Here is a 271,562-nt window from a genome sequence, read left to right as displayed (position 1 = left end):
TGAGCAGTGGTAACAGTCAAGTCCACTTCATCTCCAGGCTTCAGGATGACTGTATCAGCAGTTTCTTCCACATGAAAAATATGAAAATATTGTGCATATGCAGAATAGTGTCTGAAATGTCAAAAAGTACTCTTGAAAAAAAAAAACATGAGAAAGCCAAGACAAAAAGTTGAGTGCGAGTCCCTGGTACAACCCTGGCGCCTGCGCCAAGGGGGGATAGCCTGGCGCCAAGAGCACTAAATAGATGGGGAGGACGTATTTTAGGAAAATGGTCCTACACTTTGCTCTCCATCACATGCCAAAATAGCATATTATCCAGTACATGACTTTAATTTTCCAACAGTGACGAATAACGTTAGCTAACGCAGATAACGCTAAAGAGCTAATGTAGCTAATTCGCTAACCGGCTTAGCGTTTACTAATGTTGCTAACTAACTATGTTGAGAAACACGCAAATTTAAAAGTAAAATTCGGCGCCGCGTTTCAGTGCACATTTTAATTACTGTTAACTTAAGCAAGTAATTCACAACAGGAAAATTATTTCTTAATATTTTTCGAAACTTACCGTAACTGTCGTCTCCAGCTCTGTGTCAGGCGGGAGGGAAGGAGAAACAACTGCGACGTAACAAAATCATAATATGATTTATAATTACATTACTTTATGACTGCTCTATATAAAAAGTAGTTGCCTTTACCATCCTTTACAATAAAAAAAATGACCACAAAAACAATCATTCCTGCACACAGCCACAAGTTAGTCAGCATAGGTTAGGCATACGGTCAACAGCCATATGGGCTATACTTTAAACATAAAAAGGTTCCTCAAGGCACTAAAAGTACGGCAAGGTATGACTTAGAACCCTTTTTCTTTAATTCAGTTCCCCAAAGAACCTTAAACAGCAAGAAAAGGTTCTTTAGCATAAAAAGGTTCTCCAGAGCGGCCTAAAGTGCCTCAGAGCACTTATGAAGAACCAGTTTTTCTGTATACTCAGCAAAGGGGTAGGAAGACCCCCAGACAACTTGTCATTGTGAGGTGGAACAGAATTAACATTAGATGGTTTGATGAACAGCAAGATCAGGAAAGAAGTGTACCAAGAAGTGTATATTTTCTCCCTCAAGTTGCCACACAACTTATTCTTACTTATTCAACTGCATGAATAAACAGGTTTACAGGGTGCTCCCAATAAAGTGCTCAATGAGTCTACTGTATCAGAAAACAAGATATTTGGGGTAACATATCAGTGTCAATGTGATTGGTGGTGCTAATCACACTGGAGACACAACTCATAAAAACATGAACCAAGAGTAACTTAAAACCTGAAAAACATCTATAAACAGAGACAAAATAATAGGGTCAAAGGGAACCAATACCACCCACTAGTGGTGAGAATTGTTGTTATTTTCACAAATATCTACACAAAAGTGTCATCACAGTGTAATTTGAATATATAATCTTTAAACTGATATTTTGTAAATAGGTATGGTAACAAAGACTCGAAGCCAAAAACATGGCTGTCTCAAACTAGCACAGTAATTGAAATAGTTGTGTAAGTTTGGAGAAAATGAGAATGTTAGATTTCCCCAATGTTTTACAGTGTTCATTCACAGATTTACAGGCAAGGCTGAGTAAGAACAATCACTTGGAATTTGGCAGTGTTCAGGAATGCTGGGCATCCTTCCAGTTCCACAGCATTACGCAGCGTTTTGTCAGAGGTTTCCAAACAAATGACTCCTGAAATACCAGAACATTTGTCATCTGTGTCTGAGGGAGAGAGGGGGAGGAAGGATGGGATAGGGGGAGGGGACGTACAGAGAGAGGAAGAGAGACGTAATTTTAGAAATTTAAGGTAGAATGAAGTTTGATTTTAAGAGGAAAGAAAACTGCTGATGATTGCTGTGTTTCAAAGCCTCTTATGACCTGTCATGTCACTGGACAGAGGGATTCCAGTAAGTTGACCGCTGTTAATATCAGGCTGTTGTTGTAGCCTTTTCTGCTATAGCATTTTCATTCTGGCTTGTAGTATATGGTTATTTCTTACTATTGCTTATTTATGTTTTCCAGCCATGGCCTTGACTTCAGCGCTGGGAAGTGTTCTATTTGTCCTCGGGTTATCTGGGATCTGCACAGGATTTGTACAAGGTGAGATGAGTCACACTTCCCATACAACTACATACATACTAGTAGACCTCTGCTATGATGAAAAACAGACCTAGACCAACAGCTGCCTCTAGTTTTTATAGAAGCATTTTATCGCCATCTCATGGCCACTGTTGTTACTGCAGGAACTTGTGTAACTCCTGTGAGCTCTTCAGAAGTCTCACACTGATTCCTGACTTTTCTTGGGGGGGGGCAAACACTGCCAAGCCACTACTGCAGTCCCACTGCATCTGATAAGACAGAACATGTTTAGTGCTATAGTCCCTGAGCTGGGATTAAAACCTGACCAGCCAAAAATGTTTAACTCCACAGAATTCTGAAATAAGACCCAAAAAGGTTTTGCAGCTATATGGATATATACATAACTAGTTATGTTTTGTTTGTTAATATGTTTTGTGAGGACAGACCTGTTGGACAAGAGTGGGTGAGTAATTCTACTTTAACAATGATGAAATGAAGACATTTAACTCCACAACAGCTCAGTGACCATGAATGGTTGTGGTAATAACAGGCAGCTCACCTGCACAGTACCAATGTAAATAAATATAGAAGACAGATATTTTCTCATTTCTGTGAGGCACATTAAGGGAAACCTGAATTCAAACTTATGGACTTAACAGTGACATCACAACTAAAAGGTACACCATGTACACATCATATATGATGGTGCACCAACAACATTCTCATAGCAGCTTCAGTTTTCTCATACTGTGGGGTGAATGATAGGAACAAAGCACAACTCAACAGTTATTTCATTTCCTGCCAGGGAATTGGAAAAAATCATTTAAGTGGTAGAACGCATCATGGAAAAATACTGGTAGTCGGAGTCAATGTCCTCTGGGCAGCTCTGAGCTACTAGTTGAATGGCTGAAAAGAACATCCAACGAGAGGGGATGGTTTGATAAAGACTTAGATTTCTCATGAAGGATGTTTTTTTCTTGTTACGTTCCCTGAGCGAAAACTAGGGGATGAGGGGAAGCAACAAATGAAAAACGTCCCGGCGAGGGGGGACAAAGCGGAACCAATGTGCAACCAAAATGAGTTTCATATGAGTTTCATTTAAACAATAAAAAGTGACTGGTTTTCAAACAGAAACACAAAACAACACAGGAACCAGGTTAAACCACGATCAACACACATCAAAACAGGAAAACGGTTTAACAGTGAAACACACTCCAAATTTCCACTGAAAGGAGTAGGATCACGCTAACACAGCCCATGCGGCTAATCGTCCGACACGACCGGCACAGAGTGGCTCCGACCGAAGTCTCTCTTTCCAATAGACTGTATGCTCTGTAAACTTTTCTGCTTCCGCTGCAGATTACGGACGGCTGCGTAACGGAGGAGGGTCAATCATTTGGAGAGGAGAGAGAGTGCAACACCACACAAAAAAGAAAAACACTCAATATAGGGCCGTAACATTCCCTAATCCATGAAAGAAAAAAATAAATTACAAAAACTGTATAGATCTTAAGGAAATAAGCGATACCTCTCGAAGACAACAGCCTTTTTTCTTAAAATTTCCTCTGAAGTGAGGTTTTGTAATGATATCTATTATATAAATGAAACCGTCTAGGCCTTGCCTGCTCGACAATTATTTCTTGCTGCTGATTAAATGACAAATCCATTCTTCACTGATATGTGCTTGTTGCAGAGAACTGTACCAACTACAAGCTCCAATTTGAAAGGGTTTACTCTGTTCCCGGGGATATGGCAAAGCTGAATAGCACCTTGGTGTCTCCAGATGTCTTCAACTTCACAACTGTCCCATACAACATCACCTGGTATGATTCAAAGACGGGTCAAGAAATGAGCAACCAGACCGGTCGAATCCTGGTGAAAGAGGAGACCCTGTGGTTTCTTAACGTAACGCTGGACGACAATGGGGAATACGTGACCATAGTGAGGTACACAAGCATCAGCAGAGATATGAATATCAATAGAAGTTGAAAGAAGTGAAAACAAATGTCCTGACATGTTTGTGTCTGTCTAGTCTGTAGAATATATGTCAACAGGGCCAGCCACTTTTACATCAAATTATTATTTTTTTTATTTTTTTGTGGGAAAATGTGATATTCAAACTGTCCCAGACCTGTTTGAATTAAAAATCAGTCTATGACTGCAGCAGACTCGCTGAAGTAGTTTGCCTCATGGTCCAGCAGAGGGAGATATAAACTTTACCTACTGCTTACCTTACTGACCATTAAGTAGGCTAATCTGATAAATAAAAATGGAGGAGGCTATTCATAAGCAAAGCCATACTGATCAGATAATCCTAACAACAAAGCATAAAACTCACCATCTAGCTGAAATCCAAATTAATGGAGAGTTTATTTGCAATGATATGTGGTGCGCTGGGAATGTTTCAAGAGAATGTTTTCTTGATAATGACAGAACTGATTCCAGTGATTTATTGTAGTCATCCGCTCTGAGTAAAGAAGCTAAATTAAAGTTGCTCTTAGTAAGCAGACTAATGCTGTGTGTGTTAACAAAAGGTAATTTTGTCCATAATTTTCCAACAGAACTCCTTTTCGGTGCTACAGACAGGCCACCAAGCTGATAGTGGATAGTCTTACTGGCGAGTGTGGAAGGCCAAGGAAAGTTGATCAGACACTTATGAATGGAGTAGCTGACACCCTGTCCTGCCCTCTGAAAGACTATATGAGTAAACTGGACAGCTACAACATCAGTTCCTCCATCAAGTGGTACAAAGTGAGTCATGGAATCAGGAGATTATTACAGTAATGAATCAGGAGAGAAGTTGGTAAAGGTAGGGAAAAATGGTTACCCTGAAATGACTTTGGCTTCTTCCCAGACAAAATGTGATTATTCCGTTGAGACAAATGGGATACCATGGGCTCTAAGCCTCCCGACTCTGCTTACTGGACTACTTCTTTAACCATATGGCTGTCTACCATCATAAAAAGTATGTATTTATTACATATTGTCATTACAAAAAGCCTGATTTTATGTTTGCTTTCTTCATATAGGGTTGTGAGCACATAGTGGATGGGACAGGCAAATATAGCTACAGGGATATGACAACACTGATGATTCAAAGGGTGGAACCTCAAAACAATGGCTCCTACACCTGTACTCTGACCTTCACCCTTGGTGGCATCACAGGATCCGTGTCAGAGACAATTGATGCAAGGATCAGAGGTGAGAACAGAGACAAGTGCCTGACACAGTGGAACCTTAGGCTGTTTGTCCACAACATTACCGTGATTCCTACAGTAGAATACACTTGACTTTTCTTAATCAACAACAAGCGCCCACTGGTAGACAGTACAAACATTACAGCAAAGGTCTCTGCTGGCTGCCAAGAGGTGGAAATTATTCCCACAACTCTAAACTGATCACAAACAACAGAGTGGGAGCAGCTGTAAAAGAGCTAGTAACTCTTTGGTGTTATTCCATATGCTGTTTATTTCCATGATTAGAAAACCTCAGCCTCTGTTACTGTATTTCATATTGCCTGTCTTTTCAGAGGTGTACTCTTTGGTTCCTCAAGTGCGAGAACCAGCCAGTGAAATAATCAAGGCAGAGATAGGTGAGTCCTTGTCTGTAACATGTTTTGAGAAATATGGTGTTTTCAAGTTTAAATGTTTATTGTTCAAATTCACTAAAGTTGGTTCAAACCAATATTTAAATTGTGTTGAAGAAAATCTACATTCAAACTCTAAAATCATTTTAGTGACTAAGACTTTGGGAGTACCACAGTAAATGCAAGTGCATTGCAGGGTAGAATACTTAACATATGTTATTATTATATTGTTAACCTTGTGACTGTTAAATCAGAGACTAAAATGAGGAGTTGTAAAATCCTGTCTCACTGGATTATAAACTATAAAATGGACTTTCTAGATTGTTCGAAATTCATCTTTTCACTAGGCACCTGAAACATACATTCACACATAAACATGGTACTATTTTCAGTCTGAATGCCCACCAGCGTGGAATGCCCTTGTGGACATACATTTGCTGTGTATTACTCTGTGTGAGAAACACTATTTGGAAAGTATTTAGAAACTTTAAATTTATGTTTATGGATCAAGAGTAATAGTTTTGTTAAGTATAATTTGTTTTACTGTTTGTATATGTGTTTAGGGTCCAGTTTCAGCAAACGATGCCTTGTGTTTGTGCCCGGTGTTGGGAAGCCCTTTGTTTCTATCCTTTGGATAGCCAGAGACAAATTCATTCGCAATACACAACCCTCTGACCGTGTCTACACATCACAAACAAGGTCAGCACTTCTACCTCTCCTTTAATTTGTTTTGATAAATCTGCACCTCACAACAAGTGTAAAATAAACAAAGTTTATGTTGACACTTTTTTCTCATATATGTATTTTCATCAGTTTTAACATCCAGGATGTTCCTGATAAAGGTGCATGGTTGGAGCGTCTGCTGATAATTTCTGAGCTGAGGGAGGAGGATTTTCACATCAACTACACTTGTCGGTCATACAGTTCCCGGGGCCATCCTGAAGGATATTTTACTCTGCTACCAGCAGGTACAGGGTATAGAATAAGCCTAAGAATCATTATTTATTTTATATCACAGAGGACTAAGAAAACAAGCAAATATGCATATTAGAGAGGGTAGAAGCTGTGAATATTTGGCATTTTTAATTAACAAATTAATTTGATGATTACACACGAAACTTTTAGAGAGAATTTTGCAGTTATGAGAAATTATAATTTTACTGCTTGTATGTATATTCATATATTCCAAAAAATGTTATGAAAAAGTTAAAATGCAGTGTAAGAAATTAGTGATTATCTATAGAAGGCAGCATCGAACAGAAATATCTTCAGCCTTGATTTAAGACCTGCAGACATGTCCCAGACAGGCCATATAGAACAACTACCGGACATATGTTCTAAACAGCCATATAGCAGCATTCATTCAGACAACAAAGCACAAAAATATTATGATCCAACAAATGTAATTTATGTAGTCAGCATGACTGTCTGCTTAGACATTGTGCTAAATGTTAATATGTGAGTCGAAAAACACTCAGTGAATGAAACAGCTGAGGTAAAATTTTTGAATGATAAAAGTTTACATGTTAAAATAGATAACTCCATTATTTTTGACTCCTGATCACGTTTTTGGGTATAAATAATTAATAAGATCAAACATCTATGGGATGGGTGCAGTATTAAACTGGAGGAGTGAACCCAGACACAGGTGGTTCGTTTTGTCACTGACAGGCTCAGGTTGTTATAATAATTATCTGATGACATTATTATACTAACAGATGTGAGCAATGGTATTCCAGCAACGCCTGTGTTCTGCTTGGTAAAAATACTGTTTTTGACAAGGGAGTCTGCTAGCCTAGTCTATTTGCCAGTTATGCTGTTCCTGATCAATAGTGCTCCAGAGATTTTTGCCCCTGTCAATCATTTATATGGGAAAACCGTCCAGGTTTCAAAATACTAGTTATACCCTCAGTTGTCAACAAATGTTACTCGTCACATAACAGACTATACAGGCAATGTAGCACATTTTTAACCGGACATTTTGGCCGGTGATATTATCATCTACTGGACAACAACAAGGGATACCAGCCAAAAGCCAACATATGCTGGCTAACATAAACTCTGGTCCCAGATGATGGTTCATATCAGCAGATCAGAAATGTATTTTGGCCCTAAACCATTCAGTGCTTTATAAACCCACAACATTATTTTGAAATCAGTTCTCTGACAGACAGGAGGCCAATTCCTGCTAAGAATTAAGTCCTTTAATCCTCATTATGTTATTGAGGTGATAGCTGGCTGTTGTTGGTGTTAAAATACAGGTCTGAGTCCATGACACTAAGATTTCTGGCTTGGTTTGTGGTTTTTAACTTGTCCTACTGAAGCTGAGCTCTGACTTTTCCTCCTGGTCTCTAAAAACAATTATTTCAGTTTTATCGCTGTTGAATTGAAGATAATTCCTCCACACCCAACTGTTGATTTGTTCAGTGCATTTACTCAGAGCTTGTATGGGATTATAGTCCCTGGTGATCATCTGCATAATTATGGCAACTTGTTGTCTTCCATAAGATGAGCTAGTGGGGCCATGTAGATGTTGAATGGAAGAGGTCCCAGAATGGAGCCTTGGGGAACTCCACACATCCTTTTTGTCTGCTCAGATTTGTAATTACCTATAAACACAAAATTGTTCCTGTACATTTACATAACCAAACTAAGAATCTAAATCTGAGACTTGCAAACCAAAAATGAGAAACACAGAACAAAATACAGGCAATGCAAGCTTTTAGGTGCAAATCACATTTCTTTGCATTTCACACTGTCCATATTTCTGAATGACAGCAATTTTGGATTGCAGTATTATGCTCACTTGCACTTCTTTGAATTTTTAATTAATAGACAAAAAATGCCACACCACTGACAGATAAATGATCATTACAAATGAAACAGCTGTGAAACAGCTGTCAAAAAGTGAATTTTACATTTTTACAAACATTCTGACATTACTTTTTAGCCATTACATGAAATAAAACATAAAATGTCTTAATGTTTTATTTTGATACTATTCATGTGTTTGAGGACTCTGAAGGTTTAGCCAGAGAAGGGCACCAATGCAAAAACACAAAAGGCTGAATACCTTTTCTGACACTTCAAAGAGGAATAATTGAGGTGCCATTTTACACAATATTATGTACATCTTATATAAACAACCTAAAATTGTGTGTCTGGTATTTATGATTTCCATCTCTACAGATCCAAACATCATACTTCCAATTGGATCCGTGCTTGGTGGTGTGACAGTTCTCTTTATCATTGGTGTTGTCATCTACTACCTTTTTAAGGTTGATATTGTGCTGTGGTTCAGGAGAGTGTTTCCAGTCCTCTATACAAATAAAGGTAATATTTCACAGCAAGTGTGTAATTCAAGTAAGTCACATGCTTACTGCACTCACTACACTCCAAGATGGAAAAACACAGTTGCAAAACACAAAATGTCTGAATGGGTATCACACAGAGACAGCGTCAATAGTGTCAACAGATTGACTAAGTAAAAGAGTCTGGGACCCTAATATGCACTCTCGGTTTGTATTTGTTGACTGCATTATCTGGTTATAAGAGGTGAAGTCTACAGAACTTATTCAGTATGTTCAGCCTGCTAGGTAGCTATTGGTACCTAGCCAGCTGACTGCAGATATCAGGCTAATGCCTTCTCAAGTAACACAAATAGAGCAGACCCATTAGTGAGTGTACATTTCTGCTCTATGTCTGCTGAAACCGATTATTAAACTGAATGTTTGTCCTCTACTTAGTCGGTGCATCTTGTACTGGCAGTCCATAGCTGTGCTGGATAACCTGAATTTAATTTAAAAACCACAATGATTAAAATCATGAATTAATCCCAAGGCTAAAAAAATATTTCTTGGCCATACTGCCCAGCTCTAAATGAAAGTTTTGGATCTCCACTTGCAATTTGCTTGTAAGAATAAAGCAGTGTGAGAAAAGCAATTAGTCTTTGGTGACCTCAGTCTTGTCTAAAATGGTTTGAGACCTACCTATATACCTAAATAAGCTCTTCTTTTTTCCTCTGTCAGATTTGGATGGGAAGCTGTATGATGCCTATGTGGCATATCCACAGCGCTGTGCCGTAGGATTCAGCAAGGAAGTGGAGACGTTTGCCCTTCACACTCTGCCTCAAGTGTTGGAAAAGGCCTGTGGCTACAAACTCTTCATAGCAGGCCGTGACTGCCTGCCCGGGCATGGTAAATCACCTACTTGGTGGAGAAAGTTATGCTTAATGGTGTTTGAACGAGTCATTGTTTTAGTAGCTTCACGTTCAAAATGTTAACTGAGCTGCTGCTAACGTTAGCTCATGTTGTTTCTAGATGCTTTGCTTGTTTTTAGGTTAGGATTCCTTCAGTGTCCATCGTTCAGGAGGTTTTTACTGGGAGCTGAATTATCCACCGAGGCCCCACTGAATAAAGCAATTTCATATAAAAAAAAAAAAAAAAACAATGTTTCTCCATGATACGGACATGGAACATTGAGAGTGGCTGTTTACTCAGCTTGTTTCTCTGATTACAGAAGATCCAGATGTCTCATGACAAAAATCCTCATCTGGTTTAAGACTGGAGTTATAACATTATATAAAGTAATGGTGACTTGACTTGAAACATTAAGAAAGTAGTCGGCTGAAAATTTTACTCCATTGTAACTCCAACTCCAATCAACAGATTTTAGAAACATTTTCAGACTGACCATCCTGGATTTGCTTCATACTTATCTTCTTATAAATCTTTCGTTTTGTTTATGAAACCATTTGCTTCTGTTCTCCTTGTGTCTCCCTCAGACTAAGACAAAACTTTACATTTTGTTTTCTAATTAAATCATGCTCTTTCCAGTGGTTTGATATCATATCATATACCATTCTTAAATGAGAAAATTTGATTTCCATAACATGAGTATAACTTGCAAATATACTAATAATTGCAAATAAACTATATTTTTATGCAACCATTTTACAAGTTAAAGACATCTAATAATGCAGAACAATCCCTGAAAAATCCAAGCACATAGGATAGTTCAAAAGCGATGACTTGTGAAACTTTTATGAAATAATTTTTTGGCAACATTCGGGAAACAACCCTTTTCTAAAACCTTCATACCTCAGACGCTTAAGAGGATTCAAGATGAAAATTTTGCATTCTACTTGTTGGGTGGCATAATTTATTTATTAAGTATGAAGCAAATCCAAGTTGGTGAGTTGCAAGGCCTGTGTTGACATGGAATGACCCTACAGTGTTAATTTTAACATACTATTGTACTCATCACTTACGAAGCTAAGGTTTCTCTTCATCCTGTTTCCTCACTGTAGCTGTCGTGGACTCAGTGGAAGAAAATATACAAGCCAGTCGCCGCCTCCTTCTGGTCTACACCGCCTCCACTTTCACCAGCAAAAGACACACAAGCAGCACTAGCAGCAACAATAACAACCACCTCTCTAAGAACAGTAACAACAACGAAAACAGCGAAAGCAAGACCGATGACAGCAGTAGCAGTATGAGTTTTAATGGCAGCGATGAAGTCTATCAAGACACAAGGCAGCAGTTGGAGTGTATGGCAGCAATGCACAGAGCGCTGGTGGAGGGATCACTCAAGGTGAGAAAACAGACTTGCTGATGCATATTCAATATTCAAATTTTGCCACTACAAATTACTACAACAAAATACTTTCATATAGGAAGAGCTGTTGTGGAGGTACTAATACTCACTGGTTTAATGAAACCTAGATCTGGCCTACTTTAATCCTAGGTTGCATATGGTCCAGTCACTCTTGATATAATTAATTTATTTACCCAGGGCTGACAGCAAAGTCCCCCATCAAAGTCCCAATAGTAAATATTTAACAATCAATAATGTGAAAGGGTTGGTTCTCAGTGATGTATCAGCAAAGGATTTACAGCCCATTTAGTGTATAGTTTTGTATTACTGCTCTCATCAATCCAATTTCCAGCAGCAACAGGTAGGTATTTTCAGCAAACAAGCACTGTTAAACCCACTGTAAACTACCAGCCCAGCACCAAAGAGCAGACAGACAAGTTTAGTGGATAGATGTTGAAGGAAGTGGAAAATCTAGCAGCTAAAGAGCCAGGAGTTGGTAGACATCAAAACAAAGTTTACAGAAGAGTGAATATTTATTACACTTGCATTTATCAGGTAGAGAGTTAATCAAATTAAAATTCATGCTAGCATTTCCCTGTGTCTACTGGACATTTAAAAATGAACTTGAGATGTCCAGGTTAAGTTTTTTGGCCCCAACCTCAATCTGAGTCATTTTAATTAGGGGTGTAACAACGCACCGTCACACAATGCATCGTGATTCAGAAAACGTTACGATATGTATCCTGATGCTGAAAAACGGTATGGTGATGTGACTGATGAAGTGAGCTCTGTGTCCTGAAGTAATCATTCACTTCTGTGAGTGATTGCACTGTGCTCCGTACAAAAGACTGGTAAAAAAAATAAAATAAAATTAAAGTAGATTTGAACTATAGTTTTCTCTGACAGTGCATCTGGCTGCTTCAGGTCCTGTTGAGTCGGACATTTGTAGACAGTTCGCTTTCCTAATGACCACTAATCAGCTGACTGAGTGAGTAGAGCAGGGGTGTTAAACTCACTCCCAGGCCACATCAGTATTGTGGTAAATCTCAAAGGGCCAGTTTTAAATGTAAGACTATATAAATCTATCTACTCTCTCATAATACATAACTGCCTCTGCAATCAATTATTATTAGTTTTAATAATAACTGAAAGGTAAGTTATCAGGGGTGTGTGGCAATTGTTTTTTTTTCTCTTTCACCAGTCCAACCAAGTTCTCTTACCACACATGGCAGTCTCACCATTGGTAATAAGCCCCACCAGAGTAATTTAATTTTACCTATGGACTACTCCACCTCACTGAAGATGTTCCTGTCCTTTGTCGTCCCGTGCATGGCAGCCACATCAAAGAGTTCCTCACTTAGAGACAAGTCTGCCTTCACGCTTCTTAAAAAATGGCTGTGCTGTATCAGTATTATACTGTATAGTATTTCATACAGCACAAACATGCATTCTTCCCTCTGCATCAGCTTTTTTTCTCTTGGATATTTCGGGACTGTTTACTCCCCCCCCCCCAACTCCATCACAGACTAAAAACTGCTGTAGGAAATGGCTGATATTGAGACACTGCCATCCATTGGCTTAATGCTTTCATTGTACAGGTAACAAAATCGAGATGCATTCACTGTACTTACGTAAAGCGGTATAGGACTTATGATAATCATAGTCTGTGAAAGCTCTCGCGGGCCACATAAAATGAAGTAGCAGGCCAGATTTGACACGTCTGCTGTAGAGAGTCGCTCCCTCTCTCAGTGTTATCCTTCTCTCATCATTATTTTCTTTACAGTTAATATTTTTCAGATTCATCATCTGAAACAGCTGTAATTCTCAGCTGTTTGACAGATATACCCCACCTTTTATTTCTGCAGTAAAGATGTCAGGAGATGCTGTGATTAATTTATTCCTTCTGTAGCAGCAGATCATGTTATAACTATAACTATAACTAACCACAAACTCCTGCAGGTTAAACTGAACTAACCAGACACTTTCAAGGCTGATTTACTCTGAAAAACTCATTATACACAAACCGTGAACACTTGCTAGCTTAGCAACATAATTAGGCTAAACAAAGTCCACAAAGCAACACTACCGCAGTGTACCGTAATTACACTAATACTCACTCCATTCGAAAAGAATATTGATTGTAATGGATGGAAACGTAACATAACCGTTTACCTTTACCGTGACATAAATACTGCCTTATACTGTATTATGGTCGATACAGTATCCTCTTGTTTGGACTGTAATCTGCAGAATAAGAGACTAACAGCAAGAAATATTTTATTTTTTACATTTGAACTGGAATTTAGTTTACAATAAGGAAAGCACTGTAAGAAATTGCATTTTGCCACAACAAGAAAGATATTTCATTTTTGCTGTTCACACTAAGAAGGAATAAATAAGAATTCTAAGATCTTAGTTTGTTTCCATTCTTTCTTCGCATATCCTTAGATGTATCATGAGTGAATCGAATCGTGAGCATTGCTCTTTTCTAATTACGACGGAGGGGAGATGATGGATTTGTTTGCATCTGAGCTTAGTGAATCCATTAAATTTCACAAAGAAAGGATTAGAATTTGTTTGGCTTTATTGTAGCTTTATTTGATCTATTAAAACGTGGAAATACCAACTGGTCCTTAGGATCAGCCTGGGATATCGCTAATATGAACTGTGGACAGAGATAATATGTCAGAGCTGTGTAATGTGATTTTCTTCTGCCCAAAAGTTGTATTAGTGTTAAGTTCCTCAGAACACTCACAGTACACAACTTACTGCATTTAATTGTATCAACTCAAAAGGGGGAAAACCACTCAGGATGATTCAGTAATGGTTTGATTAATTTAGTTAAATTTTCTTTCATTCATTTCAGTTCAGTTTCCATTTAAGTTCAATGTCACATGCTCAAAAAGGCATCCTGTTTCTAATTTGAGTGCTATTTTACAGGTGGTTCTGGTTGAGTTGGAAGAGATAACCCCGGCTCAGCTGGCTCTCTTCCCAGAGTCAGTGCGTCACCTGAGGAAGAAGCAGGGTGCTGTGTGTTGGTGGAAGTACCTGAGGATGAGGCAAAGGAGGGGGTCATGGTATAAGGAGGAGAGAGGATGAGGGGAAAGGTGGACAGGACACACAGCTGCCACCATCCCACTCTCTCTCTTCCAGGTTTTGGAAGGAGATGAGGTATTACATGCCAGTGAGGGGAAAGAGGGTGATCTACCCTGAGAAAACTGCCCTATTGAACTTATGATGGGGTTAGGATATGTATGTTTCAGAGAGTAGCTGGTTTCCAATGCAAATGTGTATTGTATTGAATCCCCCACCCACAGAGAAAATTCTCTGAAAGAAAATTCAGAGATGCATTGTTGTCGCCAGAAACTTGAGGTGTACACTGAGTCGAGGCTACAGCACTGGTGCACACAAAGGTACTACAGATGCCAACTCAACAGACTCCTTTAGCCTCTGTAACTTTTCAAGTGGCACATTTCATATAACTGTATCATGTGCAGCATGTTGTGAAGGCGGTGTATAACTGATAAAGAAAACATGGAAAATGCTTTGCTCAAAAACTCAACAACAGCAGCTCACACCTGGTGTGCAGATAATCACACGGTCTGGGCTATCCTGAGTTTGCCTGCACCTGTGGACATGCCAGAAGAAGACTGAAGAATAATGTGGATAAAGAAGGACTGATCAAACCAAATGATCATGTATTAATGTAATATATTAATGCAATATGTAATATGTGAAATAAAAGGTGTAAATATGTAAGTATCACATTTTTTTGTTTGTTTTTGTTTATTTGTACTTGTTTTTTGGTCATTTTCTGTTATTTATATGTTGCTTAACTAAACTCATATAAATAATTAATTTAACTTGTATAAATAGTATAAAATGTACTAAGGGCTCTGGGTATTGTCTGGGAGATGAAGGAAAATATTACAATAAAGTTTTTTTTTCCCAGAAAAAAAATTGAATGTTTATATTAAATGCACTGCCATTTATTTACACTTATTGAACTTAAGTTAAAGAACTGTACTAAGTAAAAATCTATTTAGTTTTAAGCAGTATACAAGTGCCATTGGATTCAATTAGAAATAACTTTCGTGTCCTCACCATGTATTTAGTCTAGGCAGCAGGGAAACTCCTGTTTTTTCTTATATGTTTGCTATGTTTTAAGTGTCTGCCATTGCTGTTCTCTATTTTAAGTTTCTGTTCAGTCAGTTTTGTTTTGGGCTCAACAATACCCATAATCCTCAGCTGTTTTGCTATGGAGAAGAGGCACGTCCGCTTCGATGATTTAATATTGCCTATGCCACCAAACTCTTGAAAATTAGCCATTTCCATTAGCCATTTCTCATGTTATAGTCATGGGCTATCAAACAGCATTTGTTAACAGAGACACAGTTTTTGGACTGCAGCAGACCGAGGGCAATTCAAAATGGAATGTAGCCCATCGACAGCAGACAAGCCAAAGCGATATGGAACACTCCACGTCTACCCACAACACAGTGGCCGTCCCACACCCTGACCTACCTGCCTTTACACTAATTTGCAGCAATTCTAACATTTCTCCATTTCATTGAAGACAAAACGTTATAAAATATGTGATAACAATATCTATGACATTCCGTGAGGTAAAATAACACACATCTCAACACTTCAGGAATTAAATTTTTAATGCTAATCAACTTGGGTACGTAACCCACCAGGATAATCCACTTTGATTGGAAGGGAAATGCTGACAGAGTTCCTCCTGCTGATAACTCACAGCTACTTGGCATCTTGGTACTTTCCTCCTTCTGGCAGTGCTGCCAAGTTTAGTCAGTTCCACTTCCAACTTTTCAAAAAATTTAGAAGCTTAAGGAACAACTGTAACTGTGTAGACTACAAAAAGTAAAGAGGGTAACGATTGTATGTCATCTTTGAAGATGCAATACCAAACACTTGAAAAGTTAGAATTCTCAGATTGTTTCATATATTTAGAGGGTCAGACCTGGTATATACCAAAGGAAAAAGAAACATTTGAACCTCTTGGCACCTGGCTGAACATATACCCTAAGTATGTTGCTGTTCTTGAACTTATTCTAGGGTTAGGGAGGCGTGAGCGAGGAAGGTGAATGTATATGTGGAGTATATGTATATGTATATATACTCCACACACACACACACACACACACACACACACACACACACACATATGTGTGTGTGTGTGTGTGTGTGGAGTATATATATATACATATAGTGCACAGTCAACTCGTCCAAACAAATATCACAGTTGGATATTCTAGCTAAAAAAGTGATGAGTAGATGCAGAGAGATGGCCAATGCATTGCACATTCTGAACAGTGATGAAGTCCAGGACCCATTTGCAGAGGGAGCAGGTCATGCAGAGTTCTTTCTTTTAGAATCAACACCCTGGGCTACATTGTCACTGAGAAACCCTCCCTCAATCAGCACAATTACTTTAATTTTCTCAGTAACAAGAATTTTATCTATACAGATTCTCTTACTAATACTGCTTATCAGTCCCATACTTTATTGATCCTCTTGTTGGTTCCATTTGATCAATGTCCAAAAAAGAAATGGATTTTACATATATTTACTTTTCAAAAACTGAATACTATTTCCTCAAGTCACCATATAACTGTGCTTGAACCAGAATAAAAAGGTACCAGTACTCTGAGGTATCAACTGAAATGCATGTATGTGGCTTTTATGTCACTTTATCATATCCTAGTATCATAAGTAGATATCAATGGTTATAATGGTTTGAAATAATAAAATGCAGTTAATTTCCTTATTTTACTCTAAAACCTGGTTCTCATTTGGAAATCAGTTTTAGCTGGCATCCCTATAGGACACAGCAACACATACCCCACCCCACCTGCCCCGCCACACACACACACACACACCAATTCAGCAAGTTATCTGTTATCACGTAGGATAACTGTAGTCACAGTCACAGTATACATGTGCAATCCCAAACAAAGAATGCCACTACAGTATGAGAATGAGAGTATGAGAATGAAAATTCATATTTAGTCAGCTTATATTCATTTTGACCATATTTTTCTTAACTGTCAAGACTTTGGGCTATGTAAATTCAGTTTAGCAAAGACAACATAAAAATATTTTTAAAAAAAGAAAAGATTTTGGTCAATCCATCGCAGTCACTTTCTACATTAAATTGGCCTCGCATGAGCCTGGCTGCAGTACCTGACGTGTAAAAATTAGTTCAATAGATTTTCTGAACCAGGGGTATAAGAAAACATAGATCACAGGGTTTAGACAGGAGTTAATATAAAGTAGCCAAACCCCAAACATCCACATCTGGATCTCTGAAGATGTTACTTCTATCAAATCATTCTCAGTTGCAACAATGAAACAATAATATGGACAGGAGCACAAAATAAACACAACTACAACAACTCCAAGAGTCCTGGCTGCTTTCCTTTCAGATTTTTTAGCTCGGACAGCCTTGGAATGTAGAAGTGTGACAGCTGTAATGTGAGAGCGCATGGCGCGAGCCTGAGACACAGCCACCCCAAATACTTGCAAATACAGAAATGTAATGACTACAATGGGGCCTAAAAAGGTCACAACAATGTCAACAGTTCCTTCAACATAATTAAGTATGACTACACACTCTCCATAACAAGACTTATACCTCTGTGGTTGTTTGAGGACATCCCTCATTATCCAAGTGCTGTGCAGAGCAGAAAATATCCAACACAAACAAATGCAGAGTTGAACTCTTTTCAGAGTGACTCTGGTGGTGTAAAACATTGGATCACAAATTGCAATATACCGGTCAACTGATATGAGCACCATGTTTCCTACTGAAACACTGACAATGAGGAAACTTGAAAAGTAATTCACAATACACATAAAGTCACCCAGCATCCAGCAACCACCAAACAGCGGGATTTCAGCTGGCATCTGCAGGAGACCCACAAGGAAGTCTGCAACAGCCAGAGAGAGGAGGAGGAAGTTGGTGGTGGTGTGGAGTTGTCTGAAATGGGAGAATATCAACACTGAATACACTGTTACATGTAGTGGTTGTAGAAATAAGTGTTTCTAGCAGTTATGATTCTAAAACCATTAAGTGTCTAAAAGCATTAACATGCATAAATACAACACAGCATTACAATGGTAAAACTATTTGCACATATCTAGCATGCACTGATCAAAGGCCGGAATAACACAATATTAGACCTATGCACTATTTATATCCTTCAAGAAAGGGTTAGTGGATGTACAGGAGCCTGATATGTGAGAAATAAATACTAATCATTTTTACAATGTTGTTTTTACAATTGTCACGTTTGCTGACTCAAAAGCACCATAATCATACGTATCATTAAATTTAAAAATAACAATGGTAAATATAAAAATGTGTCAAACACAGTGTATCACATGTTAAACAAAAAGATAAAACTCATGTCAGCTGTTTGTTGTAATCTGCTATTGTTTTGATCTGAGATGTAAATGAGACATGAGATATGTTGCCTAGCTCAAAGCCATTTCTTCCTGAATTTGAACAAATAAATAAATAATGAAATAAAAGAAAAACTTAGGTCATGAAGAGAGATTTATCTCTGCCTGAAGTGTGAGATAGAGATGATGACCAGCAGGTTAAGAACCACAGTGAGCACAGATGATGCACCACAGCACAGTGCAAACGAGCGTGGTCTTCAAGTGAGGACCTGTCATCTTCCTGCAGGAGTTGTTGAGCTGAGGAAAGCAGAGTTCAGTTTCTTCTAGTGCTTCCATCATCAGAGAGAGAAAAGAAGCTGCTGTGCTCTGACAGCTTTCTGATCAAAGCTTCATCATACAGCTGATTTATCTCTTTACTTCCTCCCCTCCCACACCACATCTATCTATCTATCTATCTATCTATCTATCTATCTATCTATCTATCTATCTATCTAAGCCTTGTTAGCAGCAGACTATGTTAATTATAGTTAGTGGTCAATACCAAGCTGAAAGTTGAAAAGGGCCTGTGCCAGTGTTTATACTTTGACTGACACTGACAATTACCCTTTAGATTGCAATACAGTAGCTATTTGCAATGGCCCCCAAATATACTGTTCCTGCTACTTCTTGTTCTTCTACTGCGCCCATAGTGAGACTTTAGCCCTTTTTTTTTTAAATATAAACTTATGTTGTGCAAAACTTTGGTTTTGCCTCCTCTTTTAATACTTTTACTAAACTTTTACTAAACGTCCTTTATTCTATTATTGTTTAAATGTAGGCAATTGTGTGGTTATTTTAGTTGTTCTACATGACCAGATTTCTGAAATATGAATGGCCTTCAGAAAAAAAAAGCCACTGTGAACAACTGCTGCAATGTAAGCAAACAGTAAAAATACACCACCCACTCAGTTAGCCTAATAGCATAGTTGCCTAAGTCATATTTGAACATTTTCAGAAAACAAGAAAAAACACATTTTTTAGCAAGCACATTGGTATTTTTTATTGATATTGTAACAGAAAGTTCAACCAGATGTGTAAACAAGTTTCCAGAAAAAGTAAGACACAACACTGATTGCATAACAAATAAAAGTGACTCAGGCAGAATATGCCTTGACTTAGGCAATTTTTCTCTTACATATAAACACAACAATAACATAACCAACGTTGTTTTACTCTCCTAAACATAACCAAGTGGTGTTACTTTTCTAACTTTAAGCAAGTTGTTTTAAATGTCTAACCTTAACCAGGATGTTGCACTTGTCTAACCTTAACCAAAGTCCCGCTCAGGTGCTGTGTGAACTTGTTTTCACACTGTCTACTGATGAGGGAGGTTGTTATAGTACTGGTGGGCCACTCTTGGTAGTACTGGTTTCATTGCCTGCAAGTCATTGAATTTCCTGAGAGTAATTGGCGTTGGGCAGGAAAGAGTGGGACCCAGTGGATGCTGAGTCGCTGAGGCAGGTCCTCCCAGTCAGACTCAAAATCCAACTTGTACCGGATTCGACCATCTGCCAGGTACTGGAAAGCCCGAAGGTCATGGACTGTGGGGTCGCCAACTTTTCTTCCTGGTCAAATGTTGGTGACATAGGCCCCAGATAACTTCATGAAGTCATTGTGGAATAGCTGGGTGACCTTGTATGGGGATGGATGCAGACGTGCAGTCTCGAAGACTGACAATGTAGTCACGTGGAGTGTGAATATCTTTGATGGTGCGCCGTTCAATGAGGCTATGCATGGAGTCACACTCCATTTGTGTGTGCCCTGCAACCAGAACCTTTTCTTCTATTGTGACACTATGCTTCATGGCCAGATCTATGTATGCATTTGTGATGGTACAACACCGATTTTGATAGCTGCAGCCATCACTCCAGACTATGACTTTTTCAATGTTTGGGTTGGCCCCTAGGACCGACTCAAAGTGTTTGCACTGCAGATGGGCAAAAACCTCACTGCTGAGGGAGCCCTCATGCTCCTCCCAGGCATAACAATACCCATCTTTGTTACCCACGTTGAAGCAAGTAAAGTTGCGCATCTGTAGTTTAGTTTTATAGTACATCGTGCTTGCTTTTGTCTTGGGGCACAGAAGAACGCACTGAAGGTCCATTGTCCACACTGAGAGTTTTTCACTGGATTCCTGTTTATCCTTATCTTTTTCAGCTTGAGCTTGAGCCTTTAATTTCGTGTGAGTAGCAAGGGTGTCCTGATCTATATTTCCTACCTTAGAAATACACACATCGCACTGGTCTTTTTTTGGTACGAACACAGAGTATTTCTGCTCACTGAACACTTTTCTGAAATATGTCTCACTCACAACACATGCACCACTTTCACCAGCAGCTTTCTGGTATTCCTTGTGAAGGTCACTTAGAACTGTTCCTGGCTCCAGAAACTTCTTATCCTGATAGGAGGGAACCTGATGGCAGTAATGTGATGCCAACTAACATCTTAACCCTTCAGTCATACCATTCCTGGATATAATAACCCACTTACCAGTCTTATTGATCTTGGGTTTGGGTGGATCAGTTTTGGTTTTCATGTCCTCAACTAACCATGATCCAATGGTTCGATGCCAAGGGTTGAACAGAGAAGATTCTTACACACAGGTAGTTTACATCTATCTGCCAGTTGCAGTTAGTATGATAGGGATGTTTTTCTCCTTGATGAAACACCACCTTTCTTCTGCTTTATAGGCACCTGTAGTTAAAGGAAAGTAAAATAGCCAATCAAGACACATTAAATTTAAACCTGGAGTGAAATGAAGTACAGGCTGATGAGCTAAGGAGGCAGTAGAGATGACAAATTTGCTATATCTGATAGTCACTTACATGTTTCACTAAAGTCTGGATATACAGCTTGCGTGTGTCCCAGGAGGGCATGGCCCAGCAATTGTTGAAGATAGCCGTTCTCTCTTCTTCACTCAGCAGTTCACAACTTCGTTTCTTTGACCTTAAGCAGTGCTGTGATGTGCAGGGTGGGCCCATGGTCTTTGCCTGTCTCTCCTGTCCCGTTGTGTTCTTGTAACTCTCCCCCTTACGACGCTTCTCTTTTATTACCTGTCGCTTCCACATATGTGACCTTGGACGCTTGTGATGTTTAACAGCAGAAGCTTCAAGTGCAGCTCCTGTTTCTTCTTCCCTCTCACCTCCTCCCTCCTCTCCTGTTTCTTCCTCACTATGTTGAGTTGTGTCTGCATCACTATCATTATCTGGGCGGTCATCTTTCTCAGGTCTATAGTCCTCATCCAAGACAGAGTCATCGTGTTCACTTTCTGACCATGAATCAGGATCAGAATCAGCTGTGGAGGCTTTACTGGCTGTTTCTTCTTCAATCTGTTGCCTGGTGTCTATGTCATTTCCTTCTATCTCAGGTCCACTGTCATCTAAATCCTTCTCTAAGTCCTTCTCTAAATTGGTATCAAGTTCATTTCCTGACCCTGAAGCAGAAGAAAATAAAGTACTACTGAATGTTACCAGTAAACCATGGTAAATGAACAGGTTCACTGCAAAACCTCAAAATCTAAAAACAAGTTGCTTTTTTAGGTGATGTGTCTTATTTTAAGTGTAAAGAGATTTGTTTGGACTAGAAATGAGACAAATATTCTTGGTAAGATTTTGCTAGTATTAGCTAACTCTTACACTACTATATCATACCTTGTTGCAGAAATGTGATTAAAAGTTTAAACACACAGTTCCTAACCCCTTTGATTGACTGAAAGTACATTTACTGTCTACAAAGTTGAAGAAATATGAACTAGCTTACCAAATAACTCAAAGAGAAGAGCTAATGCTTCATTTGTGGTCAGCGGAGCACTCTTTCTCATGCGGTCTGCCATCTTTGTATGTAGCGGCAAAAATGCCTAAGTCAAAGTCATCTCTTTGACTAAAGCAGACAGTGATTTTAGACTCTAACAAGCGTTCTGACAAGCATTCTGACATAGGCAATAAGGCAGGGTGATGCAGCAGTGGTAGGAGAGTAAAGTTAGGCAGAGATCACAATTTGGCCAAAAAATGACTTGTGCTTGACAGAAGCATTGTTGCGCATGAAAGAGATTAAGGTTTACTGAAGGTAATGTTTGAAATTACATAAAGACAAGGACTTGATGCTTTAGACGTCTGATAATTCATTCATGTAGTGGACAGGTGGCAAGCTGGCGAGAGAAGTTCCTTCCCCTGGTCATTTGTGCTCCCAAGTTACATGGTCCCACACGGCAGCTAGAGGTATGTGCTCAAAGCCATACTCAAAAAATAAAGAAATTAATTTGTTGCTCAGTATAGGCAGCTTGGCTTACTCTTTTTTTCAGTGCTTCTTAATCCATGAGTCTGTAGACATTACTCCTGACTCCTGCTGCCTGTGGACTGTCTGCCGGTTAGTGTTAATAATTGTTCAGTTTGGTGGTGGGGCTGAAACAACAGCCAGCAATACTGATACAGAGTAGCAGTGGCATTGACAGGCAAAGAGAGAGATAGGAATTTTTTGCAGCTTAAACAGACCACTAAATTGGCAGATTGTGTATGGTAGATAATTGTGGAGAGTGACATTTACCTGCCTGAACTAGCTTGCAAGCTTTGCTCCATTTTAGCAAAACACTGACTAATTTAATAATTTATTTGTTTTACTTTACTTACTTCACTTAGCCTAATATTTTGAGAAAATAATGAAGTATGTTGCTTTACTTCCACTTGATGCCCAAATATTACTATCTTGTTATCTGATCTTGATGCAAAAAGACAATGATTGAAAATCTCAAGTTGAATGGTGAGTAATAGATGAATCAACAAGGGGGTGATCATGGACACAGTAATTGATTAAATTGCATTAATTTAGGGCAAGCGTGACATTGTGCATCCATTGGCTGAGTGGTGACATTTACCCTCTATCATCAGTGGCTCATAGATATATTAGCTGATCAGCAGTCAGAAAACTCTAAACATCCTGTCACCGTTACAAAAGTTGTCCAGTGTCTCCTTATTTGTTGAGCATTTGGTGTCATTGTCTTTGCAAAGGTTTAATTGTCTTAAAGCTTTAAATCCATCTCTGAATACTATGGGCAATTATTCACATCTGTTATGCTTTGGGTTCAGTGGGAAGAAGACAGAATCAGCAGGTGGTGATTAAATAATGACTAATAATTAGATCCATTTTATTCATCATCAAACCCAGATGACAGATTAGACAGACTGTGGGACTGTTCTTGTACGATGTATATGTTGATGATCAATAATGATCAGTCAAGTTCCTTAATGTACCATAAAACCTATTCCCCATTCAGAACTGTGTTTTGGCAGGAAAACTGACATGAAAATGAAATTCACAAGTCTCACTGTAGTCACAGAATGTCAGATCACACAGAATATACACCAATCAGCCATGACATTAAACCACTGACAAGTGAAGTGAATAATATTGGTCATTGTGGTAGACCAAGCATACTCACCCATGGCAACAACAGTCTCCAATGGCAGGGGCCACTCCTAGCAGGACAATGCTACCACCACATCACAAAAATTGCTCAGAAATGGTTTGAGGAACATGACAAAGAACCTAAGGTGTTGACCTGGCCTCCAAACTCCCAGATCCTAACACAGAATGAAAGCACTGGTATGTCTGGTAGTGACAGATATATAGGTGAATTCATATTTGATCAACATACAGTAATTTTGTCCATATTTAGCAGCAGTAAATAACAGTGTCTACAGCAATGTTTATTTTTTTAAAGATGATTGTCTGGCTTCAGTCTTTCAAATGATATGACTGACTCACACAAAATATATGTGTGCAAACAGAGACAAAGCATTCAGTAATTTTGTCCGCTTTTCTGAACCAGAGATAGAAAAAAACATAGATTACTGGGTTTTGACAGAAGTTGTAATACAACAGCTAAAGCTCAACTGGTGCAGTGGATACCTCAACTGAGGTGTTGTAAGCTACAATACTATACAATAATATGGAAAATAAACACAACTACAACAACACCAAGAGTCCTGGCTGCGTTCATCTCAGATTTCTTAGATTTTACAGTCTCTGAACACTGAAATGTGACAGCTGTCACTTGAGAATGTATGGCACAAGCCTGAGACACAGCCACCACAAATACTCTCATATACAGAAGTGTAATAACAACAATGGGTCGTCAACTGATATACTGATTACTTTTAGTTGTTGGTCTACTTAGCAATGATTGCATCATGCATTAATTTTAGAGCTTGTTTTGTTTTGCAGTAACACCTCTGACTGCAGTGGTACTCTATGGCACTAATGAAACCAGGTGTGAAAACTTTCTCAGTCAAAGAGTACACAGCCATTAACAGCAGCTAATAGGGCTAAACACTGGGAGTTGTTCAGAGCCCCAGAGGGGTGTGTGTGTGTGTGTGTGTGTGTGTGTGTGTATTGTGGCCATAACATACAGGGAAATCTGAAGATGTAAGGATAAGGTGAAGGAATATTTTCCAAACTTTCAACATAGTAATGAGTTCTGTACATTTGAGTCCACCCCAGTATCTGCACTAACATTGTCTCATTTACATGTCTGCATGATGTTGCAGCTGTAGTATTATAATAGTAGTAATGACACTGTGGCAGTTTAATACATATTTGTAGATCAGATCAGTACAGACCCACACACTACACACACTTGTTTTGCAGTGACATTGAGTACAAGTGACAACATTCAGTTCGGTAACATATTAGCATCCCTTCCCCTCCCACTATAGCCAGTGTGCAGTTCTTAGTTAGTTCACATAACAAGCATGATTGTGCTTTCCGTTTTATAACTTTTTGTCTATATACACACTGATACACATGCATCAAGACATACTACTATTAAAGTATATTCACAAATCTCTTGAAGGGTTTCAACTTTACTAAATATAATATGGGTCACTGATGATCACATCTCAATTATGCAGTCTTAGGCTTATGAGTGAAAAATGGAAGCTACAGTTGCAGTTAAAGGGATGATCCACAGTTTAAGGGGAATATAGACACCTGCTTCAGGGCAAAAGCCCATGCTCATTGAGCATCAACTCTTGATTTGATGGTGATTTGATTTCTATGTTTGGGAATGCCTACTATTAAAGCATAAAATCTACTGACAGGATAAGGCCTTAATGTGGCTGTACTCTATTATCTGATCTAGAGACCCTGTTTTCACAAACAGTTCTGCAGGCCAATAGCCTCTTTATTTCAGCTGCTGTTGTGCTGAAATGTTGTACATTCCACAATTTATTTGTCTCTAATACCATTTGCCATTCCATTCCATTCCATTAAAACACAAAATGTCTTAAAGAGCCATGTCCGTAGATTATTTTCATGTTTGAGGAGTTTGAAGGCTCAGCCAGAGAAGGGCACTAATGCATCAGCCTCAATAGCTTTTTTGATAGGATTTAATTTTGATAGGATAATTGAGGTGCCATCTGATTGTAATCCAGTTTTCTTAACTAATCCATGGTAGAAAAACAACCTAAAATTCTATCTGGTACTTATGTTCATCTCTACAGATCCAAACATTGTACCTCTCGCTGAATCTGTGCTTGGTGGTGTGACCATTCTTTTTATCATCAGATTTGTCATGTACTACCTCTTACAGGTTGACATTGTGCTCTGGTTCAGGAGAGTGTTTTCAGTCCTCTATACAATATATTCACAAGTATTCAAGTAAGTCACATGCTCTTTATTATATCTAGCATCTACCAATGTAATGATGTCAGCTCTCAAAAATACACATACAAGACTCCAAGAAAAAATCCACAGTGATGCTTTGACCTTGCAAGACACAAGACGTATGGGTGGGTAAATGTAACTTGACACTCAACTTGTCTTCAGTGACTTCACACTTGTTTAGAATGGCTAAAGATCTACCTGCATACATTCTATATACCTCTTTTTTCCTGTATCAGATTTTGAATAGGAAGCTGTATGATGCCTATGTTGCATATCCACAGCCCTGTGCTGTGAGACCAAGTGCTGAGTATCTCCTCTGGTGATGCTTTACCAAGCCTCTACTGCAGCCATCTTCAGCTCTTGCTTGCTCTGGGGGCATGTTCTCTTAAGCTTTCTCTTCACTGCTGGCTTGGCCATTCTTTCTTTATCTTCATATTTTTTTTACTTTACTGTATTGCCTTATGCAATATGTTTGGGATCAGTATCTTGCTGTTGGATGAATTGCCACCATTAGAGTTTGGAGGCATTTACTTGGCAGTCAGTCCCTTTGTCATTAAGGACCTCAGCAGTGTGTTCCTTCTTCTTAAAGATATTCCACACAGTTGATTTTGGTAATCCCAAAGTTTGACCAATGTCTCTAATAGTTCGAATTTTGTTTTTCAGCCTCACCCCTTGACTTCCACTGACACTGCTCCTGTCCTCATGGTGAACAATGGCAACCACAGTGCAAGTGCACAGCAGAAAATATCCAACACAGAGCAGAGCTGAACTTTTTTCAGTGACTTTGGTGGTGTAAAACATTGGATCACAAATTGCAATATAGCGGTCAACTGCACCATGCTTCCTAGTGAAACACTGGTAATGAGGAAATTTAAAAAGTTATTCACGACACATATAAAGTCATCCAGCAGCCACTGTAGAGCGGGATTTGAGCTGGCATCTGTAGGAAACCCACAAGGAAGTCTGCAACAGCCAGAGAGAGGAGCAGGAAGTTAGTGGTGGTGTGGAGCTGCCTGAAATGGGAGAATATCAACACTGATCACAGTGTTACATGTAGTAGTTGTATAAATAAATATTATTAGCAGTAATAATTCTGAAAATATGAACTGTCCTGTAACCACATGCATAAATACCGCACAGCATTGAAATAATAAAACTATTTGTTAATATCCAATATGCACTGATCAAAGGCCTGAGGTTAGTGGATGTGCAGGAGCGTGATGTGTGAGAACTTATTACTAAGAATTTTGTCTGTAACAACTTAGTATCTCAAAGACACCATTATCATGACAATCATTAGCTTTAATAAAATAAGAACAATAACAACTATGTGTTGAACAGTTTATCACTTGTTAAACAAAGATAAAATTACTGACTTACAAGCTCGAAGGCATTTCTTCATGAATCTGACTGGAACCAAAAGAGAAACATTTTTTTTAGGCCAGGAAGAGAACTCAATCATTCAGTCAATCTATCTATCTATGCATGTGTGCTGTCCTTCACCAATAGCCCACCAAATGGTTATGATAATACATGGAGGAGAGGAAGATAAGGGTGACACTCAGTATGAACTATAATAGGTGAGTGGCTAAAGCCAAGATATACAGCACTTCAAAGTATTTTAAGGCAAACAACAGAGCTAGAGTTTCTTTTTCCATGGTGGAATATTTTGTATGGGGTTTTTGCTTGAAGTTGCAGGACAAGCAGTGATTGTTCCATCCACAGGGGATGGGGTGCTTGGTGGGTAGGGCCTGAAACAAGAGACAGCAATACCATTGCAGGTCAGCAGTGGCACTGAAAATTTTTGCAGCTTAAACTGACTGCTAAATTGGGAAAGTGTGTATGGTAGATGATTGTGGAGAATAACGCAAGTAAATCAGTGCAGCTTGAGTTAACTGCCTCAGCTAGCATCATAATTTATTAGCTTTACTTAGGCTAAGGATTTATATTTTGAGAGGATAATGAAGCATGTTGCTTTTATTCCACTTGATGCCCAAATATAACTGTCTTGTACTCTTGTGTCATGAACAATGCAGAACACCAGCTGAGGGCCTCATTTTATTGATGTTAAAGTTGTGCAACTGTACACATCAGTGATGATGCAAAAAGTGGTGTTGATGCATTCATCGGCTGGGTGGTGTCACTCATGTTCTATCATCAGTGGCTCATTCATATATTATGAGATCAGCAGTCAGAAGACTGGTAACATCCTGTCACATTTCTAGATGTTGTCCAGCATTTCCTTATCTGTTGAATATTTTGGTGTCATTAACTTTTTAAAGACTTTTTTTTTAAAGACCTAATGGTTTTAAAGGTTTACACCCATCTCTGAATACTATGTACATGTCTGTTATGCTGAGGTTTCAATAGCAGGAAGACAGAATCAGCAGGTGGTGATTAAATAATGACCAATCACATTAGACTCATTTTATTCATCATCAAACCCAGATGACAGATTAGACACATGATTTATGTGTTGTTGAAATACAGAAATACAGTCATGTTTCTTTTTCTTTGTCTGGTAGAGACAGATGTACACATGAATTCATGTTTGATCAACATTCAGAAATTTTGTCCACATTTTTATTCATTTTCGGTTTACTTTGGGTTGTGTAAATTCAGCATAGTGAAGAAAATATAAAAATTATGTCCCTTGCACAGGATAATAACTAGTTTTAGTCAGCCTAATAGTGACCAGGCTGCAGTATCTGTGTAACAATATGTTTAATAGATTTTCTGAACCAGGGGTAGAAAAAAACATAGATCACAGGGTTTAAACAGGAGTTGAAGTACAACAGCCAAAACTCAACAGGTGCAGATGATGACCCCACTGGCTTGTTGTAAGCTACAATACTGAGACAGTAATATGGAGAGAAGCACAAAATAAACACAACTACGACAACACCAAGAGTCCTGGCTGCTTTCATTTCAGATTTCATAGCTTTTACAGTCTCTGAACGCTGAAGTGTAACAACTGCAACATGAGAACGCATGGCATGAGCCTGAGACACAGCCACCACAAATACTCTCATATACAGAAGTGTAATCACAATAATGGGACCTAGAAAGGTCACAACAAGATCAACAACTCCTTCTGCAAAAGTGCCTACAGTTACACAGTCTCCATAACAGGAGATATATCTGTCTGGTTGTTTTAGGAAATCCCTCATTATCCAACTGCTGTGCACAGCAGAAAATATCCAACACAGACATATGCAGAGCTGAACTTTTTTCAGTGTAACTTTGGTGGAGTAAAACATTGGGTCACAAATTGCTAAATAGCGGTCAACTGATATGAGCACCATGCTTCCTACTGAAACACTGACAGTGAGGAAACCTAAAAAGTAATTCATACCACATATAGAGTTATCCTGGATCGAGCAGCCATGGAAGAGCAAGATTTCAGTCGGCATCTGCAGGAGACCCACAAGGAAGTCTGCAACAGCCAGAGAGAGGAGGAGGAAGTTGGTGGTGGTGTGGAGCTGTCTGAAATGGAAGAATATCAACACTGAACACACTGTTACATGTAGTGGTTGTAGAAATAAGTGTTTCTAGCAGTTATAATTCTAAAAGTATAAACTGTCCTGTAACAACATGCATAAATACACAGCATTACAATAGTAAAACTATTTGCAAATATCCAGTATGCACTGATCAAAGGCCTGAATAACAAATATTAGTCCTATGCAATATTTATATCCTGGGGTAAAAAGGTTAGTGGATGTACAGGAGCCTGAATCATTTTTACAATAACACCTTTCCTGACTATCTCAGAAACACTGTACTCATACTTACATACTTAAATGACAGTGGTAAATGTAGAATTATGCATCAAACACAGTGTATCACATGTTAAACAAAAAAATAAAACTACTGCCAGTATGTTCTAATCTGCTATTGTTTTGAGCAGCAAACTAAATGAGACATTATGTTGCCTAGCTCAAGCCATTTCTCCACAAATCTGACTGGAACCAAAAAGTAGTTTTTAGGCCATGTGGAGAAAGTTTATCTCTGCCTGAAGTAGGAGATGGAGATGATGACCAGCAGGTTAAGAACCACTGTGAGCAGAGAGATGCCAGACAGCACAGCGTAAATGAGCGCAGCCGCCAAGTGAGGACGTGTCGTCTTCTTGCATGAGTTGTTGAATTGAGGAAAACAGAGTTCAGTGTCTTCCAGTGCCTCCATCATCAGAGAGAGAAGAGACACTGCTGAGCTCTGACAGCCCTCTGATCAAAACTCTTTGTCATACAGCTGATTTATCTCTTTGTCTCCACCCCTCCTATATGCAAATTCCACCTATTTAGAAGGCCAAAGCTGATTACATCATACTCTGTACTCTAAGGTTTCTATTTTTGATGATGGAATATTTTGTCTGGTGTTTATGCTTGAACTTGGGGGACAGTCTACTCCATCCACATTATCCACATAAACATATATCTAGTTGCTGGCAGTGGAAACATGGTAACAACTGCAACTTTAGCTTTAATAGGATGCTAGTGCTGGCTAAAAATGCTACTTACAAGTTTGATATGTAGCATTTGATATGAAATGGCCATTTACACACACTTAAAGTCTGACATGGACTTGCCTTTTCCTGCTGACTAAGCTTTATGTTGCCAAATTGACTGCCAGACATATTCATGAAATCATTACAATGTCAAATAGTTTAAAAACTTCCTCTAAGTAGTGTTAGTTCAGAACAGACTGATACATGTTTTCTCCTCAAGGCATTTAGCATTACAAACCTGTATACTCGACTAAACTCTGCTGATGCTGATACCACTTCACTGATGCCAGCTGAAGAATACCTAACAGACCACTTGGGGAGCTTCAGGACGTGCCATATTCTTGCATGTATTGAAGTCACAATAGAGTCTGTGACTTTTTTCCAGATTATATCTACACATAGAAGCATTTGCAGTGAATGGTCATATTAATAGATACAATACACATGTTATAAGGATACAACATTGCTTCAGACAATCCATCCATCCATCCAAAAAAAAAAAAATGTTATACAGTGTATAGTCCTCATGATCCCAGGCTATTTTATAGGAAAGGAAAAATATGATGTGTCATTATTTTTTTTGTAAATGCTTGGTACCTACACGGTACAGCACAGGCAAACAAAAGTGAAGTTTATACAGTATGATGACAGTAACGGGAATGATGAGGTTATAAATGAAAATGCTGTGAACATTGCTGTGGACAAGAACTTTCTACTTCCCTCTTCGTTTGCATGTTCAACATTTTTTTCTTCTTTTCTTCTTCTTTTCTTTTTTCTCTCTAAAACCTCTTAATCTGTCGTTGAAACATGATCTGGTCAATGTTGGTAGCTCCTGTACAATTCAGCATCACAAATATGTTGATACCGAGCATATCAGTAAAATAACAGACAACATATTTGTTTGATGAAATGATATCCAATCTTTCAGTCCACTTATTGTGACTATTAATTAATAAAGCTTTTTTTTATAGTTATGTTTAGCACTTGGCTAAGGTTAGACAATATTGCAACATGCTTGTGGAAACTACCTCCTGTTGTTTGTACTTGTGTGCAGTGTAATAAGAAAAAAGAAGAAGTCACTTTTGTTTCTCATAATTATTTATTTTTTAAATTGCCAACATATGTTCATTATTTTGTGATTTGGGTGATGGGATTCTTTCAGCAAAGACTGCATTGCAAATGTTTGATGGGAAATGATAGAAATTACATCAGCTAACACTGATGCATAAAGTTTACTTTGAATTGTTGGTCTACTTAGTTATAATTGCATCATGTATTGATGTTAGAGCTTGTTTTGTTTTGCAGTAACACCTCTGACTGCAGTGGTATCAACATGTGGCACTAATGAAACCAGGTGTGAAAACTTTCTCAGTCAGAGAGATACACAGCCATTAACAGCAGCTAATGGGCTACACACTGAGAGTGGTTGAGAGCCCCAGAGAGGCATGTGTATGTGTGTGTGTGTGTGTGTGTGTGTGTGTGAGTGAGTGTCTTTGAGTGTGGAATTCTGTACATTTGAGTCCACCCCAGTATCCATAGTGATAGTGTCTCATTTGCTATTCTTTGATTAAGGTTATATTTTAAAAAGATCCTCAGTTTTACTTTCAGAAGTCTGCATGCAGTGTCATTGATTATAAGTGACAAGGATACTACCAATTGTTGTAAATTGCTTTTCAGTTGCTTCTTAGCTACATTTTATTGTTTTTCCTTATGATGTAGGGTTTTAAGCCTGTTTGGACCTGTTTTAGCACAGAGAAATGGATTTATGTTCATTGGATTTGCAGCTGCTTATATTTGCAGCTGCTTATATCTGCAAGCACATTCTTATAGTAATTACCCACAGCTTGTGACAAAACGTGAGCATTGAGCACTTTAGATGGACTCATATGTCAAGAGCTTTGCCTTCTTCACTGCAAGCATGCAGTACAATGTAAGGAGACACCACCTTAGTCCACAATCTCACACTCAACAACCTATATATAAATATCATATCACAAGGTAGTTTTATCACAATTATTAACTCAATATATGGAATCACATATCTTTGTGGCAAAGGTGTTGTTTTTGGATTTGTTTTATTTTGATTTTGAAGCATATTGTATCTTACTCACAAAATAGCTTTCTCATGATTGCAAGATGAATATCTTGTTTTTGTTGCTCAAATATTGAAAATTATACTTTACTAACACAACATCAGTGGTTAGTACCAAAAGCATCTAAGTTACTCAGTCTGTCAGACTGTCATTAATCATAAAGGAGACTATCTATCACTTTCTATCATTTGGTTAGCCAGAGACAATTTCATTTTCAGAACCCAATCCAGCCTAGTGTCTACACATCATAACTGTCTATTCTCATCTGTTTGTTGATCCAACTATGAGTCCAAAACCCTAAGATCCTCAGTTTACTATCATAGAAGACTAAGAAAACAAACACACATACACATTAGAGAAGGTGAAAGCTGTGGATATTTGGCATTTTTGTTTAATAAACTACTTTGATAATTAATCAAAATTGCAGTACATGAATTTTCTGTCTATTAATAAATTTAATGAACTGTAGTCATTATAATCTCTTTGTAGACAAACCTAAACTTTAAGAGTGCATTTTACAGTTATAGGGGATTATACATCTGTTCCTTGTATTTGTATACATATGTTGAATTTAAAAAAAAAAAATGTTTTAAATGACCAGTGGAGGGTGTTGGTTGACACTTTCAACCTCTCCTTAATCCATCTATCCATTATCTATACCACTTATCCGTAAGGGTCGCTGGAAGGATGGAGCCTATTCCAGCTGACATTGGGGGAGAGGCAGGGTATACCCTGGACAGATCACTAGTCCATTGCAGGGCCCCACACTCTCCTCTCCACTCAGTAAATACACTTAAAGAAGAGGCAAACTCTTGGTGAGGACAAAGTGCCACAATCGGACTTGCAGGTTTTTTGATGTGCACTGTAATGCATGACATGGCTCTTTAAGACATTATAAGTTTAATTGTAGGTAATGGCTCCAATTGTGATAATAGGAGGAGAAATGTAAAAGTGTTTGTGAAAATATTAAATTTTATTCACTTTTTGACAGCTATTTTACAACTGTTTTAATGATTCTGTGTGGGCAAGGATGTGACTGACAGTTTATCGAAAATAACAGAAGAGCAGCAATGAGAATGCCTGCCCTGGAGCAAAAAAACTCAAGATGGAAATACACACAGTGATGCTTTGACTTTGTAAAATGCAAGATGTGTGGTACCCACCCATACATCACCACTGACACAATCTTAAGCTCTACCTCATACCTGAAGACAAGTGTCAACAGTGAGAGCAAACAAAGGAAACAGACTAACCACAGGCCTTCTTGCACTATATCTGACAAAATGTCATTTGCTGATTATGCAACAGAACATCCTGTCAACATTTGAGTCTAATAAATAGTCTGATAAAGTAATCACTTATAAAGTTCATGGTTTTCTATTGCAAGTCCATAATGTCTGTCCATCCTCCTTTTCCTCACTGCAGCCATTGTAAATTTGGTGGAAGAGAATACACAGTTCAGTCACCATCTCCTTCTGGTCACCAGCAAAAGACACACAAGCAGAACTAGCAGCAAAAATAGCCTCTTTAAGAACAGTAGTTAACAGCAGAAGCAAGACCGGAGATGGCAGTAGCAGTATGAGTTTTGATGGTAGTGATGAAGTCTATCCAGAAACAAGGCAGCAGTTTGAGTGGAGTGTGTGGAAGCACTGCAGAGAGAGTTTTACCTATACAAACTGCAAACCAGAAAATATTTTCATAGAAGTAGAGCTGTTGTGGTGGAATAAATACCCACTGGTTCAATGAAACCTACCTCCTGCCTGATCCTAGACTGCATAGAGTCCAGTTACACTTGAGTTACTGAATTTATTTATCCAGGGTTGACAGCAAAGTGCCCCAGCAAAAGGAAAAACAAAGTTTAAAGAAGAGTGAATATTAGACTTGCTAATATTTCCATGGCTCTGCTAGACTTTTAAATATGAACTTGGGATATTCCAGTTAAGTGTTTTTTTTTAATCAGTCCTTTTTATATTGGGGATTCTGCCTACACTAGGGCTAATCTGATGCTTAGATCAGGGCTGAATCAGGGCATTTATTGAATTGTAACCTAAATTGCGATTTGATTAGCAAACCGCAAAGGCTGCAATTATTTTTACAACTCCTGACTCTGACACAGCGTTTAATCATCTAGCATTGTTGTCCCTGTGTGACACACAGTCATGCTCACTAGTCAGAAGTGTCATGCCCCTGAAATCCTAGGCTTGCACCCCAATCAGAAGTGGCCCAAGTCAAAGTGGCTGTGTATATGCTCACTAACAAAACAAACAAACAAAAAAACAAACAAGTACGTTTGTGGTGCAGAAAATTGTAGGGGCCTGCAGTATGACAAATGCAAAGTCACATTAGGTCAAAGTAATGCTCCATCAGTGTTTTACATGTATATAGTGAATACTGAACTGATTTGCTATATCACAGATAAGATCAAAAATCAAAGCAATCACAATATCTGTCAGAAAAATCACAATTAGATATCATATTTTCCTAAAGTCGTTCAGCCTTAGCTTAGATTTACCTAAATGCTACCTAAATGATTAGATGTGTAATTGACTCATTTCTCATGAGCTACATCATCCAAATAAAAAGATTAAGAGATGTTACATTTATAAGCTTAATTTAGTCACCTGCATGCTCAAATAATGTTTTACATACTCTCACTTCAGTTTTTACTCACATATGCAGCACTGTACAGCTGTCATTAAGGAGAGCAGCAATGTAAAACTAGCAAACTGGACAAACACTGAAGAAAGGATCAGAATTTGTTTGGCTTTATTTTATCAGTCCATTGAAATATGCATTGATAGGTCCTTAGGATCAGCTTGAGAGAGCTCTAATATGAACTTTAAACAGAGATAATATGTCACAGTTACATGCCTACTGTGGAGTTCCTCTGCCCCAAAGTTGCCACAAAAAGTGCAATAAAAAAGGATGCATGTGTATCAATTCACGTCAGAGCCCAGTGTGTTAAGCAAAATGCTCACTGCATACAGCTTGTTGTATCTAAATGTTTCTGCTCAAAAGAGAAAACTATTCGGGATGACTCAGTGATAATTTTATTAATTTAGCTTGAATTTATTGAGTTTCATTTCAATGAATTTGAGTCCATGGTCACATGAGGCATTTTAGTTCTAACTTAGTGTCAGAGTCGGAGGAAGAAGCAGGATGCCATGTGTGGAAATACCTGAAGAGGAAAAGGTATGAGTATGAGTAGGAAAGAGGATGAGAAGAAAGATGAACAGGACAACTGCCACCATCTCTCTGTCCTTCCAGGCTTTTTAAGAAAATTAGTTATGCTGGTGAGTTGCAAGAAGGAGAGGTACCCCAAGAAAACTGCCATATTGAATTTATGATGGTGTTATGCTAGTTTTGTATAGGAGACTAGCTGGTTTCCAATGCAGATGTGTATAGTAGTGAATCCCCCTCCCACACAGACAATTCAGAGATATTGTGCTGAACCAGAAGTTTTGAGGTGCACACTGAGTCAAGGCTATCCAGAGTTTGCCTGCACCTGTACATGAACTGTGGACTGTCCCTCGTAGGCAGACACTTAAGGATAATGTGGATAAAGAGGGACTGATCAAACTAAATGATATAAGTGTACATATGTAAAATAAAAAAGAGTGTAAATATGTAAAAACAAAATAACAAATAAAAAATATATAATAAAACAGATTTTTTTTCTTGTTTTTGTTTGTGTCATTTTCTGTTATTTATATTTTTCTTAATATGTATGTCATATGGGCTCTGAAGTAAAGAATTGTCTGGAAGATGATGAAGGAAAAAAGAAAGAAAGAAACAAGTTTGCTGAGGAAATAGTATGGAAGGCTTCTTCTATATTGATCTTGTTTGTCCTACCAAAAAATGTAAAAATAAATAAAGGAAGAAATGCATTAGTTTCAGTAAAAAGGCAATTTACCCCATAACCTACAAATATATATACTTAACATTTCTGCTAAAATATTTAACTTTAAGCTGGATTTTTGTGTTGTTGTTCTTTTAACTACTACTAATCAATTACTATGGACAACAACAAGCAAACATGGAATATGAAAAACATAGCTTGAATGAAGTAATTTCTCCTGTTAAAAATGTTTGGCAGCTGTCTGTTTTCAGGCAGAAGCACATCTTAAACAGGAAGGATCTTAAATGTCACAGATCACAAATAGGTTACATGTATAAAGTCTTCTTTGCAATGGAACTACTTACTCTCATATGTGAAGCAAATGAGGTGTGGTGGCCTACATTTGTACCAAAGGAAGCTCATTTAAGCTGGGGGTGAATCATTGTGGTGCATTTATAATGCAAAACATTTTTTCTGTTGAGTGGAAGTTTCATGCTGGGGTTAGCGAAGCAGTATAATACGTTGTGGAGACAGGAGGAAGGAAAACCCAGCGGCTCAAGCTCACCAGCACCCAAGTTTAATGTAAGTAACAAGCAGCTGCCTCACCACTCAGTCAGGTAAACTGAAATTACCATCTAAATTACAGCTAAATCTATTCTTTCCTATGTTAGCCTTTTAAGAAATTTAATGTGTACTGTTTATGGTAATACATGGTGAGTAATAATAGTAGTAGATAATAGTTAATAATAATTCTGTAGTGCTGTGTACCTATGGTATAGCCTTTTTATTCATAGTGACAGTGAAATGTTATACTGCTTTCAAACTGACTCAATTGTTTTTATAGTCATTTGCCTGGAGCATATCTCTTATAATGTCCTACAATAACCTGTAGTTCCATTTCTGCTTTTTGATACCTAATGCTGGATTTACAAATCCACATAGGGCCTCAACATTTATTTGACTGAACCCCAAGATTTGTTGTTGTTGTTGCCCAGCAGTTTCATTCTATGTGGCAGTGGAGAATACTACTGTAGCAGGAACTACCACAGAAGCGGTGTTGAGTTCTTTGGCAGGTGTTATTTCCGTGGACAGATTTTGTCACTGTGATAGTGTTACAACTGTGCAAGATACATTCACAAAATAGTAGTTTAGTAGTTTAGTTGTGGCCCACCATGACCATGCTGCACCATGGTCATGGTGGGCAACCTCTGCCATGTCTTTACCAAGGGTATCCTTAGATCACAATTATCAAGAAATTTGCTGAAAGTCTTTGTAATGCCAGCCCCTTGACATCTGAGTAGTGGTGGCCTACTTTCTTCTGCCTACAAGAGGTGGGCTTAGTTTGCTCAATTTGAAGTTTGCTGTGGTGGACTGTGTACTCAGTAGAGAAGAAGATAGAAGCTTCCAGTATGTCCCTGTTCTGCAGTTATTGCTTCAGGTTTTGAGCCAGTACATGACACCAAAAAAATGTTGAGTTGTTGTTGTTGTAACGACTACTGAGTACTAATGAGTCAGAATATCAACATGTTGACAGGTGTTGTGGCCATCACATTTAATTTAATTTAATTTGCAATCCACTGGTGGTTAAAAAAAAAAAAAATCTATGTTGGTTCAGTAGTTGCTGTTCATAGTTCTGTTTTTGCGAATCACAGTATGATGCTGTTTACATACATGTTTCAGAATTGTCATGTCCCTAATTTTAAGACAATTTCTCATTATTTTGAAACACTAACTACTAATTTATGGATACTAAGCCATGATTCTGAGATAATAAATTGTTAATTTGAGATATTATGTCAGTATTTTGAGAAAGTTTCTCATTATAATGACTTACAGGATCTGTTTTTTAATCACATTGGTGGAAATGGGCTCCCAAAAAGAGAAACATGGACACAGAGAGAGCTTCTTTAAATATTTGGCCTTCTTTAAATAACAACCCAATCAGTGGAACTTCCTGGGAATTCACAGGGACTGTTTTAGCCCTGCCTTCTTTGTGTCAGCTGGGTTTCTCCCACTTCCCTTTACTGGAGTCTGTCCGAGTCAGAGACCTGTCAGGAAATGTGTCAAGAAACCTTATTTATTGCAGAGTTGCCGTGACTGAGAACATGAGCCATGCCTGAGATATCACACAGGACTTTAATGCAATGTAACCTGTCTAGTCCCACAGATGAGAACCATGGCAGTGGCAGGCTGGGTCTGCTTGTTGGCTACACTGCTGTCTCTGGCATTTGCTGTGGCACACAGTGAGTACTGATCATCACAATTCTTCCAAGCACTTTGCAGACTAATAAAAGCTTTTGCTATGGAAAATAATTTCCAAAAACCTGACTTTTATAGGAATTTTTTAACCTGTAGTTGTTGATTCAGTTTACTTATATTGTAAATTTCCCCATTGTCGGACTAATAAAGGATTGTCTTATTTTATCTTACTGACTCTTAAGTTTGAGCATTTTCAGTTCCAATATTGCTCTGGTTAAAAACTTAACATGGCTTTCAGTGGCTTGGGAAATAAAGACACTTTTAAACCCCTGCTGGGTAAAGACAGAACTACACAAAACCGTGATATCTGTTAACCCTTTAAGCACCATAATAATAGATATATTTATTAAAATGCCTGGTCTTTTTGTCTATTTTTGTCAATAATTGTGTCAAAAAATGCCCTATGTGTAAATAATTTACACTCCTTTTACAGGAGAAGTAGAACTTTCAAAATCTGTCAAGTATTTACCATTCTTATGTAATTAAATACCTAAAACTGTGTGTTATAAGAAGAAAAGGACAAAAACGGAATTTAATTTTCTTCAACTTTCTGTTTATAAATTCTTGAAAAGTGCAAATTGAAGATTTCTGAGATTGCAAAAATGTAATTCAAACTATTTTACAACAACTCAGACAGTTTTACATTTCTGGAGCTTTCTGAGTCCATGTTACAGGCTGTTATATTTCTCAATAGCCAGGTGATTTTTATTTTAGCAGTGGTAGTTTCTGAAATAATTCCTGTCCACCTGAAGACAGAGACCCACATGACACACATCACACATCCAAAGTGTGCTTTTGTGGCACAGAGTGCACTTTTTCCTTCCCAAGGCTGTCTTTTGTCTTTTGTCTGTGCACTCATTTTTATTGGTTGGGATAGGGAAGTGGCCTTGAGTGGGAGGACGAGGTGGGCCTATTATTTACAGGGTGGGACTATTATTTACAAGATTCTGATTTATTTACACAGAATATACCTCTAAAACTTTGCTAAACTCCAAGAAACCGCACCAAAAGATTGACTGAATCCTTCCACTCTGTCACACAAACGCCGCCTGCAGCTGCCGCTCATTTCCTCCCTCTCCCCACACGGCACTCAGTCATTACCGTAATGCATGTAATAGCACCAAAAAGCCCCGTTTCTCAGCTTTCAGGGGCAGTTTGAATGATTAAAATTGCACGAAGTAGCGAGGAGTTACCACACATGGCTTGTGTTTTCCTGTTTCTAATCTGTTAAACAGGCACTTGAGAAACCTGGAGGAGGTAACTCCTTAAGTGACATACCCAGCAAATACTGTTTGCTTTTAGCATACAGTTTCCATAACAGGCCATAAGCTGTTTGTGACATGACTGTTGCAATCTAAGCTTTCACAAACATATGTACCACCACAATATTTTTTAGAAATATCTTTTGAATATTTCTTAACCCAAAAGTGTCATCCTTGCACAAAAAAATAGATACTTAATTTTGATCAAAAGAAAAAAAAAAATCTTCTCAGATTCAAAACATTTTAATGAGCACACAAGTCTCAACCTGTGATAATAATTATAGTCTATGTGAACCTGCTGTTGTCTAATAGCCAGTTTATCTCTGGCTGATAGATGTGAGGTTGTGGGAGTTGAATGAGCAATGTGTGGATTCTACTTTATTCAGTTTGTCTCTGCTGGGCAGTTAGTGCTATACCCAACAGCTGTCTGCAGATATCAGTCTGATGTCTCATCAACACAAACAGCAGATTAATTAGTTAGATTATCAGTTTGTGCCCTGTCTTTGCTCAAAGTGATCCTTAAAGTGGATGTCTGTACTTAGTTGAGGCATCTATTTCTGACAGTCCATGTGGAGCTGTAAAGGATAGTATTTATTTTTCAAATATGCATAATGATGACACCTTTGAAAGTGGTGCAGGTCTTTTATTACTCTTGCTCAACAAATATATTAAATCTTTCACAAAGAAAAGATCCAAAACACTCTTCTGTTACATCAAATAGCCTTTATTCAGATGGGCTTTACTTCATGATGAAATTCATTGAGGTTATTTGTGATTTCAGTCTTTTGCTGCAAAATGCATGACACCACGACAAGATTGAAACATCATATTTCTTAAGATTTAATGTGCAAAAGATAATATAAGAATAATAATTAAAAAAAAAAAACCTGAACACCTCAGGCTGTCAATATTCACAAAGTACAGGTTATCACAGGAGTCAAAGTGCAATCTTTATGAGTTACAATGTCTCTTCTTATGTTCTATGTAATCTCTCAGTGTGTTTACAAGCACTTATGTAACCAGGTTATTGTCCACTTTTTCTTCCTGGCTGATTTCATTTAAACAAGAAGTTTCTGTAATCAGGGTAGTGGGTGAGGGAAACCTGATTATAGATCTCTCACGGAGAGATTTCTTAGCCACATACAGATAACCAGGTTTCTAAAGTGCTTTTCTAACCGCACATCTGCATGGACTGCAGTCAGCCAAAGAAACATCAGAGCAACTGAATGAAAGGAGAATCAGTCTCCAAACTGAACATTTGATTATATGTTATGAGATATTTGCACTGTGAGTCATTAAATTTAGGAATAAATAAATTTAGGTGGTGTCTGGTATATTGAACCAGAGATTATTTCACCAGTAATTTCCCCCTAAAGAATCATGTCAACAACCCGTTCAATTGGAGATGATCAGTGACTAATGATGCAGATTTTGTACAATTTAAACATTTAGTTATTTATACTCTATAGGAAAACTAAAAAACAGTTAAAAAACAAACAAACAAACAAACAAAAAACCCCAGTAAAATAGCCAAAACTCTGCTCACTTATATGTATTTTCTGCATGTTGAAAATCAGACAAACATTTCCTCCAGCTGTCACATAGGTCAGAGGCGGCTAACTAAACTGTGATTTGATATAAAAACACTCCATTCTTCCTAATATTATAAAAGCTCTAGTTGGTGGTTATTTTCCAAGCTGACATGTTAGTTACACTTCCTATTTCTCACACTCATACAGCAGCATATATCTGACAAAGTTCCAGCTAAACTACGTAGACTGTTGAGACGTAGGGTGGGTCATTACCCCTGCTCACATTGTCTATCAAGGAAGTAACACAGTGACAGGACATCAGGACGACCCATAAAAAGTAGATTGCAATCAGTGGGTTCTTTCAACTTGTATGCTGTTGATTAAATAGGTCAAAGATGGCAAATGTTTACTTTCATATTTTTATAGTTGAATCTCCAGGAAGTCCCTTACCTAAAAGATGTTAGCATTGTGTTAAAAAGGAAATTACTGAGTCAATGTCAAGTTGCACAATAAAAACAGCTCTGCATGGGAGGCTGAAATTATAAAGTCAGTCAAAGACAGTAAAACTTTTTTAAGCAACTAGAGTAGTTTAATATAACTTGATCAAGTTGTCTTTTGTTGTGACTGAGATTTTTTTTGCTGCTCCATTTTGCTAACATAATATGTAAAAGTAGGAAGCAGATAACATTTTCTAAACTCTCCTACTGGAGCATTCAAGGATTTTCTCATCTTATCTCATCAGTGACATACAGCATGAGTCAGCTACAGAATTAGCAAGCTAATATACACCATCAATTGGCCAATAAGACAAAAAGAAGAAATGTATGTTTTTTATCAGATGTTTTCAGCAAGCTTTTACAAGGCCAGCTAAAATATCTCTTAATAAGCAGCAGGCTACACTAAAGAACTTGACAATAAATCATATGTTACAAACAATAAACTGGTGTAATCAGCTGTTAACACACCCAGACGGCAATGTAATTTCTGGTTAGTGCCTCTGGTTAGTTTAATGAATAACAAAGCTCTCCCTCACTGTTTGAAGAACCTCTAGACAATCCAGGAAATTATGCTGCAGGTAAAAGACAAATTAAGCCAATTAAACCATCTTTCATGGGTGTCTGTCCAACTGATTTGTGCTGAAAAGCAATCTCAATTCAGAAAACATATTTGAGATCAGGACCAAAAACTGTGCAGTTTGGTCATATGTTATTTGTTGATTTGGAGACTGCAAGTCAAGGTTACCTTCATCTAACACCATCTGACACTTTTCTAAATCGTGTGAGACAGATGTTCAGCCTTTTTTTACAGGTGCACATAGCACACACACCTATGCCATGTGCAGAGGTGAGGCTTAATTCATAAGCACCTGTTTGTGTCAATAAAGGATTTACACAGTAGTTGATCAATCACCATACTGATGAGGGTCATGCATTCCACACCTAGGTCTTCACTGGTGTCCTGCCTGAATTACCCCCCTCTTAATACTGTCATCATGATGTCACAGCAATAGAAACCATCAACAATATACAGAAATGCAGTATAACAGAACTTTGGAGCACTGATGCAGGTCATGTAGCCAGAATAAATGCCATTACTAAAGCAATGCTTTATAACACAATTCAATAAGGTCTCCAAACACTGCAGCCACAGCTTTGCAACACATGTCATCTCCAGCAGAAGCATCAATATTAACTATTAAAATGACAAAGGTGTAGGCCTAAATAATAATATATAGGTAAAGTGCATTTTACTCTCCGAAACTTCTGATTATTTGTAGACAAATCAAAAGTCATTGAACTCTTCTTACTCCTTCAGCCATTGTGAGTTGAACAAAAAACAGCTATTACATATATTCTAACATGTTTTAGCTTGCACTAGAAGCTATATATGCGGCTTGTTAGCTCTGACCAGTACACTCTCAGACCATCCAATCAAATGGAAATGACATTATTGTATTATCAAAGCCCTGCTAGATGGCCCTTAGTCTCGCCAACATGAAATCTGATTGGTTAAAGGATCCATGAGGCAACAATTTTACTAAATTAAAGGAGCCTGCACTGTTGATTCTGAAGGCCTCAAGGCAGATTTCTTTTAACTTCTGAAATTCAATTGGATAAAAGCTCTAACACAAACAAGGGCACACTTGGTCTTGCCATTCCACCAACTTAGCTTGAATGCAGTATTGCAGGTGTGTGCAGGGGTGACTAAATGAGGATCTCATGGCATTTTATAATTAAGCTTTTTATTATTTGCAATATTCTTCTTTTCTTTATCTTTTTAAATATTAGAATTATTTTTGCAAAGTAGCAAAATAGTAAAATAGCCATTAGCTAAGGGCCACTTTCATTTCCACAGTTGGCTAAAGGAGTGTGTGTATTGTACACCATTTTCAGTTGAAAATATGGATTAAAATAGATTTAAACATGCTACTGAACAGTTATTTCACTTCACAACTTTTTTTAGTGTGTGGGCAGTGAATGTTGGCATAACTGTTTACAGTCATTTTGAGAGTTGAACCCTTCATTTCCTGCCTTGGCTGTGATGCTTTGTTTTATTTTGTTTTGTTTTGTTTGTTTTTTTTAACATCAAGAATGTCCTCATGCTAGTTCTGTTACGTGATAATTAGTTTTTTTTTTTTTTTAACTTTTTTAATAAACAGATGGTCCTCCACAAGGCTGAATCTAAACTCTGCTGTTGCATCTAGTTTTGTATGTAAACTGGAATTTGGGCCTTAAAAAAAATCTAATCGTCTTTTACTCTGATATCACTAAATGTCAGGCAATGTTTTTATATTGTGATACGGTCTGAACCAGAAACTATTCAGTTCTAGCATGGTCCACTAACTCCAGAAATTGCTTATCCAGACTTCTGTTGCAGCAGCATGTTGCACATATTTACTCATTTTTACCTCTGGCACTGAATGACAAATGTTTTCCTTTTGCACTGTCACATCCAGACCACAGTGGGGAGACAGACACCTACTATGTGAGTGCCGGACACCTATTTTTGCTGAGGTGCCACATTGCTGATACACACACTAGAGTGACATGGAGCATAGCAGGGAGCCACAACCCAAGCCTGCCCTCTGGAGTGAAAGTCAGGAATGGGTTACTGTGGTTTCTACCTGTACAGACTTCCCATGGTGGTGACTACACCTGTGAGAAAAGGTAAAACACCTGCATAAGTTTGTGGGTATGACTGCATCTGACCCTGACTGTATTTGAAACTCAAAGTGGCTGTGTTAAGTATTTTGACATGTATGGATGATTGACTTCGCTGACATTGATTGACATCTGTTTAGAGGGGCAATTGGACAGGAAGCAATGGAACTGATGGGAAATAATTTCTTGTGTTGGTTCTCATTTGCATTTGAAGGAACAAGGCATTTCAAATAAAATTTAAGTATACATCAGAGTTTTTGGGGGTGAGCAATATTGAAAAAGTTTTATGATGTATTAGATAATAGTCACTCCATATAAGCCCCAGTAAAGCCTGTGGAAGTGCCTAAGTCAGTGAAAATAGAATGAGTGGCCAATGATGTCAGGTCTGTTACAAAAATAGTGCCACTTTCATACCAATTAAGCTTGTACAGAGATAGATTCATAATACTGATAACCCTGTTATTCCCAAGAGCTGTATCATGAGAATTTAAATTGGGTAAGCACTATTCTCCAAAAATTTCTCTGATGAAACATGACATAAACATGACCCACGCAGTATAAGGTCATATCTCAGTGTTTGTCTTCTTCTCTTAAGGGATGAGACTGGATTATCAAAGATGAAATTTACAGTGTCTGTGTTCAATGGAGAGTGTCCTGATCCACCCGAGACTGTATCCATAACCCTGGGAAACAGTAGAGAACTTCCTTGCAAACAGACAGAAATTTTCAAACAGAAAAACAAAAGCAACATACGATGGATGAAGGTATGAAAAACCCAGTCATATTCATATGCTATTTCTTCATGATGCGTTTGCAGTTTGTATGTATACACTTCCTATAAACTCGTAATGTAATGAAGAGCCAATGCATATTGATTTGTGATGTCTGCATCATGTCCTGTACATCTGGCTTTATAAATGCAACACTGCCCCCTACTTTACACATCAGGAACATGTGTGGTGACATCTACACAAGGTGAAGGTTGAATGAATCACCTGCCCCATATGCTGTTGATGTTAACAGCCTTTGTAGGTTGTCATGTGGGTGTGGAAGAAGTCCAGACAGTGTCTTACAAATAGCCCATTCTGTCAAACCATTCCCTGACCATGCAGTACTCTGTAAGGTACAATGTACATGTACTGTAATGTACTGTAATTTACATCAGAAAACTTACATCAGTTAGTCATTCACATTCTTCAAGGAAGTTCCTTGGCATCCTTTTTTTTTTGTGGAGCACAGTCTTCTAAAAAAAAAAACAACAACTTTAGCCCATGTTTCTGTGTGTAGGACTGCCACCAAATGAAGCCCATCTTTGTGGATGATATGACCGGTGACATGAGGCTGCATAAAGTCTCAGAGAAGGATGCTGGGAAATACACCTGTTTGGTAGACATTAATGTGGATGGCAGGATGTATACCGCTGCACGCAGCATCCAGCTAACTATTAACACGTGGTATGTACTGTAGGTCACCATAACCCAAAATGTCTTCTGACTTTTGCTATTAATCTGAATTACATGCACTGGAATGTAAAAGCTATTTTAGGATTATCATTTTGGAGACAGCCACAGCAGCAGGGAAACTAGTTTGTGAAAGTTTCTTTGATTTACCTGTCAGAAACTTCCTCATAAAGTTCATCCTTAGTTTATTTTCCATTGGCACAGTTTCAGAAGATTGTGTTATACTGCATTATATAATATCTGTTACAACAGTTATGTGTTTTTAACCCTTGCAGATCCACCTCCTGTAGAACCTGAGCTGGTGTACCCTCAGAATGACGTGGTCACTGTTGAAGTGGGCAAGTAACACATAATGACACATATGAAAAAATGACTGCAGGTTTACTCGTGTCCTGTTCTCTTGTTAGCATTTAGAAAACAAAAAATCAGGCTGATAATTTGTTCAATGTGTTTTGTGTGACCACACACAGATATTCTGTACATGCTACAGTATTATCAGATAATCCAGTGAAAGCTACCTGCAGAGTTAATACACATTGAAGGAAAGAGTACTTGAACCCTTGGGGCTTCTATTTGTTTTCAAACTGAAGGTGATTTGTAAATGATGACACCAATCACCTCAGTGGCTGTATATGCTTAAGTACATATTCATCTCACCACCATATGTGAATTACAAGTTGAAGCAATAAAAGACCAATATACACACCTTGTTTTTTTATTTATTTTTTTTTATTTCACTGATGACCAGGTAAGAGAGCAGAGCTGAAGTGCATAGCCTACGTAGGCCTTGGAGAGGACAGTGACACACTCATGTATTGGACTGTTGACGGGACTGATAGTGAGGAGCATGAGGAACTCAAGGAGTCCCGGCAGTTGTGAGTTTCTGCCTCCTGTTACATTGTTTCAGCCTATATGCTCCACTCACTGCACTGCATTAGGCTGACAGTCAATGGACAGCATTGATAGCCACTGAAAAATTAACAGAACTACACAGTAGGCAAATCATTTGTGAATAGATTGCATTTTTATTTAAAAAAAAAAAACAACAACAACAAAAACAGTATACTGTAAAAAAAATCTCTTTGCCCTCTAGTTGTTAAATATAGCAAATGCAGCTTTAAACAAAACAGAACAAGATCATTGAAGAATAAAATTTCCATTATTGCTTGGTATCCTGATTTATTAATTGACTTGTTTGACTGATGGACTGATTGAGTAATTGACTGGTTGTTTCCTTTTTAGTACTCCTGAAAAGGACAGGGTGTTTGGTCTGTCCATTCTGTCCATCTCCAAAGTTCATCGTAGGTTTCTGAATGTACCAATCAAATGCACCGTGAGCAGCTCAGTTGCAAGCAAATTTGGCTGGGTTTTGCTTCAAGAAGGTATTTTTTCTTCTTTTCTCTTCTCCGCAAACAATACAAGCTTATTTAACCATCATTTACTAATATTAGCATTTACACTTTGTAAATAGAATGAAAATATTTGTAAATACTTAACTCTTGAAGTCAGGGAAACAAATTTCATCACAATTCCAACCTTTTTGGAAGCAAGAAAGCAAGAAAAAAAAAGTTTATTATTATACTTATCTGGGGCTATGTTTAATGGTTTGGGCTAGGCCTTTTAATTCCAGTTAAGGTTAAATTTTAATTCTGTAGCCTTTCTGGCAACACTTTGAGGAAAGGTCTCTCTTGTTTCAACACCAAGCCAGGTCCAAAAAGAAAGCATTCCTCTAGTTTGGAATTTGAAGGAACATTTTGTGCACTATGTAACTTGATTGATTATGGCTGATGCTCCCAGCAGCCTCCTGGTCTTTGGTGTCTTTGTTTGAGGGCGGAGGTCTGGTAGTTCAGTTTTTGGGTTTTTGTTTCTTAGGTTACTTTGTTTATTTTTTGTTACGTTAGGGGGTGCTGTTTTGGGCCCCATTGTCTTTGTTTAATAAAATAATTTATTTCCTTTTACAATTTAATCTGCAAGTAGCATCTTTATCTCTTTATGTTGTGGGTCATTAGAAGTGTGTTGAATTTGTTGTGGTGGTAGCAACATGAAAAGCACTTGTGCAGTGCCTAGACTTGAAGCAGAACAGATTTTTATGCACTAGTATCCTGTACCCAATTACCACTCTTACTCAGTCAAAGTTGCTTGAACTGACTTGCACAGAGCCCTCTTCTTGCATCAGGGTTCCAAAATGAAAGCCTGAAACCAAAAAAATGATGTCTGTCATAGTGGTAAATTAATGCCCATGGTTGTGAAATGACTTGACATATTTTTTTAGGGTATCTGCATACTTTTAGCCAAATAGTATATCTTACAGTTTCAAGCCCTACTGTTGAAACTGCTCTGTAATCTTTATCATTTCTATTATGATGTCTAGTATGTGCTTTATTCTATTTAATGTCCATCATTTTTATTGTTTTAACCCTTAAAAGCATTGCTGTTTCCCCAAGTATTCCTACATACCACAGGACACAGGCCCATCCCTTATAGAAAGCACATTTAGCCAATTCAAATACAGTTGTCTGTAAACTTTTTGAACATAGGAACATAGCATCAATACCCCCCAAAACATGTTGCTATTTATAGTTCTTACTTAATCCCCTTTTTTGTACCAAAACATTTTCTTTTAGAAATTGATAACTTTTAACACAGTATATTATATTTGATGTTTTATATACAACTTGTACTTTGTTACACATAGGAACTCACCAAATACAAAAGCTGCACAGTTATTACATAAAAATGTGTCTGCATCAATTCTAGTCACTGACACGAAATTAGACCAAATAGGAAAACACATGATGAGCTATTACCTATGTACTGAAAAAAAAAAAAAAGGATACTCTTGCATTCCTTGGGTCTATAAAAACCTCATATGATTTCAAGAGTGTCAGGAATACATTGAACATGAGAGATTAATTGATGAAACTGAGTTAATTAGACAGTGTGTGATATGGTCCCCAAAGGTCTCTAAAGACTTTTATACTGGTTAAATGTCGCAGAGTTTTTTTTTTAATGTAAAGTATGAAAAATTGACTGTACTGGAACTGTATAAAAGACTAGTTGCCTTGAAAGATTTCCACAGGTTGAATCATTCTGGGCAGTCTTCTCAGAGCACTTGTTCACAGCTAGTTTTATATACAGTATATGTGTTCTCAATCCACAACTTTGTCTATCTCTTCCTCTCTCCAGCTGACCACAGTGCCTTCTATGCCAGTGTTGCTCTCTGCCTTGCTGCCTCTTTGACTATTCTGGTCCTGGCTTCAGCCTTCCTCTTCTTTAAAGTAGAAGTGGTGTTGGCCTATAGGAAACTGTCAAGACATTTTTCCAAACAAGGTCAGTGTTTTTTCTGTAGAAAGTGCACTTTTCTGTGGAATCATCCAGTCAGATACTTCCAGAAATGTACCTATTTTCATTATTGCACAACAATAACAAAATTTTGTCTGGCTGGTTGTGTGACTAAAGAAAAGATATCAGCATTATGGAATGAACACAACAACATGTTCCCTACCAAATTTAAAAATGTCAATTAGGGACAAATTCATATGCTCAATGTGATTCAGTTGTGAATCAATTGTGAATCCTCAACGGTTGATTTATACAGTACAGTTGGTGATGGTGATCCTCTGCTCCTCTGAAGCTTTACAGAGATAATGCTATCTTCTCCACAGCTCCAGATGGGAAGCTCTACGATGGCTATGTGAGCTTCCTTCATCCCGACACCCTGAGTTCAGATGAGATGGCGACTTTTGCCCTGCAGATCCTTCCTGAGGAACTGGAGAAAAAACATGGCTACTCCCTGTACATCAGAGGACGGGATGACTGCCCTGGAGAAGGTCAGGGACAGACAATCACTATTTGTTACTGAGAATATTTCAGCGTTTTGTTGTACCTGAAATATGGGGTTTTGGTACAGTCACAAAGTACCACATATAATGGCTACTTACTGTAACTTTGATGGTGACAGTTTTACAGACATACCACCTGTCATGCAGCTATAAGTGTCATCAACTTGCAGGCATTTAAAATATATTTGAGTTAGGTAATCTATCATAGTATATAATTCTTCATGTCTATTTTATATATATATATATATTTTTTTTTTTTTTCTTAATTTACTCCATTTTGTTACTACAATTGCTGAATTCCTCTGTAATACATTTAAGGACAATCTTGAAATATTCAGTATACTGCTGAGAAGGAAAACCCACTTGAGAATACAGAAAATAAGTAAATGTGGGCACTTGGAAAGGAATAATGTAAATAAGATAATTTCTTGAATTCAAACATTTTCAAAATGTGAGTTTTTGAATTCGCCAGCAGGGAGAGCTTTGAGTCCCTGATTATAAATGCGTGACCAGATCAGAAAGATCAGACCAGAAACCATGTGATTGCCACTCAGGATGTTCCACAGGCCCCAATAGATAAACTGTAATTTGAGTGAACTGACTTTTAACTTTGACAAAGCATTGATACCTTGTTACTGTCACAAGCTTCACACTGTTGTGAAACTAAAATAATTCCAGGCATGGTGCGGCAGAAGAATGTAGAGTTCATGTAAAAATGTAAATTAGTATCAATAAAACAATAGTGGTAATTATAAAAATTCCTACAATTAAAGTTGTAAATGTAATAGTAGCAATAATACTAGAAGTAGTAATAATATTTTAAAAATATTTCAGCAGGTGTTGAGTGGCGTTATAGGAGCAGCAGGAGGTTTGTCATCACAGATCAGACTCTAATCTAGTGCAATAACTTCAATAACAGTTCAATTATAGGAAATTGCTGATCATCCAAGTCTTAATGCCCCTAAGGCATGCCTGATTGGTTTTATTAGGCTTCAATGACAAATATATTTATGTATCATCTGCATAACAATGGAAATTTGTGGACTGATTTCTGATAATGTCGCTCAAAAGGAGCATAGATAAGGTGAATAGGAACGGTCTAAGGGCAGACCCTAACTTTTGTGTACATGAGAATTGTCATTGATATGTACAAACTAAAGCCTATCAGATAGATAGGACTTAAACCAGTTTAGTGTGGTTCCTTTAGTGCCAATAAAATGCTCCAGTCTCTGTAAAAGGATGTGATGGTCAATCATATCAAAAGTAGCACTGATATCTAATAAGAGAAGTACAGAGACAAGTCTGTCTGATGCGATTAGGAGGTCATTTGTAACTTTCACCAGTGCCGTCTCTGTGCTGTGATGCAATCTAAATACTAACTGAAAATCCTCAAATAAACTATTGTCCTGTAGAAAATCACGTTTTTGCATTTGCTTTCTCCAGGATTTTAGAGAGAAAGGGGGAGTTAGATATAGGTCTATAGTTGCCTATTATGTCTGGATGAAAAGTAAGCTTTTTCAGAAGAGGCTTGATTATAGCTACGTTATAAGATTGCGGCACATAGCTTGTTAGTAATGAGAGATTAATATTATTCAGTACAGAGTTGCTAATTAAGGTAAAGCTTCCTTAAGCAGCCCGGTTGGGATGGGGTTGAAAAGACAAGTTGAAAGATGTTTGAAGTTTGTCTAAAAGCTTACATCAAGTTTTGAAAGATAGTTAGCTACATAGTTTATGTATAAAGTGTTTGTAGATCGTGGACTTTGTAAAATAATCAGCAATTATATAAGATAAAACATGTCTCTGCTAACAACAAGATGGTATTCAGTTTGCAGAGATAGGGTTTTACCCCACTGTGATAATTTGCTTAATGTCCTCTGTTTGATCTCTTACAGCTGTGCCTGATGTCATTGCTTCTACAATGCGCCAGTGTCGCAGACTGATAATCATACTGTCACCTGAGGCAAAATCTTCTGCTGACAACAAAACAGAGGAAGAATCACTCTTGTGTAATCAAAGCCAGCTGGGATATGAACAGAAAATTGGCATTCATGATGCTTTGACCCAGAACGACCTCCAAGTGATTCTGGTGGAAATTGGTGAGGACAAACGCTGAGCGAGTCTTTGCTGCTCATTAAGTCAATAGAAATGGCAAAGTGATTTCATAAAGATGCATTTCAGTACATCAACAATAGCCATCCTCTGCCACAGAAGTGAACATATCGCCATTGTTTCCTATAGATGCAAAAAGTAACTTTTTTGCTGGACACGTTTGAGAAACAATGTCCTTTGGGGTCCTAACAGTTGCTTAACCCAACAAAATGTATTGCCTAATGTGGTTATGGATGATGCGTTTAAGGCTTCACAGGGAGAGGTCTTTACAGGTCCAAATTTTTGGACCTCTGCTTGAGATCTGTGCATCTACGAATAACTAGGCCCAATGCAAAATGTGGTCAGTCTCAACAAACAAATACAGACTAACACCAACACTGACTGCTCCAGTGATGATTCTGATGCTTGCATCAAGAACTTTAGGGGCCCAATTAAGATTTATAACATGTTTTTCCTTAATAAAAGAATACGAGGAGACATTTACAAGCAAAATGATTTAATTTATTTGAATACAAAAAGTAATAATTATGCAATTATTTATAATACACACACACACACACACACACACACACACACACACACACACACATATCGCATGTAATAAAAGACATCTGTGTAGTAGAACATGACCCAAATCAGACCCAGTTAGACTGAAGGTAGTTTGGATCTGGCTTCACTCTTGTCCCTGGTCAAATCTTGGTTTCTAGAGATTGAGTAAACCTGTGAAACCTTAATCAAAGAGTCTTATCTTAAGAGTCTCAGAATTGTATCCCACATATATACAACATAAACCTCCATGGTATGAGGACAAGTCTGTAGATGTCTTCTGCAGAAGCCCTAACTTATAGCCTGTATTACATGTCCCAGATGGGTCAGAAGTACCCACTGAAGGATGGAAACAATGAACTAATTCGCATTATGTAGTTAAATTATGTAGGTTATGTAGGTAAGTTAGCTTTAAATTGGTGTCAGTATGTCAGTATTCAAAAACAACCAAACACAGCAAGAAACAGCTAAAATCTCAAAGTTGAGCAGTAAACCAATAACTGCAAGAGCCAGGAGCTCTGAGAGGTACTATTGGGAAACATGGCAAAAAAAATTGCTATTGTGAACATTTACAGTACAATGTCAATATATTTAACGTGTTTATTTGAATATACAGGTCAACATTCTATTCACTTCTAACAGGTGGTCCAGTGGATTACAGTTGCCTGCCAGAGTCTCTTCACTATATCAAAAAGAAACAAGGAGCTCTGAAGTGGCGGAAAGCCTCTCTTGGAACCCAAAAACTCACCACATTACGCTCAAACAGAAACTTTTGGAAGAATCTGAGGTACCACATGCCTTCACTACCTGCAGCAAGACACCAGACTATTGTCTAAACCAAGTGGAAGAACTTATATTTATTCTCAAGTTTAACAGATGGGATCCAACGAAGATGTTTTGTTTGTTTCATCAGGACCTCCTGTTTCCCAGAGACAGATCACCTGAATTATGTGACACTGGGATTGTTGAAAACAAGCAAGACTATATGCCTTGCTCATTGACAGCCCGCATAATAAATCCCTCTCAGCAATCATGGTTTTAAGACAATTACAGACAATTATATCTTTGGCTCTTACCTTCTTGTTTGCTAGAACAAAGGGGTTTAACACTAGGGTTACCAGTATCCTTTAGAATTTTAGCCTATTTATGCATTGATTATTATTATTGATGATATTATGATATTATTTATATTTTAGGTTATTGTGGTTTTGTAATTGCAGCAGTCACTATTGTTTTTTGTATTTCCTTTTATCCTTTCACACTTTCTTGTGAAAGTAACAAAATGGTTTAAAGAAAGAGAAAAACTTTCAAGAGCAGCTGAAGAATGATCAGAACAAAAATGAAACCAGTGGTGGAGCCAGCTCATAGGGGTGTCATTGGTGTGTTGTTTTTCTGTTCGTTTTTTCTACATGGTATGGTGTTATATAGAGGTTTATTATGATGATAAAATAAGTCCCTGATAGTTTGTGGATATGCAGGTGGTAAAAGAGAAACAGTACCATTTTATTTATTTACTATTACTATTTTAATTATTTCTATTGCTAACATTATTGGCAGTTTTCAGTACTTTTGCAGCTTGTAGATTTAATCTCATCTCTGTTCTGAAATCATCCCTGGTAAATGTGTTATCCTTTGTTGTCTTTGTGAAGTCCTTGTGACTGAGGAAATGTGTTGCTAATGTGACTGATGATTAAAAATACTAAATCATTAGTCTGGAGCTGTTTTGTGTTTGCTGAGTTCCCTTTGGTGGGGAAACTGAATGTCATACTGTATTAAATTTCAAGCATCATTTACATAAACTTGTCATTTGTTTTAATAGAATATTTCAACCAGAGATAGACCAATATGGTTTTTTCAGGGCTGATACCGATACCAATTATTAGTAGCCAAGGAGGCCGATAACCGATATTTGGAGCAGATATTTATTTACAGTAAAAGTGAAAATATTGGCGTCAAAATTTTGAACAATACAAACTCCAACACTTAACTTCATTTATATGCCTTTAAGCATATGTTTATTAAACAGCTTTTCAGACTTGCAAAAAAGTTTTTTTTTTGTTTATCTCAGACAATAGACATCTTTGTTTTAAAATTCTAACAAAAAGTGCAGGGAGCTCCCAGGCTCAGCAGCATGTGTTATAAAGTTAAATGCAAACAAATCCCTGAAGTTTTCTATAGTAAATAAAGAAACATATATCTGCTCTCCGGAGCTTCTGCACCTGGCAAAACTTTTTTCCTCTCCGCCGTGTGTTTGAGCACTGTGCATGCACAGCTTTCACTGCTGATTGGCTGTTACCCATGCTGTGGCTCTGCGTGTAGCCAGTCAGATGGTGTTGTGGGTGGGACAATGCTGGAGACAGAGTAGTGACTGCAGACAGAGAGGCACAGCTGCATCAGAGCCAAAATAACCCAGTTTTAAATTGATCTCTTATTGGCGTTGGATTAAAAAAAGGCTGATGCTGATATACGTCAAATATCAGATATCGGCATCGATAATCGGTCTGGTCGATAATCGGTCTATCCCTAATTTCAGCATTTGGGGAAATACGCTCACTGGTTTTATTTCAGAGCATGAAATGAGGAGACTGAAACCAATTTCATGTCTGTGTGTTTAAAGCAACATTATGCAACTATTTTATTTTAAAATAACATCTTCACAATCATTTTTGACATGTAATAGGGAGAATAGTTCATGTCCCAAATGCCTGCTCGTGCACCATGTATCTTGTGCTGGATACGATCTCACGCAAGACGTGCATAACTTAGTGATAGTCAGCAGTTTAAACTGCTGGAATCAGACCCAGCAAGTTCAAGAGTACTGCTGAACTGTAGATCAGTTAAAAGAAGTATTTGTTACAGCGACAGCACTTTCTGGTTGCTCAGCAAATGTTACATTGTATTACTTCAAAATGGTCGGTGCTGTAACTACAGAATTTGATGCATTTTTAGCTTGTGACAGGGCCAGGTAACTTATATCCCCTGCTTCCATTCTGTATAGTAAGTTAAGCAAAACTGCTCCAACTCTTCCTTTACTATACAAAATGATTGATATGGATACATCTGTCTCTCTGAGAGAAAGCAAATATGCATATTTTGCACATTTTTTGTGCCGTTCATCTGTGGTTACATAGTAGATTGAGACAGAAATGTTAACACAATCAAATCTTACCAGAAAAACTACCTCCATTGACAAGTAATTTATTCTCACAAATATAAAAAAATACAGCATTGTAATGGTGTGTTATTTTCTATGAAAAAGAGAATTTCTCCTCATATAGTTTCTTTTAGTTTAAAAAAATACATTAAAGTTGTTTTCGTTACACCATTAAGACTGCAACAGCATGTGTGACATAAAAAACACTTACTCCTTACTTTTCAAAGGCAAGACTGATCTATTTAAACATGCCACATTTGTACAGCTGTATGTACACAGCTGCCAGAGACATCCTGATAGTCTGATTGTTACGTGAAAAATATTTAGCACAGTGGAAACATTGATGATGGACTCTGGTGACATATAGAGGGGGATTTCCATAATCTTGTTATGTAAAAGGTCATGTTAAAGTTTTCTATATTGCTCAGATGTGCAGGGTAACAATATTTGGCCAGGTTTTGAGACTGGGTGACACCAATTGCCGAAACATTGCTCAGATGTTTTCTGTTCTAAAAACTATTTATACAGTAACTGTATCCTGCTGTGGCTCCACCATAGACAGACAAAGTTACAGTATGAGTTGTTCACCCAAATAATAATAATAAGAAGAAATTAATATATCGCCTTTCAAGAAAGGTGTGGGGGGCCACCACACTGAAGGCTCTGTCCCCAAAGGTACAGAGATTGGTGTGAAGTTTGGTGTGAGGGACAGAAAGCAGACCCATGGATTTTAATACCAGATTATAGCTGGTATTAAACCCACTTCACACAGTGACTGGCTTGGTGTATGGAGGCAAGAAATTTGGGAGGGTTTGAAGTTCTCCCCTATAGTCCTCTTTTTTTCCATTCTTTATGCAACTACTTACCTTTACTTAAGTGCAACACTATGAATGCCCTCTAAAAGAGAGTGCCTGAATATGTGTTCCATTATCCCAATATTTAAACATTCATTGCCTTGCACCTGTTCACGAGGCGAACAGCCACAGCCTGATCTGCTCTCATGTCCTGCCAGGTGCAGCAAGTATGTTTTTTTGCGAAATTACAGGAAGTGACAAATAAGGTAAACTGCAGTGTTAATTCACATAAACCAGGGCATCATTTTCATGTTCAAAACAAATCCACCAAGCTGAATTTCTAGTTTGGAGTTTTTAACAGTTCAGAATTTGATTATAGCCAAGTCTGCTCCTACAGGCTTTATAAGTTAGAATCTTATAGTTAAAAAAACATCCCAAGCATCACTGACAGATTCTGTGAAGCTTGAAGAAACATTTCCTATTCAGTCTTTCTAAGAAGCATCTTATCTTTGTCATTTTATTTCAATGAACCACAGATATCCTGTACCGGTTTCTCTAGTCTACTGTATAGTTTGGTATATAGTATAGTATAATATATATTTTTTATATATTAGTTTCTAATCATACTTAATCATACTAATTTGACTTTTTTATTAAGATTTCGCTAACTGAGACACAAATAAATGTTTAACTTTCGTATAAAAATGGGTGTGAGGCAGTTTTAAGTCAGTGAATATTACATTAATGCCTGCTCTCACACAGCCATTTACTGTTGTCCATCAAGGTTCAACAGGGATCTGGATAGGTTTTGTCTGTCATCTAAATACTTACTTTACTGAAATATTAACATAATCCTTGTTGGGGCTGATTGAAAACTTGAAACAAAACCCAATGACAGTTCAGGATTGGCTGCCAAACTGGAAAAAACGGCAGCTGTTGCAAAAACAGCTATTGTGATCATAGCAGTCTCTGTTCTTTTAAGAAAGTCTTCCGCAAGATTTTCAACCCTGGCTGACATGATTTGCTTCCTGTTACAAGAATGTTAGTGACGTCAGTCAATGTTGAGAAATAAGGCCTGGCTTGTAGCCAGCATTCTGGTAAAGTTCAAAGGTGCTGGAGGGGGTTGAGATCAGGACCTTTATCTTATTTAGAACCCAAAGATAAAGCCCACTTGCTGAGACCCGTCTGATAGAAATCATGTTGCTAGACAACTAATCTGCAACAGCAAATATGTTTTGTTTCTCAATTATGTTCAGTTGTTCATTTAGAATGAATGAAATCACCAGAAGGTGGCTGGTTGGGGTGAAGATCAAGGTGAGACCAGGGTTTGCATCCAAGTCCCATCTGCGGTCAGGTTTAGGCAACAAAATGCCTTTGGTTAAAGTTAGGGAGAGATCATGGTTTTAGAAGCACTGCACACTGAAAAGAAGACAATTCTGTGAGATACATAGAATATTTTAATTGTCAAGGATGATGATGAGGTCTATGATGAGGTGATAGGGGCAGAGAGAGATAGACTCATTATGTCAATTTTGTTAAGTCTGTTTCACACCTCCTCTTCTGTGCTGTGTTGAAAAGTTGAATGGCCCTGGGAACAAAGGACCTGCTCAGTCTGTCTGTGGAGCATGACAGTGACAGTAGTCTGCCACTGAACGTGCTCCTCTTTTGTGTGAATGTGTTGTGTAGCGGATGGTGATCATTGTGCATGATGGTCAGCATTTTACTCAGGGTCCTTTTCTCTGCAGCCGTTGTTAATGTCTCCAGCTCCAAGCCACAGAACCATTACATGATATCATGAGGCATGAATAATAACAAAAGTGCAGAAAAAAGAGACTTAAGGGGGATTTCCAAAGGAGGCATACGTGAAAACAAGAACATCTGCTGATGTTTTAGAATGATACACCCCTTAGCTTTGTAAGACCCAGTTCGAACTTCCTCTCTAAACCCTAAGCACTGCAACACCGTAACTGATGTCACCAGTCATCACTTTAGTGCAGGAATGGGAAAGCAGTTGTGAAATCACATTGCATGAAAAGAGGCACTTCTGAACAGTAGTGTGTGAGACTGATATTTCAGAGTTTATGTCGTTTGATGAACTGTAGCTTTTTCTATCGGTAATTATTAAAATATCAATATTATTAGTCCTATAATTATTGCATGGGTTTCATGTTCAAATGTTTTTCCAACATAGTAAGGAATGTCTTACACACACCATGGAAATTAAACATGCACAGACATTTTATCCTACATCAAAGGCAGGTGTGTAGGCAGGTGTGTACACAATACACACCTGCTACACTTTTAGCTGACAAAGGTAATTTTGTGGATTGAGCCCCTTGTAGTTAGTTAGGATTAATTTTATTTCTCCTACCAAATGTAGGGTTTAGGTTTAGCCTGCAGTAATTTCAAGTAAAGATTGGATCATCATCACATTTGCAGTTATGTGTGTTTGTACCTAGACACAGAGGTACTAAGTAGTGTTATACTTTGAGCTAAATTGATGCCCTTCTATGGCCTTATCCAGCTCTCCTCGTGTAACGGCTGGTCTCTTGAGACTGGGCTGGGAGACACAGCAAACCATCTTGCAACTGCTCCTATGGATGTGTTGTCCTGAAGGAGTTGGACTACCTGTGCAGCCTGACTGAGCTGCAGGTACCACCTCATGCTGCCAGTAGTGACAAGGACACTAGCAGAACACAAAACTAGAGAAGAATCATGTAACATGTAAAACCATTCACTTTTGGGGGGTTGTCTTGCTTTTGCCTCTCCATTGTACCTGTTTGGTGTTACTTAGTGTTATACTATGATGATTAAGTGGTTCCTTAATTTTTTTGAGCAGTGTAAAACAATCAATTTAGTCTAATATATATCAGTATATAGATATGCTAACATATACTTAGCATAGGATATTTGGCTCCAGTAGGCTACAGTGAGCAACCCTCTCTTTCTATGAGTATAATTGTTATCACATATTTTATTACTTGGAAATGGATGGAAATGCATAGGCCTTTCACCAACTGCTCTAAATCACATCTCATCTCAGAAAAAAATATATTCATAAAATAAAGCGTAGACTGACATTCTGAATGAATGAATGAACAAACGAAAAAATAAACAATGGGGGTCAAATGCAGTGTAGCACTGAAAAGTTCATTTTTATGAAATAACCTAAATAATTGTCAGGTGGGCTACATTCCGTTTCGAATTGCCCCCGGTCAGTCCAAAAACTACCGTCTCTGTTAACAAATGGCATTTGATAGCCCGTGACTGTAACATGGGAAATGGCTAATGGAAATTTATATCTTCAAGAGTTTGGTGGCATAGTATTAAATATTAAATATTAAATTATCAAAACAGATGTGCTTCTTCTCCATAGCAAAACAGCTGAGGATTATAGGTATTGTTGAGCCCCAAACAAAATTGATATATATCACAGAAACATAAGATAGAGAACAGCAATACAATTTACAAATGTAAATATACATTAAAATACATGACAGACATATAAGAATAGCAAACATATAAGAAAAAACAAAAGAGTTTCCACCCTGCAGAGTCCTGAGTGACAGAAAAAAAATATGTGGCGAGGACACGAAAGTTATTTCCAATTGAAATACATTAGTCTGAAAGTCATGCTGAGGCATGAAAAAAACAGAAAATTTGTGGCCATGAATCAATAAATTTACATGTCGTGACTATTTCATGAAAAGCCATGAGACCAGTTTGCAATATTAGACATACACTGACCCAATAAAGGGCACAAACTTTCATTAACACTCTTTTTCTCTCTGGTCTATGGGGAAGAGATATAGATATTTAATTAGCTAACTGAACACAGGTGTAGACATTGACTTAACATATTACATACAACTCAATAAATTACAAGCTTGGAATCAAAATGTGGATGTAAGTCTGGTAAATAGCAATCTTTGCTAGCAAAAGTTACAGAAAATAAAAAAACAGCTGGCTAGCAATTTTGGCTCCTTGTGAAATCTATGGTGGATGGTATTGTGAGCTAACCAAGTTACCAAGAGTCTCATTTTTGAACACTGCACTTGTGTTTCATCTTCTCCATTTTCTCTCATACTCATTCCGGGTCTCTCTTTCGCCTGCTTAAGGTATCTCAATAAACTCATCATCTTGAATAACTAAGTTTATAAATCATTCTTGAAAAACATTCATAGTAGCTAGCTAAGCTGCATAGAAAGAATGAGTACTTCTGCAACGTTACTTTCATTCTTCTCTGCTGCGTATTTGATGTTAGACAGCTAAAGTAAGCGAGCTAGCTGTTTATATAGCTTAAGCTACTTTAAACTTATGCTGTACCTTGCAGAGTATTTATTCATGTAAATATTATATAATGTTGGCTGTGAGCTTGAGCAGCTTTCTATCAACACGGTAGATAACCAACCATAGTAAAATTGCTGGTTCATCTGGTTTTGGCGTGAGAACTGTTTGGGCAGCCTGAGAGTGAGAGTGAAAGTGTGTGTCATGCTAGAAGCACGAGAGTTGGCAACCCTGCAAGGACAGCACTACCATGCTTACATTTAGCAGGTAGTAAGTGCAGTAAGTGTTTGACAAGAGGGTCGTGTAACAACAATGCACAAGAATTAACAAATTAAGCTTAAACAAGTTCTGCTCTCGTTATATGCTGTTGTTATATGCAATTGGGGATATTCATTTTTTTTTTCAGGAAGATCAGTGTTAATAGTCTATATTAATATTCTATACTTACAGTCGCACCATAAATATCTGATTTTGTGATTGCTCCGATTCAGGGATCCGGCTTATCATTACAAAGAGACACACAGGTGGGTGTAAATGTGTATTTGCAATTTATTGATTATTAAAAAGAATATGGTCAATATAAGAATAGAAATACAACTAAAACAGCATGAGAGAAGACATATTTGGTGATAAATCATGTTAGGCTTCACAGACATCACAGTTATATCCTACAAAACATCTTCACACTGTTAATGTAATATATTGCTTTAAGCATTTGATTAATGTCCTGTTTTTCCTCTATTGCTGTTTTTTATATTCAAGACGTACTTAGTTTTTTAAAAATCTCTTACATTGCTTAATCTTTACTTCTAATCTTCTCACCTGGTGACCACTATGTTGCACAACCTCTTGTCTTGGCATTAATAATCTTTTCATTGGCCAGTTGAATTATTTAATGAGATGTATCCACTTCTGAATGCTGTGATTTTTTTTTTACTGTTCTCAGATACAAAATAAAGGTGATTGTCCTATTTTTAATTATTGATTGGTACTTTGGAAACAGCACAACTTAGTATATCTTTTAGGAACCACGGGCTCCAAACACAAAATTGTGATAATGTGTGAATATTTTTCCACGAAAAGGACACTTAGACTTGCCATGTCAGAGAGTTTTGTTAAACAAACCTGTTACATGCTCAGTTTTCTCACCATGAAGGATGATAATGATAATGCACTACTTTAGCAGTTTTTGGTCTAAAGGAAATTATATGTAATGCCCATCGCTAACATCGCTTGTATAATTCCCTGTGAGTTAAGTTCAACTAGGTATGAGTAAGTTAAGTATCATTTTAGTACCCAAACTGCTAAGTGCACTGTCAGTAATTGTACACAGTGTATGCTTTATAGTATTAGTATGTAATATGGACAGTAGATGCTTGGATCATGTCAAAGGTAAAGCTCACTCTGCCAATATGTGATGCACACACAAATGCATCATTATGTGACTGTATCTCTCTCTCTCTCTCTCTCTCTCCCTCCCCCCCTGTGTGTGCGTGTATGTGTGTGTGTAAGCTGATATTCTTGCAAAGTTGATGCTGCTCAGCCATCCAATTCTGCTGGGATGATAGCAGAGAAAGTATAAAATCATACAGACAGGAGGAGAACACTGACTGAGAGTCTGACTGAATCCGCTCCACTTGTCAACACACACTTTTATGAGGTAAGCAAGTGTTTTCATTAGTACTATAATGCTGTATGTTTATTTCAAACTGTACTTACTGTATTAGATTTATTTAAAGTTTTAAACAGTGTTCAGTGAGGGTACATTAGTTACCATTGCCATCTTTCACACAGTTGCAGCAGTTTTACTGTAAGTGTAAATTGATCATAACTGTGCTAAGATTTGAGTGGCCAAAGCAAAAGAAATAAAATATGTGCTTTAAGCTCAGTATCTTATGAATTTTTGATTTATTAGTGTTAGAAAATGTAAGACCTTTAAATCCAATTCATTTTAATAGGCAAAAAGAGTGGCAATAATGTCTCCATTTTGCAACTGTAGTGCAGCAATAAAGTATTTACACTGGATTCATCTACTATTGTAAGGTTTTAAAAAAAATGACACCGGAATTTATTGCAGGATGTTATTTGTATTTATTTGTTTTTAGAGTCCTCAAGTGTCTGAAACACTTTAAGTGAGCCAGTTTTACTCTGTGATAGATGTGTAAACAGGAAACTGCTCACTAACACAAATGTCACTCATCTTCACCTGTTGCCCAAAGTGTTTCTTCAAAATTGATACTTTCATTTTAATTCCCATGAAAGCAACCATTTGCTTCTCTTCTCTTCTTTTCTTTTTTAAAGTGACAGTTCAATTTTAAATTCATACATAGAGATGATAACCCTTCAAAGGTTGATTACTGCTGTGGATGTCTTTATGAAACATTGTATTTAATTGGAAGGGATGTGCTTAACAGTGTGTTTCATCAATGTTTTGCTAAACATACAGTTTTTCAGTCATATCAGGAGAGGAACTTGCTATGTGGAAGATAAGATCCTTCTATCTTGTGCAGACGCTATTTTAGGACATCACTTTTTCCATTGCATGCTTGTGCAATTGCTGATACGTGTTTGTAACTGGTAAATAAAGATAAATACATAAAGATTAATCCGTGGATAGTTGTGGCAAAAAAAAGTATCCAGGTATGCAAAATCAAGCACAAGAAAGTCAAGCAGTCTAAAAGGGTAATCTTACATCTTTCTGAAAGTTGTATATCAGGGCCAACATAATGTCACATAATGTTTTCTGTAATTTATTGTACATCTTCTGATAAGTGTGTGGCATTTGAGTTTCCAACAAGTCTTATTTTGAAACTGTCATGATGTTATCATTCTGTGGGGTTGGTAGCTTCAGGAAGCAGCACTGTGGCTGCAGGTTCTTGCAGGACTGACACTGCATGACTATGACAATTACCCAATTACACAGCCTGTCATTATTTGACAAGAAGCAAAAAAACATGCTTTAACTTTTAATGTACTCTACCTCTCTCAGATAATGGATACATCTCAGCTTCTCTTCCTCATGTTTGCAGTGATGTCTACATCTGAATGTGCAGGTAGTGTATACATAATAATGAAGAAGAATACAAGGAAAACAACGTGTTAACAAATGTACACTTATAGTGCTGAAGCTTCACATTAAGTGGAAAGCCTCCAAGGCCTTACAGTGGTAGCAATCAATAAATTGCCACCACTGTAAAATATATTAATGGGGAAAAGCAGTGGTCTGAATATAATGTATGCATAAAGGAGTATTCTACAGTAATTAGTATATTTAGAAGAGACGGGGCCTGAATACAGCATAATGGTCTTGGTTTGCTGGTGATATTTAATTTTATTCTTGCTGTCAACAAATCCCATAGAAAGACCAAAATCAGCAATAAACTGATACTACTAACAAGCATTATCTGTGCAGCCAAAGCCGAATACATCTTACTACTCTGTGCCATAGAGATTGTTCTGTTCTGACTGCCAACAGCCATGACCCACAATAGGTGACATGTTTCACCAAGTCAGTCCCACATACATTATCCTGCTGGTGGAAATACCAGTGCCACTGTGGGACAACTGGGAAGAGGACCCAAATGCAGGAAACTGAGAACGAGGCAGTGGTCCAATAGGCCTTTTTGCTTAGGAAGGTTCCTAACTGAGTGAGATGACCCAGAACTATCTCAGTGGCAGCCATGATAAGAAATGGTCAAATTCTTTAAATGTCAAGGAAAGGAGCTTCAGTGCTTCCTATCTTATCTCCTTTAGCATAGGATACACTGGACCGCAGCGTTTAAAGCAACACACCGTTGTAATTACCCTGCGGCAGATCCACGTATATGTAGACACAACAGAGCTCCTGTTTTTATGTTTGTGACACGATCCAAAACTTCTGTTTTGAAATCCTTCCCCCCTCTAATAAATGAATTAAAAAAAAAAGAATTCTCTACTTAATTAATGACTAAAAAGGTAAAGGCGGACAGGAAACTATACATTTCTGTCCGAATGTTATTTACTCTGGACCCGTCACACAATTCCTTTTTATCGTTATTTTAATGGCTCAACTTTCTCAACTTGTATATTCCTTTCATGTTATTATATTATTAGTGTTGGACAGGAAACCTTATTGAATTATAGCCTACAGCACTGAGTTTGTCACTGTAACATGTCCTGCATGTGTTATACATAAAAAACGGCTAGTGTAAGTGTAGTCGCAGGAGAATAGCAGCTCTGAGGCACAAAAGGCAAGATCAATAGGGTTGTAGCAGAAATTGTGACAATACTCACTCACAGCACAAAATGCATATTAATCCACAGCTGAAAACAAACAAATTCAGTATTTATCCTGTTTGAGTGATGTTTACTTAAAAGAACGATGCCCAGCTGTTTTGGAATTCAACTGTATATTTGTGATAACATATTTGTGTGTTGTAATAACATACGACTCCTACAATGGCTACCTGCAATAGCCATTTACATGCAGAATTACTAATTTTATGTTTTTAATTTTTTTCTTTTTCATCATCATTAAATCTTCTCACTCATTCAGAGACAGCAGAGTCCCAGTGTGAGAACTATGAGAACAAGTCATTTGTCCTTCAGGAAGGTGAAGCATTTTATTTTATGCCTGATGATTTTGAGGACAACCCCCCAGCTGGACAGTTCACATGGTATAAAACTAACACCATGAACAACTCAAAGATTGAGTCCATCTCATTTGATGAGAAAGAGAGGATACATTACCACGGAGGAGCGATCTTTTTCTTAAACCTCCTTTCTGAGGACTCTGGCATTTACACTGTCCGGTAAGAACACTACAAAATATTTGACTTTGGAAAGTGAGGTTAGAATGTCAAACACATGTCATGTCGTGATCTTTTAGCAACTCTAAACACATTCTTTCTACTGAGATGATCTGTTAATATTGTCCCTGATCTGAATCACAGGGACATATTGCAAGCAAAAAGTTTCTTGTGAAAGTTTCTGGCCCAGTATACACCCAGTCACAAGTGTTACATTGTCAGCATTAATTGACCTTAATGGTGATCAGTGTTATTTTAACACTTGATTTATCAAAACTAACACCCCTAGATTAAATTCCTGAAAATGATTTTGGTCATTGCTGGTATGTCCACGTAGGTGGCACAAAGGTGTAGTGTTTAAAATAAATTTTAACACTGAAAAGAGTGGACACATATAGACACTTTTCTAGTGTTAAATTTAGCACTCAGTGTTAATTCAACACTGGTTATTTTGCTGTGCACCTGTGTTCTTGGCCCATGCTTCCACATCTGGGCTGATTCTGGCTGTTATCCTCCAGTGTGGGTTGACAGCCAGAAAGATTTTCTTTGTGTGCACCAGAATTTGTCCAGATGTGGAAGCAATATCTGATATTTATGCTGTATTTATGCATCATCTGAGCCTAACCTTACACAGCAAAATCGCCAGTGTTAAAATAATACTGACCACTGTTAATGTCAGCTTTAACAGGAGGGAAACATTACCTGAGAGGAGAAGAGAGCTCGACACAAGATGTACTTTGGTGTATATTTAGTCCAAAATAATTTTGCTATTTGGGAGTATTTCTCTTTTAGGCACATAGATCCATCAGGAGACTGCAGCAGCCTTTATCTAAAGGTTGATGTCTTCAATGTAACTAAACGATGGAACCACGTTTACCTGGAAATCAACTGGCCAAGATGTGAACATGATGGTCCCATGTCCAGGTCCTGTCAGGGGAAATATGTGATACATTTAGGGGAAATTTCACCTGGTACAAGGTATGGCCACTTGTGATTACAGTAACACCTGGTATAAATATCAGAGGAACAAACTCTAAATAAACACCAACCTGCAATTTAAGAAAATGTTGGGCAATAGAAACAGTGCCACTTTAATCATCTGCATTTTTGTATATGTATTGCAAAATATGTCCTTATCTCTGTAACTGATGCAATGACCCAGCCCACAGCACTGATATACGGAACTGATATGAAACTGTTAATTCCTATAAAGTTCTCTGGAAAGTGGGTGTTGAATCTTTAATTTACATTGCAGGTGTGATGTGTGCAAGATACACAGAATGCACAAAGCATGCAGTACAAAATCACTGTTTAATTTAATGCCAAATATTCATGTTGTCAGTTTTCTAGGTTTATTAATTTAACTGAATTTTGCAGTTCTTTTTTAGATTTTATTTATTTATTCATTTATTTGTTTTAAAAGTCTATTTTTTTTTAAGTCCATTCATCTGTGCACTGAATAGCAACTGCATCATTTCCTTGTTCCCTCTTACAAACTCAATAAAACAGTGGGTATTTCCCAAGTGTACCAGCTGAACACTGCATCTATTTTCCATATATGTATTGTTACCAAATTAAGCAGTCTGTTCTGAAAAAAAATCTGAGGGAATAATACATACATACATATTAGGACTAACGGACATGTAAAATTTAGCTGTACCACAAACAATAATAATGATAACAATAATAATTTTATATTATTAGCTAATATATTTTGGACTCTTACATTCATTTGAATTTAACTCCTACATTAAATTATCATTATCAATTCAAATTGAAGAAAAATATTCCTAAGGCCATCAAATCTTATTTTCCTTTTTTTTTTTTTTTTCACCATTTTTATTGGATAAATAGATGATTGGAGCATGTGGTTATTCAAATATTAAAATGCAGTCACTCTATTGACATCCCTCTAAGTCCCTCTGTTGTGTTTCCAAATTCCTGTCATGTAACATTATTTGAGAAGTTCTTTAATTTCACTGTTTGGGACTTCTTCTGCCCTGGCTGCAGGACTTCAGTCTTCTTCAAGGCGAACATGCAGCTGACCTGTGGGTTGAAAATGCTATCAAAGATCATGAGGGCATCTACACCTTGTATTTGTACCTGGACACATAATCACACAGTGTACAACACGTCAGGCTCCAGGTGGCTAAAAGTTAAAGGTGAGAGAGCATTTTCAGGTCTTTATAAACCCTGAGTCGGATTAGAGTATGCTGAGCCCCAACACTATATCTACATGTTAATGTCACTATTTTTCCATCTATTTTAATCAGTTCCACATCGTCACTGCACTAATTTGTATTAAAATGGGGATATCTTAGATGACTACATTTGCATGAATAAATGCAGGAGTGAATCTGAAACCTATTTTAACTATCAACATAACAAACATCACATTTGACTACCTTCTTGCATGTATGTAAAATTAACTCAGTGTATGCTAATGTATTACCTTAAAGGCCTAGAGGTGGAAATTATGAATCACTTTGCTGCTTCAGATCATTTTCTGCAGTTCCATTCCAAGATTCAAAGTCACTGACCATATGGTCTGTTTACCATTTTTGCATGTTTGCATCACCTACTGCCCCTTAATATGTACAAGAGTAAGTGAACGCATCACTATAATACTGCTGCAATGTTTGGTGCTGATTCTGACTGTCTTTGGCTCATTGGTAGGATAGATCTATTGCTAGTTCAAGTTTTTGCGTTCAGCTCAGTATAAAACTAGGCTTAGACAAACGAGTTTAACAGATAAAGAGCCACTTATTTGCAACAGAGATTATGAATAATTTTGTAGCTTTCACCTTTTGAATCTGGCAAAAATGTTCTGAGAAAACAGTGAAGGGAGTGCCACTGTTAAAAGCTAATGATTATGTGAGTTACAATGGTGATTCAGAAGGCCCTATAGTCACTTACTGTAAGTTGCTTTGGACAAAAGTATCAAATGTAATGTGAGGAAATCTTGATTTCATATCCTATATAAGCTCTGTTTTTAAGTTAAAAGCTTGGGAACCACTTGTCAAGAACAGTTACGGCAGTTTTGCATTCATAGAAGTCAGATATGTTGATATTGTTGAATTTATTGCCAGCATCTTTTTGATATACTGTACAGTATGGCACAGAAATTCATTGATAATAGCTACTGGTTCAGCCAGTGACATGTAATTCAGCGGCACACCCAGTCGAGCTTTGTTCACATGTCAAACTGAACCCAGCCCAGCTGTATTGGCACAGATTGTGTGGATTTCATGTTAAAGAGCTAGTGTTCTCTACAAAGCAATCCTTAGTGTTGGAAAAAAACATCCTACTTGCAACATTTTGGAAATGAAAACAGTTGATATAAATATATATTTTGTGTAATTAGTTGATGATGATAACCATTGTCATGTGTCTGATAGAAGAGAACAGATGGGAGTGCTCATCTTGTTATGTGTCTTTTTTTCTGTTTTTTCTTACAGATCAAGTTGCCTATCGTGAACCACTTATCCTCACTCCGACCAACAAAGAGCAGCTTGCTGATGAAGGTAAGAAAGCATTCCTTAATGACACCATGGTGCTGTCACAGCACTACAAATACTACAAGTCCTGCTTACAGCTATATTTTATTGTAATTATAAGTGAATTAGTGTTGCTTTTCAGGGAGATATCAGTATATTCATAGAACTGCATTTGTTGAATCAAAGAGGAATTGTTGGTACTTGTGTAACTACCAATAGGGATCCTCTAAAATTTAAGAAACTGAATAATTCCAAAATCAGAAAGTACTTACCTGAACCCAGAGATTTTGGACTGGTGACCCTGCTGAATTCAAAACAAGCAGAACAAACAAAAACAATCTAGAGGACAACTCAAGAGATAATACAGTTCATCCTCTGAGGACCATGGATGGTAAATTTCATGACAATCCATCCAGTGGCTGTTGAAACATCTCCCTTATGGTTCAGTAAAGTTGTCAGGATGACTTTTAGGATCAACTTTTAGGATTTTAGGAAAAAACAGGTGATCACCAATGTCCTTTGTTCCTTTCAGGACCATGAATGACGGGAACAAATTTTCATGGCACTTGATTCAAGAGTTTGTGAAATAGTGGAGGAAACCACCATATCACTCTACTAAGTCCAAAATTTTTGGAAGTTTCTTTCAGATGTCTAGCAGAGTTTTAATGTACTTGTTGTTCAAAGCATTAGAAATGTTGGCTATTGTCTCTTGTAGTTACTTTGTTCAATCTAGTTACTTGGGATACATTCATATAATTTTAACCTATCTCACTGTTTTAATTTACTGTTGTGAGAGCTCAAAGGACTTCTATCCATACAAAGTGGGGCAAAGTAAAATAAATGAGGAATAGCTGCAATGTCTTAATGAATCACTCTGAAACTTTTCAGTAAGGACACACACTGTGAATTGAAAAATCTTATAATGTCTTGATCTTTCTACTAGGCTATGGAATCAAGTTGAACTGCTCTGTTTTCTGCGGAACTAATGCGAAACGTGAATGTAATGCTAGCTGGCGTATTAATGGAGTCCCTTTCAATGGATGGAAGCAAGGATACAGTCAAAGCACCTATTTGTAAGCTTGCTCAAAAGCAGTACAGCACTAATTAAAAATGTTCACAACATACTAGTATAATGTGTAAAACTGTGCCACTACAAAATGTAACTTATCATTTGCATAGTTTTATTAGACATTTGTAATATACTGTTCACTCATGTTTACTACAACTGATTGAATATATGCACATCTCTGTTCAAACATATTTTGACTTGTGAATGGATAAGCACATAAACACAACATGCAAACATACATGTACAGACATTTGGTTTTCATCTGATGGCTGGGTGGTTAGGAGAAGTAAGGGGAACACCTAATTTTGTTTCAGTCCTTTAGGTAGATGTTAAGATATTTTACTGAATAAATGAAACATTTTATCTTTTATGGGCACCAAGGGAAGTGAGTTAAAGACTATGCTCAGCTGACCTTGAATGACTGTGTGAAATTTTATGACAATCCACTCAATATTTCTGGAAATTTTTTAGCCTGGACTGAAGCAGTGAACCACCCATCCCCATAGCCACTAATGTGTCTAAAAATGTTTCTGCAACTGTAGAATATTTAAAATTTAAATATCGATTTTGTGCATTTTTTTCCCCTGGTTGGCTGTTGTAGTGAAGCACTTCACTCACTGTAATGTACCTTAATGATTACTTTTGTTTCCTTTACTTTAATGAACCAAACTTTGTGTCGTGTGTTAGGACCACTGAGAATCCTTCAAAGAACACCATCTCCACTGCGACCCTGACCATTGATAAAGTGTTGGCTAAAGATTTTCAGGCTGAATTTAAATGCATTGGCAACACCTTTTATATGATGAAGAATGTCACTTTAACTCTTAAACGAGGAGGTCAGTGACAGGATTGTAGATTGTTGTCAAATTTGTTGACAATATGAAAAATGCTGACTATCACAAGCCAAGCTAATGATACATATGCTCACATACAAATTTTATTTATTTTATTTTTGTGTTTCCTCTCCAGAATCAATAATTCCACTAGTCATCAGACCTGTGTGCGTGTTGCTCTTCTGTGTGATTGTTGCTGTGCTGGTCAAGTGCTTTGCTATCGACCTCACTCTCTTCTTCAGGACTTTCTTCCCTGTACGTAGTCACAAAAAAGGTATGGAAGAGAAATGTTTTTAGTGTATTTAGTTTTGTTATGGATGACCAATTTATATTGCAGTATTTCACAAAGAAGATGAATGTGTGGAATAAAAAAAGACATTATCTCTGATTCTGCTACATCAGTTCTGACAGTGGAATGCAATACCATGCATGCCAATGCATACCAATAGTATGCAGTTTCTTTTTCTCAGAAACTTGCAGTTGCATAGGGGTTTACTTCCAGAGTGAATGCTATGTATGAGGGTGAGTCCAACTATGCCTAGTTTCTAATGCTTCACCCCCTGTACCACCTCTTGCTCCTTCCCCACCAGAGAGGTGACATTTTGTGTCACTTGGACAATGTCAGGGATTGGCATACTTTGGTTCCCACCCCTGTCTGCTCACATAGCACCCGACCATGATTTCTGTCCCTACCCAGTCTGACATTCAGCACTCTAATTTTATGTGTAACAACTCACATTTAATTGCAATAGATAATAATGGTCTCAGAAGAAAAAAAAACATGAAAAAAACTAAATAGACTAAAATCAGAATCCTGACACACTTCCGCTTCCATGAATTTGTTTGTATTTCACAGATGCAAGGTTGTACGATGCCTATGTGGTATACCAGACACAGTGTTTGGACAAAGCCACTGAGGACACGCAGTGTCGGTTTGTCACACAGACTTTGCCATCCGTCCTTGAGGAAAAGTGTGGATATCGACTTTTCATCCATGGGAGGGATGACATACCTGGGGAAGGTCAGGATTTTATTTTAGTTTTTAGGTTTTTTGTTTGTTTTTGTAGTTTTGAACACACAAGTGCCAATATATGTATACAGTGTACTGAGATGCTGGACAACAAATTCAGATAAAACAACTGGAAAGGTCAACTTTAAAACACCATCTAGAATGTTACACAGAGGCTTGATCACTTTATAAGCTTTTGTCTTGCATCACTTCACTTGCTTGCTTTTTTGTAATATCATTACATAATGTGAATTAGTCATTTTATTGTCCCCAAATTTGTTGACCAATTTATGAGAAATCATGATGAATAAAGTCAATGATTTCTTCCCTGTCACACACTCTCCTTGCATTTCCTTCTTGTTCTTTTTTCTTTAAAAGGTTTTAGTATTAATATAGTATCATAGTAATAGTATTAAGCCTAGTTTTTGTTGACTACACAGACCATCTGGAGCTGGTGGAGGACAGCATGAGGCAGAGCAGGAGACTGATTGTCATCCTCACCCCAGGTTCAGGATCAGGGTCTGAGATCACAGCCATGCCCCAAAACTTTATGGAACTAGAGGGGTTTGACTGGCAGGTAGGAGTCTCACAATTTTTTCTGTTTGAGCAACTAACATTAATAACATATTGCTCTGTGTTTTTATTTTTCATCTTCATGAAATATTATCTTTACCATACCAAAAATTCTATACTCCCTTTCTTTTTTGATTATTTATATGACTTATGTATTTAGTGAATGTTTCTGACAAAGTACCATCATTGAGTTTTTCTCACAATATCCCCCCCCCCCACAGCCTTTTTTGATAGACACATTTTGAGACACTGTTGTCTCATGCTGGGCTGATGTCACTGATCATTTTCTAGGTGGGGCTCCACCATGCACTGGTCCAGAGGGAGATGAGTGTGATTCTGATCCAGCTTGGGGACACAGGGCCCCACGGATACACCCACCTTCCCATTGGCTTGCAGCACCTGATCCGTAAGAGTGCCCCTTTGAGGTGGCCAGAGGGTTCACGGGGTGCTGCAGCGATGAACTCACGCTTCTGGAAGAGAGTGCGATACCTGATGCCTGCTACACCTGCCAAAAAATGTCCACAGTCTGCTATTGTTTAAAATTTGGCCCAGATGCACCAGTCCCTTTATACAGATGTGTGGGAAAAATCACTGGCGTCAGTTATACTGTACGTATATGTCAATATTATGCGAATAGGTCCTATGGCAATGTGTTTACTGTAGGTTCAAAGTTGTATTTATTCCTCCATGAAAGTATGTACATTTTATTGTCAGCATCTTTATGCTGTTTATTAGTGGATGACAAAGCTGGGGAGCTGCTTTTGTGGTTTACTTTCCAGCAGGTACATGTGTTTGGGGGACTCTGGATTTCAACAAGGCTACAAAGAAGTGAAAACTTTGACTAAGTACTGAGTACTGAGTCTTTTATTTCTACCTACTATCCAGTATTGAAGAAGCCTCTTGGATGAGGGGTGAAATATCTTTATATATTTACAGCCGAAGTACAGTTGCCCTTGATTCAACTTTTCTCAGATAACAATAACCTGGATCACTGAGAATCAAAGATCTCCTCCATTCCTGTTCAGTTTGGGTTACAGTTCTGTAAATTCTGCAGGTTTCACGACTGCTGTCCAGGGTGCAGATTCTAGGATCATCAGAAATATAGGAGCTGTTCTCACAGGCAGGATTTCCATTGTTTATAGTGAATGGTATACATCCATTCACTATAAACAGTGGAAACTTATTTTGGGAAACTTCATCAATTTGCTGCTGTTTCTGGAAACCACTGTCCTCAGCTATATGTTAATGGACCACTGCTGTCTCCAACTTGTACGAAAGTTGCCGTTTGAATGTAGACTTTATTTATATTCTGTCCCTGTTTGTGTGGTGGTATTTACTGTTTTGTTTATTTTGAAATCTGTTACAGGCTACCCATTTATGTATAATCTCCCACTGTTTAATTAAGAAAGATACAGCAATATTATGTGTTTATAAGACACACCCACATTTGTTCCACATATATAAGAATAAATAAGCACAAGTCGATATAGACCAAACCAATGTAATTATTTTTGAAGAATATAGACAAAATGCTAAAGGACCTACCTGTTTTTTTTTTATTATTATTATTTATCTGTTTCAAAGATTTGACAACAAATTTATTTTCTGTCTTCAGCATCAAAATGAAAGTTATTCTGAACCTTTCTGCTTATGTTAAAAAAATCAATATAATGTAATGTAATAGATGTTGCTTTTAATATCCTGTGCTTAATAGTTTTAGGTAACATGTAATTTGTTTTGGTTGTATAATGTAAATATATACATTTTTCCCATTTTCCCCAACTAAATTCTCTATAAAAATGAACTTTTGCTGGTTGTTATTGGCCTACAATTAAATATTTGTTGAATATAACTTTTGTTATAGCCTTTATCCAGCAGAGGGAGACATATGTCCTTCTAATTGTATGTTCACCATGAAATAAGTGTGATACAGTAGTCCTTTTAATAGCGCGTTCATCACAGCATTTAAAGAAAAATATCAATAAATTGTTCATATACATACTTTTTAACAAAATGGCTCAGATGATTTGTATCATTAGTACTCCATAACAGTGCATGTTGTGAGAAGTTGAAACTTAGGCTTCAAGTATCCAGAGGGCCTGGTTGGTAGTCTTTTAGTTAAAGATTAAAATTTTTGTTAAGAAGGCTACATACAGGCTAGTACAGGGGAAATGGGAAAAGGGTTGGGTTGGACAATAAAATCAAATATAACACATGCATTCAAACTAGAAAGCTAGCTGTAGCAGCGGCAGTATGTATAGTATCATTGCAGTTATACCAACGATAGGAACCGCGGACAGATGTGGATCATGGCCGCTAGGTGGAGACAGTCAGAGAGGTACCAAAGGGAAAGCGACCTCACTCTCTCCCACACATTTGCAGCAAGCAACTGATGATATGTTATTTTACGACTTTCTCGGCTGTTTATTGAAAGGGCTGCTTTTCCCTGTAAGTCCTGCTTTCTTTCTTTATGCTTTTTTTCTGGATCGTTGCCTCAGTGTGTGATGGAGGATTGATTCAGGACGGGGTGGATGCCATGTAAAAGTAAGTGGCGATTTGTCATTCTCTTTTTTTCATTACGGTACGCGACATATTTGATATTTCAGACGTTAAAAAACTATATCAATTACACAATATAATACAATGAGAGGGAATATTTCTACAGAAAGTCATAAGCATGATAAAGTAGAGTGACAAGTTAAGCCACAGCTGGATTCTTTGAGAAATACTCATACAACACATTTTATAAACAACAACACAGTTAAAACTAGCTAAACGAGTTAAAGATATCAACAATAACAATAAATTCATCGTTTGTACTTATGGCCATTTGTTACTGTTTTACCATAGACGCACTCCTATAGACGTAAATTCAATATAAACTGTATGTAGTAACATACTCACATTTAACATTATAATATAGCATAACTAAAGTGGATTTCTATGAGTATAATAAAAGCATGACTTTTAGAAACACAGAAAAATTAATTGAAGAAGTTTACTGTTACTAATTTACAAGATGAATCAGAAACCATTGAAGACTTTTCTGTCTTTATGCAGTTAAAATGGTTCAAATTGTGTAGTTTAATGGAGCAAGCCTTACTGTACAAATTCAAATTGCTGCCTACTTTCCACCTACTACATCAACACACGCACGCGCGCACACACACACACACACACACACACCGTGTTGGTTGTGTTTACATGCAAGGTGGATGTCCTGACTGTTGAAACACAGGAAGATATTTGGCTTTTGATAGCTACATAGCATTATGTCCCTAAGGTGTCTGGTTCATTCATTCAGCTAATCCTGAAACACAGCAACTTGCACTCACTAATGCTAATAATATAATTTTTTAGAATCAATATAATGAAATGATGAAAAAACATTTTAATCAACTTTTTGGCAGGGATGCAGGCAGGAAGGTCACATCGAATATCTGGTAAATTTTATTTGTTTTCCCACAATATCCACTCCTGCAACACAAAATCCAATCTTATCAATTTAATCATGAATAAACTTTGTCTTGTATGTTAAGGTGCTTACAGCACTTGGTTAAGGGTAAGGAGAGATTATGTTCGGGTTTGATATTGAAGAAGTCAGTGATTTGAAGTGAGACACCGGGCATGTTAAACATATTAACATTAAACTGAAACCATAGTTTTATTGTATTCAAAATCAAAGTGCTTTTGTCACCTAAACCTTAACAAATGCTGGACTCAGGATATGAACTCTAATCTCTGGTATCAAAATCCAGTAGAATGTACCTAAACCACTTCCTCCAACTTGTGAGTGAAAAAAAAGAAAGATATGTACTCTACTGGAAAAATGTTGCAGTAATTTCCATTAATATGTGATTGGCTAAACAAATTAGCACTATGTGGCAGCATTATAAAAATGTAATTTCTAGGAGACAGGGGATTCAGATGTTTGTCATTGTTGTGCATTTGCATTCAGGCATGCTCTGCATATGTCCCCATGTGCCCTTTTACCCCCTTTGCCTGCTGCAGTGGGCTCTAGACATGACTGTGGACGGGACATGTGTGCGTCTGTATGTTTGTGTTTTTGTGTGTAAATGTGCATGTGTCAGCAGAAGCAGGACAGCGGCACGCTCCCATTGAAAACGAAGGGGGATGGGAGGGGTGGGGTCTGCTGGATGATGTTTGGCCCGGCAGCTGGGAGGTGCTCCATGCTTTTGTTCTTCACTGACCCCAGTGACCTGGCACTCGCCCTAATGTCACACACACACATACACACGCACCTGCGCAGTAGACAGATACATGACTGCACATGCACACACACAAACACAAGCATGCACTAGGATATATGTAAATGTGGAAATTTGCTAAACCACACCACAGACACGCACACACATGTGCACACAAACTGTTCAATAGGCCAGGCCCTGTGGGGACGATCTATCATGACTTAATCAGGGAGTTTGGAATTTTTGTGTGTGTGTGTGACAGAGAGGGAGAGTGTGTGTCTGAGTCGCTGCATGTACTCTGTTAAAGACATCTCATCTCAAGTTAGTTATGAATTTAAAATTCCATGATGTTATTATGTTATTATTATTTTCCATAATCACATCAGAGGATTCATGAGTAAACAGTGCTTTCCCTTCCTGGTTTGTCATGGTCTCTCACTGGGAACTGATGATGATTCTTGATGTTCTCTCTCTCTAATAAATCCCATTGTGCTCCAGAAATCCTAATATCAGGATGCCTGGAACATTAACATCTTCTGAAACACTCCTGCAAGTGTTTGCTCTTTGACAGTGGATAAAGTGTGCATTATGTTATGTGTTTCTATACTGGCAAACACACAGTCGAGGTTTGCGCATGTTGATTGCAGTAGTGATTTTCCAGCAAGCCATTCAAACTAATGTAAAGAACCTTCTGGACCAATTAGATTCATTGTTAAAGTCAATTACCAACATCACACATTTTTCAGGTTCCAGATGATCAAATATGAAGATATGCTGCTTTTATATGATTATAAATTGAATATATTTGGGTTTTTTGACAACTGGTCAGAGAAAAACTAGCAATTTGAAGATGTGGTATTGGCTTCTCTGAACTTGTGAATGGCATGTTTCACTATTTTCTGACATTGTACGGAATTTTAATTAGTTTGATAAGGGCTGCTTAATTGAGCATGAAAATTATCCTTAGTTGCAGTCATTCCTCTTTGAAACTACAATTCCTAAGGTGCTGACCAGGTTGCTGCAGAGGTTTTACCAGCCAGAATTATGTAGTAAATCCCTGCAATGTTTCTTGCTTTGTGTGACTGTTGAATCACTCCATCTTCATTACACCAAACATGAGCCTGGACGAACAGCAGGTGGTATGTGCGTGTGTACATGCGCACATGTTTTCATGCTGCCTCCTTGCCTCTTTAAGTGACCCAAAGGGCACTGGGCCTAAGGCCAACCTTTTGAGCCTTCAAAGTCTGATGACCCTGTCCCACCCCCTCTCTCCACATACACACACACACACACACACACACACAGAACATGTGGTCTGGTCTGGTTTATTTGGCCTCCCTCTTCATAGGTAGGAGCATGTGTGGGGGCTGTTAGTATAGCATTATGCCTGTGAAGTGTGTGCAGATGATACCAGCTGGACAATCTCTTCTTTTCCCCTGTATACACTTCTCAGGCCTTGTTAAGGGGCTGGAGTAATCTCTGCTGCCTGGATCAGTGTTTACCCAGTGGGCTGAAGGACGAGCTGCTGCTGCCTCTGCTCCTGCTGTTCCTTTACTGGTACACATTCGTCCCTCTGACTGGATTATCTTTATACCTACTCTTTCTTCTGTCTTTTTTTCCCTCCTTTTTCATCACTCAGTGTAAAAAGGGTTACACTGGACTTCCAATGTACTCAAGGCCATTAGAATTATCTTCTGGAGGGAACTGCTTTGAAACATGAGTTTTGGGGTGGACACACTGTGTGGCAGCCCATTCCTTGAACTGTGGTGTGCCTCTCTGGACAACACTGCTCATGATAACAATTGTGGTAAACAAGCACTGCCCAGATAATCAATGGGACTGACATTGATTGATGTTTTAATTACTGCATATGTAATATTTGATTAATCATTAATTTAATCTCATTAAGATCAAGATCTGTTCTGCAAGAAAGACCTGAGTACAGCAGAAGAGAATACAGTTGTGGAAAAAGGCATTTAACTCACACTGGATCCACTGCAAATCGTAAACATTTTTATTCTTTATTTTGATATGCCTTCAACCATTACTCATGTTTTACGAATGCACATGAACTGGCTGAGGACTTTCTGTGTCGAGTTCATATGCTCTTCCCATGTCTGTGTGTAATCCAGTTTAAATATGTAAAATAAACAAATCTTTTCATACAAAACAAATTAAACCTGAATATTTGTTTGTTAATATGAATATTTTAGGACTATTTGCATCAATTTTAGATTTTAAAAAACACTGTTTTTTCTCAAATAAAATAAATATTGTGTCAATACTGTGTCAACTAGGGCTGAACAATTATTTGAAATATTATTGTAAATCACAGTTTCAAGTCCAATGTTCAAATCCAAAGCTACATTTTTAAACATGTCACAACATGAAATTATGGTGGTCTTGCAGAAATACAAATACAAATCATATTCCCCAGATGTGTGGGAACCTGCGTGTTTGGTGCAGATCCCAGCAAAAATCATATCATAATTTTTTTATATTTTTTCAGTGAAAACAAAAATTGCTGCTAAAATTATGACTCTCATGGCATTTGTAATTTATTTATTTTTTGCATTCAGCCCTAGTGTCAACACAACAACACCTTTTGAAATGGACTAATCGCATAACTAATTAATTTAATAAAAGCTATAAACCAGAGTTAGATAATTGTGGATCATGTGGGTTGCAGATACAAGAAAGGCTTATTAAAAATGCATGGATCCATTTTAGAAAATATTTGAAGAACACAGATGCACTGGTCAAACCAAAAGAATTAAACTGACTCTTTGCTTCGCTTTCATGACTGTGATTGTTCTGTCAGATTAGGTGGTGTTTCCATATGTTTCCTGTTTTGTTTGAGGTAGACATGCCGCACAGGTCAAACAAAACTACTCACATTTATCTGTAAAAAGCAGCTACACTGCACAGTGCAGTGCAGTGCTGTGTTCGAGAGGTTTGGTGAGGTGCAGGCGGCAGGGAGCAGGACACCTGTCCATCCTGCAACTAGAAGCAGATGGTCCACATGGCTCCCACTCCCTGAGGGGAAAACCTGTCAGCTGAGCCCCAATTAAGGAGTCACTGCAAGTCAGAGAGGAGCGGGGGTAGGGGTGGACGATAGAGGCTCAACAGGAAAATCACTAACGAAATGACTGTAATGTGATAAATTAACTGTTTGACTGATAGGACTGGATTGTGTAATACCTATACCTTTTTGGTTTGCTAATACCCCAATCCTCCTTTTTTATATTTTGCAGTGACTTAGAGTCCACCCACAGTGGAATGATATAAGCTAGATTTATGACAAGATATATATATGTACCTTTACTATAAAGTGCAATAAGTTGCTTGAAGCTAATCTTTTTTTCTCCCCTTATTTGTGTGAGAAATTATTTACTAAAATGCCCAAATAAAAGTTGTAGTATTTGAAGGTAGTAATGGCTTTCCAAGGTCTATAAACATAAAAAAATTGCAAGTGTAAAAGCATTTAAGTGCAACTGAGCTTCATAATGTAAATGACTACTAAATCATATTATAATGTCCAAGTAAATTTTTAGATTATTACATTAACTAGAAATCATTGAATGGGGTTTAATCATATAGAACTGTGTTTGTTGTGTTTGCTTTGTTGCCTGGCAAACTGTGTTTTGTGTGGGTGAAGCAGTATACGCCTTCTGTTGCAAGACTGTTTTTATATTGTTACTGCTGGGTGGCTTGCACGAGCATTGAGGACTGATTTTGAATGATAAGAAAAAACAATGACAAAATTTCCAAATACAGGTGATTTACTTAATACATAAGAGATACGTAATACGTAAGAGAGTTGTCTACTTCTGATATGGCAAAATTTCCTTTTTGTGTGTTGCGACATGTTTTGTTGATTTGCCAAGCATGTGTTATATACACTGTACATTCACCTAAATATTCAGTGGTTGGGGTATGTTTGTGTGTATTCATGGTTGCCATACTGTTTGCTGACATGCTAATAATAACAGTTTTAATTCACTGGAGAGTTGCAATATCCCATGATGGCCTCTCCACACTGATAAAAAATATTTTGGCCTCAACATTTTAAATTTTGCATAAAGATATCAATCAGCTATGAAGCATCAGTCTAAAATATCAGTGTTCGAACTTTCACAAACTCAAAACCATTTGCATCCACTTTAATGCCTCCCTGTAGTTCAACAGTAGACTTTAGTAGAAGCCATAACTGTCAGTCATGTTTGGTAAAATAGCCCAGGACAGATCTTGCCAGCAGCCATGGTTGAGGCCAAACAGACACGTTGTTCCAATGAGGCGAATTTGCATATACACTATCAATCAATGACATTTACTGTAATAACTTTAAATGAGTGACCAACCTTGATGACATTAATGTTATAACTAAGTGCTAAAATGGGAACTACACCCAGCAGATTTGCATGTTCAGGCCTGGGCTTTCCAGAAGAAACTTGGCTGCTTCTAAGGTCATATATTTGAATTTGTTGATTTAAATCAATGATCCTAGGTTGCGTAGGGAATGTTTGCTAAGGTCTGCCCTACATTTCTGTAGAATGTTTGCAAGGTTGGAAACAATTGAATTGTTGTTGATGTTAACAGTTACTGTTAACTGTGCTATTAACAGCGCCACTGGTAGCACACTATTTTACTGTGTATTTGAAAGGTGTGGGCTTAAGAGGGCTAAACTCCAACAGTCAGAATAATAACTTCCTGAGAGGCTGATCAGACAGTTTGTCAGTTGTGTTAGGTGAGGCTGGTTTTCATGTGGAACTGTAAAATAGTTTTTGTGAATGTAGTAAATATAGATACAAAGAGGTAAAAGATTTTGTCAGGATTTTTGGTCCTGAATTTCTATGTAGATGCATTGGAGAGAATTCAGAAAAATCGCCAAGGAGTGAAAACTCAAGCCAGGGGTTGAAGGGCAAAAACAATCTTGACTTGGACAAAGTATAAAAGTACTGTCATTGCCAGGAAGGTGGTCAGATAGTCAGAAAAAACTAAAGGGAAAAGAAACTTTAAGTAAAAGAATGAACACTGACTGAGGGGTGGGTATATACTGGGTTTGATGACTAATAGGAAGCAGGTGTATACTTTTTAATAGAGACTGCAGGTGATCAGCTGAGGCAAGAGAGACTCCTATCAGGCTCCACCATGTTCCCTGGTTTTCTGGCTTCAGAAACAAAGTTAATATTTTCCACAAATTTCTATATTGAGACTAAAACAATACTTTTTTTTATAATAAAAAAGTACCTTAGTTTGATGGAAATAAACATGTTTTTCTATAAAACCAGAATTTTCCCTGTTTGACTAAAGAAACCAAACATTTCAAATACGAAATCATCTAAAGACAGGTTTTGCCTAAATAAAACTAGCAAAAATCTTATTTATTGTTATTATTATTATTTTTTGTAGGCATTAGGGCTGAACGATTTTTGGAAATTGGAAAAAAAAATCTGACAGATACTGCGATTATGATTTGATTTGCGATATAATTTTCAAGTCAAGCTTCAGTCCAGGATTCACTATATACATGTAAAATGTGATCAAGCATTACCATTTAAGAGATTGAAATATTAACTGCTCTATGTACAAATCCAAGGATGAAAATGAAAATATATGAATCCAAAATGTATTTATTCTAACACTAAATGGTATAGAACATACACATAATGAACCATAGAACAATTCTCACAAAACAGTAGCACTATGTTCTCTTGCCTTCTTACATCGGTCATACTGTTGCCTGTGGTGATTTTTCAAATGCTGATACATTGAGGGGGAATGACGGGAGATTGACAGGCACACAGAGAGCAGGTAGAGACAGACACTGCTGATGAAAACGCTATGGGATTTGTCCCAGTAGAAAATACAAAATACAAACCTAACTTAATGTTATTTAGTTCATTCTACCATTTTCTCTCATTTTCTCTTCTCTCTCTATCTCTTCTTCTCAGCTAAACTGGGTATTTTGCAAGCAGCAATAATTTCCCACAGCAGGACTCCGCTACAAAATATGTATAGCGGAAACAGATAACAGATAACGTTGGCGTCTTGGTCATACCTCAGTTGTCTCTCTGACACTGACTCTGTCAGCTGCTTTTAACTCCATAACACCAGTAGTTTCTGCTTTAGTTGTGTCTGTTCTCAGGACAGGCATGCAGGCAGAACTTGCGTGACACTGGAGTGGAGAGAATCGGAGCGATTCACACTGCCTGCATCACGCTGTCGCTCTGCCTCTGTTTTCAAAAAGTATCCCATGCCACATTTAGTTTTGTGGTTTGGTCATTTTAAGACAGGTGTGGTTGTAAAGTTTAAAAAAAAGTGTAACAACTTCACTGACATTCTGTGGATAAAAATAATTGCATCCTTTATGGTTTGCAAATCACATTAGCTCAAATTGCAATTTCGGTTCAATTTTGATAAATCGTTCAGCCTTATTAGGCATGCTAACAGCGTGGCTTTATTGATGGAAATGTCAGTGAGTTCAAAATTTTGGTCCAACATGATATTTCGAATCTCAACAAGGATTTGATAGATTTCCATGATACCTTGTGTATTCGTGGTTCCCAGAGGATGACTTCCACTTTGACTGATGACTTTGGTGATTCTCTGACTGATCTCTACCTCTACCATGATGTTGATTTTTTTTTGGGGTGGGGTGGGGGGGGGGTGTTTTGTTTTTAGTGTAATGTCTGGACAACCAGCCTATTAAAGGAATTGCGATGAATGCAACAATCCTTGTCATTGTGATACATAGCATAGCATAGCATTCTGACCTCACAAACTAGCTCAAATAGATTTAAGATTTGAATCTTTCGCTCTGAAATGGTAGAGTAGAATCTCACCTTTAGTAAAGAAATACTCTTTGATTCTATTTCTTCATAACAGGTTATTTTGGTATATAATCACACTTGTTCTGTTCTCGTCTCTGTTGAAGGGTAAAGTATGTTTTGTTCAATTGATAGTGTTGACAAAAATAATAAACCTCCTCCTTTCTGAATGTGAAATGGCCTAGTAACTGGAACTGTTTAAGTCCAGCCTGACAGGCAGCCAGTCTTTGTTTCTAATCTCCTCTGAGCCTAAAAGCAATACTACTACTCACAATCTGAGGCCTTTGAAAAGATGCCGCCATTTTGTCAGGGCTGTGCCCAAACAATGAAGCCCTACTCCTCCTTTTTGGTCTTTTCCTACTCTTTTCCTTTTCTGCCTCTTTAGTTTGAAGGCTTTTTCCCCTCTCAGCTTCCTTCCCCACCTGCTAACTTTCTGCCACACACACACAGGCACGCACAGGCTTCACTTCTAACACCCATTTTGGGTGCACACACTATTTTTAACATAATTCATCTCATTGTCTGAGTCAAATCAATCCCCCACCCATTAACAAAAGAGGTTGATGGCAGCAGCCATCCGCAGTGGGCCAGGTGTTCCGCAGGGCTTAATTCTGGGTCCTGTGCTTTCTTTTTTTTTCACTCACTCTTTCTCCTCATGTATCTGTATTTGTTTGAGTGTGTGTGTGTGTGTGTGTGTGTGTTCACGTGCACTTATGTATGCATTTGTGTGTGTGTCTGTGTAATGGTCCTGAGCATGGTGTGTCTGTGTGCAGCTGCCTGCCGAGGGCCCTCCTTTGTGTCCCTCTCCCCACCATTGTCAGCTCACGCCTTCTCGTCCATTCATGGCTCAAGCCGGCGGATGGGCTGGTTGTGGTGATGTGTGTGTCTGTGTGTGTGTGTGTGTGTGTGTGAGGTTTTGGTGGAAGGGGTGGAGTTATCCTATCTTATATTTGTGCCCCTTTTTATTGGTGGAGAGGTGGGTGATTGGTGTCTGTGCAGAATAAGCTTTGGTAAAGACAGGGAAGTCAGATCTCTGTGTTTGTATTGGTCAGTGGGACAGACTCACTGTGAGGAAGGGATGGTAGATGCCTTACACTCAATCTGCTGTCAGTCACACTGCTAAACCTGCAGCTTAAGGACACTGAACTCTGCTCCTCAAACAAAATAGAGAACTTGAAGGCTGATCTTGTAGGATTGCTGCTGAACTCAACCAGGAAACTAATGTTGCTCAGTTCCAGTTGGATTGATGGCTTTACTTTTTCCAACTCTCTAGTGGATACTGAAATTCTTTATTTTTGCTTTAAAAGGGAATTTTGTCATATATGCAGGCTTACTTCATCAGCGGGGAATTTTCCATGAAGTTTTTCTTACTTTGTGCTTTGCAGCTGGAATGACCAAAGGTAGCATTTCAGGAGAGAAATTATAGTTTTTGGCTTTTCTCTTTTTTGCTGCCTTGCTGTTTCACTTGTAGCTGTGTGGTAAGTGTTTCTGTCTTCTTTTCCTATGCATTAACCTACATTTTGTATGGATAAAGAATATTGAAAGCACTGCTATTATGCTTTGTCATGGGTTGTAGTGTGTTTTGATTTTGATTGTTTATGCATATGTTTTTATTGTGAAATGTTCTTGACCATGTTGCCCAAAAATATATTGTCTATACTCATCTTACAATAATCAGTTTAACAGCAACAACAACCTATATGTGCAAAAGCAGGCTAATGCTACATCCATGAAGAGAGAACAGCATACAAAAAACATTTCAAGCTGCAGAGTTGTTTTTGATGGTTGTGTTCTTGTGTCTGTAGCTCAAATCTGTTTTATACGTTCTAAGTTAAATAATATGTTATTAACACAACACTCAAATGGTTTAATTTAAAGACAAATATTGACGAATATTTCCTAAGTGTGAGGAATTTTAGGAATGTAAAACATGTTCATTTTGGAAGGTTTTATACAGTGTTAAGTGTGTTCACAAGTGAAATTGAGACTGAAAGGCTTTGTGTGGTTTTCACTCAGGATTCTTCGGGGGATTCCTTGGGGTTCCCCCACAACATAAGGAGCAGTTTAATTTCACTGCAATGTAATTCATCAAAACCAAATAGAGAATACTGTATATACTGATGGGACTGGGACCAGTAATGATCAATGATTCTGTTTTCTCCACCATATCCCCACATGTGACATGTCTAATCCTGGGTTTAGTTAGCAACAGGGGGACAGAAGAAAACCTAATCAACTGAGAGTCTGCACAAATCAGATGAGAAAGTGAGAGCTGCCCACAACCCCCCTAAAGGTCACATGACAGAAAGTAGTGATATGTATCACTGAGGATGAATCTGGACACCACCAGTTGCAGGAGAGCCGTAGGGATGGGGGGGATGCTTTCACAGAGGTCCCCTGTGGCTTCAGTAGGCATCTGTTGCCCCCATATATACCCCGCACCCCCACCCTCTACATCCCCTTTGTCCTCCTCCCAGCCGGTCACTGCTGTGCCAGACTGGTTCACTACTTGGCTCAGCCAGCAAATGGCAGCCGTTCAGCAGCCCTGAGGGACTGATCCCCCGGTCTGGCCTTGGGGGAGCTCGTCCCTCCATGCAGCCCCAAGGGGGCTAACCCTGGATCATGACACACACAGAGATACACACAGTGTAGAGGCAGTGCAAGCAGGCTGGGTCACTGAGGTGGAGACTACAGCATCTGCTCACTATAGAAGAACTCAGCCCCCTTCTCCCTGTACTCATACACACCTACAGAGGTTATTTGGGAGTTGAGTTATTCTTCCCATAATAATGTGTTTGGAGTCAAAAACTCTGGCCAGTGGCAAAATCAATAAATTTCTCAGCTGAGAGCCATTTGTCAGTGTCTGTTATATACCTTGTTTGAAAAAAAGCTGATATGTTGAATGTGTGAGGCTGAAGGCCAAAAATACATGTATAATATATGTTAAAAATTACACAGAAAAGGTTTGTTCAGTCATTTACAAAATATTGTCAAGAAAACCTTAAAAAGATTAATACTAAACTAGTGAGGGGGGGCTTGTTATGTATATCTCTGTTATTGGAGTATAGAGTACAGTGGTCTGCCTAATGCTATGATTTTCTTTTTTTTTCTATTATTTTATTTTATCATGTCAGTATTACCTATATGTTTCTAAAACTCAGTTATAGCAGTCACAGTGGGACAGTAAAAGCCACACAGAGAGTACTTGACTGGCCCTGAGTGGCTGATTTACTCTTGCTGTGTCACTGTCATATTACTGCTGACTCCTCAAAGATTCTGTCTGGCAACATGTGACTGAGGCCGGTGTGACTGCTGCATTATCAGGCATCATGTGCATGAGTGTGTGTGTGTGTGTGTGTGTGTGTGTGTGTGTGTGTTTTCGGTGGGGGTGAATGGGTTTAAAAAACCCCAGCCTCCGTCTGTGCATGCTGCTCAGGCCAAGAGAACAATGCACCCGTCACAGGAGGACAGATTGGGTGGCAGCTGCATTGTTGAAGGACGGCAAGCCAGACACACTTCTTCCCCCCACCCCCGATACACACATACACACACACACACACACACACAAAACCACACTCTCGCGCTTTCTTTTTGTGCCTCTTTTGTTGTTGGCTGACTAAATTATTCCAGGGCTCTTGTGGCATTCAGGATGACAAACAGTGGCACAGCAGCTTAGACGTCAGGGGTCGGGACACTAATAGGCTCCTGTTTTGTGGTACTTTAGCCCAAGAACCAAGAGACTCCTCATTACAACTGTCTCTAGAATATAACCACACATACATATGCATACAGAGTTTCAAAATTAACAAACATAAAAAATACATCTACAGAAAATCATTTTTAAGCATTTAAATTAAGTATGCACTGAACTTGACTGCTTTTTATGTTTATGTATTATGTCATTCTTAATTTTAAAAAAGACTATGTAAATGTCTCAAGGAAATCATGGTGAAAATAAGGAAAATATGTTGCATCTTTGCTCGTTCCGGCCAGACTGGCTGCTCCTCAGCAAAGTTATATGACCTCACCTTATTTGAGGTCACTCAGAAACAATTTTGTTTGACAAAGACCTCATAATATAATGCGTTCACTGAGAGGGTATTAGCGTGCAGGAACAGAGTTTAAAGAACAATCACCACAGTTGTAAATAGCTGAGACATTCAAAAATAACTTTCTCACAGTCATGGAAGCAGTTTGATGCTTCGGAAGTACCCTTTATGGGTATTTCCACAGATAAACGACCTTACACATAAACACCCTGACACTGGCTTTTTTTATGGTATGAACTGGTATCAAAAGCAAATCAAGCAGGCCCACGGCCACTCTGTCCATATCACACCAGTGATCACAGGTGCTGTATTGAGTCCAGTTATCATATGGCTGATCTTTCACTGTCTGTCTCCTTTTCACACGGACCTCTTTAAAGATGGTGTTTTTGTGTTGAGCTAAAATTTTTAAATTTCCCACAAGTGGGATGAATAAAGTCTATCTTATCTTAAAAGGCAAGCAGAGGCAACTGAAAGAATGATCTTGCTTCATTCACATTTTTGATCATCTGCAATACAGTTAACAAAAGCCCTGATGTTGTAATGAGGGGAAATTATGCATCAAATCAGACAGAAACTAGATCTGAGGACAACAGACTTTTAAGGAAGCCTTTGTAAAGTGCAGCTATTTTATTGTGTGCATTTTAATGTTTGTGTGTGTATGTGTGTCCTTAATTCAGTGGGGATGAGAAAGCAATGGAACACATGTTGTTTTTTAAGGGGTCACTAAGCAATTTCCCATCCCAACAGATCACTCTTTGTTTCAACCAATGTGTAGACCCCCACAGGGACAGCAGGTCACACACTGAGAAGAAAAAGAGGACCATTAAGGGTTCTTTCAAATAGCTGCTATAGGGGAAACTGCACCCTTGTCTTGACTTTAGTGTTAGGTCCTTAATGGCTCATGGTTTAAGTTTTAAAGAATTTCATGAGAATCAATTTGAATGCAAATATGTGAGGTATAATTTGTTTTTGTGTGATTTGATGAAGGCTTCGGATGCAACAAGTCATATATACTTTACATTACTGTGCGTCATCTTTCTATTTTGGTCTGGCATTTTTCTGTACTTGTAACAATCAGTGCCTATAGGTGGTACAAAATCAGAATTGCTAGAGCTTGTACACTTGTACACTCTCACATCTAATTCAGTTCTTGTGATGAAAATTGAAATGTTTACTTATTTCCAATCATTTGACATATGGTGTCATTGACGCTGCAGAGTTATCATACAATATGTACCCAATGCCTTGTAAACAAAAAAATTGTATGTATCTCCCCATTGGTAAGCAAAATTTGGACTTGCTTTGTAATGCTGTTGTTTTTAATTGCATCCATGTAATTTTCTTCTTATTTTAACAATTTGTTATATATTGGGAAACAAATTATGTTAGGCCCATCATGGAATTGTGAGGAAGTGAGAGGTGAATACATGCTTAGATTAGGTAACCAGTCTGCCAGTGGATCTCAAGCCAGACAGACAAGCTACAAAGATTACAGTTTATTGATGTCATGACTGTTTTGCATTTGGCAATGTTGTGTTATTGTCACACAAAATAAAACATGTTTATTTAAAGAATTCAAATGTAAAAATAAGACTCTATTCTTAAAGGCAGTGCTATTCATTGACAGCCAATAATCACACCTTACAGTAAGCAAACATGCATGGTTGCCAGTTATTATGTACATGTCAGTAAAGTGATTTGGCATATCCTGGCTTAGATGTTTGGTATTTTGCCTCTAGGCTAATTTGTTTGACAACAGAGTTCATTGCTGCTAAAATGCAAATCAGTAGAAGTGCAGCAGCAGGTAATAAAAAGTGACAGGTTACAGTTAAAAGCCTGTTGTGTGCCATAAAGGATTTACTCTTGCTTAAGCTTCGTTTTTATGTTATGACTTAGTTGTGTGATAACATTTCAATATGCAAATAAGTTAGATGGAGCTGGCAGATTTTTCATGGTGCATCCCAAGCAAAGGGAAGTGTTTCTGCTAAAGATACTACTTACTTTTCTTATGCTGAGGATGAGGTTGTCTGTAGGCTTTTGGAGTGCTTACTTGAGATTGCAGGAGGGTGAATAAGGTCACTTTTCAACTTGTTGGGCAGCTCTTTTTCTTAAGAGTGTGGTAAAACCAAGTTTCTTACACTTGCCTGCAATCTGATCACCAGACCACCTTGTGATATCTCCTTCATTGCAATACATTATGTATAAATTTACACCTTGCATTAACATGCATTTTTCTATTTTCAGATAAGCTATCCAGATTGAAATTATATGGTAATACCAGGTGTGGCTGGGGTCATATACGCTGAATTTAATGTAACCATCAATTTATTGTGTCTGTGTATAGATTACTGTAATAGAAATTCTGGGCCACACTTGGTCCTGCATACTCAATCTGCATCTATCACACTATCACAATTGCCAGTAATTTAACCTGTCACTTCTTGTGTTCCCTTCAAGCTTCACTCCCAGGACCAGTCAGTGCTCTGTTAACTATCAGCGGTGGGATTGGTTAGGTGCCCGGAAGGTCACGGAGGGCGTGGAGCTGATGTATGAGACGGCTTCATGGGCCTGAAGGACCATCTGGAGGATGGGACAGGCCACATCCTCAGCCTGGAGCTAGATCTGGACTACCTCCATGTGGAAGGTGCTGAGCGGCAGGGCGGCCTGAGCACTGCAACGAGTGCTGGAAATACAGGAGTCTTGCAAGTCAGAGCCGGTGCCCCGCATAACAGCAGTAACAGTATTGGCAGTAGTGGCACTAGTTTTAGTACACATTCAGGCTATAGCAGCAGCAGTAGTTGCAGTAATTTCTCTGAAGAGAGTGCCGTGTCCGACAGCGAAGATGAACGACTCCAGAATGGGACTGGGTCCGAATCTCAAAGTTCTTATCAAGATCAGCCTCACCTACACCACCAAGAGTCCTCCCCAGTGTGTCAGCCAGTCAGGCTGGACCTGACACTAAACCGATCCCTGGGAGACCCCACACAGCCAGAAACATCACCTCCTACTGACCCCGTCACAGACTGCCGCACTAAGGTGGAGTTTGCTCTCAAACTAGGCTACTCTGAGGAGCTGGTGCTGATGGTACTGAGGAAGCTGGGCACAGATGCACTCATTAATGACATCCTGGGAGAGCTGGTCAAACTGGGAACAAAGTCAGAGATGGAGCAGCAAGGAGGTCCAACTGTCTCCCAGTCTCCCTCCACCTCTTTGTCATCCTCTTCAGTCTGCTCTTCTTCCTCCTCCTTCAACGCCTCTCTGGAATCTTGTCAGCTGCTCTGTCCATCTCAGCTCCTGGAGGACAAAGAAAACCTTCGGCCTGTTGTGGTGGACGGAAGCAATGTTGCTATGAGGTGAGGAAGAGAAGCTTTTATGCTCCTCTGCCTTCCACTTACATATACATGTATATTATATGATGACTGCACCAAACCTTCACCCCACGAAGAAAATCCTATGTTGCACAGTAGCTGTTCACTACCATGACCGATTTCTGACAAAATAGCCTTGCCAAGTTAGCAACTGTATGTGCATATGACACACTGTGACACTGCTGATTGTATGCTGGCTAAACATATAAACATGTTCAGCTCTCTTGTCGTGGTTCTGTGGTCTGGTTTGTCTTCATGGTGTTTACTGTGACTTTATTTTAAATCACATCTTTAATGAAAATGTCTCTAAAGGAGATACCTGTGCACACATTGAACAAAGATAGGGTCAACTCCACTGGCATCACATTAAAGTACTCTATCTTTGTATAATTATAGTTTCAGTCTAAACTGGTTTAATGCAATGCCCCATGCGTGTGTTTCATACATATTTTGGAAAGTCAGTTTTTGTCCCAAATTTTTGTATTGATTAACTTTTGCTGATTTCAACCGATTCTGTGGTTTAAGAAATAGGAAGTATGTCTCACAAGAATCCAACAACCAACGAACCACAGCTGAAATTAGACCAAGAATGAAAGCCACATAGAGACAGGTGTTAAGTAGCAAAATAGTTTTTTGTGCAGTTGTCTCAAAAATATCTTAAAAGTTGAATGTCTTTCAGAAGGTTCCCAGGAGCTTGTAACATTATGAGCTTGGGCAGGGCCTGTACTGTGTGTAGTTAGAGCATAGTTAGCCTCTATTCAGGTTACCTGGCTGTAAGTACAGTATATGATGATTCTGAATAGTAATAGTAGTGCAGTCCAGCTATGTTATTGTTTATATGAAAGTGGCAGTTTGTAAATAGGAGCCAGTCACAGACAAAATGAAACCATTGCTCAGTGTGGGAAAAGGTTCATTGCTAAGTCATATTAGTTTGATACATTAGTCTAGACAGAGCAGATGACTATCTGCTTGAGTCTGAAGGGCAGGTTAGCCATGTGTGTTATAAAGTTCAGTTCAATACAGTAGTTTATTTCTTGACAATATAAAGATATATAATATAATTCAGATATATAATTGAATAGCTTCACTTTGAGTTAACTGATTAACTGATGAAAACAGTTGTTGTTGTGCAGTATTAAAATAAAGTGATTTTCAATTTTGTGTTGTAAAAATTTTGTAGGTGTGGCAACCTCTTTGTTTGCCTTTGCATCACTGATTGTGCTTCCAATATTTTTTTTTTTCTGCTCTTGTAGTCATGGAAATAAGGAAGTCTTCTCCTGTCAAGGCATCCAGCTGGCTGTAGATTGGTTCCTGGAGCGAGGTCACCGTGATATCACTGTTTTTGTTCCTGCCTGGAGAAAGGAGCAGTCGCGACCTGATGCTCTCATCACAGGTAACAGCTACCGTAGCCTCCAATGACAAGCAAAAGAAAGTGCTTATATCCTCTGCCGTGGGAGGAATTTCTTGTCTTCCTCTTCAATACCAAACAGAAATTTTTTTTATGTTTACCTGTATATCTTCTCTTTCTTCAGACCAAGAGATCCTTCGCCAGTTAGAGAAAGAGAAGATCCTGGTCTTCACTCCATCTCGGCGTGTGCAGGGGCGCCGCGTGGTTTGCTATGATGACCGCTTCATTGTCAAACTGGCTTATGAGTCGGATGGCATCATTGTTTCTAACGACAACTACCGTGACCTAGCCAATGAGAAGCCAGAGTGGAAGAAATTCATTGATGAGCGTCTGCTGATGTACTCCTTTGTAAATGACAAGTAAGAAAGTGAAACACACTGATGAAGGAAATGTTTAACTCAAAAAGCTTTAACTTATGTCCAAGAAATGACTTGATCCAATGTGTGTCATAAACACTAAAGAGCACTTGTAAAAAACAGTTTTCCCCTTATATTTGCACAATGCATTTTTGCGGGGATGTCTTATTTACTCAGCAGACACTTTCATTTCCTCTTTGCTGTTCTTTTGATCTTTATTACTTCTCTTCATTTTTGCTCCAATGATCAAATCCCCTCTGTACACACTAGTTACTACCTCTCTCAGTTTTTGGGCTGTGTCTCGTATCGCTTAAGTAATCTATTGTCACAGGAATGTTTTTGCATGCCAAATAACCTTTGTTCTCCTTAGAAGTGCTGTTGGTTTCTGTGTTGTTCTGTCAGCTTAAGGCCTAAATGTAAATGTTAAATTATTGTTACAACAGCTTGCACAAAACTGTCTGTTGTGATCCAAAAATGGAGTATAAGCCTCTGAAGATTCCTCATTGCAGAACATTCTTGACATAGTCTTGTGCTGTCAGAGTTATTAAATCTTCAATGAAACAGGATGGAAACTTAGAAATTCAAGTTATTTGGGGTTAACAAAAGTTTTTTTTTTTTTCCTTTTATCTATTAACTGTCTATTTAGATTCATGCCACCAGATGACCCACTGGGACGCCATGGACCCAGTCTGGAGAACTTCCTGCGGAAGAGGCCTGTTATTCCTGAACACAGGAAACAGCCATGTCCTTATGGTAAAATATGCATTTATATACACTTCTGCTCTGTCTATGGAGAACCTCAAGTCTTTCACAAAATAATGTTTTGACTGCTTTAACCATGCTCTACCTTTTCAAGGGTGAAAGAATGTTTCTACTGCAAAATGTGTTTGCATCAGATGGTTAGCACTCATTTTATTTTCAAGATAAATTCCTGGATATAAAAATAAATAAAATAAATATTGAAGTATGTTCAGCAGGTTTATATTTATGCTAGAGAAAATTATTTTGCTTGACAGGAGTGGAATTAATAACATAAATAAGATACAAATACTATCAACTAACCAAGATGTTACTAAACATTTTCATTCCAGCACACTGAGAAATACTTTTTTTTCTTCTACTTCAGGTAAGAAGTGCACATATGGCCATAAGTGCAAGTTTTACCACCCGGAAAGGGGCAGCCAGCCCCAGCGTGCCGTGGCTGATGAGCTCCGCGCCAGTGCCAAAATTTCATCAGTAGCCTCCAGAGGCCTGCTGGAAAGTGCCCTAATAATGAAGAGCCAAAGTTCTGGTCAAGGAATGGCTGAGGGCGAGCCTGGTCAGGTCACTCCAAAGAAACGTCCAAACCCCAGCCCTCGAAGCTCTCTTACTGACCTCCTGGAGGATAGGCTTCGGGTTCAGTCCAAAGTGGAAGGACGTAGGGGAAGCAACAGCAGCAGCAGTAGTAGCTATAGCACCAGCTTTCTAGGACATCCTGCTCCAGGGGGACCCCCTTCATCAGGAAACCTGGACCGATGGGAACACCCTGGGGGTAATGGTGGAGGCAGTTTCAGGGTTGCTGGAGCCTCAGGACCAAGCCAGGCTGATATTTACCATAGATGCGAGTCTCCAGAGCTGGGCTACAGCTCACTTGTAAAGGCCTACTCAAGCCTCAGTCTGGTAGTGCCACAGAGTCCTGAATGTTTTTTCCCAGCTGATCTGCGAGCCGGATCACTGCTGTCAGATTGTAGCAGTGAAGGCAGTGTCAGCTCAGACTCTTTCTCCCCTGATCCCTTGTTAGATGATGGCCCCAAGTGTCACCATCACCACTACCATCCTCATCATCATCACTGCTCTGGCCAGTACACCCACCCTACAAGTCGTGTCCCACCTGGACTGGGCCAGCATGCTCCCCATAGCTATCCTGTTTCTCAAGCACTGCAGAGACAGCATGGTTTTGGCTTGGAAGACCCTTCATCTTCTGTTACCTCTCATGTATCTCCACACCCTCTCAAACCCCCCCCAGCATTCATCACACCACACCTTCAGCATCCACCACTGAGCATTTTCCCCGGGGAATTACCAGCTCGTCCACAATGCCCACCCCAAACATCCACTGCTCACTCCCACTCTCAGAGCTCCCCCCTTGGCTGCAATTTGATGGGCTCACTTTGGCAAGGAGGTGGGCTCCAGGACTCCAGAGTGTATGAAGGGTCACCACTTAATTCCAGAAGAAACTACTCTGGGCTAAACCAACAACCACAGCATCAGATAAAGTGGGACCCCCATTACCAGCAGACCCATAAGCCTTGCTATGGTCTGTTTACCTTCCAGAGCCATCCAGAAGTCCATGAGAAGGATCGGCACTCTCTTTGGGGCAGGCAAGCCCATTCATCACCCCATGGCCTTCCAACATCAAGTCTTCCACCACTCCCACAGCTGTCCCTTCCATCCATTACTTCCCACAAAAGCCACCTGCCCTCAGTGCACCAGCACCAGGAACCCCCTGCCTTGGGTCGATACCAGGACCTTAGAGAGAGGATGTTTGTTAACTTGTGTGGCATCTTCCCTCCAGATTTGGTGAGAATGGTGATGACCAGAAACCCCCACATGATGGATGCTCAGGAGCTTGCAGCTGCAATTTTGATGGAGAAATCACAGCACGGGTCTTGAATGTAGCCAGAGGGTGAAGTTACAGCTTCATCTTCACTGGGATCACCTCTGCAGAATCATCCCCTGCAATTACTTAAATATTAAAGTCAGTAACACAAACAAACCAGAATCACATGTTATTAGGCTCCTTAAGCTGTTAAGCCTTAAGCTACTTATTTCCACTGCAGGGAAATTGTCTCATTAATGTTAATGGTATTTTTGTAAAGGGAAATCCTAAAATTGCCATATCTTTCTATAAATAGCTATTTCAGCACTTAAGATCAGGAAAGGTTGAGGTTTAATATGTATTTCTAAACTTTTTTTGGTTATAAGACACCAGGGTGCTGAGGGAGGCTTTTAATGTGTGCCAAGGGTGACAGTGTTGTTCATTTTAAATTAATTTATTTGTTACATTTTAAGTTATTTACATATTTTAAAATTATTCTGTTTCTGGCACTTTTTGTTATTGTTGTCTTATTTCAGTTTTTTTTTTTTTTTTTTTTTTTTTTTGGCAATCATATCAGGGTAAAAGTATTGCTCAAATTGGTACGTTCCATCTGAGTGACAATTTCCAGTCACTGAGATGAAATGGAGACTGAGATGGAATATGTAAAAGAATATAGTCAATCGTAAAACTTCACTGCCACATTGTAGATACATTCCTGCTGTATTTAATGCTCAAATTAGCTCAACGGACGGATCAAGGGTTTCTTTCTATTCTGACAGGTGGCAGATCAGATGTTGTGGTGACATTTTGTGGATTTCCCCTCACAGGGAAGTGAAACTCTGCGGCACCCACAAAAGAAGATAGCAAAAACTCCACTTGAAAACCCCACGCTGTTGTTCACTGAATTAGAGTTTATTTCCTCTGGTACTGTAGCTCTGTCAGCTGACTTCACAGTTCATCAACTTTCAAAACTTTTCCAAACCCACCCTCTGCTTTTATTATTATTATTTTTTTACATTTTTAAACCATATAAAATTTCTAAATCATATCAAGGTGGCCACTGAGAGCATGGTCACCAGATGTTTAGATGGTATTATGTCAGTTTTAATTTAAAGTGTGTGTTAATTTATTACCTTTTATGTGTGTGAATATCTGTGGTGCATGAGACACAGGGTCTCTTTGTCAATGGTGTCACCACTAGAGAGGACTTTGTTTCCTCACAGGTATAAGTCTTGTACAAATGTACCCATTTGTTAAATACACAGAGATCCACAGCTTTGCGGTCTGGCAAAAGTTGGGAAACACCCTCTTAGCATTAAAGTCTTCCCACAGATGTTGCCAAACACTTAATATTATGACAGTGGGAACATCAATATATATAGTATTTAGTACTACAAACATTCCGTATTGGCACTAATAATCTCATTGGTTGAATTAAAATTCCATGGTTGGGTAAAGAAAACACATCAAGTAAAAAAAAAAAAAACTAATCTAATATAGTATTATAATTCATTTCAATATCAGCATTTTTAAAAACTACTTAGCTCTCTCATTTTTGTCTGCCTTCTCCTTGAAAGTATTTTAAAGCACTTTGAGCTGCATTTGTTCGTATGAAGTAATAATATTGTTATTTCTATTATTACCTCCACCAGTGGGATTGTTGTAATGTCTGAGGAATTGTTTGTAATGCTAAAACTCATGCCTGGTTAGTCTGACATCTAATAGCCAGATGACACCTCTCTTTGTCGATACAAATTGTATCATATAAACTTTTTAAACAAGATCATTGTTTTATATGACAATATTTAAAACAAAAAAATATTTCGGGTTGAATATTTTGAGTATTTGTGGCAAACTTTGTCACCTTTAGCCATTATTTATGTGAGGGGGGGTTTTATTCCCTTTTTTTCCAAGTGCAGGGAAAAGAATGTCTCCATTGCACTTTTTGGAAACAGTTATTGCTTATATTGTCTGTGAACTGAAAGCATGGTACTGTGTAGCTCAAATATTATGAGGCCTCTGACACTGGTTTGGATAGAGGTTGAGTCCACCCAAACACGCATGTAACACTGACAGTTACCAAGGTTTAAGTGCTATATGTAAAGGTGTGGTTCTGGGACATACTGAAACTTCTTAGCGTCATACTCCACCTAATAACAGCATTTCCTTAGAACGTGTCTCGAGCCAAGATAGCCTGTGAGCATGAGAGCAGTAAAAATATAGTTTTAGAATGAGCTTGGCACAAAGCAAAACTGCTGTTCAAATTTGCGCCACAGGCTCCAAATGTTTAATGGCATCTTCCTGGGAGTCCTAAACCAACAATTTCTTCTTTATTTTCACAAAGCCTCTGTACTATAATCTGTAAAACATAAGTCTCAGGAACAAGTGACTGCTGCTGTTTCCGTCACACAGCTAATAAGTCTGTCAGTTGGATTAGTTTCTGACACTCTCATGACCTCATGCTATGATTTGACGGCTGAATGAGTCAATCATAATGGAGCTGCTCTCATTCTGTTGGTCTGGCACTGTGTGCTAGTGATTGCTACTGGGTTGAGACACTCTACAAGTTAATTTAACAAATATCTAAAGGTGTTGTATTAACATTCCTGTGGATATTAAAACCATATTTAGTGTTTGAGGGCAAAAAATATTTTTCTACTGTCATAAACTTGTTAAAGAGCTATTTTTCTAATTGTATGTGATATTTTCTCTGCAAAAAGAAATTGTAGTCAGTGTCACTGTTGCTGGATAAGGGAATGCACACATTGCTAAGTGTGCTAGTGTTGTTGTGTTTTGATTTCTCCACAAGTGTTACTTGTCACAATGGGCTCAGACTGAACGTGAAGCAAATCTCTGCCTTGCTTTCTTTGTGTGTTTTATGGTCTTTTTATGGTATTTTTTTTTCACCACAAACAACTAATGGTGAGACTGTACAGATGTTAGCTGCATTTGTTCATTTTTTAGCTGTGCACACACCAAATGTGTGTAATGTGTAAGTGTTGACTGACCTCAAACTTTCAGTTAAGAAATTCCAGTTCTCTCTGCAATTCGTCTGCAGTTTCTCGCCCTTGTATGTTTGATAAGTAAAGTTCCCTCAAACATTTCAAATTTTAACATTTACTTTTTGCCCCTTCACAGTGAAAGTCTACGGAAAATAAAAAAATAGCTTCTTTATGTGTAATTGTTGCTTATCAACCCTCGCACATGTGGCAAAAAAGACTGCATAATTAGCAAGGATATATTTATATGGGCCTCTGTCACAGCACAGGTGTTTCTTGTGATGTTAACGATGGCTTTGATGCCCTGCACAACACCAGCACCTGAAACTGCAGCAGCTTCATTAGGATTCAAATATATTTTTTGCTCCTCTGCTTTTCCTTATGTGACATGTCAGTATGACCCCAGCGAAGGAGGACTTATGACTTTCTTTAGCAATTTATATGACATCAGCCAAGCAGCACTTCATTTTTGTGTGTACCTATATCTCTAATGATGCAGCAAGGTTGTATAAAACTGTGGTAGCATCTAGTAAAAGACAAAATTTTCTTGCCCACTGCTACATGAATTTCTTCATTTTATTTTATTTTAGGCAGATCATCCCAGAGCTTTTGGGCAAATTTCACCTTCATTTGTGTCAAGTAAAAATATATCAGCTCTTTGTAAAGTTCAATCCTATTCTGCCAGCTATTCCACAATTCCTTGAAAAGCTCATAGGAAGCGAACGGGTGGAAATTTTTACTCTGAGGTCAACGGGTATTCCAAAGTAAACTTTTGTTCACATCCTCTTGCATTCATTCATCCAATTTCAGTGCCTAAAATTTGCTTTGCATTCAGTCTGAGCACAACTTTAAAAATGTACATGTGGGATTTGTCTGGACAGATGCTGTTTTGTAATTTGTTGCTCATATGACTCAAATGACCTTAAATGCAGCTATTTTATCCAATGGGAAACAAATGTAAAAATATAAATAATGGCCCTATTTATCACAGTTTCATTTCCACCTTTATTTCTAATGTGCTTTAATACAGCTTCATTTCTGCTATAAAAATGATCTAAGTGTTGCCTCTTAAGGGACCAAAGCCAAGTAAAAGGCTGTTTCAATTGTTTCCCCTTGCTCAGGTCAGTGGTGGTTATATTAAACCAAAATTTTGAAAGAAAAAAAGATTTGAAAGTATTTTACCATTGCTGCTGTTTCATTCCAAATGATGGTCCAGGTTGGGGTGCCAAAAACCCAAAGCTATCATATACAACTGTGCTGATTGATAAGGTATATTTATTAAGCCCTGTCAAATTGTGTTTCAAAAATACATATTTTACTTTTTAGCATAATATGCAGTACTAACAAAAGATATTGAATTTGAAAGCATTCTGTGTAAGGGAGGAGCCAAGCCCAAATACATGATACAATTTAGGAAAAAAAAAAAAAAAAAAAGACATGAAAACAACGTCCCCAAACGAATTTTGCCTTTATGTCATAATTGTATCTTTGTTCATCACTTTCCTGTTATTGTATGAGAATGTCATTTTGGAGTGGGTCTCTTCAGATGTTTATACTGCAGGGTTGTGGAATTTAACTGAGCTTTAGGCAATGAAACCTAAAACAAGAGCATGACAAATAAACCTGTCAAATCTACAGAATCTTGGGAAAGCGTGGCCAAATGAGACATGTTGACTGTTCTTGTGTGTGATGTAAAAGCAACCAATAAAAGCCCTACTCTTTCAAGCTTTCATGCATTGTTTGGTCCTTGTGACTTTCCTTATTGGCTCTTGAATGTTATTTTACTGAGAAGCTGGGGATATCCAGTATGTGCAGACAGGGCACTGGTGGAAGGAGCTGTGCATGTAGATAAATAAGACTAGTGCGTCATTACATTTTTGACTTTCCACAAGAACATTTTGTAACAACATGTTTCAAAAAATGTACACAGTTACCTAGAAAAGATATATTTTATCAACTGCTAAGGTCAGGTTATTTTTGTTATCTGTTTCAGCTACAAATAAATTGATGGCACTATGACTTTTAGATCAACTTAGAGTTCAAAAGTTCACAAGTGAAGTTCTATTTGGTGAAAAATATTCATTTTTAACATTTTTATTTGTTTGTTTTACAAATTAATAATTTCTTGATACTAAACAATTGCCTCAGAAATTGCATAATAAGATAATAGTTCTGCAGATAAATACTTCTGAACAAAAGATTTATTTTACAGAACAAATATTACTTTAGGAATTTTTGATAAAGTAACATAAATGAATCTTTTCCCAGTGCAGAGTTACTGTATGTTTACTGGCATTAATGATGACATGAATGAGTCTGTTCTTGCTGGTATTTTAAGGATTCCTCTGCTGTATCTGGTAGCAGTGAAGTAGCTGTGTGAGCTAAATTATTGAATGATCCAAAATTCTGTTACATGAACGTCTTGTCATGTCAAAATAATTCATTATTTTGTTTCATTGCTGTCTGGCCAATGTCAACAGTAAGACAATTTACCAGGATTGCCAACTCTCGCCAACTCAGGCTCTATCTCATGCCCCAACACATCTCAGTCGAAATAAGAGAAAGCCACTTCTTTATGAAAATTGGAATTATCACCCTGCAGTTGTATGCCTCTGCCTACCAGTCCATTTATAGTTAATTAGTGTGTGAATTCTTCATTTATGGCCAAAAATATAATTAATTCATCTCCAGTGTCCAAGAGTCCAATTGAAGGTTTATGCGAAATTTGAAGGGATTCCTTTGTGGCATTCCTGAGATATTGCAGTCACGAGGTGGAAAAACTTGTGTTTTATGAGGTCATACCTTGACCTTTGACTTCTGAACAAATTCTAATCAGCTAATCTTTGAGTCCAAGTGAACTTTTGTGCTAAATTTTAAGGGATTCATCTATAGCATTCCTGAGATGTAACGTAGGTTAAAGAGACCTACTCTGCACACAGTTCACAGTCTGAACGTAAGGCTTCTTCCCACATTTCAGCACAAATATTGGTCTATAAACATCACAGAGAGCACAAAAGATATATTTTACTTCAGTTGATGGAGGCAGGCATAGACCTCACCAAAGTCACAAAATGCTTTTCATCGATGTTTAGTTTTGCCTCTTTCACTTTTTTTCTACTATTTCACATGTGACAAATTGAAATGTCCATAAAAATACAACTTATAACAATTCATATTTTTTTTATTGTATTCTAGTTTAATGAGGCTCACCAATAATGTCTCCTTGTGCTACTGAATGAAATTTGGACTTAATGAAAACAGATGCACTGATGTTTTGTTTGTTGCTTACACTGTTTGCAGCCTGAATGTATGACACACAATCCTGCCAGCTCTACTGGCTCCAATCTAAGTCAGGACTCTTAAGATCATACTGTAGTGGCACAGTTGGAAATATAAATTCATTCTTTATTGTGGGGCAAAATATATATTTGAACAAATATCTCTATGGATGGAGAATGCCAGCACAGTTTGCATTAAAAACAAGCAAATTTAGTTTGCATCTATTTGCTCACAATTCTTTGAATGAGCATTTACAAACTGATAGCCATTCAAGAAGATAAGTTAGTTGATGTAGCATTAACAGATCAATGACACAGACAGCAGAACTGAACAGGCTAACTTTCCCTACACAAAATGTAATACTAGATGGGCAGAGAATGAGACAAATAAGGCATGTTTTTTTTTTTTTTTTTTTTAACAAATTATTTAAATTGTTCAACTGATGACAAAAGAAGTAACAGTAAGGTACAGATATTAAAGCTTTATGGACAAGTATGCCAGCAACATCAAAAAGCTACAAATGGCCATTTCATTTTGTTGAGTAAAAGCATCCAAATCTGTCCAGTCTCATTTTATTTAATGGTCCTGTTGTTGTTTAATTATTATACATGCAAGCATTAACATTGTCAGTATTGTACAAGGGAGGAGTCCATGTTTGAAAGGATATGTTGCTTGCTATTTTTCCAACAGATTAAAATACATGTGCTTTGTTGGGGCAGGGGTCGAGCTCTAAAAAGCAGGTAGAAGTGTGATTGGCCAACCGCTGCTAGGCAGAGCTTTGGCGAGGCAGAAGCTACAAAGCCTGTTAGCTGGTCTCTCTCCTGACAGAACAAAGCAGGAGTTCCCGTGGTGGCAGCAGGTTTTGGGCTTTAAAAGGAAAGTGAGGCGTTGACATGGCAACGAGACTAACTGTCCCTCCTCTTCGTTATGTCCACCTTTCATTCCAAGCTCACATGGACTCAAACTCATCAATGCGCTGCTTCGTGTTACCCTGGCGGATCTGGCGCAGGGTTTTGTACTTGTCTCTTCCTGCCCTGACGTTCTCAGCGTGCAGCATGTCGTTTTGCGTTTTCTTAGTGTCGTCCCGGGCCTGGGCCAATTCTGAACTCAGAGCCTGGACAGAAGAGAGTGACAGAGAGATGTGATGAGAGATGGCAAAACACTGCATTAAGTTCATGATTTAGTGGTGTATCAGTGATGAATAATTTTTAAGAAAAACTTCCATAATTTATTATCTTGGTATTCTCAGGTCATGATGCATCATCCTTTTAGCTTGGTTAAAATTCAACAAGGGCTGTCTTAAAGCTCTATTTCAAATGAGAATAGCACAGTCCTTTATCATGCTACATTTAACCAATTAGTATTAGTTATCTTGTAGTTTAATTTGTGTAACTATGTGAGAGCTTTAATTAAAGCAAAAGAAAACTTACAGCGTTTGTGTTTTTAAAGTTTGAAATTTTCATTCACAAAAAGAATCGAAATCGAACCAGTCACATCTCATGGATCGATGGAATAAATGACAGTATAAGGACCAGGGATTGGCAGAGGGCTGTGTGATATGGTTGAAATCAATATTGCAATTAAAATAATTTTTGGGATGAAATATTTATGAAGACCTCCTAAATGTATGCATGATTATATATAATATGTTCATGACATTGCACCATCTATCTATTATCTATACTGCTTATCTGATAAGGGCCGCAGGGGACAGGAGCCTATCCCAGCTGTCATTGGGCAAGAGGCGGGGTACACCCTGTACAGATTGCCAGTCCATCACAGGGCCAACACATATAGACATTCACACCTACGGGCAATTTAGAGTCACCAATTAACCTAACCGGACTGTGAGAAGAAGCTGGAGTACCTGGAGGCACAGGGAGAACATACAAACTCCACACAGAAAAGCCCAAGCTTGAAATGGGGCTCGAACCCAGAACGGTCTTGCTGCGAGGCAACAGTGCTAACCACTGCACCACCATGCCACCCTGACATTGACAAAAAAACCTCACCTCACATTACCTCAAGGCCCATCCCTAATTCTAAAATGTTTAACAATCACATATCCTGGAGAGGGAGGAAGTTTGAATAACCTTGAACCTGAATTATCCAGTGTACCTCTTACCTGAGGCAATACAAAAAAAAAGTTACTTGTCTCAAGTTGGCAGCCTGTCATTATTTTACCGTTGTTTTTCTGGTTCGGTCACTTGTCCTAACATGCATGACATTTTAGAGATGAAAGCAAGTGCTGACACTGTTAGCAAAGAGAGGAAATCTGAATGACGTGATAAATCAACAGTCTGCCAGTGTACCTTGAGTTCCACTTGCATTCCACTTCATTTAGTGCTTTAATGTTGTTTTGACAACTGATGTTGAGCTTTATGAACTCCTGAGAAAAATCTTACAGACCTCACAGTATGTGGTACAGCACTTCCTCCCATTCCTTACTGAAAATGATGTAGCTGTTGTTTCCAGTTTTTTCAAAATACTGAAAATGATTTGTACTGCATTTTCACCTTGTTCCAGTAAGTAATGTGCAGTCCTTTAGTCACTGCACTTTTATGGGAGTCCTGAAGTTGTTTATATACACCAGATTCTGCTGTTTTTCTCTGCAACACAAATTGTTTTTATATATTCCTGTTTTTGTATGGGCATGGCCAGTTTTGAGTAAAATCAGTACAAATAATCTCTCTGCACAAAGGGATTTGATTTTGATTTTGACATATTTAGAGAGCCTTTCCTGTGGCAAATTTGCAGCAGCTATGTGCTTGTCTGCCAGCTTGTTGTCTAAGTTTTAAACAAAGGAACAGTGCACTACTCTTTAGTTGGGGCACATATGCACCCCTGCACTTAACTTCACCTACAAATGCATTTTACTTGGTTCTATATACAGTTTATCTTAGTCTTCCAGCTTTATCCAGGAAGGATCTGTCTTCGGCCTTATCTATTGTTTTTTTCTTTCTTAAGTTTTTATTTATCTTTGTATCTTTGTATTTGTAAACCATATTTGGACTGTACAGTTTTATATTTATTACATTTTGACTACATCTTGTGTTTGGTTGTCATCTTTCATTTTATTTATGTTTTTAAAGCCCTGCAGTAAACAAAATTTTCTGTTTCCTGTCTTTCCTCTCTTGCCCTGCTGCTCTACCTGCAGCTGTTTCTTGACACGTTCGTTCTTCTGTGCCTCAGTGATGCGTTCCTCTTCACTACGGTGGCTGGTGACGCCATCACTGAGCAGCTCAGCGCTCGCCTCAGCGTTCGTTTCATCCTGCTCATCATGCTCTGGTGCTGGTGGAGACGTCATGGCTGTCTTCAGCTCCTCCCTGGTTTTCTCCAGGTCCTCTTGTGCTGACAGAGCCTGGAATGAACAGATATGCAGGCTTTCATAGAAAAACGGTGACTCTTTACAAATATTAACACAGAAAAAATATGGACACATGCACACACATTTAACCACTGACACGTGGACACATACTTGTAACTTTTAAAGTTTCTCAGGATAGTTGTTCCATCCTGGTGTAGACTGTCTCAGAGCTTTTTAAAGTAAAATTTATGTTTTATTGGGATGAAGTGATATTGGGAGAAAAGGTCTTCATGTCCAGGCTGAACACACAGAACACTTTCCTTCTGTAAAACCTCTGTATGTTGTATTTTGCATCATTCAGATTACTTTTCTTCACTCATCCGTGCTTTCGTTATGTGTACAGAAAAAATTACATTAATGTCTCTTTATAGCAGAAATGTTTCAAATTACCTCTAAATCTGTTTCCTCTGTACAGATACGGACATAAGCATATACACACTGTGTATAGTATACTATATTGAGTCAGGAACAGTTTCCTGCAATTGTAATAGTATACTACTGTGCATTAAAACAATATATAGAACATATATAGAAGCCAAGATTTTCTTTCACAGTAAAAGCAGCATATTAGTTTAGATTTTTTTTTTTCCTTTTGCCAGAGGACTCTGTTCCATGTATGCTACAGCTGACAGGACCCTCTGCTGGTGAGGACAACTCAGCTTTCAGATAAATGAATATGGCAAAATAATGGAAAGAAAATGCATGAGTAAACTCCCACTAATTATAGTACAGCTTAGCCAGTGTCCATACTTCTAAAATGACAAAACCACAGCATGTGCACATGATGTTACAGTCTGTCTAATTTTGTTGTTTGTCTGAATTCTTCCCTTTTCTCTAACTGACTGGAATGTCCAATTTCCTCTGCACTGCAGTCCACATCAATGCTCATGAGGAGGCACCAGTGCAGTGACAGAAATGTGATCCCACACTGGCTTCCCAGAAAACTGTCATATGTGTTCAAGTGGAACTCCTGACCGAGTTGGTGACACTGATGCAGGGCTCGAACCCACAGTTTTGGTATTGGTGACATCTTACTATACCTCATAATGAGATTTTTACCCTGATATTTTTTTAATCAAATCAATTTATTTAGATTAAAGTTAAAGAGTTATGAGCCCAAACGTGTGGCACACACATGCACATACACACACACAGACATACTCATATACAGGGCTAATAGTACTTTGTGTTGCCATTCTGTTGCTTCCTCTTCTTTTTTCCTCTTTGCCTCTTCAAGCAGGGCAATTTTGGCAGTGAACTCCGCTAACTCAGCAGCCTATCAAAAACAACAACACATTCCAGTAAAAGTTACCAAACTGAACCAAATGTCGAGCCAACAGTTCAATAACCAAAATGTATTTGTAATTTACAATACTATAACACAGTCAGAATTGCAACTTTTCATATTTGGAAACTGTTGTGAGTTAGGATTTGAACAGACCACTGTATTAATATCAGTGAAAAAAAACACTGCTGGTTAGTACTATAACAGATGTATAATAATAAACTCATTGGTTTTGTGATTAAATATTCAATTCAGCATTTCCATCATAGAGTTAAAAAGAAACAACCTAAATGTTTGATTGTATGGTGAATTCTGGTTGTTGCCATTAAAAATGAGGAAATGTTATAGTGGAAACAGCAGCTGTGACTGATATGTATGCGAGTGCAGGTACCAGTTGTTCATGATTCTTCATCTGATCAGCAGCCTGCTGAGCCAGCGACGCCTTGGCCTCCTCCGCTGCCTGCCTCTCCCTCTCCAAACGCTCTGCCTCCTCCTTTGCTCGCTTCCTTTCCTGCTCCAGCTCCAGCGCTTTGCGAGTCTGCTCTTCAAGTTCTGCACTTGCACATGTAACAATATGGGTTACATAACATTCTTAACCAGTGTGATGGTGTATTTAGCAAGGGACCTTAACAAATGCTGAAGCTGCTGCATTCAGCAGAATGTATTCGTGTTGTATTAAGACCAGCTTTCTTCTGCATGTAGGCAGTTCACAAATTTAAGACTTATTTTACACATGCCTTGATAAATGAGGCCCCATAATTCTCACTGTAGCCCTGTTTTAAAATCCTGGACTTTTAATGCCTGGATGGTTGGATGAGTTTTTTTCCTGTTCTGGACTGATCCTGTCTTGCGAGTGAGGATTGTGAACAGTCTGTCTTTCTTGGAAACACCCTGCATGTGCAGTCAAGGCTTGAGAACTTATCGTTCTTTAAATCTCTTTGTACAATGTTAAATTTATGACAAGGGCTGTTATTACAGCTGCATGATTTTTGCCACATTGGATCATCAAGATTTACTCAATGTGAAGCAGTACAAATACACCCTGCTGCTGCCTGAGGCTGCCCCCCACCTACCCTTGTCTTAGAGCCTCTGCTTTATGCAAATTCAAAGAGATGGACTGTGTGCTTTCTTGCCTGACATCAGTCAGTGCCGTGTAAATTATCTCTCATAAACCTGGTACACCAGCTGCAGTCTGAGCTGACAAGGTAAACAAATGATCTGCGAGCCACTTACTGCCCCCATGATCCCACACCTACTGTTACAGTCATTATTATTGTTGTAGTTACTATTATTATTATTATACATTTCCAACTGACTGAGAAAGATGCTAGTCCACCCAGAGCCTGGTTATGCTTGAGGTCTATTTACATTAAAAGGTGTTAAGTTCTTGCTCATAGGGAATGTGGGGTGTCTGTAAATTATATGGTAAAGGAGGCTGTCTAGACCTGCTCCATACAAAAATGCCTTGAGATAATTTCTGTTACATTTTGATACTATCGGAATAAAATTGATTTGACTTGACTGGACTTGACATCTCTGGGAAATGTTGAGAAAATGCAAATAAGGGGCTGAGTGTGCAAGGATATCAGTTTGGGGTTTATAAACTATTCTTTATGCCTGAACAACAAACAGTACACAGGACACATTAAACAGTACAAAATAGTACACTTTTTACTTCAATTTTGGTCTGGTTACTTTTTGTTGTGCACTGATTGATCGTTGATGTTTGGACTTAAGAACTACACTATCTGGTCAAATAATAAGAAAAGAAAACTATGAATCTGGCAAAACTTTTAACTTTGAATACTTTTTGATACAAGACTGTACAGACACATTTGAGTTGGTATCAAAATCACTTAGGCGGGTGCAGTGATATCACAACAACAACAATGCTTGTACATTTGTGGTGTTGGTCCAGTCATACCTTTCTGAGCTCTCTGTGTCTGCTCTTCAATCTGCCTCAGCCTTTCGATCAACTCATCCTTCTCTCGCTCTATCCGCTCCTTTTCCTTTTCTGCGTGCTCACGCTTCTTCTTCTCATTCTCCAGCTGCGCTCTGTTGACATAACACAGAAAACAACCATCACACCCAGCAAGTGATGTATCAGTTGGTTATTTGAAGTTACACTACCAAAATAGTCAACAAGAAAATTCATAGACAGTTTGTATTGAGTCTGGGCTTATCAAGATGTCTTCCTGATGTCAGTGGTTCTAATGAGTAATATGAACATGTATTATTTGCTACATTATATTGCAGTGTATTACATTACATTGTCAATTTGCATTTGTAAGTTTTTCACAATAAACACAACATATGTCCAATCTAGGTGAAGTACTGATTTTAAATACACAAACAAGATAAAACTGCATCAGAATGCAATTACATCTAAAAGGAATTTTAGATGGTCATAAAATACTTCACAAGTAACTGTGAGACAAAAACAAAGCACACGCACATTATCCACCCGCAAACACAATCAACAAATACAGAAATTAATGCAGCAGTTTCCACAGTGATAGCAGCCCACATAAATTATATTTAAAAACAAACATCAGATCCTGTTTGTGTTCTGCCTGCTTTGTCGCTATTTGATATGGGTATACTGATTGCTGTGTTGTTTGTTTGCAGCACAACATATCTGCAAATCTAATATCTATTATTTCATCACTCCTTGTTGCCCACAGTAAAATGTGCTGTGTTGTGTTGGTTTCCTACAGTAACAGCAGATCCAGCACTAACAGATCCAGCTTTATTAATGAATTTCCACTTCAAACCAAGCCAAAATTTCAGATATGCACTGACTGTAAAGTCACCTCATGAAGTGAATTAATTAATCAGTGAATGAAAAGTAGATATTTCCATTTATTTTCCAGCTATAAACAATGCAAAGACTTTTAAGGTAAGAACTCAACTGGAGACAAAAATGTAATGATAATTAAGTGTCTTTTTGCAATGTGGGAGTGTCAGCATTACAAAGAGTATGTTTGTGGCAGGGTGTTCATGTGTTGTGAAATAAGTAAAGTACAAAGAAATGCTATTAAAAAACAGATAACTGTAATTTCCAGCAGAAATAAATGAAAGGTGTCATTTCAACTTCCTGATAAAGGTAAAATAGCATGTGCTGTACCTCTCCATCTGTTTATGGTGTTTTTCCTCCCTGGCCTGAGCCTTCATCTGCTGCACCTCAATAGTGTCAGGCTTCCTCCTCCTCATGTACAGCTCATGGTTTCCCATACATAACGCCAGGATGCGCTTGTTGATCCGCAACCGAGGGGCGTAGAACACAAAATCCTGCACGGAGGATGGATATGAGAGGATTAGGGTGCAAAAATATTTTGCAAACTTAAAAAGCGGCCATCAATCACACATCATTCCAACACTTACTGGTGCTTTCTTATCAATGGGCTTGATAACAAACTTCTTGTCACTGAAGGAAATGTTTCTGATTTCGCTCCAGGGGAAGCCGATCTTTGGTGACAACCTGAGCAGGCAGTGATGAGATGTTTAATTAACGATGACAAAGTGAATGTATGATTTAGTCAAGTCAAGTCAAGTCAAATTTTATTTATATAGCGCCAATTCACAACAGAAGTTATCTCGAGGCACTGTACATATAGAGCAGGTCTAGACCGTACTCTTTATCTTATAAAATTTACAGAGAGAAACCCAACAGATCCCACCATGAGCAAGCACTAGGCGACTGTGGCAAGGAAAAACTTCCTTTTAAGAGGCAGAAACCTCGAGCAGAACCGGACTCAAGGTGGGTGGCCATCTGCCTCGACCGGTTGGGTTTAGACAGAAAGAGAGGGGGGTGGGGGAATGGGGTAGGAGAAAGACAACATTGCAGATACACAGACTAAGTCAAAAAGTAAATAGTAGTAGTAGTAGTAGTAATAATAATAATAATAATTATTATTATTATTATTATTATTATTATTATTATTATTACAGCTAAAGGAATAAGACAATGTTTAGACAATGTGTTTAGTAAACTCTAAACACATTGTCTAAAATCTTTTCATAACATCTTAAGGACATGTGCATGCTTTGAAAGTTTTAAAAATGAAAAAATATTTCAAATGTTGGGTGTGTTTCAAATGTTTGAGGGGATATTTTAATGTATGTGTTCAGGTTGTTCATCAGCTGTACTGTTCAAAACCAAAAGAGGGCGCTGTTGTCACACCAATACAACCCAAGGCCATTGGCAGAGCTGAGAAAGCATACAGTTCATATTCATCAACCAGCTACAATATAGCTACATTGGCAGCTGAGGGAGAGGTCCCTTAACGCACTCATTCCTAGTATGGCATGAAGTACTGCAGATAATACTTTCCCAATATTCTTCTGAAAGGACTTTCAAACAAAAAATTGCAACACTTCATGTATGACCCTGTGTAACCCTTCCTGTGGAGAGGTACTAACCCCCAGGTGAGGAATGAGTGACTTAGAATGTACCAACCAAGTCAATTATGGTGGAATTTAATTTCTGTCAAGCTATGACTGGGAATCCTCTTTGTTACTGATGAATGTTAAATAATGATGAGGTCTGTGTGGACTGCAATAAACAAATGTACATAACCTATAGAACTGCACAGGTGTGTGTGTGTGTGTGCATGCATGATTTGTTTACTTGTCTTCATGTTCATAGATGTTGAGCCCCAAGGCGTCGACCCCAAGCCACAGCTCTGTGCCCTTCTTGTTTTTAATTTCAAAGTAGTTGACACCGTACATCTCCAGGTCCTGAGCAATCTTAAGATATTCCATCATTGCATCCTCTCTGCACACACACAGATACAAGCAACGGTAAACAGACAGATCTACAGCATTCAGGTGCCAGTGTCTCTAAATTCACTAGGGCTGAAAATACAGTGATTTCTTGCGTCAAAGAGATACACTCACCTGAGCATGCTTCTGTGCTCCTCATGCCAGGTCTGTATTCTGTCCTCCCACTGTTCCTTTGTCAGCTTGTGTTGCTCAAGAACTCTACAGGACACATTTGCACACAGAGACAAAAAGGGGAACAAATAAATAATATTAATATAGCGTAGTGTGGGTCACCCATTAATCACAGGGTTGGTGGTTCACCCGCTAGTTCCTAGCTTTGTATATGAAAGTGTCATTTTAAAGCTCTTTGTCAGCAAGGCAGAAAAGCACTATATAATGTCATAACGTCAGTGCATTTAACATTTGTATTGAATATTGTGTATACTGTGTATGTCTATACAATGTACCTTTGTGGCAGTAGTCGGTCGGAGGCCAGGTAGCCAGGCTTGTGAATATCTTTGTTGTAATCACCATACTTGGCCTGGACAGCGTAGGAGGCCAGCAGCACAGCTGTCTCTGGGGGACAGTAGTTCTCATCATTCAGAATGGCCTCCTTCACCTGCAGAGAGAATACACAAACATGCACACGTACGCACACACACACACACACACACACAGTCAGTCAGTCAGTAATAGCCTATGGGTAGAACCCTGTGGGTTTCCCAGCAGAGATGTTTCTGATGCTCACTCAACCTAAGTCCTAGTCCTAAACACTAACATAACTTTGCCTAATAAATAGAGTCAAAATTAGCAAAGTTTTGATTGAAATTAGAGGATACCTGATCACAGAACAACACTACAGATGTGATGCTAGCTCTGTAGCAAGGTGCACCTCAAGACAAATGCTGTAAATCACAGCTCAATTTTCAGAATATGTCTACCCCATGCTAGTGTCAGTTTGATTGACCTTAACACTAAAATATCTTGGCAGACCAGTTTTACAATACCTGCAGGAAGAAGAGTTTCTGTGTGATCTCCTGGATGAGTTCCTCAGAAACATCCTCTGGAAAGAACTTTGCTCTGAACTTGAACTGCAGCGGATTCTCCTTCTTCACATCTTGCTGGGTCACCTGGTGTGGACACCCACACATGACATTTCATATTTTACCCTTCACCCTCCTTAGGTGTCTTTGTTCTAGTATGCAAACACCATAAGTCCTGAGGAAACCAGCCTATTTAAAACAAGATTAAAGGAACATTTACAGAAACAAAATATATTCACTAGTTCACAAGCTTTAAGCAAACATAATACTGAAGTGCGATTAGAAAGACAAGTTTTCTTCATAGGCTTTCTTGAGCATGACTACTGTTTACAGGCTTTTGTAACTAATAATGTTGTTTTCTCAAATTGTGGAAATGAAAGGATAAAAAACAGGAACAAAATAAAAATATAAAAATTGATAGATATAAGATCAAGTCCTTTGGGCAGATATAAGGTGTTTCAGTGGTTATGTTCAGAGTCTCTCACCTTCTTGTTGAGCTTGAGCCATGTCACGTAGCCTTTACTGTCTGTGTACTGTAGGCCAAAGAACCAGACCTCCCTTAAACCCACTGTCTTCACCACCTGAAATCACACAAATGCCTTTTGTTTTGACCAGTTTACAGGATCCAAATGTCCCTAACATCTGCACTCATACAACACTGTCAATTGCAATCAATCAATCAGTCTATACAATCAAGCTTATATTGGAAGTTTTTCTAATTGGGCTTTTGAATACTAAAAACCACTGGGAAAACAATTTCTTTATTGACCTGGCTTTGTGCATGGGGGAGCTGTCTAATATATAATTAAATATTGTTCCTGATCTGCTCCTCATCTCCAGGAAAACTGTTCTCCAATAAAGAACTAAAATGTAACAGTTTTACAGTGCTCAGCCAGCTTCATTCTGTATATTCCTACCTTCTTCCTTTCCCTTTCTTCCCTCTTAAAGTCTTTTCCCTTTACTGCTAACTTTATCTTCCCTCCCTACTCTCTCAAACTCACATGGTTTGTCATTTACAAACTATTGAACTATTAATATAGACGGAAGGAGGTGGGGGGTGGGGGCAGCCTCTAAGGGGACACTTATTCATTCTCTAATGTGATTTACACAGTCACTATGACAGCACTCCCTACCATGTATTTAACTCGTAAGTAACACGTAGACACACATAAACATGCTTACATAAACACATTAAGTATCAAATAATTACAGGCATAATCAAATGAAAAAACACTCTGAAACACTCATCCAAAACATGCTGTAGCAATGCTAACTGTACAGTCAGTCACATTTCCAAACACACACATGCACTCCTACACACAGAGTGCCTCCAGTAGGGCTGGGAATGCGGTATGCAGAGACAGCTATGCAGATGCTGAGAGCTCAGCATGCAGATTTAGGAGTGAAGCCTGAGAATGTGAATACATGGATTGGGAACGTCAGCATTGGAGCAAAGGAATAATAAGTGGAAGACAGAAGAGGAAAGACAGACAACATTAAAGGGACAGGAAAATCAAGCTGATTGCACCACTGAATAGAACTCCTCACTTATTATAGATGAAAACACTTGTTCACACAGACAACTTTTAAAGTGTATGTGTGTGATTATGGTCCATCAAAGTGTTCATGTTCAGAGGCAGGCTGCTTATGTGTTGGGGTTTGGGTTAGTTTGATTAAAAAGCTTTCCCATCTCACTCTAGCCTTTTATCATTGTGTGTGCGTGCCTGTGTGTGTGTGTGTATATTTGAGTGAGCTTATGAGTGTTTATATTTAGCTCGGCAGCCTCTTTATCAATGAAGCCCTCTCTTCAATGATGTGAATCTGCACCATTTAAAATCAAAACAGCTTTCAGGCTGTTTCTCGCATGGATCATTATCACAGAGCTCACCATTCACTGCTGGACATGTGATTTCCTGTATGTACCCTCAACACACTGCAGTTAAGTGATCACAGGGACACCTGACTGTTTCAATGCAATTCAATTTAAATGGTCCTTATTGACATGGGAAACAGAAGGCTACATTGCCAAAGCATATGTGAAAAAAAAACAAAACAAAACAAACATAAATAGAAGAATTGTGATGTTGCTCTATTATTATTATTATCCTTTTTACTTATGCAGGTAAGTAAAATTGCTTAAAATAAAACAGAAAAATGTAGACCTGCACCTAGAAAATGTAGGTTTGTTCATATTTGGAAGTGTTGTTGCCACTGGAGGGGTGTGTGCTTGGTTTGTCACAATATTTAGGTGGGTGGTACATGACAATGTAATGTCCAAATGAATGTCAGGACCAAAGGTTCCTCAGCAGAACATTGATGTTATTCACAGAATTATCAATGTTATTCACTTCATCCACCAGTGGTGATAATGTTATGGCTGATCAGTGTATATAAACCCTACAAACATTTTTGCCAAATAATTTTCAAATATCCCAGAGCTAAGGACAATGTTTCAAGAGTTTTAGTATAGCCAATTTGAATTGGAAAATTTAGGATGTCGTCGACACCACAGGCTCTTTTAGTTTCATGTGACTTTATTTTGTCCTGTAGCTTTTTTAGTGTAACTGGGGAGTCTAGCAGGTTCTGCTAGTCTTTTATGATAGACTGTTTTCATCCCACAAAAGTATAGAGCATGTGCATATTTAAGTAATATGGCAAGTTGACGCTAATCAGTTTATGACAATATGCTGAGGCAAGTTAAGCATCTGTCACATATCCCACTTCATCATTTAACAGGCCAATAAAGTTATGGATGCCTGCCTAGAAATGCTATGTTACTTTTCCTAAATTTAAAATCATATCCAGTGTATGTTTAGTATGCCACGATCCTTTGTGTGTCACTTCTTTATGCTCCATTCAGTCCTAATCAACTCATTATCTACAAACTCCCCAATACTTGATGTATTCCTTTTGGATGTCACCTCACTTCAGTAGAACCCAGTCATGTGCTTTACTTTCACGCTGGCAGTCAATCTGAAACAGTGTCTTTTTCAAAGAGGGGGGTGACTATTTTATCTACATCTATTTTTACCTCATGATGGACATATGACACTTCACTGTGTCATTCACCACTGAGGTCTGTCATTACTTTTACACCTGTTTGCTCACTCACTTTTCAGCTTCTGTTTCCTCTCCATTCTCCTTTATTGGTCAGAAGTCTTTTCACTTTCATGTTCTTCACTTTCATCAAGCTTGGTTAGGATTAGGACTGCAACCAATGATTACTTTCACTATCTTTTAATATGTTGATTCTTTTTTTTGTTGGTTCAGTTGAATGTTTAATCATTTAATCTCAGTCTAGTTCCCAGAGCGCAGGGTGACATCTTCAAATTGCTTGTTTTGTCCCGCCAAAAGTTACAGACAGTAACAGGAAAAAAACAAAGCAAATCCTAATATTTGAAAGGCTGGAACCTGTGAATGTATTTTGTATTGAAAGTATTTTTGCTTGATGAACGACTTAAATGACTTATCGATTTTTAAAAGAATTAGATTCTGTCAATTAACTAATCAACTAATCATTTCAGCATTCATTAAAGCATTTTTCAGAACTATCCTAAACCCTGAACCTCAACCCTTTAACCTACATGTTACCTACACATAGGTAACATATAGATAACATATAGGTTAAAGGGTTCATATAGTTTTTTTTCCATGCTCTACCCGCTCTACTCAAGTTTCAAAAAGAATATCTACAGATGAAAGATAACAGCTAGATTAATAAATGATGAAAACAGTCATTGGTGTGTGGTACACACAGTAAAACAAGTATTCACAGGCAGATTTGTTTATACTATATCAGCAAACATACACTATATGGCAACAGGAGGCTATGCACATATCATTGGACATTTGACAGCTGGTTGCTATGACAATACATGAGCACAGCATGATGAAACATTCAAATCTGGTGAGTCAGCCGCGCACGTGTGTGTATATCATCGAGAGAGAGGAAATAGAAATGAAAGTAACAAAGAACGTAGAGGGGGTGATGGGAAAGCAGCAGTTGACTCAGCATAAGATGATCCGACCTGGGCATTCTAGTACCATAGTCACACAGAAACACACACACAGCTACATGCTAAAGAGGTTTGGCAGGTCACTAAAGATGTTTTTTCGTTAGACTTTCTTTCTTCATCAATATTAAACATTGCACTGTCTAAGGATTACCAGTCAGAGGTTGCCAAGAATTTTTCCACCATGTTTGATCTGGTCACTACAGTCTGCCTCATGGAATCAATGTTTTATGAAAACTGAATAAGGTATTAGGTGATTAAATACCAACATATAAGTCGTTGTCAGTTTAACAACATGACTTTTCACATGGTTTGATGTTTGATTCCTCACTACATCTTGATGTAACATGAGGTGAAGGTTGTGGGCACCATGGAGGTGAAAATATTTCAGTTGACAAATAAAATGATCAGTATGTGCAAAAGGCAATTTTCTCATCTAAGTCTCAATTTGTTCTAAGGTGATTCTGGGATGGCTCTGAGAAAACTTTTATTGGGCCCTTATTGGCCCAGCTGAATAATGCCATTTGGCCAGTCATCCACAGCAAGATAAAAAACACTGGAATTTGACTTTACAGTACAGATTGGGCTCCCTTCTTTTACAAGGCAACACTCCATAATTTATTCTGATAAGAAAGATGTCTTCTGTGATTTGATCTTACAGTATAAAGAGCATGGACTGAAGAGCAACAACAAAAACAGAAAACATCTCTCTTTCATGCTGTCTCCCTCCCTTTTCATCACCATAGCTTCAACAAACCTTTGCAGCCTGACATGAAACAACACTGAAAGCTGCCCTTTACTTGCTAGACAGTCTGCACGCACACATTCACATTCACATTCACACACACACACTCACACACACTAGTAGACACACTTCTATGCAACACTTACATCCACTGTCTCCTAAAAGCTCCCAGTTAGACAAAGAGACAAAGAATGCTTTGTGTGTCATCTCTGTACAGAACCAGCACCGATCCAAACCCAGCCAAGCACCCACTGGCACACACGTATGCCCACTTCCAGTATTGCTTTTCATTAGTAATGGATAACAAACAATGTGATTCTTCCAGCAGCTTACAGAGAAATTTTAAGTAGAATTCTTACTGCTCCCTTCTAGTGATAGATGTATTTTTTGCACCCTTCTAGCTGCTTTAGGAAAGTTGGCTCCTCACACTGTACTTCAGGATCAAAATGGAAATTCAGCAAATATGTATGTGTGTGTGTGTGTGTGTGTGTGTGTGTGTCTTACCTGGTCAAAGAGCTGTTTGCCTGTTGTGTTGGGCTGAATGGCAAACTCCAGCTCAGCATCCATGGTGGTGACACGCACATTGATCTGCAGAAAAAGAAGAAAATGCAACTACATGAATGGACCAATAAAAAAAATTAATTACAGAAGTTTAATATTCAAAAATTTTGAAAGTTGAAACTGTTGAAAGTCTGTTTATGATCATAGTTCCCACTGTGGCCCATAATGGGGCCCGTCTTTGAAGTAAAGATATTCTTTCTTCCTGGCTGTTGTTTTCAAGTCTGATCTTCACTGTATAGTTCTGATATATTCTTGTTACTTTATCCATTTGTTAAATAACCAAATTTTCTGGAAAATTTTCTGAATAAAATTCTTAACATAAATTCCATGAGTGGTTATGTTAAGACTTGGTCATGATGCCCTATAATGAATTCCCTGGGATTCTAGTTTATGCATTATTCCCAAGAGTATGAACAAATCTACGCAATTTTCAGGATTTTGATGCACTTGAGACAAAAAGTTTTATCTGAAAGGGTTTATCCATGCCAAGCCAGATCAGTATGATCTTTGCATTACAAAGACATGAAGCTCCCTTAACTTCTGTACTTAAAGTGAGACACAGCTGAATACGTAAAAATGGAACATGTAAAAGTAGGTCTGTGAGGTTTGGTATGTAGCACGCAAATACAATGCAGCACTGGGAAAACCACACAGTCAGATCAGCCATTTATGTTGACATTATGAACCTAGTGAATATATTTACATTATTACACTAATGCTGAATGTTGGAAAATACCTAAATCCTGAAATATTATGGCTTTTGTTTGCTTTGTATAGAGAATGAATCCAATTCATGATCACTAAGTTTGAATGGTGGGAGTGGTGAGAAAGTAGGAGGGAACATGTGTAAAAATGTGTTGAAGAAGGAAAGATACAAAGGTGCACAATGTCCGAAAGAAATGGAATGCCAAAATTACAAGACATAAAAGAGCTTAAGACAGTGTGAAATGGCAAGCAGAACAAATTGTGAAACAAAAAAGTATAAAATAAAGTGAAACTAATTGAAAAAGGGTGATGGAAAAGTCCAAAACAAAAGGCTTTTGCAAATAAAGAACAAACTGGGAAAGAAGTAAAGCCTGTGAACTACTGTGACCCCTCTACTGACTGCTGGTGGGACAGCCTGTGCCAGCTGTGTGTTCTCCTATCAGATTTCTATAAATATTTCTCTCTCGCACACACACACACTCACACACATATACAAATGCACAACACCCTCTATGTTACAGCCAGTGTCCATATACAGCAGGATGTTTGCACTGCTCATCCTTTTGCTGCAGAGAGAAAGTTGCTTTCACTTCACCCTAATAAAGGAAAATCATTAGGAAGACACCACTTAGTAGTACCAGTTGCTTTAACTTAACCTCACATGAACTATAACCTTACCTGGCATATTTTTTAAAATTTTATTTTAAAAAATAGACTGTAAAACCACTACTGTATGTGAGAGACAGCTATGCAGGAACGAGGAGACCCACTGAGAGAACTCAGTGAGACAAAAATTACAAGACAATGACTTCTGCATTTCTACTGGTTCTTCGGTGTCCACAGGCCATCTGCACTTCAGCATGGATGAGTAGAAGTTTGCACCAGGACAACCACAACAATTTGGAAAAGAGACCAGTTCCCCTTTGGTGAGCTTTGATGGCTAAATGGATGTTTAAGAGGTGACTGGGTGAAAAGGCAATTGATGAGTGCTACAAGTTTATGAATACTGCAGCCTATTCAGATTAGTGCACAATGTGCAATTTTCATGCCCTATGTCCAAAGCAATTTGCAGATTCAGATTGCAGATTCTTATTCAACCTCTTTTTCAAATTATTTTTTTCTGGGCTTCTGTGTCAAATAATTTGATTCTTTATATCATTTGGTTAAAATTACATCTTCTCTATAGTTTTGGAAAACTTTTTTTTTGCAACAATATTTTTATGTCCTTTGATTATAGTTTGTGCAGAAAATAAAAAAATAAAAAAATAAAACCTTAACTCAAATATGAGCACATAATTTTGAATTATTCATGATGAAAAAATAAATAAATGTTTTATTGCCACTGGGAAGGCAGCAATGAAGTGCAATGGAGTGCTGCTCAGCTGCAAAAATAAGAGCTGGTATAGAAAGGGATTCTGGGAGTTATGTAGTCAGGTGTGACTTTCAAAGCCAAAAATAAGCATTTGGTAACTTTATTCAGGGCTGCTGCCACACCTGCATAATTTTGAAGCAAAACTTGAATGTTAATTAAATTATACAACATTTACACAGTAGGAGATATTGTCAGAGTAATGGAATTTGTGTGTCTGCTCGATGTGTGTGTCTTATTTGTCGCAGCATGTAATGCTGAACTTACACACACACTACCACTAGTATGCAAACACACATTTGTCTGTGTGTGTTTGTGTGTTTCCGTATCACTTCCCATTGGAGGTGTAATACATTAGACTGTGCTGTGGTGTTCTGTGCTGCAGTAAGCAAAACCAGCTGCAGTGAAACCAACTGGCAGTGTCCCCAAGTAACCCTGATGGAGAGTGAGAGACCTGGGGGGGGGGGCGGTAGTAGTGGTACAGTAAAAACCTGTAACCTGCCTTAAGGATAAAACTGCTGCATCAGTAGAGTGTGTGAGTGGGGGGTGGGCTTCAGAGAGAGAGACAAAGAGAGACAAAGATAGACACATGGATAATGCCTGAGGTGAACCATGCATCAGTCATAAGAAACCAGCAGTCAGAAAATACAAGTTTCACAGACAGCTCTACTGACCTGAAAAATATACACAAAGACACACTAATACACACACACACTTGACTTAATTCTTTTTGATGATCAAAACTCATTTAACTTTCTGTCAATCAATTAATTGATTAACTGAAAGAAATTCTGACACAAATTCCTTTTTTTCAGATCATCAAATAAATTCATGATGCTGCAGTATTACAGACATCATATTACTATTTGAGATGTTGGTTGCCAGTTTCTTATTAGTGTGTGTGTTTTTGTACTTCTGTTTATGAAAATCAAATGTCCGGTGAGCGGGAAAAAAAATCTTTAGCATAAGGATTTGATTGTAAGTATGTGTTTTAAGTGTGTGTTCTGCATTTGCTCAGCTCCAGAAGAAACAGAGTGTTTGTGCAGTAGATGTTGGTAAGTATGGGAATGCAACCATATGGCAGTGGTGTGTGTGTGTGTGCTTTTGCAAGACTGAAATCTGACTCTATGTGTGGGAGCACAACCATATGGTGGCTTTACATGTGTGTTCAATGTGCATACACAATATGGCATTATTCTGTTTACACTTTAGTGCATGTAAGTCCCTCTGTCTTCTGGCTGATAAGGCTTCCATAGCAACGCCCTCATGGCTGATTTTAATGTAATTTTCTAAAAAGCCCTGTGGGCATCCGAAAGAGGGATTTAAACACTAGTCAGGGTGACAAGGTGAGAGGATTGACCCCTCCTGAGGTGACATATAAGCTTTTCAACAGAGAGACAACAGCAAAACAAGAGGTAGAGTAAAATAGCCAACAAGATTTACCAGAGCCTAAGGTGATATCTTTTAGCTGCTTATTTTGTCTGACCAACTGTCCTCAATCCAAAGATATTCCATTAAAGGCTAAAGAGGCTGAGTTTCAAAGAATTGTGTACAAAATGACATACAAGACTTCTAAAACATCTTAACTTTTTCATCAGATGTTGCAACCACAAAAAAGGACATCTCAATAATGATATTTTGATATTTTACTCTCTGTGAGCAGAGCATCAAAGCATTGTTAAAGGTGTGAAAAAGAAGATAAAAACAGATGATATGCTTCAGATTATATGCTCACAGTATCCTAAATATAAACTACATATACTGTATATAATAAATACCAAGCATTAGTAAGAATGGCTTCAGCAAATAAACAGAATAGGTGAGAGAGAAAAGAAAAATATACCAGATGTGCACAGAGGTGAAGAACATCAATTCGTTGTCTAATGCATAAAGTTCTCCTGTGTAATCTATTGTTTGTAAGGAATTGTTTCAAATGTGAGTGAGTTTGACTGTCTTTGTGTGTGTGTGTGTGTGTGTGTGTGTGTGTGTGAGAGAGAGAGAGAGAGAGAGAGAGGAGAGAGAGAGATTGCTGGAGCAAACAGACAAAGACACAGAGAGAGAGCAACATGTCTTCCAGCTGATAGCTACAAAATGTTATCAGATAAAGCAGGCGGTCTCAGCCACCCTGTTGACCACAATCCTTTCTTTTAACCGTTAACTGACTAACTGCTACCATTTTTAGTCATGTGTCAGAGACATAGATTTTTTTTTCTAGTTACACAGACATACAAGAAAAAAATGTCACTATTACTCAAACTGTTAGCGATATATTGTTACATTAGTACAGTAGCGTGAATGAATACAGTTAGTTTTCCACTTCAGCTCATGTTTTCATAACAAGATCGTAAGCATGTTTGGTTTGTTTTAAATTAAACTCAGTTTGGTAAATCATCTGAGTTGGCAGCAGAGGGATAACCTCAACAGTATCATTATGTTTAGTTTGAGTGAAGTTCTGTGGCTTAAATTCAGAGGAAGCTCTTGGATGACAACCAAGCTGTTGACTCACACCTTAAATCATACAACAAATCCATCCCCACATCAACAATGACCACACAGCATGTTAACTCATGCTAAAAACCTATTACAGAGATGGAGTGAAAGCCAGTGGGCACTATTCATTGTTACACAACCCATCAACAGCACTGAGTTATTCAATAACCACCAAGTACAATACTTAATTCAACTCCATTCAGATCCCTTAGTGTAAGTATGGTGGTGATGAACTTCAGATTCACTTTTGATCTGTTTCACCTGATCATCATTGAGAGGCCATCGATAATGTATTATTCCATATAATAATATCTTAGAGTAGATGTATGTGCTCATTGTTGTCTGGCAAGTGTAAAGTAACAAAAACCTGGTACAGTAAGGAATTCTAGTCATGCTACAAATACCACCAGGTTATGAGGCATTTCTGGTGAAGTGGTCACTTTTGGTTTTGCAGAATCATATGGTGCACACTGGACCAAAATGACTTTTTCCCATATGCATTCGTCACCTACAGGCCAGTCATTTTCAGATTTCACTCCATCTGGTGAGTTAATATTTTCAACTTTTGATATTCTTGGGTTACTAAAATTACTAGTTTTCCTCTGAAACCCAGGATTGTTATTGTTATGATATTATTGATTGTGCTAAACCAGGTCTAAGTTTTTTCCAAATACAGATGAAATGAAATTGCATTATTTTCCGGGCACCAAATGATTTTTCCTTTTATAAGGAGCTGCTAGAGAATCTAAAGAGAAAAGCTGTAATTAACCACACACATTTAATCTACAGTGCAGCATCTATTAGAGAGAGGATGTTTTTGCATTGCAGAATATTTTTTTATTTATGAGACATGAAAAGCATTAGGACTTTAGCTGCTATAATTACAACATTGTGTGCAAACTCTAGCTGTGTAACTTGTGATTTTTGTAAACTGATTCTAGCCAAATCTCATGATGCTCTGGGGAAAACAGAGCGGGCATGTCTGTCTCAGTTTAGCCGGCTGTGTTTACCAGCATCCTCCAGTGCCTCCATGTTATTCATAACAAGTAGTGACAGCTAAATAGTAGGCTAGTGTGTACAGGCATAGGCTGCCCACGCTTACAGCCCACCTGTTGACTGTGTTTGTGTGTGTGTGAGAGAGACTCAGACAGCCATAATTAAAAGCTGTTGGTAGCTAAGCTGGTTAACAGAGGATTTAAAGGGAACCAGGGCCACACTGTCTTCTTCACCTTCTCTGCTCTGTTTTCCATCCTCATCCACTCTTTCCACTCATCTACTTAACATTTCCTCTCTGACGCTTTTATTTCTTCATCTCTACTCTTTTTTCGTGTTCTCCACTCCACTACCTCTCCTTTCCACTCCTCTCAAGAGTTTTCCTCTTCAAAATCCTTTTTTACCTGCCACTCTTCTTTTCCACTCCAAAACCACTCTTTTAGCTCTCTTCGCTGTCCTGATGTCTTTAAGTCTTGACTTATATACTAATCTCAGTATTTGTTCATGATGCTTTGAGCTTATTCAGTATGGCTGCTTGCATTTTCAAAGTCAAAGTGGAGTATCAAGGATGTATGAGAGACAATCCATCTATTAGCACTGTGAGACCACCAAGTTGGTCCTGGAACAAATGCTTTTCAAAGTATAAACAAGAAGAATCACACAGCGCCTGTGGGCTGATCTGGACTGGAATAACAAGAGTTAGCACAGCAGACACAGCTTTTCCAAGCTAGAATGAAGGTAGAATGAGAACGTTAAGTAGCAATTTCTTTTAATATAAACAGATTCATTGTTTAAACTATAATATAGTGAAACATGCCCACTGCAAGTTCCCAGAAAACAAGCAACACCGATAGTAAAAATTATGACAATTTAAAGTCCTAACACGTTAAGTTTAATAATCTGAATACTAAATAAAAATGAATAAGAACCTTATATTCTCTTCTGATCCTTATAGTAACAATGGGCATTTTGGAAACTTATGTTGGGTGATTAGGCCTTGCTCATAGTCAGTGTTCCAGCTTATCCTAAAGGTGTTTGAATGGGTTTGGGGTTACTGTGCTATAAATCATTTTATTGTGATGCTTTGGCCATACAGCTGTTTTTAATACATTCCAACAGAGCAGTGAAATTGAATTTAGTTGAGGTTAGGAGAGAAGGTGGGGAGAGTGGTAAACTTCACACCCTGCCTCTAATTAGATTTAGTGACTTGGATAATTCCCATTATATAAATGAAAATGGCCCTCTGAAATATTTAAAGCCTCTACTGCAAACTTGCTGCCCCCCCCCCCCCCCACCACCACCACCACCACCACCAGCCTCCGGCCCCCAGGGATACCATCCCCAGGAGGGGCAACATGTGCAAAACGCAGCTATAAATCAATAATGTATGATGTCCCACCACATCTCACACCTTGTATTAACACACTTAAACACACACACACACACACACAAACAAAGACATATACACACACTCTACATAAGCAACACATTCTCTATTCAAGCAGATGGATGTATTAACATAAATATGTATTAACATGTGCACAGCCTTTAGTCATGTGAAACGTACAAACACAGATCTATACTCATCCACACACACTCTCACAATGCCGCTGGGGAAATACACACACTGACCAAAACATATGGGAAATCAATATATCTTTTAAATTATTCTCCACCAACATTTAACCCCTCAGGGTGTGTGTTGCTGAATGAGTGGAATTATTTTTTTTTGTATTGTCTCCATGTTTGCTCTTCTTTTCATTTTCACATGTCTCCTGTCTTTGTACTTCCTCCTCTAAAAAGCATTATTTGCATTTGTAGAGGGATTATTCTGCTTCCAACTAAGTGCTTGGTGGATCATCTAAAAAAGCCCCCTACAATTGTCAGACTGTCTACTGTTTATTGACTTGTGGTCCATGGCCAACCTTACTTGTGCACCAGGAGGGCTAAAACAAACATGAATAATTATCTATAAATCATACCCAAATTTGGTTCTTAATAACACACCTCACAGGGGGCACAATCCTAATCATTCCTCATGACCCGATGAAGAGCTAATGTCAAGCCATGTCATATGTCATATTTTATTTGTCTTGCTCTAAACCACATAACACAGGGCTTTTAACATTTTCACTTTAGGACTTTAATCGAAACACCAAAAGATCAGACAAAGCAAATGGAAAAACTGAAATTTGCAGAAATTCTATTGATGATCAGAAATGTTGTTTATGTCCATACATAATTCATATGCACCAGATTCAAGGGTGATTCAGACCTCTCTGTGAAGGAAAAGGTTTCTTGCAGCTGTTGTTTAAAACTGGAGGAAAACAGGGAGATTAAATTAAAGGGGGAAAGGTCTTGTGTGGGCAGTAAATGTACTTTTGTGTCTTGGGACTTACAACTTACAGACTAAAAGTCAAAACAAAATGTGATAAGATGACAGAAAACAAGGTCTCATTTGTCATAGTTATCTGAAAATGTCACAAGTCTAGAATAAAGAGCTGCCACTACATACAAGGCCACTATATGTATCATGACATATACATGTATCATGACTCAAACAAACATGCTAAATCATCAGACGCCTTGAAAACATTATGAACAATTTCAGTCATAAAGGTCAGACCTCTTAAATTGATAAGACCTTTCACTTCTCTTCATTTGCATCTAAAAAACAGGACTATGAGATAATAGTCTGTATCCCTCCATTCAGGAGCCAGTGAAATCAAAATGCTTGAGATAAGATTTGATGGAAGAGGGAAAAGTGGTAGTAGGATAGCCCTCCGTGTCCAACAATACATGTACAATATATATATACCTTGAACAACATGAAAGAAGTGAATTCCACGGGAAAATTCATGTTGTGTTAGGGGTGTATCTAGACCATTAAAACACAGCCTTGGGGAGGGTCATGGTCCAGACCAACTTCACTTTTTAATGGCCTGCCTGAGGCTAACTACCTTATAGTCTGTCTTGCCTTTTAGAGACACAACAGAGCGTTTTTAAGTGACTCAACAAAACAGAGGTCTGTGGTTTATTTGCCTCAACTGCAAAATTGTTGATTGTTTTTCATCTCTACATTTTGTTCTTATTGTTCTTCATTAGCTACAAGCTCATGGAGCCAACCACGCTTGTGTTCAATGGTTATAAAGCATGCCTGCAGGCGCCACTCAGCTTAATCTTTTAATCCAATGTGACATTTTAGCATTTTCATCTCAAAAACAGGGAGAAATGCACAGATGAAGCAGCAAAAGGGCTGATGTGTTTACTGTCCAACTGCTAGACTTAATGTCAAAGTATAGCCTGATGTAACCGGAGTGGGAGTTCCCCTCAAGGGCAGCTTGGGTGTCGTTTTTCCAGGCTTGATATGAACAAAGTGCCTGTCACTCAGTCCTCTCCCAAATCCTCTTTTATCCCTTTGTGTATCTTTTCTCTTCCCTGTGGTGTGTTTCAATAATCTGGGCTTTACTTCTCTGTTCCAACTTTCTCTTTTACTTTTTACACTTGTAAATTTTTCCTCCATCTGTCCACCTGCATGGCTCTGTCTCTTATCTCCAGCTACATCATCTCTCCAACTGTTTCTCTCTGATTCAATGTATATTACCTTTGCTTGACTTCAGAGTCAATACAGCTAAATCACTTTATAAAACATGAACCATAAAAGTAATGTTTTCATTTTTCTACAGTAGACAGATTTTTTCAATATTTTTCAATATTGTCTTACTTGTAAGACTTACACCAGTTTAAACTTCAGGTTCTCAAAATGCACAGAACACAATCTTTAAAAGCCTATTTAAAAGAAAACCCACACTCTCTTCCTCTGCTTCTCTGTCATTTCTTCTTTATAATGAGCTGTTTCATCTTTCCCCCACTTTTTTCAACATTCTCTTTCCATTTTTATCACCTTCTATCTCTCTCTTCACTTCCCATCCTCTCGCTACTTTTTTCCCATCACATGTCCCTAGTCTCTTTCCAGGAATTGGGCCTGGCCTAATTCCCCATTACTGAGATTGATGAACCAAGGGCTCAGTACAATTGCTGGCTGGCTGTAGATAACTGTGTAAGCAGCCAGCATGTACAAGTGGCTGGATTGTAAACAGCCTGTGACTACAAGCTTCCTATTCTTGCCATAGTTTTCACTGACATCTATTGATGTAGTTGATGCAAGCAGTAGAATTTAGTATAGATTTACAGTTAAGTCATTATCTGCTTCGATAACAAAACCAAAGTTTTAAAATGTTGCTTCAACTTACTTTCTGTATTAGCTGAAACAGATATTATTTGCAAAAATCATTGCATCTGCGAGTGTTAAATCACAATCTACTACAGACTGCTAGTTAAGGTTGGAGCAAAAATATATTGAAGTTATTTAAAACTGGCTGCTCTTGACACTGACATCGTTTATAGCACTTCAGACCGTTTTGCAGATTTTTAAAATATCAACAGAACTTTTGACATCAGTTTATCGACTATACAACAATACTCTGGTTTCACACTGAGACTTCAGTTTCAAAGTGCTCTGTGACTGAGAAGATACCTGGAGTTTATCCTCCTTCTTCCAAGGTTAAAATATAATAAAGGAATTATTATAAAAGGTACAATCAGCTCCACAAGCATCAGAGCATAATCCTGTTATTTAAGCTGCAGTGCAAACTCAGCCTGTATGTTTGTGTCAGAGCAACATGAAAGCTCCCAGTGTCCTTCAGTCCAAAAATAGAGCAGAGAAAGCCCTCATTGTGTTTGCTCTTTTCAATAGACAGGACAGTTCCACAAAGTGACCGACTGTTGTGTTTCTGTGTGACTGTGCATGTGTGTGTTTTCCCAAAACTCTGTGCACTCCTGTAACAGATCACTTCTGCCTGGGAGAGCTGATGACAGACTCTGGACTGGCTTGAAAAACAAAAAACCCAACACACAAATATAGCAGGTATGAATGGCACCAAACCAAATGCTTCACGTTGGACGTTACAAATGAAGCACAATGGCATATTTCTACTTCTTTCTTACCTATTTCTTATCAGGGCCTGAAACCCATCCTGAACGTACAGTCAACCTCTCTCTTAAGCCAAAAACTTTACCCTCCTGAGTACTATTCAGTGAGGGCAAAAAAGAGAGCATTGTTCAAGTGGAGCTCAACAGTTATTGTACCTGTCTTAACAAAACTGATGGAGCTCCAGGTCACATTGTTAGCTTCCATTTTTATGACAGGATTTCTGTCTTGAATGTTGTAAAGAACCAAATTAACTGGCAGGTTTTGGGTCAGAACCTGCAGTTGTGTGTCAACGACCCTGAGATTAACATGATGGCTGATTTATAGTTTAAGCTTGTTTAAAGCTGTAGAATAAAAAAACATAAATGAAGCTTTGTGCAGAATAGTTGCTCCTTTTACCACTCAACACACTTCTACTTAGTTATTATGTTTGAATTCATGTTTAACAGCAAAACCCAATTTTACAGTGTTCTATTGCTTAAGTTTGTACATTAATATCATGGACAAAATCATCAGTCACATATTGGGGTACACATACTGAACCATGTGGTTTGCTGAGTTGCTTTGTTTCCACCATGCAAAGGCTTCTGGAACAATATTTAATCTGTTTTTAATTTAATTTCTGTCTCTCTCCCTCTTGGCTTCTTTGCTTTCAGAGAAGTGAATTTATTTATTTATTTTTTGCTATGCATGTTGCAGACACTTGCCATTCATCTCAATCAGACATTGCAAAAACTGAAATACACCGGTTAGAGAAGAATAATATCTGCCAATCATGTTATGCTGGTTTTAATCTGTGAAAGTAGAAAAACATTCAGAAAACCGAAGACTTCCTGTGGAAATTTCTTAGCTGACTTGGCACTGACAGCAGGAACGGTAGCAAGCTGCTTCCCGTGCAAAAATACTGAAGATTAGCAGAGACCCCAAGCAGACCAAGACACTATACGGTAAATGTGATGGTCTGTGCCGTTATCTGTTAACTATGTGAAGTCAGTTACTATTCTCAAAGTTACTTTTTTTTCACTGTGCTTGCAAAATCCATATCTAAACTCTCAGGAGCCACATGGAGACTGGCAAAGCAAGTTCTCCAAAACTGGGAATACAAAACTGTAAATGTATGGCAACATCTCTCTCAAATTCAAACTGAAGAATGCAGCAGATATATGGAAAAATCTTGTGTGATTAAGGAACAACAGTACAAGCAGTAACTCTCTACATGACATGTACACAGGGGTGGTGCTGTAAATCAATCATTAATCTCTTGCATGTGAGGTACTAACCGGCTTGGGCATCTTTCTCCTCTCTCCAATAAAAACAGAAAGAAGTCGTCCTCTGTCTTCCTGCTTCTCTCCAGGGCACCAGCGCCTGAGACACAATAACAACATCAGACAAATGTACCAATGTCAACAGATAACATAACATAAATTAACATCAGATCAAGTGTACCCTTCAGGTTGTCATGTCAGGGTGCTTTTCTGTATCTCTCAATGTATTTTTTGTTTGTTTCTCGCTACAATTTATCATTTGACCTATAAAATGTCATAGAATTGTGAAAAATACCCAGAGGTCAAGCTGTAGTCTTTAAATTGAACTTTTTGTCAATCAACGGCCCAAAGTTTAAACATATTCAGTTTACAATGATATAAAACAGAGAAAAGCAGCACATCCTCACATATTTGATAAATTATTATTCAATAAATTATTTCTGAATTGCTATCCACCTGTCTTCTTCTTCAATCTACAGTACAAATGTTAACTGTTCTTTGCAACCACTACCATTTTTATGCTGACTGAAAATGAGGTTCATTGATAAGCGCAAATTATACACCCTGCCAAACAGAAAACTGCTAACACAAACACAATAACACAGATGAAATATGGAAGTGAAAACAAAGTGGAAATCACTTCATCATTTAAGCACTAGTTAAGTTATGCCAGAATTAAATGAACTCAGCTGAGTCCAGCATAAATCGTTCTCTACCCACAAGAGAAACTGTTACTGAGATTCAAAGACACATACAGAAACACTAGCTCGTGTTAACAGCTGCTACTGGGCTCCACTACTTTGGCTACAGCTGTAAATTCTCCAGATGTCCAGATGAAGTTAGAAAAGCACAAGTGTTCCTGGACCTTTACCAGCAGAAAACACAACATAATGTGCTGAGTGGCAGTTTGGGAAAGACAAATGAGAAGCGTGGAATGTAGAAACGACGACGGAACAGGCAGCTATAGAGAAAACTGGGCAAGTTAGCTGACAGGAAAGAAAAGAGAACTCAGAAAATAGAGACAGAAATTGTATAGAGAGAAATAGAGACAGATACATAGAAAGATACTTTTTCTTTTTTCGATAAGCTATTTACATAATTTCTCTAAGATGACCCTTGACCTGCCTCTTGTTATGTCTGGATAGTGTGAGTTTATCTAGAACCAGAACTGCTTGTCAGCTAAATGGCTAGAATGTAAAATAGAGAGAGCAGTTGGTGTCCCATAGGTGCCAGATCTTTGTGATGTGTGATGCCAGAAATAGACCTTACTCAAGTGTCAGTACAGAGAATTAAACCAGGCTCAATCACAAACTCAATCTGAGGGCAGAAACAAAATGAAACTTCAGGTTAAGCTAGAAAGTTTCATATCTAAATTGGTCAGAACTACAGTATGTATTGATTATTTGAGAGGTTTTAACTATTGTTAATTTTGCTATAGAGTCGGGCACAAATATTCTTGGGACAAACTGCAAATTTTATAATCACATCAGAGAGCATTATGAAAATACTTTGAAAATGTGGCCTAATTCTTTCTTTCACATTAGCCTTCAGGAAATTCACTTTGATGTGTCACATAACTGTGGGGCATGTCCTGCAGATCAATGCACAGCTCAGTGAAGCCTTCCATCACCCCATCAATATCCCTTTGGGTTCAAATCCTTCAGGTATATGAGACATGGAATAATGTATTTTTTTTTCAAAGTAAGCACCAGCAATCAGAACTGCCATAATACAAAGGCACAAAATGAGCTTAACTGACCCAGGATTGTATCCCTGTGCAATTTTCTCCACCTCTGTAGCCCCTTTTCCTGTGCTACATCTTTCCATTTCACCTTAACAATGGTGAGAGACAGTGAGAGAGTGAAGAGAAGGACAGAGTATTGATGAATGAGAGTCAGCAAGGTTGGAGACACATAAGAATTCAAAGCTTGCCTTGACCCATATACCTGCAGCCAGGAGATAGGTGAAATAAAACAGAATTAAAACAGTTTCAGTGCTTTCCTTCCAAACTGGACTGTACAAAGTTGAAGATGGTTTTTCTTGCTTTAAGTCAGAAGAAACTATGCATGTTTTATTAATCCATAATGAAAATGCTTTAATAGTCAGAGCAAGATAAGTATAAAGTAAATAAGTATAAGTACAAATGCTTCCTCCAACTTTACACTTCATCTTGGTCTTTCTTGCAACCTCTCTTTTTTCCTGTGTTAATTCTTCAGGTCTAACAGTGGCCGGAATCGATAACATCAGCTTTGTTCGCCATTTGGCAAGGTGAAAATGATTACCATCTACAAAGTGTAATAGATTTTAAAGCTCTAGGCTTCACAGAAACACATGACCCCCTGGCCTTCACACACACACGCACACGCGCACACACACACACACACACACCTACGGTGACTTGTAGTGTGTGCTGTAGGTGAAAGCATCTAGAGTTTTCCAACAGAACACAGGTCTGCTCTGTTTAGCAACCCATTACTTTGTAAATGTGGATGTTTAAGCCTTCAAGGTGTGTGTGTATGTGTGTCTGTGTCCCTTCACTCAGTGAAACCAGAGGGTTGCTCCTGAGTGGGTACAGCTTCAAGGTCACTACTCACGAAGAAAGAAACTGTGTACAATATACTCTATAGCTCTCTCTCTCTCTGTCATCCAAATTGATCTCAATGCACTTTTGTGTTTTACACACACATAGAAGGTCCTATACCTCTCTCCTTTACATATTCTCCTCCTCCTATGTGTCCACCTACATCTCACACAACAGCACACAACTACATTCCAACAGCTGTTATAACAGCAGGAAACTGTACCAACTGCTTCACTTGACAACAAGGCTTTACTTGAGGCAAGGGATTTGTCACTGAGTGTAAGGAGGCAAGTGTTTGTCAAAATGGCCTGTGGGCAATCAGTTCAATGAACCCTGTACCCTTAGAACAAACATTACTGTCAGCCATTTAATTTGTGAATTTTTCTGCTTCTAAAAGGCGCATTGGTTTCAGTTCGTTTCAGTATGCTCTCAAAACCATTTGAAACTTGCTCCACATAGCTAATGTACCATAATGAAACACAAATCTACACTGGTTTCTGTTGAAGTTACTTAATTTTGGAGTTCTTCACAGTGTTGAAATCGCTCACTGAACAGTGAATTCTTCGAGGTGATGTATTACTAAGCTGTGTGAGTGGAGCACAATTTTAACTACACACATAACTACTACAAAAAACAGCTGACAAATCCACATACTTTCAAAATAAAATGTCAGACAGTGAATATGATGATGAGGAGCTCCAATAAATACACTTTCTATAGGAACAACTACTTCAAGTATACTGAGGAGAGAATAGTGCTGACTTGGACAGTTATAAATAAAGAGGGGGGAAAGGAAGATGAAAATATGGAGAACAAACAGGATACAAAGGAACCATACACTTCATGTTTCATGAGTGTTCTCTAGCCAAGTACATACTGAAGCTGACAAAGCTGTGCAGTACCACCAAGCTCAAATGTACTGGTCCGAAATATGGTTCATTTCATGGAGCATCTTCTGTCTAATCAGAACTATCTGTCAGCATGATATATTGACCTGCTATTCAATCAAGCATATCTGCCATGGAAATTAGTCCCAGTTTAAAGGATTGTTTTACACAGAAAATCATGATTATCTTGTGTATAAATGCAAACACTGTTGTGTTTTCCTTGGCCTGTGACCCCTTCTCAACGTCACTTTCAAACATGTTAAAGTTGCGGACTTGGATAATTGTAATGAAGAAAAAGGAAGACGAAAAGATGGAGAATGAGCAGGATATGAAAGAACATACAGAGCATCAGTCTGGATCATCTCTAAGCCCCTTTGCTAAGTGATGCTCCCGAGTTGTCCAAAACCGGTTTACTGTTGAACATATAGTAAACATGGGAGTGTTACACCATAAGGACAAAAGTCGATATTCAGATTGGCATGATTCACCCACAAATGAAAGAAGAAATAGACCACAGACTACCTGACCTGGAGAAGCCACAAACATTGCTATTTCCTGCCAGATTTTTATGAGTCCAACAGCTACAGGATGGTGTACTCAGTATCATTAATATTCATGTGATCAATATTGACTGTAATAAAAATTCACTTGGCTAAACAGACGGTGACAAAACAGGTTTGAACAGCTGTTAAAATAAATGTAAATCTGAGATCAATGGCATCATCACTCCTGTCTGCTTCTGCAGGGAGGTGATACTAATCCAGGATGACTTCACAGGATTTAGTGGGTTGATGTTCAGTGTTTTGCACAACATATGACTGATGGTGGACTAAGCGCAATCTGTTGCATAGGTTAAACCTGAGACCACCAGACTACTCTGCATATAGAGACAAAGTTTCTAAATGTTACAGTAGGGAGAAAATCTGAATTGCCAAAATTAACTGAAATTTAATCAACATGCTTCATAATGTTGCATGTTTCACAGAAACAATGCAGGAATGACAAGCACTGCAGATCCAGAAAAGAAACTGAAAGAAATCAAACGAGAACAGACATGACAATGAGACTCTAAAAGTGAGAGATGGAAAGAGAAACTAGATAGCATCTGTCAGTGAACCTGGCTAAGATGTGAGTTGTGAAAGTAAAGCATTTGCTCTCTGTCACCAACTGATACTAAGCAAGCAAAACACCTGCACTGTATATTTTAGAACCACAGCCAGTGGTTATTTTTTTTTATTATCGATTAATCTGCAGATTATTTTCTCAACTAATAGATTAATTTTAAATCCCAAGTGAGACTACTTTACTACTACATATGAATCAGAAAAGCATAAAATCCCAACTTTTAAGAAGTTGGAAACAGTGAATATTTGACTATTTTTATTTTAGGATTGGCCAGGAACATAAATATCCATGACATAGACTTTAACAAAGAAATCATTTTAGTGATTTGGAAATGATAACTACACTGATTGTTAGTAACTTCTCAAACTGTACATTACAGTACATTAATGCCCACTGCAGTGCAGACCAACTTCCTGGTTCAACTTTGACCTACTGTACTTATTATTAATGCATGCATGCACTTTTACAACACAGTGGATAATTATAGTGGATATTTCTGGCATGATCACTTTTGTTTCATCCTTTCTTTTATGCATTTTGGATTTAAGTGTACTGGGAATGTAACCACTGCAGAGAACAAAAGCAGAAAATGAGAACCGATTTCAAAAAAAATTCTACCAAACATTAAAAGTGCAAATGTAATTGGAAACAGCAAATGGTAGAAACTCAGAGACAGAATGGTAGATACAGATTTCCTCTAACAAGCTCAATGGGCCACACCGCCAACTATTCAGCATGAGGAGCTGCTCAGACATCACAACCAACACCATGACACTGAAGACAAGTTTCAGACTGTCTCACAGTGGCAGCTGGTGTGTGAAGAATTTGTCAAGATTCAGCCAGATTTGCATGCTGAATCTGATGCCAATTTGGTAATTTGCTTTCTCCATTTTATGTGTTTGTTTATTTGTTAAAACTGGGTTAAATTTGCTAAGGCAGTAGATAAACCATGGCTTATTTGTCCCCATGCTCTTTAGCAGACACACTGCTCTCCCATACAGAACATTTACATTTTTCACAGAGGAAAGTGATTCTCTCTGAAATTAAAACTTCTTTCATAATAATATGTAGAAGAAATTCATAAAATGGTTCATTTCAGGGATGCAATGTCACTCAAAAGTTTGGTTGTCCAAATTGTAATCAGACACTTTTAGGTATTTACAAATCACAAGTCCCTCTTTTTACCCAAGTGGATATGAAAATTAAAATAGTAACTATACTAACTAGTGCTAATAATAACAAAAGGATGCTTAACTGAAATTAATCTGCACTTAAATCATAGGCTATACCACAAAAACAACAGAAGATTGACATTCTCTTTTCTGTGGACATTAATACAAATATGTTCAGGATAAGACAACATTCTTCTTCTCTAATCATGAGCTATGAGATTATTCAACGGGTTACAGAAAAACCAACCAGAGAAATCTAAAACCAGCCGTCAAAGGTATCTCATGTCATGATGCAGAGCCTCTTTCTCAAATGAGTTGTAATTTGGTCCTTATACTGGGCGGTGCCGAGAGCTACAGGATTTGAGCGACAGGGGTAATAGCCAATAAACTCACCTCCCCTGCTCTAATGAGGCCAATCACTGACTCCTAACTTCCTCGACGCCGGAGGAGCATCTGTTTGTGCCAGATGGACCGCTAGCATCATGTGAGGGCGCGCTAATGTTACTGTATTCAGGACCGCAGTTTATGCGCAAAAACTTAACTAGCCTGTGTTAGACGCAGTGTAATTAGAAGTGTTTTTCCAGGACTGGGGGTAAACTCACTTGAACTAACTCAAACCAACTTTATTACGCGGGGAACCGAGCGTATATACCATTCTTCAAACCCGTCTCTATATCCCTGGTGTTCATTTGCGTTATTTATCATCACAATAAGTCTTAAATTATTATTATTCTATTATCATATATTATTCACACGATTAAAAAGATGTTTAATGAAAGTTAGAGTAAAAGCTTATAGGCTGGCACAAAAATAGCGTAGTTTGAATCAACCATAAACACTCCCCTGGCCATGAGAAGCGAGTCCATAAATATTTACAGCATTGGCCTAAAGAGCTTCAGTGTGGCAACATGCTAATAATGCTATGTTTTAGCGGCTTAGTGTTTTCTCATTGTTGCAGAGAGAAAGGCGCATCGTCAGCAGCAGCGGCACTCGCTACAAAAGTTGCGGTGCAAGAAGCATTGTTTCCTCTCTGAGCTTTACAAAAGGACCGCAGAGCTACACACCGTGAACAAGACCAACAGTAAGTCACTAAACCGCTGAATTCTAACACCGAGCTGGACACGTCCATGCTCGTTCAGGTGACTAGTGAAGTAATTAGCGAGCAGCTCTAAGACACTGGTAAACGCCTGTGGAAATGTAAACACATCTCTAGAGGCAGACCCATAACAGGACCGGTGGTATCTGAATCGACTTCAGGTCGTGCTGGAAAAAACGTCAAGCATCTAATTACCCTGACTACTAATGTGAGCCCCGTTCCGTTGCATAACATTTTAAATGGCACACGGCACCCAAGCGCAAAGTGACACCACTTTACTCACCCGTCCTCCCGTTTGGAAATGTGCAAGAAGCCGGTAAGAAAAGGAGGTGACGCTAAATTTTAGCCGCACGTCTGACCACGCCGCTTAGCCTGCCTGTCAAATAGGTATGTTCTCCAACATAAGTTACTATGAGCGCTACGACTCGTTAAAAAGGCCTGCGTAAAAAAACACCGTTACAGCTCTTTAGCCCTGAGGAGAAAATAAATCCCCCTCATTTGAACAGTTTAAAGGAAGACAAGCAGAGATGAAGGCGTTCAAACTCACCTCTAACGCCTGGCTGCGCTGAGGATGTGTCCAACTGTCACCCCCTCCAGCTGGCAGCAGTACTTTATATATCCACAGCGAGTAAAAATAGAGCGTTTCACCTTCCCGTCCTCTGCGCTGTTTACCGGACACGGTGCGTAGCTACCAAGAGTGTACAGTGATACAGGTTTCAGCGGTGGAGACTCCTCCGCCAGGCTCCCACGATCGGAGAAGAGGTACAGACAGTCAATATGGCTGACGAACTTACCGTACCGAGGCGTGGTGAGCAGAGTCCTGCAGATTCACCCCCTCCCTCACCCCATGACTGAGACTCTGCAGAGCAGGTCTGCTGCGGGGTGTAACCGAGGGGTCCCAAACTTTACCATACCCAAAAAGGAGACGTTTTATACCTCAGAGAGCTTTCTGGTAAATGGGTTATGTCATACATTATTTTAAGTGGTTCACCCCTGGTACTACATAGAGCATATGGTTTGCCACTAAAAGTTTATAAATATGTAATAGCGTAAATAAAGATTCAGTGACTGAGACAGGCTGATCTTTTAGTCGGATTTAGAATGAAGTTTATAGCCTGGTTTGTAGAGATGCAATAAATGGCACAAAGCAAGTCACACCTTGCTGGACATGAACTTTTTTCATCTGATAGCTTACCCTTGGTCCAGATATGGAGATATTTTACTGTAAAACTCTCATATTAATAATCAAAACACTTGCACCAGTGGTGACTAATGCAACCACAGTAACATTTTCAGTAAGTTATACCTCATGGTGCTGCAGAGTAGCACTAGAATGATGGGCATGGAGCTCTGCCCCTCAGCCTCTCCACAGTTTTCCTCTCATCTCCACAGTAATTGTCTGTACCCACCATAAATCTCCATTTGATGATCTGTCACAAAATCAATCAACAATCAAAACTCAGCTTCAGCATAAGAGCATTGTGAATGAAGTTGTGAGACAAAAATAGAGGTGGAGTGCCAGCTTTCTTTAGAAGCCATTTAAGTTTAAATAAGGCAGTAAATATGAGTATCCTCAAAGAACCACAGAGTCTCTGGTAGTACTAAGACATTTTCTTTGTGCCTTCTATGATGCTGTTTAGCATCACTTGTAGTTTTTGCAGTGTCCAGTGATGCTCTTTGGAAAATTAGTCTCACAAGATACACAGTGAACAAACACATGTGATGTGAAATGTGTACTTGCAATTTGCATTAGTTGCTATACTCCCTTATTGTCACAGGTGGTTTTAGCATAGCACAAACTGCTAGACAGCACAAATACTGCATGAAATGTTATGTCAAAGCTACACAGTCCATGAATGATAAGTCTTTGAATTGTACAGGTCAAACTGGGAATTTACTCCAAAGCTGCACTGATATCACAATTCTTGTGACATTTTACTGTAATAATAAATGTTCACTGAAAGGGGATGTTCAGTAAACAAATATATTACCCACACTTGCCTCTCGAGTTTTCTTTCCACCTCACCAGGCTGTACTGCCCATCTCCATCTCCCGAAAAAGCTCTCCATTCATCACTGCTTGTAAATGAAGGCTTTATGAAAATAGCCATGCTGTGAAACAGAGCTCATGTGGTTGTGAGGAGGAGAGATGTGTCATCTTTGAGCTGTGAGTCACTGGCATGCAGCTTGCCTCAATCTGAAGTCCTAATGAGAAAAACATATCAGGATACTACCATCAGCAATTTGTAAACAGAGCTTTACTGGTATGAATATGTGCTGTAAATATTTAGAGCAATAAAATCAAAACAGTCCACTAGCAGAAATCATTTTCCTGTTAGTTGCATGCATCAGGATATTAAGGGAGATTTATTGTACTAATATTTATTATTTATTTATTTCCGTCAAATGTTTTTTTTTTTTTTTAAATACAACAGGATAAGTCAATATCTGTGGATATTATCTGCCTCTTGATAATACAAATTGTGGTTTCCACTCAAAAATATATAATATACATCCGTACTGTATGGAGCATCAGAGATGATGTTTTGTGCATTTCACCATTCATCTTTCTTTCATCTTGCTCACGCAACATTAGGGAGTGTCCATCTAATATCTAGGACACATCAAAGTCTGCCCAGAATTTGTGTGTTGAAAGTCAGTGCTGAATTCAAGCTACAGCAATCGAAAGGAATGTTGGTACCACACTGCTGCACTGAATGCCAACGTCTTCATTACACGGAGAAAGAAAAAGAAGTTGGCTGAAAATAGAGGCCAGATTATAATGACAGATCTCTTGGGAGGCTGATTCATCAGTTTGTGTCTCTAGCCTATTTTAATATGACTGACATAAATGTGAAATGTGAGAAAAATGAAAATGCTGCCTGGTGAAATGTGAAACATATACCCTAGGAGGTTAAATGATTGGATTCAATGTCTTTCTTTTTGATTTCTCTTTTATAACTGCACTGTTATTCTACAACATGCAGTGCTATGCAGTAGGGTAAAACTCACTGCTTTGCACATTTTCATGTTATTCACATTCCTCCCACTTTTGCTTCCTCTTCTCTTTCTCACCTCTTCAAGGCTGTGTCCTCTCGCTTTCACTCACAAGTGTGTTTTCAGTCAGCAGTTTAAGGAAGTAATGTAGTACATTAAATGGGATTACCATAATCTCATGGGTGCACTTCAGTGACACAGTTGGTAATAATTCTCTTCTAGTAAAACAGGTGAAGGAAATCTTTTCAGCTTTTTGCAAAATTAACCAATGATTCTGAAGCCCAGTTAATAAAACCTTAATGTGCATCTATGTTATTCTGGACCAAAACTGTGGAGTAGCATGCCCATCTGACATTAAACTAAATTCCAAGCAAAAACAGTCTGAGACCTACCTTTAGATCTCGTTTACTAGTTTCGTTTGATAAATTTTTCTTTGTTGTTTCTTTGTTTGCATCATTCTGTTTACCTGTTTTCTGAGATTCCTTTTGCAATTTTGCATCCTTTCTGAAAGTGCAATGCATTTTTTTTGTTTTGTTTGTCTTTAAATTACTATTTGCTTGATTGAATCAGTTTGGTATGGTTGGCATGAGATTTTAAGAACCTGTGAAACTTAAATGTTTTCATATTTTTTTTGTTGTGCAACACTGACACCGTATGGCGACTTACCATTATGACATTAGTTTGTTAGTTTCCAGGGCAACATGAGATACAAAAGAATAGCAGTAAAAACCTTTTCTCTTAACCAGGGTATTATTGATTTACATAAGGACACATTAGATGTTGGTGTTCTACGTGAAGATCTGTAACATAAAGAAAAATATGCAATGGCACTCTGATATTGAGAAACAATGTGTTGTTAAGACAGCCATGTGATCCTATGACTAGACTGTCTTCCAAACAGATTAATTTGATTCAGACTAATTCTGCTGTCCTTGGGCAGGACACTAAATAGAGGCTTGTATTCCTTAGCTGAATCTTACCTCTGGCCTCCCATGTGTGCAAGGGAAAGAGAAAAGAGACACTTTACATAAATGGAAGAATAAACAAGAAAATGTCAGTGTAAGTGCTTGGGAGCTAGTCTAGCCATGTTGGCAGATTAAGGTAGAGGTGGAGATTTGAATAAAACACTTCATCTTCATCTTTTTAAACATAGGACACTGGATGTATAAATAAAGACTGAAATCATGCAACCACTAGAGGGTGCAGGTTGGCAGTTTTTCTTACTGTGACCTGAAATTCAAGGTGTTCTTTGATTTCACACATCATTTTTTGAAACATCTAGCAAAGCTATATCTGATAACTGTTTGTTAAGTTAAAGCAGCAATCTTCATAAAAAGCAAAGACTGCTTTACTCTACTCACTGATAGAGAGAAACGAATTATGCTAAGTATAACAAATCAATGAAGAAGTGTGCCATCTTTGACTACCTGCTGACAGCATATATACTGGGCTTCCATTTGCTGTATCATAAGTAAAATGAGGTCCTTTTAATTTTTGTGACTTCTAAAATGAATGCTGTAACTCATTTCTGAACCTATCTTTACAACTATTCACAGTGTTCAATAATCTAACACATTCACCTTCCACAACCTGGATGTCATTCACACTTGGAGTTGACAAAACAAACCTCAGAGGAGATTTGCGTATGACTGTGGTTGTAATGCATATATGTGTTTGATATAAAATCTTTGATCTGTCCTCTTTCATTTGTAAGCCCACAGAAAAAAAGTTACTGTATGCTGACCTTCAAACAGTGGTCCAGGCTAATCTTCCCATGTGATGATTTTTGTTATCAACCTGCAGCACTTTATCTTCCTGCAAGAAATATCAGGGCAAGACCCCCAGGTGCTCATTCACCGCCCTTCCCTCTGTGCTCAGAAAAATATTAGGAAAGAGCAAAGTTAACACTCCCACATATATTAGAAATGGCTTTTTCAAAGCAAAATTGTCCACAATGAACAGCAAAAACTGGGTTGTAGAGTATGATCAACCAAACTCATTTACTCACACACACATAGCAATTGTTTATATCAGTGCCCAATATAAAGGTAATATGTGTTTAAAAGGCAAAAGTTGTGTTTTGGTTATAATAGATCAGCTTTTATTGACGAGCACACATTTAACGCTCTGTATTATAAAGCAAGGTTAGAATTAATTGTAACTGTGTATATGACAGCACTGACATTATTAGTTTATTAATCAGTTAGTCAATTGACAAGAAATTAATTGACAGTATTTCTCGAATGGCTTCTGTTTTTGTTGGCACAACAAAACAAGCAATTTGAAGATGTCAGTCAGTTTTCTGACCATTTACTTTACTTTTGGACCCTTAAATCTATTTTGTCCCCACTGGTTACAGGTTGAAAATTTGATTTCAGCACTTTTTCAAATCCATTATAAATTCCTTCATGCCCCACCCCCCAAAAAATGCATTAAAGTCATGTAGGCATGGGGGTAAATTATTTTACTACATTATCATGTGCATAGGTGAGCTGCAAAGGTGAATATTTCTGTTGGATAGAAATTAAATGCCACATTATATGTCCTTTTTGATTTTCTGTCCACTCAAGCAAAAGACATTTAACTCAAGTTTAAAATCTCACTGAAAGTCTGCTGCATGGCCACTGGAGAGCAGCAAATCCAAAGGTGGTGTTATTTACACTACCTTTGGATCTCTTTGTCAACTAAAATATTAAACAAACAGTGGTGAACAGTTTAATCTTTATGTTTGCATGTGGCATTCTTTGTCTATTGATTCCTTGACATTTTAAGCAAACAGAGATTTGTCTTGTTTAATAGGAGAGTCAACACAGCTTACAGTTTCCATTATGTCCTCATTATGAGTTAGTTAGCAGTACAGTAGAGCTTACAATAGCCAATGTGTTTGCACATGGAGGTGGTTTGACATTGCATGTTGGTGTGACTGAAAGCCCTCTGACTGCGATTGAACTTTCTAGCATTTAGCACTCAGACACTGTGAATGATTAATAGTACAGGTTTCACTTATTCTTACCTTAGGTGGAGGTCAACTTAAGGATAAGGTGAACTATATTCTCATATAGTTCTTGTCGACAAATCTCATGAAAAAAGACAAAACTAATAATTAATTGATCCTACTAACAAGTATTGACAGTGTATACAAAATCTGATACATTGTATACTGATATACTGTATTTTACTTAATTACTGTAATTGAGTTATGTTTGCTAAATATTACAGTGCCCATATGTTTAGATGTTGAGGAGAATTACTCTACCTTTTTATAAATTAAACTACTGTATGTCTTCAATGAGGACAAATGGGTTTAGAGTTGAGAGCCACAGACAGTACAGGGAAATCTGAGAGGTAATGTCTGAAATTATTGGTTTTGGTATTTTCACTGGCTTTACTGACAATAAGAAAAATATAGAACAACTCTTGCCTTTCATATGAAAATGTGTCATGTCAATGGTGAATGCAAAACGTATCTAAGATACATTTAATAAAGTACAGGATCTCATTTTACATTAGCCAGAGACAGCACACTTTGTCAAATTTATTCCTTGTGTCTATCTTCTTACAACCCATTGACTCTAGTTCTGTTTGCTTCCCACCAGACCTTATTGCTTCCCACCTCCTCCTGAAAAATAGGCCAAGAAAATAAACCTGCTTTTCTTAATTAAGATAGATAATAATAAGATAGAAGTTTAAATCTCATCACATATCCACTGCTCCATATATCATCTCAACACAGTTTATTTCATCTTGTATATGTCATTTATGTGAGTTTTGTTTGGGTGTTGAGCTCTGGCAACCAGACCAACACAGGCCTGGATAGTCAACGCAGAGTTTGGCTTTGCCTGCAGGGTGACGTGATGTTTTCAGCAGTGTAGAGAAGAAACAGGGAAACCAGCCATCAGTGCCTCTGAATGCTCAGTGCTTATAATGAAATATGATGAAATATGATTCCAGTGGAATAATGTGCTGCTGGCAGTAAAAGTGCTGCATAAGTCAAATTATAGTCCTAATGGTAATTGTAATTCTCACAGTTGTCACTGTGTTGGTATCTGTGGTGGTGTCTATCATGATGCAAAATGGGAACAGAAGTCAAATGAAAATATTCTCTGTGTTGCTCAGCAGTTGGCATGTTGAAGGGGTGGGGAAATTAATTGCGAGGACAGTTCACCCAAATTACAATAAATAAATAATCATTGAGAAAAAATTTGTGTACTTATATTGCAACAATTTCATCTCCTTCCTTATAGCGCACACAAAATCCCTGACTATTATACAGCCTGCAATACAAATACTCATTATATACATAAATAATGTAAATACACCTGGTTATTAATGTCATAGAGCTTTGTACTATAAAGCCAGAAGGAGATTGTTTGTGTGTTGTTTTGTCATATAAGGTACTGCAGGGTTATTCTCACTGTTACTCAGAGGGGCACTTTCACATGCTAGCCCAAACAGTGATATGTGGCACGTGTTGCCTTCAGCTCAGGACCCTCAGTGCTTCCATGACTTTATATGGTGGTTGGTGACAGAGCAGGGGAGTGAGTGAGAAAGAAAACATGTGGAGAACAGCAAGTCAGGGAGGGAAAGAGGTTAAATAAATTGACTATATGACTCTTGTGGCTTTTAGAGATGTGCATCTGATTGTTTCTCTATTTTTGATAGGATTTGATAAATCAAGTTCCACATCAAAGTTCCACATCAAAGTTCATTTCTTTACTTGTCAAGAGCTGTCTCCAGCAGTGGAAAGCAACACAAATGTTTTGCTTTAGTTCTGTCACTTCTTTTCTTCTACTGATGCCAGCCCATCTTGTCACTTTAAAATTGCGACTCACTGTAGTGTCCAGACTGGCCTGAAGACGTAGAGCTGCTGAGAAGGTGTATTATAACCTCATGTATTGTAAATGCAACAATGGCTGAAGCTCATGGCAAGTGACCATTATCACCACCCACTCTCAACAAGAAACCATGTTCAGTGGCAGAGAAAACATACAAATTGCCCCTTTAATACAACTTGTGTCCAATTCTTCCAAATTTTGGCCATCATTTCTAACCTTTGGGATAAGATTGTACTCAAATTAACAGAAAAGAAACAGTAAAATTCAATCACTGGATCAGACAGGTTATAGACAAGCTGACTGTTAAGCAAGATTAGCTAAAATTGTTTTGGAAGTAAAACTATGTGGGTAAAAGTATGTATGATGCTGAGCCAGGAAACTAGGCTGTAAAATGTGATGAGATGTTATCTTTGGGTAATAACTTTACTGCTCCTTCATTTTCTAGTCCAGATAAGTTCGTCTAACCTAGGGGTTTGTTTAACACTTGTCTCGCTGTCTCACTGCTTGTGTTTTATGCCCCATCTGACTTCTTTTCAGCCATGTTCCTAGATCTCCATAGTTTGGTGAGTACAATGTTTTTTATTGTGATGCTAAAATTCAAATTGTTATAAACTGAAATGACCTTGCTAACCTACTAATAAGTTTCATTAGTTTCAGTGCCGCCTTCGGGTCATTTACAGGCATGAAAGTAATAATTTTTAATTTTAGCTGGTAAGTTAAGCTTTAAATTATCAGTATTAGCCTTCAAAAACATGCTCACTGTCTCTGTTACCAAGGTCGTCTGCTTGTCATGTCCTCACCCTCTGCTTTCCCTCACTGTCCTGTAGCTCTGACCTATTTTGGTATTGGGATGATAACATCTTCTTTCCTGGTAATCTTCAGTCGTGGGTGGAGACTTGTTTCTTTCAGTCAGCACTTTGTTTGAACTCACTTTGTGAGAGTGTTTGTTTTTGTCTGAATACACATTAGATAGAGGCAGAAATACATTACCACCCTGCTGTGATGCATTTCAGTATAGCAACAAAAGTATGACCCAGTATCACTTCAAAACAGAGCAGATGATGAAGGCTGCCTTGTTTGGCTGAGTGGATTTATTGTATGGGCTGTTACAGCATTTTTAGCCACATTTTTAGCCCATTATGCCTCCATTTTGATGAGATCATTGTATTTGTTGATAATGGAAATTTGGAATTTAATAAATATGCACTGGGATACTCATGCTCACAGTATGAAGATGTAAACACTGGATGTGCACAGCTAAGATACAGTGGATATGAGCTCAGACTGCCAGCAAAAATCCACTAGAGACGTGACTGCAGATGTAAACACTGTATTTTTGTTTATAATTGTTTAAAAATGGTATCATGATGTAAATATTTGTATGAGAAGGCAAGAATGACTAAGTCTGGTTGGATTTATATCATGCTTGGTTTATAAAAATAATTAATTTTATAATTATACATTTGTAATTATTAATATATATATATATTTTTTTTCATCTGTTTTTGTCACAGTAGTTTGATGACAGGAAAAAGTGTGGCTGAAAGTTGCTTCTGATTTTAGATAAAAAGCTTGAAACTACTGCATGTTGAGGATGAAAATGACCCATATCAGAGACAGTCAGGATATTCATGACATAGACATAGTTAGTTTGTTCAAATACAGAAGCACAGACAAATGCAGAAATGTTTCCAGTTGTGCACAACAATGCCAAATTTCTGGGGACTAACAAGCCAACCAGAATCAAATCAAATGTGTCAGAAATAAACAGACTGCATGCATTGTGCTGAGCCTAATGCTTTTCTATCCGTGACCTTTTATTTGCTCTCTAACCCTTTATTGGGCAAGTGACTATATATGGTAACTTCCGTGGACATCCAAAATGGCGTCGCTACGTGGCCCAGTGAGGTCGGAGAATCACGTGACCTCTCACAGGCAATCAGCGAAGGTTAAGTTACATACAGCTCTGGAAAAAATTAAGAGACCACTGCAAAATTATCAGTTTTTCTGATTTTACTATTTATAGGTATGTGTTTGAGTAAAATAAACACCTTTGTTTCATTCTTTAAACTACTGACAACATTTCTCCCAAATTCCAAATAAAAATATTGTCATTTATAGCATTTATTTGCAGAAAATGACAAATGGTCAAAATAACAAAAAAGATGCAGTGTTTTCAGACCTCAAATAATGCAAAGAAAACAAGTTCATATTTATTTTGAAACATCACAATACTAATGTTTTAACTTACGAAGAGTTCGGAAATCAATATTTGCTGGACTAACCCTGATTCTTGGCATGCTCTCCACCAGTCCTTCACATTGCTGTTGGGTGACCTAAAGCCACTCCTGGCGCAAAAATTCACATTCCAGAGGTTTTCAATGGGGTTCAGGTCTGGAGATTGGGCTGGCCATGACAGGGTCTTGATCTGGTAGTCCTTCATCCAAACCTTGACTGACCTAGCTATGTGGCATGGATCATTGTCCTGCTGGAAAAACCAGTCCTCAGAGTTGGGGAACACTGTCAAAGCAGAAGGAAGCAAGTTTTCTTCAAGGATAATCTTGTAGGTGGCTTAATTCATGTGTCCTTCGAAAAGACGAATCTGCCCAATTCCACCCTTGCTGAAGCACCCCCAGATCATCACCGATCCTCGATCAAATTTCATAGTGGGTTTCAAACCGTTCTCACCGTTCACTTCACCCCAGCTGCTGTTTGCCATTCTTTTTGTAGGTCACTTGATGTCATCCTGCAGTTGCTGAATGACATTCGAATGAGTTGATGGTCATCCCGGTCAGTGGAGAGTCGTTTTCACCCTCTGCCAGTCTGTAGCTTTGTTGTCCCCAGTGTCTGCTGCTTGACCTTGTTCTTATGAACTGCCGTCTTAGAAATTTTAAGGATGGAAGCAACCTGTCACTCACTGTATCCCTCTGCCAGTAAAGCCAGTTCCGTATTTACCGGAACTACTAATACGACTTTCTTCTCCTACCATGTCAGAGAGCGACACTTGGACACTTTAGGCCGGACTGACATGGGCCCTCATCTCTCTCTCTCTTATATGTCTTTTTTCTATTCACACACACCTATTAGTATTTTTTTTTACCCTAGCGGGCAGGGAACCATATATGGTAACTTCATTGATCTTGATTTTCTACATGAAAATTGAATATTTTCAAAAATGTCACAAAAGTAAAAAAAAAACTCTTGCTGTGGCCTATTATGACACTCTAGGGTTGAAATATTGAATCTCCAAGTATTTCAATGAGCGCCCAATAAGCAACCCCACTGTTGCTTTATTGCCCAGGCTTTTGATAAGAAGGCTTGTTATTTAAATGTCATTTCTATATTTGATTTGCCAACTACATAGATCCTGCAGACCTCGGTGTTTGCATTATAGTGTGTTTGTATTTTTTTTTTTTTTTTAAATGTCCAGGTAGACAATCCTTTAAATCTAGGCTTGCTGCCAAGTGTGTGAGTCTCTGATCTGTGTTTGAATCTTGTCTATACACACACTCCTGCACACATCTGCTCCCTGGTTTATATTGTGTGTGTGTACACCTGTTTGCACATGTTTAAACGAAAACTGAAATTAAAAAACATAACACTGGAACCTTTAACCATTGTTTTGTCAGCAGCCAAAAAATAAATAAATTAAGCTGCGAGAGCGAGAAATTCATTTGATCTCAGATTCATTAATTTCTTCTTTGGTTCCGATTTCACCACTGAAGCTAAACAGATGCAACCAGTCCCATTAAATGAAACATTTAGACTCATTTAATTTATTTGTCTTTGCCCATTACTTTATGGGCAAAACCTTTAGAACTAAGTATATACATTTTTTTACAGTGATGCATTTTTCATTTCACTTCAGAGAGTCATTATTATACTTTCACTTGAATGAATGAATGGAAGTAGAAGTTTAGGTTCTCTCTGCTTGTTCTACCAAAGTTCAAACTTTAACCTTTGATCTTGTCGACAGCCTCCTCTCACAGTGTGACCTCTTCTCAACCCTGGCAGGAGTCAATGCTGTGATGCTTTTTGAACTTGACACCTCTTTCACTCTCTGTCTTCCTTTCCACCTGGTTTATAGGTCATTTTTCTTTTACTTGTTTTCTTCTAGGTCTCTCCTCCTTGTGTTTTGTTTCAAATTATCCTCAATATGTATCAAAAACATTCCTCATTCCTCCCCCTGCCCCCAGCTCCCCCACCCTGGAGAAAACAGGTGCCACCATTAATTCAGAATATATTGTCTGAATATAATGCTTAAAATGCAATTTTACCTTGAGTCATTCTGTCTCATTTTTCCATTTTGTAACAAAGCATCCAATTTTATGTCACAAGGGACCAGCACAAGGCAATACATACAGCATGTGCTTCTATCAGATCCAAGATGGCAGATGTTAAACTGTGAGTGATGCTGTCAGAGGGCCTCATTTGGCCCCTCACAGCAACACGTGAGCTGGACAAAAAACTGAGCCGTAGGGAGCTACATTCCAGTCACAGGCCAAGGTGATCTGCATTACTGGAATGACGACTTATCTGTAAATGACCTCAGATACTGATTGATTCCTGCATATCCAAGCAACAACAATGTTGCCAGGTGATGTCTTATTAATCTTTGTACTTATAGTACTATTGAGAGGAAATATCCGCAATTAGTCACAGATGTTCAAGCCCCAAGATCTGGAAATATATTTAGGTCCTCCTTTTTTGTGCAGACATTTACATTCCTGTGTTCCTCTCCCGGTTAAGATGTTTACCTGACTGTCTGCTTGAGGGACTCATCCTTCTGCCACTGTTTGTCTGTGGGGACATGCTGTAGGCATAGGCAGTATGAACAAATCAGCAGTGTAACATCTTTGCCATATCTTAAAGCTGACATGGCATAAAACTTTCATGTTAATACTAAATCTAATGACATCCTGTCATGTAAAAAGAGAAAGAATTAAATTTAATTTTGAATAATCATAATATTTTGGAGAGATAATGATATAAGCACCTTTCAAACAGTTACAAAGAGCTTTACAGTTAGAACAAGAAATAAAAGTATAAAAAATATGAATTTCAAATAGGATAAATAAGAGTTTTAGGGAGAGATTTAAAAGAGGATACTGTGTTTGTCTTTCTTAGATCTCTAGGCAGTGAAGCAGTAAAATCTCAAATATCTTATCTAGGGTAGCAGGGATTGGCCTGATGTGGTCACTTCTCTTAGAATGTGTTAAAAGCATGGCAGCAGCGTTTTGTAACAGCTTTAGTCTTTCAATGTTTTGCCTGCTAATACCAGAATAAAAGGTACTACAGTAGTCTCTTCTGTAGGAGATAACAGCATGAATGACTTTTTCTAGATCTGCAGGTGAAAGCAATAACCTGATGCATTCCTTTCCTCTAATGATAATACTGGAAAACATTTAATGCCAGCAGCTTTAAATCATATCAGCCAAATCCCAGATTTGTCCAAATAAAGTTGAATTTAAATGTCCCCTTCTCTCTCTACTGGCCATCACTTTGTTTCCAAAACTTTCTTTTTTGACTATTATCACACTCACAGTGGACTTATCTCACTTTGTCTAACGAAGGGAGGAAGTTGTGGGAGGAATGTCGGGTTTGTTAGAGCAGACAGGGAGTGTTTTGGTCAGGAAAGTAGGTGGCTTGGTTTCTGGATGACCTCTCTGCATGCATGTCTCTTCTACTTGATTCTTGCTTTCCGATAGGCCCGGGAGTCATGGAACCAAAAGTTAAGGTGGTTTTGATGCCAAGCCTGTCAAAGTTTCTTTCCAGGACCTGAGATCCAAGAGTTGTTGTTGTGGTGGCATTATTTCAGTCATTTGTCTGTGTTTCTAAAGGTATTTAACTTTGTAAAAAATAGATACTGCACATGCTTCAAATTGTGTACCACTTCAAAGTTAGGCTTTAGTGTTGCCATCCTGACTAGCTTAGAGAAGGGCTGATGATTGTTTGATTGCGACTGCAATTATGTTCTGAAACAGAAATACATAAAACACACCTCAAGCACCTATTGAAGACAGACATAGTTTTCAGTCTCATTTTCATTCATTAATTATTAATTATATCCAACTCAGACTCAGAGTCAAAAACTAAAAACTAATAATAAATTATTACTTTTATTTTTTAAACCTCACTTTAAACTTCTAATCTTCACAGTTCCTTAGCTTCAAATGAAACACAAACAAGATTGTGCAAAGGGGACTTTGAGTTCCTAAATTTAGTTCCGGTGGTACCCCTTTTTCTGGAACTTGCTGAAAAGTGACTTTGAGCTTCTTTATATGAACAAGGATAAAAGGTCTTTCTTTTGTCTCACATCAATTTTTTTTTACTCATAAATCAAATATTAAAACCATTGTTTAGAACATTTACACATACTAACTCTCACAATGAAACAGGATATGCACAGGCAGATAGGACACAGTTAACTGGTAGGACATGCTTGACCTGGCCTATGGACCTGCACCAACACACACACACACACACACACACGTACAGGGGGATAAGCATGTTGATAATCTGAACTGCATCCTAGCAAATAGGCTGGTGAATGACAGCTGGTGAACTCTGTCCCCCCAGACAAACTGCTGGGCTGTGAGCCAATAGAAATGCAGAAACTGGGTCAGCATGGTAGATTATACTCCCATCATTGATGGAGACATGCCTGGATATTAGTTTTCCTTCTCTTATTGTTCAGTTAGTCAGATATGAATGCAATTGGACCAAAGCCTCTTAGGGCCACTTACAATGATTATATTAATCAGATTTAAGGGTATTTGTAAATCAAATCCCTCTGAAGGATTTACTGAGCTGATGGAAGTTATTTCCCTTACTGTGGCAGCTGCTGAAGCTGTCTTCTGATAACATTATATTGCTGAATTATAATAAAGTCATAAATGGGTCAAAGGCACAAAAAGTTGTTGCATCCAAACAGCTATGCTTTGTTTGGTAGTGAAACTGTATTAATTTGTTATATATTCAGGTTATATTCTACCTCAGACTATTTTGACATGTAACATCTTGTCAATTATTACACTGTACAATTGTGTAAGATGAGATTTATTTTGGCGGAGGTGTAACTTTTTTTTGTTGTGGGTCTATTGTACAGCTGTTACACTGAAGAAGTGTTGTATAGTCAGTATCACTCTGCTCTGTTATCTGCTTTTATTCTGGTATTTATATGGCATATGTAAACTATTTCCTGCTGTCTCTGTATAAGATGATCTAGTTCCTCTGTAAACTACTGATGTAATTGCTCGCTTCCAAAAAGAAATAGTTTGGAACATTCAGAGAACCATATATTCAGATGTCAGAGAATTTCAAAATAAATAGAAATTAAAAAATGTTAATATTAACCAATTGTAGATTGACCAAATCCCGAAGAACAGCACTTGGCTGTAATGCTTTCACTATAGTGGCCACATGATGCTTTGTGTCCCAGTGATACTTTTTTTTTTATTATTCATAAGCACCAGTTCCATTGAAATGAATGGACTGGATCAGAAACCTGCCCAAATACACTGCCTGAGCAGCTTCCATTGAAATGAATGGGCCTCCATGTTTGTAATCCTCATTCACTTTACACTACACAAAATGTGCCATGCATAACAGTCCCAACAAAACTAGAGATGTTGGTGATCCAATGTGCTATAATCAAGCCTCTCTATTGTTACATAACCATTATGTCATCTACAATGTTGACTATAAGAGTCCTCTGGGGAACCTTAAGGCCTTGGTGGAGGTATATACAGTGCTTTCTTCTTCATTCATGAAAATAATGTTTTGATGAATTGGAGCAGTCCAGTGGGTTACTTAACCAATTACATAATATATGGCATTTATTCTGTATCCAAAGCACCTTTTATTGGATTATTGAGGAGCTCGAGTAACTATGTTGTTAAGCTCTACTTTTTTGCACAGTTACATCCTCTAAGTTCTCCTGGGGAATCCCAAACTGTTTTCAGGGATACAAATATCCCTTGAACTTGATCAAGGTCTCCTCCCAGTTCTAGGTGTCTACAATACTTTCAGAGGGAGGGATCCTTTTCACATTCTTTTGCCATTGTCAAGAATACCCAGACTTCATAGGTGATGTTTTACATTATCAAACTCAATTAGCTGTACAAAGTCCCTATTGTGCAAGAGCTGCAGACTTCAAATATTACTTCCAGGGGATGTGTTATATCACCTGAAAGCCAGCACTGAGTCATTTCTTGGCCAGCAGTGCAAAACACACACTTATATTTTGGCCATATCAAAATTTTGGACACCCATGCTGGGTAACTGTAAAAAGGCCTGAGTGTAGTAAACATGGAAGCTTGTGTAAGAGGGTTGGAGGTCATGAATGTAATGTGACTGTAACCCGGTAATGAGAAGGGAAGGAAGGAAAACACACACACATGTGCGCACACGCACACACACACGCACTACACTTAACACCGAGCTTCAGTTTCAACTAAACCTCACATACCCGCCAAGTTCTCTGAGGTGATGCTATTTAATCACATCCCTTGGACTCAGGCACACACACACTTGAAAATGAGTAATCTCCTTTTTAAGCCTCTAAGCAAAATGACAAATAGTCTTTAATTTTATATACTGAAGTCCTCCTCTTTTTATATCATTAACAGAGCATTCTGCAAATATAAAGCTTCTGAGTCCATCCATCCACTTATCTATCTAGTTCTACCTAACTCAAATTCTCAAATTGTTGCCTTCATTCCTCATTTCTCTGTATATTATCATATTATATGATGTTTTAGTACTCCTTCTCTTCTAATACACATTAGCCTCCCCTTCCTTCTTAACTAACGGTCGAGGCAGATGGCCGTCCACCCTGAGTCCGTTCTGCTCGAGTTTCTGCCTCTTAAAAGAGTTTTTCCTTGCCACTGTCGCCTAGTGCTTGCTCATTCTGGGATTTGTTGGGTCTCTCTCTGTAAATACCTATTTTAAAGAGTATGGTCTAGACCTGCTCTATATGAAAAGTGCCTTGAGATGACTTTTGTTGTGATATGGCGCTATATAAATAAAACTTAATTGAAATTGAATTGAATTGAATAAAAGTACTGAAATATTGCAGCCAAAAACTGAGATGTATCTAGAGACAGGAAATTTCCCTTCAAATCACCCCCAGAGATTTGCACTGTAGTGCACATAGTATAAAGGTCATTTGTTAACAGAACAGTCAGTGGATGTTTTAAAATACGAAACAGTCCACTGTCTGTTGCATAATGATAAAAATGGCCACAGGATTAAAACAGCAGGCTAGCCAACACATGCAGCCATCTATAAATAGGAACAAAGCTTTATTACCTTCAACAGGAATAATTTTGACCTGCCATCTACCATGACTCATATACGTGTCAACCATCAGAGAGGGACATGGAGTGTAGGTGTTGACAGTGGGGGAATTTTTGAAGCCTTGATGTTGAACGAAGGGGGTGTCAGTGGTGATGTCCTCAGTTTTACTCATAGGTCATGGCAGCACCCCCCACCTCACCTCGCCATTTCCCATCTCCTTGTGATTTCCCTCCATGTTCCACTGTCTATCACAAACTGCAGCAAAGTGCATCCTAAATCTAGTTCTTTCTTGAACCACACAGGGAAGCTCTTTTACATTTGCCACTGCCAAAGAAAGGTAAAACATCAGAGGTTAGGTACAGGGCAACATCTAGGGAGCTGTAGAGACCCATTACATTATTTGGCTCAAGGACACTTCTGCAGGCTTTAATTTTTTTTTCCCAAGATGAATTTAAAGCATTTTGGCATTTTTTTAATGGGCTACATGGATGAGAGCATTGGTGGTGATAACAAAGAGGTAGATGAAAGTTTGGCCTAATCCCTCTCTTTTAATGCCAGCAAAGGTCAGATTCGTGCCCTCCCACCCACCTTCACTGGTACACACATGAAAGGAACACAAATACAAAAGCATACACACCAGCATGTGGAAAACAGCAGGAAATCAACCCTGAGTGTGACTGTGATTGTGAACCTGTGTGTGCATGTCTGCACATTTAGCTGTTAATATAATGATATAATTACTTGTGTGAGGCAGAAATCTGCTAAACGTGTGTTTGAATGTTTGTTTTGACAAGTGTGTCATCATTTGTGGGGTTAAGAAATGCATATATTATCTGTGTGTGTGAGCTTTACAGAAAGGATGGGAATAACTGTTCAAAAGGGAACTGTAGGCAGGAATCCAATAGGGACTTCAGCCTTTGTAGATGAGAGGAAAAGTCTGCAGGTTCATTTTTAGCCACAAGAGTCCATCTTATGTTGGAAGCTTTTATCCAAGGTGCCTCACAGCACCACGGGTGTGTGCAGTTCAAGCATAGGCCAGCTTTGAGGAGAACAAACACCGAACTTTGGTAATGGTTGTTTCATACTTGACCTTTATACAAAACATGAGTAAAATCTGATACGGCCGACCTAACAGCAATAGGGCAATATGCAAAAACAAGGATGAAGAAAGAGGCCAGGAAGAATGTTTCATTTACAGTGTACACTTTCCTCATCTAGCCAAAGGCGACTACATGAAACAATAAGCTGCAGCTACTCCAAGAAGTGTGCAGTATTTGCTGGGCCACTGTTTTGGAGAGTTTTAATTGGTTGTCTTAATGAATGTGTGTTAATTGTTGTTGGCTATAGTTTACGGGACTCGCTCTTAATAAAGTGTTCCATTAGTTTTGTCAGTCAACTGTCAGCTAATCAGCATCAGTTGATCCTAATAATCAGCAGGTAATAAAAAAATCCTGATAATATTCAAACAAGTCACCGTCAAGGTATGCAGCACCTTTTTCCATGTGAATGCACAGTGAAGTTCACACAACTACGTATTCAAAGGAGGGAACGTGGAGTTCACATAGGCAAGCATTCACATACATATGCACTCACACAGAGAAATGTGCATACATGGACACATACATTTACAGGTATACTCGCGCACACACATGCACATACACTCTTCTTCACTGCCTTTCTAACAGGTGTCTTTGTGTCTCTGCATCTTCGCTCATATCCCTCAGGCCTCTGTGTCCTAACACATAAATCTTCTCTCCTGTTATGTAACTAAACTTTGTTGGAGGTCTTAAATTCTTCTAATCTGCAATTTTCAGTATTTAGATGTAAAAATGTCAAACAAAAAACTGAGATGTTTTTCCTCAAATGGCTCTGTTACTCCGTAAACTATTGCACAATTATATTTTATGGTTTCAGCTTCAGCTTAGAAGAGACAATGCTATAATACACTGAGTTCTTTTGCAGCAGCTACTTCCATTATAAAATGGGACTGTAAAATAGGATGTAAGTTGGCACAGAGATATTCCTCTCTTAGTGCCATTATTTTGTAATAGACTGTTTTTGCTGGGTCCAGATGGAGGGTCCTATGGGGTTTAGGGGCGGACTTTTTGCCTGCTTTTCACTGCAACATAACAGCACCAAATCTGCGGAAAAGTGTGTCAGAAAAACAATATGTGGGAATATCAACAGGGTTCCTGTGCAGGGAGTTGCATGTTTTTCGGAGTGAGTTAACAGTACAGCGTAGGGAGGAAAACGTGGCTAATTGCTGTTTTGACTGAAATTCATGAGTGGGATAGATCATATCAGATGTGACCTCATGGCACAGAGAGCTACACATTGGCAGAGGAATCTTGCAGAGAAGCCAAGCTTTTCCCTTATCATCCCTCTGAAAAAGCAAACTTTTCTGTATCCAGGAGGACAGCTGGGGGTTTAAGAATGCACCTGTAAAGCCAGCAACACATGCCTTCAGACAGAAGACTGACATCATCTTGGACTCAACATTCATCTGTCCTTTAACAACAAAAAAAAACCCATGCAGACATAAGGAAAATGTGCTTCAAACAGAGTAGCATCACTAATTTTTTTTGTTTTTGCTTTGGAATCCATGGTTACTTCTAAGAATCTATACTTCCTACAACTGCTGTCCTCTGCAAAGGAGGAAGCTACAAAGTTTTCATATAATTTTGGTGCAGAAGTAGATAAGAGCACAATGTAGGCTGATACAAGACTAAGGTGGATGTGGATCTTTGTCAGAATGAAGGCTCAGCTGCTGACCTACTCTACAAACCTAACACATAATAAGGGACAGTTTCTCAGTATCAGCATCTCACAGTTTATCAAAAGCACATGGCATTCGTCTACAGTGCAGTTTCCCCAGTGGGAAATGAACCTCTCACCCTAGTGTCGATTTGCTCTATTTTCTGCGGGACCAACACAGAATGGGAACCAGAGCAGGAACCAGGCTGAAACAGCTGTATGTTATCCCACAGCTGCTGCAGATGTGATTGTCTCTGTGGGTCAGTGTGAAGTCGAGAGATTCAGAAGCTGATTGACTCAGCTCAACAACAGATCTGGAGAGGCTGTGATTATAGTACCTGCCATTTGGTGGATATAAATGTCCTCACTCATGATTTCATTTTATTACAGACTAGCTTTTATATTGTACTTCATATTTGTAAATTAAAGCATAAAGCACCCTCTATTGTTTACTTTCTCTAATAATTTGATTAATGAGAATTTGTGTTGTGGTGAGGTAATCTTCTCTTTACATTCTTACTGAACAGAAGCTTTTCACACCTGTGTCCAACAACTGAGGCCAACAATAAAATACCAAATTGAAATTATTTCTCTCCATCATTTGTAACTCACAACTCAGTTTCACTGTTTAAAACCATTACTGATCTCCTGTCTCCGGTTGTGATTTTTCCAGGTAAAACACCTATACCTGGTATGTTGAGCTATAAATACCAGGGGGCTCTGCTCCCCTCCCTACTTATATAATTTTCCAAGTCTCATGGGACACAGAGAGATTCACCTCTAACATTACACACTGTCGGCACTGTCACTTGTATCAAGTAACAATTACACAGAAAACTCAGACTCTTGCAGACCCCCTGCATTCTTGCCTGTCCTGCCCAGTCGTATCAGTCCCTCTATCCCCTGCCCCACCCTCACTCAGGCTACAGACTCAATCTGGTAACTATGTCAGCCTCATTCAATTTATTCATCAATCTACACATAATCCCCATATCCCCAGGATACTGAAAACTTCACTCAGTTCTATAGAACTCAAACAACCAGTCCACAATTTCTTGCAGTCAAATTTGTTTTCTCTTTCTTCCTCTTACCGTGACATTATTCGCTCTGCTTTCCTGACCGCAGGTAAGAGCTAGACGATTACATGTCTCTGACAAATAATAATGATAATAATAATTTAGATTTATATGGTACCTTTCAAGAAACCTTTATCTGGCTTTATCTTCACTCTTTTTGCATTTCAAACCACCGGTTATCTGCAGAGTGCATGCCAGACTGACTTATCCCTATAATTCAACTCAGCTCAGCTTGCCTCTACCATCCCAGGCATGAATAGTGTCATCGCTAGACCAGAATTCTCCATACAGTACAGTAAACCACAACTGCCCATGCCATATCTCATCCACCTCGTGGGCCTAGGAGCCCGGTCAACCAAGTGAGAATTTACCAGTGCCTTCAAAGTCCTTCCCATCCTCCCGTGTCTTTTTAGCGTCCTCTGGCAGGGCACTTACTACTATGAAGTATGGGTAACTTTCTTACCGCTATGCCACCATCTTCACTCCCTTCATATGGTCTTAACTCTTTGACTTCCGCGTTTCAAGAACAAGGAGTTCCTCTCTCAGAGAAAACAGAGGTCCCAGCACTTCTCTCATCAGATTTCCTTAATAATGTCAAGTTTTCTTACAATCAATAGATACACCAAGCATCTCCTAATCTTGCTGCTAGGTCACTACAACTACGCCATCCATATCATCCCCCAAGGCCGATCCATCTTGTCTCACCTTTCATTTCTTAGTTGCTTCCGTACCATCCTAACACAACCACATTACAATGGACGAAGCAACAAAAAAAGGAACTAAAACTGCGGCACCAGCTCCTCTCCTCCTTGAACTGCACCTACTTCTTTTAAGACGACCTACTTCTTTTAAGACGACCTACTTCTTTTAAGACGACTGTGTCACCCAGTCATTATAGCAGCCATCCTTTGGGGGCATAAACGGTCTAAGAAGACATCACCATCTACTCTGACAACAGCGCTGTTGTGGATATCATCAACAAAGGACTATTGCATCATCTGGACAATTGGTACTTACCGCAGACCCTCTGGTGACTCCAATCCCGGTTTTCAGCCACCATCTTCAACTAACCTCACAGTTGGAGCATTAGTCACTGCTTCACAAGATGCCATCCTGAACAGTGTCACTCCCCAAACTCTCTCGTCTCTCGTGGCAGGTTGGAATTGTTCCAAAACTTTCCATGCCTCACACAGCCTCTTATTCCCTTCACTCAATGTCCTGACTCTGTCCAGCTTCATCACATTCGCTATTCCATCCTCAAGATTAAATCTTTCACTATTCTGCCCTACATTAGTGGAATTAACTTAAAACTTAAAAAGCTGTTGACAGGGGCTATGTGTCCAGCCTCATCTCACTCAGACAGAAGCACATTAATTAAAGGTCACTGTCAGGCCGAACCACATTCCATGCCAAAACAGTTTCCCCTCACTTCTTTGCCTGCCGTGTCAGAATCCCCTGCTCAGGCTTCTGGTTTTCTCAGACTTACTTCCCTGTTCTGTGTTCACTCCTTCTTCTGCCTGACATTTCCATCTATTCTGCTGACATTCACCTTCCATCTCAAATCCAGCAAAACCAACTAGTGTGGTTTTCCTCGTCCTATTTTCCTCTTTCAACCCGATTCATACCCATGACCATACAGACCCATATACGACTACACAAACCCAAGACCTTTTGTTTATCTCAGAGACTGCAAAAGTGGCCACATGCTTCTGATTTCATTTCCTTCTTTGCAAGATCTTATCCCAATAAGAAATGGCATTCCTTTCTCATTGCCTTCACTGCTTCCAGGCAGGGAATCCCTGACTACATCATCAAACTTCTCAGCCATTGGTCTTCCCTGGCATGCCTTAACTATAAGTTCCTTTTGGTGGAAGTTTCCTATTCATCCGAGCATGAAGAGACGGTTCCCCCAGTCTGAACTCCCCAGTTCCGAATGATCTCCCATCTCTATTGGACACAATCCATCAACCTTCTCATCATCCATCCATCCATAAACCCAGTTCCTTCATCTCTCACCCTTCACCCCCTCATCCCTTCATCCCTCACCCTTCACCCCCTCTCTCACGACCTTCATCCCTTCATCCCATTCCCTTCACCTCAACCCTTACCCTCATTCCTCCATCCTTTCAGACCGCAACCCTCCCTTTGAAACCTCAATCCATCCCTCCCACATTATCATGGCTCACCTCCTTCCATATCATGTAATAAATCATGTTAACCCATATCTTTATTAGTGTGGTCTTTGTTAGTGAAAATAAATAAATAAATAAAATTATATTTATTTATTTAATCTACTCTGTACTCTGTACCCAACATTCCATACCTTATACAATTGATAGTACTATGACAAATGTATCAATGTTTTTATTAAGGCAATTGGCAATGAAAAGAGTAATACTTCTTGAGGTTGACAGGGCCTAGCAGCACTACAGGTAGTTTGAAGACAAAAATGACAGGCACACCACTGTATTGTACTCTTCATTCAGGATGTAAAGATTTAATGGTCTATATCCAGAAGCAGGGTCACCTATCACTGTGTCTCATTTCAATGTTTTCAGATTTTCAACTTTATGTCCAAAGTCTGTGAAATGTCTTGCCACTGGGGAGGTGACACCTTTTCTAATCAAATTCAGACTCAGTGTTTACTGTGACCTCCTCCATCTACAGTATATTCATTTCAACATTTCTAACCCTAACCCTTTCCTGATGTTTAGAGCTAAGAAACCAAGATTCCAAAACAACTCCAAAAGCTAAAATACCCATATTTTGAAAGAGGAAATGACATGAGCAGATTTATTATTCTAGTATGTAGAAAGGTGATACATTACTAGATGTTTCTGTTCCAATTTTCTACTGCACTCTTTTCTCTGGTAAAGTATTGCTTGGTCAGTCACAGGTCCATGCGCCTCAAGGGGACAGTATGTCTGTGACTTATCCTACAAATATTGTGGCAAGAGGCAGACTTAAATCACTAGCTTTTTAACAACACTTATGAGAAAAGTTAATATATGAGAGAAGTTAAAGAAAAGAAAACTCTCAAACACACACTCTTCCTGTTCTTCCACACCAGATCCATCTGATGAATCACAAACATCAAAACACAGACTTGTTAAGAAGGCTGTCAACTGTGTGTTAGGGTGTTATTGGACACTCCCATTATGCAACAAAGTTGTGGTTGGATGACATCACCTAAACCGCTCAGCAACTGGCCTCCCTGAGGAAAATAACCAGTGGAGCCACGTCAGTAAATAATATGTATGTCTTAGTGTCATGTACTGGTTGGAGATATGAGCAAAATGAGATACACCATTGTATAAATCTGAAGGCTTTTGATGATTCCATCTATATTTTTGCTGGCTCTGACATCTCACATAGTTTTTTATAAATTTAACCCTGACAGCTAATGTTCTGTTTCTTGTTGAAAAGATTATAAATTAAGGTTAGAGAAACAATTACAAAGCTGCAGTTGGGTCTTGTATTAGTTTCCTTGCAGTAAATACTCATATCAGGTTTGCACTCATAACTCAAAGGGCTTAAACAAACCTTGATGCTTCAGACTGCGGTCAGAAGGGGACTGCACAATGTTCTTTGTTCATAAATAATTTCATGGGCCTCAGTGATGATTATGCAATCCTCTAATTTTTTTCAGTCTTAACAACATGTGCAACCAAACATTGTTCAAACACATTTATTCTAATAGAGATTTAAAGGTGTAAATATTGTATTATTTTATTTCAGAAAAATGTTGGAACATGCAGATAAAGAATATGTATGTTATAAAGTTATATGTTTTTGGTGAGGTATAGCAGTTACATTGCTTAGTTATGAAGTGCATGATGAGTTTTCTCATGTTTACTAAACTGAGTTTCCTACAGTACCGTCAATGACTGATAAATGTTCTTATCTTTCAGACCTATAGTATGGAGCCCAGGGTGTTCACATCATTTTTTTTTTTGTTTGTTTTTTTCTAAACATGTGTACGAAATGGTAAACAAATTAATCAAACTGAGCACACAAAATACAATCCGTGCACATGAAATACAATTTGTTCTCACATTCACATGTTTTACTACTTTGTTTGTCAGAAATGATAATGTGACATCTCTTAATATTAGTCTGTTGATATGACAACAATGTTTGCTGCTGCACCTGCTCTTTAAGCATCACAGTTTTAAGTAATGATGACTTTAGTAAAACCTAATGTTCATGTATGTGTTTGTCAAGGGATGATCCATCACTGAACTGTTGTTCATGTTTGGATTATTTAGGGATTTTCTCAAAGGCCAGAGTCTTCTTCCAAATTTAATTGTAGAATCATTTGCTATAAATGTTAAATTCCTTAACATATGTGTCTCTGCCTAAACTACAATCCAGAAACAGCTAAACCTTTATATTTAAAGTAGCCACACTTAAGAACAAATCCACAGTCAATCTGCAAAGTAATTTCACAAGAGCAACATTTATTAAAATCAATGTTTTGTTCTCGTGAGCAATGGACATCAGATGTACACAATATACAAATGGTGCATTTTGTAGCAAATATACTTTCTATAGAGACAGCAGCAGCAGAATTGGCATGTACAAAAATACACATGATTTTCTCACACAACAATACCAAAGGAATAAGATAATATATTTATATATATTTATATATTTCTGTATCATAAATATGCAGAGCTATGCACGTTGAACACAATTCACTGTAATGGAGATAAGAACTACAATATTAATAATACAGGATAAAGTACATTTTGAGACAATTAAAATGGCAACACCCAACATGACAATGGCCTTATTCCAGTGTGTGAACCTGTGGAGAAATTAAATTCATAATAACACTGTGTTAATACTCAGCGAAACTGCTCTTAGATTTTGCTAAGAATATATTATCTACGGGTATGTATTTACATACTTTGCAGTACATTAATGCACAGTGAAATAAGGTCATTTATTGTAAAGTGTCACCTAAGAAATCAGCACTGCAATGACATGAACACTGAAACAAAAATAATATTATTATGGATAAACATACAACAGCTGGCAAAACTGTTTTTCAATGTTGCATTCAACTCAGCACACCCACAGACACACACGCACACATACACACACACACACGCACACACAACAGGCTGCGTCCTTGACATTCTTGAGAGACTAAAAGGGTTTGAATGAAGTGCTATAAAAGCAAGAATAAAGGAGATTTCTCTCTCAGTGGCACATCTTTCTCACATTCCTGCCCAGGACTGGCTGTCAATGATCACATTATATTCAGCAGCACTCTGACTTTCTTTCACACAAGCATACATGCAGAACAACAGTTTTTCTTCTTACCCCACCTCCTATCCCTCCCAGGTCACAGAGATATAAACCAGAGCTACAGAGTACAACACTGTGCTGTGTGTCTAGAAACTCGGCTCATATGAATAAATACCGGCCCTATTGATTCACTGATTCAGATGGATAAACACTTCACTGGAGAGTAATAGCTCACTTAACAGATGCAACAGGTCATAAAAGGTACAATCTCCATAAAAATAGGTGGTAAGATGTATTGTTTTCTTAAGTTACAAGTATTTACAGTGGGGACATCTGTCATTTCCTCCTCTGGCACTACAGCAAACATCACAGGTGTTGCAGATAGAACTGAAGGCATGCTCATAGTATTTGTTTTAGGTCATAGCAGTCATCTTGACCATATTGTTGTCTTTACTGCTACAAAGAGCAGCATTGCAAACAGTTGTTGTGCCAACTTTTGTAGCCCCTAAAATGCCTGTTACCCCTGCTTGTGTCCCTGGTATGTTTCTGTTCATTAGCATACTTGTGAACTTCACTAATGTTAATATAAATTTAGTTTAACTACAATATATAAAACATTTTCACTCTTAAAGCTGACTACAAAAATGTGTCATTGACTAAGAACTTTTGAGATAAGACTTCCTTGTCCTTTCTTTTTCATTTCTGAATATCTCTTCTTCCTTCATTATTTCTTCATGTGCAGCAACAAAACATTCTGATGGTAAAACAAGGACCCACTGCCAGATAAAAAATATTTTTTAGAGGGCTGTAATGCTGACATTGCCATTTGCCATTTTAAAGGCAGCTTTAATGACTGTTTACAGATCCAGATGTACAGGCTGTGTATTTACATCTTTGCTGTAACAAATCACTGAATCATGCAATACTAATATTTTTTGAGGATCCCATCTGTAATGCTATAAGGTTATGTCATTGTCATATACATGGAAACACTTTTAAACTTCTTTTGTAGTATATTATTGATTATAACCAACAACTTCAAACTTTTCAGTGTACTGTCTGCCAGTCACAATATGCAGATTATGCCCATAAGAAGAACCACTGAAACAGGAAGAGCATCTGTACCTTTTACAATTTTAAACCTTGGATGTACCATTACAGTAAACTGCAACACCTTTCTGTATTGGGCTAACTACTGCTGCCAGAAGGAAAAAGGTGTCTATGGAGAAATAAAATCACATCAGTAATGACAACAGTTGTATACAGGTGAACATATCAGTCTCTCATACACAGTTTGCCTGTACAATGTTCATATTTACACGTAAGACTCTTCTGCAAAAAAAAGCTGTTCAAAGTCGTCCACTCGTGGGTCACTGCACCGCCTGCTCTGCCACTCCCTCTTCCCCTGGACAATAGCTAGAGCCACCTCCTGACTCCTCCGCAAGCAGGCGTCTGCATCCTCCTGATCCTGTGAGGAAAAGTAGTCCCTTACAGCCCTGGTGGCAGAGGGAGAGAGACAGAAGCGTGGTTCAGCGTGGTTGGGCTCCACATCTGACACCCTCAGGCCACCATCTTTGGTCTGACCCTTAGAAATGCGATGTCTGTCCAGGGTGTGGCTGGAGGAGAGGTTAGAGTTTGCAGTGACTTTGGAAGGTTCAGATGCTCTGCGAGGGAGGGGAAGGGTCTTTCTCCCTCTGTGTCCCTCTATGGCCGGAGTTAGAGAGTGAGACTTTTGCCTCTGGAGGACCAGAGTGGTGGAGCTCTGTCCATAGAAAACACCCTGTGGGGGCTGCACACACTCATTTCCAGCCAGCGTTTGTGTGACTTCACTTCCAGTGGGTGGTTTGGGGTTGTTATGAGAGGCTGAGATTGGGGGTCTGTAGGTACAGGTCTGGTCGTGGAGCTGCCTCAGCTCTCTGACTGTCAGGGGTTTCTCTGTCCCTTTGTAGAAAGGGGAGCGGCTGTGCTGCAGCTGCAGCAGAGCCTGCTGGTAGGACGGAGGGCTGCTGGATCTCCAGTTGGCAGTTTCGATTCATGACCACAGTCTCCTGGGCACCGACAGAGTAGCCATTACTGGTTGGGTGGATTTTCCCATTTACCACAGGCAAGTCCTCTTCTGTGTGTCCATTATCAGGCTGCTTTAGTGACAGGCGGCGGTCTCTCTTGAGCCATGTGTTAGGATGGAGGCCATGGGGATGGGAGGTGGTTTGGCTGGTCCGTGGGGGCTGAGTGGGCTGTGGAAAATGAGGCGTGGCTTCCCTCTGAGGTGGGGAGCCCCTGGGTGACAGCTGTGGCCGTCCAGGATAGAGAGGGGAGAGAGGAGCTGGTTCAGCCAATGGCATCACTCCATTGGTGGCATAGTCAGTAGAATACTGTGAGAAGGCGGAGTCTAAAGAGCTGAGGGAGGAACCTGTGGGTGAGGTTGCTGGTGATGACAGACTGGAACAGCTGGCATCTAGTCGCAATGGAGGTGGAGGGGCATGCTTTACCTTCCTCCACCCACCACTCTGGACTTTGGCTCCTCCCTTCTCACATCCACTCTCTCCCTCTTCCTTCAGCTGTAGCCCATTCAGCCCCTGCTCCAGAAACACCTCATCCTCATCCTCCTCTCCTTCCCCTTCCATGGCAGCATCATAACTTGCTTTCCTTACTGGCAGGTGATGGTTAGCATGAGCTGTCACTGTGCCTGGCGGTGGTGTGCTTGCTAGGGCCAAGGCAGGCTCCGAACTCCTCCTCAGCCTCCTGGGACCCTGCAACAGGCCATTGGCCTGGCGGGTGCGGGGCTGTCGAACTGCAGGACTGAACCTCCTTGGTCTGGCCAGCGGGGGGAGCTGCAGTAGGAGGTTGGCCTCAGGGTCGGGATCAGGGTCGCAGTCACTGAGAGTAATGACGGAGTCACGGCTGCGGCTGTCCGGCTTGTCTTTGTCACGGAGAGGCAGCTGCTCCTGGTAGGGAGACTCAGGGTCATCATTCAGCTCATTCTCCAGACTGTCATAGGACGAGTCATTCATCTGGAAGGACGACACATCTTGGAAGAGAAGGATAGAAAGAGTGGGTGATAAAGGAAGATGAAGCAAAATAAGAAAGAAGAGAGAAATAATATTATTATGAGACATGGTTAAGCAAGTGGTAAACTGTGGAATTGTTTGAAAATTTAGATCAATATAATGTAATACAAAAATACACAGAAAAACACAATAATTTAGCAAAAAATTAAACATAAAATACATAAAGACTTTCCTTGCCAGTCTTCCTGTAATGGTGAAGTAGCCCTTCAATTATAAAGCTTTCATGCAAGATTCCTGCAATTTAGTTTCTCCACCCACTACCTACCAAAATTAGCAGTCCACATTGAAGAATACCAAACTTAATTTATTTACACAGCAACCTAGAGCAAAATGCAATGAAAGCATCAAATCCATACTATAAATTCTGTTGCTTTGTGCTGGTAGAAACTCCATCCACAAAGCTCAAAAAGTGAGAGCAATCTGAGAGAAGTTAAGATCGAATCTTGACCCCTGGGCTGAATGAACAAAGTCACAGTTCACTGCTGGAGACAAAGACAACAGAGGACAAAGTGCCATCCTGCTGTGTGCTCCTTGACCTCGGCTGGTTATTTATAGAGCGAGGAAGAAAGTTGGTGGTATTTATGAATGAGGAGATTCAGTGCTGTGTTAATCAGCACCTATGACCCTGGCAATCACTGAAATTACAGCAGGTCGATCTGCTGACCCCAATCAACAGGCTTGAAAGAGCCTCAGCCATTCAGCTGCATACATACACACTCATGGTGAGCAAGTCTCACTCTACTTAAACCACCTTAGATTTTTTTTAGGTGTAGCACACTGAAGCATTGTTAGTACACTTTCAAAAAACAAAGCAAGGCTCTGTTGTTCAGCCACACACACACACAATCACACACTCTTTGTTTAAGACTTTGACCTTGACTGTGACCTTCATAATTAATGTGACAGCTACAAGGAAATATTCTGAGATATCTTTGATTTACAGACTTAGTTGTGCACATTCATTGCATGTATTATAAGAACTGATTTTTAAAAAATGCAAAAATGGCAGTTTTATGTACAATCCCAATTAACAATTTATGCTTGTTACATTGAGGGATTTTTAAAAATGTCTTGTCAGTGTGATTTAAAAATCAAATTGTTGATCAGGTAGAAAATAATGTAGAATGCTCAGAAGTTAATGTTGTTTCTGTTGAAGATTTTGCACACAAAATATCCCTGTTATGTTACTGACTCAGCCCTTCTCAACCCCTTAATCTCCACAAGTCTATGTAACAGAGATGAATAAGTAATGTCATTGTTAGGGATTATGAGCTGATATAAATGATGTGATGGAGACTGTCCATGACATTTCAGTGGTTTAATAATAGAAGAGAACTAGGAACTCTAAGTGTAAGCCAAATCCACAGACTTGGCCTCCATCTCCAAAACAACTCAATCAAACTATCTGTATTCTGATCATTTTCAGTTTCATTTTATATGCTATATGCTTATACTATACCATATACTCAAGTGGATTTTATGTTTTCTCTCTTCTCCTCTGTATTTACCTGATCCATGGTCACTGTTGTTGCTCTTCTGGCTGAAGTTTCTGAACAGCAAGGTGATGTCTTCTCCCAGGACGCTGCTGCAGTTCTCTATGAGGAAGTGGACCAGCTCACACACCTACAGGATGCAGCATGACAAACAAGTTATAGCATGGACTCTTTTGACTTTTCTTTGCTTCACCGCAGCTGCTGACAATTTGTTTTCATTGTTATACAGTTGGATGAAGGTGTAATTCTGTTTATGCAGAACTTCATTTGTTGAAGCAGCTCCTCTGGGAAGCAGCCAAACTTTAGCAAACATGCAGTTTCCAAAGTGTCTATGTCAGCACAAATTAAACTCACATTTAATGGCACACACACACACACACACACACACACACTTATTCACACTGCCTAATGAACATTTTAACATTGATTAGATTAGATATAATGGTGCGCTCAAACTAGTGTGTTGTACTGTAGCTACTGCTCTCTTCATTTCATGACATTGTGACCCAAATAACTTTGTGATATCAGTTCCAATCAGCTGTCAAAAGTTGTTTTTTGTGTGTGTGTCCATTATTATCATTCTGAGAAAAGTTTGGGTTCATTTGTTTGCACTAATGTCGACCCTCCATCCCCCACACAAGTATTTGCATTCCACACCGACCAAGAAAACATCAAACTCCCCCTTCCCAGTCCTGGATAATGTCCTTGATAATAATATATGACATCATGTATTGGCTTTGATTATCACTTGCTCAAATGCTTGTTGAATGACCACCATTGGGAATGTCAGATAAATCCACCATAGGAGTTTTTGACTGAAACTTTTCTGAAAGCACAACCTTTTATGATCTTCTAAGATCATGTTTATTACTATATTTGTCATCAAATTTAGGAACAAATACCCCAAATCACCACTACGAATGCAGTGGCTTCCAGTATGAACTGTCTGCTTTTACAAAGAGTCAACACCAGTTCAGTTTTGAAACATACTTACAGTGTCTGTGCTTTATGGGTATTATCAGCTCAGTTGGAATCTGTCCTCAAACAAATCGCATTACTTGGCTGAAACCACTGCCTTTTAAACTAAACAGACAAAATTTACTAAACACATGACGTCCTATGACACAAATAGTCGGCTAACACCAGAACCAGAAAGTTTCCACTGAAATCTGCCTGTTGTGTTTATAAATGAGTTGGTTTTTCCTGCCATCATCCTTCCGTTGTGACACTATGGAAAACAGACTTTAGTTTGTTTGTTTGTAGGCCAGATGTTGTCTGTTCTTATGTGTGTATGGTTTCCACATGCATTTAATGAGTCAGTGCTAAAAGGAGGAGTCTGTCTGGCTAAACAGTGCACACCCAGGCTACACTGTAAAGTTGTTTTCATATTATAAAGTTATAAAAGTGTTATTTTCTTAAAAGAAATGATAAAACAATTATCTGTTTTATCTTAAAAGTTGTTTACTGTGCCATTGGCAGATGATTTTTCTTATTTTAAGTAATATGTCCCCCATTTTGTTGCTTTTTTCTTGATTGAGAGAGTCTTACTTTCTGCAATGATGCTATTTCCCATAAAAATCTGTTTCTTGATAAGATGGAGATTTTTTTTTAGCAGTGAACTAAAACGACCACTGATGGTCCATTTGTTCTCATTTCACCTGGCAGATGATAGGAGATGAGAGCTGCATTTTCAGAGTTATGTAACTTAATGAGGTTCACAGTAATTTCATTCTAGCAATCAGGCACAGCTAATCCCATATAGTTGTTACCAGAGAGCAAATGCATCATGTTCCTCCTGGTTTTATCATGTCTGCACGTACACGGCTTATTTCTCTTCAGATGCCACATGTGCTAATGATGGCTGTATGAAAGCCCTGAAGCCACACTTCTCTTGGATTATGGGTAATTCTCTGCTCTGCATCTGCAGCTGCATCTATTCCTCATTGCTAACAACATGGCTGACACCACTTAAGTCTACAGGTATGTAACCACTACATCTTCTTTCACTGTCCTCCTTCATATACCATTTGAAAAAGCACAGAGCCATTTCAGTGGGTTTGGGGGGAGATTCAATTATCTTCAATAGAGTAAAGCTGTTTTATTCTAATTTCCATATTTCTACGTGAAGCAGTTCCAAACTACACCTACAGTATCACCAGTGCTGTTGTTGAGGACAGTCTCAAACAGCAGACACCTGAAGCAGCTAAATTGGACCCAAATCCATAATTACATTTCTTGGCTGTTATGTCTGAAAGTGTGAGATGCCACTTTTTAGTTACTGTACAATATGTGCACAACATGTTGATTACACAACTCATTATATATCACTGAAATAAAAGTCTTCTTATTTCTTCCTTTCTGTTTTCATTTCATTGTGTTCACCACTTTAATTTTTGCCCTCCTCATCTCTCTTTAGTTTCCCTTTCTACTTCCCTCTCTTGATTCACTCCTTTCTTTCCTGCAGCATTCCTCACTGTCAGTCAGAGAGGGCTGGTTGTGATGCAAGGCACTGTTAGAAAAAGCCTGTGGGTATCCACAAGACTTTCACTCAGCCATCCATCAACACCTATTCAGAGCTGTTTCTTTTTCTTTAACTCAGTGGGGTGTTATCTTAAACTCTCTTTTAACTGAGTGCTGTATATCCTTGACAAAATATTTATCTGTAGTATGAACGCAGGTTGAGAATGTACAATACCACTGCAGGATACAAAGAGCATATACACGATCTGCACATGGGCATGGGTGTGTATGTGTGTGTGTATGTTAACAAATGTCACAGCTGTGTGTTAGTGGGTAATTTCTGATGTCATCAGTCAACACACATATCCAGCAACCTGCAAAGAAATTCTATGTAGCTGCCCATGTGTCACTTTTCTGTCTCTTCCTCAGGCTTGAAAGAAAAACAACTTTGTTTTGAATGATTTGTCTCTCTGTCTCCATCTTAAGTAGTGCACAAGCTAAAGCTGTTTTTAACCCAGAAGCTCTTAAACAGCCACGTTCAGCCAAAAACATTTAAATTATATGCTGCATGAAAGTAGGAGGAACACAGAGACTAAACTGAATTGGCTGAAACTGAGCATTCACGTGTCTCCAGACCAGGTTGGAAACTAGCCATTACACGGCCAGGGGCCCACGCTAGTTTAAATTGGCCCTTGGTCCTGACCGCAAGGGGGGAAATGTTGAAATCTCACTTTGTTATTTTTTAAAGTTTTTTTTTTTCCCAGAAAAAGGCCGCCTGTGCTCAGGGCGCACACACAAACAAGCAGTGTGCGAGAGGGAAAGTGTTATCAGGGGAGTATTTGTGAAAGAGATATTTAGGTATTTGTGGGTGCTGAGGGTACTTGCACTGACAAGTGTTTGTGTATGTGTAAAGAGAGAAAGAGAGGGGTGTTTCAGCGACACAATTTTCTGCTAAAACACACACTTGGCCTCAGGATTCTGTAGGAAATTCTTTGCATGTTTTCACAATGAACTTCAGCCACCCCAAAGATACACACACACACACACACACACACACACACACACACACACACACACACATACACACACACAGATACATTTGAAAAGATAAGCAAACCAGCCACCCACAGAGATTCTGTGTAACTCAATAACTGTAACATTCCAAATAGACCACAAATCCAAAAGCTTTGTATGCTTTATGTCTTAGTGATTATATGATGGGCTATGGTGGGCTTCCTCTGTAGGCTCTGGCTGCTGCAGCTACTGCTGTGGAATTAAATCATTTCAGGTTAGCCTGGCTGACCAAGATATGAGAGGAGAAAGAGTCAGTAATGTTGCCTCACTATTTAGCATCAGAAATGATTCACACGATGATCACTACAAACTCTTACGAAAAACTACTACTAACTGTTGTTGTACTCATTTCACATTACCCTTTAACGGTGACACAATTCCCTAAGTGATAAACTAGATACATATGTTTTCCTGCGTGCTTAGGAATAAGTCAGCATGAAACTGTGAAGCTTTTCTCTAAGTTCTAGGATTTCAAGCTCAGCAGAGAGTAAGAATGTTGTGATTTTAGCTGATTGTCAGTGATGACATGTGAACGTGACTGAGTGTGTGAGTGTTAGACTAGTTTAGTGTGTGTGTGTTACAGCTGCATGTTAGTGGGTCAGCTCCTGCTCAAAGGTCAATGCTCACATCCACAGGGAAACCTTCAGTCTTCTGACAAATGGTTCTCAGGCTGACAGAGGTAGTGTGTGCATATTAACATGCATGTGCACATACAGTATGTACAAGTGTGAGCATATGGGCAATTTCTTATCTGTCTGTCAAACTCTCGCCTGTCTGTCTGCTCACATGTGCTTCATATATACACAATTGTGCTAAAGCAGTTTGCCTCTGTTATTCGACTGAAATGTTAAATGTTAAATGTGAGTTTGCACACTGTCTCAGCAAACTATTCTAACGTACACATACACAGTCCTGTAGCAGCTCAGTGTATTCAGAGCATTGTTCAGTTTGACATTTTGCTAGGAGTTAGATGAGAAGACTGACACCAGTCTGACGTCTGTACATTCAAGACGAACCTGGAGCCAGCTGTCGGTTAGCTTAGTTTAGCAAAAAGACCAGAAAAAAGGGAAATAGCTAGTCTGGCTCTGTCTGAAGGTAAATGAATCTGCCTAGCAGCATCTCCAAAGCACACTAATTCTCATTTGATATCTTAGGGATATCTTTATATATCTAGGGATATATCTCCATATTGTGTGTGCATGTGTGTTCATCCTCACCTTCTTGGTGCTCTCCCCCTCCATCTCGGGGGTGGTTGGCGCCGGAGCCCAAAGCATGCTGGGAGCGATGCAGACAGACAGGTTGAAGGCATTCATTTGGTTGTCATGGGCGTTGCCTTGGATACAGTGCAGTATGGCAATCACATGTCGCAGCAGAAGCAGGTTGTCACTCGGCAGGAGGTGGAGCAACCTGAGAGAGAGTGATGGAGAAAAAGAAGAAAGAAAAGATAGAACAAATGGAAAGATGATAAATGACTACAACAACCACCAAAAAACATCTTGTTCTGTGTGTGTGTGTGTGTGTGTGTTTGTTACTATCTTGTTTACTGATCTCAGGCTCAATAGGAATTTCTCCACTAACATTTTCATTGTTGCTTTCACATTACTTGTTTTTTATTTTATAAAAGCAAAAAGAATTCAGCTTGTTGCTTTTGGATCTTATGGCAATGCCCCCTCTCTCTCCATCTTTTTCTTTCTAGACATAAACAGTGTGTAATTAAAGGAAAAACCAACAAAGTACTACACTAAGGTGTTGGGGCTCATTTATTCAGGTCTTTCCTTTAATTTGTCTCCCAGCTGCATAATGAGATTCCGTGCGATTTGTGTCTGTGTGTTGGCTTGTGAGACAGAGACAGTAGTTAAGTTAACAACAGGATTTTGGTATTAAATCAGATTTGAGGAGAGTGTTCCTACCTCTGGATAGCTTGTGTCCTCTCTTTCCCTCCTTCCCCCTCCATCGCATCCATCCACTGGTCATACAGATCCACACACAACACGCTGCCTGGGATATTTCGTAGGAAGTCCTTTATGCAAAATGATAGAAATGAATTAAATTACACTGATTTTTTAAATCAGACAAGTTCAAACATGTCTTACAGCTTATGATTATTTTCTTTATAAAATAATTATAATGAATTGTTAATATTGATTTAATTTAATTGTTTGATCATTTGATTCTTAGTTGTTAGACTTAAGATTTGCTTAATTGAGGTCTTGGTTTCTTGTGTTCTATTTAGGCCTTTGTGCTATGGCCTCTCTTGGATATCAAATTTCCTACATGCTACATCCTACAAGTAATTCCATGAAATTGCAGACATACACATCTCATCTTACATACATATCCAGCAAAAGTTTTGTACTTTCACTTTAATAAAAATGAAAAAATCTTGTTCTAATATATTAAAATAATTAAATAATTAGTGCCACAAAAATTTGGTCATCTGGTACATGATATACTACACTATCAAAAGAGTATAATGAGACAAATGGGAAGTAAGAGCAAAGATGCCAATACACAGCCAATCCTGAATGGGAATTCTTTACTTATTATATTGTATATTAATTGAGTTCATAAGATATAGCATCTTTTCAACTTTTCATCAGTGGACCAACTGACTAACAATTTTGGTTGTGTCCCAGGTGGTGCACAATCCTTGCCCATTGTGAAGAAAACAGGTAAAACATAACAACAAAGAAGCAAGATGAATCAGCAGTGTAAAAAACCCCAAACCACCTCAGCTGCTCCCTCAGTGCCCGATGCAGCAGCAACTGTTTGGCCTGGATGTTGAACAATGCTGTACCTTGTGTGTGTGACTGGCAGCCTGCCTGGCTGTGCAGAGACAGATTATCCTGTCTGGACTTATGTGACTTTGGAAGTACATCAGTCGCTCCTGCTTTCTGTTGTCTGGTTTCAAACAAGTGAGACAGAGCAGAGTGTGTGTGTGTGTGTATGAGTGTGTGTGTTACCTTGAGGACAGCAGCAATAATGAACACAGACTGGTGTGAGATCTCCGGGTCCTCAGCCCCACTGTCCAGTCTGTCTCGAAGCTCCCGGCAGGCTTTGGCCCCAGCTGACCGCCTGAAGACGCCCCTGGTGTAGGGCCCCTCCAGGTACAGGAACACCAACATGTCCTGGGGGGGGACAGGAAATGAAAAGTTACACACAGAAAATCTCTTCAGATCAATATTCTGAATGGAACAGAGGTCCAGTGCTGTTTTCAATCACAGTCCCTGTCTGCTTGATTTATTTTTGGTTCATCGGGGCAGGCAAGATTAATCTGTCTGAAACATTTTCTGCAGTGAGTTTTCATCGTTTACTAAGACAAGGGGAACTGGACATCACACACACACTCAGTGATTTTTCATGTGGATTAGGGTTAATAGAATTGTAAGAATGTTTACACTGATAAGTATTATGACTCCAGAGACCAATTAACTGGTTGAAATTCAAAAGGCTTAACGTAGATCTAGACTGGCCTCTCTAGAATGGTTCTTTGGAGTACCATGTAAACACAGAGGAAACATTTTTTTCAGAGTGTAAAGACTGAATTGTTTACTCAACAGATGGGGTTTCACTTCTCTAGTAATTCAAGTGCGTCAGTGATTTCTTTCTGTAACTTAAAGCACTTATCTGAGGCATACAGCACAGTCTAATATGAACAGGTGATGAGTCTCATTAATGACAGAATAATAACAATAGTGATAGAGCTACAGTATATCAGACAAAAGCTCCAAAAAATGTACAATCTAAAAATTAACCTACTTCCTCTTGCCAGTGAATCTCCCCTTCCCCAGCTACTATATACACTGTTGGCCCCCAAAATCATCCTGTGCCCTCCACCCCCACCCCCACCCCTTTCCAAACAGGGTCCTGACCCCTCCTGCTGGTGTACATGACCTCCACTGAGGCTCACCATGACAGGCTTGGGCAGGCCGTGGTCTGGAGAGCAGATGGAGCTCAGGGGTCGTCCGAACAGCCGTCCCTGAGTGGGAGAGAGAGAGGTCGGAGACAGGGGCTGGCCATCCAGCTGTGTGTTGGAGCCTCTCCAGAAAGGCCAGTTGATCAGAGACCTCTTTCTCTTAAAAGACTTCTGCTGACCAGGCTCTGCAGAGAGAAAGAAGAGGAAGAGGTGAGCTGTGGCTTCAGCTGTGCTTGAGTTGAAATCACCAAGTGCAATATCCAGCATTGCTCAATGCTGCAAAACTGTCTATATAACAGTTTATGTAATGTTTATTTTTGTTATAATGCGTTGAATGCATTTTCTTAGTGAGTGAACTGTTAAGAAGCCAGTCTTGAGGTCATAGATGTTGGACTTTTTCAACATGCACATGAATACAACATAATGCAAAAAATACAAACTGACTGATTTTTGCTGGAGTCTGCAAAATTTCAGCTGAATAATTACACCCTGAAAAAGCGATTAAGGTAAGCGAGAGAAAGAGACAGATGACAGTGTAAAACAGAGAAAGACACAAAAAGAAAGAACCATTGATTCAGTGTTTGAGAGAGACATATGTAGACATGCCCTCACGCTCCAGAGAGCTATTTAATTCTAAAGAGTGTGTGTTCCTGTGTCTGTGTCTCTGTTGACCCATGCGTGCATGTGAAAGCATACAAATATACATGTATGGGGCCCTCTGTGTGTCTCTGAAAGCTTGTTGTGTGCTCAGTGTTGCCAAGTCACAATCTCTAACTGTGTTCTTTGTGTCTGCATGTCTGTCTGCAGGTATGTCTTCACTGTGTTTATATGTTCCGTGTGACATAACAGCTCAGCGTGTTTTTGCAGTTACAAAACTGCATACTGAGTGTGTGCTGAAGTACACGTTAATGAGAACGTACACCAAACATTTTCTTTTTAATCTCATCTTTATACAATATGGCATAATATGAGTGAAACTCAACAAAAGGAGAAACGTGATTCAAGCCCATGGTGCCTTCATGGGACATAGAAAACAAGTCATGAACTTTTTTTGAATAAACATTTGCTGGTTTCAGCATCTTAAATGTGATTTCTTTCTTGTGAATCTTTGGGGTTTGGACTGTTTATTGGATAAAACAGGCAATTTGAAGACGTTACATTGGGCTCAGGGAACTTGTAATGGACATAAGTGATTAATGAATTAAAAAATAATTGATTAATATGAATGTATAGTTGATTAATATCAGCAAAAAATTCAATCAGTGAATAATGATATAATCATTAACTGCATCCCTATTCTGGATTGCATCTGTTCTAAAATATCTGGCTGAACTACTGACTGCAAGCACAGCAATAAATCTTTCAAAGACCCATTGTATTATAATTCACTTGTTGCAACTTTGATTTGCCAACAGTCTTGAAATGATAACATTTATACTATTAAGCGATAGTGATTTGTATCCAAGGGTGGGACTCTCCTAACAAACAAAAGATTCCTTCTGTGGGTGGAGGACCCAGCAGTCCAAAAGGGCCCAATAAATATGTGGCATACCTCACATAGAATCCATTATTTAACGATCTGCTGTGGCGTCATGCCCAAATACACTCTGGAACAAAGTTCAACAGTAACAGAATTACTGGCTTGCTCTGGCACTTCTCAGCAGGCCTCGCCATCATTGAAAAAACATGACCTCGCTGTAAATCAGGCGTTACATCATTACAGCTCTCCAGTCAGGGAACAGTTTTAGAGTTTGGGAATGAGGAAACAGAGACAGACTACTTGTCGACTGGGTGGGCAACGTCTGTCATCCTACTATAATCTTCTGCTGGCGTGTTACAAAACAGGTGGTAGATGTAGTATTTTTCTTCATGGGCAATAAAACACAAGACCATGCAGGACTAGTTTAGCTGGGACCAGTAATTAACCTGTAGAGACTTCATGCAATCAAGTCAACATTGCTATGTTTTCTTAACCATAACCATGCAGTTGTTTTAACCCAAAATCAAGTTATATGATTTTGGAAGAAACTGATGTCCTGACAATAGAGACGCCACATCAGGGAGTGACATAGCAGTTAGCACCCCACTTCTTGATAGTTTTATACAACCAAAATAAGTGCATCCTCTTCCCACATTTTAAATAAACTTTGTTAGATTCTCAGGGCTTCCAGATGGACCTAATTTAAACAGTCAAATCTGCAGTGTAGTCCGCACCAGAGGATGAACCACCTGAATGTGCTGTTGTTTGATGGTGTATGTTTTGTGAATGATGTTGCAATTGGTCACAATCAAACCTGAAGCATGCAAAAACAAGGAGACATTTGGCCACTGCCAGGATGGATGCCAGAATGAGGAACAGACTAGACCTTTTGCTGCAGATGTGTACACACTATCTTTGCTCTCTCTGTTATGGGCTGTGAGTAGGTCTGGGTATTGAATCTATGTTTTTTTTTTTTTTTTTTGGTACTGGCTGAAATACATCAATAGCACCAGGTATTGGACACTATCAGGACTGTTTGAGAATAAACACCTGAAAAGGGGTTGCCATTTAATAAACACACACGTTCGTTAGCTTCTGGTTCGGGTGTGGGCGATTAGGCCTCTATGGCGGCAGGGCTGGTATGGAGCGATTACGTAAGATGCTGTTATGCTTGAGGCGAAGGAATCTGAGGCGAAGCTTGTGGTTGGCAAACTGGAGCCTCCTTGACTGGAAAACACACTTTTTCTCTTCAACTTGTTTTCCTCTAAACCTCATCTTCTGCTTTTTCCATCCCGGTCTCTGTATCCGCAACTCGTCCTTGTTCCTGTCCTCTGTCCTCTTGTCTCTCCTCCTACTCCTCCTTTTTCTGTTCCCCCTCTCTTTTGAGGTCCAATTTTAAGTCTGTCCCTCTGTAAATTCCTCTTTCTTTATCTGTTATAGTCTGTTGTTTCTTTTTCCTTCACCTCCACTGACCCTCTGGCTTACTCAATAGCTGTGTCACCTCTTTTCACTTTCCATCTTCCTATTCTCACACTCATCCTTCCCTACTGGGGTTTCTCCCTCTTTGTCTGTCTGATGTTTTTCTTATTTTGGTGCTGCGTCTGTCCTAACCCCTGCTGTAACCCCTTGTCCACTAAACTCTCCTTTCCCACCATTCTCAATTACTTCTTTTCTTTTTGTTCTGCGACTGATTCATCCTCAGAACTAACAACACACCTTCATGCCTTAGAGTGTTAAGAATAAGCACAAACAAAGTGAAATGCTTTATGTGAGCAAAACAAATTCTGAGGAAGTACTTTCTGTTCTGCATTAATACTTCTGTATAATCATGCTTCTTCTTGCGGTTTCACAGGGCTAGATTTATTGATGGATTCTTGACACTGACAAACCATCTATTTTGGAAAACTGAACAAGCATGTTGAGGTAAAAACTCATATTTTTCACAGATCTTTTTCACATCACATACTTTCACTGCTCTTATTTCATTAATCTTCCTCACCGCACAAAAGTCCATGAGCAGATGGCCAGTATGTTGCCTTGATGCAAGTTAAAACCCAAAATTAACTTTTAACATTTAATGGGGACAAAGATTTTCCCTTTGGAAGCAGTTTTACTTTCAGAATGCACCTTGAAGTTTCCCACAAGAAAATCTGTATTAATCCAAACCAAAACAAAAAAATAACAGCTTGTTGGCTTCCCTGGGCCATTTTTTTTTTTTTTTTTTTTTGCTATAAAACTTGAACATGCTGCAGAATTTCTTGGTTTTGAAGTTGATAGTCCTTTCAAAGTTTTAGCTCCCACAGCTATTTGAAGTCGCCCACATACAAAAATTCCCTTGATTCTGAAGTATGCTTTTTTGGGGGGTGGGGGTGGTGGATATGACTCCCAAAACATCATCATGCAACCTCATGAAAGGATCTGACACCCAGAGAACTACAGTCTGGACCAGCTGTCTTACCTATAAGTTGAGCCTGCGCTGGGGCAACCTTGCTGGGTTTGAGGATGAACTGGCACTGCGTGTCTGGAGGGAGACACTGGTCCAGCAGCAGCACCCCTGGACAGTCTGTGGGACTCACTGGATCCCTTCCCACTCCTCCTCCCAGTCCTCCACTGTTTCCCCCACCATCCCGAATGTGGCTCATCTTGATGCTAAATGGAAACTCGTGACCTAAATGAGAGTTCAGGGTGCTGAGGTTAGAGGGGAAGGGTCTGGTATGTGCAGTCCATGCATGTCACATGGAGCCAAGGTAAAAAATCTGATCCAAATTAGGGCAAAACTAGCATTGCTCAATGATGAATCAACAATCTGGAGCTGGGATGTTAGGAATTCAGTGTGAACTACAGAACAAAAGATTGTAGTAACAAAATGTCACGGAAATACCACTGTGACAAAAAACGATCTGCTCTGAAATGCTCCCAGATGTTGAGTTTTTGGTGTACCACTTGTGTTTGTTCAGTAGTGACCCCCCACTATGATTATTCTCTGCATTTGTACTGTCTGATTTCCCAAAATATTTGTGGTAGGAGGGATTTTTTGTTGAATTATAGTGACCTTCTGAAAGATACAATTGTAGGCATATATATGCTATCCAAAATCTTATCCCACACCATTATTGAGGGTAAATTCTTTTCTTATGAGCACCTTGAAAGGAAAAAAGGGTTTAAGGATGAAAGCTTTTCTTTCTTTTTAAATTGTTAGGTTTTTTTCTGGTGGTGTTTTAATAAGAAGGGTTTACATGGTAATGTCAATGACAGGTGGGCTCACCAATGAGAGGGTATGGAGGATCGTCCTTACTGGAGCTCACCCACAAGCGGTGGTCTTTAACGCAACCCTAGACAGAGAAAAAGAGAATCAGGTTTAACAAATTCATTTTACATCTTAACTTAACTAAATCTGCTTTTCCATATCTTTCCAGCTTTTACCTGTCAAAGTACCTTCATGAATGCACATCTATAGTGTAAAGAAAGCTCTACAAATGCTGTGGAACTTCAAGTCTAAAATCCCATTACTTTGTATTCATGCTTCACACTCTGGTAATATTTTTATAGTGTAATATTAATACACTCAACCATCAGATGCAGATGTTAAAAAAAATAAATAAATTCTGATGTCCAGATTGGAACACTACAGTTCAAGCTACTTTTCACATAAGTGATTTGCCTGAAACTTTTTAACAATCAAATCAAAGTATAGTCATTGGATATTGAGCTGAGTATAACAGTGGTCTTTGATTACTCACGGATATGCCAAACTGCAGCAGAGCCATGCGGATGACATCAGTGGTGCTGTCATTGTTGCTAACAGCAAGCGTCTTGGCCTGATGGAAAAGTTTTTGAACAGTTAGGAAAAGTTGTCTGTCACTGCTAGTGATGTCATTAATTACCCATTTACAGAATGACAATGTGATCAAACAATATTAATTCATTATGCAGTGAGAGAAGCTATATAAAGCAATGAAGAAAATCTTACATATGCACAATTTCCAATATCCTTTGCAAATATCTTGAGTGGAATGGTCTTGGGGTCATCCTTCTCTTTTCCCTCAGTTATCCGACTGAGTATAGATAAAAAACAAACAAACAAACAAAGGAAGGTTAAAATCAGGTTAAAATATTATTATTATAATATTGAGTTAAAACACTAAAACAAACCAGTGGAAGTAGCAGAGTGGCTAGGGGGTGTAAGCAATCATTTACCTTTTGATGAGCGCCAACCATTTGTCCTTGTGCTCCTCAGAGCTGAAGAGGAGTGAAGAGAGCGATAAAACACAATCAGAGGAAATGTGAAAGGTAGCTGTCTGATTTGTTATGTAACTCCCGCTGGGTGAAAACCGCAGAGTTATGACTGGATTTGGAAATTGTAATGGGTGTGCGTGAATGATTGGGAATGTGTGTGCACTATTGAGGCAGGTGCAAATACACAGCACAGTATATCTGAATGTATTGTTGTATGTACTGCATGTGTGCTGCATGTTTGTGCTTGTTGTGCGTGTATGGTTTTCTTCTCTCGTCTTACTGTAGGTGAGATGAGCAGTTTTATGACTGAGAACTGCCTTTGTGCTAAAGGTTTTATGGATTTTGTCGCTGCATGTTAGTTACCTTGTATAATGTACATCTGTACTTCAGAACATAGTGTACTTTCTCAGACGTATACTGGAGTGACTCAGAGGCACAGGCATTTTCGAAATATGTGTAGTGCGCTTGAGATGAGTAAATGTCATGCAATACATGCAGATGTACTGAATAAAATTATGTAAGAGGAAATTAATTTACACTGAATCCCCCCCCTCGATTTGATTTGATTAAGGTAAATTATGAAAAATAAAACTATAGCTATATTTTCCAAGCATTCCTCTTCTTAAATGTGAACAATATGTTTATACTGTACAGTGTGTGTGAGTGTATGTACCTGAAGGTTGCCACACAGTTGCAGGTGGGCCAGCCCATGACAAAACTCCTTTCTGGGTTGGTGCTTCCTTCACACACCTCCTCCATGCAGTTGGCAGTCCACATCTCACACACTCGGACTTGGGCCTTCACTTTAAAATGAGTGGGAGACCTGAAAAAAACCCAGATATGAATCATTACAACTTCCTGCGGCCCAACATGAAGTGTCTAAATTACTTATGTTAATAGTCTAAAACTTTACATTTTTGGTTTGTTTTGTTTTTTATTCTGTCCATCGGCTAATTGACTCATAACTTATTTAAGCTTTGTGCTAGACTGAAATATTAAAAAAATTACTTCATGAAATATTTAGGCACCCAAGACATTTTTGTAAAAAGCTCAAAAGTTGAAGGTCCCTTACAAAGGAGTTCCACAAGGAACTAACTAGGATCCACTTTAGTTTGATTCTAACTTAGTTTTCTTCAAATAACATATTTTCACATACCTATAACATATGGTAATCAAAAACACAAATATAGAAGCAAAATATTACAAGACTGGGCTATTTTCAGAAGTTTAAACACAGAAATGCGTAGCAGAAGTGTATTTACACACCACTACATCTGTGATTAAAGGGGGGGAAACTCAAAATGCACACATGTGGAATACACACACACATACTCTCCCTGCTATTACACAGATATAAAGGCATACACATAAATTAACTTGTTCTCCATCTCTCTCTCACAAACACACACATGCCAACAGACATTCCTCTAACTCACCCTGTGTTCAGCCACAATGTAATAAAGCCAATTATAGTGTATACTCTCTGTGCTGGAAGGGTCAGCTCCTCCCACTGGCACATGACTCCCAGAACAGACCACAAAGGTCCTGCTGTGTCTGCACTGAGGGGTGTGTATGTACAGTAAATACATAAGTACACGGAGCAGAAGTCTGTTTCCGTCTGTGTGTGCCTATGTGTGCGTTAGTGCATGTATGTGTGTGTTTGTGGACTTCAAAAACGTCAGTGTGCTTTTTAAGTTTCTATTTTTGAATGTGTGTGTGTTGCAGTTTGTGGGTGGGGAGCCCCATACTGTAGGCCCAAGGCAGCCCAGTGTGGCTTTGATCTGAGCCAGGCTTCATATGGATTTAATTGGCTGGGAAATAATTATATACTGGGGGAAAATGAGGAATGGAGAAGTGAAGGACGTAGCAGAGTTAAGAAGAATGGAGGGAAAGATAGCAAAAGATGCAGCACTATCCTCCATCTTCTTTACCTTTGTTTGCTATCAATGGTAGAGAAACAACTAGGGACAGATGAAATGTTTCTTCTTGGTGTATTAAATTTGTTTCACTCCACTTTTTCCTGTTTATGTCCCTTGTTTTCATCTTCCACCTCACTCACACAACCACATAAATATACACTCATTTACTCTCTCTGACATTTCACAAGACACACAGAGGGAAACTTACTTGGCCTTGGCAACAAGCAGTGTGTCCGTGAAGAGGAAGAGGTGTCTCTCCTGGGTCTGCAGGCCTGTCTTTAGCTGCGTTTGGGCGTGACCCAGGAATAGGCGGCCTGGACTTTCAGCAAGGAAGGCCTGGACAAGCGGACACGACTCTGGGCTGACTGGCGTCAGGCAGCTTTCCCTGGGGGACAAACACACAACACAGACACACACAATCAAATACTCTATTGATCCCCAAAGGAGAAATTTGTGGTTTGAATGTGTCTGGAGGCGTTCCTCTGAACAACGGATTTTGAACCCTGCATTGGCTGTAATTAGGCTCAAATTCCCTTCACCTCCCTCAACAGCTACTGCAAAACTACCACTGAGGAAAGCACTTTGACCCTAAGTGCTTCATAGCCGCTGCCAGAAGAATGAAAATGAAGGAATCAACCACCAGGCCCATTTATCTGACTGAGCCCTGATCCCATCAAGCTTCAAGAATAAACTTATAATTTAAACATTGAGAAAAGCCACTAATTCACCTGTGGACAGGTTTTAAGCCTGACAAGCTGTCAGGAAACTAGCTAAACTTAGAGTCCATATCTAACAAGGATGGTTATCAGCAAAACTGGAAGAACCTGAAACATTTTATACTGAGCTTTACACTGGCCACAATATCACAACTGAACTCCATATGCTAATACACATACAAACACCCACATTTAGTTTGGAAAGAGTTATACTGTGTGCTCTCCTTTATACCAGTATTTTTGCTCTGGTGCATTTGCATGAGGGGACTTCCCAAACTCAGAGTGCAGAATAATGATACAGCAGCAAATGTAACTGTAAAACAAATATAACTAAAAAACATGTTGTGGTGAACCAGAAAAGACCAATGTCCAAACAGCTTGTACAGCCTAGTTAAAAAGTAGAATATTTAGCCCATTATTTCCTGTATTTTCTTTACTTATTCCTCGCAGTTCCAACCACACACATAACTAAGCATTGTCAGTAGAATAAATATTGGACTTACAGACCCACAGTGCAATCATTTGGCAACAAATCATGCACTGTGTTGCATAAGTTTGGGAAATCTGTTAGACATTATTTGCATGTTTTGGAGCTGCACAATGATGGCTCTATTACCCCAAACAGTCAGAAAAGGCTGAGATGGAACTACAGAGGCTCCTGCCAGCATCAGTGGGACTTCAACTAGCATGTATGCAGTAAATAGTAACTTCATTTTGCAATGAATCCTTCAACCAAAAACCTTGTTTGTCTTGTTTTTATATAAACATTCTGTAATACTTGCTTGTTAGTGACAGAAATACCTTGTTTTAATTACAACTATCTGGTATCTGTTTCCCTGCTCTCAATATGTGCCACTCATTGACAGATGTTAACAGTGGGGAATTTTTGGAGGAAGAGGAAATAGTTTGAGAGCTCCATCCTTTCCTGTTTACACTACTAGATAAAAGACCGAAATCTCCATTTACACACACATACATACACATTTTCTATCTCTGTCTCTGCCTTTCTGTGTCTTGTTCATGTACACAAACATGCATACACACACTCTACTCTGTCACGCATGCACACACCCACTTCTTAACATAGTTTCTGCTTCTCTTACAAATGCACATCCCTGACACCTATGAGAACACACACAAACACACACACACTTCTGTTTGGTAAACCCTTCAACAAAGCGCACAGAGGTAGTCCAAGTCTTGCTGGGAGAACAGAGAAGCTTGAATTCTCTCATACACCAAAATCCTTCCAGCTACATTGCGTAAGTGATTGGTTACGTAATTAATTAACGAAGAACAGACGTCCACACTGGAGTGTTTCCCTTGTAGTCTGTCTTTGTGTGCCATCCAAAAATACATCCAAAGGCAGCTGAGTGAATTCAGTTAAAAGAAATGAATGTAGCCAATTAAGCATTGAGGCTTGGAGGGGGGGAAAAGGGCTAAGTTAAGAGGAATATGTTCTTTTCTTTTTTTTTTTTTTTTGTCAGCAATACTTGTATCAAGGGCATGACAACATTGTGCTTTAACAGTACAGAACCAACAGCTACAAAACAATCAGCTATTGTTCCCAGAAAAAAGAAAAATACTTTCCATGTGGTGTACTGTGAAATGATTTTACGCCTCTTTGAAAACATTTACATAACTCATACACCATTCTACTACTCTAAATCAAGTATTTCTTTCTTACTTTGTCAGGGAAATAGCGCCTACAACATGTAAATCATCAGTTTACTCTTCCAGCTTGATGTCATTCTGTGACATGCCTTTATATTTCTCCCGTTCCCTTTTGTCCAAAATTCTTCTCTAAAGTATATAACCTCAAAATGAGTCTTCTCTGTCCTTGACATGCGACTCACACAGCATCAAAGCTCAGCTCCTACTGAATTCCTTCAACATGCCAGTGACACATGACACTGACACTGCAGGACAGCAGACCACTGCAGGGGGATGCTGGGAGGATTTTGGGTTCCTTGATTAAGTTGCACTGGGATTAACACCATTACAGAGCAAAAATTCCCATTAAGCTTATCAATGGCACACATCCTCATTTGTTCTTATTGTCTAAGCAGGTTCGGGAAATGCTCCTGTCAAGGGAGCCCACACACACACACACACACACTTATACATATGGACAGACCTTCCTGTAAAGCCCCTTTCACATCTCGCTGCCCCCAAAAAGACAACATCTTCCGTATTCACCACACATCCCTCCCTCCTGAATGTAAGATTGACAGCTGAGCCCGCCATCCTTTGCATCTGATGAATGAGTAGCTAATGGCTCCATTGTACATCATGTGATGTTGATAAATTGAGCGCTCAGCCTGCCCGTGCATACATGGCCATCTTTGTTGAGGCACAGCTCTGTGGGGAGAACTGTTGACTTTTTGAAACACAATAAGGAACCAATGTACAAAGAGGCACACAACACTGCATACTAATGTCCCAGTGTCCAAGCATGAATATCTAAGCAGCACATGGAAAGATTTGTATATAAAGGTTAATCTTGTCAGTATAAATTGCAGAGTAGGACAAGTTCATTTAAAAGCACAAATTTGACAAACTTCTCTATCCTTAGACCCTAAATTATGAGTTGAATCACTATATAGACAAAAAGTTACAATATAAAACCACATGTGGTTCAAATCGTGCAGGCTGGGATGGGAAAGATAATCTCAGTCATGGACACAACCATGATCCAACAGGTGTAAGTCCTATACACCCTGAGGACAACAGCTGGACAAACAGCTGTAACTTTCCCTTTCTCCTGTCTCCCCCTGTTTATCTTTTCCCTCTTCTCCACTTTTTTCTTTGCCAAGATGTCTATCCTTCCACTTTCCCTGTGTCTCTCTCCCTTTCTTTTTCTGCTATCTCTCCCACATCATTCACCCAACTCATTTTTTCTCTTTCATTCAATTTATGTTTCATCTATTTTCTTAAATACCAAGATCTTGAAGTTATGGCCTCCTTAGTATAACTTGAATTCAACATTTTTCATCTTATTAACACTACTACATCATCACTGTGCAACAGCATAACATCACCTCAGCTGTCAAATGGTCGACCATGACCGAGCAGATGGACTCCCTTAGGGCAGCCATGACAGACACTTATATAACTCTGTCCATCTGCTCAGCTTTATTAATCCCCCTGCAAATGACCCTGTGTGCGTATCTATTTATGTGAGTTTCTGTATCTTCTATATCATCAGTTTTTTCAGTTGCTGATTTGCCTCCAGAAGCAAATCTGCCTCCAAGGCCACTAACATGTTTCAAGTTTTTATGGCATCAGTCCAAGATGAACCAAGATGAAGAAGTACAAGGGGAGAATCACACTGTGGTAATGTTTTACTGAATATGTGCGTTCATGTATATGTGTGTGTCAGAGGAAAAAGTCAGTGTGTGTGTGCTGTGTTTCTGTATTAGGAGGATTGCATCACCATTAGTCTGACCTCTTTCTCCCAGACAAGGGCTGTCCAGACAGAAAGAGAGAGAGAGTGCCTGTTAACATGCAGACACACACCAGTCGGTACCATCGACTAAATCCACAGTGGCAGCTTTTGTTCATCACTGCAACAAAACTGCAGTAGATATGATAATAAAGACATTACACAGGGATACATTTATGAGTTACACTCCAGCTGTACTTCTATGTTTTTTTTTCTTGGTAAAGAAACAACAAATGAACCCTGGCATGTTCTTCATAAATGGAGCACTAAGTTGACCTTATTTTATTGCTGATGAACTTTTTTCTCTTCTTTGAAGCTATTTGTACATCAGAAAAAAAAAAAAAAAAAAAAAAAGTTAAAAACAGCTGTAGACCTGAGGAGAACTGCAAAGTTGGGTAGGTTCCTCATTATAAGGGACACAGTTCACATCACACACATCATTTGATCTACTATTAATATTCTGTTATGTGGATTGCAAGCATAGGTGGCTACTAGCCACTAAGGTGAGAAAAATACCCACCTCCAGAAACAAAGACTTCTTTAATCCAATGAGGATCTCTAGTTAAGAAATACTTTAGCAAATAATACCAAACAGGAAAATCAAACAAACTGCTTTCTGTCTCTTTCCTGTTTTAACTTAACTCATTTCACCCTGATTTGACTTTAGCTGCACCACATCATTTCCATAGGAAAACTATAATCTCGTCCCTAGCTGACACACAGTGCTCTCTATATAGCCAGAGGAAATACATACACAGTTACAGGGACACACACACACACACACACACGCACACACACACACAGTGGATGAGGTCAGAATACTAAAACTCTTCCCTTCTTTCACTCAGTAAAGGAGTGCACCCATGATATATCCTTAGAAGAGCTCATTATTAAAGCCAGGAAATGTCTTTTGCATGATGCGTGAGTGAGTGTGTGTTCATGTATTTGTCATTTTGAGGGCCAGCTGTCCGTTGAACAACCACAAAAGAATTAAACTGAAATCACCAAAACTTTGGACTTTCTCTCTTTTTCCAATAGTTTTCTGCAAATTAGGGAGCTCGAGTTTCAGGTTGAGATTAGAACTGAGGTTAAGTAAATACAGTAATATCCTGACAAGTATATTAATACAAACATGTGTCTGTCTACCAGGGTGCAAGAAGAATGAACCGAGAGGTCTGTCTGCATGCATGTGTATGTTTTCTGTCGGGTGGTTTTTGGATTTGTGTGTGTCACTTTGTGGTGACACTGTTAGTGCGAGTGAGTAAGTGTGTGAGGTCATGGATGTCAGCCAATCATATGTTTTTATGCTTTATGGTACAGTCACCTTCCTCCCTGCAGTATAGAATTCATTGCTTGAGGGGGAGGGGACTTCTGCTTGAACCCATAATACCCTGCAGGCCTGTAGGCTGAGGGATGAGGTTATACTTCTGGATGAGGTGCAATAGTATGTGCATGTAAGTGTGTATATGTGTGGGTGTGTGGAAGTGATGTAAGTGGCTGAGCTGAAGACCTCAGAGTCTTTCATCACCTCCTGGCCTGATGGGAAAGGCAGGACAGAGAAAGCAAAAGAAAGAGTTACCTCAGTTATAAAAACTGTTAAATGTCATTAAATCAGAGCTAAAAGAAAAGCTAATGAACAAAAACTTGAGTGCATCAAAAAGATCCTCTGACCTTTGATTATAATGATGATAAATTGATTTCTAACTTAGATTGGCAATAGCCAGAAAGAAAACTGTAAAAGTGAAGTGAAAACACTGTGATATGACTGAGATATTACTCAGGTTGTGGCTTTGTGGCTGTCACTATTTCAATATGGATACAAGCCAGCCAACCAGTTCTTCTGCAAGTCAGCACTACTCTCCTGAGAGGAGAGCTTTATCATAAAGCTCTCTCTCTCAGATCACCTTTAAGACACCAGAGTAAACTAAGATGGAAAATCTTCTTGACTACAGTTGTGATTGTAGAAAGTACCCACAACTAAAAAAAAAAGCTGCTCAGTTACAGTAAGAATGAAACATACATAGTTACTTTCCTTCCTTTGTAATAACACCTGGGTCCAGTGTGATTTATGTGGATAAAGAGCACAGGGGTGATGCAGTAATGAGTAAGCCACTGCCAAGTATTGTTGGCAGAGCTGATGTATCCATTAAAGCTGTATTAATAGCACTTTGGGGGGTTGTAGTATTTATACAACAGTTACCAAAGCTGAAAAGCTATTACAAAACAAATTCATAACAAAAGAAACCAAGAAAGACCAGCAACTACAATAATCCTCATAAATGACAGTACCAGTTGAAAGAAATTCACAATAATCACCACTATGATCTTTTCATCTTTACCTATTATGAGTCACCTGACCACTATGATTTCACATCTCACCCTTTGGTACACCCCCTGCACACACACATATCCACATCCGGACATTAATGAACACCTAACACACTCACTGACATGAGAGGTGTTGACCCCAGATGACCCCCACTGGCCCACACACCTCCTGATGAGAGGTCAAAGGTTAAGGGTGACAGCTGAGAGTGTCAAGCCCTGGCTCCATACCTCCTGAGAGCCAAGCTGGTCAGACATGGACAGACTAAGCGACTCTGTCAGTCAGCCTCTATTTGTCTTTCATTAAATAGCATGCATGTCCCTCCTTCCCTCTGTGCAAACAGAATATGCGAGTTGTCCCATTAACTTTCTCCTGCACACACACAAGCACACACACACACACACACACACTGCCCCAAGAGCACTGACCCATTTAACTGTGTGGAGAGTATCCCTCAGCACTGGTCTAAATGGTCCAGTTTGACAGTTCAGCATGCTGCAGCCCAGCCTGATCTCCCTATGTAGTCAGTAAAAACTGCCACTAGCATGTACACACATCATAAACATGTCAGACAGTTACACCACATCAAGTTTCATCAACAAGTCCTTGCTCATTAGATACAATATGATGGCATAAAAACCTAGATTTTAAAGCCTGAAAGAGGCTTTGAGGAGAATTTTGAGATTTATAAGCCTGAACTCCACAATTAGTAAGGGATCCCAATACACTTCCTTTGACAATTCTTGATTTAACTTCAAGTTATTTATTTCTCTGTGACTGTGACAAGCTACTTTTTTTGAAGATAGAGAGGTTCATGAAATGCCTGCAATTTTTATTTTAATCTTTCTAAACCAAAAAGTTGGCACCAGCAAAGTTAAACAAAGTAAATGAGACCAACAGTTTGTAGTAAAGTTTCTAGTAAATAAATGCTTTCCCCAAGGGGTTTGTAATGGCTTGTTTCCAACCCTGTTAAAGGAAAAGGAAGGGATTTGTGTGACAGTGGGCAAGGGTGATGAAAACCCTGATAGCTCTGGGAGAAGTAAGCATTTCAACCGCCCTAAGCCATGAATGAGTCTGGAAGGCCAACATTTTAATTCTGATGTTTGAGACAGATTTAAGGCAATGTGGGAGAACAATGTGAATCTTATGGAATGATCTAATCAATAAAATCTGTTTGAGACTTTTTTTTTGTATTCATTTAGAGATAGTGAAATTACTCAGACTTCCCTGGGTCAGTGATTCTGGGACTGAATGGCTGACAAAATGTAATGAAAAACATGAAAAGTACCTTAAAAACCCTTTGTAAAGTATCCCTTTTAGTGAGAGATACCCAAATATATATAAAACAAGGAAGAAACAAGGATAAATTGTTCAAGTGGAGCTTTGAGCAAAGAATGTAGTAAAACTCGCACAGCAGGTTTGAGTTGTCTTTCAGTGATGTTTCTACTGCAGCTACCACCATCTGCTGAGAGAAGTCATTGCACCATTGAGAAACTACAGGCCAACAATGATGTCAGTACCATAGCAACTCTTTTGCATTGGACTAGGTTGCATGTGTCTGAGCTCATACCTGGATGTGCTTCTGGATCTGGTAAGTGCTTTGCTGATGACCAGCGAGGGAGCCGACTGCCGTCTCTGGGCCAAGGTTTTCATCTTCTATACAGAGAAAGAGATGAGTCAATGCAAACATAGACTGAAGGTGATGGTTTGCACCATTTGGCATCTCATGATAAACAACATATAATAGTTATGGAGAAGGACACCAAATGTATTGCAAAGCACACAGCCAGCACTAAATGTAGGCAGACAGGGAGATGCACAAAACTCCAGTGTGTGTGTGTGTGTGTGTGTGTGTGTGTGTGTGGAAAGGAGAAGCAGTGAAGAGGGAAAAGAGGAAGTGAGCTAAATGGTTAAAGATGGATGCAGACAAAAAATTAAGTAACAGAGGAACAGAGAGGGAGATTTAGGTGGAGAAATACGTTGTCAAGCAGTTGCACAATGTTTATGATCCCTCATATAGTCTCACTGTAACATGATAAATTGCGAGCTCCCTCACAGAAGTATGGCAGGCATCCCTGTGGCCACCGCAGCTATTTCAATTAAACCTAATCTATTTACAACATACCAAAACCATGTGAGCCATAAACGTGCAGCTCCCCCAATACTTTCATTCAGTCTGGAAACGGGTTGAAAAAATTCTAAAGTAGAGACAGAAATTAAATAAGACTTTGCTTCCTGAACTCATTTTGCAATGACTTATGGGTAACATTCCTCTCCTATAGAACTGTTGAAGGAGGCATTGGACATGTTATTCATGCAGGCCAAAGTTACTAAACTGAGTGTTTGGAGTGTTTGGATAAAATAAAGATGCATCTACTTTTTCTTTCTCCAAAAATACAGAGATCATAGTAAGAAACCTGGCATGAAATGAGCCCACACACAGACACACATATAAAAACACTGCATTGATTTTTTTTTTTTTTTTTTTTTTTTTTTTAGATTATTCATATAGCTCCGACTTTGCCCAGACACAACTATTTCGTTTAGGTCACTTTAATTGTGTTCATGGTCGAAAGAGGAAAATATTATGTTTGAGGTCAGGGTTTGGTTTCCATTAGTTTCATGCAAGAAACTGGCCCAGCTGAATCTGCAAAGTCAGCAATTTTCCATATTCAAGACGTAATGGGCTTTTGTTTGTCACACACTTCAGTACAAAATGTCCATCAAATCAGACTTGAAGGCAACAGTGACATCCGTAAAGCAACATGTTCATTATTTCTGCACGTGTTGGGTGATTGATTGACAGGACGTGCGAAGCACTGCTATGAAAACTCTCCATATGGCATGATGAAAGAATGATGCTTCTCCTGAAAAAAAGAGCTTCGATGTCTCAAATTATGCTGACTGCAGAAACCAAAGAGGAAGTCTGAACTGTAAGCACTGACTTGTAAACACTGATATACCATGTACAGTACCCATACATGTCACACATGTACCTGTCATTCATGTAAAGGACAGCTCTAGGTGAGCCCTCAACATTTTGACTCAAACATCTCAAAAATAACTGCTCGTGAGTGAAGGGAGGCATGTGGAAACTCCACATTCTGAGTATTTTCTCAAAGGAAAGCTCCAGTTTCTCTGCTCTGGCAGACAGCTCATTTCTCACAACTTCCCGAAGCTGAGCAGACTGAGCGCAAGACTTTCCAAAGTAGGACAAAGTGCAGCAGCTGCTCACAAAAAAAGGGCCCACGGCAACATCATTTATAGATTGAGGTGACTGACAACAAGCGTGGGGAAGTGGTGAAATATTTGCAAAATCATTAAGTGTCCTACGCAAATGCAATATGCAAGGCATAAGCATTGTTCTGTTGCTAAAAAGTGTGTTGGAGTTGAAGAAACTGGACAAGAACACTATGACAGCCCTTTGAGCTACTGACTAATTGTTGTATAATAACTGCACACCTTGGTTTTGCTATCCTCAAGCCAAGTTTATACAGTTAATAAATCTGGGTTGGTTATTTTATCATTACCAGGGGCATAAACTCCCAGCTCAGCCTTCTTTTTGCAAACACAGGTAAGACAATGAAGTTTAGACTTTCTGAGGATATCAGTGTTGGTTATGGTTTAAGTCATGGCCACCAAATGTGAGTAATGGCTTACTTTGTGAGCTGCAAGGTGCTGCTTTTTGCACCGTTTTAGCAGATCTACGCCAACCTTCACTGCCCACGTCCTGCCTAAATGCTGCTGACAGTGCAGTTACACCTTTTCAAACACGCGTTGGAGGGGGCGCTGTTTACTACAAGTTCACTGATCAGCTGCGGGAGGAATTACCTCCTCAATCTATCAGTGCGCACCAGAGTGAGTAACCAAAACTGGAGAAAAAGTACAAGAATTGACTACAGCCTAGTTTACTTTTGAAGTTAAGTCAGAAGTGGTGGATCGAATGTAAAAAGAGCCGTTTAAAGTTGTGTTTATTGCTGTAATGAAGAAGTTACCAAAATAAGAGAAGTCAAAACTGATGGCTCCGTAGTGCAGGGATCATTTTTCTGTCTTTGCGTCTGCCTGATTGACAAATCATCACTATCAGCACATTATCTGTTCTGGTATTTGGTTTCTTTATGACGCTTCAGCTCAGTCAGATACCGCTTTATTCAGGATAACACAAATAAACAAGAGACGCATCAAAATCCAGAGGGCAGACTGGAATTTTGGCGTTTTTCTTGGTTAAGAAGCTGTAAAATCAAGTCAGAATATGGTAACATTAACATTAATATCAAGATGTTTCACACAGGTTTTTACACAATTAAAAACGCATTCTTTCATTTGTATAATGTGCGCGGTAGAGCCACAGGAGTTTTTAAATGACCAAAATTCATCAAATAAATGAGACGTGCTGAATCGTAGGATAGAGGTCCGATAAAACAAACCTAAAGGCATTTTTGCATGTCTCAGAGAAACTCTGACTACCAACAACTTAAACATCTACCTGTCCAAAAACTGACCTGACTTGAAGCTCAGAAAACAACTGCAAATTTGCGAAATCATTAAGAAAAATGAACTACATTAGTCCGGTAATAAATGATGAAAATAATGCAGTTAAAACTATGAGGTTTTATACAGAAATAATCTCTATTCGGTCTTTAAACATGCTTTTAAAACCAGACACACTACACAGAGAGTTCTTGCAGGGACAATTTGAATATGATATGATTTGAATATAATAATTTATCCTTGATGAGCCCATCGGGCAAACTCAGTGCGCAAAAACGCATACATCAGGAAAAACTCTGTCCAGAGTAAATGCTCCATCAGCAGCAGAGGTCCGGCAGAGGAGCGTCCATGTTACCTTTTTGTTGTCAGTAGGCGCCTTGCTCTCTCCCGTCAGAGAGTCGGACCTGTTCTGTCCCATGGTCCCCTGCTGCGGTGACATGGTTTCCATCAAGGCTGTACAGATCCACGGGGCCAAGCGCACCGACGGTATATTCCCATGATACCTATGTTAAGTCCAAAGTTTATCCGGCGGAGATCAGGGCGCAACTCCGAGGAGAATCCATGATGGAGAGGAGCTGATGCAGAGGAAGATGATGTGAAATCCGAGCACTGTACTCCGACCTGTGCGTCTCTAACTGGGGGCTGTTTGTTATGAGCGCTGTGACTCCGGTCTGCCTTAACTGACTTTAATGTTGTAAAGTAAGACGGGGTGTGACGCGTGACTTCCGCTCTGACTTTTCAGAATAAAACAAGTGTTTATGAAACCTACCTACTTTTTGTGCAACACGAGAACAAAGAGTAAGCTATAAAGAGGAGATAAAAGTGATTATAGTTGGTAAATGTTAGCAGCGCTTGTTTAAACCACAAACTTCCAGATTACAGTTACAAATGATCAAGGCAGCACACCTGAGCATGGAGGTAACTTCCTGGGGCTATAGACAGAAAGTGCTTTTGTTAGTTGGTTTTGCACCACTAAAAAGCTAGATAGTTAAGGCAGATCCTCGTGTACTGGTTAATTTTGTGGTTATATCTGGAAGAGTGGCCCTGTTTTAACATTTAATTTTAAGGTAATTTAGGTAATGAAATCTCCTTTTATAGGGTCAAATATATCAGTATGTGAATTATGTCTTTTCATGTGTGTTCCAAAGATACATATCAATAGAAACAACAACAAGAGAATAAATCACACTTCTTCAAAATCTATCCCTTCTGCTAATGACTGTATAGTATAGTGTACAATTTGATGTTTAAAATTTTTGTTAGAATGACCTTTTTTCTGCATTTCCAAACACACCTTTGTAACACACCTCTGAGTTTGTACGTTTCTAAGCTTTTATCCATTTTGAGTGTGTTGCTTCACTTTTGTCTGCAATCTTTTAACTATCTAGAAAATAGCTGTCGCTCTCCTATTTTTTACAAATGTGTCTCTATATTACAACATAAAGAGGTTTAATTGAAGATTTATGTGGAATTATGAGTTCTGCAGAGATCCAAAGCTGCAGTTATATATCTATTGATTTTATATCTATATACATGAGATCTTTATATGTGAAATTTGATGAACTGTGGGAATCTATCCTACACATTCAACTTTTCTCTGTTTTATCAAATACATCCACTGAGTTTTTTGCTTCTTTTATTTTGAAGACAGACCTAACTTAGGTTGATATCCTAACCTAATCTGTGTGTCTTGATGCAGCTTATATATGTGAAAGCATGCTTTGGTTTAACTCTTGAGCTTGTCTGTGTGTGTTTTTACTTGAAGAATCCATCATATGCTTTCCTTGTCTGGCAGTCAGGAGCCACATAGAAGCTGACTGTTCTTGTACCACAGGAGAGCAGTTTGCGGAGGGTCCAGGCCAGGTGTAAGAATGCACTTCCAGTGCCAAGAATAACATGACTGATGAGGAAGAATGTCCACAGTATTTTTTTCTGCATTGGCATGTTGCATGATACATTTACCTCAAAGCCACAGCTACAGTATACCTCACTGTAGGATAACTTCCTGTGAGAGTGGGAGTGTTTACTTTCAAAAATTTGAAGGTAATTGGAGAGTGCACACCTCCATTAAAGTTGAAGTGATTTGTTGGCCATACAAACACAGTTTTAGGATTTGGGATTAAATTTCTATGTCCATTGGTTTCACAGTTAGGATTTGTAGATAACCATTAAAAGTCAGTATTTCTTTGGAAATCCATTTGTTTGTTTTCATAATTTCCTTTTAACAGCTATTTGTCCGCCTTTGCAAAAAATGTTCCATATCATGTAATGTGTCTACTAGTCTACTAGTCTACTTTCCCACATCAGCCTTTGTAGGCCATTGTCTCCTCTGCACAAACATATAGGTATGCAACAATTGTTCCATCTTATCTGTCCCCTGAAAAGTGGCATGCATCTGATGATAAGAACATTGACAGTACTTGGCCTTCCCCTTTGATCATGTCACAAGCTGCATGAAACAACAGCTGGGGAATACTGTTGCTTCTGTCTGGAGAATGGCTTCAACTCTTGATGAGCAGAGAACTACATTCCATCTCTCTGCAACTAAATCATCCTTTCATCACAGGTCCAGTGTGGCCAAGTCATATTTATTCTTGAACTTAAACTGCACTTGAAATGCCCTAGTTTCAAGGGTTAAATGATTGCTTTTGTTTCCTGCTTTTTTCAGGAGTTGCCTGTCTGGAGGGATCCAAAGCAAAAAAAAGTGAGACTAAATTGAGGGTGTGTCAGAGCTGTGGTTGGAAACACCGCTGGTTGACCACGACTGCCACTGCACTGTTTTGTTTCTACCTCCTCAGTGTTCCACTCAGTGGACGACACTGGGTCGCGACAATAAAAAAAAGTGGTTTTTCCTCCAGTATCCATGGCAAAAGCAAACACTTCTCTGTGATAAGTTAAAAACACACTTTTTATTCAGCCTAAATCCCCAAAGTGGGTCACACACCTCACTGTCAGAAAGCAGCCAAACACTCCAAGATTCTCTTCATGCCTTCACTGAGCTTAGCCAAGCGACTTCAGGTCAGGGAGAAATGGGAAGCCTAATCTGTGCTAGTGATGCCTCCCCTCGTATGAAAGACAAGAGAATCAATATGTGTCCTTGTGAATATCATCTGACATTTCCTTTGAAGTGTGCCTGAAAGGGAATGTCTCCGTCACGCTCGGGGAGTCAGGCTATTGAAAACCTGAAGCCGGGAAGAGTATTGACTTGGACGGCAAACAGTCAATTCCAGAGAGAGTAAAATGAGCTGGAGAGAGTCCAGAGCTCTGACAGGAGCTGCACATTAAGGCTTTATTCTTGTCTGCGTAGTGTTGGGGTGTTAGAGTTGCACTTTTCACTGTAAACACATGCACAAATGCACTTTCACACACACACACTCACACACTACATAAATACATACACAGTTGAATATCCACATAAAAAGCACTCTGCCTTTCCCTCCCTACGTTGTTTGAAAACAAATACACACGCTCATGTACAGATAGGGTGAGGAGGGGCCGCAAGGATGGGATGAGTAGTTCTACAGGGTCTAGTAGATAGATGGAACGATTGATTCAGGAAGAGACAGATGTGTAATGTATGACAGAGATGCTTCAGGCAGACAGGGAGTTGCTGTTACCCAAAACAGCATCTGCTACTTTGGGATGCCACCACCACCACCGCCAGCACTGCTGCTGCTTCTTTAAGAAGCCAGACTTTCATGTTGCCTGCTAAAAATAAAGACCCACTGTTTCCTTTTTTCTCCTGAACAGCATAATCCGCAGGCCTCTGGGCGACAAATGTTTGAAGTATGGCTGGACAAATTCTGGAAAAAATGACCAAATGGATGGGAATTTGTATTTATTTATTTTATTTATTTATTTTTATTTCTTTGGATACTTGAAAAACTCTGTTAGTGCACATCATGTAACTGTCCAGTGTCTCTGATCTGTCCATATTTCCAAAAAAACATTGCACAAAGTTCTTTTACTGTTTAGAGTATAATGTTGCATTAATGAGGAACCCCTCATTTCTACTGTTCACATTCTGAGTCCATCATCTGTTTACTCCTCAGGGATTTACAACAGCCTTTAAAGCCTCTAAGACAAACATCAGGGTTAGTTATAGAGGACGCGAAGGCGGAAATTTCAGCATCATTCTCCTCCACAGTCAGCGTGTCTCTGTCTTCTTCAGTTTGTCTAAACATTGTGGCTCAGAGAGGCCGAGGCAGATCAGGCCATGGAGACGAGTGGAGGAGACAGACGGAGGCAGCCTCTGTGAACCAGACTGAGACAAAGCCTGTGGTGAAAGGGAGTGACTCAGGTGGAGGACAGGGAGGGAAGACATCTAAAAAACATTCTGCTGGAGATGGAAATTGTGGGTTAGCCAGCCACTGCCTCTAACAAACCTGGCTCGAGGGGTATGATATTTGGTTTAAGTATTTGGGTTTTTTTTTCATCCCATCAAGAAACTTAGCCAAAATTTCATTTGGTTTTCTGTTTGGTTGACTCAGGTTCTAACAACTAAATTACAACTAGGGTTTGTTAATTACAATCTTGTGACTAAAAAGCAGCTGGTTTACTGGACAGCTTTATGTAATCTGTCATCCTGTTAGGTTAGAAAGTTTTAAGTTATTTTCAGTTTCTGTAATTAACTTATTTATGTGTCTTTACTTCAGAGTTGCCCCTTTAAAATGAGCTGAGTGTGCAACTGTGTTCTACAAAATACTTATATATAATATTTTGGAGGAAGCATAACTGTAGCCAGGATTGCTTTCACTGACAATGTCTTTTAAAATCCAGCAGGAGGAGAGGGGCGAGGATGGAAGGGACTATACAGAGTAGGCCTTTGACACTAGAGTCAGTTTGTTTGTGTCCTGTGTCCCACATGTATTTAAATTTTAATACAGCAGTCTGCTAAAACAGCTTGTAAAGTGTTTTATTTTTTTCAATAAGTAACTTGTTCACTGTTATTGCTGCCTCTTGAATTCAAACAAGATGGTTCTGGTAAAAAATCAGCAAAAGTGCTGACAAAACTGTAGAGTGTGAATAACTGTGCTTCGGTCAATGCACTTTAAATGTTCAAATTACACAAACAAGAAAAAACATTACTTACCCCTAGTGGTATCTCTAATTATGACGATTCACTGTTATTTGCTTAGATCTAATGTGTCTACAAACCTTACTGGCTGTTTATCACAAAAGTTTTTTAAGGACTGTTTTGTTCAGTGGAAGACATTTTTCAATGCTATGAGCACAGCAAATTAAATTCTTTTTGCCTCCACTGTACTTGGAAATCACAGAGACTAATACTGCGTCTCAAATCATTGTCAGATAAAACAAAAACTATGTCCATGACTTGATACTACAAGAGTTTACATGAGGTAAGTGGACTATTATGTAATTTTGTAACAATAATTTAAGTTTACACTGGTCCAACATTCTCTGATACCTCACTGTTGTCCTAAACCCCACCCTTCTCAGACAGACAAACAAACAGACTGGTGATCATTCAGTCAGTCAGACAGAGAGATTCTGAGACAGAAATCGGAGAAACAGACGGCCTAAGCTTGGCTGTTGGCCCATTACATCTGCTATCTTGTTGGGCACACACACACTCACTCACACACACATAGAGCCCTCCACCTCCCAGACCTTCTAACCCTGCTAATCTGATTAGCGCAGTCTCCCTACAGAGTTAGGGATGCTATTGACACACTACAATGTGTATGTTCACGCTTTATTGTTGTTTTTGTTGTTGTGACTGTATTATCCTGATGGTATATCACTCTGTCACATATGGAGCAGTATGTAGCTTAGCTTCATGGCTCAGTTTTGTTGTGAACATCATATGACATGCTTGCAAAAAATATGCATGTGGTATATTTATTTTATTCTAAATATTAATATGTTTATAATATAATATGTTTTAATAGAATTGTTATATCATATTACAGTATTATTGTATTATATTACAGTATTATTCACACACATAGTGCAGGGCCCACACCTGTATGGGCAGTGGCATGTCCACTAAGTGCAGGGCCATTACAGGCACTCTGAATTTTTGTAGTCTTGGGTTCAATTCTCAGGCACTGCACTCCACCCTCTTGGTTGGGTAGTCTGACAATTGACTGTTAAGTGTGTGTGTGTGTGTGTGGTGTGTGTGTGTGTGTGTTCTTGGGCAAAATAAGAGAGACATCATTTGGGGGATGCAACAGGACAGGTTAAGTCATGTCCTCAGGGCTAACACAGGACTGAGAGGTCATGCTGGTGTCAGCAGCAGGTTCAACCACATGGGGTTTCTGTGTGACAGCAGCAGGGGTCCTGTGTGAGCATGGGAGTTGGGATCAACTAGTCAGACAATGAATGAACAATTACTAGGACTGTCTGAGACATATGGGCATACAGTGTTAGGGTTGTGGGGAAAAGCTCCAACATCCATTGTAGTAATTTTTACATTTCTAGAAAGTTAAGCATATATAATCTACGTTAATTATTTAGAGAAAAAGTATTGGACTCTCCTGATATATTTCCTTCCCCAACCACATTCCTCAAAATGCAAAATGTTAGAGAAAAACTCTTTTGGTTCTCCTCTAAATGCCTCAGGGGCGTCAGTCACAGTCTGTAAGGCAAGTTGTTCAGGATAATCAAATGAATGAGATGTCTTACATCTTACCTGACACTACCTGCCATGTCACTGTAAATCTTACCGGTCTGGTTCCCCCTGCAAATTTATGTTCATATCAGATGATGCTGGAGTGTTCAATTTACGCCCAGTTTGTCACTCTTTTTGTTTGTTGTTGTTTATAAAGTGAAGTGCCAGATGCACTGCACAAAAATGAGTTTCACTGAAGCTCAGAAGAGGTTGTAACATCCATCCATCCATCCATCCATTATCTCTTCCACTTATCTGTTAAGGGTCGCAGGTGGGGGGGCTGGAGCCTCCAGCTGTCATTGGGCAAGAGGCAGCGTACACCCTGTACAGATCGCCAGTCCATTTTGCAGGGCCAACATATGAACAAACAACCATTCATCACACTCACATTCACACCTACGGCCAATTTAGAAACAGACACAGAAAAACCCCGGGCCTGAACCAGGGCTCAAACCCAGAACCTTTTTTCTGGTGACAGTGCTAACCACTGCACCACTGAGGTTGTAACAATGAATGAATGAATGTGATATTGTTGTATATTGAAATATTATGTCTTTGGCTATAAGGTTGAACCACACTTAATGATGCCCTCTCACACTTATTCAGCTGTCTGTTTCCGAGGTATATACTGGAACTGCAGGTCTTCAGTTCTGCAGGCTGACCCTGATGACCCCCTCAGCTAAATACTGACATCTCTAAACAAAGGTTATCTTCTAATTTATCTTTTCTTAAACAGGAATCAGTCACGTTTGACCTCCATAAATGTTAGCACAACCCTTCAACAGCACTTTGCAGCGACGTTCTTCCATAAACAATACAAAAATATTCCAACAACATGTGGATTTTTTGTCCAAACCTAACAAAAATGATCAAGAGTGCCAACGATATTGCTGCAGGGTTACTGCATGGTTCAAGATTGGGTTCATAAAGATCTCATGTTGGTTGATGTTCTGTCTTAAATATTTGATTGGCGGAATGTTTGCATTCACTGATACACAGTGTAACTTTGTGTATGGAGTTGCCTTAGAATTATTGATGTAATCACAGGGCATGCTGCCAGGAAATGTTTGCATACATCTTTGGCACCATTCTTAACTTAGTTGGCTGATATTTAGAGTCTTCTTCCAAACAACAGAAAAAGTAATGTCAGCATCTAAAAGTTAATTCTATGTACGTTCAGGGGAAAAATTCCTTCGGGCTTTGACTATGAAGGGTCTATTCAAAGGTCATCCTTAAAACATCTCAGCAACATTCTTTCCCAAAGTAAATGTGGTTATGTGTGACCCTTTTACCACAGAGACCAACAAAGATTACTTATCTGAGCAAAATGAGTTTTCTGAAAAGAAAATGAGCATGACTTACAATTAAAGAAAGCTGAGGAGATGCCAGTGAATTTAAATAATTCTATTTCCAAATACAAAGTGGTCCCTTGAAGCGAGGATTGCTCCCAGACAGTTAGATTCTCGTGCAGTGGATCAGTTGGTGAGTTAGAGACAGCATGCAGGAACTCGTTCATGCATTTTTGTAGGCTTTCCTAAAATCTTGAATGAAAAACGGGCTTCCAGTGAAATGATCAGTTCCGCTGGGAAACTGTGTGCATATGGAGCTGCCTCAATTCATTTTAAAAGTAATCAAAAATGCTTAATATTTCCTAGTTCCAGACTTTCAAATGTGAGAATTTCTCTGTTTTATATGTTTGGATTTGGTAGTGTAATGAATAAAAAAACCCCTATCTGAAGATGTCACCTGGGGCTTTTTGCATATATGATACTGATAATAATTATCATTATTTCAGTTCATTGCTTCTCACTGGGTATTCCTTTAGTCATTCACAGAGAATCATCCAGTCAATCAAACTGCCCCCTGCTAACAGCCAGCCAAGGCAATCATGTCACTAACCAGACAAAGCCATTTGATATATGCTCATATCCGGTCCATCAGCTAAGCCCTCTGAGGGGGCTTTAAACCCCTGACCTCATCAGACCTGGCAGTAACAAGTCTGACAGCTTGATAAGGTGGAGCAAAGAATTAGACAGGTTTACTTCATTCAGGATCACAGTGGTCATCTCCAGTCAAGTTGGAATATTCCAAACAGCTTACAAGTAAATGTTGAGTGAGTTCATTTATTTTTAGTTGTAACATAATGGACTTTTGCACTGACATCTTTTCTGCTTGATTGTTGTTGCCTCCATCTGTGATGTTTGCCACTAATTCCTGGGTGTTTCTGCACTGAGTTGAACAGAGATCACTTATATTCTTGACAATTCTATAATCAGAAAAATATAGATAACCCTATTTTCTTAGCCTGTTCAGGAAGTCATACTAGCTGTCACTGATCATGGAAGTTAGTACCTGAGATGCCCTTAACAATGTAAATCCACTAGGTCACGCAGCTAGTTGTATCCATAGTCAAGACCAAACAAGCAACATTTAAGTGCTAAGATGCACTTAACTAACTTCTTGATAATCTCAAATTCAATGAAACATGTACTGTTATTCTGTGATTGATTACCTTTCTTTTCTGCTCTGTATTTTACTTACTGCACTGCAACTGCACTGAAACTTTATTTTGACCAGAGACAGGGTGAACAAGCGTGTTTGTGTGTTTTTGTAGGCTGCTTGATGTTTCCCTAAAAGCTTTCAATGATGAATGAGTCGCCAGTGAAATGATCAGTTCTGTGTGTTGTAAAACAACAGAAGGAAAAGCCCTCATGAAATATAAGAAGGTTGACTCACTTGTCTGTTTTAGCAACAACAATGATGATGTGACAATGATGTTTGGCCAAATGGACATTTATTTGTATGACAGAGAAAATTTTACCTCGAGCACTCCCCTTAAAATGCCACTGAACAATAGTGGCTTGAATGAGACTGTCGTGTCAATAATGTGTTTGAAAGCAAAGCAGAGAGAAAGTAGGAGAGAGAGTCACTTGGTAATTCATGATGGCACTTGTTCTGTCTCTCTGCTGGAGGAGTCAGACAGGCAGCCGAGAAAGAAAAGCTAATCGGGAATGTTTAGAGGAATGGATAAGTGTGTTTATCTACACTTCATTCTGCAGCCTTAACCATTTGCCACTTATGGTGTGTGTGTCTGTCTAATCGTGAAGTCCATCTGCCAGCTTTTGTCTGCATATGTGCACTGTGTTTGTGTTTGTCGTGTGAGCACATCAGTCAGCGCTCAAATTCATTGCTTCTGCTGGGCACTGTGCATGAGCTGCTATCACTTCCAGGCGATTCTTATCAGCCCACCAGAGGTTGATGGTCAGAGGTCAAAGCCTGCATTCCATCAGGAGGTCAGGATCATTAGTGGATGCTCAACTCATGAGGAAAAATTAAATCTGCTGAGAGCTACGTTTCACATTTTTGGTGTTTCTTGAGTAGCTTGGTTTTCCCCTTTATGTTACTCTAAAAGCATTACAGCAGAATGAGCTTCCTGACATGGATGATGAACATAATATGCAGCCAATAATCAAGAGGTCAAAGGTCAGAGCTGGTGAGAGGCCAACAAGAAAACTGTAGGCTGAGCATGAATGTGAAATAGGGCTAGGTCGTAACAGAAGTGCTTTTTAATCATATTTTAAAAGCATTTTGATTCTTTTCATTATTATGAAATAATACATACACAATACCATATTGGCAAATAAACATACAGTTTATTCCATTGACTCTGAATGGTCATGTGGATGGAGATTGCGCAACAGCTTACAGAGGACAGGAAGAGAAAAGCTGCTCCGAGCTCAAGGGAGCGGCTCAGTAAAGTTGAAATTTGACGGGATTTCGTCCCACTGTGGCTTCACTAACCCAGAAAGAGCAGGGAGGGCATGGTCTGGATTTTATTAAAAGGCATGCATGCATATGTGTGTGTATGTGTGTCTTAATGAGACTAGATGGCACGTCTTGGCTATACTGTGCCAGAAATAAACCAGCACCTGGACCAGAATTGCAATGTTGAACATTTTCCATTTTCTAGCCACAATTAACCCACCTCAATTTAAGAACACACACACACAAACCAATACACATATACACAGTGACACAAACCCAGTAATCACGTACTAACTTACAAATACTCACAGTTACAAAAATGTGTCAGTCACACACAGAAACACACTTCCAGCTCTGTCCCTCTCTCTTTCCAGGGAACGCCTGTTGCTATTTTTAAATGTGCTGTAGAAGCGCTCTGAAGCCATGAGCACTGTAATTGCTTTTTGCTGCACATTCAGTCATGTGCCCTGTCAAAACAAAATGGCAGAGAAACGTGCACCAGCAACCAAGATCGAACTGTAGATGAAAGGGCTTTTGGCCTGATGCCCTGAAACACAGCCATCCTGCTGTGTCAACATCTGTGTGCATGTGAGAATGTGTGGTGGGTTTTTGTATCATACATCATCCTCCTCATCACTGATGAGTGACTCTCACTCTGAGGAAATGTTACCATCTGAAATTAGAGACAGCTAAGATTTTGCTGTTGGGTTTTTTTTTTTTTTTTTTTTTTTTTTTTGCAGGTTAAAGTCCAGGAAATGAGATCCTGGTAGTTAGAGAAATGTTTGCAAAAATCTTCTCATTTTGACCAGGAATGATAACTGTGGTTAACTGAGATTTTTAGCATGTGTGCATCTGTGATCAGAAGCCAAAGATGACTGGGTGTGCTGAGACAAAACCACACTCTCATAACCATATAAACGCTACTTTAATGAAAAAGTATGACTTTGAAATGCAGATGTCGGTATTTTAAAACTGGGTAAGCTTTTTTAGCCTGCAGTTGTTCTACATATCTTTCATAGTCAAATTACAGCTTCTAATTTGCCTATGAGGCAAAAAGCAGGGTACAGAATATGTAAAATGTGTGTAATTTGTAGGTGGCTTAATTATACATGCATGCAGAGAGAAGGAGCATTCAACAAGTGTGGCACTGAGCACAGAGAAGCGTACCAGTGTTTTAACAAATTCTAGAATAAAACTCCCCTACCTCAAATCACCCAAACCACAAAATCTTCACAGAAGTGGCTGTTTCTCCTAATTACCTCAGATCAGAGCTAAAAATGAGTTACATGGTGCCATAAAACCATAACCTTGTACATATAAAAGCTTGTGGGATATGCTGAGAAACCAGAAAATCAAACTGTTCTGCATGGTTGATACTGTGTCTTTTCCCACCTCAAAGAAAGTGTGTGGTTCTTGCTGGTGGAATGGCTGTATAATCTACATTTTTATCCAAAGATATTATCATATTTTTTTTTTTTTTTTAAAAAAGCATATCAACAAAAATGAGAATATACAGCATTTGCTGATTTATCATACACAGTTCTGTTTTTTGGAATACAATTCCAAATCCTGGAAACAGGATGATAAATCACCAAGAAGTAATAAGTGGAAACAGTGAGCAATTAATATGGAGCCTTAAACTGAAGCTGCTCTTCAGTCGCTCACTGAAACAAAAAGGACATCCAGAGTGCACCTTGGGAGAAAGTTACATAATTTACCACAGACTGGAGGCGTTTTGCCTGATTGTTACTGACCAGGGTGAAGGGACTTTTCTCACTTCCCTTAAAAAATTATGACTCATGTCTTCTCTCATCTAAACTACCATCTACAGAACTGGAAAAGCATCACAGTGAAAGAGACAGCAGCGCTCAGAAGTCACGTGATTTACTGTACATCTCTGCTCATCAACAGCTGTTTGATAACAGCTTGATGAGACTCTGACACAACAACTGCCTAGTAAATGCCCTGGATATAGACACAGACTGCAAGCTGGATACATTTTACACATGTGCAGTCAGGGTATATGGTCCACATATAAAATCCCACAACAGTCACAAATATTGTCATCCACTTGGACTCACATTATTACAAAAAATACTGACTGTCACTTTTTAATTTGTAGCTTTGTAAAGAATAAATCTGGTTTATTATAGTTTCTAATGTCCTCACTGAGATGTCAGAGCATGGCACTATTGCTAGAACAAAGTCTGACAGAGCAAGAAGCAAACAATGAACAGTCACTTTTGTCATTGTCTTGTCCATTGTGAACACACTTGATACTCAAAAGTTGAATTAGTATTCAGAATGTAGAGCAGTTTGGACACAGACTGAGTTTAGTGGGTGGCTTAATTTACTTTTTCCATTCAACCATGTTATCTATCACTGGTCATGCTAACTATCCACAGTTCCTCTGCTTTTGTTTATTTGAGAAAAAAAAAACTTAGATGTAAAATACATCACTGACTTCGCACCAGAGGAATTTTTCCCAGGAAAGAGCTTCCAGGCAGCAAGTGTTAAGAAGAGAAAATGAAAAGGCTTCAGTCATTACTGTAATATTCCATTGTGTCATAAAGAGAGGGAATTTAACTGTTATTTGCTTTTTTTTTTGCATCAGTGTTGTTTTTAATCATACATGGAAATTATTTTAAAAATAACCCTATAGACCATTTGTTCAAGCCATTTGTTATGACCTAAACAAAGTACTTATTTCAACCCAAACTACAATCTTGTCTTACGCCTAACTAGGTTGCTTTTATGCCTAAACATCAAGTCATTTTAACAGTTTAACTGTAGCATATCTCCTGCCACTTTAATTCAGGGGATGCTCCTATGGCTCTTAACAGAGGGTAAAGCAAACAACCTACTGCTCATTTAAGCTAGAAGACTTGTAATTCACCAGAAGTCAACAAAACTTCTTATAGTGAATTGGGGGGATTTTTACAGTCAAATTTAATTGAAAAGAAACTGAAAATTACAGTATGTGTCATCTAACCAATGTGCATATGTGTGTGTAAGAAAGAAAGAGAGAGAGAAAGTTTGTGAGTGATTCTTTGAAGATGGTCATACAGAGGAGACTAATGGACACTTCTATTTATTTCTTGGCAGCGGACCATAAAGGGGCACAGACACACACACACACACACACGCACACACACACACACACACACAAAAACTCAGAGGCAAAGTCAGTCATTAAAGCCTGTGTTGCCATAGCAGAGCTTCAGCTACTGTTGAGGAGAAATAGCAGCATCACATAACAAGGCCTGGGCTAAAAATAGCTTTGATAAACTGAACGACTTGTCTCTCTCTGTTTTCATGATCTCTCTCTGTCTTTCTGACTATTTCTCTCTCTCCTTCATTTTCCTCAAACAGCCCTTTATCTCTTTCAATCAACATGTGGAAACTGAAAGCCACATCTTCTTTTGCTCCATCGCCACATCTGAAAACTTTGTGTGCTGAAAAGTGTTCTGCAAGATAAATCTAATTTTTGTTTAAGTCCTCTTAATTGGACAAAAGGAGCAATGCATGGGTACATTGCATTGCATTTTCATTTTAGGGAACTGGTGTGACAGCAGAACAGGTTTTGGTGTTGAGATTGAAATTATGATAAGTGGTTATGGAAATATTTCTATGTGCAGCTGTTGTTCATTGTTCATGTTCACAGAAGCATATTTAAGTAACATTTATTTTCTGTTTTTGACAATTCAAAAATATCCATACAATTGTAAAAAGCTGATGATAAAAAAGACAAGCAATTTTTTTTTTTTTAAAAAAGCTTGTTTTTTACAAGAGGGCACCTTCAACAGAAATGAAAGAGAAAGTTAGAGAGTAACTCCAAAGATTTATTGCAAAGTAGGGAGACCTTCAAGATCTTCAGTTTAGGAGGCAGTATTGATTTGTTTCAAAACATTAATCTATTTATTCCTTTTTGTCCTTTCTGCAGCAAGTCTGCAGCACATCTCTTGTACCATCAGTGTTCTCTAAAGCCTTCCTGTCAGCAGAACAATTAACCACAAGATATCATCAGCAGCAACACACTCTAACCACAAAACACAGCTCATATCAGTAGCCACTGTTGTCTGCATCTCCACAGCCTTAAGCATCTTCGGGACGGCGACATTTTGATGAGAACAGAGAAGACAGAGCACTTATCTGTCTGATGAAAACATAGAGAGCATCTGCTGGTGAAGATTCAGCTGGCATACAAAAGATTGGTGGTAGCCATTTGGTATCATCAAACCAATATGAGAAACAGGAAGCTGTATATGATATCAGACTGCATGCCATTTACATCTTCACACTGTGATGTGCAGTGAGCAACTGTGCTGGCATAGTAATAGGTTTGTATAGTTTTAACCTTTAATAAACTGGTGTTGCAATCCAACCAAAACATCTAGTAAAGGCGAGGTAATTTATCTCATCTCTGAAGACTGGAATAATAATACTTATTATTTGCTATTTGGGCCACAGGGTGCTGAAAGCCATTAATCTCAGCATATATGCTTACAAGATCACAAGAGTAATATTGATTTAAAAGGAAAAAAACAGCTTTACATTATAGGTCCTCAAGATTTTTCCCATTACAAACACTGCACATCAGCTGCAGCTGTTTTACTCCACATTTTGTCATTGCAACAAAGCTTGTAATTTTTATGTGGCCAGCATCTCAAAGTATGTGCACTTTCACGTAGCTACAGGGAAATGCTGTAGAGTTTCCCTGACCTGAACCCTTTTTCCTGCTGCATCCCACCACATTTTCCTGTGAACAATAAAATATGTGACCATCCACTGTCTCTTTTTTCCTCCTTTTTCTTCTACTGTAATCCATCCCAGAGTTTTCCCATGCCAGATCATATCAAGGCTCAGTGCTGATTCATGCTCTCCAATATGTCAGAGGTCATACCTATCAGTGTTTGTCACTGATCCACATCTCCCTCCGGCTAGCTGTTTGCCCCAGTGCATTGTTTCCAACACTGTGTCTGTAATAGACCATTTCCCACTTCCCACAGAGAAAATTCACAGATTCTCTGGTGGTGTGTTTTTTAATCTCCTCTACTGTAACCAGCAATGCTATTGGGCTTCATACACTGTCCTCATACTGCATATGTCTGTGGACTTCAAACAGCATGGATGAAAATAGACCCATGCATGTTTTTATACTAGGTCACCCTCAGAAACCCTAAATAATAATCCAACCTAATTACTTCATGGATGGCTTAGGAGTGCACACCACTTTCCACACACACACTCACACACATACATATTCACTCACACACTACAACAATAGAGCAAAAGGCCAATCTATTCATCTATCTCCTCTAATGCTCTGAAAACAGCTTAGATGAGCTTATCTGCTGCAGAGTTCCCAGGCTCTCTCTGAGAAGATCAACTGTTGATAGGACGACAGTTTGGTGGAGTTGTGATAGAAATGAAGTGAGTGATGTTGTTTGGCCACACGTACATGCTCATTAGTCACTACACTGTCCATAGCATCTATGATGATTATTTGAATCTGGAGAGTGTACGGCAGATGGTCACATGAGACATAAGAAGAGAGGTTTTCAGTCTCTTTCCTCACTAAATAATTTTTTTTTGTGATAGATTGGTTGAAAAATAATACTTGTCTATTGCAGTTGTCAAAACAGTCATGTGTGTTCACTCATGCATGCATGTAAGATGTGCATGTAAGGTCTGTAATTTGCATGATTTTCATTGTACTTTGGACGACAATGTTTTAGCAAATTGCTGGTTAATCACCTGAAACAACAAGATTTGTTGCCACTTGCTTTCTAGGCTTTTATCGTGTTAAAAATCTCCAAACCACAGGTGCTACCAAAGAGCATATCATTAACTGCGTCAGCTGGTAACTAAAACAGACATATTGACTTACCAATTCAGAAAATGGACACCTCCAACATGCATATATATATATATATATATATATATATATATATATATATATATATAATTTGTTGCTATGTTAATAACATCTGAGCTAGTGATCAGTCTGTATCTACCTACTTTCTACTATACTTTCTATTTCTATAATCTGAGAAAAATCTTTAATTTGCTACATCCTTTTTAAATTAGAGCCATGCTATAAATTAATGCAGTTATTCTTAAGATCATGGGTAGTTGCAATCAGTGCTGCACATCATGCACTTCACAGTAAAACCACAGTCTGAGATATTATTTCTCACACTTTTGTAACTGAGCTCTGATAAAGAAAGCTGCTTACAGGACTTACAGACAATGTGCTGGAAGTTTCAGTATTGGTATTTAATATGAACACATCACAGACCATGCCCACAATCACCTTTCTAAAATTCTAATCATAGTTCACCTCTGATGGTGTAAAATTAGTTATGTTACACAATGCCTTTTGTCCAATGTGGCAGTAATTTTGTGGTGAGAGGTCAGATTCAATCAAGTTAGGGTGCAGTCTGTCTATTTTTATCAGGTTATTCTCAGCATATTCAAAGATGCTGCAGCAGAGGGAGCTACTTCTCTCGCTGTAGTTGAAAAAGTTGTCGCAGAGGCAGCCAAGGTCTGCCAGATACCATCTCATCAAAAACTTTATCCCTCCTTATATCCTCTCCTTCCTCATTTTCCTTCACCTCCTCTCCTCCTCCTCCTGCTCTCTAACCCGAGAACACAGGGTCAGTGGGACCTAATCCCTGCTCTTACAGCTGGTCTAATACCTTCTGCCGCCACCCTGATGTCTCAGACTTCACAACCTGCCGTGTCATGACCACCGTCTGAAGCTGAGGAGATGTAATGCAGCCTGACATTGAATCCTTTGCTCTTGCTGTCCTTGGAGAAGCAAAGTTCTGATGGTGACATTTTAGGAGGCCTAAGCAGGTCATCATAATGGCCACCCATGATGGGGAACCATAAAGAACTTCTAGCTGAAAAATACTGATTGACCATGAAACAGACAAGTCCTTAGATCTGAAATTGATTCTAAATGGTAAATCGGTTCCTCTGGTCCCAGGTTCCCCTGGTTCACTCCACAGCATTGATGCTGAAAATACAAAGCTTCTAGGTCAAACATATTCCCATGACATCAATGTATTTTCAATTAGCAGGCCAAACATTTGCTCGGAAAGATCTGAAGTCTGAAGGTCTCAGTTTTCAAAGCTGTGATTTGATCTTTTAGTTTCTCAATTTCCTAGGCTTCTAGAAGACTTTGATTGGATTCCCCTTCAAACAAGTACATACTAAGAAGATATCCCCAAACAAATCTTTCTTACGCACACACATACACATGCACACACACACACACTGTACATGCATTAAATCAGTCACGTGAGAACAATCACATACTTTCATATAGCAGGATTGTTAACCCTCTGAACCCCCACACAGACACACACAGGGCTGAATATATACACAGGCACCATACATGTCTAAATACATATACAGTGCATGAGTATGGCCTGATTTGTTATGACATAGGGGCGGTAATGATATACCTGGAAGAGTCAGAAGATAACTTTAATGATGTGCTGAACTTCATGGTTTCTGAACATCAACCTCTCACTGAGTGCATGTCTTTGTGTGTGTAAGCATATGTGCACATGTTAAAGGCTCTATAGCTGATATAGTATCAGACACTGGGCTGTGTTGAATACAAACAGACCGTCACTCCCCATACACACTGACCTCTGAGTCACACAACCCTCTTCATGGTTTTCTTCCTCTACCTGCTCCGATATGTTGATGTTTTGAAGCATGTGAATATCCAGGTATTAGCTCCTTCATAATAAATCATGTATATGCTATCTATTCGCTGACTATTTCTGGATGCAAACATACCATTTAGAACATTGTTGAACATGGTCTATCTTACATTATTGTTGTGTGCTAATGCTGTTTAAGTGTGGCTGACTTGAAAAGTATGTATGTAACATACAGTTGACTAAATGCAGACCAGCTGTTCACTGTATGCACTATATATATATTTTAGATTATATACTATCATAAGAATAATTAGGAAACAGTATATTACAATATGTTTACTAATACTAATGGTCATAGCTTCAGGGAGATAAACAGTACGACAGCAGCCAGGTTTTTGAGCAAAGAGCCGGTGGTCTCACTCCACACAAAAACTGCATTCCTCTGAGTCTATCCAGTCTGCAGGCCACCTCACGTGAAGCCACCTGACTTCCTACTGTACACACTGACTCTCATTTACACCTCTCTAATCCCATAAGCCCAAATTTTATCATGTGTGCACATAATACGTCCAAAAGGTAGACAGAATAACCAGAATAACACAGATTTTCTCTTTCACATAGGAGAGAAAAAAGAGACACAAAGGGAGACAGAGAAACAGACAGACATACAGAAATAATAATTTATTCATGACCCATTAACAGCCATTATACTATAGCAATAAAATGCTATAGAATTTAATTTTATTATAGGTCACATAGTAGTTACCAGGTATGTAGTTGACCTTATTGACATTATTGGAAATACAGGGGATCCTTACTATAGGGCATTCCCTCTAGGTTTCTATGCTACATTCCTATAATGTTTGCAGAACCTTTAATGGCATTACGAGAACCTTTAGGGGATCAATCTATAATGTTCTCTTTTGGTTCTATTTAGACTCTTGCATCTCCTTCGTAGAATGTTTGCATGACTTTAGTAATATTGCAGGAACTTTGCAGAACCTAAAGTCTAAAATGACCAAAATGAAACATTCACCTAAAGCAGGAGAGACCTGGAGAGAACATCCGCTAGCAATGATCCCCTAAAAGTTCCAAGAATGTCCTGAATGTTCCCTGAAAGTCCTCCTATCAACATCTCCTTACTCCTGCAAGAACTCCACAACATCCAGGATGTTCTGGAAAAGTTACAAGGCGATTACAAGGCCAGCAGAGATGTTCTTGGAACCTTCTGGGGATGTACAATTTCTTAGTGGTTCTACTCTAAACATCTCCTTGCTCACTTTTCATGAATGTTCTGAATGTTCCCTGAAAGTCCTTCCATCAACATCCCTCTACTCCTTCAAGAACTCCACATCATGACTGCCCAGAAACGTTCTGGGAATGTTATATGATGACATGCATTAAACCAGCAAAACCTCTCTCATTTTCTAGGTGGAATGGTCCCCTAAACATTCCCAGAATGTTCAGAATGTTCCCCTAAAGTCCCTCAGTTAGCATCCTCCTACTCCTTCAAGAACTCCATATCATGATTGTCTGGGATCATTCTGGAAGCATTACAAGGCAATGGCCTTCACACCAGTTGGGAAGTTCTCACAATATTCTGAGAATGTACAATTTCTATCTGGGTATGGTTTGTGTAAAGTGATAAATATATAAATCCTTTCTTTTAAAAAGTGCAAAACATCCACCTTGGAGGTGTTTCACATTTAGAATTCATCACGGATAAATAACATTCAAAAGTGATTCCCAGTGTTTCTTTATAAAGGAATTCAAATTGACAAATACAATAAAATTGGAAGGCTGCCTTGCTGCTCTTTGAGCAGTCAAAGTGTCGGTTAACTGCTACCAGAACTGATCGTGAACAGGCCTTCTTCAAAAGCAGCTAAACTGCAGTCAGTATCTGTCCTCCATTTGCCAAAAACGTGCTTCCAGCAACATCAGGTACCACTTTATTTTGATTGCTTCAGCAGTGTATCAGCAGTGTATGACTGTCATGAAGTGTTTCAACAATGATGTTTTCAGTTAACTGTGTGTAACAAGTACACTTGCTCACTTTTCTATTGACTGTCAACAGCTTTACATAAAGACACACTCCTCTGTTTGTTTCCAAAGCAGTGTCTTTATAGTGCCCTCTGCCTTTTATGGCAAGCCCTGAACACAAAATTACCAAACACAAAGTAAGAAGGTCTTGATACAAAAGTCATCTCAGCCTACCAGTGTATTTTTTTCTTTTTTTAATCACAGTAGCATGTTGTGTCGACATAAAAAGTAAATAAAAGGTTGTGTTTATTGTGATGTCCTTGGCATACAAAGGCTCAAGTGCATCAAATCTGAATTTGACTTACTTTCCTCCAGTTAAGAAGAAGATGTAGATTTATCCAGACTCATACGACATTAAAAGGTGTCACTCAACAATATTTCCTCTCTACCAAAAGCATGGGACTGTTGCTAGACTTTGACGGTCATTAACCCAGAGAAGAGCTGGGAAAACATCAGGTTCAGCTTTGTTCATTGCTGAAGCAGTTTGGGCACCTGGCTACACGTACCAGACCCTCCTCAAACAGGTCAGCTCTTTCCAATCACACAAATCTTTTTTGGTCTGCTGGCTTTAACTGAGGCACAAAGAAGTGGTTGTAATAACAGTTCAACTTATCCCTCTAAATATCACAGACATTATGTGTACTTTACTGAATTGTGGAGATTTGTATCAGCATAAAAACACACAAAGTCCAACGTTATGAAACAAAGCTTGAGCACACATTTTGAACTGTTTTTCAACCTGTGGTCCAATTACACTGTGTATATTTTCTTCCTTTGGTAAAGCATGTTGTAACTTCTGGTTTGAAAAGCATTATTTAAATAAACTTTGCTTGGTTGTTCGTTTACCTACTATATATAATCAAGGTGGGGGTAATTATTCTGTATCAGTTTTCAGTGGAAGGGTACAATGATGATCATTTTATCAAAGTGTGTTGTGCAAAATGTTACTGAAGACTAGCCTAACAAAATGAGTTGAATTAAGTTTTTATTATTATTACTATTAACTCTTGATTTATCAAAACTAATATCTCTAGAGTATATTCCTGAAAGTGTGTGGATGGTGTGGATTTTGCTTGTTACAGGTATGTCCACATGGGCAGCACGGTGGAGCAGTGGTTAGCACTGTTGCCTCACAGCTACAAAGCTCCAGTTTGACCCCCAGTTTGCCGGGGCTTTTCTGTGTGGAGTTTGCATGTTCTCCCTGTGCCTGTGTGGGTTCTCTCTGGGTACCTCAGCTTCATCCCACAGTTCAAAGACATGCAAGATAGGTTGATTGGTGACTCCAAATTGCCTGTACACAGCAAAACTGCATATGTGTGTAAAAAAAAAAAAGTACACTTTTAAGTGTTAATGTAACACGGAAAAGAGTGGACACATAGAAACACTTTTCTAGTGCTAAATCTAACACTCTCAGTGTTAATTTAACACTTGTGATTTTGCTGTGTACACACTGTCACACATCACATTGAGCATCATAAAATATTCCCACAGTGGGCTTCCATGATTTTTCTACAGTTTATTATTTTATTTCTGTGGTATTTCATACCTGGTTTGGCTATTTTTCCTCTCAGAAAGGCAACAGGTGGGAGAACATGTTCTGGTGTCTTCCTGTGAAATTCCTTAGTATTCCCTGATTTCCCACACAAAATACACAGGCTAAGACTCTAATCTGATACACATTTCTCCAATTCCACAGTATTCCAGAAGTATGTTCATAAGTGGAAACGTTTATGATCCACCTCCTCTCCCCTCTCTCAATTTTAACAACAACAAAAGCAAGACAAAACTTACCCTGATAGTGTAAAACTCCACACAGCTCCCAGCTCTGCCTCTGGCCTTGTCCACTTGCTCATCCTCCATCCCTACTAACATCTCCATGTCAGAAAACCTCTGTCCTCCTGCTGGCATTGTTCAGGATTGTGCAAGTGTCTGTGTGTTAGTCAGAGGTCAGCGCTGACAACCTCAGCCAGCTCAGTTGACATCGGCTCAGTTTGATGCTCTTGATTGCCTCCTTTGCCCTCTTCAAGTTTAGTGTATTCCTTACTTCCTGTGTACCTCCTCCTCCTCTTCTTCTGCTCTTCTCAGGTCTCAAGCTCAGAAACTCTGTCCTTCTCACCTGCAGCTATGTCGATGCATTGAGAGGAGGCAACAGGAAGAGGAGTTTTATTCATTTGTAAACAAACCATCCATTAACAAGCAAGAAACGTTAGATTTTCTTAAACTGAATCAAGGCTTATGTACTCTGTCTCTCTGCTCCTGCCTATCTGGCTGGCACGGTGTTTGGTCCTGTCCAGGCAGTCATCCCCACCCCCTCCTGCTCCCCAGTCATTCCCCGCCCGGACAAGCTTGTCTGGTCCCATTGGCTAGTCAGGTGGAAGGGGGTAAACAGGGGGAGGGGCTGAGGCCAAAAGTAGGAGGAGGTGTGGGGGAAATGGATGAAGGGGGTTATAAGGAGGGTTGACAGCTTACTCCAAACTGTCACAGAGTGGAAAAAAGGAGGGAGAAAAAGATCATTGTGATTATGAGTGAGGGGTGGTGGGAAGAAAAAGGAGACTTTACAGCTTGCACAGACATTTATCTATCTTAATGTAATTTTCCTCAGAATTTACATTATTATCTCCAAATTTGGGGAGGGGGGGATCTTTGTAGTCTCTTCCTGGATGCTGAGACTTAACAGTCAAAAGACAGAGAGAGAAGGGATCCACATAGCTACAAATGTGCCAAACTGAACTGAAAGAAAATAATAAAAACAAGACAGAAACTCAAAAAAGAATCTGGAAACCCAAACAGCCAACAAGCCAGAAAAACTGAGATCAGTGATAAAATAAACAGCTCATTGTGTGTGTGTGTGTGTGTGTGTGTGTCTGTGTGTCTGTGTATATGTGTGTGCATCAGTGTCAGCCAGTGCTCCTCCCGCAGACAGATTGTACTACACTGGGGTTGTTCACCTCCACCCAGTGTGCCCCAGTAGCCTTTGCTATTCAAATGCACTGTGCTGATGTGAGAATAGGCCATTGTGTTGAGCCATGTAGCCTTGTGTGGAGGGACACACACACACATTTGAATAGAGAAAGGGTGTTTCCACTCTTTTCCCTTACGTTTTCTTTTCTTTATTCTTGTATGTCTAGTTACTACTGCATTTAGAATATGGAACAACAGATGCATAAATATGTATGTATTTGTATTAGTGTATTTGGAAAATGAGAACATATTGGTTGGTCCTCCCCAACCCTAACCCTTTCTGACAAACCTTCAAAAGACATGCAAAGTTAGCGTGAAAGTGTAGGTTTCAGAAAGTTGAGTCCAGTTCTGCCATGGAAAAGGTATTGGGTAGGGTTTTTCAGATGTTGTACAGTCATGCTCTGCAGTTTGAATGGGTGGCAGTAGTTGGGATCAGGCTACATTCAGTCCTAACCAACATCATACAGGTTGCTGTTATCAAGTTTACGTCATTATGTGGCTTAATGGATTGTAGCAGTATGGCTTGATTAAGAGAGTTTAAAGAGTTTAATAACATATTGCAATTTCCTAGCATATTAAAATATCTCTTAACATGCTTTTATGGTGGTACTCTGCATCTGTCTCTGAGTCCACTGTGTTCAGTGTATGACTGACATAGACTATCAAAGCCATTAAAAATACACCATGCCTTTGTAAAATAGCCTCCATTCTCAGATAGTTTTAATGGTTTCAGTCACGTCTGAGGGCAAAAGAAAGCCTAGATAAATAACATGACAAACCATCACAGTTGTAGTTGTAGAATAAAAGCCAGAGCAGGTGAGGGATTATCAGGTTTCAGTTACAGTTTTGGTCCCGTGCAACTTTGAACCTTCAGTCATTACTGACCTGGATGCAGTGTTTGCTCACTTTACTGATCCTCACAATCAGAAATGGAAGTGGCTTAAATCCTATGAGGTCTTGATACAATTCAGCACAGTTCTAAAGTCACATGGCTGCAAAACTATGCATGATGACAATGAGATGACGCTCACTGTGGGAGGAAGTCTTACTTGACTGGTTGAAAAGTCAGGACATTAATCATCCTTGAAACAGCCTAGTAAACAGCTATCATCAAACACTTAAGAATATCCGCAACATATAATACAATAGTAACAGTCAAGTTTCGTTGTCAAGTGTTGTCATGGCACAGGTTAAGAACATACACCATCATCATCGCACATTTCTGCTGGTCCAGACTGAATTATCTACTATTATGGAATGATTTCCATGAAATGAGGTTCAAGCACAGGGGTCAGCTGCAGCAAAATCTGTTCTCATGTGTGCTCACGTGTGTGTTCATGTATGGACTGACATCTGTGAACTCCAACCCCTGAGTTTGACCTATTCCCATTGATTGGAAGGACAATGCTCACTCAAAAAAAAAAATTATTAGAAGTGAATATTTCTGCTGCCAGGCTGTTCAATAAGTCTGACACCACTGACAGCACTAATATATATTGCAACTTTAATTTAAAGAAGCCACCCAAAAGTGAAACAAAGTTTAATCCACAAAGCAGCAACAGAGGCTCTTATTGACCTGGTGTTGTGTGCTGCATGGTGCTACAAACGTTCACAGGTGGTGAGAGTCACAGAAATTTCCAAAAGTTAAATGTTGTCTTTATTTTTGTGACCTCATCTCAAAACCATTTGTTCAGGAAATGTAATCATTCCTGGAAAACTTCAAGTCCTCCTTTAAGTATTCAGACATTGCTTCTCAACCAGTCTCTGGCTCACATCCTCCTAAAGATGAAGTATAACTTCAAATTGCAGACACAAACACACAGAGAACTATGATCTCTGACACACAAAAAGCAGGTTTTTTATTTCCTCTTTAATGATGAATTACTGGATAAAGCCCACAAGCTGTGAGATGTTCATTATTTCACAAGCTAAAGGCATTTCCCACCAAGATTACAGTGGAAATATGATGGTAGATTTATATATAAGAAAAAATACCTTATGCTATTCCATTAATCCTGTGCTGACCCTGTGACCCCCCCATCTCCAAATCATCCCCCTTGTTGTGACGAGCTGCAAACTGCAGGAATCAGGCATTAAGATAAGATAAGATAAGCTATTTTGACAGCACGTGATGGCTTGTTTGGACTCTCTCATACTCACAGCCTAATACATTCTCTGGACTCTCTCCCTCTGTGTGTTTAGGTTTTCCTCATGTTCTAGTTTCAGTGGTTTATTGAAGTGATGTGTATGTATATGCGAGGATTACACTCTTGCTGTCTGCCTGCTGTAAAAAAAAGACATGTATATAACCCGAGAGACATTTATTGTGAAATGACTATAAATGTAAATGTCTCATTAAATATTCTATGAAAATATTCTTAAAAGTAAGAAATAAACAGATTTAATGTATGTGCAAAGAAAATTAGGCTGATGAAAACAATCTTCAGTGCACACAGCAGATGTACGCACATGTACACTGTGTACCCACTAATGATGAGTGGGACATGTACTTCAAGATCGTACATATTTACACCCTTGATGCATTTGAAGGCCTGGAGCTGTTATGGAAATTAAGCACTGCTGGTGCTTGTAATGAAAACATTCATTCAGGTAGCTGGTTTATCCAATCAAAACAACCAACCGCTGCGCTGTCCAATTCTACACAAAGGAGACAACCTTATATAAGCCAACCTTTGGTCTGGGTCTGGATTTGACTAATTGGATCATTGCTCGCTCAAGCTTTCATAATGCCAAACAGACAGCTGACAAAGACACGCGGACAAAGAGTTTAAAGTAGGCAGAGCGATACAAGATTTCTAATTAGCGTCTGGTTTGGTTGAAGAGCAGCCCACAGCACAGTGTCTTAATATAAACTGCCTGATGAATGTGCATCTAAGATATGGTCCACAAAAACCAGTAATGACTGAATATCTTCTTTATAACTGTGTATTTTTTTTAAGTCAAACCAGAAAGCAGAATTTTATATCAGTGATGAACCAAACTAGTCTGTAATGATAAATCTTGTTCATAGTCAAGTCATATCAGCATCACAAATTTAAGATTGGCTATTATTATTGGAAAATGAACTATGGTTAAGGTACAGTTAGGGTTTGGTGACTGAGATACTTGGTTAAGGTTAAGTACAGACTTTGGTTACAGTAGAGAAACACTGATTGCAGACTGACGAACTGGTTTCTTGCACTTGGATCCACAACCCCAACCTCCACACACTTACATTCCATAGTATGGTTCACTACTTCCTGCACTAGCACTGTTGGCACCAAATATAAATTGTATAGAATTTTCTTATATGGACATGTCAGAATACACAAGTTATGATCTGTGCCCAGTCCTTGCACAGAACAGTGATATGGGTAACGATAGGTTGCAGCAGCTTGCCGAGGGGCAACAGAAATAAATCAATAAATAAGAAAAACATATATACTGTATGAATGTCTCCAAACTACATTCCTACATCTTCACTCATGCATGAGCATGTTCTAGTCTTAACATTTATCTTGCCAGTGCTATTCTGGACAAGGGTGTGTTAAAACAGTTGTCAGTGTCCGGGTCTTTACTCCAATAAATTGCTTCTATATTAATTCCAGTGTCCAGTAGTAGCAGCAATGGTAGCAGTATATACTGAACACTCTTTGGGCAGATCAGGTTGATGTTAAAACTGTGTTTTTTGTAGTACTGCAGTGTAGTCCAGATCACAGCCATGTGGTCTTCCCCTTGTTAGCTCAAATAATTCAACCATAAATTTCCAGGAAAAATGTAAGAAGTTTCATCAACCTCCCTACCCACCACCATCTTATTAAATCTGGATGAAGCACTGGCTCAGTTCACCCTCTTATCAAGCAAATTTCTATGCCCTTACAAGTGTGTGTGCTGAAGACAGCTCTGACCGACAGCTGATGTCTTCACCACCTAAAGTTAGTGAGTGAGTTCCAGGCTCTGCCAAGGCGTCACATGAGTGATTAGACATCTGGCATGAAGCCTCAGCCTGCGATCCCTTCTCTCGCTTCATCTCTAGTCCTCTCCTCACACCCTCTCCATCTCCCTCGTTCCTCCTCCTCACATCTTCTTGCCCTCTTCATCTCCTCTCTCTCTATCTGGTTTGTATGACGGCTGGGTCAAGTCTTTATTTTTTCACCCCTGTCTTCTCTGCTAAGAGTGTTTACCCATCTGCAGTGTTTTATGTCCCTGCTAATGGGAATTGTAAATCATAAATTTGTGGGGCTGACTTTCTGGAGGGCGGGATAGTTTTTGTCCACTGACCTCACATCAAATCTGACCATAGTTCTGAATATTTTCAAATTATATGTAGTGGAAATATGTGTTTTAAGCATTAAATTGACCCATTCTATGATTTGAACTGACAGCAGCCCACCCACAGATACAGACGCAGATAAAAAAAAAAAAAAAAAAAAAGAACAGATTATCTATTATAGATTATCTATTTCAGGTGGAAAGAAAAAAAATGGTTGTGCTGCTGGAGGTGCTGGTCCTGATGGGAAGTAGAGTGGCAGTCAGACTGGAGGAAATGTAAGATGGGCTGGCAGGCAGACTGGCAGGCAGGCAGGCAGAAACAGAACAGGGAAAACAGGTAGTTAGAAACAGACTAGCACTACTTAGTAGAGCAGACGCAAGAGTAAGAAGAGCCGAACTTCTCTCTTCACAAACCTAGGAGTGATGATCCAGCAGGGACTGAAGGCAGGAGCAGGGATTAAGTGCATCCTGGGTGATGAGCTGATGGGAAACAGATGAGCTTGATTGCAGAGGCACGGCAGGTGTGGAGTGGCAAGCAGGCAGACCCAGCAGGAGAGACAGAGAGCAAGGGGGAGGGGCAGGCAACACAGAAACAGACAGACAGACACTGACAGACAGGTCAGACAGCTGACCTCGGGACACCTTGCCCTCACAAAATCTTGAAATTTCTAGCATTCAGAGCACTGTCATCATTACTGATAGTGGCATATTACTTCCTCACCATGGCAGTTCAGCAAGAAAACCCTTTCCATGGAATGACAGTGATGGTAAATGGACTGTACTTATATAGCGCTTTTCTAGTCTTTTTGACCACTCAAAGTGCTTACACTACAGATCACATTCACACAGCACATGTTCTATACATAATGTGCTATCTAAACACATTCACACACCGATGTGACACACATCAGAAGCAATTTTTGGGTTCAGTATCTTGCCCAAGGATACTTCGGATGCAGACTGGAGGAATTGAACCACCAACCTTCTGATTGGTGGGCGACTGCTCTACCTCCTGAGCCACAGCCGCCCAATGACAGTAATGTTCAAAGATGATTATTTGCTTGGGTAAGTCAGGATGCTGAAGCCCAAACACCAGGCTGAACAACTGTTTCTGGTCTGTGGAAAGTTTCCAATATATTCTGATGCAATATTGTTGCAATATTGTTGAGTTACTCTTGAAAAAAAAGGGGGTGAAAACTAGTAATGACAGTGGAGATCAATCAGTAAATGGAGAGTTTCACTCTCAGGCTCACCCTGGGGTTGACCCAGAACGCGCTGGAGAGACTACATATCTCATCTGGCCTGGGAATGCCTTGGAATCCCCCAGGAAGAGCTGGAAAATGTTGCTGGGAAGAGGGATGTCTGGAATGCCCTGCTTAGCCTGTTACCACCGCGACCCGACTTCAGATAAGAGACTAAGACTGAGACTGAGACTGAGACTTTCGGGCTCAGCTTCATCTTCAACTTCTTCAACTTTTTCTTCTTCAACTTCAGTCTCCTATAAGTAGTGTTGAAAATGTCCCAGAAAGTGTAATCTAAGACATCATGTCAACTGAGCTGTCTAAATTCCACCCTTTGCAGCTTAATTTTAGCCTTGATGTTTACATGTAATTATTTAGTCAGTGACAAATGGCACAGCAGGATCTGTGGGTGAAAGGAAGAGATGATAATTGTTTTTGTGCTTGGAAGCACGTTGATTATGGAGAGATTAGGGCTTTGCTGTAACAAATGTGTCACTGTCAAAGGAGGAGGTTTGTTGAGTAAGAAGTGGGACAAAAGGTTAAAGGTGACTCACATTGCATATACAGATATGGGCAGAGAGCAACACAGAGGGAGATGCAGACAGTTAGGAGGAAATCAATTGTGTGTGTGCGTGAGTCAGAGGGAGAGAAGACAGCTTTTCATTTTGCTGACAACAGACACATTCACTATGCAGAGGAGGCTCTGAATTCATCCTCCTTTATTTACCCATTTCAGGCTTCCATTTTGTTCATGGAAAGCTAACAGAACCAGATCTGTGAAATAACTTTCACAAATCCTACTTCACCATGATGGTTATTACTTTTGTTAAGAGGTTGTGTTTAGTGCCTGAGTTTATGATTGCTGTGCTGGTGGTGGAGACAGCCAGCCACAGGGCTTATTGAGTGAAATTACTCTCAACCCTGTGCTGAAGAAGAGTAAACACATTGAGAGAAATAGGGCTTGTTTAGGGGTAGTACAGAGTTTATACAGGAATTGTACTGCCTTTATATGTGCATGACCACACACTACAGTTATATGCCTGGTCAATGCACTTCTTGTAGTTTTGATTGGTGAATTTCCTTCAGGGAATGATTATTTGTTAGTTAATATGCTGTAGAAAACTAGATCTTACCAAAAATATTGTCATTTGAATGATTTTTAAATGTTATTGCCTTATTTTTTAAAGTGCAATGGAGAGACAGAAAAGCACAAAGTTATTTTATATCGCCACTCAGTATCAGAGGCACTTCACAGCCAGGTGCACCTCATTGATAGCTGATCAGGTAGCATCTGTAGGTAGAGGACAGAAGAGGAGAGGTGCAAACAAAGCACCAGGAACGCATATGGCCATAACAGTTGTCACATGCTAAAAGAACACAGAGTAATCCACTCTCAGTAACTTTTGACCTTTTTCTGTCTCTGTTGAAGCTTAATATGAAACACAACAACACCCATTTCCTGCAACTGACCACAGACATACTTTTTACCTTTCAAGTACCTTTGTACTGTATTCTGTGGCCACCTCACATTTGGTAAATTAATGAGGCAGTGTAAGGGGAAAAAACTAAGACAGATAAAAGGACAAAAACATGTAAACATTGGTGAGGCTCTAACCAGGAAGACAAAGAGAGATTTCTGTGCCAACATGGTAGTGGCATTGCTTTAACTGAGCTAATGAGTCACATTTCAATGCACATAGTACAGATAGCCATTTGCCAGTTAAATGGATGCTCATGGTGAAGGCAGTGGTAAACAATGTAATACAGTGTAATCAGAGAAATTTGCATATACTTATATATATGATTTAATGGGGGCATCCATTCATTCACACATGTATGCTATCAATCAGGGGGATATGTCCCTCCCCTCAAGGGCTTTAGTTTGATCATATCATAAATTTGCTTTTTTTGGTTTTGTTTTGTTTTTTGGTATGTTATTAGGTTGTAATGTTGTGTCTTAACATTATGTACGGCTCCTGTGGTAGCTACCAGTCTGGTCCAGACAGAAAATATATTAATTTAAACAACAACCTCACATTAATGCTATTTTTTTTTTATTTATATTGTTTTTTAGAGGCATGGGCTATCATGTTAATTGTCTGTAATCAAATGCATAATATGAAAAGGTCAGATGTATTTTGAGAGAACAAAAAGGAATGTATTGTCTCTCCTCATTTGTTTTCCTTTGTGTGTTTATTTGTGTTTGGTTTTATAATAAATAAATTGAATTCTTAAAAAAGAATATTGTACTTTGTCACAGCCATTTCTGTCTTCCTTCATTAGGTTTTGCTTCATCAGTTTATTTTTATCACTCATACAACTTTCAGTTTTTATCAATTCCACAACTGATCTCAACATGGAATAAAAACAAAATGTCAAATTAAGTGGCATTTACATGACTTGAAAATGCCAAATAATATTTAATTACTAATCACATAACTACGCAAATATAACATACTGTGGAGTACTTATGCTTCCGGTTGTACTTTGCAGAATCTAAAAATGCAAGACATGAGCCAACACACAGGTGATATGCCTAAAGAATGTGTGTTTCATGCCAGGAGCCATTATCAGAAATCTCTTGATGAATACTAGATAATCCCTCTCCCTGAGGCACAGCACGCATCAAACCACAGCAGCTCTGCAGCCAAGGTGGTGGTTAGAGTCACAGTGCTGCAGCTGGGGTAAGGTTTTATTTGGAACACGTTACATGTGTTCCAGTGAATGGGCTACGGGACACAGTTCTAAACACAGGTAACAACAACTCATGACCAGATTGGCTTCAATTGCAGTTTCAAACAATGGCATTAATAATGGCTTTAACTGAAGTGCAGGAGAAACTGTGATACAGATGTCTGAATGTCTACTGCATAGTTTATATGAACCCATACTGACGCAACACCTTGCCCTTTCAGTCTCTGTCTAAAAAAAGGACATCATTCACGCTTTCTTAGAACCTTGTGTAGCAGTCTGATGGTGATGGCTTAATGAATAGGTCCTGGCCTGACATCCGCATAAATATTGCTATAACCATTCTTACATTTGATATGTGAAGAGATTTCAAGCCTGGTTGATACATTTATACCTGCAATTTTCTAGTTTATAGTAGATTTGTTTCCTCCTCTTTCTTTGTGTCAATGCTAAATGCTGATTGGTTGCTACGTAAATGTCTGATCATATTGCTAGTTGTAATGCCAGATATTGAAGAGATGTCTAAACTGCATAGTTGTGACACTGATGAACATGTAGTCCTCTTGTTGTCTATAAAGAAAGTCACTCCTGAGTTTGACCTTCCAAGTGTAAGTATATGTGTCCATTATTCCACATATACTTACACTTGGACTAGTACAAACATGGCAAAATATTTCATGCATAATTTGATATCCTTGAAAGTAAATTTATTCAGCCTGCTGTAACTGTGAAATGAAGGTTTCATATGACAGAAGACAGGCAGATATTGTTTTCCTGGTCCTGTTTGCAGGAATTTTTATTTAAATTTGCTGGTAAATATACAGTATTGTGCTCCAAATGCAGAAATATAACCCTTGAATATTTCCAGGTAAAAGGATTGAGCTGCACAGGAGAATTGAACCCCCAACCCTCACTGTGTTGATGCCTTATTCATCCACAAGACTGACGCACCACCCGTGACAGTGTTGACATAGTGATGACCAAGGCAGATAAAGCTATCCGGTGGGTGTCTCAGAAATACCACACACGTCTTATCAGAACGTGATCGGATTTCTGAAAACTGGAAAGTCAATGTTTTTCTTGGAGGCGAGTGAGGTTTGGCTGGGCTCATATTGGGGTTGTATTATCGTAGAAGCTGACACATCTTTTACATGAGAGAGAAAGAGGGAGAAGAGGTTGCTAGGTCCCCCACCCAAAAAAAATTGTGGTGTTGACATGTCTACAAGCACATATGTCCATATACAAAAGAACACATGTAAAAATCCCACATCAGCACAAAAAAAAAAAAAAAAAAAGGTCACATGCACACTGTCCTAAAGACCTACATCTCACCCCCATCTCGTTTCAAATCAGGATATTTATTGCTGAGATAAAGAGCCAGATTTATTCCTTCTCAAGGGGGCTTTAAAATAAGAGCAAGCAGTAAGAGGTGAGATATGAAATATGGGCCCTCAGTCAAACAAGGACAGATGATCAGCACACAGGGGGGATAGAGTCAAAACTTTTTCATCTATCTGTGCTACTTACTGGCAATGACACTATGATAGTTGAGTACAACTCAAATCTCACCTCACTCTAGAGCTCTAGAGGCAATGCTTTATTTATAGATGAGAGAGCAAATTTCTGAGGCTAGATATGAAACATGTCTTTCAGTCTCAAAAACTCTACTCTCAGAGTATAGAATACCTGTAGAAATCTGTGTGAGATGAGATCTGAACTTCAACAATGAGTGGTCCTGTGGTGCTGTGGAAGAAAATTTTCAGTTGTGCAGGAGTAAATAAACTCTTTACTGCATGGAGAGTTCATTGCATTGTCTTCCTTCTGCTGTCAGAATTTAAAACAAACATTCCAGTAAAAAGTTGGTTTATACAAGGCTGAGTTTCTGAGTTGACTTTTATATACTGATTTTGTTGTGCTGTGTGACTTTCAAGTGAGGATATGATATAAGACAGATGCAGGATAAATGCCATAACGTAGTCTCAAGGCTGTAATACTTGATTTATACCATACTACTTTCCTGTCATGCTGAGGGAAGAAATGCACAATTCTTCTCACTCTGCAAAAGTTTTACTGCTCTTGGTAGTGGATGCTGATGTCTGTTTGGAACCAGAAGAAAACAAGGTGGAAAGACAAAAAAATGAAAGACAAACTGCAGAAGGAATCAGTCTTTCCATGCTGTGATTCAGATGGAGATTCTCAGAAAACATGATCATTGTTCCATTGTTTACCATGAGGCTGCAACAGCTGATTATAATCAATGGGAAATATCATCTGGATTTGTTTTAGACAGCTGGAGGGGATACATAACAACAGGTCTCCAGCCTAAATAGAACTGGGGGCAGTATGAAGCTTAAGTAAAAGTGGTGGGAGTACTTCTTCTACTATTCATAAATACCAAAGATGTGATGTGTGCAGTAGGTATGGCTGCTTTTAGGTTATCAGTGGGTACCTTTGACAGAGCTTCAATGAATAACAATAAGTAATGTCATTGTGTAGTGAAAATCATTATGTGTACTGTTGAGTAATGTAACTATCCTTGGATTTCTTTTTGTCTTCAGTCCTTTGTTTTTCCTTGTCATGATAATTTTCTCTCTCCTCCTACTTTGAGGCACTCTACTCTTGAACCTATAGCCTCTCAGTTTTACCTCTTGTTAGAAAGCCTCCATGTTCTTTAAAGAGTACAAAAAGATTCTTGTTCAAACAATTATATCAAGGCATAACCCACAAATGTCTAACTTCATCTCTCAGTTGATATAGTTTCGATTATATTAAAGCTTGATTTTTCTGGATTTGATTCTATACAAGACATTGTTTTATCATCAGTCTATACAGTGTTGTGTTACAAAGTACTCCTGACCTAATTTTCAAAGCAGGAGATTCATGCCTTTTGGATACCAGGCACTACAGAGCTGACAGATGATCGAGAGTCTCATTAATTTAATTTACTATGGCCATCATCACCCTGCAAGTTAACTCTGGCTCTGACTGTGTGAGCATTAGCTAGCTCTCTGGTTCCCTGCCAATGGTCTATTAGCAGGTTAGAACAGTTAGCTCAGAGTGCTAATGAAGGCCCATTTGTCTGCACTGGAGACAGGCTAAATATTGTGTTAACGCACTATGCTGCAGCTAAAGGCTCAGAGTGCAAAGCTACTGAAGATCAGCCAAAGAAGAGGAACAGAAGCTGCCCTCTCTGGATTTACCATCAGAATGTCAAACTGAGGCCAAAATTTTATTCTGGAGGTCAGAGAGGCAGGGTTAGGGACTGAAAAGCTGACATTTTGAATCCAGGACAAGAGGAAAAATAGTTGGAGGAAAAAGAGGGGAGACTTACATGCCATTTCTAATTATTTTTGAATTAAAACAATAGAAAATATTAAATCCCAAATTAGCTCCAGTGTAGACAGAACTGAGCTGCTATAAGGATGAAGCTATTTTTAAGTATCGCTTGATACATATCCACTGTTAAGCATTAACAGCTGTGTACCAGTATGTCGGAATGTTGCAAGGTCAGCATCAAACTGCTTTACTTACAAAGACCTGTCTCCAGCAGTGGAAAGCAAAGCCAATGTTTTTCTTCTAGTTCTATTTCTTCTTTTCTTCTACTGAAGTTAGTATGCTAACCAGCTAGCCCTGGCCCAGCTGCCCCATCTCATCTCTTTCTGAGCTTTCTCAGTAAACCAGTACTTAATTAGTAGAAACAATAATCAATAAACTAATAGCAGCTTGAGCTGCAGCCATAACTTAAGTGCGTATGCCTATCCAGTATTGTTAATAAAAGACTAATAATACATCCTGTGGACAAATGCTACGAAACGGTGTTTGCTTCTTATCAACGATAATGCAAATACATTCTGCAAATTATGAAAACTTAGGTCTGATTCACAGTATAGTAACTATGGCACAATATCCATAAAAAGGGAGAAGAGACTGCTTTTGTTTTTTTTGTTTGTTGTCTTGTGTTTGTTTAGCCATCCTTGGTCCTCTGTTGGCCAGTGCAGGGTGATGAGTAAGTCGCATTATCAGTTATTATAAGGTATTTCTAGGAAAGCATTCCATTACACTGGGCTTTACTCTGAGCTGAAGGCAAGAGGCAAGACTAAATTAAAAACAAACAATAAAAGAACAAGAATGTAAAAGATAACAAATCATAATTTCAGAGTAAAGCTCTGTTTAGCAGCTGGGAGAAGCTACAGTTGTTTTTGGCAGCACTGCAGTAATCCACCCATGTTGGCCATTAATAAACAGCTGGTTTATTATTGAGCTGTGTCCAGTAAAATGTCAAAGCAAATGGGTCAGAAAATGTCTCTCACTCCATTTCTGCTTATTCTGGGCGAGTGGGAAATGCAGAACTATTGCCACATAAAAAATAAAGCCCTGATTCACAAAAGAAAATTTCTGATTAAAAAAAAAAGTCCAGATGTGGCCAGTGTTAAATGCTACCCTGGTGTTGGAAATGATTGATTACACTGATAGTGAACGAAATAAGATAGCTGAACATAACATAACATAGCTGAATCTCAGTCTGTTTAAAAAGGTCCGTATCAGCCCTGATGCTGATGCAGTGTATTGGAATGGAGCATCTCTAGTTAACAACCCAATCGAACAGAGTAAAGTGTTTTTCATTAACTGACTTTTCTTCAATTTGACTTAATTTTGTCAGAATGTTTTTCCTGAAATCAAAAAGTTATCAGTTTGGTCACTTTTGATTGTAACTTTACTCATTTCAACAAACTTCTCCATTCTTCTGCTTTCCTGTTCCTCTGGACACAACTTTGTCACCTATGTAGTCCCACCTGCTAAAACCTCATTCAAACTTTAAGAATTTAAATGTCTGCTTCCATTCCATGTTTTTGATGTTTGTTTTAACTTGGAATATTTAGTTTATATTATATTATAATATTAATTATTTATCTAATTATTTATTATTAAATTTGTGTCTATAGTAATGATCATATTATTGTGTGTGTGTGTTATTAAGATTGTTTTTAGTCTCACAGCCTCCTTTCTCTTGAAATGCAAAAATCCAACCCACAGGAGTTATAGTTCTGAAGCTCTAAGCCCATTATTGTTGGGGAGAGCAGTGCAGGAAAAAAAAAATCATACATACATTTCATTTATCATGATATTTTTACTTCAGCAATTTCAAATATTCTTCGCATGTATATTCTTTGCTTTTTCTAGCCACAAATATTTTGTTTTCCAGATCTTCAGAAACCACAGTACTTGGCCATCCTACTGATAAATTTCAAACACTGCCGCATGACTATGTTCTTTATGACTGACAGGAAATGAGAGTGTGGACCTGAGGCAGTGAAAGAGAAGATGTTGATTAAAGGCAGAGTTTAGGCAGAGAAAGAGGAGTTGGAATCGGATTTATGTACTGACTTCACATTCTCATACCTGGACCCAAGGTCGCCTTCAGCAAATGATGTGCAGGTTTGCCTGTGTACATATTTGTGGTCATGCATGTACATATATGTGTATATATGTGTGTGTGTGTGTGTGTGTGTGTGTGTGTGTGTGTGTGTGTATGTGTGTCACCAACCTGAGGAAACCACAGCGCACACAGTTGCAGCAAGGTATGAATCATAAAATAATGACCAAACTCAGGAAAGAAGGTGCTCAGATTAAATATATACAACACATTTGTCTAAGCAAGAAAGTGAGAAGCTTAAGAAGTTTGGCTATTCAAATACATTTTATATTTCATGTCGTTGGCTGTAGAAAAGGCGTGATTTGGACACAACAAACAATAAGAAAAATAGCAACCATGTTACCAAACTGATCAAGACAACATTTAAAGATTTTGGTATAGTTGATATTTGGAGATAACTACATCCCTCTAAAATAGATTATACTCATTACTCAGCACCTAATAACAACTATGCTAGGATTGATCACTTTTTCATGAATAAAAAGGACCTATATACAGTAATGTGTATAATGGAGTGTGAAATAGAAGAAGCTGATGTATCAGACCATTGTGCACTACTTAAAAGTCAAATTAAAACCACAGGAAAAAAGAACATTATGGAGGTTAAATGCTGAATTATTAAATAGTAAATTAACTGTCAAAGAGATAAAAACAGAGATTAAAGTATATCAAAATGAAAATGACAGTGGTAAGGTTAGCCCTGTTATTTTGTGGGATGCTCTCAAAGCAGTTATGAAAGGAAAAGTTATTGTCAAGTCAGCAGCTATTAGAAGGAAAAGAAGAAACTCTTAGAGATTGAACAGCAACATAAGATCACATGAGACTCCACACTAGTTCCCAAAATTAGATAAATTTGGGAAAATATAGATACATTATTGACAACAGCAATAGGAAGAAAAAAAAACAAGATTTCTAAGATCTAATCAAACTTAAAAAAAAAAAAAAAAACCCTCAAAAAACAACAGACTGACAGGACAATTCAGAATTTAAGCAATGAGATCACAAATCAATTAATTTATGATCCCAAAGAGACTGAATCTAACTTTATGAACTATTACAGACATTTGTATAGCCAACCTCCATCTGCTGATATTGACCAGAGACACTGGATCTACCGGCAATTGGGGGAAAACAAAATGATCTCCTAACTTCATCCATCACAAAAATGGAAACAGAGAAAGCAACTTAAACCTAATAAATCCCCTGGTAGTGATGGTTTACCATCGGAATGGTACAAAATATTCAGTGAACAACTGGTACCACTACTCAAGTCTTCTTTTAACTATACACTCGAACATAGTGAGCTTCACTCATCCTATAGTAGCTATAATATCCGTGATCACTAGGGGGAAAAACAGTGAGACCTGTTCAGGCCATAGACCCATATCAATATTGAACATAGACTATAAGTTATATATATATCGATTATTGCAAAAAGATTCCAACACTTTATGAATGACATTGTGGATTAAGATCAGACAGGCTTTATCAAGGGACGTCAAACCCAAGATAATATCAGGTGAATCTTACACATCATTGAACATGGTCTACTATACAGGGTTGTTGTCTTTCATCAATCTTAGTGGCAATTTTTATTGAACCCCTGGCCCAAGCAATTAGACTGGGGAATGAAGTACACATAATTGGTCTTTTTGCGGACGACGTGATCTGTTATCTAGAGGACCTGGACAGTTGTCTCCCTTGTCTCCCTATTGGCTGATTTACTTGGGTTGTATGGCTTTTATTCTGGTTGTAGGTTCAATTTGGATAAAACACAGATTTTAGCATTGATCTATCTTCCATCCAAAGATATTCAACAAAAATATAAGTTGAATTGGAACTTACCTATTTCAGGCACTACCCATTGAGATACCTGAGAAACAATTCAGAATATGTGATAAATTTATCTCAAGGTTTATATGGGATGGTAATAGACCAAGAACTAAATTTGAGACACTACAGATTGAGAAATGTAAAGGGGGAATGGCTTTGCCAAACCTTAGAGAATATTTTTCATGCAGCTCAAATTAGACCAATAATTTATTTGTGGCTGGAGAAATGGAAAAATCTAGAAAGATATGTACTAGGAAGGGAAATTCAAAGCCTCATTGGAAATCTAGGCTAAACAATAGACATACTTGAACAGGTAGATAGCGTCACTAGATTTACACTACAATCATTGGTCAAATTAACATGAAAACATAGTCTTGAGAAAGAACTCAGACTACTTTGATGGAAAGCCTATGACAGACATTTCATCCCAAACACTTTAGATCAGAGGTAGAGGTATAATAGCACTAATGTCATGAGTTTCCAGGAATTGAAACAACAATTTGCATTAAATAACTTAGACCACTTTAGATATCTAGAGTTAAAGAATTACTATGACAGAAAAATAAAACACAGTATAAATTTAGATAACAATGGAATAATTAGAACCATAATTTGAGTATATAATTCAAAGAAATACAGAATAATATTTACACTATATCAACACCTAATGGAGAGAAGAGGGAATAGAACATATGTGAAAGTGAAATGGGAAAAAAAAGAACTTGGTATGGATATCTCTGAGGGTGAATGGTCATATATCTGGAGAACACAGTAATCTACAACATCTTCTCGCATTTGGAGAGAACACTGTTGGAAGAATATAATTAGATTTTTTGTTACACCCAAAATTAAGAACAAATCTTTGTCCATAGTTCAGCCATGTTAGAGACAGTGTGGGGCTGTGAATGTAGATGTGTTTTGGCGGTGTCCCAGGATTATATAGTTTTGGAAAATGTTCACTTAATTATTGTTAAAATTCTGGGCTATGATACACCAAGATCATGTAAGATGTTGTATTTTGGTAATATGACAGGAAATACTATATTAGGAGAAGACCTATATTTACTGAAAATCTTATTAGCAGCCTGTAAAAAGGCCATCACAAGGAGACAGGGTAAGGCAGAACCACCAACACAAGAGGAATGGATAAAAATTGTGAATGGAATATTTGTTATGGAACATCTGACTCATATGATAAGAACACAAGAGAAACAGTGTCAAGAGAAATGGAAGAAATGGACAATATGCAAATTAATATATAATATTTACATGTCATTGACAATATATTGACAGCATAATGACTGAAACAGGAGAATAAGTAACAGATAATTATGTTTTATAGCAACAAGGCAATCCAGAATGTTTTTATTCTCAAATGACACTTCAACTCATAAGAAGCATTTGCTGTGCTGTGACGTAGGCCTTTTCTAATCACAAACAAAATCAAAGGTATGGGCAGTAGAATTTGATTTACATAACATGCCTACCACTTTTTTTTTAGCACACACAATAATTTAGACAAAAAACTATGCATAAGTATCCCTCACCAGGACCAAAGGTTTTCCAGCAAAATATTGCATTCTAACAAAATGATCCACTTCATCTGACAGTTTTAATGTTGTGGCTGATCAGTGTATACTGACATCATGTGACAGATCATGTGACTGCACACAGGTGGACTTTAATCAACTAATTATGTGACTTCTTAAGTTAATTGGCTGGACTAAAGCAAATAAGGAAAAACACCAAGAGGGGTGAACGCTTTTCACAGGTCACTGTAAGTTAGTGTAACATACTCACAAATTAAAAGCAATTCCTCTTAAATGTCTTGCTGCTCTTAAATCTCCCTGACAGCCGGCAGTGTACATCACCCCCAGTGAAATATGACTACAGAGAAAATTTCCCCGAGAGCCAAGGTAAAGTGATACTTCCCTGAGATGTTATCTGAGTTAAGTGACTGATTTAGAGCTAATTTCAGTCGAAACAGGTTAATTTGCTTTGAGTGTAGCACGTGAGGAGAGGCCCACGCTTTAAGTGGGATGAAATTTCCAGGCGCGAGGTAATAGTTTTTGGAAGGCCCTCCCAAAACATGTGAACTTTTCCACCCTAGAAGAAAAATGATGCAGAAAGCTCCATGGTATATCCAGTGATATACTGCATTCAGAAACAGACATCATATCCAAAACCAACAGTTGCCTTGATGATGTATCATACACAGGCATTGTACTCTGTAATTAATTTATATTGAGTTCAGTGCAGGAATCCTATGAGTCAGACACACTGAGATGAAACTAATTAGGCGTGGTTATTGATGTTGGTGTTATGGTAAAAAAAAACTTCTTGAAATTTTGACTCACTGATGAAATGTTTTTTAACTAACATTTCACAGAAACCCCACAAGACCAAGCCCAAACGTCATTTGTTATAGTTTATAATCAGCTTGTAAACTAAATCTAACCCAGCTAACAATTTTCTCAATAAAGCATCTGTAAAGAAATGATGCAGCAGTAACAAATAACTGAAAGTGATGATGACAGAGTCAGAGCTGCATGACGAGTTTTCTTGCAGATTTAATCAGAAAAGAATTAAGTCAACAAGACGTGTGGGTCAGCAGTTGGTCTTGTGGTTACAGACTGTACTTTGAACAAAAGAGCAGGATTTGAAGTGATTCTCCACCCTGCTGAAGTGCCCTTAAGCAAGTCTTTAAATTCCTACGAGCCAGAGAGCATTTGCTCGTGCTCTGACTTCTGAATCCCCAAGAGAAGCAGGGAGCTTCTATTCAGGGATCAATATTGTAACTACAACATTTACATTTGTCCCAAATTCCCAGTAGTATTAGCTTTGGTGATCGTAAATATGGTGTAAAAACTGATAAACAGGCTGCATTCCTGTGGAAACCTCAGTGGGAGAGCTATTAAATAATTCTTCACACAAGTGAGGAAGACACTGCAGCTGTGGCCAGAATACTTAATCTGTTTTATTGAAGCAAGAGAATGAGTCATCCTAAACCAAATATGGTCATAAACATGTCACCTTGCTTCTATGTCATAGTTCTGACAGTACATATGTGTGTCTGTGGTGTTTATCCCTATTCCGCACCTATTGGCCTGTAGAAATAATGAATATGTTCTTTGTTAAACCACTCACAAAAGGCTTTTATACAGTAAGAACTATTCAATTTTAGTTGGAGCACAAGTTTTACGTTACACAGTTTTACATACCGTCATTACACATGTAGACATATTTATTTGTACATATTTATACATGTAAGCAAGGATGTAGGGCTTCAAACAAATGCCTGTAACAAAACTGCAAACTACACACACACACACACACACACACACTGACTCACTTTCCAGATTAGGGCAGTATTTCTTTAATGTAGCATCCAGAGGCCAAACCTCACACACAGGCAATGAAAAGCAGAAGTCTCAGATCTGGGGAATGAAGGGCAGAGCTTCCTGGCAACAGAAGAACCACAGACAATTCCACTGGGCACTCAGCTGAAATCCCTCTGTGACTGGTACAAAGCTGTGGTGGCACTGAGCCGTAGCCCACGACCCGTCTGCTTCAAAGAAACTCTCAAAACAAAATGCTTCGATATCAGTCACACTTGCTCTGCTGCACCTCCAGCTGACCTTGAAAGTATTCACAGTAAGCTCAACTTTACTTGAAGCCAAAGTTAGTTTCTTTTTTTAGTTTTTTTTTTTTTTTTTTTTTTTTTGTTTGTTTGTTTGTTTTTTTGTAAGAGACTAGTTATACCAGTTTGAGTTTACAGTTTAGTGAAAGCCTTCAATCCAAGCAACCAAGCCTTACAATTAGGGTAAATCAAATTACATTTTTTGATTATTTAAATGATGTTAAAGTGATTGACCCTCTTATGTTGATATTTTGGGAATATGTGAGAAAGCTGAAATGGGGAGGACATGGCAGCGAGATAGAGATTTCAGATGTAAACCATGTTAATTCAATATTAAACTTACCTACCACTTGTTAAGCTGTTACAGCTTTTGAGAGCTTCAAGGGGTGGCATGTCAGATCATCTAAGCCATTTCCAGAGTTTTCTGACAGGTCTGACAGAGGTTCAGTAGATGCTTTGTAAACTTTATAAATCTTGTGGCAGAAAGGGAGTCTGTGAGCTGTACAGTAGATGCTTAGTTTTTATTACTTCTTGGACATTTCTTGTCTCTAGTAGACAGCTAACAGTAGAGAAATGACAAGAAAGACAAAGGGCAAGGTCACAAGGTCCTCATCTGGACACAATCATTGGCCACTAGGGCACCCTTTGAGGAGGCATCCCCCTATTTTCGACAGAATACCTGTAAGAGCCAGTGTGATGTTAATCTGTTGTGCAAACATGTTCTTTCAGGTCAGGCATGGATTTTGCAACTGTACTTTTCCAGGGTGACGATAACACTGGCAAAAATATGTTTCTGTCTTTGGACAGCAACAGAAAAGTAAACAAAAAAGAAATACCACAAATACTCATAAAGGAATGTAAGATGCATTATCAGTGTAGTTCAGTGAAGAGGAACAAACAGGTAACTGTTAAACAGTTGTAACAGTGTTTAAGCACTGACAACAATACTGTACTTGACAACAGACGTCAGGTTAATATGACATTTATGAGAGGTTGTTCAGGCACCCAGAGATACAGAAAAGGGCTGTTAATCACCAAATGACTCAGAAGGGAAACATGCCAGGCAGTTGCATCAAGTTTGACCCCCTTTTTAACCCACTGTAGGTAAACATTATTACTGTGCTCTTGTTGCACTGATTTTATCTAGTGTGATGCTGTTCTAGTTTTCAGTCTCTGTTTCACTCTGCTAGCTGGAAAGCTTACTGGCAACTACAGTAATCATTTCAGAGAGTTTTGTGTATTTTCTTATCATTTTTTGCCTAATCAGTTCAGCTTTACTCATTTTACCACACTGTTAATACAGGATAAATGCCTGAATGATGAGGAAACTCTGCAATGTTTCTCTGTTCAGCTTCAAGTCAACCAAGCCAGCCTAGTGTGTGCCTAGTGGGTGCATCCCTAAAGTGAAATAGAGCAGATGGGACTCAGCGTAATGGAGGGGAGGGAGTCTAGATGATGAATGAATATGAAGAATCTCACTGCATTGATAGATAGAAGGGTCAGCAACTGATAATGTAATGATGAGTAAATAATGATTAAGGCAACAAAAAAGTCACCCCTACAGCTGTGCAAGTCAAATGAATTTTTTATGCAAAAATACAATCAGCTAATAGTTTACCAGGCAGACCTATAACTATCCATCCATCCATTTTCTTCTACTTATCTTGAGTCAGGTTGCAGTGGCAGCAGGCTAAGCAAAGTATTCCATACATCCTTCTTCCCAGGAATATTTTCCAGCTCAAACTAACAAAACTAAATTCTTGACAGTTTCAATATGTCAGTTCTCAACATTGTTGGTATCAAAGTCAACAAATAACAGAGAACGTGTTCAAAACTGAACAAAAAATAAATAAACCATCACAACATCAAATTAATATTTAGTAGTCCTGCCATTAGCACACAGTAGAGTTCTAATCCTAGCTAGCATGTTCCCCACAAGCCTTTCACACTGTTGAGGGGTTACCTTGTCCCATTCTTCTTAAATTACTGCTTTTAATTCTTCTAATTTCTTTGGTTTACGCTTTGAAACAGACCTTTTGATAATCCACCACAGATTTTCAATGGGGCTCATGTCCAGGGATTGAGCTGGCCACTCTAAGAAATGGATACACTGCTCCTGCAACCAAGTCCTACTGGCCCTGGATGTGTGGCAAGCAGCATTATCTTGTTGAAACATCCAGTTTTGACCTTGACGGAACAGTGCATGTGCAGAAGGGAGCATGTGGGTTTCGAGAATGGCACAATACTTGGCAGAGTTCAATGTGCCATCACAGACAGTGAGATGACCAACACCAGCAGCACTTATGCATCCCCAAACCATGATACTGCCTCCACCATGCTTGACAGTAGGTACTGTACATGCTCGAGATAATGCTTCGCCTGGCCTTCTGCATACCCGCACATTATCAGGAGGAGGATAAAGCTGGAAACTGGACTCATCTGACCACAGAATCTTCTTCCAGTTCCTGGCTGTCCAGTTCTTGTGTGGTTGGGCCCAACAACACCGGGCTAACCTCTGTCTCTCATTGATCAGGGGCTTCTTGACAGCCTTGTAGGAACTTAGGCCACGATCTAAAAGGCCACATACAGTGCGGGTGGAACACTGGCGGTTTTCCCTGGACATGCGGATCAGGATGCAGTCATTTCTTGCTGAAGAAACCCTTGGGCGCCCAGATCTTGGTTTGTCTTCCCAGCTGTTGGGTAGTCTGTATTTCTGCAGAGTGTATCCAACTGTTGAAGGACTGCATCTGCACTTCCTGGCTATCTATCAGGTGTGTTTCCTGCATTAGGTTCCTTGTTTTAGCCATTTTTGTCTCAGAAAAACTTTAAAATGTGCTGGCTTTATATAGACATGAAGCACGGCAACAAAAATTGTGTCTTTTAATAAAAAGCACAACCTTCATTAGTGGATCACTGGTACCAAAATGACCCAATACTCGTAAAATGTAAAAAAATGTATTTTTATGGAATCAATCAAAGTTTTTAATGGCTTTTTTTGGATTTGTTTAGTATTTTGGCTGTGACTGTACTAAAAGAAATTGCACTTGAAGACCTAAGAGTGATTGTTAATGCAATATTTCACAAATGCATGGGGTGTCTGAAAACTTTTTTCTACCACTGTATGTATGAAATCAATAGCATGTTATCACATTGAATAGCATTGATGTAATGAACTGTGTTCCACTGTTATGTCTAATGTTTAATTATTGCTCTGTTTATTTGGGCTTTTACTTTTAACTTATATAAACCCAGAGAAAAAAAATACTGATGGAAAATTTGCCCATATGGTTTCTATTTTTGGGCGGTTTCTGTTGAAGTATTCAGCTCTGAGAAAATAATAATAAAATGACAACTAGGATGACTAACACATTTCAGATATGCTTGGAAATCATCCCTTGAGGGATTTGGTCCCACAACAAAAATGACTCACACTGTTCACTGCCATCTTTGAATGATTCAGTCTGTCACACTGTCTTTCACCTGGTGTTGGTTCCTCCTTGACATGAACACAGAGGAGATGACTGACATTCTCAGTGTGGTCTGATGTCATTATAATCTGTGAAATAAAAGTGACATCCTAAATTGTAAATACAAAACATTAAGTTTATGATAAGGCAGAGAGAAATAAGTAGGCAACAACTCAGTGGAAAAAAGACATTAAACTCTAATCCCAGAACCCTGGTTTTAATTCCCAACTTTTTTTTTTTCTTTTTCCTGTTTTTTTTACTGGGAGGGTTTTTTTCCCTCTGTAATCACATCTTAATTCTAACCTTCACCGAACTTGTTTAGTCCCTTGATCCAAAGTTTTAGTTGGCAAAAAGTAAAAAAAAAAAAAAAAAAAAAAAAAAGTTGCCATAGTGATATCTGACCTCCAGGGTTAATTTGTTTGTGATTATTATCAAAGTGCATCTCTCATGATGGTGGAATATAATTTTCACCTTATTTGTGCAATTGCATTGTGATATGTCTGATCCATGTTCAATCATGTTCAAAATACAATATAAAAGATTTTTTTAACATGTTTGACGAGATGGCAAACATGTTTTGTTTCAGTCAAAATGTAAACACAACAAATGCTTCTCCACATTATATAATCCATTTCATTGTTGCCAGCTTCAGTCAGTGATTAATTCACTGAATTAATAAAAATTATGAAATTTTCCAGTAAATGCGCATCTGGAAAATATTAATCTAGACCAGAGCAATTTTTTTTTAAAAACAACAACAAAAACATTATCAGAGGGGGAACATAGCACTGTGAGTACTCCATCCAAGACTTTGGACATAGAAATGTCAAATGTGAGAACATTTTATGACATGTATTTATCACTTTGTCAGTTAATCAAAGACAAAGTTGTTTAAGTATTTTGCATCAACTCCTTGTTAGGTCTCAAATCATGTCTAAGTCAGTCTTCCATCAGGTTTTAAGTTCTTGAGGGAAAAACCATGTCTGCAAGTCAGTTTCAAGCATTTCAGATCTCCAAATGATATCCATTAAAATGATATGGCATGAGACCAAAGGCCAGTTTGTGTGGTTTGTCAAGTCTTTGCAAGTTTCAGCTAGTGTTCGGGTTTGTCCCAAGCTTAAGTCAAGTCTCACAGCAGTCAGGTCAAACCAAGTCTCAGGTCTTATCAGACTCTTAAGTCTCAAGTCCTTTAGTGCAACTAAAAGTTAGTTCTTCATAAACAAACTGCAAGATGGTTACTTCCTTTTTTCTATTGAATGCTGTGTTAATATCTTTGCATAACTGACACCAAGTAACCAAGTCAAAACTTGAACCCTGAATGTTTTTTCTGTCAAGGCAAATTTTTAGAGAGGCAAGAACTGCCCAAACACACCACCACTATTGTGTGTTGATATCATAGGTACCAGTCACTATATTTCTATTGTATAACGAATCTCCTCATTTAGGAAGCAGCAAGCAGCTTCCACCCACCAGCCTTCGGTCATCCAAAGGCAATACCTTCATGTTTTACATTGTTTAAAGGAGGCAGCAAGGAACTAAAGTTTGTTTCAGAAATTGAAAAGTGGACACCGGCACCCCAAGGAGATACAAGATGTTTACGATCTGGGGTTGTTCTGTTCTTTGGTTGTAGAGGAACAAATCACATACGGTATCATTCAAAAACATCATGAAGTAACTTTTTCTTTCAGTTCCCTGTGGATCAAATGGTTTGCAGAAACATCTGTGGTATGTTGGGGACTTTATCCTCTCTCTCTTTTTCTATCTCTTTCCAGAATGGCCTGTATTTTGGGTGTGTTTCCGAAGTATATATAGCCGCATACGTCTCCAAGCCACTAATCAACATAACCACAATCCCAGACTTCTCCAGGAAACCCAGCATGTGGTAGCTCCAGTGACGGATCTCTGATTGGTTAAAAGAACATAAAAATAACTTTCCGATTGCTAGAATGAAGGTACTTTTTGAGGAAAGAACAGCTATGAGAGCTATGAGAGTCACATTATGGGTTCAAATGGGGACTGAAAATCAAAAAATTAGAGAAGACATTAGAACACTTAAAACCATAAAGAAGATCCATTGCATCTCGTTTGAGAACATGACATCCAATCTGTCCTCACGTGAACCTCACGTAATTACAAACTCTGAAACAAGACAGCCATGCCTTTAACCCAAGTTAATGTATTAAAACTCAGTTTAGATATTTTTTAGAAAACCTGAATGACAGAAATAAGGTTTTTATAATATTGACATATATCTCATGGAAGTCCTAGTATGTGTTTTATGTGCAACAGCAGCATTAAAATCATCTCACCCCAAAGCCTTCTGCAACAGTGAACTGTTTCAGTAACAGAGATGGGACCACAGGGTGAATGAACACTGTAAGATGATTTAAGGAGTGACAGTGTGACTCATTTGGTGTGAATCACTGTTGTGTTGGAGCCTCAGAGATGTGGTTAACAGCCAGATCATTCAGACACAACAAAGGAGGATTTGACTATTGATGGGATCTGGTAAAGGGGAGGGGGTTGAGGCCAGGCTTCTCTCTGAGTACAACTATGCTATCAGGCTATGTCTACAGGATATTTATTCAGCATTGTTTCGCAACAGATGAAAAAAATGATAAACACATCACTCAAAATCAACACATTCAGTGTGTTTGAATGCACTTAACCACTGAGCTCTTCCTTCTTCACTTGGGGGAAGAGGTAGCAGTCTGATCAGGTGAATAAGGGAAGTGTTGGAGGAGTTCAAATCCACATTTTGCAGATGAAAGGCTGGCATTGTTTGTCAATGAAACAGTCAAGACATCTGTTCAAGATGTCACCTCATGAGCAGCAAAAGGGACAAAAAAATTTAATGCACACAAACTCGTCTTGATCTTGGGGTTCTTAAATGTCTTTTTCTCTAGATGATAATTTCCAGTAATTTATTTTGTGTCAAACTGAATTGCATACTCCACACATGGTCTTTACTCATTTATTTTTTTTTTTTTTTTCTTGGCCCTTTCCTGTCAGCTGTAGCAAGGTGATGGCACAAACCTACGCTAAAGGGCACAGCTCATGCTGTAGGTAATGTGTAATAGCAACCACAGTTTTATCAGTAGAGTCTGCAGGTGAGTGACCTCAGAAAGAACCACAACAGTTGTTAAGACCATGCTGATATGTGAATGCATTGAAAAAGAAAGACAAACCCAAAAATAGAGGAAGTTCATTACAAGCCAAACCATGTATCATAGTATATTGATTAAACAACATGATATAACAATGGGCAAGATGACAAACTGTAAAAACAATCGCACAATGGTGTCTTGTAAAAGTGTAACTGTGTCCTGAGAGGTAATGTAGCATCAGCTTTATTAGCTTATTTTCCTCTGACTGGCTGTTCTGCAGCTTATCAAAAGCGAATGCCAGATCACCCTTTATTTCCAAAGCAATGGCCAGAAGAACCCTTCGTTCTGCCTCACAAGTCATAAACACTTGTTCCAGCAATGTTTGTTTTAGATTTTTGTGTCTCTGTAATAGATAAAAGAATCTTGTTCTGGACATTCACAACAAAATAATTGTCCACTTTTCCATAATGCCACAGATGTTCCTTCCTCCTATGAACTCAACAAAAATAGCATAATATTAGCAGAGCTGTGACGTCTAAGCATTCCTCTGTTCATTTTTATAGCTTTGTGTGTGCGTGGAGGGCCAACAGAGGATGTAGCAGAGAGAAATGAATTGCAAACAGTTTTGTTTAAACTGTAAGTTTATGACCATTTTTATGCTTGGTCCAGATACTTCAGCCTCTACCCAGGTTCACTGTCGCTGCTATTTTCACACAAGCCTCTTGAAACTGTGGAAGAATTGTGGTAAAGGTATCTGTGACAAGATTTTACAGACCCTTCATCAGACCAGTGAGCATGTATGTTCTGCAAACAAAAGGCAACAGGGCTGAACTGCAGTGATTAGTCAAGGTGAAAGTGTGTTTTTATGATACTGTCTCAGTAATACCACTCATTAATTCGGCTATCATTCATACCTGTATGAAATGTAGAAATGTATTAGCAGACACTTCAAACTTCTTTTAATTGTGTATTCCATCATAGTGAAAATCAGGCCTGACATGCCACAACCAGTCAAATTCAACATTGCATGATATTTATACAGTTACCATACACAGTAGCATACAAACACAGCAACAGTGGCAGCCAATCCTTCTATCTCTTTCCCATTGAGCTTTGCTGGACAGTGACCAGCAGATGTTCCACATATATCTCAGTGTATGTCCTTTTTCTGCCGTTGTCTCAGTCAGAACTCTCAGCATCCACAGCCAAAGATAGACACAGATGACAGGCTACAGTATCCTCCCATGCCCTCTTTCACATCCCAGTTACATAAACCCCATGATCTCCAAGAAACCCTACCATAGCTGGCTGAGCAGGGTTTGCAATCAGACAAACGGTACATCCTGCCATTACACAACCGTCCAGCTTGGCAGAGACTGATGAGAGAAGCCCTCAGCCAGGCAGACACAACAAGATACTCCTCCTTCCTTCACTAAATGAAATCTGAAGGTCAGGGCTCAGAGGGGAGTTAGCTGAGTACTCAAACCTCTACCTCTCACATCTCACACCATCCCCTCAACACCAAAAATCATGCATATGTCATTACATAAGTTACACAACTAATCAATGTAATCAGTGAGTATTTTGGTACAAGTAACAGCAACTACGAGCTACAGCCGAATCACAACTAATAAATAACACAGGTGAAAAAACGTCTCTAAATTTTCCAACAGGGAGTACAGTGGTGCAGTGGTTAGCATTATTGCCCCAGAGCAAGAAGGTTCCAGGTTCATGTGCAGTTTGTGTGTGGAGTTTTTGAGTGGAATTTGTGGGTGGAGTTTTAATAATAATAATGAATTACAGTAGTCCCGTAGTGAGTAGCAAAAGCATGTACTAGTTTTTCTGCATCCCTTTGAGACAGAAAATGTCTAATTTTGGTGATATTACGCAGGTGAAAGAAGGCAGTCCTAGACATTTGTTTTATGTGTGAGTTAAATAACTCCCAGATTCTTTACAGTGGAGCTGGGAGCCAAGGCAATGCAGTCTAATGTAACTACATCATTAGAAAATGTATTTCTGACATGTTCGGGACCAGGTACAATGACTTCAGTTTTATCTGAGTTCAATAGTTAAAAATTGCTTGTCATCCAAGTTTTAATGTCCCTAAGGCAAGCCAGGAATTTGGCTAACTGATTGGTTTCGTTAGGCTGGCAGATAAAGCTGTGTATTATCTGCATAACAATGGAAATTTATGGAGTGATTCCTGATAATGGATGGTAAATGGACTTGTACTTATATAGCGCTTTTCTAGTTGTATCGATCACTAAAAGCGCTTTACACTTGACGTCACATTCACCCATTCGCACACACATTCATACAGCTTGCACTATGCACAAAGCACTCTTGCACATCCACATTGACACACCGATGTTACAAACATGTGGGTTTCAGTATCTTGCCCAAGGATACTTCGACACGGACTAGAAGAGCCAGGGATCGAACCACTGACCTTCCGATTAGTGGGTGACCTGCTCTACCTCCTGAGCCACAGCCACCCAAGGGAAGCATATACAAAGTGAAGAGAATTGATCATTGATCAAAATGTACAAACTGAAGCCTATCAGATAGATAAGACTTAAATCAGTTTAGTGCAGTTCCTTTAATCCCAATAAAATGCTCCAGTACAGAAACAAGTCCGTTGTCTGTTGCAATTAGGAGATTGTTTGTAACTTTTACAAGTGCTGTCTCTGTGTTATGATACAATTTATATATGTTGGCCTTGCAATGGACCGGTGATATATCCAGGGTATACCCTGCCTCTCGGCCAATGTCAGCTGGGATAAGCTCCAGCCACCTCATAACCCTAACGGATAAGCAGTATAGATAATCAATGGATGGATAAATTTTCCAACTTCACTGAGGTTGAGGCTCAAAACCTAGAATGTGAACAGTTGACTAAAGCATCATATCCAGGACCATAAGGACCAAGCACGTCAGCGCCAGAAACTTGACTTGTCTGTTAATTGACAGTAAAATAGATCCAACAGTTGGTGGGACATTAGCATTCCAATGGACTGATTGTTTCCTGATAATGTTTGTTTATCTCAGTTATATATGCTGTATATTGCCAACAATGCCCAATTGGACCTCTACCTTAAAATGTCAGATTCTTAAAAAAAACATTGATGCAATCCTTGCTTTGTGCCATCAGCCCTTGATATATAACTCAAACTAAAGATCAGAAAAGACAACTTGTGATTTTATCACATGCAGGTAAAGTGACTGCTGTGGAGGCATGTTTTCTCAACAGAGAAGGCATTTGTGATCAAACTTGGATTTCAGGTTCAGCCCAGTGGCTCTAATGTGTTACTGCTAAATTTATAATGTATGCAGATCATCAGGTCAATTGTTGTAATAACATTGCCAGTGTTAAGTTTGATTCCTAACAGGGCTGCCCATATTAAAAAAAAAAATTCAGTTCACAGGACTGTTCCTTGGATAGATATGTCCACAAAATTGCATGTGTTGTGTGTTTCTCATGTTGTGTAATGTTATTATGAAAGGCTTGTGGATGGCAAACAAAAGGAATTTTTGGGGTTTACAGGACTTGTGGAGAAGAGCTAAAGAGTCAGTGTACACAGGCGTTGTGCGTTGTGTACTACAAGTAACAGTCTTGTGATATTGACCTTCTTAACCACAAAGGCAACTTGTCAGACAAAAAAAAAAAAAAAAAAAACACCCAACAGTGTGTTCCACAACAACAACAATCACCCGCAATCAGGAATTTAGTACAACAGTGCAGACTCATGTCTTCAAGATTTCAAGATCACAATGCTATACTCAAAGGTACAAAAGATCTCTGGGCACGGGAAGTCCATAGAGGTGGTACCCTATACCTGCGTCCTGATGGTAACACCTGGTATTCATCATAAAGCAGATGTGATACATTACTAAGGATTGCCCGTGCTTTTCCTGCTGCTCAAGACTCACAAAGCAGAGTCAGGCTGGTGTTGTTGAGGGTGCCCCCATGCACAAAGCCATGTCGATTTTTTTTTTCCTAGTTTAGTGTGGAAGAACTTGACTGGCTATAACCTCAACTCCCCCCAGCACCTTTGGGATGAAATGGAACACCAACCACCCAGGCCTAATGGGTACCCAGTCTCACTTTCAACTCATCTGTACCACTTTTGCATCATTGTTCAATGTGCAAGGAAATCCAATAGAATTCCAGTGTTCTCTGCTGCTTTGAAAGTATGAGTCAAGCAAACTGCAGTCTGTTGTCTGCTGACGTAAATGGGACAAGAGCACATTGTGGGTTTTGAAGTCACAGTAACCTTTTCTGTATTAAACCACACCACAAATTTTCCCTATCCTTAACCAAGTGTTGTGGGTGCTGCAAATGTTGTAGTGTAGGGTACCCTGCATTTTGAAAGATGACACTAAAGGCGTACCCAGTGCACAAATTACTTGTGATATTTAAGTGATTTCCTGTTTACTGTTAATTGGTTTTGATTGGGCTACAGGGGTTTTCTAGCAACCGATTTACACATTACTAAAATCTTCACTAGCTAAGACGAGTCTTACATTTTAATTTAGAGCAACCTGATATAATAAATCAGCAGGCTGAATCTTAGGAAAGATTACACACACAAACTTAGTCGTGTATTTACCTACATTCAGCAAAGTTTAATTAAAATGTTTATTTTCACAGTCATCAAACCGCTCAGTGACCACTCTTTCCCTGTGTGAAAGCATTTGTATCTGGAATGTTCTTTGACTCATTATTTATTTTCTTTTCATTTGTTTGGAGACAGTTACATATGTAGGTTGAGTCAAGTCCTGTCAGGGCAACAAAAACAGACACAGACTTCTCACACTAACCTGCATGAGGCTCATTCCTCAGATGCCGGCAAGCACTGCAGGCTATCTCAAAAACATGGTGAATACACAGAAAATCAGGTCCTAAAATAAACCTTAGGGCAAATGGGAACACACAAAATAGTGGCTGTGACTCATACACCAAAGCAGTTTGTGCTCTTTTACCCTATTTAAAAAAAATATTTTTATGAAATAGTCACAAAATTTAATGTGATGATTCATGTACAATTTTTCTTTACTTTTGTGACGGCAAAATATCGACTTGTAGTGACTACAATGTTATTATACTGGTTATGTTTAAGCTCTCACAGCACTTTGTAGAGGTTCGAGAAAGATCGTGGTCTGGTTTAATGCAGTTAACTTTAATCAAAGACCTTTTGTTGAAACTGAGATGAAAAAATCTCAGTTTCCAGTGTCAAAGTCATTCAGTTTCTATGCTTGTGGAACAAAGTTGGAAATAAGCTGTAGCTATAAATTGTTTGAGCAACATATTTTTTATATTTCAACCAATGACATGTGATCACATTAATTCTCTCTTCCTCATACACAATCACATCAAAGCGTTTTGTAGAGCAGGGTATTAAGCTTACACAAATTTTATACAATCTGAAATATTATCATGAAATATTTGGAGGAAAATCATTTTTGTGTTTCAATAGGTGTGTCTGCATTAGATAGACACAAACAAATACAAATGATTTTTTTTTTGTTTATTGTTTACAAGAAAAAATAACAAAACTAAATTCTTGACAGTTTCAATATGTCAGTTCTCAACATTGTCACTATCAAAGTCAACAAATAACAGAGAATGTGTTCAAAACTGAACAAAAAATAAATAAACCATTACATGCGTCCATTTGTTCATTGCTGTTGATTCGTCTGTATTTCTGCACAGTGTATCCAACTGCTGAAGGACTGCATCTGCACTTCCTGGCTATCTGGTGGCAGCTGTACCCTTCCTGGCTGAGAATCTGTATCTTCAGGCATGTTTCCTGCATTAGGTTCCTTGTTTTAGCCATTTTTGTCTCTGAAGAACTTTCAAATGTGCTGGCTTTATATAGACACGAAGCACAACAACAAAAATTGTGTCTTAATAAAAAGCACAACCTTCATTAGTAGATCACTAGTACCAAAATGACCCAATACTCAAAATTTCTCATGTATTCTTATAGAACCAACCAATTTTAAGTTTTTAATGGCTTTTTTAGGATTTGTTTAGTATTCTGGCTGTGACTGTATTAAAAGAAATTGCACTTGAAAACCTAAGAGTGATTCTTGCAATATTTCACAAATGCATGGGGTGTCCGAAAACTTTTTTCCACCACTGTATCATCTGCTGCAGTTACAGTTATAAGTCTTAAAAATCTTGTACCTACCATGCACAAAACTAATGTAAATCCGTTTGTATTCATGCATACAGTCACAAATTATCAGAATGATACACAAAGTGAATTGGAAGCAGACTGGGAGCTGAAAATAGGGGTGGAAAGAGTCAGAGAGATGACTTAGCTGTTTCTATAGTCATTTGTTGGGTCTGTAACCAGATGGTGGATGTGGCATCTATTTGGGTCAGTGATGTTTCACATTTCCTAAATGCCCTACAGAGGCAAACCTCAGCCATCACTTCTTTGAACCCAAAGAACTGAAAAATCTGCTAAAAATTAAGGCCTGTCCAATAAATAACTCTGCAAAGCAAAGGTCACTTAAAGAATCACAGTAAAAGAAAAAATGACACACAAACATGAATCACTACTGAGCTATTACTGATGTTTAATAAACTAACAGATGCATTTTAAGCCACAACACAACATGTTGAAAGTTTAAACCATCAACAACAGAAGAGGGCTCATGGTTTTTCACTTCATTTGTGGTCATTTTGAGTCCCTTTGTGGTCATCTTGCATGTCTTTGTGGTTGTTTTGTGTCTCTTTGTGGGTAAATGATGCACTAAAGTGATTTCATTAGCTTGTCGTTTGTGTGTCAAAGGGCAAAGCTGCATATGTGTCATTTTATTATGATTTTTGTGAAAATCATCAAATTCTGTCTGTTCGCTCACATCACAAAACAGCATATTTTACCACACTTACTGTACAAGTGGTTTCAGGTAATAGGTTTTGAAATGTTTACCTCTAAATCTATTTATTAATAATGCAGTTTTGTTTGTCAGCAGTATTGCTTTCCAGTAGACTGTGGCACTGTACCAAAATCCTCTTTTTCAGCAGTACAATTGTCAGATGCACTTATCTTATTGGAGGAGGCTGTGGCGCAGGAGGTAGAGCAGTCATCCACCAATCAGAAGGTTGGTGGTTCGATTGCCGGCTCCTCCAGTCCGCATGCCAAAGTATCTGAGGATACTGAAAAATACTGAAAGATACCCCAAATTGCCTCTGATGTGTGTCGTGTGTCTGTGTTAGACAGCACATTGTAAAGTGCTATATGAATGTGAGTGGGGTGAATGTGATCTGTAGTGTGAAGCGCTTTGAGTGGTCAAAAAGACTAGAAAAGTCCATTTACCATCTCAACACCTCAGCAGATTAACCAAATCTGCTAAATAGCATCTTTCTATGATTTGGGTGAACTGAGCCTGTAAAGATGGTAAATGTTGGCACAAACTATCATCAGCTACCTCTAGGAAACCTCTCCTAGCCCATATGTTGTATATCCTGTATATCAGTTCTGACCTTAAACACTCATGATGATGGCAGCACAAATTTTAACCCTAACCCTTGTCCACCACATGCCATGTATTATGTTTCATTACATAACTGCAGTAACCCAACAGCAACCAGTGTCTTGCTTCAGTAAGAGTGAATGGAAATACAGTTTAATTGGCCCACTTCCCCTAAACTGTGTACTGCATGTTCTGTGTTACAGATGAAGCTTTGATGTGCTGTGAAATAATCTTTGAACGCGCAGACATATACAAACATGTTATTGTTTTCTGTAGTGTGTCATCAGTGCATGTGCTGACTGCCCATGCAGATCCAAAGCATGAAACACACTGTACCCCATACTCTGAAACAATGAATATAAGGAAGCCAGTAACTATTGAGCAATTAATTGGGGTATGTTTTGTATAAACAAACATGGGGTGCTTTCGCCTTAGTAGAAACACACATGTGCAGTAACGTGCTCTTCTCTGTCACTCTCTCTACTTGCTCATGGTGAAAGCTGTTAGGTTTCTCTCTGTTATTTTTTAAGCTCTTGACCTTATTCTGTCTTGAGATAATTAAATTGATGATGATGATTATTTGGCACACATGTACACACACATATGTATTTTCACAGGGTTGACCATCAATCAACATAAAATTAACAAATTAGATACAATTTTGATAATCAGTTAATCATTTAATTCATTTATTGAGCAAAAATGCCAAACATTCTCTGCTTCCGGCTAATTTGAGAATTTGCTGCTTCTCTCTTTTGTAATTAATTTTTAAATTAATCAGTTAATTGAAAAAAAGAAAGAAAAGGAAGTAAATAATGATCACTTCATTAGTTGCTGCCCCACCACATATCATGTTAGGATGGAGTATGTCTCCAGTGTTAACAAGTCTGTGCTAAAATGGAATTCACATTAAGATGTTTAAAGGGTTTAAAAGCTTAGAATAATATTTAAGTATTATATATCACCCTTGATGGTGAAATATATATACTGTATATTAACAGTTTAACTGCAGAAGAGGTTTATAAAGCAATGAGAGAGGTGCTGCATCAGACTCTTTAGTGGTTGCTTTTAAAATCGTTGTTTACATGGATATTTCTGTATAGTTGATTTAAAATGCTAATGGTGTAATAAGGATGTCAGACTAGACATAATTTGGCTGGTGGTCAGTCCGATGAGTTGAACCCATTCAAGCACAAATTCATAAACACACAGAAATACACAGAACAACACTGGTGTGTGTGACAGGGCTGGCTCACATCTTCCAGCATTCCAGCAAACTCAATATATTAATGTTTCAGCAATGAGGCTAGTTTAGGAATAGTTTCTGACACTTAATAGAGTAGTAGCCTCTTATACATATACCTCTGGCTGTAGGGAGCCCTGTTTACCCCCTTGTCACCTTTTCCCTTTTCACCTGGAGACCAGGTTTCCTTATTTAACAATGCTAAATAACACTTTCCCCTTAGGAAATGTCGGGGGCGATGAGGGTCAAGATAGTCTTGTCCCAAAACAAACAAGCTCACCTGGCACCTCTGACCTCTCATCACATACAGTCATGAGACGCCTCAGATGCTCTCCCATGACTGTTGTATAACTGCTGTTTCATTAATTAGCATCAATTTCGTAACACCTCACCTTTGGCTCAAAAAGCTGTGAGCAACCAAGGAAATCTGGAGGGAAGGGAGAGGCCTGAAAAGGCAACTTTGGTTTCATAAAACTCAATAGAATGATTATACATCTTGCTTTTCACTCAGTTGCATTGTGAATGCTCTTTTAAACGAACAGCTTTTACAACTACAGTGACACCTTGTGACCTGCAAAAACTTATTTTTTCTTATCACTCCCTGTCTGTTCAGAATGTTTAAAAAAAAAGAGACAAACATCTGTTCATAGTAACCAACATCTACACAACCTGATACCTTCCCCTTGAGCCTTCACATGCTCATCCAGTCAATTTTTACTGTAAACATCCAAATATGTATAAACAGTGGGATGAAATTTGCAGTAGTCACTTCCATGGTGCAGCAATAACAAAAACATTAGACGGGAACACAGTGCAAAGGACTACATTAGGGATGCATCAAAACCGATACCAGTATTGAGTATCGGGTCCAATACCCTGTTCCTGTACTCGTACTCGTACTTGTAAAAGTGTTCCAATACCACAGCCCAATACCACTTTACGGCAGCGTGACGTTCACTTGGGTGGTAATGTCGGCGGTGTGGAGGTATTACAAAGTGGATGATGGTGACTAAAGTAAAGCAGACTGCAAATTATGCTCTGATAAAACATCTAAAAAACCAACACAATGCAGAGTTCAAAGTGTTTGCTAATAATGGCAAACAGCAACAACCAGCTTCGCAGCAAACTCTGGAGAAGAGGGAGAAGATGTAAAGAGACAACACGTGAGTAGTGAAAATAATAGAGGCTCTTACCCAGTACATTGCTCTTGATGACCAGCCATTGTCAGTTGTTGATAATATAGGATTTAGACGTCTTCTCAGCGTGCTGGAGCCGAGGTATGAGATCTCTAGCCGACACCACATCACTGACACAGTGTTGCCAAAGCTACACAACTTTGTGAAGAGGCACATCCGCAGCCTGTTGCAAGACATTTCGGCCCTCAGCTTCACCACTGATATTTGGACGAGCAGCATTAGCCCGGTGTCCCTCATCAGTTTAACTGCACAGCAGATTGACAAGGATTTTACTCCACAAAGAGTCGTCCTGCATGCAAAACAGTTTAGGGGTTCACACACCAGCCAAGCCATCACAGGTGTGTTTGATGACATGCTTCAGACATGGGGGGTCCCTAAAAGTTCTGTTCATGTTGTGCTATGTGATAATGCGAAAAACATGATCAAAGCCATGAGTGACGCTGGACTCCCGAGCCTGCCGTGTGTTGCACACACCCTCCACCTGGCTGTTAATGAGGGGCTTTTAGCACATAGGAGCGTGGCTGATGCTGTGGCAGTCGGACGTAAAATAGTTGGACATTTTAAACATTCCGTCTTAGCTTACTCCTGCCTTGAAGATATTCTGTTTGTTAAAAAAAGATGCAGTTGAATGCTAAAATGTCAATAACAGTACTTTAACAGTACTTCTATTTGAGTAAAATGTGTGGCAGTGCCATATATAATGGAATGTTCAAATGTCAGTCACAGCAATTTCTTACAGCCAGAGAATGAAACAATATCTGATGAAAATAAAACATGTTTTCAAGTAAATGTACGAAGTGTAATGGCATTAACAAGTACTTGTATTGGTACTCGGTATGGCAAGTACTCAGATCCAAATATCGGTATCATATCGGTTTGGAAAAAAGTGGTATCGGAGCATCCCTAGACTACATTATTGCAAAATGTGCAACAGTGCAAAACAAATACAGAAGAGAGCAGCAGAATGCAATAGGAATAGAGCTGAGTGTATGTGTGTGTGTATTTGTATTAATCACGTTGTGACAAAATTATACTATGACAACACATTATGGGGATTCATCTCCCAGTTGAAGACACAAATCTGATCCTCACAAGATAAAATATTCACTTTTAGGTGTTTTATTTTTTATAGTGTTTTATAGTGTGTAGTTTTATAGTGATTATGGTTAGTGTGAAGGTATGGGTCTCCAGGGAATTCATGTAACTCAATAGAGTGCCCTCCCACAAGTGTGTTTGCATGTCTGTGTGATGACATGCATGTTGACAACATTTAAACCCAGTAACCCTGTAATGAGTGCCCCAACACGTGCGCCAGTAACACACACATACATACAGACACAGACAGACAGAAGTTGCTGCAGGGTGAGTGCAGCTATATACACTATACAATGTCTTCATTAAAACCATTTCACAAGCTGTCAGCGTGTATCAGTTCATTCAATATCCTGACTTTGTAATTGTGACATTTTTTGCCATCTATGCTTCTGCCTATCCATCAATTCCATCTTCTATGTTAATATATATATTTCTTCTTTCAGTATATACAATCACTTTTCAGAAATGTATACTCTTCTCTGTTTCTTTCACTTGTAATTGGCATGTACTTTATATCATGTGTCTGCATGCATTGTTTTGTGTTCTTACTAGTCCCCTCCCTTGGCTGTAATGGAATTGTATGCACACACTCTGCAACACTTACATACAAGCTAATCTCCTGCACCTGTTTTGCCAATAAGGTTGGGCTCAGACCTAAATGTGTTTGCTCCACATGTACTTTTTTTCCCTGTCATCACTGTTTTATGCCACACACACCAACAGACACGTGCACACACACACATGCACACACACACACACACACACACACAACACACTCGCTCTCTCTCTCTCTCTATTCTACTGTCCTGAACCTTCATCCCTTCATTCATTCCCTCCCTGCCTCTTTGTCCTCCCCTTATCCACCCCTTGACATTTTTCTCTTTCAGATGCATGTCTTTAGGTACCTTTACATGGGTTTTACTGTTGTTGGCAACATAATAACATACTAGACCGATATGTCTGTCTGCAAACAGAGCTGCTTCAGCTGAGTTTGAAATGCTTGTTCTCACTGTAACCCACACCTACAAAAGAATGGATTCGGTCAGATTTGACACAGAGGCTGGTGGAAGGGAAATAAAGCCTTTGTGCCTCGTCATTTAAGAGACACTTTTGAGGGTAATTATAGGGATATACTTCATAGTTTGACCTAAATTCTATAGTAAACTGTGAGGCTACATTTCATGTTTTAGCCTAAATTTTGTGGGTAATTTGCAGGTATATGTTTCAGAGTTTAACCTAAATACTGCAGTTAATTACAGGGATGCATTTCACAATTTGTGTTAACAAGCAGAAAAATCCCCACAGCGGTCTTCAAATGGGCTCCAGGGCATACATGTTACAACTATTACAATATAAGAGAAAATGCCACAGTTGTTTTACTATAAAACTCTGGACGTGAGAAGTAGCTGAACTGAACTGAACTCAAGTTTTTAAGGCTTGACAAGTGAGAAAATGTAAGGAGAAAAAGTAATACTATGACCTTAGTAGACTGACAGTACCTCTCACATACAGGTTTCAGGTTCATTTAACTATCACCAATTATAACTTTTCTAGAATCAAGTGCAATTTTCCCTAGATATTAGTGCAATTGTCTCCTTTTTGGTCAATTAGATTTTAAATCTACATACAGTATATGTATTATCCAATTTCCTTGAGGTGAAAGCAGTGCCTTTAACCAACTGACAAAGTATAAAGAGGGAAAAATAATTTTGCCTGGTTATTTTCATCTTGCCTCATTTGTCAGCTCCATGTAAATTGAAATTTTCCATTTTTCTCTTAACTTTGATATCAGTGTGACAACCAAGAAATTTGCTGTTCAGACTTGTGTCTTGTCAGGTTTATCTCAAAAGAGATTAAATGCCTTATAATGATAATAAGTAAGTAACAATGTTAATGGAGATTGTCAAGATTATTTACCTTGGATAAGAAAAAACAAAATTTAATCAAAATTTAAAAAATGTAAACTTTTGTATTCACATTTCTGCAGTAGTACAACAGTGTGTAACTTCTTTGTAGAATACTTCTCTCACAGTTTTTAAATTTTCTTTAATGCATGTTTTCATTGAGAAAGCATAGCAGTGCTGTACAGTTTGCCACAAGGCAGTTTCTACAGCACAGTCCCCAATTTACTTTCTCTACATAGATTTTCCCAGCCAGTCTGGGGAATTTGAGTACTCAAAGGGCTGCCTCTGTAACCTCTTGGACCACTGTTTCCAAATTGGGTAGGATGGCTCCCAGAGGCCCATGAGAGTGCTTTAGAAGGAGCATAATCTTTGACATTTCATTGTTTTGAAAACACAGTGACAATAAATCTATTCTGTTCTATTCTAATCTTAATGTAACAACTAATTAATAAATGAGAATATAAAACAGTGGCTGTTGAAGAAGTTACATTTGCTCAACTGGTGCAACTCTACTCACAGAAGAGACTAACTCCATTTTTTACATAAATATTTTTAAGGGATTTTAAGGGGTTTTACCTGGCATGGATACATTGGCTCCACATTACCATTAAAGTGTATGGTATAAATACATGCATTTGGCAGCCCAGTGGCCCCATGTCCTATAGTAACAGATGGACTTTAGTGTGTTCACTGCTCAGCCAAGAGACCTTTTTGACTGTCATCTCCAATACACTCCTGTCATGTGCTGGCAACCACAAATTACTTGTCCAGCCAGAAAGAAAAAGCCACAGTGAGCCACATCTCTGCATGCCCAATGTGTCAGCAGCATCCCAGTCTGTTTACTACAATGAGTAAGAGTAAGACACAAGAGTCTTTGAGAAAGGTTGTTGTATTCTAGCTTCATTTCAACAGTTGAGATGTTTGACAAAGTAATTCTATGATAAATTTGTTTAAGGACACCAAAGCTTGGCATCTTGAGGTATTAAAGAATTGAAGAATACAAATTGTTCACAAATCCACTGTAACTGGTGTATGTAGATAAGAGATACATGATACATGATACAAACTGGTCAAGTTACCAAAACTTTCTGACATGCAATGAGCCCAGGACATATGGGATATTGGGATGTGGGGGGGCCAGAACAGTTGCCCACTTTGCCTGGTTGGTAATCCAGCTTTGCTGCCATCCTCCATGATGGAGTGACATGTAGACCTTTTATAGCAGCTTTTCCCACCTGTGGGATATGATCCTCAAATGATAGATTTTCCTTGGAATTATTTCAATTGTGGCCACTGTCTGGACAACTAGGAGAAAGATGAAAATAGATTTTATCATTAAGGTGACCTGGTCAGCATACACTTGTGGTTGTTGTGTATTCCACTTTTCAAACAGTTCACTGCAGCAATTTTTGTTTTTCCTCACTTTATCAAAAAATAGATGAAACACTTAAATCAGGGTAGACTGAAATAAATCTTCAAAAACTGTTCCAGAATCCTGCTGCGCGGACGCACATCCAGACCATTTTGCTCAAAAGCATCAGGGTGCTTTGTCCAAGTCTCTGTCCAAGCAGTGAAATGAAAGACCATGTGAAGCTGTGGCACATCCTTCTCCAATGAGCTCATCCAAACACAGACCAAACTCATTCAGTAACCACAGAGGGGCTGGAATGACAGAGGGAGTGAGTGTAAGAGGAGGAGGAGGAGGACAGAGAGAAAGGTTGTTTTTGAATAACTGGGTTGGAGCATCTGCTGAAAGCTATGGAGGTGGTTTCGAAAATGGCCGATATTTAGCACCTGTGTGGGTTTCTTGGCCATGTTGATGTCCGATGGCAAGCAGGGATTTTGGTTGGGTATAAGGAATTATGAGAAGCAGCCAACCAAAGCTAATTAGTCATGGAAAGAAATTACAACCAGATATATTATGCTACAATGTAATGTGATGTCTTATCCAACACCTGCAGTGAAATTCCTGTTTTGCTCTGCTGCCACTGCCAAATGGACATAAGATATAAGACAGCTTCAGTTTTATATTATTTGAAGAGGTTGTACTGATATCTTGTTCAGATGGTGATTCATATTCACATTTTATAATACAAGTGGCAATTTTTGTTTTGTAATTTTGTTGTATCAGGTACCAATAAATACTGACTGGTTCTGACTGGTATTTAAATTTAGGTACAGCAAAACAATACAAGAACACAGGGAACGTAGGGAAAGGAGGGAAGGACCATAAGTAATTTTGTAAATACTGGATACCTATATGGTATGTAAGTGGGAAATAAAACTTAAGTTTCAGAAAAATGGTGTAACAATCTTGTTCTCACTGTGTATTTAAAGAGCAGCTATACATTATATTATAGCTCATATACCTTATTCCTACTCCTTCTAATCTATGTAATAATTGTTGAGATGTTTAAGCCTGGCCCACAGTAATGCACCAACTGACTGACATTACCATCCCCAGACCCATGCTCCTAACATGGCAAAAAAACTTCCAGTAGATCTGAGACTCTCTAAAAGCCGAAGCTGACCAAATCCATAGAACTTTATTTTACTTTCTGGGATCACACAATTTTAAAAGACAGCACTATGTCAGACTGAATTTGGGAAAATGGGTATAAAATACTGCACAGTGTTTGAATTTGATGCATGCAGCCATGAAACAATACTTCATTCAGTGTAAATGCTTCAAGGAGTTGACAGATAATATGATGCTGATTATTTTTCACTTTTTGAAACGATGATATTTTATTTATTGTTTCCTCTACTTTTATTTTTATCTATTTTATTTTAGTCTGCCATTTTTACCAATTTCAGGTCATTTGTTTGATCTGTTGTTGATTTCTTACTGTCTTAGCAGTTTTAATTGCCCTGCATGAAGAGTACTATAAAAAATAAACTTACCTTGCCCCCACCACAAATGTGATGATACCAGTAGTCAGAGCAGACCACATGAGGGTTAACAGAACGAGGACATGTTGGGAATAAACACAGCATTGGTTTAGTTTAACATTGGGAATCATGCACAGCATCAATGGCTGGTTTTTATGGAAGTTGAAGTTCTGTTTCTTTCTAAGAAAGATTAAAAAAAAAAAAGGGGTTTGTGGATAGGAAAAAAAGAAAGGAGAGCATGTGGTTCACAGAATAGATGCAAAAGACAACAGAGAGTGAAAAAGAAGTGAAAATGAGAGAGGAGAAGAAGGATATGAGAGAACAAGAAAGCAATGCAAAGAGGTAGAGGATGTAAGGTTATAAAAGTAAGAAAAAAGGCAAGAGAATAGGAATAGGGGAATATGAAAAGATAGCAAGAAGGTGGGAAGAGAGGAGGAAGCAAAAGGCAGAGACAGGGTTGGAGGGAGGGTAAGACCAAAGGAGGTAGTGAAAGGAGAAAAAGGAAAGACTTGAGGGGAAAAGGTGGTCAGGATCTATTCTGGAAAAGACCCAATTTGATCTCTGGTTAGTTCCAGCCAGCACCAGTCATCCCCGGTTAATCATCATTCGTCTGGACGCTGGCAGTCAGAAAGGCCCAGAAGGCAATCTGTGCCAGTCCACTGATCTGTCCACCCATAACTCTCCACCTTCTCCCCCACAAAAGTCTGGGCAGCTGAACCAACCAACCTCCCAGGATGTGTGGTCCATGACAGAAATCTATTTCTGCCTCATCTCAAGGTCTACATCCTGTGATGATTGCTATACACTGTTGACTCGCCTTAATGCCACAAGGCTCTACTGTAGCTCCAACACTGTGCCGTGACTCATCAGAATCCCCTTTCAAATTGATCTATCTATCTTTCTATTTAAGAGCAGAGTTAAGCATTAAACACACATGAGGGCCAGCTCAGGAATGCCTATTGTTTTCCTGTTGATCAGGTGTGTTGTAATCCCAAACTATCAACAGTCAGACACAATTCTTGACATTTGTTATCAACAGAGCTTAGAGCCAAAGTCAACTCCTTTTGTGTGTAGAATTCCTCCATGTGCGACAGGCACTGGTCATGATTGCATCATTATTGTATACACATGACAAAGATGCATGAAACAACGGAGGGTGGAAGTAGAAGTCTCATATAATTTTGTCTTCATTTCAAAAGGCATGTTAAATATGGCAGGTATGCATGGGTGAATTACAGTTTGGGGTTTTATTGTCATCTTGAGGTTGAAGCGGTGGACTACAGGAACGTGAGGGCTCTGGCATCAAGGAATGTGGTTGTACAGGCACGGCCGGGGCAAAGTGTTTATATTGCACTGAAACGGGCCCTGTTCATTCAGCAGCCTCTTCTGACCTAGATTTAACGAGACAGTACCAAAATCTGACGTTACATTATACGGGCAGGATTCTCATGTGGCCGCTCATTCCACTGGGTAAAGAAAAGTGAAGGCACACCAGGAAAAACCCACATTTTGCTCAAATATTTACAGTCTGATTCAAACAGCAATATCCTTAACAGAGTGTTGTGAGTGAGATTTTATGATAGCAACTACACAGTGTTTTTCCAAGGCTATTCTTTTTTTCTGCAGTCTTTGCTGAGTAAATATACTAAGCCAGTCCAGTGATGTTGCAATGTTAGTTTTTGAGGAATGAGCCTATAGAACCTTAATACGCATTAATACCTTAGGCTCGTTAAATCCTTCTCTAAACAGTTTTCCTGGCAAGTGCAAGACGATATCTGCAACATCTCACATCTTGACACAAGCTTTTAACAAAAGCCTGGTAATAGCAATTACACGCGGGCTGGCCAAGACAAACATCATGACTCTATTTCTAGATAATGTGCACGTGCGGACACTGATGTCACCCTTACTATGTTTCTCCACAGCCCTCCTCAGCCTATACAGTCTCTTTTCTGTGACTGGCCACTTACAATCAACTGCTGCTCCTGGTTAAGTTGTAGATGTGTCTAACACCACCTGTTGCCTTAGTAACAGATTGTTTTACAGGATGATGCTGGTGGAGTGATCCGGCATTCAAGATGTTGTGCACAGACAGAATTAGTTCCATGTGTGGATGGCTGTGGCGGGGCTGGAGTGAGGGACAAGTCATTAGTGTCAGTGTAAACAGGGAGGGTGTGGGCCCGATCTCACTGGCTCATGCTTATCCTCAGAGTAATAGACAGTGAAAGCTCTGGAAGAAAATGAAGGAGAATTCATAATGGATTAACTAATGCAAGAATTCTTGCTGATTCTGCACACTGGACTCCATTAAACCAAAAATAATATAAAGCTTCAATCAAGACTTCCTATTGTGTGCAAATTCAGTAATTATATTCATCAAGAATCAAGTGGTTATTAAGTTAATAGTGTTTAGTTGAACTTACTGACACACTGTGGTGCTCAATGACACACAGATTACTCTCTAAGGAATAATACCACATCTTTGAAACAATCTTGGATTGGTTTAAATGTGGCACTGGGCTGGTGTAAGATGACAAGAAACATTCTGCTGAAATGGATGTTTTACAGTAGGTGATGGAGGGCCTTATCATTAGGCCTGATCATTAGTGTCAGATCATCAAAAGGAATGTAGAAGGATTTGATCACCTTTGATCACCCTCTGAATGATTTCAGTTTCAATTCTGAAAAATATGCATTAAAGTCATTAAAGGTTTTTCTCAGAAATTGAAAATCCAACAATGTTTTACGACAGCAATCTTACAATCTTACACGGTAAATTACCTGTTACCTGTTTTGAGTATTTAATACTCACCCCCTGTGTCTGTTGAATGGTTTTAGGGCACTGCTTTGGAGGACAGCAGCTGCACTCAGCTGGAATGACAACAATGTATTTGATTGGTGACCCAGATTCACAGCCAAAAAAAAAAAAGTATCTAAAAGACTGAAACTTTTCAAACTGCTGTTGCAGCATAACTCACTTCCCTGCTATTCATGTGTATACGTTTTTGCCATGACGAAGACCATATGTAGTTGAAACATTGGTACTAAAATCATCAGAACTTAGCATGCAGTCATCTTCGCTTCAATAAATGCACATCTTGCATTTGTTACCTGCATGATTAGCTGCTTATCTTTGTCACGCGTAACTAAATCAGCTTGCTTGCAACCAGTTATGTGAATACACAGTAGTTGCATGTAAGAAAGATATTTGGTAATTAACTGTGCAAGTGACAAACTGAAACTGTTCACTAAGTATATATGAATTTTTAGAGCATACCTTGGAGACAGTGGAGAAGGAGTTGTTTGAGAAGGTCTCTGTGGGCATTTTGTTGTTAGTTTTTGCTCAAAATATACATAGAAATACAGTGATCACTCACAGATGAACTGAATAACATTGATTAGCTTGTAATAGTGGCCCATGTCAAGGTGTGAGATAGATTAGAAGGTAAATGAACAGTTGGCTCTTGTAGTCAGTGTATAAGAGAAATGGGCAAATGTAAAGACATGAGAATTGTTGTGGCCAGACAGAGTTAAGTTGAGCTGAGTTGGAGCATCTCTGAAACAGCAAGGTGTTTGTGGTCCTTGTGTGTCCTGTCAGCAGTGGTGAGGGTGACAGTGGTCTGCAGAGGGACAAACCATGAACCAGTGACAGGGTGTTGGGGGATGTGCTTGGGATATAAAATCTGGCCCACAGTAGCTCCACTTCGCAACTTAGACGCAACTTAAAAGATCCTGCTGCTAATGACTTGGTGCCACAGACACCACAGGGAACCTTAAGAGGTCTTGTAGCATCCATGCCACAGCTGTTGGTGACACGTGAAGGATCAACAGTATATAAGGCAAATATTAATTGTTAATTTTACTGGTTCACACATTTATCTGGATCTGCCTCCTTTCATGTCCTGATATCCTGTGAAGCAACACACCCTGAGCATGATGTCAGTGATAAATGACAGGCATTTTATCAAACAGACAGTGTTGATCTTCTCATTACACTGACATCCATCCCTCTGAGTCATACACAAGTACACACATGCTTGACTCTGTGTATGTGTGCATTTGTACCTCAGTGCTTGCATTGGTGTCACGTAGCAAAGCTGTGTGCCTCCTTGCCTACTTCAGCACTGATGTAGCTAATGTCAACGCACGAAACAAGCATAGAGCCTGAAGCTGGCAACCCAAGAACTGCACACTGAAATTAACATGAGGGGACGTCTACTGGAGTCATGTTAGCCATGTTAGCAATTACACCAGTGCCAGTGGGTGATGAAGGTCCATTTATGGGAACATATGAAACGTGACTGGAGCAGCTCTGAGGGGAGGGACAGACAGAAGGGAGCAGGAGGGTCAACACAGAGAGCCCGGAGAAATCAGAGGAAAAGAAAAAAGAAGGAGAGGAGAAGAAAAGAGAGGTGATGCAAAGAACTCATAAGATTGGAATATGGGTGGTGATGTGAGGGCTGGTACACCAGGCAGAGAGAAGGTAGAGAAAAGTGAGGCTGAGATAAAGAGAGAGAAAAATACTTAGAAGTTACTCTTTAAATCCCCATATTAAATACTACAGTGTCTACATTGGATGATGGAGATATCCTGCACTGAAAATAGCCTGAGATCCAATTTCATAAGAATTACATATCCAACTTAACAAGATACTTCCTCTTGATTTGAGTTGAAATCTAATAATCCTGATATCTCGTCACAGCACAGGTAGTCTAAAAAGTTTCTTGTACCAGTCCTGAACTGGGGAAGACTGGTTTCTGATACTATGCACGTCACCACTGACACGAACACGTGGAAGCTTGAAAAGTAATAGTTGTAATTATTTTAAAAAGTGTGTGATGAGTGTTTTAGGTGACTAACTGATCATGTTTCCATCTTGTGTGTATGTGTGTAATTTGTTCTCAGATTTCTCTTGCAAAACAGGTCTTTTTCTCCTCACTTGCTGAATAAAGTAGGTTTTAAGGAGACTATGGTTTAATATAGCTTGGGTTTTATTTTTGTTGATCTAATCATCAGTTCCAGCTGTTCTGATTACATTGTACTGCCCAAAGTAAATGTTGAAATCTTGGAAAGCAGAAACATGGCCAAAAATAGAAGAAGAAAAAATAGCAGTCCATCAATCAGACAGTTTTTAAATCCACTGGTTAGTCAAGCTTATTTGAAAGACAAAGGCAAATGGTAAAATTATAACCCAGAGTGTCATTTAAAAACATTCACTACAGTTTGCAGATCAACTATATGGTTCAGCTTTGACCTGCTGTACTTGCTCTAGCCTGGCAAAGCTAGGCTATAGGTTGTGCTAGAAAAGTGTTTTTGCAAAACCTTATGATGTCACAGTGAAGTTGACCTTTGGTCTTTTAGATATAAAATGTAATCACTTCATAATTTTATCCTAATAGATATATTAGCTTATGAATTCATTAGTCATGACCAATAACCTGTTTTGTGAGGTCACAGTGACCCCTAACCATTGACCTTTGGCTACCAAAATCTAATCACTTCATCCTTGAGTCCAAGTAAGTGTTAAATTCCATCAAGAGAGATATTGCATTCTCTGGCCATGGCTGTTGCCAATGCAGAGGTTTAAAAAACAAGTTGTCAAGTGTATCTCTGATGATTGATCCAAGCTGTGACACCTACACTGCACTACAAATTGCCAAGTGATGCTTTACATGCTTTACATTTCGTTGTAACTACCAAGGGAGTAGCTCTTCTGGTGCTCACTTTAAAGAGGATGAGCAGATTTAGAGGAAAAAACTGCTCAAATCGAAAAGATAGGCACTTTTTGCTAATAGCCATATTGCTATTCCAAAATCCAATACAATTGGAATGAGAAAATGAGAAACCTTACATATGGTCATTGCTTTTAAAACAATTCCATAATCTGCATTTTGTAAAAGGTAGCATCCAAAAAAATCTTCCCCGAATGCTTCACAGTCCAGATTCTGCTGTCTTACACAGTTTGGCCTCAAAAGAGGAGACAACACTATTTATGATTGTGTAACTGCAAATCTGACATTTCAGGAAGTCATTCTGTCAGCCATTTCCTCCAGCTTCCCTAGATTACAGGGCCATGAGTGTACTCGTGGCATGGCGCCACACTTCACCACCACATTAGTCTTTCGTCACCTCCAAGACATTCACCCAGGTGTTTCACTACGGTCGCTGTCACGGTTTATTGTGGCTCTGACTGACAAGAAGGCGGCTCGGCTCTCTGTAAGGGGTATAATTATGTCTATGGGTTTGGCAGCTGATGGCATTGCTGTCATTGTCTGTCTACAGTGACACAGACAGAGAGAGAAGGAAGGTGCTAACAGAGACTCAGTGTCTGCCAAAGTGAAGAGAGAAGAGGAGGAAGGTTGAAACACATTGGAGAGCATTCAGCCATTATTAACATGATATTGTCTCAAAGCAAGAATGAATGCATCTGTCACTCTTTGGATAGCATGTTAAACAGGCCAGATTAATGCTTTGTAAAATGGATTCAGTTCTCTTAAACATTCTGGATAAAAGTCTCCACCAAGCAGTAATTGCACGTGTCATCATGAAGTTATGATGGAAAACTCTGTAATGTAACTGGGGAGAAACCAAGTTATTAATCTATTAACATGAAGGAACAGTACCGAGAAACCTCTTTCACAATTCCTCTTGCACGCAACATATTTCATGTTGCCTACGTGGAAACCAGAAAAAGATGCGGCTTTGATATTCTTCTTGAGTCTTTTGGACTCCCTGCTCATTTACGACGCCAACTTTCCTTTCATTTGTCTCCTCAGTTCTGGCTAAAACTATCACACTTCTGTCTCTGAACCAGGTGTGTGTGTGTGTGTGTCACTGAACAGTTAGTGTAAGTGTTTACTGTAAATCACAAGCTATTTAAAACAATAGTTTTGATGATTAACAGGGTTTTGTGTGCTTTAAGTTCACAGCAAAGCAGATCTTAAAAGACAAATAGTGGTTTTAACAGCCTCTTCTGGTGAACCTGTCAAGCTTTTTAAATTTCCCAGCAGTGCTTTGAAGCGCTGCTCACTTCTTTACAGAGAAAGAAACAGTACCAGGTGATTCATGCCAACAAGCCCAGGTGTGTGGCTCCTGCCCCAGTTCCCAAGAAAGGCTGGTGAACTTGCTTGATTTGGAATTATGATGTGTGGGAGTGTTAATAGCTCTTGTGTTTTTTATCCAGCATTTTGTGTGGCTATGGCTGTTGTTTGGTTTGAAAGCTGCATTTTGTCACATTTTTAATTTCCAGCAATCAGAGGCCAACAGCACCAGTAAAGACAGAATGGGGTTGAGGTGCGTCTTCATTTGATATCTAACATTCTTATCATTTCAAATAAATCAAATTTCTTCTTCTGAAAAGAGATACTTGGAACAGTATGTGGACAGTAAAGAACTAAGGTGAGTATACACACAGAAAATTACAAGCCCACATTAAAATGCTTGCATAGGAAACAAAATGCTTTTCTTTGGCCCTAAGATAACTCAGTCTTTTTTTTATGTCTTATTGAAAGTATTCGTTCAGAGTACCTCTTCACTAGATACAGTTCGTCTTGTTTTCAAGTCATTTAATAAGTAATAATTTAATAAATAATTCTGTTTAATTAGGCTACATTTATACGAGTAAACAAACATGGACACAAACAATATGATTTTCAACCTAAAATCCAGCATAAAACAGCTAAAACACAGTGATACCTCAGCACATGGTACAAGAAGACCTGAGTCTTGCTCTTTCTTTGCCAAAGTTTTTCTGTTTTAAATTCCAGTTGAGTCACCCCAGCAGCTGGTCCTCCATCTGATTCATGCAGGAATAATGAAGGTGGGAGAGCAGTTCCTCAGTGTATGCCAAAGACCTGATGGTGGAATGCTTCCCATGCAGTTGAATCATATCTCCTGACAGATGTCACCTCCTGATGAACAGAAATCTGTCAGCAGCACCATCAGTCAGAGGGCGAAGTCTGGGTGGAAAGAGACCTTCTGCTCTACAGACTACTCTCTTGATCTGATCCAAACCTTTCATACCCTAATGGTGTTTCTACCTTCTTGTTTGTTTTTCTCTATATATACTCTGATTCAGCTCAGTCACATTTGTGACTATGTGAGTGATATTTATGAAATGTATATACTGGTACCTTGCCTCTCACACAATGTCAGTTACAATGTCTCCGGCCCCCTTTGGCCCTTAAAAGGATAAGTGGTATAAATAATGGACGGAAATGTATGTACTGTATATGCATATACACATTTGTTTATGCATGTATGTATGCATACAGTATATACGTGTATATACTGTATGTACAGTATATACAATTTTTCTTCCTCTGTTACAATCCATCCATCCATTATCTATACCACTTATCTGTTAAGGGTCGTGGGGTGCTGGAGCCTATCCCAGCTGTCAATGGGTGAGAGGCAGGGTACACTCTGTACAGATTGCCAGTCCATCGCAGGGCCAACACATATAGACAAACAACCAATCACACTCATGTTCACACCAACGAGCAATTGAGAGTCATCGATTAACGTAACATGCATGTCTTTGGACAGTGGGAGGAACCCATAGTACCCAGAGAGAACCCACTGCAGACACAGGGAGAACATGCAAACTCCACACAGAAAAGCCCCAGGCTCAAACAGGGGCTCAAACCCGGGACCTTCTTGCTGTGAGGTAACAGGCAACGCCACTGCACCATCGTGCCACCCTCTGTTATAATCATTAATGTAAATTGTTTTAGAAAAAATTAAAATCTGTTGCTCTGATAATTAAAGGGTAACCCAAAAAATGTTTCTCATCCCATGTGTTATCTAGCTATACAGGTGGTTTGGGTTTTACTACACCATGTTTTGCGATATTTTAAATCTCTGTGACAAACTGATATCTCAATACCTGGACAAATTAAAACTGTCTGCATGGCTAGATATCACTTTATATCACTCGAAGATACAATATGTTTGATGTTTTTTTTTTTGTAATAAATAAACAGTAACTATAGCTATGGAGGCATAACCAACATAATTTTTTTCATATGCTGGCAATCCAAGATAGTTTCCCCAGCAAGTATAGGACAATCTGATGCAAGATTAAATATTACATTATTTCAAAGTGCTGATACTTAATCATTCATATAACACACAAATTAATTTCTAAGATGTGTTTCTTAGCAAGACTTTGTATGTATTCCTACACCATGAATGTGTATCTTCTCCCTCTTCTGACTGTCTGGGGTATTTTGAACGTGTGCGTGTATTTGGGTCTTGTGATAAGGTAAATCAGCCAACACTAACTTTGCTTTCTATCCAACCTCTTCACCCCTGGTATCGCCCACCCAGAGACTGAGCCTCACGGCCTCAGTCCTACCACAGGGCAGCTGACAGGGAACACACACACTCAAGTACACTATCACACTTATACATGTTCTTTTGCTCACACAGTCAAAAGTATCTCTCTTTCACACACACACTCCCACGTAGATCCAAACCTCCGTGCTGACCCCCGCCTTGCCCTGAGAAATGTGCCATATCAATGCTGAGAAGCAGGTCAAGCATTCTGTAAGTGCAGCAAAGTGAGATAATTGTAACATAGGCTGCTCTCAGCTTATTATTAAAATGCCCTCCCCCCTTAACCCCCAATATCACCTAGTCTCCGCCCCATTTAGACCCAACCCTACTCAACTCACACAACATTCAAAACAACTTGCTTTTCCAAAGGCAGCAGGCCTCCAGTATAAAGGGCCGAGTGGCAGTGGTGGTGAGCTGATTGAATTTAGGATGGACAGGTCATGAAATGCTCAGCGACAGAGCGATTAGTGAGCCGGGATAACGAGCAGCCTCATTGGTCTGATCTCTCGCTTTCTCCCACCCTCTATTTCCCTTGATGTGGATCTGTGTGATGTCCAACGGGTATTAGGTCACAGAGGCGGCAAGGCTGGTCTTAAAAATGCAACGGCTTTTCAAGTCACTCCCAACGACTGGTACCCTATCCTCCACCACCACCACTGCCTCTTAATTATTCCTTTGAACCGAAGGGATGAAGGGTTGAGGGAGCAAGGAAGCATGACCAAGAGTGATCAAGCCCATGTGAATGTATGTGTAGGTATGGGTGGATGTGAGAAAGCAGAGGAAAGGGGGGTTGACTGCGGACACAATGGGTTCACAGACACTATTCTTGACTTTGGGTTGTTTTTAATGACTGCTGGAGATGGAGCTGGAGCTCCTGTGGCCTGGTGCCCTCTTTTAAGTTGGGATGTTGGCTGCTGGTACCAGTTTGTTGTAGGATTAATACTACAGACTTTGATGTACACTGAGTGACCAGAAAAACTGGAACTCCTGTACACAAGCAATCTAAACAGTCCTTTCATAAATGACCACAATTTCACACCTAATTTAAAAAAAACATATTTGGTGTCATGGTTTAATTGTATATAAATTGTATTGTGTTGTGTCTTCCCACCACTGCTGATATGCACCTCCGCAAAAATATAAATTCACATCAGGGCTACAACAATTGTGGAGATAACACATGGGACTAAAACAAACTATGATCCTGGACTGGTTGTGTTTCCTCTAAGTTTCTGATGTGAAGACGACATGAGGCAAGTTTTTAAAAAAAGGCTCATTTATCATCTCATTTTCGGTAACACAAAGCCAGCTTCATTGTGAAACTTGTAATTTTACCATGATGCAGTGTGATTACAAATAAAGCATCATCTTGTGCTGCAGACGTATCATCCATGGGAAAAAACAGACACTGAACTATAAAATAAAACCTGTTCTGTAGGTATCGGTCTATCTGGGTAACCCCTTGAAAATAGAACATAAATCTGGCTCAACCAGTGACAAGTACTGCTCTACATAGGGAATGGGGCTATTCATGCAGGGAGAAAAGTTGTACCATGGAACTGAGTCATAATAAAAACAATAAAAATATTCTGAATATTTTGATTTAGTATATACTTATACTTTAGTATAAGCAGAAAGGTAAGTAATATTTATTGCAGGACTCTTGTAATGCACTGCATTACAGCTTACTGATCTTTCTATTTTTCTGGTTACTCAGTGTATGTCTGTGGTTCCTGATCCTAAATAGTGGCAAAAAAAAGAGTGACCAAAAATTGCATTGGTATCTAGAAAATGACAAACGGGAAAATCAAAGTGTGTTGGGTCAAGACCTAAACCTTGTTACAGTAAGTTAGACACACCAAGACCTCAAAATCAGCTGTCAATTGGAAGTCTGTGGATATAATGGGTCCATTCTGAGCATATTGTGAACAAATATGAAAAATCCCCCACCCCCAATATCATCATCATTATTGTGCATCATGTCTATTGATGCAGTCACTTCACATAAAAAAGAGCAGTCATGTGTCTGTATGTGTCAGGTGACCTGGATGTAATTATAACCACTACTCTCAGGCAAACATCCACCAATCAAAAATAAAAGTTGACTCCAGATATATTAAGCAGAAAAAAAATACAAATGTGTGAAACAATGTATCAGTGTATCAGATTTTGTAAATTTGATTGACTTGACTTGAAGGTAACTATTATACTGTTTTCAAATTGGCCAAAAGCAATTCTCTCACTTTTGGATCCATGGTTCTTTGTGTAATGGCAGGTCTTTCTTTGACCAGACAAAGAGATTATGGAAGGTATAAAGCCACTGTCATTTGCCGTTGCCTCTGCTCTTTTCATGCTGTGGCCAAATGGCCTGTGGGGGGTGCCCACTTAAAGCCAACCTTTAAGTCTCCTGGACCTTGTGTGTCTGCTGACCTTGTTTTTTTTTTTTTTCTCTTCAGATGGTCAGGACCTAACCTTAAAAGAGCGAAGAGGCTGTTACCACACCATGTTCGCAAAGCTAGCAGGTCAAAGACTCAAAGAAAGATAAAAGGTTCCTCGGTGGAAAAAATCAATGATGCTTTCTTGGAAAAAAAATATCAATATACAGCATCAAGACTGAAGAACTCTTTTAAAAAAGGTGTTAACAATATACGTGTAAGGTTCGTCTGATTGTATGCTGACGGTTCTCAGTAGACATTTAAATTCTATAGTACATGCTGTCTATTCAATAAATTCAATACGCCTACCCTATAACCCTACTCTGTGACCTATAGGAGGGAAACAAAGGGCGGTTGTTTTTTATTAAGACCTTGGAGGTACACACAAATAGACAGCTTCCTGTAGAAATCATCTCCTGTCACATGAGATGACCCACAATAAATGATTTAGGAAATAGCTGGATAATAACAAAGAAGCGGACGGATGGCTGTACAAGGCCTACATGAGACATCAGGAGAGGGCTAACGAGACAACACAGCTTAATTAAGAACATCATTAATGAGTAAATGATTTGATAAGGGTTTTGGGGGGTGCAGGACCGTTATTGTTCCTACACAAACACAAGATAAATCACCCGAGGATGGGAAGTGACCCACATTTGGGACAAGGAAAGATGGGGGGCAGGCCCCATTTCCCTAACTGACACCCCCATAACCCCCCCTAGGCAGCTTGCTGATTGGTTCATTACCCATAGTGAACACATCTACTACCCCCCATCCCTAGTACACAAACACATGTGGGACCCTGCCCCCCTTCCAGCCTGTCTATGATCATCCTGCCCTGGTAAAGACCAATGATCAGATTCCTTCAGTGTCCCTCACAGATTCATAAATAGCTCTACACTTTTTCCATCTGCTGGAATGCAGAACACAAGATAGAGAGAACATTTCATTGTGTGTGTTGTTCTTAAAGTTTACAAAACGTGGCAATTAATCAATGTAAAACAAGTTAAAAGATCTTTCAGGGATTAGATTCTTTCAGATATGAAGATGACTTCATTTTTTTGTTCTGTAAACTGGAAGAAAATCCAGGAGTGAAATACAAGTGATTGTAAAACTTTATGAGATAAATGCCAAATTATGGCAAATACCATCAAATACACTTGGCAACATAAAAACTTATGTGGAAGTGCATATATGGGCACATGTAACTTTTACTCTTTAACTTTTACTTTTACTCAAATAGCCAGTTATACAAAATATATTAATGAGGATGAAGTTTTGAATGTGAACTGAATAGGTTTCCTTTAAGTAAGAAATTCATAAATGATCTTCATATCCCATGAAGTCTTAAGTGGAGGTTTTGTATCTAAAACAAATGCAGGATAACAAGAGAAGGTACATTCTTTTAGTTTATCTAAAAGTTATGATTAACAAATGTTATGATTAACATTAATCATAAAGAAGATGATCTATCAGATACATTTAAAGTGTTAAAATTCCTTGGGCCAATGTGTTAAATGATCTAACATTTTTTCCTGCCTCCTATTAGCAGACAGGTGTACTTTATACCTGCAGGCGTTTTGACACCTCACACCAAGATGGTCTACTTTCAGTTCAGATTAACACCAGGAGCTGTATTTATTTGGACACTTGTGCAGGGGTGGGAGCTGTACTGTTAAAACACATGTATTTCAAGTTGTTCTTGGGGGCTGCATCCTGCCAGCTCTACATAGAAAGACCCCCCTTGATGTGCTGCACTTTCATTGCCCCCTCCAGGGATGTGAGTGAACGCTCT

General features: G+C 38.8%; 7 protein-coding genes across 8 annotated transcripts; 4 read left to right on the top strand and 3 right to left on the bottom strand.

Annotated features, from left to right (window-relative positions):
• The first annotated feature begins 1,898 nt into the window (after window positions 1-1,898).
• On the top strand, window positions 1,899-15,065 carry LOC108897039 (interleukin-1 receptor type 1-like). Its single transcript, XM_018696416.2, is given in 13 exon segments — window positions 1,899-1,947; window positions 2,063-2,140; window positions 3,813-4,065; window positions 4,681-4,870; window positions 5,149-5,320; window positions 5,649-5,711; window positions 6,269-6,404; window positions 6,519-6,673; window positions 8,895-9,038; window positions 9,734-9,901; window positions 11,014-11,297; window positions 14,241-14,387; window positions 14,389-15,065. Coding segments are annotated over 13 exon segments (1,974 nt in total). The 5' UTR covers window positions 1,899-1,913; the 3' UTR covers window positions 14,539-15,065.
• Window positions 15,066-29,110: 14,045 nt separating this feature from the next.
• Window positions 29,111-30,611, bottom strand: LOC108897020 (trace amine-associated receptor 4-like). The gene is made up of 3 exons (XM_051073028.1): window positions 30,442-30,611; window positions 29,638-29,912; window positions 29,111-29,487 (listed from the first exon to the last, which is right to left on the bottom strand). Exons 1-3 carry the CDS (start codon window positions 30,609-30,611, stop codon window positions 29,111-29,113), a joined length of 822 nt encoding a protein of 273 aa, XP_050928985.1.
• A 6,670-nt stretch (window positions 30,612-37,281) lies between these two features.
• On the top strand, window positions 37,282-54,745 carry LOC108897019 (interleukin-1 receptor type 1). The gene is made up of 12 exons (XM_051069446.1): window positions 37,282-37,446; window positions 39,032-39,107; window positions 44,874-45,084; window positions 45,674-45,842; window positions 46,366-46,529; window positions 46,791-46,876; window positions 47,287-47,413; window positions 47,781-47,920; window positions 49,725-49,868; window positions 50,204-50,368; window positions 52,273-52,476; window positions 53,678-54,745. The coding sequence occupies exons 1-12, from the start codon at window positions 37,357-37,359 to the stop codon at window positions 53,869-53,871; spliced, it is 1,770 nt and encodes a 589-aa protein (XP_050925403.1). The 5' UTR covers window positions 37,282-37,356; the 3' UTR covers window positions 53,872-54,745.
• Window positions 54,746-62,773: 8,028 nt separating this feature from the next.
• Window positions 62,774-74,523, top strand: LOC108897041 (interleukin-1 receptor-like 1). The gene is given in 15 exon segments (XM_018696421.2): window positions 62,774-62,930; window positions 64,260-64,323; window positions 65,805-66,060; window positions 66,850-66,933; window positions 66,935-66,992; window positions 66,994-67,035; window positions 68,068-68,148; window positions 68,150-68,219; window positions 69,516-69,581; window positions 70,498-70,627; window positions 71,311-71,459; window positions 71,593-71,730; window positions 72,313-72,477; window positions 72,906-73,042; window positions 73,330-74,523. Coding segments are annotated over 14 exon segments (1,686 nt in total). The 5' UTR covers window positions 62,774-62,930; window positions 64,260-64,262; the 3' UTR covers window positions 73,579-74,523.
• An 881-nt stretch (window positions 74,524-75,404) lies between these two features.
• On the top strand, window positions 75,405-102,527 carry LOC108897021 (probable ribonuclease ZC3H12C). The gene is made up of 6 exons (XM_018696387.2): window positions 75,405-75,582; window positions 90,583-91,478; window positions 92,747-92,886; window positions 93,026-93,260; window positions 93,904-94,010; window positions 94,384-102,527. The coding sequence occupies exons 2-6, from the start codon at window positions 90,688-90,690 to the stop codon at window positions 95,907-95,909; spliced, it is 2,799 nt and encodes a 932-aa protein (XP_018551903.1). The 5' UTR covers window positions 75,405-75,582; window positions 90,583-90,687; the 3' UTR covers window positions 95,910-102,527.
• Window positions 102,219-137,335, bottom strand: LOC108897040 (radixin). Of its 2 annotated transcripts, XM_018696417.2 has the most exons (15): window positions 137,112-137,335; window positions 129,719-129,803; window positions 117,835-117,918; window positions 113,058-113,153; window positions 112,537-112,659; window positions 111,997-112,148; window positions 111,665-111,748; window positions 111,396-111,542; window positions 110,150-110,246; window positions 109,893-110,056; window positions 108,690-108,820; window positions 107,157-107,317; window positions 106,664-106,756; window positions 105,265-105,474; window positions 102,219-103,227 (listed from the first exon to the last, which is right to left on the bottom strand). In XM_018696417.2, the coding sequence occupies exons 2-15, from the start codon at window positions 129,728-129,730 to the stop codon at window positions 103,063-103,065; spliced, it is 1,719 nt and encodes a 572-aa protein (XP_018551933.1). In that variant the 5' UTR covers window positions 129,731-129,803; window positions 137,112-137,335; the 3' UTR covers window positions 102,219-103,062. The 2 variants fall into 2 exon arrangements, with proteins under 2 accessions (XP_018551933.1, XP_018551936.1); XM_018696420.2 differs by lacking the exons at window positions 111,997-112,148; window positions 112,537-112,659; window positions 113,058-113,153; window positions 129,719-129,803; window positions 137,112-137,335 and having other exon boundaries at window positions 117,835-117,893.
• Window positions 137,336-161,965: 24,630 nt separating this feature from the next.
• Window positions 161,966-215,771, bottom strand: arhgap20 (Rho GTPase activating protein 20). Its single transcript, XM_051069235.1, is given in 16 exon segments — window positions 161,966-164,811; window positions 164,813-165,809; window positions 167,358-167,472; window positions 172,094-172,283; window positions 172,787-172,896; window positions 173,840-174,004; window positions 174,787-174,977; window positions 178,731-178,940; window positions 179,538-179,604; window positions 180,013-180,090; window positions 180,243-180,327; window positions 180,470-180,511; window positions 181,182-181,331; window positions 182,636-182,812; window positions 190,485-190,570; window positions 215,318-215,771. Coding segments are annotated over 16 exon segments (3,495 nt in total). The 5' UTR covers window positions 215,435-215,771; the 3' UTR covers window positions 161,966-164,096.
• Window positions 215,772-271,562: the final 55,791 nt, after the last annotated feature.

Source organism: Lates calcarifer, linkage group LG1 (genome assembly GCF_001640805.2).
Source record: "Lates calcarifer isolate ASB-BC8 linkage group LG1, TLL_Latcal_v3, whole genome shotgun sequence".
In the NCBI taxonomy this organism is placed as follows: Eukaryota; Metazoa; Chordata; class Actinopteri; family Centropomidae; genus Lates; species Lates calcarifer.
Note: the sequence above shows the minus strand (reverse complement) of the source record. Positions and strands in the feature narration are given on the sequence as shown.

Excerpts from the sequence above, each read along its gene's own strand:
- LOC108897040 (XM_018696417.2), bottom strand. Across the intron at positions 113,154-117,834 it reads GCAAACAGCTCTTTGACCAG|GTGGTGAAGACAGTGGGTTT; the intron begins GTAAGACACACA and ends GTGTGATTTCAG. Across the intron at positions 106,757-107,156 it reads TGAAGAATCATGAACAACTG|GCTGCTGAGTTAGCGGAGTT; the intron begins GTACCTGCACTC and ends TGTTTTTGATAG.
- LOC108897021 (XM_018696387.2), top strand. The coding sequence starts at position 90,688 with ATGGGCCTGAAGGACCATCTGGAGGATGGGACAGGCCACATCCTCAGC. Across the intron at positions 93,261-93,903 it reads TACTCCTTTGTAAATGACAA|ATTCATGCCACCAGATGACC; the intron begins GTAAGAAAGTGA and ends CTGTCTATTTAG. Across the intron at positions 94,011-94,383 it reads GAAACAGCCATGTCCTTATG|GTAAGAAGTGCACATATGGC; the intron begins GTAAAATATGCA and ends CTTCTACTTCAG.
- LOC108897019 (XM_051069446.1), top strand. The coding sequence starts at position 37,357 with ATGCTGGGGTTAGCGAAGCAGTATAATACGTTGTGGAGACAGGAGGAA. Across the intron at positions 45,843-46,365 it reads GCAACATACGATGGATGAAG|GACTGCCACCAAATGAAGCC; the intron begins GTATGAAAAACC and ends TTCTGTGTGTAG. Across the intron at positions 46,877-47,286 it reads CGTGGTCACTGTTGAAGTGG|GTAAGAGAGCAGAGCTGAAG; the intron begins GCAAGTAACACA and ends ACTGATGACCAG.
- LOC108897020 (XM_051073028.1), bottom strand. The coding sequence starts at position 30,611 with ATGGAGGCACTGGAAGACACTGAACTCTGTTTTCCTCAATTCAACAAC. Across the intron at positions 29,913-30,441 it reads ATCTCCATCTCCTACTTCAG|ACAGCTCCACACCACCACCA; the intron begins GCAGAGATAAAC and ends CTTCCATTTCAG. Across the intron at positions 29,488-29,637 it reads AAAAGTTCAGCTCTGCATAT|GTCCCATTATTGTGATTACA; the intron begins GTCTGTGTTGGA and ends TGACCTTTCTAG.